The sequence below is a fragment of the Lagopus leucura genome, unplaced genomic scaffold (genome assembly GCF_019238085.1).
Source record: "Lagopus leucura isolate 7727_CA_CO unplaced genomic scaffold, USGS_WTPT01 Super-Scaffold_760, whole genome shotgun sequence".
Lineage (NCBI taxonomy): Eukaryota > Metazoa > Chordata > Aves > Galliformes > Phasianidae > Lagopus > Lagopus leucura.
Window position 1 is genome coordinate 11,674,859 of NW_024962257.1, and position 216,124 is coordinate 11,890,982.

A 216,124-nucleotide genomic window follows, 5' to 3' on the forward strand; every position below is an offset into this window, starting at 1 on the left:
CAGATGTTGACTTGCTCTTGGTGCTCTTGGTGAGACAGACCCTCTCTGATCCGCTCACCGCCTGCAAGAGGACGGCCGCACTCCCGCGCCTGCAGCTGCTTCTTTAACATACAAAGGCAGGATTTCAAGTGAAGAGAAGAATGGGAGTCTGGCTGCAGCGTTTCCTTCACTGCTACAACAGCAGATTGGAAGAAGCTGAGAGTTTTGGTGCCTGGAAAACTGGATTCTGAATCGTGAGAGGCTTTGAAACACCACCCCCGCCCCCCAAATAAAACAAAAACCTTTGACTTCTTCTCTCAGCAGGAGGGGGAGGGAGGGCGGATTTACCATGAAGACAAATCGAAGATGCAGAGCCCTGCTAGCAGTGAGTCTGAATCTGATGGCTCTCCTCTTCTCTACAACAGCTTTTATCACGACCCACTGGTGTGAGGGCACGCAGAGGGTCCCCAAGCCGAGCTGTGGGAAAGAGAAGAAGACAAACTGCCTCAACTACAGTGGGAATGAGACTGCCAATGAGACAAACCAGAATGTGGTTCATTACAGCTGGGAGACGGGAGATGACCGCTTCCTTTTCAGGTATTTCCACACTGGGATCTGGTACTCCTGTGAGGAAAATATCAATGCTGCTGGTAAGTGTAAAACAACTTCCTTCCAGCTTGTGTTGTTTTGTGTTTGGCTCAGCGTAATGAACACACAGACAGGCTGTTCTGTGCTGTAGCTAACGCGGATTTGCCCTGCAGAGAGAGGCAGAATTTTAACAGTTGTTCGTTGAAACACAACCTGTTCCCAAGGAGAGCAGAAATTTGCTTGTTTACCTGCTGGCTGATGCAGGGTCTGTGCTCTGAAGGCAGCCGAACCCCGGCTAAGCGGTGTGTGCTACCCCTCAGCGGGCACTGCAGCTGGGCACTGCTCGGCGCTTCGCCTCCCAGAGCTGCTCCATGCAGCGCACAAAAGGCACTGGCTGTTAGTTGTTATGGAGATTCTGACATTTACCCTGTCGGATTGCGATTGCCCCCTAAATAACCCAAAGGGCAGTGGTGTGAATGACGGGAAAAGCGCAGCGCTCACGATTTTTATCAGGCTGTAGCCTAGAGTTCCTCTTTTCTAAGTAAATGAGCACTCAAATGCTTTCTGGTGGCCAGATTATACATGGTATATACTGGAGTAGAAAAAAGGTAGTTAAAGGGCAGAACTGAGCACAGGAAAGCTCATTTCTGTTCCCTGCTCAGCCATTTACTTACTGAGGACCACTAGAGAAGACCACTTCAGTTTATCAGTGAATTCATTTCCTTCTGTACCCTGGAATTTACCAACAAATAAAACAACGGAGGATGGATGGAAGGCACTCCTGCTTCCAGAGTTGTCAAACAGAGCTCACATCCCAACTCGGATGTGAAAGAGCTGTCCTGCCATTGCCAACGAGTGAATCAAGGGCTGCTCAGCACTGTGGGCAGAGGAGGACAGCTGATCATCCTATGTGTTGTGTCTCCTAGGACACCACCCCCCTGGTAGGGAGAAGTTCACAGAATTTGTTTAACTACCCTGTGTGCATGTGCTATAAAGTGGGGCAAACTTAGTGAACAGCTCATAGTCCATCCCTAGGTGGGGTGCACACTCACTGGTAATTTGGGGGATGGTGCTTCAAGTTGGTCATTACAACTCAATTTGATGTAAGAAAAGAGAAGCTGATGAACTCTAGCCTTCAGAATGACAACAAGTGGCCCCATGCACCAAAGTAACACTCCTGACATTAGAGGGGGGGGAAGTAGAAAAAGGAATACTTTTCTTATTGATTTGGAAATAAACTCAGGCCACAGCAGCCTAAGTGAGTAGTTTAAGGCCCTCCAACACTATAAGCATCTTATTTGGGATTGGCATAAATGTGCCTGAAGATTCCTTGCAGATATTGCAAGCTTTCCAAGCCAAGCTTTATGTTTAGCATAACTTGTGACTGTGTGGCTGTAATCTGAAACCTGAATTATCAAAGAGAAATATGGTGATCAGTTCTGTGCTGAGTAAACAAAGCCATGCTGTAGTGTTTTCAGGAGGTGGCTGAAAGCCAGCTTTAGAAAGTTGTGGTGAAAGCAGGAGAGAGGGTTGTTACTCCTCTCCAGCATGTCACCATAGCAGCCTCATCATATGTGTTTTATCTTAGAACACTAACTTGGTGAAAAGAACTTTTCAATTAGCAGATAAGGAGCAGCCAACCTTTAGAATCCCACCAGGTATAAGGTTATACTGGCTCAGACAGACAGTTGCTTTGTTTGGGTTTTACAATAAATTTTCTGATAAGGACAGGAATGGTGTAATGAACACAGATCGGAATTTGGCTCATGAGAGTGTCAACACATGAAAGGTCTTCATCCAGACTTAGTGGTTTGTGAGCACATGGTCTTGGCCTGTGGTCATTGCTTATACATGCAGCCCCTCTGCTCAATGCATCTGCAATTCATAGGCTGATTGCACTGCTTACAGTACATTTATTGACCACAATTATCTAAGTATTGCAAGTCATATGGTCACCATGTCATTAATAAACACCCTAGGATGCCAGGAGAATGCCAAGAATATACCACTTAGCATACAGAAAGTAGAGTATTAAATCCATCAAAACCAGTACCTAAAAGGCACCGCATACTTTTCTTAAAGCTCAACAAATACAATACTGAAAATGACCGTATAGGAAATTTATCAGCCCCTAATCATCTTTGAGGTCCTCTGCTGGACTCTCTCTGAAAGATCCCTGACTTTCTTGAACTGAAGAACCTAGGACACAGTGCTCCAATATGGCCTCACCGGGGCAGAGTAGAGGGGGAGGATCACCTCCCTTGATCTGCTGGCCACGCTCTTTTTAACACACCCTAGGATATCATTGGCCTTCTTGGACACAAGAGCACACTGTTGACTCATGGTCAACCTGCTGTCCACCAGTAAACCCAAGTCCTTCTCTGCAGAGCTCCTCTCCAGCAGAACTTTCTCAGCCCCTAACCTATACTAACGCACGAGGTTATTCCTCCCCAGGTGTAGGATTCTGTACTTGCCTGTGTTGAACATCAGAAAGTTCATCTCCACTCAGTTCTCCATCCAATCATGGGTCTTTCTGAATGGCAAGATGTCCAGGATTCTCACACAATCCGCATACTGAATGCACAATTACCAGCATTCAGCCATTTCAGTTAGCCAAAGTGCTGTTCCTAACAGTTCTTGTAAACCTACTGTGCTGCTACCAATGTTATCCAGTGTTTTGGAGACCCCTTGCCCTGGGTCTCAGTACCACATACTCCATACACAAAGCACTGTTCTAAAGAACCCATACAGGACATTCTCATAAACATAGCGTTTGCTTAACAGTCTTCTTTTGGCCCATACCTGATGTCATCAACAGCCATCATCTAGGCAGAGTCCTTTCAGTAACCACTCCATAACTTTACACTAGTCAGCATATAGTACGTATGACCAGTACATATGGCCACAGACAACAGGGAGCCCCATTCCTACAGTTCCTGACCTTTCCCTCAACACTCACTGCAGATGTCTGAACGAATCTCACCGGCAGTGCCAGTAATTGTTAATTGTCTGTGTTGTCGTGATGCTGTCAAAACAAAAATGTTTTGAGTTTCTTTCCACTGCTTATTTGAAACATCTGCTGAAATCTCAGGTGTAGGGGTGCAAAGACACACCATGCACTGTATGGAGACCAGCAAAGTGAGCCCTCCTCTTGTTCCAAGATTTCACTAACATCTCTAACAGATGTTGAATGTCGTGATTATTTCTGAAATATTTGGTGCACCTGAAGTTTATTTTTATCCAGCGTGCCTAGGTCTGCTAAAGAATCTGAAAAATATTTTGCATCTGAGAAATAAAATTTTGAATTCCCTCTGGGAAAAGAGGCACTTGAGCATATACATTCCTTCTGTAGTTGAATCCTGTAACTAGTTAGCACAGCTTCTGACTCAAAGGTACGCTGAATTCCAACCTGCTTGAAAGAGGATGGAGGCTCTCTTTTCCAGAGTAGTTTCAATGCTTTGGATACCAAACAGGTGAAGGTACCAACCATAAGAGCAATACATCTCACTTCCCAGAGAGCATGAATCTAAAGCGTACTTTATGAGCTCTGTAGCTCATGCTGGTCACAAGTCCTGTTCTGCACTTAGGCACAGCACAAAGTGCTTGCTGCCTTGTTCCAGGTTGTGAATTTCTTGGCTATAGCCAGGTGACTCAGAGCAGAGCTGCCTATCATTTTGTCTCTTTTTGAGTATGACCTTGCATGCATATCTTATTTCATACCTGCTAAGTCTGTGTTTGGTCCACTGCTGGATATATCACAAGATACTTAACTAGTGATATGCTAACAGCATCACGGATGGAAAAGATCCAGCAGTAAACTGATCGGTGGATTTTCTGACTCAAGAATATAATATTAAAAAAACAATCAACACATGAAGTAGGTAAGGCAGCCTACCTTGTCTTTTGCAGAACTGGGCAGTGATAAAATCTCAGCCATTTTTGCACATTAAAGCATTTATTTGATTTTAATAGAAACAAACCATAACTCGGGTCTTGTTTAAGTGGCTAATGAGCAGGCAGTATTGGTAATCAGATCTGCATTTCAGAGAGAAAAGCAGCTCTTGTATAGATGCACTTTAAGAGTACTGCCCCTTCCAATAAAAAAAAAAAAAGAGCTTTTTCGTGTTGCTCACCACTGTCCACAAAAGCCAGAGAAATAAGAAAACTGTACATCTAGGCTCGTTTTGCATTATTGGAATTCTATTTTGAAAGCAAGGTATCTCTATATTCTCTGTGCCACCACGTATTCATTAGCACTCTTCAAGGAGTAAATCATTGAATGGCTTGGGATCACCTAATTTTAACCCCACTGCCATGAATAGGGTTGCTTATGTCTATAAGACATGAGATCAGGCTGTCTGGGACCCCATCCATCCTAGCCTTGAACATCTCCAGGGCTGGAGCATGGGAGAGTAGAACTTACCTGATATGCAAAGATGCACCAAAGGACCACAAATATAAGCTCTAAAAGCACATCTGCAGAAGGAGCCAGAGAGCTAGAGAGGTGCATCCTGCAGTATTGAATAAATCTCTAGCATATGAAGACAAAAGGTTCATTATATTACTATACATATATTTTTGCAGTAGGAAGTATAGAAACAGCACTGCTTCACCCTTCTCCCTCCAACAACGTGATAATAAGAACATGTGACTCACCATAGGCAGCTGTCCAGGGAGAGGGACAGGGCAGAAGCACCTGTGGAATAAATAATTAACAAGCAAGAGGAATTGGGAAATCTTATTGCATTATGAAAAATGTAATGTAATTGATGTAACTGAAACCTGGTGGGTTTATTCACAACTGGAACATAAAAAATTGCTAGTTACAAATTGCTTAGCAAGGAAAGAGAGGGTAAAAGAAATTGAGGAGGTTTAGCTTTGTATTAAAGAGATCATTTCCAGCGATAGAGGAACTGAACTCAGGGGGCATAGATAGTTTCCATCCGAGAATGCTGAAATAATTGGCACATGAAAATGCAGTTTTGGTAACAAGAGTCTTTCATGAATCTTCACATTTCTGTATTCAGAGAGGAAGATGGGTAAAAATAATAGAGACCGCTTGACCCAGGAACATTAGGACAGGTTTTAGGGCAACAACTGGATACTATCAAAGGTAGAGCTTTATCAAAGGTAGAACTAGACAAGAGTAATGCATTAGACCAAGTCTCTGTGTATTGTCACAAAGCATCTGATGGAATGTCCCACTGAAAATTCTTCACAGAACTGCAGGCTGCAGAGGGAATGGTAACAGCAGGTTGCTAGGTATCCACATATTTCCACAGTGAGCCAGAGCCTCTTCGAACTGGAAAAAAGGCACAAAGCACAGAGAACTGTGACAATGACATTGATGGGGAATGACAGGGCTCAAACAAAAAATATCGTTGACTTCTTCTACAATTTAAGAACAAGAGGCATAACAGATAAATAGAAATATTTCCTCCTAAAGAGTTCCGTGCCATAGAATGAAGTGAAGGTGAAAACTGAGGACTGCATGTATCCAGGAAGGAAATATCCATCACTGACGCAATGATTTGAGAGCAGCCTCTGACCAGGAAGTCCCCAGACTAATGATGCAGTACTGATATCACAGGAGCAGAATCACTCTACTGCATACACACGTCTTCCCTAAATATCAGTTATTTATGATGATACAAAGATAATGAAGTAGGTAGAAATTTTGCTGGAAACTGGTGCAGATTTTACATTACATTATTTATTATTATTGGGATAAATGGAGAGGCTGCAAGCTGATTAAAGAACAGTCTTACAATGAGACTAAGGCAATTAATATAAAAAGAGTAAAGAACGCAGTGGAGATCAGATATATCCAGCAGTCCTCAGGTTTGGTCTTGGGACTGATTTGATTATAGCTGAGATTAGCAATCTACAAAAAGAGAACCAGAGACACAATTAACATTATCCAGTTTCTTTAAATAAAATTAAAATTAAAAAAAAAGAAATCAAAACCAACGCAAAACCCACAACAAACCAGTGGACATTGAGAAAGCAGATGTATGTGCCTCTACTGATCAACATCATCATTACAGTCAGTAGAGAGTAATGAATACTTTGAGGGGAGGTTACAGTCTTCCTGGAGTGGAATGAACAAAGCCCTGTGACGACCTGTTCCCCTCGTTGGCCAGAAAAGGAATCTGTCCATGGAGTTGGCATTCTAACACGGGAATCTTAATTTGAAGAGAAGAATCTTACTTTGAATGCACTCCTTATGTATGCTGGAAATGGAAATATTGCTGTTACACAGTAAAGATTTATCTCCATAAGTGAAAACGTGAGCTGACATCACAGAGCAGTAAGAATACTACTGAAATAAATAAATTTAAAAGCATAATAATAAAAGCAATTCTGTGAGGTCACAAGTACTCAGTGGTAGGCAAAAGATAAGAAACAAGATGTGGGCCAGCATTTGTGAGGTGACTGCCAGCTGCCAGAGTGCTGCAATAGAAAGGAAAAGTGTTATTCTGTGGATGAATCAGCACCACTGTGCATTTAGTTAGCACCATCATGAATAGATAGGGTAAGAAAAAGGGAGGGCAAAATAGATGCACTGGGATTCCTAAGGTAGTTGAGGAGGAGAGAATTTCCTTCAAGACAAGAAAAGAAAAGAAAAAAGTAGAACAGATCAAACATCAAGAGGGGCTACAATAGTACCATACACACACACACACATACATATATATTCAAATAAAGAACATTATTTAAGTTACTTATCACTGAGAAGGAAAATGAAGACAAAAGGAGGGGTTCTCAGAAAGTGAGTGCCTGGAATTCACCGCCACAGAGGGCAGTGTGAGCAAAGGAAATGACTGAAATACTGATAGTTTCAAATTCGCAGAATGAGCCGCATGACAAAAGAGCAATGTTTCTGGCACGAGGAAGCTTGGACTGAATCCTGCATAACTGATTTGTTGGTATCTTGAGGAGGTCTGAAAGAAGCCATCTTGGTCTGACTGCCTTTTGTCACACCATGTTTATATTGTATTAAATTACATAGAATCCATGCTTCAGGGTTTCCAGTGGTCATTGATAGGAGCCAAGAAAAAATAGCTGCTGGCTTGATGCACGTCGTATTTTCTGAAGGGTTTTATGCCTTCTCTAAAGCATCAGAAATTGGCTACAGATGGAGACTGTGCAAGGGTGCTTTGCTGCTCTCCACATTATTACAGCTTCTCAGAATCTAATTGGTATGTCTGTTCATGCACTGAACATTAAATTGATGATCTAATTTGTGATCAGAAGAGAAACCTCCTCCAGGTTAGATAACAAGGATGGTAATGGATTTTTGCCTTCTTTTAGAACAAGGGGAAAGGTCCATTTCAGGAAAGCAAGTGTGATTCCTCATAACAAATCCTGAGGTTTTGCTTGTAAGATAGGATAGTCCTGGCGATAGGAATTTAACCAGTGTAACAGGAGTCCTCGCAGCAATTCTTGTTCTTCTTCTCCTGTGGTACATGACAGCTGTAATTTCTGTGGTCATTGGTTTATTAAAGACCTTCAGGGCTCTGTAGAGGAATGGGGATGTTTTGTGTCCGTGATGCACTGGGAATTCTGGATTTGAGGTCCTCCTGATCCTGCTAGACACAGGATAGCTGTATGAACATGCATCATAAATTGCGAATATAAAGATGAGACTGGGATGGTGGGACTGAGACTGATAACAGAGCAAAGGGACAAGGCGAGGCATCACTCCTTCCTTGCCAAATTTCTCCATCTCACAAACAAAAACTACAAAACTACACCGCTTTCTCTTTGGATGAGTCCATCCTCAGCCACTTAACCCAGCAGTCTTGAAGAAGCTGTCTAAAGGGCTTTCCTGGTTGCTTGTAGGTGGAAGGAACTTCGAAGAAGTAGAACACATAGGTCCTGTATTGCAAAGGGATGAAATTGATCATCCGATGGATTATTGAGACTGTTACTTCAGCGCCACTTACTGCAAAATATGATCAGATGCAGTCAGGACTACAGATAGGATGGAATATCAATCATCAGACTATCCTCCTGGATTCATATTACACCATACTTATTCCTGATTTTAAGTTTTCCTTTACGTGGAATTAGCAGAGCTAAAATAGATAAAATTAAAAATTGACTTACCTGACAGATCTCAAAATAAGGGATTATCAGGGAGTAGGGTCACTTCTAGCATGATCCTCTGTTAATCATGCTTTTCTGTAATGTTATTCAGTATTCTTGTTGGTAATCTAAATGGTAATATAAATCTTCACTGATCTAACTTGCCAATGACTTTAAGACTACAGATGGTAGTAAATAATGAGAAGCAGATGTTATTACTATGGAATGACAAGGCGTGTATGAACAGTCACAGTCAAACACAAATTTGCTTTATGCTGTTCCACCTTGGACTTGGCTGCCTCATGGGATAGGGGGAGGGAAGGATATGAGCCATGTTCGCTGGGAATCAAGTTCACTCCACAACGTTCAGATTCATGAGATTTCGAGACAAAAACACCATATCATACTGTCATTCAGACTGTATTATCTGACCAGACCAAAGAAAAGTGAGACTTTGTTGCAGAGTTCAATCTTGGGAATAAGGTTCACAAAAATAAATACATTTTTTCCACCTTATTTCAAACACTGGAATTTATTTATTTATTTGCAGTAAGAACAGTTTTACTGTTCTTCTCTTTGTTTAAACATCCATGGCTGGAAGTTTAAGGTTGTCTGTTTCCATGCTCTGAATCAAGTGTGCCTGCTTAGAAACTCAGGATGCCTCAACCCAAAAAACAAGGGTTGGGAAGCTGGGAAAAGTTTCTGGAGTTCGCTTTGAAGCAAGCAGCTTGAATCACACCAGCTAAGCAGATCAGAGCAGAGAGACGGGCAAGCTAGGAAAGAAATACTGTCAGAGTGTTAACTGTAAAGAAGTAGTACAGGTTGATGTAAAATGCAAGGTTCCCACTCCTCCAGCAACCTCTTCACCTACAGGCACTTGCATGTGTTTCAAGCTAAAATTTGAAATGGAAAGTCTTTTGTTATTCTTACTGATTATTCATATATCTCTACAGCTAAGAAGCTAGAGCTTGATTCTTACAGAAAACCATGAGATTGATGTAAGAACCGTTGCTTCTACTTCCTCTTGAGAGACAAAATGCAGAATCAATCTGAGATTTCACCATTAAATAAATGAATGAATGACTAAAAGAGCATGAAAACTGGAAAGGTTTCTTATTCAAACATTTTATTTGCAGAACCATTGAATAGATAAATAAATAAAAAGACCTGAGAACGGAGAAGGCTTATTAGTCAAACATCTTTCAAGAACTATCTATCTATGACCTCTCAACTCAAAAGAAAAAGAGATGGGTTAGTTGCTGTATATTTGAGACTGAAAGACAGTACCATGCTGTAAGACTCTTAATTGATGAAGACAAAAATGTCTATCAGTCAGGTTAACCCTGCAGCGTAGGTTAACTAAAACAAGACAATGTTGCAAATATATTGAAATAAATAGACTCATCATCTCCTGATCTATTTACCTTCCCATTGCATGGGTTCAAACTCAGATATAAACCCAAATTAGCTTGCCTACGTTTCTACTACTCAGTAATGCTGCTTCTAAAATACCTGGAATCAACCAGAAAAAGAAACGAAGATCAGAACATTTACCATCATCCTTATCTCCTCTATTGCCAAGGCTTATCTTACTAGAACCTCCATCTCCCTCACCAGAATTATGAGATCTGGTTTATGTGTGCAGCAATTGATGCACTTTTCTGTGAGCAGCAAATGCTTCTTCCTCTGCTGGAAATTCAGCAACTGAGGAAGATCTTTCAGTGAGCCCAAACGGATTAAGTACCCATGCTAGAGTAGCATCACACGCTGTTTCTGGATCCTGTGTTGGAGGATCAGGAGAAGGAGAGCCTGAGGACTCAACCTGCTTCTCTGGATGAAAAACAGACAAAAAATTAAAATTGAGCCACATGGATCAGAAACATCTTCTCTTTCTGTAGATCCAACTAGAAAAAGACACTAAGTCCATTTTGCTGATGGCGTAAACAGGAGATGTGTAACCCCTCTTTGGTTCCTATGCTTTTAGTAGATATTTCAGAAATTTAGAAAGCAAGTTAACCAAAAGAGTGATGTATTTTAAGCCTTTTAAATCACAACTCTCCCTACAGTATCAAATAATTAATCTGTCAAAGAAAGGCTTGATCTGCAGATGGTGTCTAGATGCAGGACTCAAGCATATGCCAAGTTCAAGAAGGAGAACATGACTCCCTCAAGGATAGAGAGGCCTTGTAGAGAGATCTTGACAAAAGTGAGGGCTGGGCAATCACCAAGCATGGGTCCCTTCCAAATTAGGATCTTCTTTGGTTCTTTTCAGTGACTCACGTTCACAGGAACATGCCATGCCATTGTAGTAATGCTCTGCTCTGAATTTGTCCTTTCCTCCATTTTTAGCGCACATTAGCTTTTGATGTTTTCATTTTCTGGAGTAATCCGAACCGTGAAAAAGAGTTTCTTTCTTTGCTCTCAGAGACTTTCATCTCTGCTTGCTATGCTTATGTATTTCTGCAGCTAGGGCACAGATCCAATACGAATACTCTGGTTGGGCGCTATCTGGAGAGAAGTGCTGGCATGGTTAAAAGAGGATCCATGCTGACCCACAGCTACTAATTAGAAAGAGTGGAAGATACTCCTTTGATCTTTGCTAATCACCAGCCTGAAGGGAACTGCTAATGCAGTCACATGAGAAACTGTAGAAGACATCATGCATATATATACAGCGAGGTATATATCAACTACATACTCTGTCAGAAGCATTATTTCTGGTCTTTCATGGTTTCTTGGAAACCTGATAGTCCCACAAATAATGGACCCCGTGATAACTAGCATGTTTGGCATATTTACATTAGCAAGATGACTCTTCTTTTTACAGCACTTAGTCACAAATGACAGCAAATGGGAATGGACAAAGTGGCAGAAACAACTCTGCCTTCCCATCAGCTGTCTGGAATGGCACCTTGGCATCTGGAAAGAGATGAGTTTTGTAGAGCCGGTAAGGCTTCAAGCAAAGAGCAGTGTTTCTGACTACAAAGCTGACCACAAAGTAAGCACAGTGGGTCAAAGCTGTCACCTCTGCAATGGACAGGTACAAATTCTCATCTTTCCATTCCATTATTTGAAGTGCTTAATCAAAACTGTGCCCGATTTCACATTTTCCATCTGATCTAATTTGACATCGGAGTCACTGAAAGCCTCTCTCAGCACCATTGTTCTCTCAATTCTGTTCTCCATCTCCTCAAATGTATGCCCATCTACATGTGCGTACTCAAAGGGCCTGTCAACCCATTGGGCCTTACAAAGATAGTCAGATGAGTCTTGTGTCTTTGTGTGTTTCAATTAGACAATTAGTGAGTGTGAAGAAGTTTGCTTCCAGTGACTGCGAAGGATTTTCTCACCAGTCAGAGTTTTGGTGCAGAGAACACAGTTGCCATGGCACACAGTCTGACTTAGCACAGCACGCTGCACGTTCCCCTCTCTGCCTGCACCCAGTGCCCCTCCACAGCTATCTGCTGCTCCGAGGAAGCAAAAGGGAAACTTTGCAGTGTGCACATCCCCTCTCCGATAAGACTATTAGCATTTCATTTTAAGTATGTGAATTGAGGAAAAAATGCATGACTGAAATGAAAAAAAGCAGAAAGCTTAAAGAAGTGGCCTTCTGCTTTAAAATGTAGAGAGGTTTAAGAGTTTGAGTCCACTGAAAGAAACAGAGAGAAATGAGAATTGGAGCAAACTCTTACTTTACTTGGAAGCAAGAGAAATGTTGATGGGCAGCAGCTATAAATGAAAGCTGTTGGAGTGATAGAAAACAGTTATTTGCATAGCATACATATTTGAGTGCAACTCTGTAAAAACTGGTTTGTTTTCCAGCAGAAAATATTGTTCCAGCGAAATCAACACTTTCAACAGTTGGTTTTGTTTGGAGATTAAGGTTTTATTTTCATTAGGGGAAAAAAATCAGTGAAGTGCCTTGTCTGGGATAAGTTTAATCAAAAGTGGAATGTTTCACTTGTTAATTAACCTGATAAACTCAGTTTGCACGAGCTCATTAACCTATATTTTTCCTCATGTAGTATTTTAATTCATGGAAGTGGTGATTCCATCCTCATCCACTCCTTCAGACCCCTGGAGGGTTATATAATTTTTTCAGATACACACAATGATTTTACTTTCTGTAGATGACATGGAATCTCATTAGAATCACATGGCTCCAGACATAGTTGGAGAGACAAAGACCTGCTAGGGTGCATTGGGGAAAAAAGGGACCATGTCTTTCATAGGCTGGGAGACAGTGTGTTTCTGAAAGGGAATGCTGTTTAAATGAAATTTAATCATATAACAGAACTGTCCTTCTGAATTCATGAAATTTTATGCAGGGTAAGTGAACACTGATAGCTTTTTCTTTCTTCTTTTTCCCCCCCAAGATGAAAAACAGAGTTACAATGGAGCTCCTCCTTTCACTCAGAACTACTACATTTTTCTTAAAGTTACCTCTTATTTTCTTGCCTTAATTGTTAATGAGACATTTAGCACTAGCCTCTAAAGAAGGAACACAGGACCAATAAACATGACAGCAGCTCCTGGTCCTTGCTATTGCAGCAGGTGTGTTATTCCCATTAGCATGTTGTCTTAAAGCCTTTGCATTTTTTGTGCGTTTTCTGCCCTCTTCCTGATTTCTAGCCCAAACCAGTTTATATTCTGAGGTGTATTCTGGACCAGCTCAGCCACTGTTGTGTTGTCCTGAAGACAGCGATTGAAAATGTTCCAGGGGGAGGGGAGAAATCTGAATTCTCCATCTGTGGACTGGGAAAGGAATGAACAAACCATACATTTTAGAGAACTCACAGAAGAAAAAGTACATCTGTATGCTATAGTTTAGATGCAATCTATGTGCACAGCTGCATCTCCAGCTGTTTTATGTAGCTGTGCACTCGCTTTCTAGTGTCTACAACTTCCCCACAAAAGGATCTCAACCTGAGCTGTTGCACTATGCCAGTAACAAGATGTGCACAGCACTAAGGGAAAAGCAGCTCACTGCCATGAAGCTGATATATGATGCATTCCTGATAGCTCTGTAGGGCCTTGTTTTTCTGAATTCTCTGTCAGGGTTGAATTTTTTGGATTTGGAATGGCCACTTTCCCTTTTTTCTGAAGTGATTTGATTTCTCAGACAGGAGAAAATCTTGATGACAATTATTTGCTGGAAACTCAGGAATTCTGACTGCATTAGGAGCAGGAGAAGGCAAAGAACAGTGGAAAGATCATGGCCCTCACCCTGCAAGTTAGACAGAGATCATAGAATGCTGCCACAACTCTCCCTCATTCCCTGAGTCCAGCACTTCTTACCATACACCGTTTCCTCAGAACAGGAGCCCAAAGCCAAGCTTTCCACAGTAGAAACCACTGAGGAGCTGGCAGTCATTTGACTTCTGTGCTACGGGTGCTTGCACAGCTATAGAGCCGTGAAATGGGAAAAGTTCCGATGAGCCTGTGTGAGAAAATGCTGTGTGTGCTCTTGGGAACAGAAGCTGAGCCCAAGGGACTTTAAGACCCAGGGGATTTCTCCTCTCTTGCCTGTGTGCTGCTTCCCAGTTCAGCCTGAGCACGTACTCAAGATGCAGGCGCACACAGTCGTGTACATGCACACAGATGCCTCTGTTAAACTTACCTGTTGGCCACACGGATCAATGTAGGGAGCTGTGCCTGTAGCAGCACCCAAAGAGACACCAGCAGCACCCCACCAGCTCCTCTTCCTCTCCATCTGAGTAAGTGTCAAGGTCACTAGTGATAAACTGCCCACTTCTTCTCTCTGTAGATGCACAATATCACACCATTGGTCTCAGATACTATCATGGGCTCTAGGTCTGCTGTCCATACCAAGACCCAGGCAATAGCTCAGACCATGAGTATTTCCAGATATGCCTTCTAGTCTCTGGCTGGTTCAGTCTGAAGATCCATACTAAATTACAAATACATGCAGATCTGCACAATTAAGTAATATTAACTGGAGAAAAAAACACAAATTTCAGTGTTTTCAGTCGCTGGTACCTAGACCTGTAGGTCACTATGACCTTCTAAGGAAGTCCAGTGAGACACAAGTGAGCCTGTGCACAGCCAACATGCTTAGGATGGAATGCATTTGCCACGGTTTGCACAGATGGTGTCACAGATTTCTGCCTCATCCTTGGGAAGCCCTAGAAGGAGTTGGCACCATGTAGTTTCCTCCTGTTGATGTTTGGGTAGTCAGTCCTTTCTCCTCAACCTGCAGCAACTCCCTGATGCTGCTGAGCTCCAGAGAGCTCTGCACACCGTGCAGCAGTGTTGAAGCCAGGTTGTACCTCCTCTGTCTATGCAAGAGAGTTATGTACAGGAGAGACCACTCCTTGGCTTTCTCCTCTGTTAGAATCAGTGAGACAAGTGGGTGAGGACTATCAAGGGAAGGAACCTTAGACACTGTTCTTGTTGCAGCACGAAATGACAGCCTTTTCTGTATTCTCCAAAGACTCTGCAGGACCTAGTTATTAGGTGACGATGCATCTGGAAAAGGGCGGCACAGCAGGATAAACTCTGCAAAGTCTAAAATTAAACTTAAGAGGGCTTAAGAGATCGGTTATACAAGATATCCAAAAATAACTTAGAATAAATCCTAAGAGGAGCAGCAAAAACACTGCTGACATCTTCAGTTCTCAGAGAGATGCATGTCTGCATGTCCAAATACAAACACGGTCTATAAATGTCAACATTGGTTACCTCTGAAAACTGAGGAAGAAACTGCAATGTCCAGGGGCAGAAACAACAGAGGGAAGAGTCCTTCATCAAGAACTTTTTACGTAGTTCTGAGCAGAACCTTTAGCACTAAGGCCATCACAATCTGGAAATCAGCAGTTGAAGGTGATCTCACCCTCCATGCTTTTCTTTTCCTCGGTCCCCAGTCTGCAACCAGTCTTTGCATCATGGCCCCAAAAGGCCTTTTTCTGGTCACTCCAGCATTTTCTGTCCTTGTTATTTAAGCTGGAGGCCTTGTCACAGAGAGCTTTCCTGGGAGAGACAACACTGGGCAAGCTGATTAAAGGGAAGGTATGGGGATGCACATTCTTCTAAGCAGCATGTGATCACCCTCTCTACATTTGTCCTCTGGACAAAGCATCTAGAGCCAAACACGATGAAACCACTAGCTTCATCAGGACCCAGATGAACTGGAATGGCTTTGTCAGTACTTTACCATGTATCCGAGAGGCACTGTGCATCTCCAGCTCTCAGAATGACAGATGTCATTTCTCTAATAGCAAATGCCATTCATTGTTAGCTTTCTTGGGATAACATGGGGAAGAATTAGGCAATTTTTAAAGGTTTCCAGTAATATGACTTCAGGTTCACTGCAGCCATGGGGGAGACATGACTCTGAGAAGTGAGGTTAAGATAAGTGAGATAAAATTAATAGATTATGTCTGAAAACAAACAAAAAATGCAGATCCATATGGCTAAAATGAAAAATCCAGCTTAATCTGCTTATATCAAATTCAAATCTAAAGGTCACTCTCCTTATATTAACTTGATATCAGTGCATTCCTGACAGACGTCATGCCTTATAATGCAATCTGGCTGAGAATGATTCCTACTTACAGCACAGTATCTTTTATAGCCCACCTGCTCGCCTGAATTTCTTGATCAGGTCCCTAAGAAAACCGCATGTGAAAAAAAGGTGGCTGGCCTTGCTCATGTCCCTACAAATATAGGAAGAATGGCTACAAAGAGCAGCTACAGAATTTCTAGTCAGAAGCACTTCTCCAGAAGCAGGTGCAGCCTTGGGAGGCACTACAGAAAGGGCATCACCATCCATCAGGTATCACAAGACTTGGTAAAGTCACAGGTGACCTGATCAGGCCCCAGCAATAGCCCTACTCTGAGCACAAGGCCGAAAAGAGACCAGCAAGGTCCTGTCAACACAGAGCTTCTGAGATGCCGTTGTTTCTGCATACACCACCAAGTATCTTTCAGTCTGTCTCACAGCAACATTTGTTCACCTGACATTCCCTCTGCTCAGATAGGGACCTCTTTTGGAAATAGAGATGATGCTTTGATAACTTGTTTTCTTTTCTAAAATGTCCTCGTAATGCCTGAATTCACAGAGGACAAGTCCTTTGCTCAGACATGGGGTTACAGAAACGTTCGTTTCAATACCAAGTGCAACTTTTATAGCAACTTATACATAGATTACATACACAGCACTTTGTAGCATATGTAGCAAATAAAAAGTAATATTAGCAATCTGTTATGAATGTTTTCTTTTATCTCAATCCTACCAAAGACATCAAAAGGATTAACATTATATAGTGATCATGGAATCATGGAATCCTTAGAGTTGGAAGCGACCTCTGATGGCCATCTTAGTCTGACTCCCCTGTGGTGAACAAGGATTCGTACAGATAATTAATTGCTTTTAAGAACAAAAAAAATGCAGACTTCAACATCTCTTCTGTATTTCACCATGTATTCTTTTTCAATGGCTTATTTTCTAAATAAGTCTTTTGACTGTGCAAAGATAATTAAAGAAAACTAATAAAAACTTCAGCTGCTCTTCCACAAATTCAAGTCTTAATGGGCAAAATGGATTCTCCACCATTACCTGTGGAAGGTATGCCATGCTCTGATTACTCAGGGCAGAGCAGAGAAGCTATTGGCCACTTCGTACTGTAACTTATTGTAAAAACCACATGTATTCATTGGACAGATGCACCTAAACACAGGAATTATTTTATAGTTTCTTCAATTGCCTGAAGAAGTACAAAAGTCAAAGCATCCATCTTTAAGATACATTTGCTGCTTTGGTTACATTTGCTGAGGCAGAGTCCTAAAAGAGAAAAGCTTTAATTTACAGTGATAAAAGGATGAAGCAGCCACAAGGCAGAGGGAGTGACACAGGGCTGTGCGACTGTCACGGCAGCACATTAGCCTGCTTTGTAACAGTGGGCTTTAAAAGACTTGAAAATGCTATGCAATTTTTTTAGCTTGCTTTGTGCTTCAGCTTTTGTCTTTCATAGCCACATTTCATACCTAAATCGGGGCCTGATAAATCCCATTTGGAAAACTGGGGTGAGTGAAGCTTTGACATCTGCACCCAGGTAGCCAGAGCTGGACAAATCCCTTTGTTCAGCCCTTCTGGAAAGATGAAGTTCTCCATCTCTCCAGTGAGCAGTACTAAATGTCAGATTCTTGTAGAAAATGACTGCTTCTTTGCTTTCTGCTGTAGTATCAAGTGCCCAACTGGAATTCCACATTGATTCTCAGAGTTTTTAATGACAGTCTGCTGACAACGTGAGTCTAGTAATGTCTACAAGTAGGATCAGCATGATGTTTATTCTGCTTAGTCTGTTCACTGAGAATATGCTTTCATGCTATGCCCTATAAAATGAAGTCAACCATTCCCTGGCTCACTCACATTCTCCCTTCAGAGAAGAATATGTTGCTTGGGGCACTGAGAAAGTGCAGCTGCAGCTAGAATATTGGACCCATTCAAGTGAGCCAAGCGAGCGCCCCCTCAAGGGCCCTCAAGTTGGTCAGAATCAAATCTATCAAAACTCTTCAAAATGTAGCACAGAAAAGTTGTTCAAATGAATTCGAATTTTGAATAACTTTCTTTATCCTTGAGTAATTATATGGGATTCTGGCTGTTTGGCTGCAGTCTTAGCTAAAAATACTATGACTGGGACTCAAAACTTGCTGTTACTGTTTTGGTTTTTTTTTTTTTTTAATAGACAGCTTTAGATAAGCATTATAAAATTAATTATTTTTACATAACAGATACCTATCATATGCAGAATCTGTGGAGTCCTCCTCATCCATGCTTGTAAATGACAGTCCAGTGTTGGTGAGCTGTGCATTATGTGGCTCCTTCTCTGCTATCAAGTTGTTTTCTCCTGATAAGAGGCACAGGAACCAGAACCTAGATGGGCTTTATCATACCCTTGGTTGAAGGTGACTCTTGCCTTGTGAGGATCATTTGTCTAGGAAGGAGGCCCAGTAAACATCTGCTCTGTGGCTGAGAACATGAGGTGGTCCCATAGAGTCTCAGGTGGGAGTGAGGGCAGGAGCACCAGCAGAAGGAGGAGGCAGAGCAAACCAAACACCTTCTGTCTCCTAAAATAATCCTTTTCTTTTAAAGGTGAGAAATGTCGAAGTTTTATTGACCTTGCTCCGGCTTCTGAAAAAGGTAAGACAATACATTTAAGGCTTCTTCCCTTTTTACAAATTGCACCAGTACTGTTTCTTGTCATACTTCAGTGCCAGGGGAAACATTACTTCCTAAGCATACAAGAACTTAAGTGCCATCCAGATTACTTTTAGCTGAAGGGTTAAGACAGCTGTTTACTCAGATCCTGCAGACCTGTCATTTCTCTGATGCGTTCCTTTTTCATTCAGCTGTTTGGTGGGCTTTTTTTCCAAGTAAATTAAGATTTATTTTGTAATACAGACATTTCCCTGCCTCCTTTAGTAAGGAAGGACACTGCACAGTTTCCTCAGGCCATGGAGCCATTTATACTCAGAAAATTGCAGTGACACTTACTTTCAGGTCCCAAATGTCTCTTTGTGAGGGGAAATCATGTAACTGCTTGTGTGACCTAACATCAAGGAAAGAAGAGAGGGAAAATAATCAGGTGCAAAGAAACGGCAGGCTGCAAAGCTTTCCTTTACCCCTGTACTAGAGGTGCACATCCCCCATAGCAATTTAGTCCATATTTCCCAATAGTATTCACCATCAGAAATATAAAATAAAAGGTAGAATTCAATTAACTATCACGTTGGGCAGCTGAGCACATCCTGCTTCCAGCTGAAGACCGAGCACTCTGCCCACAATCACAGTGGCACACGATCCTTGTGCTGCCCTCCATGCTCATAATGAACTTCTGGAGAATCCAAAGGATGTGAAAACTCACTTTTGTACAGAGACACCATTTTTTAGATCACGTAAGACAGTCCCAAAGCCTTTTGAGCAAATGGTACCTCCATGAAGTCTGACACAGGCAGTGAGTGGTGTAAGGAACAATTGTTCTCAGTTTGAATTGCTGATCAGCTGGGCAGCTTGAAAGAGAAAGATGATTACTGTTAATAAACTAGTGGGGTATTCAGTGGGAGAAATACTAGCAGTCTCTGTGAAGGTCATTGTAAGCAAACTTGAAGATATTATGCACATAAGGGAAAAACAATCCTGGGATTACTAACACTGATGAGCTGTGAGCTAAACCTTACGTACAGAAATCTGACCTTGGGACTGAACAGATTTGAAACCACCAGCTCCTCATTCAGAGGGCAAAAAGCAAACTGGATTTTAGGAATCCCAAGGAAAGGGCCTGAGAACAGAGCAGAGAGCGTCCTGTTGCAGAATGACTGTAAAGACCAAGAGCCTCTCCTGTATACAGAATACACAGTGGTATTTTTTTTCCCTTCTAGTCTGGTTCACAGAAAGGCAGCAAGGGTATTCAGAGTTCTAGAAGGTTCTGTACAAGAAAGACTAAGATTCTTTAGCCTGAAGGAGAGAAATGTGAAAGGAGATATAAAGGACATTGATAAAGACGTAAAAGGAGCAAAAAAGGCAACACAAGGCCAAGCAGACATTGCATGATTTGAGAAGGACTCAAGACAAGCACAGCGTGTCTGTTAGAAAGGCACGGGGATGGTTTTGTTCATCCATTTTCTGTGCAAGTTCATTAGGGTTCATAATGCATCACCCACGCTCATTCCAAAACAGCACTTAGTACTTTCAGTATTTGTTTTTTTGGTGGTGCTAAACGCTGTCAGCATTTTTTTTCCATAGCACTTTTAGAGTTGCTGCATGGTATCAGTGTATATTTCTAGGCTATTTTATTTTTTCTTTTCCAAGAAGTCAAGCTCTTCTGTTTTAGTGAACAAAATTATTTCTATTTCTGAAGCTTTTCCGTGCAGTTGTATGACATGATCACAGAAAGTGAGGGGAATGCTGAAGATAGAAAATACCAACTACCGGACTTACAAAGAGAAACAGAAAAGATTCTGCAATTGCATATCAACTGAAACATGGCCAACCTGATTTCTTCACCATCAGCCTTCTACCATCCTGAGATGCTTCCATTACATGTGAAAAGAAAGCTGTCAATGATGCCCAGCTTTCTTTCACTGCAAATTATTTAACTTGTAGACCTATTCTGTTCTTTTGTAAATAGAAAGAACTTCCAACTTCTTTAATTTCTTCATTCTGTCACTCAGCATTGACTTTACAAGTATCCCTTGTGCTGTAGTAATATTCCTAAAGAAATCAGAGAAATCAGCATTTTAACATGTATTTCTCAAGCACAGCAATGAAGGTATTCAGAGCAGATGACTGCAGAGGGTCATCCAAATTCCAAAGTGAAAACCTATTTAGGAAAGGTATGTAGCTGGATAACTGTGCTCAGCTGCTGGCAAGGGGCAGGAGACAGATTTCCTCACTTCTGAAGCCCTGAGAAACCTGCGTCCACCTCCAGATTCCTGTGGCGTTGGCTGGGCATGCACACTGGGCAGAAGCTTGCAGCTATTCAGTAGCACCTGGTGCTGGGCCAGATACTTGATTCCTCTTCCAAGTAAATGAGATAGGATAAAAATGCAGCAAATACATAAAAACCGAGGGCCTTTTTCTGAGCTCAGTTGTACTACCATGCTTTGGTTTTCACAGAACATTGTGTAACTGGGAACACAACTTGTCTTTACAATGAGACTTCTGCTCACTCATTTTCTATACACATTCTTAGCATGAATTACCACTAAAAAGTGGTTGTTCAAGGTTTTTTTTAATACCCAAAATGCCTCTAGGTATGCATGCTCAATTATTGCAGCTGGGGACTCGGCTTTCCAGAGTTTTCTTTCAAGTTGGCTTTCTCTGCTCCAAATCAGACCTGTGTCTCACCAACTCCTCAGCTAAGGACAGGTTGTTGGAGACTGTCAAAATACTTCCAAGCACATCATCTCTCACTTTGAAGGCATGCTAGAAGGAAGCCTAAGCACAGACAGTCTCATTGTGTAACAAGTTCTTCTACAGTCCATCACCAATCAGCAACAAATCAGAGTAAAACCCCATCAGAATATTTAAAAACTTTTTTTAATAGAGAAAAGTTGATCACAAACATTTACAGGAAAATCTTAAAAATACATGGTGAGGCCTAGGTGCATCCTTACCTTCATAAATGAAAACCTGCTTCATATTTTCACTGTTAAAGCATAGGGATCTATGATTTTGAGCTCCCTATCTTTAGTCCACTTATGCTGATCTGGATATTGTATTTTTGTTCAGCTATTACAGCTTTTGTATACATTGCACCAATGCCACCTACTAAAAGGAGGCAGATCTGAGCAGCAGGATTTGGGGCAAACAGACCCACAGTGTGGTATAAATAAACACTTCCAACCTACACTTGGAGAGCCCTTCCCTGCTCTTAAGACAGCTGCCAACAATCTGTCAGAAGCCTGTAAGCCTAACATTGAATTTATTAGCTATTGCTGGTTGTTAGTGCTAAATCTGCTTAGCAAAATCAGCTTTGTGATGGTAGATACAATGAGAAAAAAATACGTCCCGTGTCCACATTTATTATGATATTATTCATTCACTAATGGTGAAGGAAGGTAGGATAATAGGCTACTAACAAGGTTACTTTGGCCAAGACTTTTAGAGGGCTCTCAAGGAGCAGTTGGTTTTGGGTCCCGTGAAGCCTTCTATTTTCTAATTCTCATTACAGAAATGAGTAATAAGATAGCAAGTATTTCCAAAAGGAGCTGGAAGAAAGCTGCCACCTGATCTTCAAGTTGTGAGTCGTCCCTGGGATTTTCTCAACAAAGCAAATTAAAATTTCATTCTTGCTGATTATTTTGACATCAGAAAAGGGTAGCTGGTTTAGTAAGGGGCGCCGATCTGAAAAGCACATCCAGTTTTTAACTACTTGGTACATCTTTTAATGCATCTTCCTCTGCCTATGGGCTGCTCAAGACCTCGCTTGTTCAACGCAGCTTTCTTTCCATCAGGCGCTTGCCGCAGTGCCCACCCAGCACACTGGGCTGCAACATGCTCCATAATCCTCCCTCTGTCACCAGCCCTTCTGGGCTCACCCATCCCTGCAGATTTGTGCCCAAGAGGACATCCACAGGGCCAAGGAGGATGCATTCACGTGGAAGAAACCGAGGCTGAATATTATGTCTGGAAACTGTGGCACCACGGTGTAAAACAAAAGGTGGCAATAAGTCCCAAAAAGTGACCTGATGAATGACAATTATACACAAATACAGGCCTGTACAGAACAGCGTGGAAGTTTGAACTTCCCCATCCTTCTCTAAATGACATAAATGTCAGCTGTTAACCACAACAACAGTGAGGGCAGAAGGAGAACGAGGTGCTCTGACCTGAGGAGTCCTGTTGGGAAGTTGCTTCAGAAGCAAACTAAAAGATCACTGTTCACTCAAAACTGAGATTGTTGTACCAACAGAGGGCAAGATTCACATATAGGATTCACAGGACAATCTCTTTACGAGGATGGTACAATTTGAACTACTCTAGTGTTCTGTAAGACCTCACTTGCTTCAACAGTCAAATTTATGGAACAATACCACAAAAAATAACAGAACGGCAGGTCATCAGCAACTGTCTGCACAGCACTGCTTTTTACTGATTCACAGGGAAATTCACATGCATAAAATAAACAAGACCTTTTAGACACCATGAAAATTGAGGCAGCATAAAATCTTACAGAAGGAAAATGTTCATTGCTGGTGAGTATTTAACGCTCAAAAATGTTACAGGGGACTTTTTAAATTATAGACTGCACTGGCAGAGATAGAAAATGACTCCTGTATGTCCTCTACACAGCTCGTGATGATGCATCCTGTAGAGATGAAAATAAAAATCTGCACTGTCTGAAAAGTAGCTGGCAAAACTAGGATGACAAGCAAGAAATAAATAAAGTCTCACCTAAACAAAGCACAGAAAGAAGAGAAAACTTAGCCAACTTTAAGCCAGCGCTACAATAGCAGGTAATGAGAAGGAAAACAAGATGCCTGATTTTAATGGGTACTGACATAACGGGTGTATCAGAAATTTGACAAGCGAAAGATAACTAGAAGGACAGTAACGTCATGGCACTGACTGCACTGAAAGTCAAAGCAGGTGTCTTGTACTGAAGTTGAACAAGAACAACAGAGAAACATCATTAACAAACAACACAATCTCAGATGATTCCATCCTCAGACAAATACAGAATTAAAGAAGTGATCACCCATTGGGTTGGCCATCAACAGCATGGTCGAATCTGGGAGCAGGGATGGTATGAGGACAAGAAAGAAAGTATCAGGAGAAAACTTCAAAACTCTGCACACAGGCTGAGAAAATATCACTCTAGGTATGATGCAGAGACTAAAATTTGAAGAAGCTTAATGTACATGGCGAAATGAGTTGAGAAACTTGCAGTTCTTCACTTTTTCCTGAGCAGAGAGCTTGGTTCAAAGTGTTACCAGGAGATGCTTCACATCTGTGACTAATAAATATCACATTTAGCATCCTTGCAAAAGCAGTAAGTCAAAAAAACCTTGGGAAGGAGGGGATGTAACAAAAACAAAAGCTGATGAAAAGAAACCAACGGCTCAGCTAAAACCTCTCCACAGGCAACAGCACAGGGCCTGTGCTCTCCCACACAGTCAAAACTGCTTGAAAACAAAAAAAAAAAATGGAGAAACAGCTTATTGCTGATAATGGGCTGTTCATGGCACTGAAAGAAAAAGGAATTGCAGGAAATTGTGATTGTAATTACTGGGAAAGAAATCGACAGACAATATTCTATGTGGATAAATGCAAATAATCCTACCTTTATGTATATAGTGATGGGTACTGAATTAGTTTTAACCACTCAGGATAGAGTTCTTGGGGTGGTGACTGACACTTCTGTGGAAACATCAATGCACTGCTCTGCAGAGCTTAAGAAAAGATGAAAAGAAATATTAGGATCACTGCAGAAAATAAAGAAGAAAACAAAAAAAACCTCCATAACACCACTTGTATTCATGATGCACCCACCCACAGCACTGCGAGCACTTCTCATCCCTCCCTTGCCACCCCCAGCTCAAAAAGGATATAATATTTAAAGAGACAGAGAGGAGAATGATGGTTCTACTCAAAGATAGGGAATGCTCTTTTGCATGGGAGGGACAACACAAAGCAGATTTCAGGCTGGAAAACAGAGAAATGAAATTCAAAATAGCCAAGATACAATAAAAAACCAACACAACTTCTTGGTTATGCACTGTGTAACTGAAGAAAAAGAGGGTCGCTTTTCTAAAAGGGCTTCAACTGCCTAGAGATCTCCATCCAGTGAAAAGAAATGATTGGTTCTCCTTCAGGAATTGTACACTTTTCCAAACAGTTCCCACTGTCTTCTGATATATTTTACATTTTGCTTACATTAGGTTTAATAGCACTGTAAGAGAATATATGTATAAATATATACACTCGTGCAGACTGTGCATTTGTATTAGGAGAGTTAAGTACACAATGGAGGAAACAAAATGTTACTTACCTCCTTACTTAACTTTTACCCATGGGGATTTTTATTTTTTTTGTTTGTTTGTTTTTGGGTTTTTTGTGTGTTTTTTTGTTTGTTTTTTGTACACACCTGTTATGAATCATAAGTTATTTTTAAAAGCCAGGCAAATATACAAAGAAGAAATTGTGCCTAAGAGCAGAATTCCAGCGAAATTTGCAAGAAGTAAGCTTGCTTTTCATGCTGATAATGCAAAAGGTCTGGAGAATATTGCTTCTCTGCTGTGGGGAATGCTAGCTGCAAGGTCTGAGTATAATTCATCCCTCAGCCCAGTACTGAGGAAGTACATGACCAAGCCTGAACTGCAGCTCTACAGAGGGAACATCTAGCCAAAATATATTCACTAATGCTTATGGGACAGTCCTGATTTAGAGTATTTTTCATGATCTGTCATGCTATGTTACTCAACTGAACACACAGTAGGAAAAAGAATACAGAACCAAGGTATTCCTCAGTCTGTTCAATGTCACACACAGGATTAAATTCAGAACCAAGTACAAAGTCAAAACCACAAAAAGATACAGAAACCACATCAGCATGGCAAAGAGAATCTTTTTGTTTAGCTCACAGCTCAACCTTGCCTTTCAAAGCACAGAAACCCACGAAGAACTACAGCTAAACAAAACAGCTGGCATTTCTTCTATCAGCTACACAGATCCTGGCAATTACATTTGTCAAATGATCTTTCATGTTCTGAGATTGCAGTCTCTTCTCTGGGAGCTTTTTTGCCTTAGTTGTTCTGCAAGAGCAGATAGTTTTAGACATTTCCAATGGCTCTTAGGATTATGAAGCTTTCTCTGCTTTAGAGGGAAGTTTTACTTAGTTCTGTAGCCTGTCTCTCTCATTCCACTTTTTCTACACTGCAGCACAAGAGGAGCAGGCAGATGGTCTGATATTATGAGACTGCATTAACCAACAGATGGACTGACTGCTCAGAGCTGAGTCCCTATGCCAGCCACAACAGCATGCTCAAGGTTTATTCCTTTCACCAATTTTTATTGATCATTCCAACATTTCTGGCTTTTAATTCCAGTCTTGAAGCAGCAGACGTGAGAAAATGACTCAAATCATCAGAAAGCAACTGGAAGAGAAAGCATGAGATTTACACGTCTGATTTAAGATCACGTTAATGCTTTTCCCAAACAAGATGTACAACATTTCACAATGTGTTCCTGTTTGTATATTTTTCCTCTCTTTTCTCTTCCAATGAATGTGAAGTGGAGCAATTAATGTGAGATCCAGGTGTCAGTTGTCACAGAAGACAAGTCTGGAAAAGCAGAGCTCTGACGGAGCGCTTAGAAACATAGGGGGAAGAAAACCCAAATCAGAAGAAACAAGAGGAAGAGGACCAGAAATGCAGAGAAAATGTCACTTATCATCTTAAAAATCAGCAGAGCAAGAAAACCATACATCCATTTAGTTTATGTAGCATTCACCAGAAAAAGCAGGATCTATTCTACGAACATTGAAGGAACTGTCAGTGCACTAGCAGCATTGTTCTACTAGTTCTGGAATGGAATATTAAAGAAAATAATGTTAAAGAAATAACTAGATTTCCACTGATGTGGCAGGCACATTGCTCAGTCCCACTGTTTCTATCACATAGAGACTTTTTGTCATATGAAATGTCAAAAACATTCTGCTTGTATCAGAAACTTCCAGAGATCAAGTTTGAGTTGACAGAGGAGTGATTTAAGATGATGTCACATCATAGCTCATAATTCCTTCAGACTGTCAGAGCAGATATTTAGCAGTGAATTACGAGGAATCTGGCAAGTATAGAGCTTTTTGAAATCTCTTTAGCTGTCCTAACACTGGCCCAGTATTATGACTTGCACAAGGACAGCGTGGCACAGTGGCACAGCTAAAATGAGGCTGCTTTGGTCAGATCTTTGAATCCATCAGCCAGGAGGGCACTTCTACCATTAGAACAGCTGGTGAGCAGTAATCACATCCCACCTTCAGTGAGTGGGGAGCACAGACAGAGGCAGAAGCTGTTTCCAAGGAGGATAAAATCCCACTGTGATATTCTGAATATAAGTTTACCATAATAGGGAACCTGTATTTCTGTTGGAAAAGGCCCACAGGAATCAATACAGACTCCGGGCCATGGCTCCCTGCGCATCGCTCACGGAACAGCAAGGCATTCAGGAAGCAGTGTCACTGCTTTGGCAGGTAGCACACATTTTCAAGCCACCAGCCACAATGTATGACTAATATCTCCATGCACACAGTTCCTGCCTGCACCACTCACAACACAGTTAACGTGACTCAGCAGTCTCCTTCAGGAATAGCGCTACGATTTTCCCAGAAGAGATTCTTTATGAGCAAACAGCTCATGTTTATGGATTAAAAATGCTTTGAACTCTTAACAGCAATTCCACTGTCAGCCGCCCCTTCAGTGCTGCCTTGAGAACAAGCACTAATACTGGATCTTTGACAGTCAATTTCATGACCTGACCACCTGGAGAAACAGGCCAGGATGGGATTTCAATCTCATTATTTCATCTGGAGACAGGCCTTACAATCTGGCATCGGAAACTGTTGGCACAGGGAGCTGGCATCACAAACCAACTTTCTGAATTTCCAACAAATATGTAATCATACACACTGGGTGTGGTTGTATATGCATGTGATAGAAGGCATGGATGTGTTCTTATATTCTCTAGAACTGGTTTGTCAGCTGCGTTGTTCTCAGAAGCACAGGAGTAGATGAAGTTACGGAACTTTGTGGTTCCATAAACAGAGGCAAAGGCTTCTTTATCAGCACGGTCTCATTCAGACAGCATTGAATTCTGGCTATTTCAGCTCCAATTGCAAACAAGCCTGGGAATGGCTTTACTAACACAACATAGCCAGGAATCGTCTTTGCATCTTGTAAGGAAAAAGCACTGAAGCTCATATCGATAATTTTTTCCCATTCTTGAGGTCAATTTAACCAGAGCTCTCTCTCATATAAAAGGTGTGGTCACAACTGTTACTTATTTTTCAGGACAGGAAATTGCAGTGGGTTTGAACAAAGAGTACTTGGTGCTTTGATTTGTACTTCTGCTCAGAGCACTCTGAACAGCCCTTTTTTCTTTCTCCAAATGAAAAAGGCCAGAGATGCAAACCAGCAGAATACCCTACAAAGACAGCAGCAGTCATTGCAGTTTCATATTTATACTTCTTCAGTTGGGTACCGTACAGCCTAAACCTGCTCAAAACTTGTAGAAGTCATTAACCACACTGCTCTTTGGACTGCTTAATCAGGAATTCATCAAAATGTGGCATGATGCCTGGAGTTCCTTTAAGTATAATTTCTGTGACATCTTTCAGGATTCCTTTTTCAAAGGAAACTCAGCATCAAAAACTTCTGATTCCGGATGCTCCTTGCTGAGAGGTAATAGTGTGTTCATTTACAGTGCCTTGCCAGATGCTCAGGGTTGACATACTTGAATAAATTCAAGTTTAGAGAAGAATTTTTCATCCTTGAGTCTCATTACAGGCGGAGGTAAAGCCTCTTTATCTCATTGTCAAAAATAAATTCTGCTTGCCTCATTTTTCCATTCCAGAATTGCCTGCAGCATCCTTTTGTTAGCATGTTGTCACTGTGCAGCAGTTGCACTCCACACGATCACCACTTTCAAAGATACGCGCTTAGTATCTATGAATCTGATGCTGTCCTCCACTATCTGCCAGAAGAACAAGGAACTGATCTTGTCAGATGGTTATGATGTAGTCAAGTTCCTCAAGTTTCAGCAATCCTGTGAATAACAATTATCTTTTCAGTCACAATGAGGAATACGTTCACTTCATTCATGGTTGCAGGGAAATACATTTCCTTTGCATCCAATACTGCTGATTCAGAGGCTGAGTCCTTTCCTGGAGTGATCTGAGAGGTAGAATGCAGTTCTGTGAAGAGGCAACACTGATGGTTTGCATGGAAACTCCTCAAAGATGACACACTGTTAAAGAAACAACAGTAGTGCAATGCTCAGGGATGCAAAGAAATTCATTAATGTCCTGGCTAACTTGTTGATCTAATACTCTCTAAACAACAGAAGAAAAAAAAAAATATGCTTTCAGCAGCACTATATTTTCATCTTAGGCAGAGAGTGTTATCAGAGGGCAATCTGCCTTGAAATCAGACTAGAAAAAGGGCGTTCTGAAGGAAGAATCCTATGATGTAAGTCAACATACACGGACTTTTTCAGTTTGCCCCAGCTCCATCATCCCAGGTTCCCAGTAACTCATTCCAGATCACATACTTACAGGGCTTTAGCTTTTCCACAGGGTTGTCCTAAAGATTAAAACCCATTCCCTCCAGGAGCAGCTCACAATTTGTGGTGTTCAGCTCCAGAACAATCCCACCTGCAACACATCCCCACAGAACACTCACAGAACAGGAGCAAAGAGCCAAAGTGACCCACAATACACAGATTTCTATCATTCCCAACTAGACTGTTGAGGATGTGACAGGCTGGTTAGTGTAGAGACACCTAGGGAAGAAATGGCAAGATATCAGAACAGCAGGTGTTGGATGGTAATGAGATTACTAAGTCATCAAAATCCTCCTACCTACATGTACCTTCTCATGACACCATGCTGAGAGACACAGGACAGCAGGTAAATTGCGATGTGTAATAGAGATGTAACAGTGAGACAGACTGCTGTCAGCTCCTGTCTGAGACAAGAACATAGCACATTGCTGATAGCCTGCTAAAAGCTCAGGAGGTGTGAGGTGGACTTGACAGGCAGCATCCCTCTCACCCAATATCATTTCAGGGAATCCTGAAAATATTGTCTGAATATATTTTGTTTGTGAGAATGCACATATGGCAGTGCAAGGGAAGCAGTTTTGCTTTGCTTTAAAGTAGAAGGCCATTCTTTGTTAGGAAGTCTTACACTGCTGCCACAACACTGCAAGGTGAGCAGGGATGACACTGCCTGGCTAATGCTGCACACTGTGAGGAAGAGGCAGTCAGGAGCTGGAACCTCTCTGCACTTACAAGGAATGTCCTTGGCTTAACACACATCTCGAGCTCTGCACATGAGCTCATGGCAACGCTCTGTTCTCACATAACAGTTAATTTAGTGAAGAAGCAAGCCGAAAGCATACACGGGACAAAGACCAAATGTTGAAAGGAAGAATACAGATCCTTGGAGGTGAAGGCCGTCCAGGTGGGAGACTCCTAGTGAACCAAGTGCTGACCACTCTGAAGGAAATAATTAAAGGCTGAGTTAAGTCAGACAAACCACGGTGGCAGACGACAGAGGCTGATGGGTACTGAGACAGTAAAGGCAACAAGAGAAGACAAAGAAAGAAGAGAAAAACCCTCGAGAGAGCTTCTTGCCTGTCATATGGAACAACTGAGGTCTCCCCTAAAGATGGAGCTCTTTGCTTTGCAGGAGGGAGGCTTTTGAGGCTGGAAGTGGAGTTAAGTCCTAGCAAGGGACTGCCTGATGAATCTCAAGTTGGGAGCAGAACATTGGGAGATCACTTCAACATAAGCACTGAGCAAGGAGACATTCTCTCAAGAATGAAGAACTGTTCTGCTTCTGATCATCTTCTACCTGAAGATGCAGAATGCAGATACAGCTTGCATTTGCAGGACATTATTCTTTCAGATGAGATTCAAACTCAAAAAAGGCAGGAAAGGACAGACAACTGTGTAAATGCTGTATGTGTGACTTACCTTCTCCCTGTATTAAGGATACTTTTTAAAAGGTACAAAGCAAATATTCAACTTACAATATGAAGTAAGATGTGAGGGTCCTGATCCTGTCCTTCTGGGTAGGACCAGGACTCAAAGAAGGAAGAAGTGTCCATACCTTCCACAAGAAACTACCTCTGAAACTATCATACTGGAATAAAGTTTCTCATCCTGTTTGACCGGGTGGATCCTATTTCTCTCAGCAGCACTTACTGCTCTCATTACTCAGAGACCTACTGTTAGAGAACTCAAACTTCCTGTGACACCAACCACAGTCACTGTGTTTCTTCCTCCTGTCACTTTCTCTTTGACCAACAGGGCTCCTGTGCCCTTCACTCTTACCTCCCAGACCTCTACAGTCACTCTGAATATGATCAAGGCTACTTCTAGCAGTATTCCACATAATGCATGAGCTGCAAGACACAATAGTGTGAGGGCCAGATGAGCCTAGGCAAGTCCTCTGCAGCATCACAGCCCCTGGCATACAGTAAACAATGCAAAACAGCAAGTCATGTTGATAGATAAGCATCTCCATCCCCTATAGAGGACAGTCTCTGATAATCACCACCCTCATTTCCAGCTCTGTCACAATCCTTTCAGTGCATCAACATACAGTCCAAGCAGTACCACACTGACTTGAGCAGAATTTCTGCTCCCCCTTCTGTCTCTGTGGCTCTTAGTGCTGTACTAAATGCTGTGTCCCCATGTGCTGGGCTCTGGGAGCTGCAGCTTTGCCTGCTGGGCCCTTCTATAGAGACAAACTGTGCATCTCTGTAGTTTCCCAGCATTTCTCAAACTCATTACAGTTGTGTCTACAGCATCCAGTTTCAAGCACCTGTTCCTAGGTGGGCAATAGGTAGCTTACATGCAGTTTACATACTTGAAGTAAACTCCAGAAGCCAAAATATAGGAATCCTGAGATGGTCAGTAAAACCACACTGGCTTTCCTAACTTCTTAAAGCAATTGGCTTAGATTACTTCTTGATGACATTTACATTGAACTTGCCTTTCTCTCCCACTCCTTATAAACTGCATCAGATTGCTTATTTAATAGTGTGATGATGGAAGACAGTGACAGTGTACAAATATTAATGAATTGCCTGTGCTTTTGGAAGCTTAGAAAATCTCCAAGCTCTTGGTTTCTTTGGGCAAAAAGAAATTTACAAACTGAAAGGTGAATGAATGACAACTGCAGTTCATCATTTGGAACAGGGTTTTGAGGTTGATAAGCTTTGCACTGGAAGCTGGGGAGGAAGCAATAGCAATCAGGCTGGAGAGAGACAGAGCAAAAAGAATCACCAGAACTTTGAAGGTGAAGTTAGTATTTTCGGTTGTATATTATATGAACAAAACAGACAATGGGTGACATGTTTTATTTACCAAATAAATCTAGCTCTAGCTCTCAGGTGAAAATAACTTTTTCATCTGCTCAGAAAATGAATCATGATTACTTTATAAGCTTACATCAAACAATCTTCAGCATCAGGACTTAGTATTGAGGCCTCTTCAATTCCCAGAATACCAAATCTCAAATCCACATTTAATTTGGAAGCAAGCCAGAGATTGTTATAGAGCATGCGAGGCAGATTGAAGCACTTTTCTTAGAAATGTCCATGTTACCAATACCAGTAAACACTAATATTACAGTGGTGCTAGGAGATGCTGTGCACTGCAATGCTGTGCTCAGCACTGTTCTGCACAGCCCGAGGAGATTTACCTTTAATGCCCTGGAAAGATGCTGGAGATGATCAGAGCAAATGCATGCACATGATTATTTGAGAGATGTGCTTCTGTGCAGGGTGAGGGTAGGGGTCACGTGCATAGGTCAGGAGGAGACAAAGGAAACCTTGCAAGAAGAGGGATTGAAACAGAGGATAGATTACACATCCAGTGAAGTAGAGGACAGAGCCACACCACAGCCTTGAACTGCAGTCACTGCTACAGCACCACACTGGCCTGTAGGGACCAGCAGTGAGTATCCCCAGAAGTTAAAATGGGGAATAAACAAGCATTGGGGCAGACATGCTTTGTGTTATTCTTATCAAGGTTGGGTGGAGGAATTTATGAATTTGAACTAGTCAGGGCTTCCAGCTGCCTCAGGTTACAATCAGGTTTACATAACCTGATTCATTCCAACTCAAAGCATTTCATCATTTTCTTGCTATAGAAACTTATGGTTTTAAGAAAATGGGGTAAAATCTCTCCTTAATCCTGCTGTATCTCAGAACAATACCTTGGCTCTCTCTCTCCTATTTCTTTTCAGAGAAGCGTTGCCAGTTGCCTTGATACCAAATTGACTAATAAACGTGAAAAAAGCAGCTGTTTGCTGGTGATAGATGCAATATTACACAAAGTCAGTGTAAGAAATTAAAAGGCTTGTTTACAGCTATCTTTGTAGCACTGCTTAAGAACTCAAAAAATCAGATATGGTGACAATTAATCACACATATTAATCAGATGCAGTTTCTCAGACAAAATGTGAACCGGGATCATCCTGGTCACTGATAAGACTCAAATATTTGATAAAAGTGAGACTGGGTGTCTGATTTACTAAGCTCACCTACGTACATTATCATACATGTTCTTACAGTGGGGAGAGAATGTATATTTATAAGTGAATTCTGTGATAGTCTCTATGGTTACAACTATGGTTATATTTTTCTAATATACACCATTGTCTTCAAATGCTTAATTTTCCATGTTTCAATTGCTTAGGATGAAATTTTCCATCACTGCCTGTTGTTTCCAGGTGAATTCTCTAGCAGTTACACTAGCAAATGTACGGAAGAATTCTAGCAGGTCCTTAATGCTGAAACAGCAATTGGGAATCTGGCAGGGACTTACTATTATCATCTGTTACCATCCTCTCACATTTACCCCATGGCTTGCTGACTTTCAAAGACGCAGCGGATCCCGCTAGAGGCTTTGTGCTGAAATTTCCAAATGTAACATCTACAACAAATGCACCAGCCTCACATGGCCACTACCAAAATGCAGCCAGGACCACGTATCTGTGGCCAACCCCAAAGAGCTACAAAACAAGGTTCAAATGGGGCACATCGACCCTTCACCTGAGGAATTATACCTAGGGGCTGAGGACACAGAATGCTGCACATCATTATTTTTTTTACCTGCAGCTTTTCAACTGATTATAAATACTTGTCTCCACCCCACCAGTATTGTGGCATCTTTCATATTCATCCCAGCAGCAGATACATGATCGGATCTCCAAAAACCAACAATCATTCTGCAAAATGCTAACTTCCGTGAAAGGGAATTTCTAAGAATAAAGCCCAAGTATTATGTATTTCAAACCTGGACAGGAAGTATTTTCTTTGAACAGCCTTGCCAAAAAGAAATATCTAAAAATGGACATCTCTCACCAACCACACTCTTAAATTATGTGTGCCATCACCACCATGCATGCTAGATTCTGTTTATTTAAGTCATGGCATACCGGGGGGAAAATAGACTCCATATCCTATGCTTTGGGTCACAGGAGTCAAGATGCTCTAGGTTCTCAAAAAGAGGTTCTCTAGCCAAGCTGGGATCCTAACCAACAGCTTGTTCTTTCTCTAATATCTTTATCACACTTCTATTCTTCAGATCTTCATTCATCACCTTTTCTATTTCTCAGAGTTTAGGTGGTTGTCTACTAAATTTAAGCTTTTTGAATATCCAATTACTGCTGTTTCTGATTTCCTAATCATTTTTACTACCTTTGACCTACTTTGACTACCATGGAAGTATTTAGCATTTAAGTGACCAGTTGCTTCTCTTGTACATTGCAGGTGTCCTATGGTTGTCAGTAGTATCTGAGGTGTTATACATCATGCTGTTAGTCGTCGGTTTCAGCCTTATGTGCCTCGAGCTCTTTCATTCAAGCAGTGTAATAGATGGGCTCAAGTTAAATGCCTTTGCTGCTGTCTTCACCGTGCTTTCAGGTATGAGTGTTCCTTCCCCTTTTTGCCATAAGAACCAGACAAATCAAAATGCTAAAACTCTGAAGGGATAAAAACTGGGGGCTACAAGACTCTTTTATCTCCTCTGAACTATCACACTTCCACTGTGAACTGGGAGCTGGAGCAGCATAATAAATTCACCTCTTGCTAGGAAGAAGTAAAAAAGCACAGCTCTGATTTCACAATGGCAATGCAGTAATTAGCCTCTCCCATACCCTGCCCAGCCACTACCAGGGTCTCAGCCTCCTTCTTCAGCAACATCATTTTGATAATGCGATAGGAAATGAGAAATATATTGTGTTGAAAATTCTTTTTTCTGTGTTAATCCTAAGAGCATATGAGGGCTTGACACTCCAAACCAAAGAAAGATGTTTATCTTGTTCATCGGCAAAACTGAGAATGAAAAGGATTCCAGTAATCACACTTAGGGGAAATCCCAAGAGTAAGTTTGGGACAAGTATATCCTTCAGAACAACTGGTTCAGACTGTTTTCATGCTCTGTCTGTGCCTGGAGCCTTTCAATGTATGAACTTAAGGAGTTCACTTGTCTAAAAGTTATCAGATCTAACCACGTAATGAAGGACCACTTCACTTCTACACTGGCTCAGCGCTCTGCTTCCCAGGATTTATACAAGCAACTAGCCACAGCTGGCTTTTGTGAGCACACCTGGATGGACTTCTCTGGCAGATAGAACATCTGAATTAAGAGAATTTTGTTTTGGTGTGTTTCAAGCTGAAAGACATCATAACATGCAATGCACATTTCTGTGAAGGAGCGTCAATCTTCAGGACCGCCTCAAACTGAAATGCAGTTAGTGATATAAAACTTGGATCAGAAGAAGAATCTGAGAGGACAAAAAAAAGTCTGCTAAAAACTGCCAAAGCATAATTTTCTGGTTCAGATGTCACTCCCAACCCTCTTCCCATTAGGCAGAAGAAGTAATAAGTGCCAGCTTCAATTTGATCCCTGTGTTCCAGCAGCCCTTGTTCACGACCTCCTACTCACCTGAGTCAATGGACTGTCATCTTGGCCTCCCACTCAGCAAACGGGCTGAACATTGCTGAAACATCCATCTAAGTTCTGTAGGAAAGAAAAGAACAGAACAGCCTTGCTGTAGTTAGTCCTGGCTGTGCCAAACCTCCTGGTGACTGAGTGACAATGACATGCCTCAGGGTAGTCTGTAATATTTTATCAAAGTTGAAAAGTTACTGGCAGAAATAATAGGAACAGCAAAGCACCAATTTTTAACATCAATATCATACCTATCAGCTGGAAAAAAATCCATTTACTTAAGAAGTATAGCAAGCTCCCAATGAATTCTGGAAATTAAATGTAGCCAGAGACAATGAAGGTGTGCAGCATCATGCTGTGCTCCTGCGAGGCCTCCCACCCTGCTGAAATCCCAGTTCTGCCTGTGGGATCTGCTCTTTCCTCCTCCTGACTACCCAGTGTGTCACACTGACATGGAGCAGCTGAGCAATTCCCTGCAGTTTTCTGTAATAAAATATCTTCGTTCAGCCTGTGCAGCAGTTTGTAGCAAATATAAATTTTGTCTTGCTGAAGGTCCTGCTTAACATACCTGCAACAGAAACACATAATTCCCCTGGCTGCCTCCCCCAGAATTGCCCTACATCATTCCACGTGTGTGATGTGAGACTAATGAAGTGCTTTTGATTCTGGAAGTAAGGAGGAGTCAAGTTTAGAAGAGCCAAAATTTGGGTCTAGGGGAGAGAAAATTGGGATCTGCCACCTGGAGGAAAGGCACAGTGAAAAAACATGAATGGTCTGAGATATCAGGTGATTTCAACTAAGGGGCAAAGTGTAATACACCCTGCTGGGGCAGAACATCCATATTTCAAAGTGTCTGGAGCTGTTGCTGCAGCATGGGGTGCTTTGTAACATCTGTAGGAAAATGGACGGTCCTGCCTTACTCTCAGCTAACTGCTTGACCTTACGCTTTTGGTGAGCTCAGCTGCACTGCTCAGTACTTAAGCAGCTGTATCTCTAGCTACTGTAGCTAGAAAGTTCTCCAAGCATCAGAGCTGCTTTTTGCCACCAGTTCTTGAAAAGTGACGTTTGCTTTCCCTCAGTGGGACGTCTAGATGTAAAAAATACAGGCAGATTTTTCTGCTGAAGAGCCATGCTGGTGGTAACGTACCCTGTGACTTGCCTGCAGCTCTGCTCTTTAGCATCACAGGGAGCACAGTGCCTGTAATACACTGCCTGATCTTCCAGCTGCACTTCTCTCAGCAAAATACAGTTGCGCCACAATGCAAGCATCATCAAAAGTATTCCTATGATTGTCTCATCACACATTACTAAGAATGCTCTTAACTTTCCTGTGTAACATCCAAGCGTTTTATAAGTGCACAAATTTACATATCTATCAATTATTCAGCTAAAATATAGTTCTGTTTGGAACTGACACATCCACCCTAGCATTGTCTACAAAAGCGTCTCTTCTCTTTCTCTCACCTGAGGCCTGTCTGGGTCAGGCTGTGAGATGCCTTCTGGGTGGCAATCCCCTGTTTTGCAGCAGCAAGGTTGGTGGTGATGCTGACTGTGCCATATTTCCTTCAGTGGTTTTCTTTAACTTTTCTCTTAATTGAGGTTTCATTACCATGTAAAACAGCAAGCTCTCAGTCACACCTTTCCTCTGCACGCACCTCCGCAGGAGAACAGGAGACATGAAAATACAGCAAAGCCTGCGGCGGAGCTCTCAGAGCACTTCCAGCAGCGGCTGTCTCAAGAACTGTAAAAAAAAAATTCAGCTGTTCTGCTCTCTGCTTCTCAGGTCTCTTGGGGATGGTGGCACACATGATGTATACTCAAGTGTTCCAAGTGACAGTCAGCCTCGGGCCAGAGGACTGGAGGCCACATTCATGGGACTATGGATGGTCCTTCTGGTAAGTGTCACCACCTCTTAGTATCTTTTCATTTCTGAGTTGGTCCATCAACCTGTTGGGTGACAGTACATGTCATCTCAAATTGCCAGGAACATGCATGTGAATTTCCAGCTGCCAAAACACTACGAGCAAAACTCCACCATGGCCATACTATCATTGAAGGACAGTTCATGTTCTTGACAGTTCTGAAAGACAGAGGACAGTTATCAGTAACTGTGCAGCAGCAGCTGTGCATATCAGCAGGTACATAGCATTTCTAAATAAACAGCAGCCACAATTACCAACGCAGATTGAGCACTCTCATTAAAGTTCAATTTAGGTACATAATTACCATGGCATTTCAAAGAGTTTTAGGGGGGTTTTGTTGTTGTTATAATTAATGTCTTTGTTGAACCCTACAGTGCAATTTTTGACACAGCTGCAGAGGAATGCATAGCACTCCTAGCACCATGGTCATTCCCTGTGAGTCATGGGAGGTTTGGAACAATAGACATTTAGGAGAATTGTTGTTTTATATATATTTGAAACTTTCCCATTATCTTTGAAAATTACATAAAAATAGTTTGGTCAAGATGTACCAACCGCTTTACATCATTTGCAAGTTTCTAAGAAGCTTGATAAGAAAAGGAGAATGCAGAGAATAAAAAGACAAACACTGCAGACAACATTCACATCCCTCCAGAAGCATCATCCTCTTTGTATGGCTAATGGGGAAAATACTTGAGTTTTTCTTTCATTTCTGAATATATTGCATCATTTTAATTCCACTTCAAAGCTCAGACAACAATCTTTGCAAACACCAATAAATGAATACAAATACATCTTACGCACAGCACTGCAGGGAGTTATTAGTCTCTCCTCCCCTCAGTAGACCGTGTTTCATGAGAGGACTTATAAACATTTTAGTAACGTATCATTAAATATAAACAACATTTTTTTAAAAGCACACCTTATTAACTGTATTAATGGTAAATATTCATTATTGCATACAATAATGAGCTTATAAAATTATTATAAGTGTTTATAACATATATAATAGTAATTATTGTATATTTATTAATATAATTAAACAGTAATGCTTGCTATCTGTTTTTAGTAATCATGAGAGAACTAAACATTCAGACTGTTGCTAAACATCTTGCATGACAAATCAGTCAGAGTATTCTCTTCCATCCCGTGCAAGACAAGAGGCACCATGCCATCAGAGGCTCATAGGTCCTGTATGGCATCCTGGTAAACCACCAGCTAGAGCACAGAGAATTGCAACAGCACTGGAAGGAGCCATGGCTAAGAACCACAGGGCACGAATGGAGATCCAGGCTGTCGTTCACTTTCCATGTAACAATGGGAAAACTATATCTCCTGTAACTTTATTTCTGCATTATCAAATGGGAATGATAATTACACTTCCCAAAGTGAGGAATAGCTGCTTGTGTCACAGGGTTCGCAGTGTGGCCTTTGGTCCATGTTACCTTACCTCATTTTCCCAAGCCCTTGACAAAGGCACAAGTCAGGAGTGGAGCAGGATGTCCTGCAGGCAGCGAATTTCAGCAGGCCGGAGGATCAATGGATGTCCAAGCATGGCCCCTCCAGAAACAAAACAAATGCACAAGTTGGAGCTGTTTGAGCCACAAACCAAGCACAGCCCTAAGCTGAGCCACCAGAGGCAGTGCAGATGCAATCCCACTACACTTGATCCACAGCTGGCATGGAGGCACTGCTGCTAAAGAGGTCTCTGCTAAGGTAGGATGCAACTCGGCACCCTTTACATTTAAATTTAACCAGGGTCCATACAAGCTAAAATATATCAGTCATAAATGTCTTGTGATGATGATTTGCTAAATGCCAAACCTGAGGTCACAACCAGAGTCTTTGTTCTGCATTTCCTTCTCTGAACCTTTCAGTATTTCTGAGTTAATAATTAGAAATTATCACAAGCCTTTAAGAAAAAATAAGTGTCTCCGTATATTATTCACCAGGCACTAAGCAGGCACAGTGAAGCGTGTGGTTTCAGCTGGCTTCTTCCTTGAAATCAATTAGGAGACCAGCTGGAAATATTTGGGGATGTTGGAAATTCTCCACACACTGTTTGAAGCCACTTGCAAGGCTTCCCTGTGCCTGCGATTCTGGACACACACAACACAAGTCTCCTTCCTGCTTCTCAACACAACCACGAGAACCCTAACAAAGCTTCATCCCCTTAGGAGTCCCTGCACTTCTATCTCATCTGGTTGCATCTGGCAGACAGGTTCAAAAATCCCAAGGAAAAAGCTGCCTCTACACACTTTATTGCCACAGGAGTCCCTAAAGGACTGTTGTTATGCACTGAATTTTGAAGTCACTGAAATGAGACATTTCTGTTTACTTGAACCATTTTTTCCCCCAGATTTTTCAGTTCATGAATACATGTTCTTCGCTTAATTTTTAACGAAGAACTGTTTCCTTGTCTGCAGAACATATGCAGAATGGGAAAACAGTTCATGCTGAGGGCTCTGTTTATAATGTTTATTTATGAGGTAATGCTATTGTGCTGTTTTTTCTTTCCTGCATAATTTATAACAGTGTTAAAATTGGTTACAGAAAAGATGAAAGAAAGGAGCAGGTTAAACGTGTAGCTGACAGATAATTAAGTTAATCTAAGTTTGTTAAAAATTCAATGTGAACAACACATACCTGGAGCTGATGGGCTGAATGCAATGTCCAGGGGAGCCTGAACATGGATAATTTCTGCAAACAAAAGGAGTTCTTCATGCTAGGAGCCCCATGCTAACATTGCTGATCCAGCCTGGCACCGCCACGGTCACTTTATTTCCACTTCCTTCTCCTGCTGTCTCCCCGTGTTCCTGGTTGTTACTTGCATATGCACACCATGGGCTGCCAAAGGCTGACTAGCACTGCCTGCATGCTTGGGTCACAGCCCTCAGGTTGGGGCCCTCTACAAAACGCAACTGTTGTCTTCTGCTCTGGTTGGGCTTTTGGAGACTGGATGTAAGCCGGAAATGCTAGAAATGACCCTGAAGCAGGAACAGCATAAAGATATTAACCTGATGAAAGTAAAATGGAGTAGAAACCACCCGTCAAGTTGTGTTGGGAGTTAGTGTCCATGCTCTCTGAGGAATTATAGTTTTCTGTACAGCTCCTTCCAGGAATTCCATACTGCATTTAGCACTTGCCTGCTAGTATCTGAAACACTGCAAAGAGAAATCAAGACATGCTGGAATTTTGTCAGAGTGCCCAGAGTGTTAAGATTAGCACTCTTCCATATGGTTCCCGATGGGATCGAAGCTGTGCCCAGCCCTTAGCTCAGCATCCTGCCAGCGTGACTGAGCATGTGCCAGAGGTCGCTGGAGGTAAGATGAGGAGAATGGGTTTGTCACTGCTGACTTACCTGCCCGGTCGCATCCTGTGTGTGTGTGTGTGTCTCTTGGCTTCAGAAACATAACATGAGCTACTGTCTTAACCCAGCTGTCTGCTGGTTTCTCTCTCCACAGTCTGGCATGGGGTTCTTTCACCTGCTGCATGGCGGCCTCCGTTACTACCTTGAACTCTTACACTAAGACTGTCATTGAGTTCAGACACAAGCGCAAAATCTTTGAGCAGGGCTTTCGAGAAGAACAGAACTTCCTAGACCAGGAAGCCATCAAGTACTTCAGAGAAAGGTCAGTGCAGACAGCCTCTCGGTCAGTGGAGGTTTTCATGAACTCTGCTAGTCTCAGAAAATCCAGGCACGTGGGGAAAGTCCCGGAGATACCTGGTGAAGATGCGTGTTAAAGAGACAAAAGATCCTACACGGTCCATTTTTTTTTCTTAAATTTTGTGATGTCCCAGTGCCTGCTTGTTCTCCTCTACTCATTAAGACACAAGGCTGACCAGTCCTTACAGCATGCATCTAATTCACAGAAATTCATACGAAGCTGTATTGCAAATGCAAGCAGATATTCCTTCCCTGAATGAGGTGAAACTGGGGGGGTATAGAAAATGTTACAGCTGTCCTTTCTCAGAGTGTGTAATAGGTAATGCCTTAAAATCCCTAATAGCTGCTAATATATATTCCAATCACCACTGGCGCTGCCATCTTCCAAACTCACATGCTACAACTCATCCTGAACTCCTCCTCACAAAATCGTGCATCTGTCACATTGCAGTGCTATGCTCCTCTGCATACACACCCACATTTCCACCCACACTGCTGCCAAGGTCCTGGATTCACTTCAGATCTTGGCTGGGCTCTGAAAACCCACAAATGCTCCTTTGCTCTGCCCCCAAGCACAGCCTGTCCCTGTGCACTGCCCACCCCACAGCTGCTGTCCTTGCACACTGAGCCCATCATCATTAACGGCCCATCGGCACGCACTGCACACATCTGCAGACCTGGGTGGCTCTTTAGAGCCAACTGCTCAGTAACCAGCTGGTCCTGACCACAAAGATCTAAGTTCCGTATTCAGCTCTTTTCTTGATCAGTATGACAAGAGGAGTGCTACCAGCAACAGCTCTCACAGGTATTTTCCACTTCTTAAGAGTTACTTCCAGTCCTTCTGATGAGATCTATCACTCTGCTCTGCATTTCACCCCTGTATATTCCTGCTGCATGCTCAACACCCCAGTAGTGCCACCTCCTCCCCAGCAGTCAGAGGGCTACAGGGCAGAGGTACAAACACAGTCTATGTTCAATCTTGGCATATGCACTGCTCTTCCCTTCTCATGCACGACTGGCCTCTCACACACTCTTTGGCCTCCTATGTGATTCCATGTTTGGTCCATGACACACTAATCGTGCCTTCCCTTTCACTTCCCCTGCACTTCTAGATACACAAAGACTTTCCCCATACACATATACACACCTATCAGCAGCAACCTTCACCTCACTGCTTGCTCATCACAACCATCTGTGTTAAATGTCATTCTCCTTTCCAAAGAACACTGTGGTCAGTCTACTGTCAGCCAAGCCCTGTGCCCTGACCGCTGTTAGCCAGCTTGCTTTTCTTGCTTTTACCAGTGCAGTCAGTCACACCTTGTGCTTGTCACTGGTGGGGTTGTGCCTGAGAACACTGCCCATGTGAGCCATTGGAGCAATTCCACTTGCTGGAAGCAGATCAACCGCTCTGAGAGTGCTGACATATGTCACATAACTTAGTTTATTGCTCGTGCAGTAATTATTCAAGAAAAAGCATAGAAAAGACCTTAAACTTTGTAGGATCCCTCTGAAGGGCACTGGGGTTTCACAACTAGGGCATAGGTATGTTAGAAAGTAGGCTAAGTTACTGTGAGTTCTGTAACTTTCTTCTTAGCTGAAGCAGCTGCACTGAGATACTTGCTGTCCTTCTTTGACAAGAAGCTTAAGGCTTTACTTAAAGCAGCAGAATGTGAAGAATACAAAAACACTGATCTCAGACAACAGGGAAGGTGAGAGAGGCTCCTTAGGGGACCTCCATGGAACAAGGAGCTGCTAAGTTCAGAGAATCCTCACCAAAAGCCTGTTGCTGGAATCAACACAGAAGTATTTTGGGTAAAACATACCTAATGAGCATTTGTTCTTCTGACCAAAGCAGCAGGTTCTCAGAGGTGGAAGAACATGGCTGGGAAGCTTCGAGGAGACAGGAAAGCTGGCAGGATCAGACATCTCAGTAGCAAATTGAGGAGTTCTCCTGAGCAGGAAGAATGAGAGAGCTTGCTGCTTATAACATTGCTTTGGTTACTCGACCTTAAATAGTCCGTGCTGATACAATTGATCCTCTGTCAGATCTTGAGTTTTCACTCTACCTTTCAAACAATCTTGGAGGGACCATAGAAATGACCCAACCAACCATGACTTTCTTAATTTTGCATTTAGAGATGGCAATTAACTTTTAAAAACTCTTCACATGAAATGAATATACACAGGGAAGGGGAAGGGATCACCCTGTGCCTTTGGGGAACACCAAGTGAGGGGAGAACGGTCAGCGGAATTACTGAACTGAGAATTACAGATGGGAGACCAGCAGGATCGTAAGCAACAGAGTGTATTTTGTCACATTGAGAGGTGCTAAGGAAACTTGATAAAATATCACCACTGCCATTTTTGGAACAGGAACTGAAGACATTAACTGAACAGAGGACTGTAACCCTTTTCATCCCACACCTGCACTGTGTGGTTTGACTTGGATTCTTCCTGCATTCACACCAACACACCACACGAGCAGGTCTTAGTCCACAGTAGCAGTAAGCTGAATGCAGCACTACAGGTTTGTCTCGCTCCTCTCGGGAGCAAGGTTTCATTTTGCCTATGCTACTAGTAGGGTATTTAACACACATGGCCAAGAAAAAAGAGAGAGGTGCTACCTTAGCCAGTATAAATTCATGTTTGTTAACTCTCCTTTTATATATATGTCACTCAAAACGAGCTCCATACTAGGCAACACATGTAAGAACAGTCTGTTCCTTGTGAATGCTCTGTGTACTGGTCAGGGATGCTCTGAATTTCATGTTTTTTGTCTCTACCACTTGCTCTATGGCAGAACTGTATATTTTGTTCACTCCTTCTGGCTTCTTTGCTCATTTTGAGTCTGTGTGAACAATTCACTTGTTGCTCATCCTCCATTCTTCTTTGCACACGTGTGGCAAACACAGCCCAAGCACGGCGTGTTTCCAAAGGGAAATCACACCACATGCACATAACAGCTGCAGCAGACAACTGAAGGTCCCTCAATGGACCCCCAAAATGAAGCTGCTTCTTCTCGTAATATAGCCAAACACACACATGCATGGCATCCATCCTTTTCCCACCCATGCAGGGAGACACACATGCCCTGACCACACGTGCAGCCCTCAGTCCAGCTGTCACCTCTCATGCAGAATGAGCATCTCTGCCACATCCCCACTCACACTGCCACATCCCCACTCACACTGCAGTGAAATCTCACAGACCCCTCCGCAAACCCATCTCAGCTGCCAATGCCTCACATTTCTGTACTGGTAATTACAGCATTCTTGCAATGTTTTTAATTAGCAAGTTGTTGATACTTGAGCTCAGATTCCCTGTCAACTAATGTGCTTCGTGATTACGATGTTTGGGTGTTGTTTTGTTTTGTTTTTTGCATTATATCTGTTGCGTCTGAATATGTAACAAGTGCAGAGACAGCATTACCATGGAAGAGATCTAGAGCTGGGCAGCAATACAGGCATTTGTTTGTTTGTTTTTTAAATGCTAGGGCACTTTCAGTGAGCACCAGCACTGTGATCAGGGTGTACTGTGAATGCAGCAGTGCTGCAGCACCAATTAGCAGCACAGTGTTTCTGGATTCTTTGTGTCACCAGGGAAGTGCTGGCGGCTCCAGCAAGGACGTGACTTCCTCTGGCTTTGATCTTCCTTTGCACAAACAGAAATTAACTTAGATTCTCCTTCCTTCCTGGGCATATATCCAGGCATATTTTTCCTTCCCTCCTACTCCTGCATCTCCACGTTCCTTTTCAAACCTTATAAATAAAGCCCTCCAGCCCTTCTCCCTTGCATTTCTGCATATCACTTCCCTCTTCCTTGCATGTTTCTCTGCCTCAGTTCACATTCAGCACCCAACATACACACACAGTTAGCCCCCACATTGAAATGACTCAGTGCAATGGACAGTTTTCTAAGAGGAAATTATTTTTTTGTGAAAGTTAAAGTCTTAATGTTAGCTGCAATTCATCATTTTGGGAGACAGGGAAAAAAAAAAAAAAGATTTACCCCCATTTTGGCTTGGGGTCCCTTTCAACCCAAGCCATTCTATGATGATTCGTTGGAACATATGTTTATAGGCCCCTGCTCCCACATATGAAGAAATCTGTATTACAAAAGATAATTGACAATAAAACAGCACTGATCTTCCAAGTGCTTTGTCAATCACAGCACCACTGTATTGCATTTGATTTTTACCACATATAACTGCATTACCTTCTCAAGAGGACCCCCTAAAATACCACCAGAAGAATCACCAGCCACACGTTAGATGAAAGAGCTGTGATGTTCCCTTGAGAGCTCCTAACTCAAGAAGCATGCACACATTCTCCCCCACACAGGGGATAAGACACATCAACACATGGCTCCCAGCCCTGACACCTGATCCACCTCAGCTATGGCGAACACAACACAGACCTTTAAAGCTCCAGAGAGGAAGATCAGAGGCAAAGGAGCAGTAGAGGCTTTTAGATGAGAGTATGGAAGAACTGGAGCCTAGGGTGAAGGATGGGGGGACTGAAAGGGTGGAAACCACATTCAGATGGGTTCTGCATGGAGCAGGACAAGCACTACCCAAAATAAGGAATAAGAAGTTACTGAAATGATATGAATAAACATGAATGAGCCACTGACCTCTTCTACTGTTGACATGAGGAGGAAGAGGAGCAGCTTTTGAAACGCATCCAGGCCTGGTCAGGCTGTGGGAGAGGTGCTGAGTCCCACTGGCAGTGCAGCCACTGCAGAGTCAGCCATCCTGGCACCGTGGCACAAAGGCCCCAGTCTGACATCCAACTTCTGCTCCTGTGAAGCATTGTAAATCTCACTTACTAATGACCTCAGCCAACATACAAATTTATCGAGTAAATCTGGAAAGTTCAGCCTTCCACAGTGAATTCATCCATAGCACTGTAACTGCCAACTTGCAGCTGTCCATCTACACCCTCTGTGGCACTCAGCTGGTCTCACAGTATTTTCCTTGCTATCTGAGCCCTTATTCTGATCTGCAAAACCAGTGAAACTTCAGGCAGATGCTGCTGGTGACATTCTAACTTGAGCAGAGCACAAACAGACACTGATTCCAGTGCAGAAATCTTGTCTCTGCAGGGCTAGAAAATGCAGTTTTGAAATACTGGGAGTAGTTTGAAACAGATGCCAGAACCGAAAGTACTACTGCAGAAGTAATAAATCAGGACTGTTCCTAGCTCTGAGAATCAGAACTCGTCCACTCATCATTTATAGGCGCTATTTTTTCCCTTTTGTTCATTTCTTTCATGCACCTTAATCAGACCTTTCTTCCTCTAACTTCATTGTACTCACATAAAAATGCTGTCCAAAGATACACTCACTTCTTGCTCTGATTTCTAACTGGTTCACCTATATATTTCAACAAGTTTTAATCTACTGACCTACAGCACCTCCCCTTTACGTTGTCAGTACCTTCTGTTACGGACACCAATGAGAATTTCAAATCTAGCTATTCACCTTTGATTAGCACACAAGGATAAGTGTAACATTCTGCCTTAGATTTACACTGCACTTCATTCTGCAGCACAAAAAGGTTCATCCGCAGAGCTGTTCCCTCTGGAAAATTACCCAGACTAGCATTTAAATGGTGTAGAACTAGCAACCTATCCACTTCAACACACATGTGCACAACACAACGTTGTTAGCCCCTGATGCATCCTAAAAAGTAAAAGAATGGGACAGAAGCAGCCCTGAGCCCCTCATTTCTATTCCCCATGGCCTCTTTACATAGCTTTCCCCATAGAGGGGCAAAGCTGATGGAACTGAGTCCTTCCTGAGACCATTACAATCTCCATAGTGGGCCTGGCTGGCTATAGATGGAGGAGCCCAGGTATGTTGCCCCCTTATTTATTTTGACCCTTCCATTCCTTCCATTTCTGTAAACTTGGGAGCAGCCTTTGTTTCTGTTAAAGGTGCTACTTCTATATTCTCTTTTCCAGGACTGAGGAGGAGAGGGCTGAGGCTGGGGACCTGAGGTTACAGTGCCTCCATAGCTGCTCCCCAAATAGTAAGTGACCATGGCTCTGGATACACCCGATGCACAATGGCTTGTACTGTCCCCACAACCGGTTTCTTGGGGTTGAGAACAAGGTTTGGAGTAGGAAGCTCTGTAAACAGAGGTTCGTAACTTCCCCAGACAGTGCTGCCCAAACGATAATCAACTAGTATGTGAACAGTACAAAATCCTCAAGGATTCAATTGAAGATGTATCTATACCCTATAATTTTATGCTGTCTCAAGAAGCTGTGATTTCATAGTAGTTTAAAGATATGCTATAATTTACACCTGTATAGGTTTCATTATCACTACCCTTCTTCATCTATATTTATCACAAATTCATGATGATGCATGCTATTGAATATAAAACTGACTGAAGGCAGCTTTAATAGACAATAGCACTAGTATAATAAATGCCTTTTTTTTTTTCCACTTCTATTAATCTTTACTCTGAAGATTGTTATGCTTTTATCCAGCATTCACAAAAAAAGTAATCTTACTTTAAGCTCCAGGAATCAATGGTTCGTTCAATGCATGGAGCAATATTGGTGGATGGTTCCTGTCCTACTCTGAATATTATATTTTGCCTTTACTCTCCAGGAAAGATGTGTTGTGTCTCCATCAATTTCCTTGCAAAGAAAGCAAGCGATTCTTCATACAGCAGGAGGCGAGTTGGGAAAATGACTTGCTTAGCAGAGCTCTAAGATTAACTGTGCACCAATAAAAATTGGAAACCTCATGGCATTTTGTTGCTCTTGGCTTTCTGAGATGCACATCTCAGCCACATACAGAAGCCAGGTGTTCACAAGCCTAGAAATTGATGGTGCTGCTTTGTATCAGACCTGCTGGAACTGCTCTCCAGTGGTCTCCACACAGGCTCCCATCAGCACTTCTCTCAAGCTTGTTTTGCCATCAGCACAGTTGGTAACTCTTGCTCCTTAAGATTCCACGGCACTTGTAAACCTTTCCTTAGGCAGATCCACATCCTTCATTTTCACAGGCCTGAAAAAATCCATTGGTATGGAATTGACGAAGTCATATTTCTTAAGAAAATTCTCTACCTACCAAGCTACCAACTGGTGCTCAAATGTGCTTATTTCATTAAGGAGATTGTCCAAAGGTGGGTTGGTTTTGTTTCCAGTTTTGATTTTTATGAAGAACAAATAACAACCCTTGATCTCATTAGGTGTTCCAAAGAATAGAACCAACTGGTTCTATGCCCAGCCCTGCCCCGGTGCTTCCCTCACAGTACACACAGCTGCCTCAGTAGGTGTACTGACTGCTCTCTAAAAGCAAAACGTAGATGAGAAGTCAGGTACCTCAATCATCGGTTGTGCTTCACTCCGTCTGATCATTCCAGTGTCCTGAACTACAGCCAATTACTACTGAAAGCAAACATGGAAAATTACATTTACTGCTGCTATTATTGCTTAGTACTTCAAAGGTAACATTATACAAAATGCTAAAAAAAAAACCAAAAACCCTATCAGCTAACCAGGCAACGCTTTGCTCTGATTTGTAAAGATCATCACAGCATTTCAGTTAAAAGAGACACAGAATAGAGCAAAACCCTGACAGAAAAGTTGATGCAAAATCCAGTCAGAAATTCTCTTCTTTCTTTTGCCCATCATCACAGCCTGCTAATATAGGAGTAGATACAAATCCAACATCATTCCCAAGCCACTAAAAGTTCCCTTTCTTTCCTCCTGCTACCTTACCCTCCAGTATTTCCCCAAAATATCCCAGTTCCCTGTTTTTGAGGGATACTGCAGGATAAACTTCAGACTCACTCCTTCCTTTGCCTGGCAAGAGTGTTTGTTTGGTTTTTTTTTCCCTCTCTAAAGTGCATCTTTCTGGTTACTAATGAGTTGCAGATATCCAATCAAGCTCATTATATTAGCTGCATAAGAGGTACCATGCAGCACTGCAGCAAGAGAATCAGTGATGAGGCTTGCAACCCCCTTGAGATAGGCAAGCATCATAATTTCTACTGATAGACAGACAGGCAGCAATGAGATGACATCTCCAGTGTCACAAACAGGAGATACCCCAGCATCACACTTACCTTTCTAGGCACTCTTCTTTAGTCTTGGTAAGTGGGCTATCGTGGAATATGAGTTTCTGAAGTGCAGCCTGGGGACAGGTTCTGCACTTGAAAAAAATCTAACTTTGTATGTACTTTGTGAACAAGGAAGCACTAAATCCAGAGATAGGCAGTCAAGTCACAAAATAAGAGAGAAAACAGGAGAATGAGTATTTATTGCTAACATTACCTTCTAATATTTGTACTGATTCTGATGCATTTGTCTTGTGGCAGTGGCAAGGGGCTCCAAGGACAGGCCTGTTGCTTTGGTGAGAAGGCAGCATTGCAAAGGACTCAGGACCAGCAGAGAACTTTAATGTCAGAAGCACAGCACAAGAAGTGCCTTGCTAAAGCCACACCAGCCCCAGAGGCCTGCCTCTATTTAGGAAGAGGACATTTCACTATGACCAAGTCTTCTGCACAGGACAACCTGCATCGCACTAGCAGAGGAAATGTCAGCAACATCTGATATTCCAGCTCTTGACACAAAGGTTGTCCTGTCCCAGTAGGACAGAAAGAGGTAGAACCAGGAGTTATTTCCTGCTGTTTCCTTCACCTGGCATTCCCTGGGGGACTTGCCAGCTGGCCTCACTTAGAAGTGCTCCAAGGATGTTCTTATTTGGACCAAACAGCATATTAAGAACATTCACACATTCTCAGGTCCCGTTCTTTCTCCTGTCCTTCCATGATGACAAAATAAAACATTTGGTCCTTCTTGAGAGATAAGGGCTTTTACTGAGTGCCACTATAGAGCAAAACACTAGAGCATATACATAAAAGATTGAAAGCACAAGGCTGAGCAGCTGCAGAAGACAAACAGCCACCGGACAGGAAACTTCAGAAGAGAAGTATTAAGGGCTGAGAGCAGCCCATGAGCAGTGCAGTAGCACAAAGGGCTTCTGGCAGCCCAGGCTGCAGCAAGAGCTCAGGCTGCCCTGCCGGTGGGGCTGGAAGTTTGGGAAAGTGGCCATCAGCTATTCATCTCTCAGAAGCTCAGAGAAGCCTTGATCAGGGTAGTGCAATAGCCAGTCTTGAAAACGACACATTAAACCATGTAATGTCCAGCACTACACTGTAAGTTTCCCTTAACAGGGTTTAAGCTTTCCAGAGCTGGGCTAAGAACAGTGCTGGGGAGTTGATCCGTAAGCTGGTATCCTCTGTTCTTCCCAGATCTGCTTCCTCTGCAAACATTCAGCGCTGGCACTTACTCATCTAAGTATCCCCAGTCATATCTTGCTCATAACAGACTTACTCTTTCTACTGCAAACGTCCATACGCTCTTAGTCGCCTATTTGCTGTCCATTTGGACCTTCCAAGCCCCAACTTTCCCTGTCAGATGCACAGTCACTATACAAAAAAGAAATCAGAATATTTTGTTGTTGTCCTGCAGTCGTCACCAAAAAATGCTCAGTTATTACACTCCAGGCATCCCCTGTATCTGATTTATGACATCTCTATGTTCACTCCACTTCCACTCTCTCCTTCAGCCTCCCCCGAAATCGCTGGGCATTAAAACAACAAGCCTGCTGCTCAGGGTCTGCAGGAAAGGCAGGCGAGGTACAGAGAGCAGAGGTAGGACATGGAACAGGAAGAGGCAGGAGAAATGTCACAGAGAACAAGGAGGGGGTCTGTGTGCTGGCAGAGCTGGAGAAGAGTCAGGTAGCTCAGAAAAGCCACGAGCTTAGCAGGAGGGAGAATATTTTCCATTTTACTGCTCACTGTTTGTGATTGAAAGCCTTGGTTGTTATTTGAGGCAGATTAACCCAGGGCCCAGAACAGTACCTTTTCTTGTAGAAAACTGAAAGCCTGTTCAAAAATCAAATTGGCATTAAAAAAATACAATCTAGTCACTGTTTTGGCAGTGTGGGCGTTTTTAAGAGGGTCACCTGACTGATAGAAGGCCTTGAAAAAAAGCAGTTTGTTCTCCTACCACCACCCTGCAGGCATGTTCCCAGGGTCCACCCTGCAGGCATGTTCCCAGGGTCCACCCCACAGCTCTTCTACCATCCTCCCACCCCTGCCTGTCTACAATTAGCTTTGCACAACCAGCTTCACCATAAAACAGCGTTTTGGGGTTTTTTTTTTCTAATTAAATAAGGCTACCACAACTCTAAATTTAAAATATGGTGGAAATGATTCACAAAAATCTGTTGCTTTTTCTTAGTTGCAGGAGCCACAGGAGGAAGATAGTGCTGGGTTTGCAGGAAACTTCGGTACATTTCCAAATTCAGTGCTGCAAAAAGTGCATTGCACAAGCTCAGCTGGAGAGGGCAAGGCACAGACGGCAGGCAAGGTCACTCTAACAACAGGGAACATGCTTGATATGCTGAGCAGCACAAGGCTGGGAGAAGGCAGACAACAAGGGCTTGATGCGTTTGAAATGTTGCTCAAAGTTGAGTCAAGGATTATCCTTGTGGAGGCACATGACAGCTGCAATCACCCTCCTATTTCATGTCAGCATTGATTTCAGCTCTGAGTCCTGCAATTGTTCCTGTAATTTATTCAGTTCATAGTGATTCACTACATGAAAAAAAATCCCCTCTGATAAAGCACTGTGGTTATAGAGCTATGATTTGGGCTTGCTACGCTGAAAGCAAAGGGGATTTCACTCCTGTCTTCAGACAAACCCGTGTGCACCAGGAAGCTCCAAGTAAGAGGTCTCAGTTGTGTCTTCATTTGCCTCCGCCAAAATTCAGACTGACATTTTGCTATAACAAACTTCAGATTTCTTCCTAGGCCATGATTCTGTTTCCATGATCAGCACGATGGTAAATGCAAATTCAGTCCCGTGTTCAGCACTGGGCCAGGGGAAATTGAAGGATGTCAAAGTAAAACTAAGGGATAGTTTGTCATACCTGTTCTTTCCTGCAGTGAAAGGAGATAGTTTCTTGTAGAAAAATCCATGAAATCAGTTACAAAACTTGCTTTCTATCACTCTAGTAAATATCTTTCCATAAACATGCCATCTCCTACAGTTAATGCAGGACTTAAGGAAAAAAAAAAACAGACCAAAATGAAACAAAGCAAAAGAAAAACCAGTGATAAAATCAGAGTATATCCCAAGTTGGAAGGGAAGCATAAGGTCCAATCAGCCCTGCCTAATACTGCTAATAATAGTAAGTACTTCAAACCATATAGGCACCCAAACAGTATTTCAACTACAGTGCGTGTTGCATTTCTCATAATGTGTAGGCAAAGGTCCATATTCAGACAGTTTTACACCATATTTGAGGACAAATACACAACAAAGAAAGCTGCACCACATATCTCAGTTGGCTTAAAACGTTTGCTATTTTCAGAATAAGTTTCTTTCACTTTTCCACAGCAAAAACGTATTTTCTGATCATGGGGTTTTGTAGTGAAGAAAGTAAAGTGCCAATGACCCGAATCAAAGCCATGAGTCAACACATTTGAAAAACCTGTCCTAGAGTTTATTCTGTAAAATGACTGGAATTATCCTTTGAACTCGCAGGATTGTCAGAGTTGCTGTGTATCATACTGCATTTCAGCTGCAGATACCTTTCCAGATGAATAAAGAATGAAAGTATTAACTCCAAAGTTGGGAGATCTGAAGAAATGTCTCCTTCAGCCCCGTCAGAAAATGAGCAGTAGAGCAGTATAGAAAAATCCAGTGTTCTTCAAAAGCACCTGAAAAGGTTTCACTTTTCTGAGACATTTCAGATCCTCAGGTAGTTGTTTAAGGATGGAGCTATTCAGAACACCCAAACACTGAAGGCCAAAAATAATATATTCTCTTTAACGCTGCCCTGAAGAGAATTTGTTCAAGCAAGTCCAACTACTAAAAATGCTTTAACTTCGATAGCAAATAAACCCCAACTTTAGAATTGGTAAAAGGTGGTCACTTTTAGGAATTATCTATTACAGCACTTGTAAAACGTGTTTGCACATGAGTAAGGAACCTAGAGGGACATCCTGGGCTGTCTCAAAAAAGGCACACAACAAGTAGAAAGGAGGAACTAAGCATCGGAACCCACCTGTGAAGCTGGGAAGCCTTCCTCTCTGGGTTTGGTTTTGGAGAATGCAGTTTTGAAGCTGTTTAAAGTGTCTGCCCATTTCAAGAACAGGAAAAGCTGATGTCTCCATTTTACCTAAGTCGTAATTTCTTCGATAAAAGGAACAATGTCATTGATGATGCCTAAGTAATGGCAAGACCCTGGGACTGATTTCAGCCCTAGGCTGCTGGCTGAGCCTTCTCTACTAAGGATTCCAGCCCTTTTATGCTATATACAGCTTGTGGGCAGGAGCTAGCCCCAGAAAAAATACTCTGTTAGCCAACCAGAAAACATTTTATACAAGGAAAGAGGTCATGGGGTATACATGAAGGGGTAGGACAGTGGTGGGTGGGGAGCAGTGAGCCTGCAAAAAACATCCGTGCTTCCCCAGATTCGTGTTTCTTCCAGCTACATCAAGGCTTCTTTTTTTTCCTGACATCTGTGGCCCATTCAGAGCTTTGCCAGTTCACCTCCAGCACCTTGTTCCGGGCATGCCACGTTCTCCATTGACATCTGAATGGGCACTCATGTGCAGCAGGAGTTCCCACCATCTTCTCCTCTGCTGTGCTGGATGAGGGCTGGCCCTGGCAGGAAGGATCCTGCTGTACCACCCAGCTGCTGCCATTTTGTGTCTTCAGCATCTTTAATGACCCCACTGAGAACATCTTTCCAACCCCTGTTCAGCCAGTATTTGAAAGCAAAGACTTCTGCAGAAGGATGCTTCTCCTGACATGAGCAGTCTATTTTTCTCCCATGCTTTTTATACAAGTCACATTATTCTGCCTTTTGGGGGGCTCTGTTTTTGTTTAGTTGCTCTATTTAGTTGCTCCAGTTGCTCTGCTGTTCCAGTTACAAAAAAAATCTGAATTTGATTTAAAATTGTTATTATGCTCTGATCTAGCAAATGTCTTGTTTCAGTAGCCCTAGTGAAGCCAGTAGGTGTGAGGTGTGCTCTGTAGGGTCTTAGAAGTTGGAGTTCAATTGCATCCAACCCTGAGAAAGGTGTAGGCAGAAGTGAGCACACAGTTCAGACCACTGGTACTAGCAAAAAAAAAGACTTCTTCACAGCAGCCAGGAAAGAAGAGCAGGAAACAACATTCAGGAGAGGAGGTCTGGCATCCCATGCCATTGGCATTTCGAGCACCTGAAAGCCCGACATACAGTGTACAGTTCAGGGTGGAGAGACAAGTTCTTAGCACTCCGCGCTCTGTAAGTGTCCTATAACATCACTACAGGAACAACGATGTCACTCTGTGCAGTTCTTCTATTTTTATCTTCTCTGTTTATTCATCCTGTAATTCACTGGGCAACCAACTAGCAGGAGCGTAAAGCACACAGGACCAAGGTGAAGGCCTCTCTTCACTCTTTGTAAGGATCATCAAGGGCAGGCAATGTGGCAACCTGCAAGCCAGCTTCATCCCCTTGCATTCTTACAGAATTTGTCACAATCAACATCCCAGCAACTTTCTGCCTTCCTTGTCCTTTCCCAAATACCAAATGCTTGCTTCTCACAGAGCTGTACGACTTTGAAATGGAGAACACTGATGTGCCAGTGATTACTGATGATAGCTGACGATAGCTTAGCTGGCACCCAGGAGGATCTGGTCCTCAATTTATGTGCCTTATTCTTAAATACTCTCAAAACTATTGGTTATCCAAAACAAAGGATTTTATACTGAGATGAGAAGCAAATCAGGCTATGGGAAAACGTGGTTATGAGAAATAGACCTAAGATTGTCTCAGAATAGAACTGAAATTGCTCTAAGCGATTAGCCCTGTCCAGATGAAAAAGTGTGTTTTTGTCTTTCCTCAGGGCTTCACAACACCCAGCTCTAAATGTCACTAGCACACAGAGGAACAGGAGTGACCATAATACTCAGAAAATACCCCCATTTGCTATGTCAAGCTCTTCTAGCAACATATCAAGCAGCTCTTCACTTTCATCAGAACCAACATGCCAGATCTCCACGGTTCAGGATCAAGCCCAGCTGGACATTGTTTCCATCTCTAGGTTGGCCCCAGGAGAATCACCAAGCCCTCAACCATTTGAGCAAAGAAAAAAAAGCTTAGCAATATCATGTTCCAGCCAACTCAGTACAAGGACTCCTCCAGCATCTTGCCCAGCCAGCCCCAGGCTCAGTCTAACACCCAGCTCAGCCAAGCCTTGGCAATACTCGGACTCCTCTCAGGCCAGTCCAGGGACCAATGCTGCTTCCTTCTATGCCCTCTGTCCTCAAACAGCACACAGCTTGGAAGCTTCAGCATCAGATTATACATTGACCCCAACCAGGAAAAGCACAAGGCCTCCAACAACGACTCCTGAAGATAGTTCCCAATCTCCTGGCTCTTTTAAAACTGGATTAAGAACTATAGGAAAGGGGTTTCAATCACATCTGGAAGATCCTGATCATGAAAGGTATGTATCCAGACTACACACATTTAAGCCCTCAAATGATTATCAAACAATTTAAATATCTTGTATATTTACATGTTTCCTGTGGTTTTGGATGTTTGTTTGTTTGTTTTTTCTCCCTATAATTACCGTATACTTCCACAATGTCCTGCAAAAAAAAAAAAAAAAAAAAAAAAAAACATTTTCCAATCATTTATTTAGCTGGCTGGATGTGAATGAAGGTCATGCCCAAGCCAGGTCGTCACCCTGCTCTTTGCACAGGGCAGTTTAAACGCAGCCCTCGTCTCCTTTCAAATGAGAAATCATCTCTCCCCACATTCATCACAGCCACCTAGCAAGCAAAACGACCACAGTACAGCTCAGCATCATTACAGTTGAGCCATAGAATCATTAAGGTAGGAAAAGACTTCTCAGCTCACCATATCCAACCCCAGCCCGCCCTACCATGCTCACTGACCACATCCCTCAGTGCCACATCCCAGCATTTCTGGAGTACCTCCAGGGACAGCGACTCCCCCATCTCTCTGGGCAGCAGTGCCAGCGCATCACTGCTGTTTCTTAGAAGAAACTGTCCTTTATATCCAACCTGAACCTCACCCTAGTGCTATTTGAGGCCATTACCTCTCATTTTAAATTACATGATCAGGACCCCGACCCCTGCAGCAGCATAGAAAATATACTGCTCTTAGGAAGTCTGAGAAATAAGGGCTGGAGATGGCAATCAGTGACATGGTAGCTGCCTCCCATCCCAAACCTCAGGTTCCATACTCCGGCCCCATGCGAGTCAGACTGATTTCACCCTACTGAGCCTCTGAGTTCCACACTGTGTCCACCACTTCTCTTGGCAGGAGATTTGTAACCACAGAGGAATTCCAAGCCATGGAGAAAGAACTAGAAGATGTAAAAGATGAACTGAAATGCTTGAAGTGGAAAGTGAGACACATTGGTGAGACTGTGCAGCCCTTGGCAGAAGACAGCAAGCGCTACAACGGCTACACCCTGACAGAGCTCAAGGCAATGGTGCAATCTGAGGAAGATCCTTACAAAGCTGCACACAAAATCCTGACTGCACTCTTCAGTGACGTGTACTTGCTGCAGCACTCGGCCACCGAACAGGCAAGCAACGCCAGGTCTCTGCCCAGGCCCCAAATAGACCCAGAGTTGTACACAGTGTATTGTGACATTCTGAAAAGCATATTCCCTGGAATTAGCAGCCAGACCTTGAGGGAACAGACACAACACGTGCAGAAAAGCACCCAGAAAGAAGCGCAATAACATCAGAGCCCACAAAACCTTCTGCAAAGTGAGAAGTCCCTTATGACTTTTGAGCAGTGGACTGCGGCGTGTACTGCTGGTTGAGTCTATCCCTTCTAGGAACGAATCATTGTAACACCTTGGTGAGCTCTGAGCCCTTCACATCACCTGATGAGACAGGGTGGGAAGACATTCTGCATACTTACCACATTTTAGAGAAAAATGCCCCCTTAGAGTCTCTTTCTATCTTTCAATATTTGGATGTTTCCTTGTTTCCAGCAACTACAAATGCTGCCAAAAGAATTGAAACAAGGCATCGTGTGCTCAAGCAAGGGCCTCCCCAACCCCAAACAGACCTACCAACCAACCAGCATCTGGGTAGTTTCTATTTTCTAGACTACACCATTCATTAAATGACATTACTTGTTAGAAAATTGTGTTTGTCCTTTTTTCTTTTTTTGTCTAAAAATACTTTGTGTATCAAAATCAATCACCATTTGAATACATACTGGTATGGAACATGAGCCACGTAGCACCACCTCCCATGTGCAGCAGCATCCTGGGGTTACATGGGAAGAAAGCCCAGGCACAGCAACCTGGTCTCCACTGTAGTTAATTGGTTAAAGCCAAAATATAAAAGTGTGCAGAAAGTCCCTATGTCAGTTCATGCATGGTAGAAAAACAATCCACTAGCAAAACAGGTGAAGCTAGGAGCCTGTGACTTCTCACACTCTGACAACTGTGCTGAGCAAATAGTTCACAACTCTGCTTTGCCTTCACATGGCAGTGATGCATCTCTGGTGTGTATCTTCCCTACTTGGTGCTGGTTGCCCATGCCATTTGCCATATAGCAATCCAGCACCTGTGACACAAGCCCAGGACCTTGTGTTTTATGGAGAATAGTAGACATTTGTGTGAGATCAGGGGCAGTGACACTTGGGAACAAGAGCAGCTTGACTGCAGTCCAGTTCTGCTTTCATAATTCTCAACACGCAGTATAACAACACTAACTCTCACTGCTGCGTATGAACAAAAAATCGTGTATTGGAAAAGCTGTTTCAGATTGGAATTGGACGGCCTTGACTGAAGGAGAAGGAGCACATATCCTCCATAAATCCTTGCTAAAACAAACAAGGGGAACAAAGGGCTTTCTACTTTCTTCTAATAATTCTGCATTCTTGCCAACCTTCCAGGCTGTGGCTTCACAGGATGCCCTAAGAGCCCCATCTCACGACTAAATGTTGCACACAGAAAAGGTGGCTCTGGGCTCACCCACTGAGATGTACCCCTGCCATCACACTGCCTTTCATTCCTTCTTCCCAGCCTATACCCTTCAAGGCCTTCCATTCAGAACCTCAAAAACCTCACAAGCACACTGTGAGCCTGCTCACAACACTGACCCAGCTGATGAAGGTGGGAAGAATAGGTGGCTGAGGGAAGCCCCAACCATTCCCAGCTCATTTTTCTGCATTTTGTCCATCCTTTAGAATAAATCAAATTTAACTGGGCAGCATCTACCTACTACACAAGCTCTCCCTCCTCTGCCCTTCTTTAGATGTGGCTTTAATTTTCTGCTTCTCTGTATTTGACCATGGGGACTCTAACATGCCCCAAGACCATAAACTAAGTCTGGAGCTATTGCTTACCCGGAAACAAATCCTATTTCATAGAATCATAGAATCACAGAATCACTAAGGTTGGAAATGACCTAAAAGCTCATCCAGTCCAACCGTTCACCTATTCCCAATAGCTCCCACTAAACCATGTCCCTCAACACAACATCCAGTCTTTCCTTGAACACCCCCAGGGTCGGTGATTCCACCACCTCCCTGGGCAGTCCATTCCAGTGCCTGACCACCCTTTCTGAAAAGTAATACTTCCTCATGTCCAGCCTGAATCTCCCCTGCCGTAGCTTGAAACCATTCCCCCTGGTCCTATCACTAATGACACGAGAGAAGAGGCCGACCCCCAGCTCACTACAACCTCCGTTCAGGAAGTTATAGAGAGCAATGAGGTCTCCCCTGAGTGTAGTCGAACAGGGTCGACAGGGGCCCCTCGGCCCCTGGGAAACCATGGCAACAAATGGCCTGAAGATAAGGGAGAAGAACAGGATGGACCAAATAAGGAAGAAACAAGACATTCCACATGTTCATTGGTCAGGTAGTAGCCCTAAGGCATGGGGAAAGTTTTAAGAAGGGTGTGCTCCTTGCAATTAACGCCATTTTACCACCCACCACATTGGTGTGCACCGAGGTAGATGGACAGACCGATGAGTCCCTAACGATTGCGAACACCTGTATGAAGCCCTTTGCAGGCGGAAGGCTTCACCTGAGCCTCCTCTTCTCCAGGCTGAACATTCCCAGCTCCTTCAGCCTCTCCTCACATGGCCTGTGTTCCAGACCCCTCACCAGCTTTGTTGCCCTCCTTTGAACACGTTCCAGGGCCTCAATATCTACATGGCCTACTTCAACAATATACCAGCAGCACTGCTTGGGCCACAGAGCATCACCTCTCACATCCCATAGGGAGGGGCGAAAAGAACTGGAAAGGGAAATGTGCAAGAACCTGTGGGTTGGGATAAAGCAGTTGATGTCTGGAAGTTAAACTGGGTGAGCAGCCACAAGCTTTCCTTGCAAGGTGTGCCTAAGCTTTGCTGGAGAGAGGCATGCTTGCTGGCTGTGCTTACCTGGCCTCTCTGGGGAGACAAGCACAGCTATCCTCCCACATGAAATTTTCAGCATCTCCTTTATTTTCTCTCTGGCCACCCACTCCTAACACAACAGAAGGGTGAGGGCTGAGTGCCTACACCTGCAGAAAGAGTCCTCTTTGGAGGGTAACAAAACTGAGCCAGCACAATAAAAATAAGATAGCAGTATCTTAAGTGTATGGGCATGAAAGCAGTTGTTGGCTTTCACTCCTAACATCATACCCTCACCTGAAAAGCGTCCTGCTACAGTCCTTAAGACTTTAGGTCTCACTGCCTTGCACTCAGACAGATAAGCAACAGGACTGTGTAATTACTCCAAGAGTTAAAAAATAATCATCCACTGTTCTTTTTGGACAACTCATCCTGATCTGCACTGTGCCTACCTTGGTCCTTTGTTTGAATAATACTTCTCTCCAAAATTTTGTCACCTCTGCCTGTGGAGAGAGAGACAGAAAAGGCAATCAGACACGCAGGGAGAAATCAGTCTGTAAACCCATGTTGTGCTTCATCCTCTTCTCCATTAAACTATGTAACATTCTTTTTCATTTAGTACATTCTTCCAAGTCTGAAGAGCCAATACTGAACCAAATAATTTTTCTGTACTTTCTTAACTCTAGACATTACATTTCCTATTCTCCAGCCATACCCAGACTCAGGGATTCATTAGTATTACCCTTACCCAAGCAGCACACACTGTTATGCATTCATCCCTGTGTGCAGCCTGAGGACCTGAGAGTACTGCACACACAGCTTAGACCAAAACTCTGCCTTCCCCTGTGTCCTTCCCTAGAAGCCTGGTCAGAACCACGAGGACATGAATACTGTTCTCAGCCTTAGGCAATCTTTTATTTGCACTGATTGATTGAGTTAATTAAGCAATCTATTAATATTCACCATGCTATAGCTCAGTAGAGTTCAGTTGGCAGAACAGATCCTACAGCAGATAAGTTATGCTACACAGAAGTTCCTGACCCATGCTACTTATAGAATCAGAAAAATAATCTAGGCCCCTGGTTGTCTGGAGGTCAGCAGGTCCAATTGCTCTATCAGACAGTATTCTATAAAAGAAACTAAGTTATAAAAGATGCCCTGCAAAAAGTAAGCCATTGCAGTACAGTAAACTTCATTTAAACAATAATGCAACCAACCTGTACTCGAGCCACTCGTAGATCAGATCTGTAATACGAAATCCCAAGTTTTATTCTTCCAGAAGCACTGCACTGAGAGATCACCAAGGTGTAGAAACCTCATTTACATCTGCATCAGTGAATAAAGAAGATAAGTGGCAAAGTTCCTGCAGCGCTGTTTTGGAGGGCCGCTTACCGCCGTCAGATCACGCACTGCCCATTCACTTTTTAGACTTCTCATGAATATTTCTAATGCATAATTACAGTCAAATTCAGTCGTTAAATCATACATTTTATGACCTCATGCTTACCCCTTTGTTCTGTTAGTAATAATACACCTGCATAATGTGAATGCTTTCTGCAAACTCCAACAGCCCTTCTGGTTTATGCCTTAAAATATAGCAGAACTAGTTCTAGGGAATGTCAGCTTCTTTAATATTCATTATCAGCATCATCTTTCCTGAAATATGAGTCACAGTTCTCGGGCAGTACCAGTCATTACCATTAATCCCACCTCCATTCTGCTCTCTGTGCATTTACATACCTAGCTCCCTTTGCACAATTCAGTACAACCTGACTTCAGTAACTTCCACTTTTAGCCTACAATCTCCACTTGCCAAGGTGAAACCGTCTCTGGAGCTCTCTTTCCATTTTTTGTGTTCATACGTCCCTGCAGGGGGTTATTTTTCATTATGAGGTGAATCCCACCCCTATTGGGGTCTGACAGACAGTAGAAGGGCTATGGAGGGAAACAAGATCCAGAAACCTGGAAGGACTTCAGACACAAGGACAGGATATACACTGATGTACCCAAATATCCACTGAGAGACGCAGAAGATCTTGATTTCTTGCAGATTTATTGTGAAGAGTACATTTTTTTCAGCGTCCCAAAGAGAGTGATTAAAATACATATCAATGTCTTGCTGGGTCAGTGGGTTTTGATCAGATTCCCATTTTTGTATTAATATTCAGATACATTACCATCCCAGAGAGATGAATAATAGAAGCTATTTCATTTCTCTGACAATATTAAACATAATGAATAGGCTTACAACCATCCCGCATCCTTCTCCATGAATTCTGACCACAGATAGATCTCCTGTTGGTAATGGAAATGTCACTTTGATTCATCTGTTCGCCAGCCAATCCTTACCAAATAATTTCCAGTATATAACAAGTGATCTAAAAATGCTATTTTGGAAACAAGCCAGAAGTGACATTCATTGTAGATAAGATTTTACCGCTGTTTAGGCTTAAAACATTTCAGAGAGCTTTGCTGCTTACTTTCTTTTTAGCAGCGACTCCAGTAGAGCACGAGAGAGATAGATCATAAGACTTCTGGTAATTTGCAAATCTAAAATTATCATTGGGAGACCGAATTTATTATCGTACAGCTAGATGATGACAGAAGAGATGACCTTTCTGCGGTGCCAGATGTCTTATCCATGCTGACCAAGGCCTTTAATCAGTGGGAGAAAGTATAAATTACCATGTGTCACGGGAAAAAAAAGCATGCTATTCATAGCCAAGTATTAAAGCAGGCTGCCCAGAGAGGCTGTGCAGTCTCCATTCCTAGAAGCTTTTAGGGCTGAATGGGATGCAGCCCCGTGTGACCCATCTGATCTCCCAGCTGTCCCAGCTTTGAGCAGTAGATTGGACTGCAGACATTTGAAGGTCCCTCCCAGCCCCAATTACTCCGATTTTGTGACACTGTCACATCTGACTTCAGCTCTGCATTGCTTTTCTAAAAGGTTGGGTCCTGTGCCCATGTTCAAGACCATGTGTATTTTTTTTAGGAATGTAAGTGTTGAATGAATTCACGTTTTTTGAATATCTTTTTGTGTGTGCAAATTCCTTACATCCTCAAAAAAAAAAAATCTCAAAAATATTTTGGTAACAAATACTGTTGCTACTACGCAACCAGATGAAAGGACTTACATTCCACATGACCCATATCAGCTGGATTAAAACTTAATACATAGCAAATTTAATGATGTATATGCATTTGTGACTCCCACAGAGATGAGATTCTGCCTACACTACTTACACAGAGAGCTTTCACCAACAAACAGCAAATGTCAGTATGACTGCATATAGACAAAGATTGTAATAGTCTAAGACGCAGGATGGAAACAGAGGCCTATAGCTTGGAACTGGAATGGTTCTGAGAAAGCCTGAATAAGGGCAGCTAAGTGGTCCTGCAGACTGTTATCTTGTTTCAGCCTTCAATGCATAAATGGGAAACTCAGCTAGGAGAACAGTTCCACCTCTCACTACATGGCAGTAGTGCCCACAAGAGATCACGTTCAGTTTTGAAGTCAACAAATCAAAACAGAAGATTCAAAGAAGAGGCATGCATATCACTGAAGCACTGCAAGAGCACGCTACAGCTCAGTCTGTGCTCCTGTGATCCCTGAACACTGGTCAAACCCGGAGCAGCATCACAGGATCAGTTTTTCCAGGAGCACGCTTTGCTGCTCTAAGTGTGCAAAGCACAGCTCTGTGTTCCTTCACCAAGAGCTTTCCTCTGGAACACACACAGCAACTCCTACACAGCACCTTGATGGTAAGAACATGCTACACTGGGTCAGACAGATTCCACCTTGCCCAGAATCATGTCTCTAAGCCAGATGGTTAGAAGAAAACACAAGAATTAAGCAGCACATGTATTTTTAACTAAGGATCTTCCTACATTCAAACATTTTTAAACTCAGGAACTAAGACAGCACCTATTATGCATTAATGATTCTGGTAGATTTTTGTTTGTTGGGTGTCCCCATGAAGCTGTTAACTTTTAGCAACAGTGAGCATCTGTTGGTAAAAGCATGCCCAACCATCTGCTACATAAGGACCCAACTCTTCCATGTTCCAGACCTGATTCCTACTCTGCACTGAAGGAGAGAACGAACAACCCATCTCTCTGCCCTTCCGTTTTCAGACTGCCACATTACACTCCTTCCCACACAGTGTTGACAATCAACATCTTGAAAGCCCTGTAAGGTCCAGCCTGGCAAAGATAACTAACATTAACGATTTCAAAAGAATGGAATCAACTGCCTATTGTAAGGTTTAAAATTGTGCAATTGCAGAAAGAAGCCCAAAACATTAGTGATGAATAGGAGCACAGAGCCATGAATAACAGGCACTACACTTGCTAATCCACACTTGCAAGAAGGGATGGCAGTCAGTGTCTGATCTCAGCTCAGCATGCTGGCTGACTCCTGCCAACCCTCTGTAAAACTGTACTGGTGCTGCCTCAGCCCCTGTCCTCTTTGAACACTCTTCTTCCTCAAGATGAAAGTTCTTCCCTCAGTAACAGACAACAACGTCTGTCCTGGCTGCTCCTAACACTGCTATCAGGCAGAGAAATCTTAGTGAAAAACATGAAGGGGCTCAGCTGCTCTCAGTTTGTTACCTTTACAGCAGGGATCATCTCTTCTCCCAGATGTAATGCTCGTCTTGGATGAAGAGTCACATCCAGGACATCTTCTGTTTTCCCCTATTCTTATGCCCACCACTCATCCTTCCTATGTGAGCCTTCTCTACAACTTGGAGATCTGTTCAGCCTCTAATACACAGTAGGGTTCATGCTCTCAGGTGGCAGCAGCTGAGCCACAGCCTCTTCCCTCTTCTTACACAGTGGCTGGATATAAAACCTGAAATAAAGCATTTCTGTTTAGCACTGCACAAACTGCCTCTTCCAGAGCCGGAATTCTGGCTTCTTTGATGAGAAGACCGATACTTGGCTATTTGTTATTTCTGAGTTTCTTAAGCATTCTGACACTCACCTCCTGAACACGCCTGGTCCATCATGCTGGACTTTCACAAAAATATTGGGAAATGCTTTTTCCAGTTAGAACTAGGTGAGCTAAGGGATACTCTGAAACAACAGTTCAGGTATGAGCAAGAGGAAAATGCAGGAAAAGAATGGTATCTGTGTCTCTCCCAGAATCTCTGTTCTCTTTGGAAAGCTACACAAAATCTACACATGCTAATATTTTTAATAAATCCAGTGAAGTAATAAACAGCCAAACTGATTTTAAGGCCACACCAAACAGACTTTGAGGGAGTCAGAACCTAAAAGTAAGACTTCGGTGAACAATTTGGACTTTCCAGGAAAAAATAACCACCAGCATACCTGGAGAAAGCTGCTAGCAGATCATTAGGTCGTTTTTCTCCTAATCAGTCAGAGCAGTGAGCTCTAAGTGCAGAACCAAGCACTGCTGGAAGCAGTAGTCCTTCTGTGCTGCTCGTCATTGGGACGGTCAGTCCTCTCCTTCAACTGGGAGCTATGAAACAGATCACTAGAGTCCCATCAGATACAAGGCTTGTAGCCTTTTTTCCTCTCTTTTCCAGTAATTTCTAGGTCAGTAAGAAGGAAGTTGCAGTTTGCAAATGTTTCCTTTTATGCCTGGGTCTAAACAATGCAGCACTTCCTAGGGTCCTGAGCCAGGGTGAATGGAGCTGATGCTGTTAGACAGGGGTGGAAAATTGATCTCTTCCTAGCAAGATTTAGAGGCCAGTCAGACAGGAAATTACTCCAGATGGGCACTCTGTCCCCATCTCTCAGCTCTTCCTGCAGCTAGGAGATTCACTCTATAATTGCTTTTTTAGTCCACATTTTATCCTCAGCTGACAGAATTCCATTAGGGTGATACAAGCTGCGTGATAAAGGGATGTTTGTGTCTCACATGGGCTGTAAGTCATTTCTCAGCAAACAAGCAAACAGTCACAGAAATGGGTGAAGAGACCACTGAGCCAGGAGCCCTTCTTCTTTTGATCTGAATACAAAGACCACAGCATTCAAATGGAAGCAAACACTCCTGCAGTATGTTCCATTCCCCACTGCTTCCTTCTCTTCTCTTTGAAGGAGACACATCAGAGCCTGCCCACACTGGTGCTGGTTTTCAGACTCACTACCATACCAGGACCTGGCAAAATCTCTGCAGGATCAGGAAATTTTGCAGAAAACAGCACCAACTCAGCAGAATGTGGCAGTGTAATTCCACGACCAGCTTCTCATGGAGCTCCTCTAGTTTCATCCTCCAAGATGAGGATGACCCTTCTGCCTCAGTAGAACTGGAACATCCACGTATCACACGTCTCTTACATTGTCTGCTTCACTGCTTGCTCCCCTGCTCACAGATGGGTGCTTCTCAGCAGCAGAAATTAAATTCTACTGGATTACACCATAAAAAGAAAGGCAGAAATTGAAAAACTGAAATTGCAAGCCTTCCAAGGCATCCTTGGCTTCAGATTTCATTTCAGGCTGATTAAAATACTTTTGTAAAGATCAAAAATGATGCAGCATGACATTTATTTCCTCACAGATTATTCCTTTATCTTCTGCCCTTGTGGGACAAACTCATCATTTTGATCTAACCCCTGGAAAGCAGGTAAAAGGTCAGCAACTATGGCTCAGAGGTTTGAGTGGCCCTGAAATTGATCTGGGCTGAAGTTTAACAATTCCTATTCAAGAACTCAATCAAAATTCACATTAACTGTCCTTCTTCCTTTGTCATGCTTCAGATAATTTGGGAAGCAGTGTTACTGCTGCTTGAGAATTTCTTCTGCTGGAATTCTGACATTACTTGACACTAGCTAACATACTTTGTGGGAACTTTCTTAATTGCATGCTTGCTTTTCCTTTCCCTCCTTAGATGCTTCTCTGACAAAAATGTACCTGTAGCAAGTTAAAGTAAGTGAAAAACGATCATTATTTTTCCCCAGTTCACTATGGAAACGATTCTAGCAGCTGAAATACATAGGACTGATTAGGACACTAAAATACCTTTGTTACGTAAAGGGTCATCACATCTCAACTCATCAAGAGGGCAAATGCTGATATCTCCTACACTATAGAGATGAATGAAGTACTTTTTAAACATTACACTATTTTCTACACATGACTGCCCAGGATCAAGGACCTCATCAGGCCTTGCCTTAGTGCCATACATCATCCCAGAGCAAACCCCCCTTTCAGCCTGATGTACTGCAGAGGAGAACATTCCACAACTTCATTTTTTTGAAATGTTTCAAAGAACTTCACCCTCTTTTCATACTGTAGCAATTATGGGGAAGGAAGCACCACTATTAGAAGACGTCCACAAGTTCAGTAACTTGTACAAATGCCACACAGTGGCCAACAGGCACTTACATCCAGCTATTTACAGGAAGCAAAGCTCTTAAGCAAGCTTTGTGAAAATGTCTTTTATTCATATGCTTTTATTTTTTAGCATGAACACTTGTCATGTTAGTAACAATACCAATTATTAAGTTCCATAACAAATTCTATTTATGTTATAAACAAATAAGCATCTATTTTACATACAGAAGTGTTTTGCATTTAGTACAAAATACGTTTTGTTGCCCCATCAACAGAGATATCCAGGAAAGGTATTGCTATCTTGGGTCTTTACAGCTCAGCCAACAACAGCCAAGTATTTTGTAATTGAACACACAAACTACTGCAGCTCCTGCCTTTATGGCGAGTAAAGCAGCACATTTTGAATCCGTATCATGGGCTGCAATACTATGCATCTTTGTTTCACACATAAAAGCATCTCAGAACTTTCAGTTCTATTTGAAAACACTAAGTTCTAAATGAGAAAGGAAGAATGTTCTATTAGATCTTGTAAGAGATTTACAGGTTGTCACCACTGACAAATATTCATTGAAAAGAACATTTGCACAGCTACAAATCCCGCAGCACAATTATTTGGTTAGAATTCCTGGTTAAACGGCCAGGCATTCAGGGTACTCAGCGTTTTAAAAATGCCATTCACTCCTTACCATCTGCTCATTAAAATGCCTTTACCACTTCTCAAAAGGGATGGCACATTGCTGGCAGCAGAGCTGGTTGGTGCAGCCCAGAGGGACGGCCTCCTTGTTCGCAGATCCCAATGCAGGCTGTAGTGGAGGGCAGCAGGAAGATCTGAGGGCTGTGCAGAGTGCTAATGGTTTTTTTTTTTTTTTTGCTTTTACATAGTAGTGAAATAATAGAAGAAATCATTTTTTCACTGGAAAAAAAAAAAAGGTAAGTGAAAGCTTACTCATTAAACCTCAATAAACCCACTTTCTGATCTGTCATTGCAGATTACGACAATAAAAGAACCAGAAAACTAAAGAACTCATGCTTTAAATTTCATTACTGAAGGAAGTTTTCCTGTAGCAAAGGCAACTTCCTCTCATAAGACAGGAGGTGGTTCAGCAACAAGTGTGGAGTAAATTCCATTTGGATGATAAGTCATCTAGCTCTCCAAGATGCAAGTGTCCAGAGCTGGATGTATTCAGGACTTTGCAGTCAAGCCCTTGTTATCTTTTCCTCCTCTGCAGTCCTTTTTCACACAGACAGGTTTTTGGACGCAAAGCTGTTAAGGAAAATTGAGTGCTGTTTTAAAAATGCTCCTACATCAACAAAGTCACAGACTAAAAAGAGGAAGAAACATTCTCATTTCTATTTCTATCCCAGAGTGAAGGTTACACTTCTCAGTACCATATCCTACACTGACAGCAAGCAATACCAACTACTTCCTTGTAGAAGAAAAGATTTCAGAGTGCCAGACTGCGGGACAGCGAACAAGTAAATCAGTGCAAGGAAGTAACTCTATAATCTGTTACTCCACCTCTCAAGGGACAAAGAGGAGCTTTTACATGAGATACACAAATTTGGTGCTCAGAAAAAAGGCAGAAGCTGAACTGGATCACATGGGTACCAATGACTGCTGTGCCATTTCAGAACAAAGCACTGACACCTGCTCTTTCTTGTAGTCCATCCTTTCCTTGACATTTTGATTATTTTACATGAACAATCTGGCTTCAGAGACTAGGTGTATCATCACAGGTTTGGGATTACGCTTAGAAAACAGTATGGATACAGAAGAAAATGGATAATAGAGGATGAGGCAACAAGGGGAGGCAGAAAAGCAAAATGTGAAAGTAAAGATAGCATAATTAATTCCATCTTTCAATAAAGAAGATGGACTGACTTCAAAGGGACAAAGACTTTTTTCCCCCATGAAGACAATTCTGTGGAATCACTTCACTGGGAAATCTGGTGTGAATTCAGAGTCGACTCTGCTCTGGTTAGAGACCTCCTGAGGTCCGCCCTCCAACCCAAATCATTCTATCAACCTCTGCAGCTGATAGCATAAGTGTTTGGGAGGAGACCCTGGGCAGATATCAAAAAAACAACAAATCCTCAGCTGAAAACCTCACAGTAAGAAATGAGAGCTCACCCATCTTTAAGTGACAAAAGAAAGCATTCTTCACTAAATACAGAGCATGTCTGCACTGCAACTCAAGATGTCATTACAACAGGCACAGAGATGTGTAGGATACTTTTGACACAGCTAGTGCTAATGTATTAATACTCAAGCTATATTTGCACAGGTAATGGCATTTGAAATCCTTCTCCTACAGAAGTGTTATTAAAAGCCATCAAATAATTTCTGTAGCACTTTCCAGAGAAACGAACTAGAGAAATTGTCATGCTTAGGGAAGAAAAACAATCATGAATGTACCAGCTTGGCTGAGAATATGTAATGTATTTAGGGAGCTATCCTGAGGAATTTACAGTGAATGACTGGGACACTTCAGACTATAAATACAATCTATTATTTCTCCTCGGGAAAAAGAAAATAAACAGGCTGTCTTTTTAATTATCACTTGTAAGAGAGAAGAGACCAACGAGACAGGCATCTGGGATTTTCATCCTAGCTTCATATATCATGATTTTTGATTAGCTTGAGGAGCAACAAACAGGTAATTCTGAGGCACACATCATCTCTAAAGCTGCTTAAAAGGCCAGTGGGGATGCAACAAGCTTATTACTCCAAAAGCTATCTTTGGACCTGTACAATCACACTGGTTTTCAATTGGTCTTCAGCCAGTTTCTTTCCTGAAGACCTCTCTGCATGTGTTGGTATGAGCTACGATTACGTGTCACATAAATCTTTGATTTATAAGATCCACTTTCAGATTTAGATACAGAATAAAAATCCAGAGCACGATACGCCATGTTTGCCTTCCTATGAAAGAACCAAATTAGAAGAGAGGTGCAAATCTCCCTTCTTTTCCCAGCTGGGTCTATAACAATGTTTACTATTCATACTGCTTTTGTAGAACGTGAGCAGAAGAAAACCGTAGAAGATAAAACCAACCTGGATCAGCCACAGCCTGCTTCTTTTTGCTGTTGGTGACAATCTGGTTTTCATTCATCATTCGTACATCCTGATCTTCCACGTGATTGCTGAAGAGATTAAAATCAGCATAATAACCAAAATAGTCATTTTGAAAAGTTTCAAGAGTTACAGGAAAAGGTTACCAAGTAAGTTACTCAGTTCAGGAGGTTACACACACCTCTATGAAATATATATATAGACTTATGTAACGTTCCTATACGTTAAGCTTAGGAACATAATATGAGACTACCTAAAAAAGAAAGGCATTCTGCATCTACCTGAAGTATTTTTTAGCAGTCTAATGAGTGGTGTAGGTTGCAGCAGGCACACATTCAAATATCAACATCATATTCACTCTACAATTTCCTTGCCTGCCTACACAGTTTGAACCACATTACCCAAAGTGAAATTTTACAGTAGCTCTGTATAAAGAGCCTAAAAGCCCTACAAAGAACTTTGCACTATTTTGTAATGTTGATACAGTAATTATTCATGAAAAATTTATGAACTAAACAAAATTCATTTACTGTGACAAGCTTTGTTTGCAGGCCCCAATTTTAATAATTTCTTTCTCATAAAGAAATAATAACCTCAAAGTTAAATTAACCCCATTACAGAAGAAGCTGTGAGCTGAATTGGAAGTTAAAGAAATACTAATCAGAGAAAACAAAAAGTAGTCTGAACTTTTTCTTTTCTCTACAAATAATGCACACAACAGGCTTCCATTGGAGAAAATGGAACGCCTCTCCAACAGACATAGTGCAACCAATACTGAAGTAAATCAGTATTTACACCACTGATGATAATATGAGAGGGTTCATGAAATACTGAACGGCGATACATGAAAGACAATAGGTCAAAGTTAGAGGTACCAACTTGCACAAGATCAATAACATCTTTTAAAAGTAGGGGTGTTCTTCCAGCAGATAGTAAGAGATGTGTCTTCTACTGCCAAAGAACCCTGTCCTTCAGAGGGTTAGAATAAGAGAGGAAGGGAATAGAAGACAAAGACAAGGAACATTGCTGTACAGGAATTCTAGAAGAAAAGACTGTGTAATTTTGACTGGAAAACAGAAGCTGCAGTGTGTATGACCAAGAAAGGAGACCTCCCAAATCTAATCCAACACCGCTATGCTTTACACGAGTACATGCAAAGGAAGTCACATGAAAAACAGCTCTACAATTACAGATGAAGTTTCTCTGCTTCCAGTAAAATAACTTCCCTTGAACAAAGATGTTTGACTGAACAAAGCAGATGTTCATTTCTCCTTCTCCTTCCTGTATCCCCCTGAAGAATTTCTCAAAACTCACATTTTCATTCCAGTAACTTTTTCACTTCAAAAACCATCTACCTCCAAATTTCACCATGACAACACAGCTTCTTGTAAAAAATGTAAGCCTAACACAGTTCTTTCGAACAGTAATAATCTATTTCAACATCTGACAGTAGCAGTGGCCAACAGCCAATGCTTTGGAAAAACATAGGAAATCCCTACAAACAAATGTGAATTCCTACTTTGAGTCAGGATAGCTTACATTCCTTCCACTTATTTTTAAATTTTCTATTGTTTCTGAAGTAATTGCTTTGCAATTTTGGATGCAAAACTGTCACCTTTCTTTCAAGTAATGCATATTTAAGACATTCTATTTTTAACTGTGCAATGTATAAAAGTGCTTATTTCTAGAAGACATCAGTTTTTCCATCTCATTTAAAATACATTTGTCTTTCAATCTTTATTCTCCGTGCTATGGACTGTTTCTTAGATCCTATCAGTCCTGATCTTCTGAACATATTTTTCACTCCATTTCCATCACGTTTTCTGTGAGGTTGCCAACTTGGTGGCTTCAGTGGGTTAGCCCTGAGAACCAAACTCATTTTTCATTTAAAGGACATTTAAAGGACTTTCCTCTGATACCAGATGCTTCTTCAAAAATTTTTGGGTTCTGCCCCTCCCCCATGCAATCTCATTGCAGTTCACCAATTCTTCTCTAAGGAAAACTGTCTTTTGAAAACACATTCAAATGTGAATCAATAATCCTGAAAGTGTTAAAAAGTACTTAGAAATCAAGCTAGTACTTTTGTCCCAGCATGTAAAAAGCTACTGGTTATTTACCATTAAGTGAGACTGAGTATGCTGTAGAAGGGAATTCTTCATAGCAACATGTGCATTCCTGACATCAGTCACATGACAACATTTTCCAAAAACAAGACACTTTTAGACAAGATCTACTCACATACCTAATTACACTTCTCTTCTGATGGCAAATCTTCTCATCATCCGTAAAGAGAATGGTGTGATATGGAACTACTGGATCACAGGTGGGTAGGATGCCTGAAACTACATGGTTCACCATATCCAGAATCCCATTGTACACAAGCAAGTCATCCACCAAAAGCTAGAGATAATAAAGAAACTTAACAATGAAAAAAATCTAGGAATCAGGTGCTGCTTTCAACAGTCCTTTCAGTCAATTAACTAGAAATCACTTTGGACCAATTGTTCCATAACTCCAGTCCTCAGTTTAGCTTTTGTCCCTAAACCTTCAATCTCTCTCCTCCCATTTTGTCTTCTCACTGATGTTGCTAAAGAAGTTTTCAAGTAGGCAATTAAAAATGTATTTCATGCTTTACGTAACTACTCTTCTATCAACTGGAATAAATCACTCTCAGATTTAGGAATTAGTGAATCTCATCCCATTTCAGCTGTCTAAAACTTGGGCTTTTAGTTTGAACTGGTGTTACAGACCTGCTCCATAGCCAGTGGAGAAAGGAAAGCGTTATTCTGTTAAGGCTATTATCTGAAAAACTGTTCTTTCCTTGGACAAGAAACAAAGGACTGTGACTAGCACATGTTAAGCATTTTAACATTAAATGCAGGGTTAATGAGATGAATACTATCCATTCAGATCATATAAAAATCACATTTTGGTAAGACTGAAAAAGTACAGCAAAAGATACAAAATGCATCCAAAAATTACTTACACCAAATTCCTTCACACCCCTCTGGGGTGTTTTGGCATAATTCCACAACTTGATCATTGACACAGTGGTAGGTGCATCGAAAATAACATATACTCTGTTCACCTGTAAAAGAGAATTCGTTTATATTTTAGAGGATAAACCCCCCAAAGAAAAAAAGCATCTCATACGCATTTCATCAATTTGGTCTGTGTTTGAAGATATAGAGCTATAGGGCAGATAACTGATGGTAAGGGTTTCAATTTAGCTATCATTTCTGCTGATAATTCACAGATGTTACTCTTCTGCACAGTTGCCCTCTCAAATGTACGTACAAGTCATCAGAAGAGAATATTTGCATCTGAGCTTGTCATCTTGGACTGCTAACCAGTTAGAGGAGGAGCAGAGCAATATCCTTAATGAGTATTACATCAACAAAATACAGATGTGCTTCAGCACAAGAAAAGCTGACACATGAATGGAATACACCTTATTTGCAATGCTAACATTCCTCCCATATCCCCTAAGAAAGCTCTACCACAAAACCTGCAACTTCTGTGAGGTACACACAGACAACTCTCCTGATGCTTGCCAAACAACTATTGCTCGAGATATTGCTCATTTCACTTTTTGCACTGAAGAAAGAGAGGCAGACGTGATCAACGGAACTGTTTGCATCTCTCTTCTTTCCCAGAAGAAAATCTGGACCTATGATGTCTCGTGACAATTGTTGGTGTCACAAATAATGAAAAATTTGATGGAAAATCCATTCAAGCAAATAAACAAAGTGACAATCAGTGACAGAGTGACAAAGAATTCTAACCATGCTTACATTAGTAACAAATCTGCAAAAGACAAAAATACTTCAATATTAGAAAGGAAAAGAAAGTCCATTATAAACAACTTTCTTAAAGCAATCAAATTTTCCAATGTAGCAGAGTTTACACAGCTTTCTAAGCAACTGGAACATCTCTCAGCAGCCTGGCTTTGCAACAAAAGCATGGAAGTTGGCAGAATTATATGGATCTTGAAAAGGTATCATTTGCTACATTTTAAGGACAGAAGGGTCCATTGCTTCCTCATCCCTCCTACATTTCACATACTATCCACTTCCCCTTTTAATACCAATATCTTACCTACAGTTTGGTGTCAGATTTGACACAAAACAATGCATGGAACTGTGCTAGAATCAGGCATTATTTTCCTTTTATCAGAATGAAGTCACCTCTCTGACAGTGTTTCCATGAAGACGTTAACATATGCCAAACACAAATTCAGCTATCAAATCACCCATCCCCGATGTTTCAATGGACATCTTCACATCCAGCCAACATGCAGGACTCGAGATGTTTGAATGTAGGCTGTAGGAATCTCAAGCATTACACAGACCTTCCATTTCCTCACAAAATGCAAAGGGTCAGTCCTCCCAAGTATAATTAAAATTTTAATCTTAACTATACCCAATGCATTACAACATGAATTATTTTCAAAATTGACTTCCTCATTTTTAGTAGTCTAATTAATAACTGTAACATATGCAGTAAGGGTTTTTCCAACAGTAAGCTGTAAAATATCACACCTCAGCCTTACATTTTGTCACTTTCATAATCCAATCTTCTAGGAAGTGAATGCATCTTAATGATACCCAAAACAAGACCATGAAAAAAATGTCCTCCCAGAAATGAAGTCAAAACTCATCTAAGTTTATCTACTTTTCCTGTTTAGATATTTGCTCCCCATTATTTTAAAAACATGCCGCTTCTAGAAGGGCTCAATCACTTGTAGCTTACAAAACACAAAGCAGTCTTATCCAATTTATGAATTTAAATTCAAGATAGGTTAAAAAACTCTACTGTAAAAAAACAACATACTGGCTTTTGTAAGAATTAACTTACGATCTCAGTTCATTCCCACTTGACAGGTCTTTATTGCACAACACAGATTAAACTCCTTTGTCAGTAATACTTTCACAGTAACTGAACACGCACTAGAAATCCTTTTCCAGTTGCACCATGGAGATACAAGGAGTTACAAAGCTGGGAAACCTGTATCTATACTGCTGTGGTCTGTGCAGTGCAGTAAAGAGAAAGCAGAATAAAGAGAACTCCTCCTGACAACCAGTTGTTTAGCATAGCTTACTAATATCAAATTGACCTCAAAGTTATATATTCTTCCCCCTTCCGTTACACTTCCAGCCATATCTGTGCACATCAGTAGAATGAGATGATAAGGGAAAACATACCAAACCAGGAAGAAGTGGTGCAAGCCACATATGTCTGCCATCAGTTGTGTTATTTACGCCGTCAATGAGTTTGTCTGGAGTTCGGATATCTCCAGATATATCTTCTAAAACGTTGACACTATCTGGAAAAGCAGCAATATCTGAAAAAATAACTTCAGCTTAAATAACCGAAAGGGACATCCTCAAAATACCACGTGTAAGAGCTTGTGCCTCTCCTTTCAGATTCCATGAGGAAATATTCTCCAGTACAGCAGTAAAAGTTACAGAATACTCCAAGTACTTTATTTAAGATAGCTGAAGAACTTGGGAGCACATTTTTAAAAGCAGGAATGCCCTTAGAGATTCTGGCACACAAGATTATTTTTAAAATAGGAAGAAATTAACTAGCAGCATTTCGCTTATTTTAAGGCCCATTTTTATGACTTCATCAATAAAGTTTCCTTATCAGAAAAAGAAGCACTGCCTAGGGAATTTTTTGTGCAGTTGTGGAAACTCATATGAAACCTATCTTAAGAAAAGCATCCCTGTAGACAACAGTCACCTTTCTGACCAGTTGTTTGTTTTTTTTTTCCCTTAAGTTCCTCAACATTTGTGATAAAAAGTAACTGTTCAATAAGGTCTTCTTTCATTTCCTCACATGGGAAGATTAAGTCCTCTATTGAAAAGGCTTTCTAAGGTAAGATTTTTTTCCCCAGGAAATGCTTATGTTTAAAAATCTATGTTAAAGGCATGTATAGAAATAGGGATGAATGGCACTGTCTTCAGAATTATAAGTCCCCAGCAATCCAGTTTGAGGGACAATAACTCTCACTTGTTTTGCCTTCTTAGAGGCTAGAGTCTGTATGTACTTATAAAGAATTTAAGGAATGACACAGAGATGATTCTGCAGCTTAGGAAAAACTTGCTTCAGACTTGGTAGCTGAAATATCACATTCAGTACAGCACTTGGACAAATGTGCTTTCTGGGATCCTGATATATCTCGGAGACATTGCTGTACAAGCAGATACAGATGTCTATTCCACACTTACTGAATTATCTTTACCTGGCACTGTATTGTACTGTAAAGACAGGAAGAATAATATAAGCTAAGTCAATGATCCCTTGCTTTTAAAAATTCTTTTAACACTTATCAATTTCCACATGTTTCTTCTCCATCATGCACCATACAAAATATAAATAAAAACATCACTCAGAAAAGAGCTTCTTTTTTCAGTGTAATCTCTATTAATTAAACAATGAGGATCCCTTGAGATACACAGTTCACACAGCATCCATGCTTTTTACCCTTATTTTAGCTGATACAGAAAACTGAAGTGCAACTCTTTAATAACTGATTACTATGTATCTTGCAAATGCGTCCTGCGTTCCCTCTACTGGTTACCCATGAACACTGAATCAAATTCAAAAAGATACTGTTTTCAGTTAGTAGGATTTGGTCTCCATGTTCATCAAAAAACTCCAGACCAGTCAAACCAATGTAGTATGGATCACCCCAGCTTGTTAGAAGCTGAAACTGGAAAACAACTAAGAAGGAAGGAGCTGTTAAGGAAAATTTGATACTGATATTCTCTGAATAAGCTACATTAGACAAGAAGTTTGTCATTTCTGTTACTGATAGCACACACACAAAAATGAAGCCCTACGGTTGAAAGGCAAGAGTCTCTACATGTTGTTCACATGTAAGAATGCTCATATTACATCGTCAGCTGCCAGAAGAACATATAATCTTTTATTTATTTATGAGCAGGCATCCTACCTCCCTATTCTGCTACCTATTAATACCACAGCTCCTATCCAGAGCCTTTATTACCTTCCTACACCTTCTGATTATGCCTTTGCTCAGTTTTGAATTACATGAATGATAACTAGCCAGAAAATATTTCCCTTAACTGAATGGCAGAGAATATAATAAGAACGCGTGCCGTTTGTTTTTCTAGTAGAGCACCTATTTTTATCTCTGAAAAGACACTGATTTTCATGAAACTGTCAGGAACTTCGTAATGCTGAGATCTCATTGATTCCAAACATGGTTAGGACAGCCTAATGGATTTAAGAGGGCTGTCAGGTAGATGGATGGCACAACAGTAAGTATTACCACAGAAGGCTGTGCTTATTTACAAAAACATAAGATTAAAGAGCCAGAAACATTAAGAAAATATTACACAGTTCTGGTCAACACAGTCTTAATAAAGATGTAAAATGCGACAAATTTCAAAAGAACAGCACTGTGAACATTCAAAGATATGCAAGAGTACAGATTATTACTAGCTTTGACAGGCTGGCAGGATACTGTGCTAATGGGTTTCTAGCTCCAGTTTTCACGGATTCTAAAAGGTGGGAAGAAGTGGTACCAGAGCATCTGACTACAGGTCACACCTTCGTATATTCTGTTTCATTTATTTATTCTCAAGTCATATTTAACAAATGCCTTTCTCATCACATTCTTCACATCTCATTCATTTCTTATAGCATGGAAAGTTGTATTTAGAACTACTGGAATTCATGACGATGTTATACCGAATACCTCAGTTATGTACTAAGAAAATGACAGAGGAGGATACAACCACATGGCATGAGTGGTGCTTCATAGTCCATACTAGCTTGTTCCATTCTCTTTGAACCAGTCCTGCCAAAATAACCAAGACAAAGTAGTTTACTTATGTACTCTTGGCTCACTGAGGAAAGAACAGAACAAATTAAAAAAAAAAAAAAGCCATCACATGTACCTTTCCCCTCCAGATTATGTAGCAGATTGTCTTCTGATCTAAATAAAACATTCCATTTCATCCAGGTGTCTCATACAGATTTGGTTCAAAAGAGAATACAAGTACTGAACAAATAAGAGTGGTTCAGATAGTAAAAATGTTACTGTACCTCCTTTGTAATCTGTTCATCAGCTGGGGCTGCAGATGGTCAAGGAAGAGAATTTCTTGGGCAAAGTCAAAGTGGCAGTTGCCTGGTCCCTTGCGGATAAGAAAGCCCTCTGGTGGGGAGATGCTGTGACCATCCAGCATTACGTGGACTACCTTTGCCTTGTTTAAGAAAGAAAAATCATAACATAAATCCAATGCAATGCATTCACTTCAGAGACTGGAACAATTGTTCCTGTAATTTTGCAGTATTTGTTCCATTCTTCTATAGTGTAACACCCCTCGGCAAAAGGAAGCCTAGAGCAGCAGAACCCAGTCTGCAACCCAGTGCAGTTCAATACATCACAGCTGACACTACCTATCGAGATTGATGCAAGTGGCAGAGCTTAGGATTTTGGAGGAAAAAAAAGATAAAAAATAAAATACAAATGATTGGAAGAGCTCCTTCACTGCACCTCCAGAGACCTCAGTAAACTGAAAATCTGTGGGCTGCAGGAGAGCACGTGTCAAGAGACTACAGACTCAGCTTTTAAGTCAGCATATGTTGCAAAGGTGATTTGAGGAGATGGTTAGTCGCTCATCATCCACCTGAATGCAATGGCAGATCAGCCCTGACTGCTCAACCCTGGCTGAAGAGATCACATAACCTAGTGATCTCTCATGAGCAAGCCCTGTTCTGTCTCTACCATGTTTGTATAAAACCTCTGTTTCACCATTCTACTCATCTGTGTGGCAGGCAGCATTTGGACTTTTCCAGGATCCTGCCCACTCATCCACCAAGCAGTGCTGTATATAACCTAAGGGCATATGAATAACGAAAAGGTACCTCTACCAGGCAGAAAAGGATCAAGCCACAATTATGTCTCAGATGTGTGCACATCTGATATAAACTCTGAAGGTTAAACCAAATAATTCAGCCATACCTGGATCAGAATATGAAGGAGTTCAGGCCCCTTCATCCTCCCCCATTAACACCATCTGGAGCTGTGTGCATGATCACAGTCACATAACAACTCCATCATGCAGCAACAATTATCACTGCATTTTGCCCTAAGGTATGTTAAGTACAGTCTCCTGTTAATCAAAAGTATTGCACTGAATATGTCACTAATTACTGCTTAAGGAAGGAATAATACCTGGAAAATAGAACAGGATAGCCTTATAACTGGCCCTATGATTGCAGTCTGCTGATTAATGGACTGAATGAGAATAGATTCATTTAGCTAGCAGAAAAGACTTAATTTAGTCTAAAGGTAATGTGACTCAGTTCTGTCATCTTCAGATTTTATACTTACTGATGAATATATGACTATTTGAGAATAGTTTTGTATGGAAATATGTAGTTCTCATGATCTGTTATTAGTATTTTTATTAAAACATAAGCAGTATTTACTTTGAGATGTCAATCTGAGAACAACTTAACACTTCAGGTTTCCTACAAAGCCCGATACTCACAGCAGCTTTCATATTTTTGCAGTTTGCCATTAATTTTTTGTCAATTACCATTTCAGTGAGTTGCAAGTGCAACAAACCAGAAGTAAATCTTTTTCAGAAAGTTTTTGTTTGTTTGGACATTTTTTGTGCATTTTGTTTGTTTACAAAAGCATTTCTCAATTTGAAAACTTGAGGTACTGGACTGTGCAAGGTGCTTGCTTCACTTCCAAAGAGCATGAAGATAAATTAGGAGTGAAAGCAGCAAGCAGAGGGAAATAACTATTGCAGGTTTCATCCTTAATAAGCTTGGGAGAAAACAAAGGAAATACACTTTGTGTATAAGAAATTCTTCTGCATGGTACTTTCCAGCTGAATCAAGCTGCCAGACTATGGAGAGGAAATGAAAAATCCACTGAAATACACTTTAGTTTAGAGAACATGTATTGAATGGGAAGTCTGGAGACTTAGAGATGAAATCTTACCTATTACACCACAGCTGCTTATATTTATGTGCCCTTTACAGCCCTCATTTCTAAGTAATTTTCATCATCTGAGAAGGCACTCAACCATCACACATAGCATTTTACAAATCACATAACAAAGCTTTCATAAGGTAATTTTTCATAGAGCTGGAAATAGCATACAAGCCTCCATTTTGACAGTTTACTGCCATTACCCTTTCATTCTAAAGCTGTGAATAGAATCCACCAGTCTACAGCTACCTAGCAAATCATTCTATTTCATGTCCAGAGACCGTTTCTTAGAAGAACAGCAATGCTTTGAAAAACAGATGCCATGATACCCCAGCTCTATGGTCTAAAGCCTCTTAACTGTGGCCCAGCAGATATCCTGCATCCTCAGTTTTTCAAGTATGTTATTTTATTCGTTCTTTTACAGGATTCATCTGTTACAGCATTTTAATGGCACTTCACTGCGGGACTTAGAGGTGAGCTGCCTGCACACTTACTTTGTCAGATTCACCTCCTTTGCTACCTTGCAAAATAAACTGTAAAAATACACCTTTCTTCTTGCCTAGGTTTGTCTCCAAAGACCAAATTGCATGCTAAATAGCCAAATCCTTGAAATCTTTTAGCCCTTTTAATAGCTCAGACACAAACACACACTCAGAAACTTGATTTTGTTTGAAAATTCATGTACAAACACTTCTCCCTCCTGTTCTGCCTTGGGAAGACCTGCTCTTATAATGGGAAAGCAAAATATTCCCCATCACTACATAGGCTGCTCTTTGTATTACATTATGCACACAGAATCACAGTAAGATTTAAATCAGAAGGGACTTCTGCATGTCTCCAGTCACGACTCCTGCTCAGAGAAGCCTGCAAAGGTAAATCAGGTTGTTGTGGGTCTCTCAAATTGACTCATCCCATCACTGCATGCTGCCCCAGTGCCATATCACTCTCAAGGAGATAAAGGGGAGAAAGCCCTTTAAGCCCAATCATACAAATTAACTAAGCAATATTACTAAAAAAACATGATTACCCAGGGGTATGTTTACATGATAATGCTCCTGAACCCTCCCTTAAGTCAAACATGTTGGGTTACTGCATTATATTACAAAAATGAGATGTCAAATGTTAAAGCCTATAGAGGAGTTGTGGCTAAAATGAAAGAAGTCACCCTCTGAACCTCTGTGAGTCCTTGTCCAGTCTTCAGCATTTTGCAACACCCCATGCTTGAACTAAAAGAGGCCAAGGCCAAACTTCAGAGAGGGAACATTCATTTGTGAAAGGTAAATTTACACAGAAAAGTAGTTCCCCAATATTTATTACTATCTAAAATCATAGAATCCTCAGAGTTGCAAGGGACCTCTGCAGGCGATCTAGTTCAACTCCCCAGCAGTGAACAGGGACAGCACAACTAGATCAGGTTGTCCAAGGCCTGATCCAGCCTCACCTTGGAAATCACCAGGGACAGGGCATCAGCCACATCACTGGGCAACCTGCTACACTGCCTTACCAACCTCACTGTAAAATATATTTCCCTTATATCCAAAATAAATCTATCCTCCTCGGGCTTGAAACCATATTCCCTTATTCTATCACCACAGAACCTGCTAAAGAGTCTGTCTTCTTCTTCCTTGCAGCTCCCCTGTAGATACTGAAAGGCTGCTATCAGGTCACCTCACAGACTTCTCCAGGCTGAAAAACCCCTTGCACAGTCTTATGAATTAAAGTTGGAGGCCTGGATCATTCTAGAAACTTCCTGGAATTTTTTGTATTGTCTCTCTCTAGTTTCACACACAGGAACAATTTTCTTATCTACTAAGAAAATTTAAAAAAAGCAAATTGGAAAATAAGTGAGGAGGTACACTGTGCAATTTTATCTAACCTACATCAGCCAAACTGTTTGAAGATATCAATTTTCCAAAACAAATGTTGAGTCCCAGACATTCTTGCTTCTTGATAACTGATTGATGAGCCTAACATTCATCCATGTAAATTCATCCATGTTAGCCAAGTATAGCGTTGCCATCACCTACTGCTTTCCATTGGATTGCCTGGGAAGTACACAGATTTCAGGTACCATAAACTCTACTACAGTACATAATTGAAAAATGAAAGCAAATTTGAAAATTGCATTGCATGCCCACAGAGATAGAGCCTGGGGGTTTCATTGTGCACACTGAAAGACTTTTCATCACATTCCTAATTTTATAAAGACTTACCAAATCTCTATTTATCATGTTACCAAATGCTACCAATTAAGCAAATAGTTCAATAGCATTTACAGTCAATTGACTAAATATTAAGTGGCAGACTTCAGAAAAGCATGATGCTCAAAAACAAAAGGATCCCCATAGTCAGAGAAAAACACAAGTTTATACACAGATACTGCTTTCTTCAACTTATCTACACCAAATTGCTGTTGAAGTGCCCCCTGTTCTATCATTCCTCGTGCTGCAGGAAATAAAGAATCATATGGGAGACTTAAATACCGGATAGTGAGAGGATACCACTTTGGAATCATATATCTTGAAAGTAATATGTGCTACTATGTGTCTCTTAGAAAAATCATCTGTGAAGTTTTCTTTAAACTGTCTCTGGCTTTTTTTCAATATTTGCTGTTTGCAGAGACAGAAATGCATTATACCTGCCACAAAACTCAGACTCAGACAATCTAGAAAGATTTATGGTGTTCCATTAAGGCAGCTATATTCATTTATCACAGTACCAATTTTCCAATGCACCGCTGTATATTTTTGCTGGCAGTGCTCCTTTTCTTTTACTTACCCCTCTATAGGTATCCTCTGGAGATTTATTATAGTTCCAGAAACGAAGCCCTGCAATACTTTCACTTTTATCAAAATGGATTGTGAGTAGATGATTTTCTCCAAAAGAGAAAGGAATGAGCCACATATGGTCATCCTCAGCTGTAATATTAGTCCCATCTATTAACCTACAAGGAGAAAAATCCATTAGTGACAGAAAGGAAAAGCCTGCTCCTCTCATGAAAACAGGTGTTTTACTAGGTGTCAATTTTCCTCTTATTTCCACTTACCAATTCCATTATTGTACCTATGTGCATGCAACTAAAAAGCACATTAAACATAAAAAGTAATACAGAACTGCTGAATGAAAGATGCAGTGGCTGGGGGGAACAACATTTCCTTTAGTTGGCTCTGTTTGAAGAAAAACAGAAAAATCCTTTGGTTTTCTTCCCTGAGCAAACAAGCAGAGAAAAGCTCATTTGGTACCTCTGCACCAAAATTACTAAAGGCAAAATTCTCAGTCCCAGACATTTTATAACTTATTAATAGAGGTCCATGCCTAAACTAGTTTATCTGGCAGTCAGCAGCATATTTCTACACTGAGCATGACTGAGATGGTATCTGAAGAGCCCAGAGATGGAGCAGAGTTTGTTCACATCCTTTATCAGCTCTCATTAGGCTCATTAAGGAACAGCCCTTTTTCCCACCATTCTACAATATGACAACATCTTCTCCTAACAGCACACCTCAGACTGACTAGGTAAGTTCAATTCCATTATTTCCCCATTTTGGAATCCTGACTTTTACCAGAAAGTATGATATACAAAGAGCTAAGGAGAAGATGGCTCAATTGCCCTACTGTAATTACTTTTGTACGCTGCCCTATGTGCATACTGTTTTAAAGTGTAATAGAAGAACGAGTACCAGATTTGGCAGTTTCTTCAAGAAATAGATATGAATAATGAGTCTTTCACAGAGGAATTGATTAGAGAGCCCATAGGAAAGAGACAAAACTTGACTTAGTCCTGAACAGTCAATACTACACAGGACTCATTCCAAATGCTAAGTTGAAGAGCACTGAAGTGCTCAACATGCTTACAGAAATATCAAAAGCCAGAAAAAAAAAAAAATTAAGACCCTTTGTCTTATGCTCAAAAAGGCTCTCAAGTAAAAATGAACCCTGTCAAAAAAAAAAAAAAAGGCAAGAAAGCAACAAAATAAAAGCATTACATGTATCAGACAGGATATTATGGATGTTGTATTTGAAACATAGAACAAATTTATCTCTCTAAGACAGATAAAAGAGAAAGCAAGGACTTAAAAAAAAAAAATAAAATAAAAAAAAAATGAAAATAGAAGCCAGCCCAGCTTAGTGGCAGGATAAAGAAAGTTATTACAAATCATCTTTCACCAAAAGTCATGATCAAACAAATTAAATCAATAGGATCATAAACTCTGGACGGCTAAATGTATATGCACATGCCAAGAAAGAATATGTAGACTAGCAAGCAAAAGGCACCATAAATAAAAATCCATCAAACATATCAGGAGCAAAAAGCTTGCCAGAAATTCTGTAGGATCAACAGATGACTAGGCTTAAAAGGAGCACCAGAGAAGACACTGAATGAAAAGGTAAATGAATTCTTTGCATCTGGGTCCATCAAAGCCTCTCCAGACTACACCACCAGAGCCTTTTCATCATGGGGGATCTCATGGGAAGATTTCTTTGATCTTGATGCCTACAGGAGAGATTTTCTGTACATTATGTACATACATAATTTGGGGAAGCAAAGACTTCATTAAAATTATAACAACAAAAGCTGCAGAATTTGAGAGCAGCACCTACACTTGCAATTCCCTCATACATTCTTACTCTCCGCTAACTTGGAAGTTTTCCTTGCAATTATCCAGAAATGCTGCGTAAACATTACTCCATATGCACAGACAGATGCTACAGAACACACACACAAAAAAACATCTGAAGAAATTACTTGTTATTCCACCTATTCTCCCCCTTTCACTACTTACTTTTCTAATGTTCTAGAATCTCCTGTATACTCTGGAAGATCATTTAAGTCTTGGGGTGAAGCAGAAATCTGTTCCGTACTTATTTTTAATGCTTGGCCGTTCTTTCCTATCACTTCCAGTCCAGTCAGTCCAAGGTAATGAGGATCTCCCCAAGTCACGGTAAAATTCAGTTGCAGGCCTATGTAAAAGAATATACATACAATATACACATATACCTACATGCATACTAGTTTAAAGCATGGGCCCAAGCCTCCAAAAGAGGGTAATCAGCATCAATTTCACTGGTACAAAGCAGATAAAAAAAATGAAACCAAAAAGCAGAACAACAACGAACGCTGCTACTTACAAACCCACATCTCAAACACTTCAAAAGCTGCTCTTTGTGCCATGGGTTAATACAGAGCACTCACAACAACATGGATAAAAGCACAGTGAAATGCTGTAGCATTTACCTACATCGTTGGGGGCAGAAGGCTTCTCTTATCTCTCCTAAGCGAGCCAGAAACCTAGCAATTTGCTCTGAGTGGGGTCTGTCACTGCCATTAGCAGTGCTATTGGATCTACTTACTCTCCACTCTGTGACCCTTTAATGCACTAAGTCCAACTGCTCATACTCTGGCACAAATAACAGCTCATAGTCTGCCTCTGAACCCACTTCATTCAAAGATCAGACTCAATTAGCACTGGCCAGCCACATGACCTCACTATCCTAAATAAAGCTAAGTAGAGTGTGGTAGATAACACGTGCATCACTGTTTTCTAGTGATCAAGATTATCATACATTCATGGCTGCCTACTCGCCAACAGTTTTAATTTAAGCCAAAACCCCTTCCATTCTGTACTCTGTATTGTCCAATCAATTACTGCTTTCTATAACACAACTTCTATTGAGCTAAATATTTATTCCATACTCCATATATACACTATATAAGTGCAGTTCCCATTAATTAGCACCACGCGTTATTTGTTTAAATAACTGTATATCCTGCTTTTGGATAGTTCTGGTTTGCTTGCCTACCTCCACATAATAGTGCAGTAACTGTCGTAAATCTGTGTTGGACTTTTAGTGGGCTGCTGACGTCTTGTTCACTTGTAACCATACTGCTTCCAATCAACCATGTTATCAAGTGTCTCATTACTCAGATTGCAGAGTGACAGTAATTCAATAATACATTTAAGTAGTGACATGACAGATTTTGAGATTATGCAGAAACAGAAGACCTATTAGTCTGAAGGCTATCCGTTATCTTTTGCCATCTAGGTGACTATGTGGACTTATGTAAATTCAGTCTCTCATAAATCCCATGAGTAGATTGCTTAGAGAGCACCAATTCATAGATACACTGAAAGAAGATGTGGTTTACTATTGCATTGAATGCACTAACTTCCTGTCCAAACTGTACACGTGGAAGCATTCTAATGGCACAGCACCACTGAAAAACAGCACTGTTGATTTCCCTGCATTTCCAGAAATTAAAAAGAAAATACTGCACCAACATAAAATTATCTTCAGGTCCACCTGTTTCACGCTTTCCAAAAAATATAAAGAACATATACAGATACAACAAGCAATATTCCAGTCTGATCAGGTTCCATAAAAATTCACCACTGTAAATTTAAAATATTTCATTTCATACATTAAATGTAGCCCAGAGAGAATCAAGTTGGACAATGTCTAATGAAGCACCGATAGTCATGATGCACTGTAAAACAAACAGCATTAGAGCTGTTAAGCCATCCAGCCCAATTACCTATAAATAGCAGTAGCAATTTGCATGAGACTAAGTACACATAAATTCACTCGGGTGTTGAGATCTCTTCATATTTGCAAGGACGCTAAGAAGTAAAGAGTTCTATTAACTGACAAGCTAAGAACCATGGCTACAGTGATATTAGCTACTATTCCCAAGGCCATTTCTTATTATAGAAATATGCAACAGTTCTCAGGCAAAAATATATAGGTATATATACTTTTTTTTTTTTTCCAACGGACTGGGAAAAGATAGGATCTAGCAGCTATCCACACAAGGTTAGTATTCACATTCTGAACAGCACATAGGCAAATTCTACATAAGCTAATGCAGAATGGAAGGGACCTCTGGAGATCTAACTCCTGCCTATTAGATCAGGTCTCCCAGGAGCCACTCAGTGGAGGTATGAATGCCTCCAGGCCCTCAGATCTCAACAACACTGTCAATCCCTGTGTCAGATTGCCCTCAGGGTAAAAGGGAAGCTACTCTTTTTACCACAGCTGGGACCTTCTCCATCTCTTTCTCTGCAGGAACTCAGTGGGAATCAGGATTTCTTTGTTTGGTAAAGACAAGTTAGCCCAATCAGCTAGTTAACAATATCTTGTCAGTATGAGAGACTGCATCTGCTGAGCTCTGAATTGCATCCTCACTATCTGCTTCATCCACTTTGAGAAATGGAAGCAGGGAAAGGCATCTGAAGTTCACAAAAATGTAAACTGATGACAAACATGTATATCCATCTATAAGCTATGGATGAACTTCATAGATTATAGGAATAGTCCATAGATATGTGGCTGAATAACCGTATCGTGTATATTTACACAGGTTGCCAAACACTTTATATGCACCAGGCCCAACAAGCCAATTTCCCCTCTGCTGGGTCAAAGGAGCAGGAATTGGTACTTCTGGGCCATTCAGAAGCTCTCTTGAAAATAACCTGAAGTCCCAGAAAGGGTGGCAGTTTTTTGAGCAGTATCAACAAACCAAGTGCTTTCAGTACAGATGCAACATTCTGGTCTAGTTTCTCTCTAGGTTTTCTATTGTCAATCTGATCTGAGAAAATCAGTCTAAATAAATATGTAGGATTGGAAGAGAATTACTTGGTAATGGACACAGCTACCACAAATCCCATTCAAGGACTAAGCAAATGGCTAGTGTTATTTTCTAAGATTAAATGCCATCTGTTACAATACAGTGTTCTAAATTCCACAGTAAAAAACAAAACAAAACAAAACAACAAAAAAAAACACAACAAACTTCTGCCTTAAGTACTCAATTACTCTTCTTTATTCCAGACCTGACATCTGCCACAAAGGTCTGCACAAACGACAAATCAGATCCTCCTTGATAACATTAGCAGGGGTAGGAAGCAGCATACACAGAAAGTGAAAGAGAACAAACTTACACTTTCCAGTAAATATTCCTGGTTCCTTGGGTGTGCAAGCAGAGACAGAATCCAGCAGGACTGCCTGCTTTTGCACCTAAAAAACAAACCGAGATGCGCAATGAACATGCAGATGATATGCATTTTAGAGACATATTGCCTATGCAATATACTTTGTTCACATGGGATTTTTTGCTAGAGCATATGGGAAAGTTAAATAGGAGACTCCCTAATGTGGGCTGATTCTTCCTGGAAAGTCTGAAATTCAGGCACTTTTGTACCTGCAGACTGCCATTAGCAAATGACACATAGCATTGCCAATACGCTGCAAACGTGTCACAGAGACAAGAATTGCAGATGGAATTGCAAATGGAAGTTAAGCCCTCACAGAGTGCCATCACACAGTTTCAGTCTCTCCAAGAAAACCACATCCTGCAAAACACAATCCACACAAGATGGAAAGATGGAAAACAACTCTGCTACTGAGGGTAACAGCATAGAACACTGACTCCATCTTTGAGGCCTCATGCTTTTTTCTCAGAACAACTTTTCAAGACCAATCTGGTAATTACAATTTAAAACTCTATTGAATATCAAAATCTGTGGACTTAGTAAAGGTACTGGTTTTATTGAGCCTACTCTTGCAGACCATAAAAAGTGGCTTATCAGCTCTTTTCTCCCTATTCCTCATTTCTTGGCCACTCAGTTCCCTCCATTCCATTACTATCCTGTATCTTTTCTTTCAGATTTAGCCTAATTTTCTACTATTTCAACACTCCTTGTGAACACTGACCTACTTATGTTCTCAGATCCTTACAGTAGAACAAAATATCATCACTGTATGGGAGTTAATGGATAAGAAATAAAAAGTAGAAATCATTACCAAGCTCCTAAACATGACCATTCTGAAATGGTTCCCTTAAATGAAATCATGGTTAAGGAGATGAAAGACAGATGACCATAGATAATACTGACAATAATGTAAGATGCCTTGCTAAGAGCTGAAAGTCAGTGCAGTAAATACACTTTCTTATCCATTGAAGATGTAACAGCTGGAAAGGGTTAATGATCAACAGGCAGAGACTGCTCAAACCCAATACTAGTTTGAATGATGATGTTACACTGGGGAAGACAAATCATCTAGATTCATATCATTCTGATAGCATACACATCCAGAAAATCTTGATGGTCCTAGCATGTACTGAATGACAGAGAGATCAGAGGTTCATTTGGAATAGCTATTGCTATCCACTGCTGATTCAGCACATTTCAGAGTTAAAAAAGGAGTAAGAAAAGCATCACAGATGAACAGTGAAAAGAGAAGCAGAATCTAAGTAAGGATCAGGGAGTCCACGCCTGAACTTCTGTAATGAAAGAGGCCCTGGGTGAATACTAGCAATGAACAAGTGATCAATAAATGAAAGGTGAACCTCAATTTGTGTTGGTGAAACCCTGCATTACACAAAGCCTCCAAACAGTTTAAGGTGATGCAAGTGAAGATGGAAACAGTTAATGGCATTGCTATTAACTAGCACTGGAGGAGTCAAAGGCTTAGAGTCTCTGATTTGAGACAGCAAGACCAGAGCATTTCCCTACATCATGTAAGCCAACAGAATAGGTTAAGATAGACCACCCAAGCCTGAAAACAGCACAAGGCTTGTTAGGAACCTCATGTTAGGAGTACTTTAACTGAACCAGCTGGAATTTTGATTCAGTTTTGCATCTCCTCACAGTTGTGCAAGAGTGTCCCACTGAACAAAATGTCCTCATTGAAGAAAGAGCAGGTGCTCATCAACATTGCAAGAAGATAGAAAGCAGTTTAAAGACTACACCATACCACTTTAAGCTGAAAATCAAGCAGGACTGTTGCTCAGTCACTGGGCCATTAGGATGAAGTGAAGCAAGACTGCAGTGCATGAAAATACAGCCCTCCTCCAGCAGTAAAATATCTACTCTATGGAATAGAAAGGAACACCTTAATGCTGCAAAAGGGATATGGATTTGTGAAGCTGCTAGTTAGAAAAGAAAAGAGGAAAAAATAAAGGAGAACTTGTGAAGATATAAAATGACATTATGCTAGATCCTATCCCACCTCAGCTATTTCATTCAAGGAGAAAGAAACAAGCAAGCGCATACTGTGTGGAAAATAGGGGAAAACAACATTTGGAGTGACGGGGAACAGAACTACTCATTACATGAATAAATGTAAGGTAAAAATCGTTGACAGTGGTATAAATCTTCAGGAGTACCCAGACAAAAAAAAAACAAACAACCCTGTACTCTCTGCTCAAGTAAGTAAAGAAAAAAAAAGAAATGTATGATCCCTTAAAGCCTTCCTGGTAGCCTCATTAACCAGAGAAAGCAAACTGTGGAAGAACTTCTGGGCTTAAAAAACTCCCATGAATTATTAAGCTGATGAAAAAAAAAAATAACTTCAAAACACAGATAGCTTTATTAGTCCTTCTACAGTTTTACAGCACCACAGAAATCAGCGCCTCCTATTTCTACCTCATATTTCAGAAAGACACATTTATAAGAGCACTGAATGCAGAGATCCCTACCTGTTGATCCTCTGTTCTTAACCCTGCTTGCGTAAAAGGTCTTTCATCTCCATCCCCATCAGCTGTTGTTGGCCTCTTTAGCTCTTCTTCATACCTCAGAGAGCTGGCATTCTCCATTTCTCCATCATATGTCTCATCATAACAGTATATAGCTTCAAGAATATCATCATCGGTACTGAACAGTATTGTATCCCCAAAGTGCTCTGGAGCTGAAGACAACATATGGAATTAAGTTGAGAAGCTATGTAGAAGAATATTTAGAGTACTAAAAAATGCTATTCAGTCCTTCACATTTAATCTACAGCGGTGGTTAAAGATAATATATGGGGAATAGGAACTGACTACTGAGACAGTTATGTTCAATTTCAACCTTAATTGCCCAGCAGACGAACCTTGAAGATGAGAAAAAAAGCTTATCACTTTTTCCAAAATATCTTATCTGTGAAAACTAAAAAACCTGCAACTTACAAATATCTAGTGACTATCTGAGGTTACTGAAATATGATCTTAAGACATCACTATGAATAAAAATTAGCTCTATATGCTACTAAAATTCACAACACCATTACAGAATGCCTTAGATAGTTTTGCATTACATTTTGAAATTAAAAGGATTAAGTACTATATAAAATGCCCAATCTGCATTGAAGAGTAAAGAGATAACAAACAAGATAAATGTATTTGTTTATATTGTGCTGCTGCTTCCACAAAGTAAGAAAGAAATTATAGCATACCTCCAGACAAGGTTCCCGAAGCCTTAGCAATTTCTCCTTTAAAGATGCATTGTTCATCTAACATCATTATAATGTCTTTCACACCCCTAAAAGAGTGTATGCGAGATTTATTATAATTCCAAATCCTAATCATAGCTACTTGACAGGGATTCACAAAGTCAATAAAGATAAAGTGAGGTTTTCCAGGGGTAAACGGTGCTAGCCAGAGATGCATATCATCCTGTGTCAGATTTACCCCATCAATTAGATTGGTTATTACTCTGGGATCTTTGCCATAAGCTGGTAAAATATTTATATCAGGTGGTTCAGCTGTTATTTTTGAAATCTGAACAGGCTCTCCTTTAGAACTGAAAACTTCAATTCCATTAAGACCAACATAATGTCTGTCTCCCCACGTTGTTCGAATATCTACTACTAAGTGCTGCCCATAAGGTAAAACGGGTATTTTAAAATCATTTCCATCATGTGCCTCCACAGAATTTTCTTCTCGCTTTTTTGGTGGTGCTTGTACTCCCTCTTTTCTCATGAGATGATATTCTCCCAGCCGGTTGATTTTCTGCTGATGGAGAAACTCATCGAAGATATCCCCTTGAAAATCCATGTTAGAGATTCGGCCACGATGGGAGTAATTAAACTTCACCAACGAGTTCCAGGACTCCTGCAGAGTGTGTTCTTGTTCATTGTGCCACTCTGCTCTAGATGTACCAACTTCCTTGATAGACAAGTCCTCATCTGCAAACAACATTGCATATGCATTTAACATACTGACACAACTGGAAGCAAACCACTACAGTAGATGTTCCAAGAATATGGAACGGTAGATGTTCCAGGACTATGCAGGTCACATTTGTGTTTCCCTGACTATGAAATTCTGTTATATGAGCACTTTTATATTGCCCCTCTGTTATAAAGGCTATATGTCACAATTTCCCTTTCCATTTAGACATAATGAAAATAATCACGTTAATATTAAAAAGCAACAATAAACAATAAACAAAACTACAGTTTTAGACTGGCAATTCTTGACTTAATACTTAAAGAAATTCATGTTTATGCAAATCTCATAATTTAAGACCTTGGGCAAGACCCCTGGAAAAAAGTCCCAGAGATACTCATTGGGTGAGTATCAAAACGTACCATCTGTCTGCATTTCTGCAGGAGGTCTGTCAAACAGTTGGAGCTAAACTGTTTAAGTTCCTAAAGCATTACTGAGAAAATCCAGTGCTTCCTTTTTCAGCAAAATAGGAAGAAATAAGATAAGAAAGTCCATTCCATGGAGGGGATGGACCACCAGGAAGGGGTCAGAGAAGCACAATGAAAAACAAACAAAATTATTCATACAACTCCTCTGCTGCAGATGCAAGCTTTTATGTTGACAGAAATCAGAATTCTTACACGTGTAACACTTTCATGTAACTTTAAAAAATATCAATCCAACACCTTAGGTACAGTGGGTTCCATAGCAGCATTGATATTCAAACCTAAAAATGCATTTGAGAAACCCTCAGAATGATGGTTGGAGAGATACAAACCTAAAGATTATTTTTAGCAGGCCTGACGAAAGAAAGCATAAATACTGCTTGAACTTAGCGTGGTAACTTCTATACATTTAGCATCAGGTGTACACAACTGCGGGCCCTTTTCTCTTCAGCTGTTGCCACCATCTTCTATAGTCTATCTTCAACTGCAGTTTCTGCTGCCACTATCCTGCATGGGAGATGTCTTCCATACAGGTTTCCTGCATCTCAGCCACCCAAGCATTACACCTGTATTAGCAATCCTCACTGCTGAGCACTATTTAAATACAAGAGAAAGACGAAGAAGGAAAGAGCTCGATGGAGGAAAGGTAAGGACAGGAATTAGGAAGAGGAGAGATGAGGAAGAACAATATAAGAAAGAAGGATGAGAAACAGAAGAGACTATGAAACAAATGCACTGCATTTGCTCTACTTCTGCTAGGTACAGTAAAATACTGCAACTCTATTCTGAACACACAAGAGGCTGTGGGAGAGGCAGGACAGTTTGGTCCAATTCTCACATCTGGCAAAAGGAAGATACAGAGTGCTCAGGTGGTCTAAGGAGAACTGCTACACTGACAGCGCTCAAAGCAAATACAAATAATTAATCAGCAAAAGGGAAAGCATCTCAGCCACGTGCACAAGAAGAAAGGTGGGGAGAAAAGAAGTAGGTTCAGCATTCAGTGAGGATGAGGCGAGCGCTGCATTCTACACACGTAGGACCCAAATGCTTTTCTCACTTCAACAACAGTAAGATGCAGAGGGGGGATAACCATGGATCTCATGGGAATGCAGTGGGGCAGCACAGAGAAGCTGTGTAGGGGCAGTGCTCTCCTCGTGACCCCACCAGGGGGCTGCTTAATTTCCATCTCAGCACAATTAAGAGCAGGTAATTATGATTTTCAATAAAGTTGTCATTTTTGTATTTTTTTTCAAATAAATGAAGAAAAGCAAATGTAGTACTGAACAATTACAGGCCCACGGGCTAGATTTCAGTTCTGTACAACGTCCTTGAGTGTGCAGTCAAACAAATGGTTTTCAAGAATAAATGCCAATTGTAATAAAATGCAAAATAATGTTTTCCCAAAAGACTTTTTAAGGCTAATTTTTAACTTTGTTTTTGGAATCACAGGGAAAGAAGCAATGTTCCTAATCTGTCTATGGCCAATAATCATTGCACAGGGGACAACTGAGGTAAAAATAAGAACTCTAAAGCAGATGGGAAACTACCTGAAAGAGTATTGTATTCCATATGCATAAGCATGAAAGTCTGGAGACCAACCTGGCCACTATCCTCCATTTCACAAGTGAAATACAAATAGGAAGCAAATTTCAGAGAGTGATTTCAGAGAAAAGTAGTCATTTGCAAATCACTTTGTTGTTGAAATCTGTGTCTGTACATCCACTCCTGGGGTGGGTGATCACAAACAGTACTTCCCAGATTCTCAGAATGTAAAAGAAGATACTATATATTTCTTTACCACTTTAAATAGCAAAGCTTGACAGTTTCAGAATAGGGAAGTATAGAAGCGTATTCAATATCCATTGGCTTTTCCTGGCTATGATTTTTTTTAAAATTTTTATTTATTTTAAGTACTCCAAGCACTGCAGAGATTACAGCTTCTACAAGAGTTGAATTGGAGTGATTTTCAATGGGAGGTTAACGAATTTGCTGGCTATATTAAAGAGCAGCACCAGCAAAAGAGAAGTTCTGAAAAGAAAACAGAGGTCAATAGCTGAACGTTCAGAGGGTCTGGCATTCCTTTTGGCACCTAAAATATACTGCTTTTATTGGAGTCTTGTGAACAAGTCACAGTATTCCCGCCATCAACTTTGATAAAGAATATCCACTTGCAGGTGTTTAGACACATCCCTAATCTTCTGTATGCCTGATTGTGTGATGGATGCCATCCAAAGGAATCCAGAAATAACAATCCCATTAGCATGAATGTCCCCTGTGAGCTTTGGACGAGTGCCTTCAATCACCAAATCTCATGTCCTACTTCTGCCAGCAACACACGCCATGCAATTCCTCTCAGAACTTCAGTAAACTACATTTTGGGGGCAACACAAGCTTGAAAACAACATCTTTCTTCTTCTCTCCTCTGTTGTATTAATCTCATGCCTATTCCCTGCAGCTAAAAATAGCAATCATATTTCCATGCTGCAATCACACGCTTCATTTCCCAAATCATTTTAAATGCTCTCTTCTCTTCCACTTTGCAATCAACTTTCCTGAAAACGGATGATCAGAACAGCAGTTTTCCAACTGAAGTCTCACAAGTGCCTGTGCCGAGATATTAACATTTCCCTAACTAGCAGAAAAGCCTCTGCTGATCCATCCTTCGAGTGCCTCGCTATAATCATGCCTGCGTCACACCAGCACTTCATAGTCAATCTGTGATCAGCTACTCAGCCAGGATCCTTCTTTTCCTCAATCATTTGCAATTGATGATTACTCAGCTTACAACTTAATTCTCTGTTAGTCCCCAAATGCCCTTGCAAGCAGTACTTCTGCACTACATTCCACTCTTATTACTCCAGTTCTCAAGTTCCTCTTGCTGTGCAGTGGTTCAATCCTCTCAACTCATAACACCACAAATTATGTTATTCGCAAATTTTATCAACATACTTTTATCATCTGCTTTGCACACTGAAGCAGTTTCTGAAGATAAAAATGTATGTTTTTATAGCAACAGTAACTCAAGCCAAGTGTGCCTGTATGTGCTATTTCTAACTTCCGTTTTTCTCATTATTCCTCATTTAATGACCAAAGAAGAGCTGTGATGTTGGGTATGGGGGCATGTAGCAATCCCCCTGTTGCATGCTTCTGTTGGGAAACTGAAGTTCCCACAGCCCTGTAGAAGTTTAAACTCACCATTCTTCAGGAAACACGTAAAGCCATCTCACTGTTAATGCTCTCTCAAAATGACTTTTTCCTGCACATTATAGTAGGAAGAACAAAAGTTGCAAGATGTGATTTTCCCCAGTGACAACCACATATTGAGAGCTTTCTTGTCACTTTCTTCCTGCTAAGAGTTCTAAGTAATAGATAACTAAAGCTGCTCTGGGCAAAATTAGAGGACACTAACAAGAATCATGATAGTTGACATCATAGCTCCTAAATTGTCACTATATTTACAGCTCAACAGAAATTACTAGAGTGGGATTTATTTACAATTTCTGTAATGAAAGCAAGTATTAACTAGAAAGAGTTTGAATCTTAAAAGTCAAAAGCCAAGCCAAGTTGCTATAAGGTCACTGTATCGTTCCTCAGTATTAGTTTCCCGCTTAATTTAGGCACGCATCAAAACAAAGGTTGTAAGAATGTAACAGTGAGAGGGGCTTTCTGTGCCATCCTGTGATACGGACAAATCTTCTGCTTTTAGTGCAGGGAAATCTCTCATTCTATATTGTTCTAGATTCTGTTAAATTCTATGCTTCATATATATAGAAATGAGAGAGTTAGACCTATCAGGTCTATCAAATATAGAGCTGCATTACATGGCTCGTGGATTAACCTATACATAGCATACCTGACCATGTCACAAAGAGGAAACTGAGAATCCAGGAACGTAAGTTTGGTTAAAACATTGAGACTGATAACAACAACAACAAAAATCAGTGTATTTTTTTTTAATCCCCCTCTTCAAGTATACACCTGAGCAAAATTGCAAACACAGAAAGCTACAGCTTTTTCTTTGGAAATTCAGTTAAAAGAAAAATAACCTGTTTTGCTTACATAGCAAAATATGACATGCTTCTAGCAAAACATTTTACCTTCTTTCAACATGCCTTGTCTAGACATCCTGCTTCTAGAGTCCCAAGAACAAGACAGCATATGATACCCAAAGTTGATAGATTTTTGGACTACTGGATCACAATCTGAATGGATTCTTGGTTCTCTCTGTATCTGATTTCTGTATTGCATACACAAAAAGGAGAGAGATGCACAAAGGAAATGAAAGGAGTAGCAATAGTATGAATTCCTGTAGACAGCATATATTCTCATTGAGAAAGACAGAAACCTAACTACACAAACTCTAAGTCCACTCAGTACCTTGAGGTCACACTCTTCCTCATCACTTTGCAGATTTTCATTTAAATCGATGAACATCTGCAGTCTGCAAGACTACCAATTTTCAGAATATCAGGACTGTACATTTGGTCCTTCATCTTCTCCAAATAATTTTAAAGCACTACCCCAAAGTGCAAATTTTTTAGAAAATGAGCATTTTGTGTTCAGCGTATAACAAGGTGAGAGGCTGAGCATCGCTGAGTACAAATGAGAAAAACTGAATACTGCAAATAACACAACTAAAATCCCACTGTTTATACACCCAGAAATGACCAGCGAGTAAAAAAGCTGATCTTTCTTCTCCACTCAGTACTGGTGATGCCAAAGTGGAAGCACTGCATGCAGTTTCAAGCAAACTTAATGGAACAAGTCCATAGCAGGGCCACAGAGATGATTAAGGGACCAAAGCACCTCTCCTATGAGAGTGTGCTGGGAGAGCTGGGAATCTTCAGCCCAGAGGAAACTCAGGGGCATTTTATTGATGTGTCTAAATACCTGGTGGGAGTGAATGAACGTGATAGAGCCAGGTTCTCTTCAGCGACAGAACATGAGGCAATGGACACAAATTAAAAACCATGAAACTCAATGTTAGAACAGGAAAGTGCCTTTACAGTGAGGGCAGTCAAACACTGAACCACCAGTTCTGGGTAATCTGTTTTAGTTCACTGTTTAAGCAAGGGATATGACAAGACGATGTCAAGAAGCATCTTCCAACCAAAGTGATTTTGTGCTTCTGCAAAATGAGAAAAATATCAGCCCTTACACTAAGGTTGCTGCTATGAGCTCTTACCTTTGAGTACTGAATCATTTCTAAGGTTTATGGTGTTTAATCCCTGCTTTCTTACACTTCTCCTTCCACTTGTTGGGTACTCTGAGGTGCAGCCGTGCTTGTTAGAAAGTTGCTCTGAAATATCCAAGCCAACATCACTGTCCTTTCTGGTCAGCATTTGCGATCTCACATCTCCATTTGCATTTCTACTACTCAATCTTCCCAGCTCATTTCTGTGACATTTGGCATCTTCATTAGTCAGATCAGGGAAACTCTTTGTGATTACATCCAAATGTGTTTGAAATTTCAAGTCTAAACAATGTTCTGAAGCAAGCCAGGGAGGCTTCTGCTTACCAGAACTATCTTGAGGATTCTCTGTTTGTTGGGAAGATGAGTGTAACCAAGAAGGAATTGCACCTGCAGAATCAGACAGTTTTCTTCCTGTTAGCTTTTCCATTTGCCCACTCAAAGGAAGTTCATCATCAGACTGATCATGATCAATAACTCCTACCACACTTTCTTTCGTATCTTTTATACCAACGTGAGATGGTAACACTTCTAGATCATCCTCTAAGCCGGATAAGTTTTCCTTAGTCAAGCTGACTGAGTTCACCTTATCCTCAAGATGATTTTCTTCTGGCAGAGATTTCAAGCTTACTGATGTATGGTTTGTCTGTAAGCATTCAAAACACAGGTCCACTTCCTCATCCTTCACTGCAGTTTCATTTACTTCTTTATCTTCATTTGAAGAACATGTTATACCTTGCTTGCATTCTATAAGATCAATTGTAGTGCCACGGTCTGCAGTGAAATCTCCACAGGCTCTTTCCAATTCACCATCAAATACAAGTCTCTCATCAACATATAACTTCACCTTCTTTGCTCCAACATCAAGGTCCTGGAAAAATAAAGGTATGGAGATTTCAAATAAGCTGTTCAAATATTAGATATCACTGTTCTGAAACTGTGACCAAGAGATGAAAGCACTAAAATGCTCATATCAGTAACATGCCTATAACCACCTCTTAAATGAAAAGCTCAAATAAGTGAAATCTACTGTGGGATATTTAAGAATGTATTTAAAAAGATCAACCATGCTGCTAGACACTACTACGAATCATTCTGGCTGACATCTAGGAAATAAACATATTTAAAAAGTTTAAAGACACCTAGATTAAATATAATTATTTTTGATCAGGATGTAATTCCTGAGGTGGATAGATTTTGCTTCAACATCTTTAAGAACCACCACTTATTTCACATCTATACTACAGGGTGAATAGTTACCCACATCAAAGCCACCAAAGACTTATAGAAATGCAAGGCTGGAAAGGATATTAAAATTCTCATTCACCTGTTAGCACTTAAGGAAGTAAAATAACCAATACCTTTGCAAATAAATCTGTTTTTAATAGTTTTCAAATAAGACAACTCTATGCCTTCATAGCCTATTTAAACACTTAACTAGCCTTATAAATAAAAGGCCTTTATGTCAGACACAGCTCTGCCACTCAGTAAATCTCCATGTGATTGTTTTCTGTGGCACCCATTAAAAATCTTATTTTATTATTCACTTGAAGTTGGAATTAATATTCTCTCTGTTCTCCCTTTCTGAGCTTCGAGTTGCTTAGTGATCAGATGCGAAGGGAAAGGTTGACAGAACGCTTAGGTTTCCCCAGTACTGATGCAAAAGTCTATAACCTCCTTGTGCTGGAAGAGAAGTCCATTATTAATAAGTAATTTCATGAAAAACCCACCCTGCAAACACCGAAGACTTCATCTGAGGAAGCCTTTTTTCCTTCCAAAACTACTAGAATGACACAGTGTCTCCTAACTAGCAAGTAGATATGATCAGAGAGAAAAATAAGAGATTTGGTGAAAATAGTTTTAAGATTCTTTTTAACATTCCTTCCCAGCTTGCATCTTCAGCTCTCACAGGGTGCCTCTGCTGGGGCAGTGTTTTCCCAATGAAGCAACAGGGGGGGTATTCCTGGATGCACCAGTAACATTTGTGCATGAAGGACAGAGCTTAAAACTTGAGACGCTTTTCTGTGAATTACACCCAGACAGAGAACATTGCCTCTGCCTGACTTTTCAAAGTAAAAAAGGAAAAGGGAGCAATAGGAAATAAATCAAAAATTATAAACTTAACTCTACTGGAACAAAGCTCCAGATTAGGCAAGAGCTGTAAAACTGGACAGGGATGCATTTTCTGTGCAAGGGCTTGGGTAAAAAGATCTCCAACTCAGGAGAATGGACATGAAATACAAACAAGCACTTGAAAGGTAAAATTATCCAGCTGGAGAGCAACTAAAATATTCCTGCATTTGAGTATTAATTCCATACACAGATTATGAAGACATACATACCACAGGCACTATGGCAGCTCTCAGGAAAAGAGGTTTAATAGCATAAGGTAAATTTAATTTCAAGGCCACGGCACACATTTATGTAACGCCTCAATATTTCAAATAAACTTGGGAAGAAACCTCTAAAAAAAATAAATAAATAAAATGGATTGCCCTTACTTTTGTTCTGCTCCTGCAGATTAAAATTGTCTTTGTTTTCTACAGAACTCAAGGGAAGTAAATGAAGGATGCAAGGTGAAGCATTCCCTGAGACTTTCTTTGGAATGCACTAAATCAATGTCAATGTCATCTGGCTTTTACAGCTTCCTTCAGACATACTCTTTTCTACTTTCCAATTCAAAATCTAAAGCTCAGATATTTTCAACAATACTGGCCTGAATTCTTCTTCCACCCTTTGTTTGAAGAAGTACATGGGCACCTCTCACTTATGTGGCTTTTCAGGGAAGGGTGACTAGAATGAGTACCCAAAAGAAGCACAAAATACAGCTCTAGATTTACATTAGCGGGAATAAAATGTATCTAATCATGCTTTAGTTTTTATTACTTCTCAGACAAAATTTCCTCATGGAAAGTTACGGATTTAGGCAGAACTGCTTGGTATTATTCTTTCACATACGAATGAAACATGTTCAGTCCACGTGTATGGCAGGACTGCTACTGAAATCTGTGGGGTATGCTCCTAATGGATTTTACTATTTATTTTATAGAGGCTTATTAAAAAAATCATTGCCTTGCAACTTGCAAATATGTCCATACCTATTTCCCATATTACGCTCAATAGGCTCAGTACCAAATTCATACTCTTACCTCCAAAGCCAGCAATTCCTTTCACACCCTCTAACTGAAATGGAACATTCTGTGGCCCATGTTTAAATAGAAAAAAGCTATTACAACTCCAGAAAATGAATACCCATCATAGTATAGTAAACTTCTTTAAGCTGTTCATTCCACATTTCTGTATGTATAAGTTACCATATATGCTTATATAAGAACACAGATGAGAAGAAAACCAGAGAGATAAAGCCTCTTATTGATAATCCAGAGCAGCAAATCCTCTTTGATCCAGTACCTGGGATTTTTTTCCTCAACGTTGCAGCACACAAACAAGAATAATTTCCATGGCAACATTCAGACACAAACAGGAGACCATCTGCCATCAGATGTCTCTGTAGTAACACTAGATTACTAGTTATTTTATGTACATGTAGTTAGTATACTTTTTAAATAAATAATAAAACCAGAATTGATCAACATTCAGCCTATTTATACCTATATAGGCAAGAAATCAAGGATTTTTTTTCCTATATTGTGATAAAACTCCATATGCTGAACACTAAAATGCACTCACCTTCTCTATTTCTCACCACAGTAAAAGACTACCTGACAGAAGATGCAACTCTTCTATTAGGCTTGCAATACGTACATAAATGCTATGAAAATGTTAGCATTACATTTCTACCTCTTACAATCAACAACAGAAGCAGAAATCTACAGTAGACATGGGCCCCCCAAGCTCTGTATTTTATCAGAAAATATCACCCACTTTTATTTCATACTTCAGAGTGAAGATCAAACTGAGGTTTGTATAGAATAAGGAGAGCACGCATGCAGAGGAGGTGAGAAAAAGACTACTTACACTAGCTGTTGTGCTGTAATTCCAAATCTTGATCTTGGATACACCAAAGTCATGGGATCGAGTGGGATTGCGGATAACAAAGTAAAGTTGGATGGGCGGATGGAAAGGGCACATCCAAAGGACGCGTTCCTTTGTCGTCTAAAAACACACAAGCAGAATGTCACCAATACTCTGTCTTCTGAAGCAGGATATTTTGATTAATTTACCACCCCACTGAAAGAAAAATCAATTAGAAAAGTAATCATATAATAAATTCTTCTATATTAAAAGCAAAACCTTAACCTCATCTCCAAACAATAAATCTGACTCTCCCGCTAGTAGGACAGCTCACAACCTGACAATTAGATAAAGGTCAGCTGCTTGCCATCCCAGAGAGACATCTGCATGCTCACAAATGACAGGCAGTCTGCCATGCTTTGTAACTGCAGGGTCAATGCAAGCCCAGTTTATTTTAATCAAATTAATCAGCTTTGCAAGCGCTAAAGGGGATCACTGAGCAGAATGGACACTAATCATTTCACAATTTCTTAAGAGTGCTTATGCTTCTATCTTGCCATCTAACAAGGGAAATCTTATCAATTTTATTTCACCACCTCTATCTTCTGCGGTCTTTACAGACAACTAATTTCACTTGCAGATCTATTCCTTAGAGCTACATTTAGAATTCAAGATAAAATAGAAGCTTTGAACACAGATTTTACAGACAATTGGTTATGGTTGTTATAGACAGTTTAAAGTACCAAGTAAGCTCTGGACATTGCTAAAAAGTGCTCTCTATTCCTGTTTAGAACAAAAAAGTAAAAGTATGTGGCAGCTCACTAAGAGAAAAAAAAGGAATTTTGGAATCAAAATGTTGAACTTTGGTATACTTGATAGCAAACGTTAGCCAACAGCAGAAATAAATGAGGGCAAAACATAAACATGCATGCAAACAACATTTTGGTGATCTCAGATTAGTAGATACATTACAGCACTTTCTATTTTCAAGGATCCACAGTACATAAATACACTATGTACACAAAATCACTATTTTTCCACATCCTTTCACTTAGTGAGTCTTTCAGATTTTCCCAAAGACAGGAAATAAACGTCCCTATCAGGTAATTCAGACGTATGCCTGGTGATGGTAAGGACAGATCTCTGTCAGTCTATGCAGAGATAATGTGAACAGAACCACTTCTCACAGTGGTTCACCCATTCCAAGTTCTGATGGTTGACAATGTCTCTGTCCCAGGAGCCACTCAAAAAGTCTTAGGAGACAGTTGTTGTTTTGAACATCAGGTTGGGGCATAAACAGCCATACAAGCACCAGAAATGTTTGTTCCTTTCTACATTTAAAGAAAAAAAAAATTAAAAAGAAGTTTCTTAACAGTGAAGAAGTTAAAGATATTCCTCAAGCCAGCGTGAACCCAATTCTATGATCAGTGTCAAAGCTAGATCACGTCAGTTGAGACATATTTTGAACAGAGATAATGAAAAAAATCATTTCCCAGTGGCTGATAACATGAGTGATCCATCTTCACACCTCTCAAGTCAGGACCTGACAGCCTGAAAAAGCACTAGGTTATCTGGTTGTACTGTTCACACCAAACTCAGAGCTAAAATGGACACTGCATAGACATGTTTGTGCTGCTCTCCAGAAGATCTGTAAAGTTACAGTATGTCATGTACAGTTGGAAGTACGTCTTCCAACTAATAGCAGACAGAGCCAGACTCATTTGGTCTTGAGTGAGAAGCAGCTATGGAGACGGCTGTTCATCAGTGGAAGTATTATGAATGAACACACTCATGTCAAAGATCTGACATCAGAAATTCAAGACACCTTGATGAATCCCTGTCAAAACTCAGACTGGGGAGGTGTCATGTTCTATCACATCATCATACATGAAGTATCCCTGCTCTGGAGTTACTGTCACTGCAGTTAGCACTGAAAAATACCTTTGAATCAACAAAGTGAACGTGATACCCTGGAAGTATTCACTACATTTGCACTGGATCAAATGAAAAAAAGAGCAGGAAACTTTGATTTCTGGTTTTCTGGGAGACCGGCCTCCGAGACACGGCTTTGTGTCATCGCTGGAGCTATGCCCAATTTACAGGGAAGAAAGGGCTGAGCATTAAAGAGAAATGACACAGTTCAACATTGTGAAGAAACATCTTTCACACATACAGATATTTCTACTGCAGTCCTTTGTTCTTGAGATTCTGAGGTCTGAAAGACCTACACATACACAAATTAGCAGTCACACTAGCTTTCATTAGAATCCTACCTCTGAAGTCCTGAATGCTCTCTCCATTGAGTGGCCAGAAGACATAGAGAGAATCTGCAGCACAACTGAAATCATAGCTGCTTAAAAGGCTCTGTAAATTTGCTAATGCTTCAGGGATTTCACTTGTAATTTGAAGTCCATTGTCTCCAGTATGAAAGAGCACCTCATCTTACAACCTGACATAAGAACAATGAAGTAATTTTCCTCTACCACTCCACAGGTTTCTCTTTATCTTTTGTTGAAGTCAACCTATCTACCCATTCTTCCAGGGTCCTTCTCCAGGTAAAAGCAAAACAAGGGAACAGGAGCAAAGAATTTCTGTCTTGAGTTTACTGAAACTTACATTAAACATCTGAAACATCAGGTCACAAGAACTAATTAATTTAGCAGCAGGCATACTGTAAAAATGTGAAATTCTCTATCCTTAAGGTTGTAATTTTTTTCTTCCAAATTTTATTCCAGTGTAAAAAACGCGTTCCTTCACCCAAGACAATATCAAAGTACTAATACATAAGAAACACAGTTAAATGCACCTGTCTCCAGTTGCTCAGTTAACAAAGTCAAACAAATTAATCAAATTATAAAACATTATAACTGAAAAGCAACATCTTGGACATGAAAACTGGATTTGTTAATTCAAAATGCAATCATGCAACCAAACAAGAAACTTTGACAGAATATTAAACATTAAAAACAGAAGTTGTCATATCCAGCAATAAACTGTTGTCTTACATTTAAGTTATTGACCAAGCAGCATAAATCCCCTGGGTAGTCAGCATTTCGAATGTCCACATCATGAGGAGACACAAATATCTTTTTGTTGTATAAATCAAAGAACTCCACCTCTCTCAAGCCAATGTTTACTGGATTTCCCCAGTTAGAAAGAAGTTCCACAGTCACATAAATGGCATTGTGTATTTCCACATTTGTCGTCATCTGGACCCAAGTGAAATACAGTATACACATTAGTGACAAAGCAATAAAATCTGCAGCAATATACTGTTAAGACTACAATGCTATTGATTCAGAAGAAAAAAGCCTGTAAATTCAGACCTATCTGGATATTTAATCATCCTGCATGCCACCAATTCTACCCCACACCAACTAAAAAACCCAGGGTAAGAGAAGAGAACTTACCACCCCCTCTTAGGTTTCATCCACCCCCTACACTAAGGAGCAGACAGCTTTGTCTTATTCCTTTGTAGCTCTGATGAACAGAGAAAACTATTTTCTGTTTCCAAAAACAATGCATGAACTGTGATTACAAACTGTACTGTAAAACTTTGGGGTAAGGAGGCAGGAGAGAACTCTACTGTTGCACAGCTTTTGATTTATATTTTTCCAAACATTCCTCATTAAACACTTTTGGGGACGATTCAATATCTGATAATTTTTTTCTTTTTTAAATTATCATTTGTACTGCAGACTGTAAATATTAAGATACATCAGCCAAATTGTTCCATCTTAAATTTAAAACATTGAAACCACCATGCAGGTTTTGGTAAGCCAGTACAAGCTGATATTTGATGTTTTGGCTCTCACAGCACGTGAGAGCCCGAAGGGCAGAAATAACCACACAACTTTTACATCTCTTTGCCAATAAGCAGTCCAAGAGAATCAGACCAACAGAAAACAAGTGGGGAGGGAATTTATTTACGTAAGGTCTCTCAGAGATCAACTTTTGCTAAACATCTGGGCTTTCCTGCATGTCAGACCATTCACCTTGATGATTAATAATGGATCTTTACCCCTACTAACAAAGAAGAATCTGTTTTAATATGAAAATTTTTAGGTCTATTAAAAGCATGAATTAACAGAGACCACTAAACTAGAACAGGACTTCAACCAAGACAGCACCCAATGCTGACATTTTAAAAAGAGGTACATCAGATTGCTATGGTTAATCAATCCAAGACATATTAGAGCTCAAGTAATCTGATAAACATTAGCATGTTCTCATGAAGAACTGAGACATTTCTGAAGTACTAGCTGCTTTGATACTATTGAATAAGAAAATAAATAGCTTAGGAAAACTTCTAGAGCAGCAAATATGCCAAAGAAACAGCTTCCTTTAACCACTAAGAATGAAAGCTAACAAGTGAATTAAGCGATTTAGATAAACCCAATACACTGGTTACATGGGTTTCTGCAAGAGCTTTATGAAATGGACCCCCTTACAAATATCACATATCTAATGCCCTTTGTATGGATGTGAATTTTCCATTACTTTCACCACATTTACCAGAGAAACACAAAAATTACGTTGCAAAATCATCAAAAGAGGAAGTCAGCAACATATCCAACACTGATAGGCAGTTCTTGAGAGTAGAAATCGCTGGGTAAGTAAGAGGAGAACTTCAATGGTACATTCCCAAAGTCCTATTACTGCAGAAAAGGTAATAACTAGTAGTTGTATAGAAGAGAATGTAATACAGAAACAGCTGTAGCAGTAACTATGGACTAAAGAGGTTCCCTTATGTTCTCCTTCTTCAAAGACCACAGGAATTAAACAATCCAAAGAACCTACCAACAAGACAGAGACCTGCTTTTCTGCACTTTCAAGAGGGCTGTAATCTGTGAGGGTGATAAATTCTCTTACCCTGCCACAGGGTAATGCTGATCATTCAATGCGTTTGTACTTCAGTAGTACTTGGAAGCATTAATTACAATGCACATATATACAGACCTTCTCTGTTAAAACACAATTTGCTTCTGATTTTTCATCAGATAGGAGTATGTCATTATCACAGGTAGAACTGCTTTCAGTCTCCTGAAGAAATTCCAGAAGTTCCTCCTGTTGTCTGAAACACATGTTCTTTTGTATATTATTTCCCTTTAATTCTTGCATTTTTAAGAAATAATTTTGTTGGTGTGAAAATGAACAGATGACAGAATAAACCCATACACCCACAGAATAACTTAAGTACCCCATATTGAACAACAGCTGTCACAGCATCCCACACCTGATAAACACGGTCTGGTTAAAAGACCAGGCTCCACTTCTCTGCTAGATATGAAACAGTTGGAGAAATAATTCAAAATAATATGAACAGAGGCAATACATAGCTAATATAAACTATTGGCAGTTCCCTGATTAACAGCCACTGGTCCAAGGCTAGAGTCTTCTCCATGTTTTTGCCAATACTTGCCCTTAGGCATCTAAAGGCCATCGGATGAAGTGGTGCTCAGTATGGAAAAACATCCCCTGAGAAAGGAAGTCAGTCTTAGAGGAAATACAGATACCTGTTTCCAAAAGGACAGGTGCTCTCTACATCTTTTGTGACAGCAGTCTTTGCCTGGGTTTTTTCTGAAGGTTCAACCATTGCAGAGAGAACAGATGGAACAGAAAATTTCTTCTACGTAAGAAAAAGACATGTTTCATTCACATTGTTCTCTATATACCAGTGATTATCAGTCTGTACCTTCAAAATAATGAGTTCATGCTAATTTCTGGGCTCTGCTAACCTTAGTTAATCTGTAACTCTATACACAGAGTTAAAGCACATTCAGCAGAGTTGGTCCTGATTTGCCTCAATTTCTGATCAAAACTTAATGCTGGCTCAGAGGTAATGGTGGCTACATATTCAAAACAGCAATATCTCACTATCTCAGGGAGCATCATTTTAGATTAGAACTGTAAACAGTCTTGGAAACTCTCAGAACTCAGTTAGCTCCAAGAAGATATAGAATCATAGAATATTCCAAGATGGAATGGACAAATAAGGATCAACAAGTCCAATTCCTGTCACACAGGACTGCCACCCCCCCAAAAAAAAACCACAACAGACCATAATCAGACCATTATGTACATACACCTCTTTTTTTCTTCCTAATGAAATGGTGATTAAACAAATTTTGAATCTATGAACACCGTCCCAAACAGATAGTTCTGCAAGCTTAACACCTTACGACTGAATTTCTTCATGTACTGTATTCCTGTTAAAAGGACAGAATTATTATGCCCAGTGTTTAGCAAGGACTGTCTGCACAAATCTCCTGTTTCTTTTACTTAAGATGGAATAATGGCCTGACCTGAAGAGAGTAAATTTTTGCTTATTGCCTTGTTTATTAAGTAAGTTTTTAATTGCTTTTAAACATGCTAATTGGAGATAAGAGATAATACACACACTGCATATGCTGAGTATGTATTATTAACAAGAGAATATGCTCTTATTAATGAGCTTTGCAAGAAGGTAGGAAATATTGGCAAGGAAATTACATATCTTGTTTAAAAAGCTTTCAGAATGAAAATGGCTCAAATGGGCCCACAGCTGTGCACTTGGCTGTGTGGACGTATCACGTGAGTGAGCTATCAGCTCAGTGATCCCTGAAACCAAGAGAAGGCTGTGGGATGATATCCAAGGAACCAGACTTAAAAAACAAATGAACATGCACACATACACCCCCGTGGAAGTAATACAAATCCAATTACAATTGAAATATCACTGTTTATTCTTACACAATTGTAAAACTGTAAGAATTAACTATTATAATTCGTGTTTAAGGAAAATGTCTTTTCTCCTTCTTGATTAAGCACTTTTTTTTGCCATACCTTTTGAGGGTTTGTGGAAACTGACTGGCTTTGCAAATCTCTCTGCAAGGCTTCATTTTCAATTTGCATAGCTTTAACCACAGCTGAAATGGAGAGTTCAGAGTCCTTTTCACACTCATTCTTTCTAGCTGCTGAAAGTGGTCTTTCTGCTCGACTTAATGGTCCTGCCATGAAAAAGAACAAAGGAATATCCATTTGTACAGACAAACAAGTACGGAATATTTCAACAGCATACATCTGAAACATCCAATTCTGCTACTAGCATAGGGCTACATTAACGAATCAGTAACCAACTAAAGCAAGGCTAAATTACTCTAATTTGTTTTTACATTAGGATTCCAGGTCACATCTACCCTAAACAAGAGCTGAAACTGTATGACAAGAGAAGCGAAACTGTAAAATGAGAAATGGGATGTTTATGCTTTAAAAATGTAGTTACTTTGTTCAGATATTTAATGGGAATGCTTCACAGCAGTTAATTGAAATAGAATATGATTTCAGCACACCAACATTTCTCAATGCAACTTCAGTATCCAGCTATTCTGGAGGAATCCCAAGATTCTTCTGGTAAAATCAAGAGTCAGACATTGCTACTTGCAACATAAAATAAGTGACCTTATGAAGTTCTTCCCAAACGTGACAGAAAAACAGAAACATCACAGACTGGAAAAAAAAATTTAAAGGAGAGGAGACTTAAAAAAAAAAAAAAAAATCAAAAAGCATCAACTTTGGCGGTGGAAAAATTCTGTTCCTTTCTTGCTATAAATGCATTGCGTTCAAAACTTTCAACTAAGCATGAATTCCAGATCTTAAAATACATTTCTGCTAATATCATACAGAATCGATATCCAGCAGAGAAGCAGAAAATAGAGCAAACACAAGGATCAGAAAGTGAGGAGAAAGTCTTAGGGTATAGAAGCAAAAAGAGAAGGAAATTAACAGAGACACAGCACAGACTCAAGTGTGCAAGCTCTGGATTTTACCCACAATTCTACTCACGTCAGAACTTCTGAAGTGCTAAAAAAAATAAAGAAAGGTAAAGAAGTCTCATAATGACAGATGAAATTACACCTGAATCAGATTGAAAAACAAAATCATGAGCACTTTCTTTATTGACATATATTCGTATTTCTTACTATAGCAAATTCTTTCCTGCCTATCTGGCTGCAAGGACTCAGCAGAGAGCGGTCGATTGATTTTACTTTTTACCACAACTGGTCTGACAGGAATGTACGTTTCAGCATTATCTTTTCTTTTGGCTGAGAGAATTCGCACTGGCTTCAATTCTGTAAGACAAGGAAACAGCAAATCAGCTTCAGAGATCTTCAGAAGTAGTGAGACAGGAAGAATTATTGGACCTTAAATGCTTAAGTTTCACCACTTGAATTATGCTGGCATAGGTAAAGTGATAACCTCCATCCTCCCTGCCTTTTACTGATGCAGCTCTATGTTCTATTCATAAGCACAGCCCAACCAACTTAGCAGTGAAATATATCAACTATAAGGTAGGTCATTAGACCAATATATCTTGACGGGGCCAGGTATTTTCAAACATTGATGACCAGAAGAGCAAAAATAAATGAGAAACCCTGAGTCATTAATATAATTGTACCAGAATTATTCCTGAAGCATAGACTAAAAGTAAATGGTCATTTAGTTCATAGGAGTACATATCTGCTCTTACTTTTGGAGGTGGGGGGAGTAATAAGCCACGTGCTCATGTTCTCACTGCCATTACACCCCTTATTCTTCTGGCTCTCCCTATTTACACACTGCTTACTTCTATAAGAATCCTCCTTTACTCAATTGATTCAAAAAGTGTTTCTCTTAAGTTGAGCAATTAAGTATGGATGAAGGGAAAAAAACAAAAAGAACAAAATGCACCTGAAATGAGTGGGGAGGTAATTCTGAGAAATACTGAGCGTAGGTAAAGAGATCTTACTTCAGTGCCCCAAAAATACTACACTTACCTGGAACAACAGAATCATCTTAAGACAGGGCACTGTCTTGTGCCACAACTGACGTGTGGCTATTACTAACAGGACAGATGAAGAAAGAAGCAGCTGTGTCAACCCTTACCTCACTGTGATATAATGCCAGCAATAAAAACAGAAGCTTTGTCTGATGTTGTTTCTCTGACACAACCCAAAGGAATTTCAGAAGGAAAGCCAATCTAAGAAAAGGATGTCAGACAGCAGAAATGAAGAGATATTACAAAGGAAATGAGTGAAGACAGAAGTTAGACACCAGCACAAGTTTTAGGTGGCATTGCTAAAGAGCTATTTTTCTGCTACAGAAGAAAACAAGTATTTGTGCTAACGAGAATAAAGACCCATCAAGTGAAACAATAGGAGTTAATGAGGAAGCAATAGAAGATATGAATTTCTGAGTGGGAAACAATGATTTTTAATCAGTGGAAAAGATAGCTGAGAACTGAAATACTACTGGGTAAAGCTCATTCCTACAGCATCCTGAAAGTAGCACATGGAGAAGCAAAGCACTAAGTAGTCACACAGATATTACTAACCCAGAAACACTCTGGCTTTGGAGTAGCAGCCCACGTATGACCACTCTGTTGTATGCACTGCTAGCACTTGAAACAAACAGAAACTTCCCCAAACCATACCCAGAATTCATTTGCACAAGTGTTAGGTCTACTGCTGTATAGGTTCAGACCAGGTGATTGAGTCATTCAGTATTGTTTATGTGATTACATCAAAGCTGGACCCAAAGCCTGGCTGCCAGACAGTCAGCACTGTTGTGCTTCTGACTTCTGTATCAGAAGCAAGCATTTATCTGTCAAAACCAGTTAAATCTTCCTGCATATTACTTTCAATACAATGTAACATAGACACTAGTTTAATGGTGGTTATTTTTTCCTATCTCAGACCTGAAACCTGCATACCTGGGGCCTATCAGAGGGGTTGAAACTTGTTACTAAATTCTTGAGGGAAGAGCTAGCCCAGGAAGCTGAAGCCTCAGCTGAAAGCTGATGTAGCTGTCAACGCTAAGAAGCTGTGTGTGCCTACAGCCTCAATTGTCTTTCCTCTGGCAAACAGCATAGCAAATCCCAGTGTACAACTCCCTTGGGTATAACAGCAACCCTAATGGATCAGAACAAATAACCAGCTATGGTTAAGATCTTGTCTCTGACAGCAGTGAGCAGCAGATGCACAGGGAAAAATATAAAATATACAGTGCATTCTTCACAAGGCTGAAGTTTGCATTTAATTCAAAGTATAATGAACTTGCTAGCTGAAGAAATTTGTAACATCTAGCAATTAAGCCATTAATGTATTTGACCTTTTAAATATCCCATGGCAATATTTTTGTACTTACACATAAAAAAGGACAAATTATACGATGCCTATCCATGTATACAAACTGAATGTTGCACTTATAATTTTAATTATATTCAAGCCTGACACAGACCTTGGGACTACAAGAAGGTTGTCCCCTATAACTTATTAAACTCCAAATATGCTTCAAGAAGAATTATTTCTACAAGGACATACAATGAAAGGATTCCCCCGGGCAGAAGTCTCCTCAAAGACAATACCACATACTTGGCTTTCTCTTTACGTTATCCAAGGAAGGAGGTGATAAGGATGCACAGTTATTAAAAAGCAAGGATGTTACCTTGTATGACACCTTTCCAGCACATAACTGTGGACACTGGTACTGTGAATTATGGCACAGATTCATAGCAATTCTCTTAGAAGCAACACTCTCAAAGATGTATTAGAGAACTTTAATAATGTACAACAGAGGCTTACTACTTTGATCCTGCTTGTACTCCAATGCAGTAAGGGCACCAGAAACCAGGCCAGAGCATCTTCCAGCATCCTGACATTCAGAAGCTTCCTTCTGCAATGATCTACTGCTGTGCAATTGAAGGCTTCCAAAGCTTGTAATTGTTTCTTCAGTAAGAGATGGTTCTGAAAACACTTCCTCCTCAACAAAGTCATAATCCTCACTAGAAGAATCTTCTTGCATCTTTTCCTCTTCCACACTGAGTTGCAAGCTGCTTTCCAGTTTCTGACACAATTCAGACAAACAAATCTGTCAGGAAAACTCAAATATTTATTTTAAAATAAACCAGTGTGGCTGCCTTTTCCTTTAAGAGATGAGATGGAGCTAAAAATACTCAGATTCCCATGTTATATTTTCACTTCCCTGGTGAGGACATTTAAGGAAAGAACACAGGAGATGTAGGATGTTTTTTCTCATTAGAGTCCTTGCAGGAAAATCCTATAGGCCAAGAAATTTAGGAACAAGTTAGAAACACGAGGTACGTAATTGAAAGGCCAAGGGCATATATTTTTCTAGTTTTACACAGATAGATAAAACTTTTGGCTTGGTATTTCAGGACTATCAGATTTTTCAGAAGTATTCCTCAGATTGTGAGGTTAATACAATGTTTCAGCAACGTGCCTTCACCACTAAGGCTAATGGCACTCTTGGTTGCATCAGGCTATCAGCAGCAGGTCAAGAGAGGAGATTCTTCCCTTCTACTGAGTGTTGGTGAGGCTGCATCTAGTTCTTGACCCCCCCCCAGTACAGGAGAGACCTGGACATACTGCAGAGAGTCCAAGCTGGGAGATGAAAGGACTCGAGTACCTCTCCCATCAGGAGAGGTTGAGAGTTGGAATTATTCAGTAAGGAGAAGAGAAGGTTCAAGGGTATTTTATAAATGTCTATAAATACTGAAAGGAAGGGGCAAAGACAACAGTGCATGGCAATAGAACTTATGTTTTATTTTGTGTTTATCAGTTAATACCAGGAAACATTTCCTTATTATGGAGGTGATGGAGCCCTGACACAGGCTACCCAGGGGCTGTGGGGTCCCCTCCCTGGAGATCTTCCAGAGCTGCCTGGATGTGGGCATCCTACTCTAGGCAGCCCTGCTAGGGCAGGGATTGGGGTCCTCTGCTCCAAGGTCCCTTCCACCATCAACTGTTCCATGATTCTGCAAAGGTAACTTCTTTGTACGTAATTTAATGTATGGTAATACTGTAGACATCTATACTTAAAGAGCAAAAAAAAAAAAAAAAAAAAAAAAAAAAACCAGTAGAAAAGACAGTCCAATTGATTTAATTAGACCTGTTGTAACAGGATTTTTTTTGCAAAAATTCAACTATTAATTTACTACTGAATAAACTGCCCAGCATCGCTCAGCAAATGCCACAAATAGCATAGAAGATGCAGGAGAGCCTTTCATTTTTGACTGCTAAAGGAAAAGATCTCATCTATCCTCAATGCATTTTTTTCTACCTCTGCTGATACAACTTTGAGAGAAGTAAGCAAACTGCATGAGTAAAACAAAAACCTCAAAGCTATCTTAGATACAAATGAACTGTGACAGCGTACATTTAGTCTGTAATGAAAACTGCATGCTGCTCTCCTGTTACAGATTAGACTTGTTAGGAAAACCATATTGACAGAAACATACTACAAAGAAAAGGCAAATTCAAGTTCAAGAAAGGGTCTATGAACAACCTGAAGCTTGATATTGAGCATGTCTTAATGATAGGCAAGGCTAATATTTCTATTTGACAGGGAATTTTATGAGCTTTCTTTTAAGTTTAAAACATCACAGCAGCTGCATTGTAAGACAGTTCAGAGAACAAACTTCAGCTTCAGGAAAACCAAACATATTTCCAGCTGTGGTACAAAGAAAAGTGGACTTTTGTTTCAAAATTAAAAGCTTGTTACTTACACATAAGTAATTATAAAAATCTGTCACTGAAAGCAAGTTACAGCTTTACAGGGTGACAAATAAAAACATAAGCTCAAAAGCAATACAGGAAATGTACAAATGCAGAATAATGGAGGTAGTCTGCTTTTCTATCATTCCACTGGAACACAAAGACATGGAATGCACGAACACTCCACCAGTGCATTAAGACTATATGCACGTGTCTAACTTCAAGATAAAGGTTTAAAAACACAGAAAAACTGCAAGTCATGTCTTCTGAGAGACCCACAAGCTTTTACAACATGACCTGCTCTATTCACATCTTCTGTTACAGGAGCTTTGATGTTCTAGTTCATAACATTAACTCTTACTTCTTAAATACTGTGTGACTTCCCATTCTAAATCTAGTCAGCTTAGCAATTTCTGTACTGAAAACAGCTGCTCATCTTTCTATGACAGCATGTGCTGGACCAGGGCACACAATGAGGAAAGGCAAAGGGGTAGCAGAAGGAGAAGGTAGCCACAGTGGTATTGGATTTACTTGTTTGCTAATTAAGATGGTAGTTGATTTAGTACAAGCAACTTTGCCAGTAAAAATAATTCATGGGATATATAAAAATGAAAGCTCATACTGAACCTCTGAAAACGTAAGCTAGGAAAATGCACTTAAAGTTCATCTGATGTTAACTATACAAAAGCTACCAAGAAGTGATGTCATGCAGAGATTCAGAGGTTGCAGGGTTTTTCCCCCCTGCTCTAAGAAGGATAGTCACAACATGTGCTAGAACAAAAAATAGTAACCAAATAGAAGGCAGAATTGCCAATGTAGTCAACACAGTAATAACCCTTGATAAAAAAAAAAAAAAAGTATTGATTATTTCAAAACTTTACTCTGACATCAGTAAGGTAAAGTCATGACATACAACAATTTCACCTTGACTGTCCAAAAAATAAGCTACAAAGAAAACAAATTATTTAAGCTTTCTCTAATCTGACAGTCAACAGTAAAGTCCACATGGACAAACACTGAGTAAACTGACAGACTCGTTGGTTCTGTTCAATAGAAACAGTCTGCCTCTATAAATTAGGCCTTAACATCTTAGTGTTGCTGACTGAGAATAGATTTTCAAGTAGCTTTACTTTTTCTTTTCATTTTCTCCTTCATGTCACACTTCCAACATGGGGAAAAAAAAAAAAAAAAACAATGTTGTGAACTAAGTGTAAGTAATATATGCTGGATTTGAATGCTCTAGTCAATACTGATACTTGTCTCCATTCACATTTTAATTGACTGACAAAAGCACGAACAACAGAGGGCAACCGCTCATCATACCTGGGAGTAATGGAGAGGATCATCACTATTTCTCTCCATGCTCATGCTTTCATAAGGTTCAAAATCCTCGGAGTACTCAAGAGGAGGTTTAACACAGAGTTTGGTCCCTCTTTCTGTTTTAATCTCCACAGCTTTCTGTTAAAACAGGCAAAATCATTTGAATATTTTTTCTTGCTGTCAGCAGTACTATAATCAATAAACATCTGTAGATAATATGGAGATCAAGCAATCTTTTCCTCAGCTGTTCCATGGAGGAGTTCACATCCAGCACAAGTCATACCTATGGCACCAGAGTAGGGAAAAAAAAGACAGGAAAAGGAACACAGCAATCAACAAAGCAGCTACAGTTAAATCTCTTAAAGCACAGGAATATAAAGAAGTATTTGCAGAATAGTCTCATGGGGAAGGCATTAAAGTTTGCTCAGGAAGCTGGCACACTTGGGTGCCTCTCTGAAATACCTCTATACCAGTGGAGAACAAACACATGGGGAGCAAACAAGAGGAGTTGTAAGTCTGTGTCGTAAGAAATAGTTCAAAGATGCATTACTTCAAGCTGTTTCTTACCTGAAGCCATCCTTTGCGCTGTATTTTCCTTGGTGCAGTCTGTGCACTGCGCACTTGCAATTCACTGGCTTTTAGCTGGGATGCTGTTCCAGAGGTAAGAATTAGGATTCAGAAAAGAGAAATACAGTATTTAAAGATGCATAAAATTATTTCTCTCCCTCAGATGAGGAGAAAAGGGAATGTTTCTGATACAAGAGCAGGAATAACAATTAGAAAGGCATTCCACTCCAAAAACCGGCTAGTTGTGTACCAGTGGCAAGAGTTCTGATTCCTTTGGGGATTACTACTATTGTGTGTTCAAGAGTGTAAATTGCTTAAAGCTACATAAACTGCTTGGAAAGCTCCACAAATTCACTGGTATGAAAGTACTGAAGTATGTTCTAGCATACATATGCATATCTTTCTGATTCCTACCTGGGTAGATTAAGGAGTCTTTAGAAACTGAAGGCAGACTTTGATAAACAAGGTCCTGGTGAACAGTAGATGTTACACTGAGTTTACAAAGGAAGTATTGAGTATCAAACTAAGGAAACAAGTTATTGGCAGATTAAATAGAACGTACTACACGTTTAACATACTGTGCAGAGAAGTATTCTTTGTGTGCTAGTCAGACTAAGGAAAATGATTCATTTCCTAAGGCAACAAAGAGTGTCAAAACCTAGGTGAAAATTCCATGTGTGGTCAAGAAGAACAAGAGTCCTTGCACTGGAAATGGTCCCAGTGAAGCAATGGATTTTTCAGAAGATACTTTGACTAAGACACAGAGACCTACATCCTGCAGGTCACAGCAACATCCCCAAGAGAGCAAGGACATAATCAACACTCTCAATACCATCCTAAATAAAGGCATCTCATTTCCTATGTCCAAGACAGATTTACAGCTTCCATTTCTTCTCAGTGAAGAAAAATAGCTGATGCAAAACCTTTCTTCTTTAAGCCATAATTTAATGGTCATCTTAAGCCAGTAGGAACTTGTACAACCAATAAAAGAAGCAGTCTTCATACCAAGGTCATAGAACCAAGGAAAGATTTACATTGGAAGGGACCTCTGGAGGTCACTTAGTGCAACTTCAATACAAAGCGGGGCTTACTTCAAAATTACATCAGTTGGCTCATCCCAGCCTCCAATGTCACGTTTTCTTTGGGAGGCTGGACAACCCCTACATCCATCTATGCAGTGAATGGTTCAAAAAATTTGCTAACAGCAAATTTTAACTGAGGAAAAATACAGACAAATGATTACTTTTAACTGTAGTCTCTTACGCTTTCTGGTTCCCTGTCATTTCTAGTAGAAGCTCATTTGAGAAAGCCACCAGAAGGAAGGGCCATTCTTAGGGCAACAGTGCAGGCTTATGTCAATTTAGGGCGATAGTAAAACTAGAGTGAGAGAACATACTTGTTCTATTGCCTCAGCCCAAAGGATCTTTCTCATTCCCAGATGCATGAAATAGGACAAAGAACAGAGGGAAAAGGTGATGGACCATTCTAGGGAGGAAACAAGATGCTTGATACTTTGGCAAAATATCCCTTTTAACTACAGCTCCCCTTACACCATTGGGCTACTCCTAAGTAACTCCAAGAACACCTTGCAGCCATCATCAAAGACTGATACGAGGCTCTTCAGGCATCAAGGGTGACCAGTGCTAGAAGTACAATGCTAAAAGCACGGTCTGACTCAGTCACTGCTTCAGGACAAAACTGGAAAGATGTTTAGTTTTCATTCCTAAGCAATTCATCTTTTCTCGGCAACTGCCCAGAAGGTCAATGATGTATGGTATAAGTGCCTGGAAGAAAAGGGACATGGTAACACTCATACCACCTCAGAGTCAGGCAACTTTTCTTTTTTGTGGTGGATTCCCATGACTACATTTTTCTAAGTCATTAAAAACAGTAGTTCAACTCCCAAGCAGCAGATGATGCAACTGAGCTACCTGCCTCTGTGCCAAACATTCATTCTGTACAAAAACATCCTTCCCAAAAGATGGATGGCATGTGAATACTGTTACCTGTTTCAACACACAAAATAGGTTAGTGTAGTCATTCTCTAGCAGGAGTACATTTGGAAGTGCAAACTGACAGTGTGTATTCCAGCAGCCAACAACTTAATTGTACGTCATTAAAACATTAGGAAGAGATCCCAGACTACCCTTAAGCCACATCATTTTTATTATATTGACATTCACTGGAAGGACATGCTTGTTGTGAAAGTATACCTGGGTTATACATCCAAATCAATGACAGTGTACGTGGAGACCAGCTTCACTATCATATCAATTCACTTACCAAGCCTAAGCTTAAGGTGTGTGTCAACCACTGTTGTTAATTATTTTGAGGGAACACAAAGATGAATAAGGGCAGTTTCAGGAAGCATAAAGAGCCCCTTCTGTACTATTAAGTATCATGCATTCTGAATTTTTTAGAGAAGACTGATTGGAGAGAGGGATGCTTTAGAAGTAATAAACGATGCAATAACTCTCATGAGAGATGGGGAAAAAAATTCAGCACTGTACCTTAGCCAAAAATCATTTTGGTCAGTAAAATAACATTCAATCACTGAGAAGAAATGCTTGAAAATGAAACAGACTACAGAATTGCTAAGATACTACCCTAGGGCAAGAATTCTACAAAGATCACAGACAGCTGTTCTGGACTGTGGTGGTAAAATGAAATTGAAGAAGAAAAATGACAGGATGATGATTTTGTTGGTGTCTTTCATTGTCACGACTCATGTTTAAGATGAGAACACCTGGTGGCTGTTAAACAGCAGAACACACTTGTTTTAGAGACAGTGGCTTTATCTCTTTAAGTTGGCAGAGCTGAGGAAGGGAAAAAAGGCTGCCATGATACCTTTAAAAAAACACCACAGCACCTCAGGTCCTACTGACAAGATCAGTATTCTACCTGAGCTGAATCAAGGGACAACAGGCTAACAAAAAAATTCTTTAGTTAAGCTTAGGGAAGAGGTAAATCTCTCCTGAGTGATCTGTTACAATTGCCAGCACAATATTTGGACAAAAAAAAAAAAAAATCAGGTATTTGTCTGTACATACTTCAGATACCCAAAAGCATATCTCCCTAATTCAGACAGAAGCACTCAATTTCCTTTTCTTTTTTCCAATATTCAAGAACGTGCAGTATTTGCACCATTACACACAACCAAGGCAGGACACAGGTGATGAGCTCGTCCCCTATCTCCATGCTGTGTGATATCTGTCATATAACAGACAGCTAAATCTGAACTCAACATGAAAACAAGTAGTTCCCAGTGTAAAAGGGAGAGAGGGAAAAATAAAAAAATCCCAAAAGAGACTGGAGTATGGATACTGAATGAAGCTAGCTTTCTGTATTGCTGAGATTAGTAAGCCTTCAATCAGAAATTCTGACATTATTTTTAAGTTTGTCTTCATCATTAAGCAAATAATAAAGCTTAGACACTTTACATAGCAACAAATTTAAAAGATATACTCTATGAGATAGGTTATATTAATATGAGGATAAACTGCTTTACACTGGGATTTACTAAAATCATTTATTTTCATTAAACTAAATGGATTAGAAGGCCACTAAGCTCACTCTCCATAATTTCACAGATGCAAAATTACACCTACTACTATTCTGCTCTTTGACAGAAAGACTTTAACTGGAACTAGAATACACATTCCAAGAAGAGCCAGCTAATCACTAGCAGATGACAAATTGTCTTTACTTCAAATATTTGAACAAAGATTACCTGACTTTTAAAGAAGACTACGATAGTTTAAACAAAATTTAAGTCTGTAATTTGACTACAGTCTATTCAATCCATTCTATCAAATGCCATTTATCTGCAGGACACTAGAAAACATGGGAATCCATCAGTTCTTAAAGTCTGAGACCAGTGCTGCATATCAAAGGCATTACAATGGCAATTTCTAATTTTCTAGTTAAAAGCAGGAAGGTGAGGAAACTAAGCATTGGAATTAGAGATCAACTAACCAACTTATAGGGAGTTGCAGAGACTGCTTTGTAACACACAAGCAGCTGAGTAAGTACTCTGCCACACAGCCCAGGGAGTAATTTCAATGATTAGATGACAGTTCTGATGAGTAAATACTTTAAACAGTTCCAGACTGCTGTCTTTGTGTAGCTCACCGTTTGTAGTGGAGGACTGTGTCTCATTTTTGAAGCAACCAAATGAGTGGATTTTTTTGTGGTAGTTTCTCAGCTCCGAATTTGCTCCATTCATATACAGAGAAAACCCCTGCTCTAACTGCTCCAGTTTGATTTGTGCAGGATCCTTTCTTTTCAAACATCTCAGTAGCCTAAAGCAGAAAGAATAACTCAACCATCTGCAGTACAAATACAGGTAAAGTTAGCAATAAATGCAAAGATAGCGTGACAGAGTTAAAAGAAAAATGTATTTCATTGCTCAAGTAACAAATTAGGACATAACTTTCAGGATCTTCATGTTCAACAACGCCTGTATGAGTACTGACACCCTGTGACTTAAGCTCAATCAAGTGCTTCCCTTCTAAGACTTCCACTAGATTGCTTATCATCTCACTTTTCTTCCCCCCACTTGGTATTCTATATGCTTAAACTTGCTACTTGAAAACTTCTGAGAGTTTTGGTTAGAAATTTAGAAATCTTAAAATAGTTGAGCTCCTCTCAAAACAACAACAAAACAAACCTAGGTCATGAGTTTGAACCACAAGTTCTATTTCTCACCTGCTTAGGTATTGCTTGCACCTCCCTCCCAGTACATAACAGACATCACACAACACAACAGCCTGACACCTGAACAAAGGCTCCTTCTGAGGTCTCAAAGTTACCTCAGCTATTTCAAACAAGTCACACCAAGTCAGGTGTTGCAATACAGCAAACCAAATTTCACATTACAACCAACTTTTGAACAAACATTCACCACTGTTCACTGTTCATGAAAGATTAACGTGGAAGGAGCGTAACAGCAAAGGGACCAGAGCAAATGGAATGGTGTTACAAAGGAAAAGTGCTCACACGTCCCTAAAGAGCAAGGGGAGCAGAGAGAACTCCACAGGGAGGGGTCTCCAACCAGAGATCCTTCCCCAGTGGCAGTCAGCCCTTAAATAAGGTCTAAGAGAAGTGCAGCCAGGCTCCACGCCTTCTGGTCACACAGCTGCATTGCTTCACCTGTGCTCCCAGGGCTGACCCAGTCCTTTCCCCAGGTGCTCAATCAATAGTTCAGGCTGTGACTCAGCAGTTACCATACATACATTATGTACTCAATGAGAGTGGGAACAATGCTTACCGGTTTCTCTGCTGAAGTGCTATTAAATATTCATCATGTTTTTCATCAAAGTTAGTTACCATGTCCTTAATATAAAGCTGAAAAGAATATAGAATTGTCACAGTCAAGTATTTAAATTATTCACTATAGAATATTACTGGTTCAGCACCCTCCATAGCCATGAATACTCTAAGATGAGAGAAGCTCCTCTTTCAACAGAGTATAAAACAAATTATTTAACAAGTTTCCGGATGAACAGAGAATATATTAGTTGCTTTTCTCAAAATAACAGAACGAAGAAGCAGATTCTACAGTGTGTTTTCAATCCAGGAACTGACATTCCTTTGAAAGGGCCACACCGTTTGTCCTGTTCACAAAGAAGCAAATTGCTTCTGACAGGTTCTCAGCAACAGGAGGCAAAATGTTTAAAGGTAGGCCAATAATATACAGAAAGAAGAGTTGAACTCACCCCCACTGGTGAAAGGGCTCTTTGGTGACACAGCACATCTCAGAAAGTAACTGAGGTCTAAGAGAAGCGCACTTGTTACTGGCTGGGCCTTATATAAGCCAAGGGGGGGTGGGTTGGGGTTCACCCCTTCTGGTCACAGGTGCAAACCATCTGCCTGTGCTCCATGGGCAGCCTTCACCAGGTGCTCAATCACCAGTTCAAGATGGGACCTAACAGTTCCCTGCTGCCATTCCTGTGCTGGTACCATTTACAGGGTCAGTTAAATCTAAGACTTATTCACTTTAGAGCCTGTATACATTTAAAAATGTATACGTTGAAGATTTTACCTTGCCTTTTGGGAAATGCGAACATTTCCTACTGAGTATTCCAGAGTTGCTGCTACAAGTTGTGGTAGAGTGCAATCATATCATAGAATGGTTGGGGTTGGAAGGGACCTTTAAGATCATCTAGTTCCAACCTCCCAACTATAGGCAGGGACAACTCCCTCTGGACCAGGCTGCTCAAAGCCTCTCCCAGCCTAGCTCTGAACACCACTTAGGAGGGGGCATCCACAAACTCTTGGGGGCAACCTCTAGACACTATTCCAGTGTCTCACCACCCTCAAAATAATTTCCTCCCAATATCCAGTGCACTGAGACGTTTAAACTTGTGGCTAAAACGTTTACTTCCTTATGAAAAAACTGAAACTTCGTATTTTGGCTCTTACCAATCGCACCGTACCTCTGTTACAACACCGCACCCTCGCCTCCACCGAGGCAGCGCAACGTCGGAGCTGGGCAGCGGAACAGGGCCCGAGCCCGGGCCCAGCCGCCCACGTACTGGATTTGGGCCCCACCGCGCCCAGAGCCCGCGTAACGGGCAACGCCAGGCCAGGCCGTGCTGCCACCGACCTGTTTCTCCGTTGCCTTGGTTACCGTCGCAGAAAGCGACGTCACTTCCGGCGCACCGCTACGCGGTGCCGGAAGTGAGCGGCGCGGAGCATGGAGGCGCTGTGGGCGCTGCTGGACGAAGTGGCTTTAGAGGGTTTGGATGGCATCACTCTGGGAGCGCTGTGGCAGCGCCTGGCCGCCCGCACACCACCCTTCCCGCTGCCTCTGGAGCCCGCCACCAGAGAGCTGCTGTGGGCCGCGCTCAGCTCCCAGCCCGACCTCCGCTTCTACCTGCTACCGCGGGCGCGTCCGCCGCTCCGCCTGCACGACCGGTGAGCGAACCCCGCCCCGCCCCGCTCCCCTCCCCGCAGCCCCCCGGAGCTGCCCGGTGACATGCTGGCCGCTCTCGTTGTAGGTATGAGGAGATCGACCTCGAGACGGGGATACTGGAAACCAAGAGGGATCCCCTGCCGTTGGATGACATCTACCCTGTCCACATGATTTTGGATGATAAAGATGGCCTGCAGGGTTCCTGCCAGTTCTTTAAAGAGAGAGTGGACATCACCGATCAGATAAGGAGGAAGGACTTGCAGCCTTGCTGTACCTACACAGAAGCTGTTGAAAAGTGAGTGAAATCCCAACACCTGGCATTAAAGAATATTTAACTTAATTTTTAAACTGTGATCTTTTAACTTTGTTTTTGAAAAATTCTATGAAGAATGTGATCTTGGGGGGAATGCAACTTATCTCTCTGTTTTTGTGGATTTAAGTAATATGAGGAATACGAGGAAGAAGTTTGTTACTGTGAGGGTGACAGAGCACTGGAACTGCACAGAAAGGTGGGCAGTCTCCTTCTGTGGAGATACCCAACCCTACCTGGACTTTCTCCTGTGTAGCCTATTGTAGGGAAACTGCTTTGACAGGGAGTTGGACTTGATAACAACCTCAGGTCCTTTCCAACCTTTATAATTCTGTAATAATCTTTTGTTTCTTTTTCTTCTGTTAGATGGGGAGACAAGCTGGTCATCGTGGCTTCCCAGGACCAACGCTACAGAGCCCTGATAGGCTGGGAAGGAGATCCTGACTTAAAGCTTCCTGACTTCTCCTACTGCATCTTGGAGCGCCTGGGGCGTGCCAGGTGGCAAGGAGAGCTCCAGAGAGACCTTCACAGTGGGGCTTTCAAGTAATTTTATATTTTGCTCTAGAAGTTAAATTAAATTGAGTGAATTTCTACTGATAGCTTAGAAAATTTTGTATTCCTGTGTATTGTTTAAGCCCTTATCTGTACTGGTAGCACCTTATCCTTACTAATGGGAGTGTTTGATTCTTGGGGCCTCTTTTGTAATTTTGGTCACAAGAATGACAGTGAGGCCCTGGAATGGGACAAAGAAGGACAACGGAGCTGCGAGGTGTCTGGAGCTCAAGTCTTATGGAGAGCAGCTGAGGGAATGAGATTGTTCCATCTGGAGAAGAGCAGGTACAGGGAAGACCTGATCGCTTTCTCCAGTTCCCTGAAAGGAGGTTGTAGTGAAGTGGAGGTAGGCCTGTTCTCCCAAGTAACAGCAATAGGATAAGAGATGATGCCTTAAGCTGTCCCAGGTGAGGTTCAGGTTGGATATTAGGAAAAAAAAATTCTCAGAAGGAGTGGTGGAACGTTGACATAGGCTGCCTAGGGAAGTGGTGGCACTGAGGGACATGGTTAGCAAGCATGGCTAATCCTGGATGTGGCTCTGGGCAGCGTGGTCTGTTGGTTGGAAACCCTGCACATAGCAGGGGGTTGAAACTGGATGATCATTGTGGCCCTTTTCAACCCAGGCCATTCTACAGGGAAAGCTGTATCCATGGCAGGATGGGTTGGGGTTGAACTTGGTGGTCTTAGTTGTCTATTCCAACCTTAATGATTCTTTGATTCTAAGTACTGGTCTCTTCCTTGAGTTTGTTATACTTCCTGATACTCTCTCATGGAATCAGAGATTCTCTGTTGGGTCAGTAGACAGAGCTTGAAGGATTCCTATTCTCAGAGCACTAAAGACAACGTAGAGAACAGGAAAAATTAAGCTCCTAATAAAGCCCGATGCTTCTGCAACAGAAAAGAATTTAAGGAAAAAGCCAAAATCATCAGTCAGCAGCCCAGCTTCTTTGCTTCAGGGACAGAATAGCTAGATGATACTGTAAGTTCTCTGTAGGGAAGATTAGAGATTGAGAGGTCATTCCCTTCTGTGAGTTGGGTATCTACAAACAGGGATCAAATCATGGCTGAGCGTTCCATCTGACACCAAGAATATGTTTTTCATATATTGTATTCCAAAGCTTGTTTTTTTCGCATATAGTTCAGAGGAGGGTAATAACAGTCATCTTTCTGCAGCGTTTTGTAAAGTGCTATGTTGTGCTGTATTTTGCTTGTAATTTTACAAATACTGTACATACAGAGGTAAGTCATTTCCCTCTTCTTGCTCTGGCACAATTGTAGGTCATGATGCATTAAGCTGTATGTTTAAAGGTTTTTTTCTTTTTTTTTTTCTTTAACTCCTAATTAAGAGCTATTCTAAAAAGCTTGGTTGTAGGTGGCTTCTTTATTATGACTTAGAATTTACAACAATGCGTTCAGTTCTCTTTCCTCAGGCACTGCATATTATTCTCCTACAATTCTCATCTATAATTCTGAAATAACAACAACAACAAAATGAACCTGAATCCCCAAGTGGTCTCCTATTGTATGGCCACTCTTTTTCCTGGTCACTGAATAAAGCAAAAGCTTTTAGAGAAAGTGATATAAAACACTTTGTACAGTAAATCAATTTCACATGTTAAATTTTGTTACTTCCTAATTTTGTGATTGCTGCATTGAAAATTAGCACAACAGACATCACTAAGACTGTGGGTAATCTAATTAATGGCATTGGAATACTGGATAATTAGAATTCATTTGCAAATTTCTTTTGCTCCTAGATAACTTGCATTCTTTTCTTTAGAGTGGATGCTGGAAAAATTCATTATCACCGAAGAGTATTGGACAGAAATGGTCTCATAACAATGCAGTCTCATGTGATAAGACTTCCAAGTGGAGCTCAGCAGCACTCAATTCTTCTGCTTCTGACTCGCTTTCATGTTGATAGGTATGTGCCACTGACAGGTTTAAAGCACGTCCTGGGTAGGCTGTCACCTTTTACTACAGTGAATGTTTGTGCTGTGGTCATCAAATCACCATAGTTCCCCACTCTCAACTATTCCCATTTTCTTTATTGACTCCTCTTGAAGATGCTGGACTTCCCTTTGAACTGTGAAAAATGGTATTCTTGGTGCCTGTCGCTTGCCTTTCTCTCATTATAGCTCTAATCCACCTGTTAATTTTAAGTGTTCTCACTTAAAAATAAGAACACTTCAGTGTACCTTCTCTAATAGTTAACACTTCAGAATGTTGTAACTTCTGCTTATAGTGTTGTATGTAACATGTCTATTTTCTTTTCTGGGTTAGGAGGAGTAAATATGATATTCTGATGGAGAAGCTCTCCAGTATGCTAAGTGCTCGTCCAAACCAGATAGAAACATTAGGAAACTTGAGGGAAGAATTGGTGAGATTTCATTATTCTTTTTCTAATTCTGTCTCATACAGAACATAGGTGACTCGTATCAAAGGCACTCTGTTTTTAAATGGCATAGTATTTTGTGGTGAGATACCAAAAAGTAGGATCTTAGATTTCATTGAGTTAAAAAAATCTCTTTATTGCTACTGTGTTGCTCTAAATCAAGTTTCTGTCATTGCCTGCTGTAAGGAAGAATTTCTATTCTGTCTGCAACTTCAGAAAAGTTTTGCCACAGTAACAGACTGTTTGTATATACAGTCAATGAATGTAGTTGTGCAGTTCTTTAGAGTTGATTGCTTCTGCTTGAGCGTAAGGCAGGAAGGACTGAGCAGAGTGCAGAATCCTCTCAAGCTCTGCCTCGCATACACACTAATAGGCTTTTAACACCCTTTCTTGCTATCCTAACACAAAATATTGTTTCAAAACAGACAATATGATGAATGTCTTTGATGCTATTCACCAAGTGTATAGAGGCTGGTGATGGCAAAGGCTATAAAATTAGAGAAATTCTTAGTCTTGTTGGTTTGTTCTTGTTTTGTTTTCATTGTGAAGATCAACAGGTATTTCTGTGGAATTCCTGAAATTCAGAGTTCTGTCCTGCATTGCATTTTATCATTTCTTTGTGCATTAGGGTCTCTGTGAGAGAACTTTCAAACGTCTCTATCAATATATGATGAATGCTGGCCTAGCCAAGGTAATATCCATCCCACTGCAAGAAATACAACCCAATGGAGGGCCTTACAAGACAAAGAAAGGTAACTGAACCATATTTTGCTTTCCTGTGGTATAATTATATCAATACCTATCTCTGTAGAGGGTTCAAACCTTAAATTAAAGTACATTTAAGTACTTAATCGCAAAGAAAGTTTCTCAGATGAGCACGTTAAGAAATGCAGTGAACTGCTTTGAGAGCAGGAGGAACAGAATAGTTGGAATACAAAACCAAACAACACAAATGAAACAACCCTTCTGACTAGAGAGGTGTAATGACAGAGAGACCAGCACAATGGGTAGATATTAGAAATAAAGGGAAAGGATTGCTCACCTTTCTCCAAGGATCTAGGTTCACAGAGAAAACAACACAGAAAGGTCTTTTTCATAGTGGCAGCCTTTAAATGAAGTTGAAAAGAGGTGCAGCCAGGCTCTACCCTTTCCAGTCTCACAGTTGAATTATCTTCACCTGTGCTCCCAGGGCTGACCAGGTTTTTTCTCCAGGTGCTCTATCAGCAGTTCAGGCTGTGACGTGGCAGTTCCCATCCAGGAGTGATCATAAAGGAAGAGGGATAAGAATCAACAAAAAAATGTAACAACACTGAGAGGACAAATGTGTCAATTACATGGAAGTGGATTTAGGCTCTTTATAAGGAAAATTCCTGCAACTCTTTGAAGTCTGGATAAAGGAATGTTCTGTGAAGGGAAACTGAGTTATAAACAAAGAAGAAGCAATATCCAAAAGCAGATGCCACATCTAGCAAAGGTCAGAGAGAAACCTCCCATATTGCATTGAATAAATACGAAAATGCTTGAGGAAGCTCTGATAGGGTCAGCTTTGGCCTGAAAAGATCAGTTGTCACAAAATATAAAGGTCCATCTTCATGGTGTAAGAATATCACAGATTTTATATACCAGAAATCAAGTAGTTCAGGGTTTCAGGAACACAGTGGAGATACTCAAAAGATGCTCAATAAGATACATGGAAAAATTGTCATCATACTTTGGCCAAGTATATATTGTACTTAATGTATTTCTGGTTTAAGGAAGCATCTCAGCACAGATGGATTGTATGACCTTTTACTTTTGGTTATACAGTTTATCATAGAATCACAGAATGGCCTGGGTTGAAAAGGAGCACAATGCTCATCCAATTCCAACCCCCTGCTGTGTGCAGGTCACCAACCAGCAGCCCAGGCTGCCCAGAGCCACATCCAGCCTGGCCTTGAATGCCTCCAGGGATGGGGCATCCACAGCCTCCTTGGGCAACCTGTGCCAGTGCCTCACCACCCTCTGAGTGAAAAACTTCCTCCTCATATCTCACCTAAACCACCTAAACAGCCATTCCCCCCCCTATTTATACACTCCCTTCAAGTATTGGAAGGCCACAATAAGGTCTCCCCAGAGCCTTCACTTTGTATTGCCACTGTAAAAAAAAAATAATAGATTCTTTCTGACACTCTCTTGGAGTGCATTGTACCATGTTGTATTTGTGTATATGCTCTTGTATTAAATTGTGTCAGCAATGCTCTAATGAGCTCAGTACATCTGCAAAGAAAAGTTGGCAGACCAGAACTACTATAAAGAGATAGACTTTATAATTGTTAATTAAACATCTGACTTCCAGAGTATTTACTTAAGGAAAGAAGATACATATCCATTTATAAGTGTGGCAGCACACAAGGCAGAAGACATTTTGTGTTGTTACAGATTGGCACAACAGCAGCTGCGTTTACTTCTTAACATTTCACCATGAAAAATGCCACCTGGTGAATCTTTAACTTGAATGATAATTCCATCTTATGGATGTAAAAGCTGAAAATCCACAAAAAAGCCTTAAAAAACACTAGATAATAAACTAGGATTAATTAATAGTACCTGATTTTCGTAAGAGTTCAGGATACTTTAATCTCTGGAGATATACAGGAAAGCAGATAGAAATGAAGCATCTGCTATGGGAAGCATGTTATCAAGCAGCAGGAGCTGAAGTAAAAGAAAAAAATGTGGGTTTTTTTCTTGTTGTTTTTGTTTTCAAGTGGAAATTAATGGACTGTAGAAACAGGATGAGATAGCAGTGCCTACAGCCCCACCAAAATGTCAGAGCTTTATTTCTATCTTAAGCAATATCTGGCAGGGGAGGAATTCAGATGAGGAAAAAGAATGGGATCAATGGGATCATCTGGCCTGGAGTTCAGTCACGTGTTTAAGTTACTGTGGATTAACTTGGTGTCAGCTAGGCTTCAGTAAGTCATCATATATAAGCATAAAACAGAATTCATTCATTGTAAGCTCAATAATTTCAGCTAAAGCTTTTCACTCTGCACTTATAACAGCAGGACAGAGGAGTCAAGATGGTTGTAGATATTCCCACCCACTGCTGCAGGATGAACTGGCTGCTTCTGCCATAGCTACTGAAGCGCTGCACCTGATCAGCTGGCATTGCACAGTGACACAGTTCTAGTTTACCTTAAACATTGATCTCTTGAATGCTTCAGCAGCAGCTAAGTGACTTTGGTGGATCATCTTTGTATCAGGGAACTGCTGACACTGTGCTGAAGTCATGTCCCCACTTTTGTGATATCCCAAAAGGATAAGCAGATGAAGAGTTACCTAAACACGTTAACTGAATCGTATATTTGTCTTCTGGCTCATGGCAGCAGTGTGTCCTGTCCTCAAATACCACAACCTGAGGTTTTATGTCTGTTTTCATTGTGTGTATTCATAGTACACCGTGTTTATTCTTTTCATAGCGATGTTGGAACTGTACAAAACAGCTGTACAGTTTGGTTATGCTCTAAGATCCTGATGGGGAAGTAGGACTGTTCTATTTGATCCTTTTCTTCAGTATGCTGGGTGTTTGGTAAATAACTTCCTTCTGTACTGCATGCATATTTGTCATTATGTAGTTTGCATCTATAGAAGGCAAAAACGTGGTAGGAATCTGTAGGGAGGGAGGGAAGAAGAGGACTTGCACATGGTGAGGGATCTCGCAGTCAGATCTATATTCTGAAGATGTCATTCTGAGGCTCAGTACATCCAGAAACACACTGCACTGATTTGGTTTTACCGTTCAGAGTTTTCCCATTATTGCAGTGTTCTTCATTGCTCTCACAAGTCACTGCACCAGGGAGTCCTAAGGTTACCATAGCCACGAACGTTTGGAGCACGTCAGGAATGCTTCTAGTCAGTGTTTTGACAGGTTCATATATAGGGAAAAGCTGTTGCAAACATTTTCCTAGAAATAAGCAGTTGCCTTTGGTCTTTTCTTCCCCACGTGCCCACAGGTACTGATGTCATGGTCCGTTGCCTTAAGTTACTAAAAGAATTTCGGAAGAAAATGGAAGATTATCATGATGATGACGACGAAGAGATCACAAAAGTTGTTCAGCCCGTGGATATTGTTTGTGAAAGGGATATGCTCACCCAGGCTTATGAGCTAAGTAGGTGATGGAGTGGAATGTTTGTGTGTGCAGTACAGTTTATCTGTTACTTTTACAAGGACTAACAGAACTGTTCCCTTGATTTGCTTAATTCTGGAGTACCAAAGGGTTCTTAACTTCATATTAAGCTAAATTACAGTATTGTGTGCTAAGGCTCTTAAAGTATCACTGGGAAGACATGCTGAAGATTTTTCCCACTGCCTTCATACTCCTTATAGAGTATGAAGAAAGAAAGATGTTGTTTTGTTTGTTTTTTCTTTAATTTGATGTTTGATGCTTTCTGTGCATCAACGTGCTTATTTTTTGTATGGAAAAGAACTTCATGTTCTGATCAGACTGGAGCTGTAGGCTTCCTGTAGGTGGTGGGGCAGTCATATCATTTCTTTGTATCTCAGTTGTCTGTGTAGCAGAGAAAAATATTTTCCTCCTACATTGCTCTTGCTTTTAATGTGAAACTAATTTTGAATCTCCTTCTACTGGGATGCTGCATTGCATTTTATGACAGTGTTTGCCTGTATTTTGTGCATGCCTCTGAAAATTACATAGTTGCTAGCAGTGACTGTTAAGGATTATGTTCTGATGTTTGTTTCAAAATCAGGTAGCTTTTAAGATGAGTTTGCCTTAGTAATAGTTAAAGAGAACAAATGCGAGCATATATACGGATGTATGCGTATGCAATTGGGCCAGGAATCTCTGCGAGGTATTTTCTGTTTTTTCTTTTGTCTGAAACAGTTGAAAGTAGAGGAACCAAAGGTATTTCTCAGGCAGAACTTCGTCTGGCTATGAATGTGGGGAAGCTGGAATCAAGGATGCTCTGTCGTCTTCTGGAGAGGTACAAAGTTGTCAAAGTAAGGTTAAGATAAAATAATTTCAATACTTACTGAAACTGAAAATTTAACTGTGGTCACCGTGGTGAAATGTTACAACATATTACATCTCAAACATTAGAAACAGCCAGGATTTAAGAACTGGCATGGAAATAATTCTGGTAAGATTGAGAAGATGCTGACTTCAGTTCAGGAAAAGATACAAGCAGAAGTGATCAAAAAGCGTTCAGTTGAAATTTGAACTGAAGGAGGAAGTAGGAAATGCATCTTGCATCCTGCTTGCTGTCTATACTGAGAGCACGTTCTGGTGATCTACACTAATGGATGGGATTGTACCAGATGCAGCTTCACAGTACTCCAGAGTTCCCAGCACCATGGGGCAGATTTAGGCTCCAAAAAGTGGCAAGGCAGACAAATGGGCCTCGACCACTAAAGCACACTTACTGTAATCCCTGGTAACCTACTGGTATTTGGGAACCTGTATTTTCTGGAATATGTTTTGGAGGTGAGCATAAATGTCTCACTCTAAATAGCCATTTTGGTTCATTTTTGACTATGAGGCAACTTCTGTTTTGCAAGATTGGCTGCTTTCCTGGTCTGTACTGTAGGATTTTGTCAGAGATCCTCTATACATTTAAAGTCATCAGTCTACTTACATATTAAAACAGCATTAATTCTGTAAAAAAAATCTGAACAAAACATACCCTTCCTCTATATATAGAGATTGTGGTAATTAAACTCCTTATTGCCAAATATTTCAATATTTTCTCATTTCATCAGGGCTATGACTTACAGATGAACAAATTCCTGCATGCAAACACCCACTCCTTTCCACAAAGGGAGGATAATTGCCATCTTCCTTCGGCAGAGAATTGTTTGCTAAGATCTTGTCATTTACTAAGAAGTTCTGTAGAATAAAAGACAAATGAACAATGTAAATCATAGGAATGTGTAAGCACACTTTCTAAACAAACTGCAGAGAAATCTTCCCTCACTGATGGCTCACTTGGGTTTCCAGATGCTTTAAAGCACCTGGTGTGGTACAATAGCAGCAGATCTACCTAAGAATGATTCATTCTATCAACTTCTACATTGCAGAATGACTTTCTGAAAAGATTTCTGTGCTAATTACGTAAAGTTTATTCTCCCCTAGAATTTTATGTGTCCCACATATTTTAGACATTTCATTCTAATACACAGATAATATAAATGTGTTTTTCGAACAGTGTTTCTTCTCTTTTCTATATGCTAAGGTTAGTCAACGTTTTTGTTATTTAGAAAAAAAAAGTACTAAAAATGACATGTTTTTATATGAAGGGAGAGCAGCTAGAAGAAATTTCCACTACCGATGCTGGAGAAGAGACTGCAAAAATGGAGAAATAAGGTAGTGAAATAACATTCCAACTTTTTTCATAGGGTTTTATGGAAGATGAAGGTCGGCAAAGGACAACCAAGTATATTTCATACATTTTTGCAGAGGAGAGCGATTTGAACCGTCAGTTTGAGAGAGAGAAGGCGAGGAGTGAGCAGTTAGCTACAGTTACTTTGGCTCTAGTGCCAGAAGATTCCCCACCGCTGGAAGATGCTTTCCCTGGAGAAGAAGACACTTTGGTCTCAGAGTCTGATAACGAAGAGGAAGTGAAGTATGGCAAGAAGAGAGGAAAAGGTCAGAAGGCCAATTCAGCTTCTCTGTTGAAATCAAGCTCCCAAGATGCTGTTCATCAGTCGCCACCAGCTAAAGGTAGGTTGTGATTTTGAGATTTGCAAAGAGCCCTGCATTTTTCTTAAGGATCATTCTATTAAAAAAGAAAAAAGAAAAAGCTATTAGCTTCCATTAAGGTTTTTGGCCATATATTTATTTGAGTATTTCTGTGCTTTTTTGCAGTTTTTTTTCCCCTCAAACTGATGATATTTTATAATACTATTGTTGTGGTGATCTCTGGAGATTCTCAGAGTTGAAATGTCCTCTGCTGTCTGCGTGACAACATTTAGGTTATCACCAATCACTGGGAAAATAAAACTGCTTCTCCTTATCCTTGTATATTTCTCCCTGCAATGAAATGGGCTCACGGTCTTCGCTCTTTGGATACTCAGTTATTTTTCAGCTGGTGTAAGAGCTGAAATGATTCTGAAGAGGGTCAGGCAAATTTCCAAATGGCTACGAGAAAGCCACACAGTTTTGTATCCTAAGACTGAGCACACTGCAGAGATCATGCTTGCTAGCAGCCAGGTTGGCTTAGGCTGCTCACAGAAGCATTGACCTTGGGTAAATTTTATATTTGCCTTGGATGTTCCCTGATGAGCTGACAAGGCTTCTGTCACGGAATCTGTTTTTCAAAGTACCTGATGCTAACTCAGCCTGTGCCCATCAGAGAACCATCTTGGTGGAGCTTTAGCTTTTGAAGTCTCTGAAGACTTCAGAAGGGATTTAAACAGATTTCGTGTTTCTTGAAACGTTTCATTTCTTCCTCAGAAGAAATGACTCTCATTAAAATGTATCATTTCTTTCCATTGGATGTGCAGCTATCTTAGGTGCAGAAAAAAGAACAGAAACTGACAGACCAGCAAATTAACTTCCTTTTTTAGTTAAACATTTAAAAAGAATATTTCCCCTTTAGCAATGTTTTGTTTGTTTTTCAGTTGAATAAGTATGGAATCGAGTTCTAGAGTCTGCATCAATATGTGCACTAATGTCTTTCACACAGCTTTCCAGTAATATGACTATACGTGGGCTAATACTGATTTCTTGTCTGAGATCTTATCTTGGGATGATTTGACCCACAACCTTACTCACCTAAGCTTATTCTAAAAAGAAAATGTCTTCCTAAGCTAATTGCTTCATCTTTTTCTTGAGTTATTTGGAATATCCTAATGCGAAACTGCCAGCCTTTTAGGGTCATGTTTTAAAGAGGATGTGGTGGCTTATTTTACCTCTTTGCATGTTCCTGGAGCAATACTAAATCTGCTCTGGGGCCAGAGAGGTCCCCTCAGGTTTCTGGCAGAACTTGAGCATCTCTGTGACTCTTCTTTCTTCAGACAGTGCTTTCTAGATAAGCTGATCTGGCCCCTTGTGGCCTCCCCTATGTGGAGAGGATTATTTGAAGACCACACTTTCAGAGTTCACTTTTTAAAAAAAAGAAACAACTTTTGTACAGCTTTGTACACTGAATTGCAGTCATTCACAGTCAAACCACAGCTTTCAGCAGAGTAGAATAGCATATGAAAAATGTTGCAGAATGTTTTTTAAGTACAGTTACCCATGTGAATGGGGAAGGCCTTTTATAGAGAGCTGAACATTTAGAGGAAACTGACAGCATAACAAGACTGCTTTTAAACCAGGCTCGAAGCCAGCAGCTGTGAAGTCCGTAGGGAAGAAGCTGCCTTCCCCTCCAATTCTTGAAGAACCTGATGAAGCCCCAGACAACTTTTCAGGGGAGAGTTCTACTCTGGAAACTGTAAAGCAGGAGTCCAGTCTTTCTACTTGTCCTCCTATCACTGATGAAGATGGAGATGTGGCTGTGATTGAGGAGGTCAGACTTGAAGATCCTAAGGTAAGATCACAGGTCTTAATGTTCTCCTTTTAGTATGGCTGTCTAAGCAAAGTCCTGCATGTTCACAAGACTAGCAGCTATAGGTTATTTTTAATTAGTATATAGGATTCCTTATTATCTTTTAAAATTTCATTTTAAAGCATATTTGTATCTTCCTTGCGTTATAGTTAATTATGAAAGAAAACTACTCCAGCAGATAGGGAGATGTCTCAAATACCATTCTGGGTTAGTTCCATGGGTTTCTACAGATTCCCCATTTGACTTAATGTGTCTTATTGCCTATTGTCTGCTGGTGCACACAGGTAGCACAGATTATCTGGTTTGTCTCCTCTAAAGGAGGAACACGTGAGCTTCAGCATAGATGCTGTACAGCCTTACAGCTGAGCAAGAGCATGAGACAAGAAACCTTTTTGAGGGACAGGATATGTTGGCTTTGACTCAGCACTACGTCAGTGCAATTACCAGCTCTCTAGGCCAAAACTTTCAAATTAGCTTGGCTCAGAATAGGCAGACAAAGTGAATCTAAGTGCATGGAAGTCTTATTTTCTGCTTTAGCTCCATACTTGTGAAGGGGAAATAAAAGATAATCCCCCAACTGACTTCTTTAAAATAAATCCAATCTCAAATAAATCCCTCAAAACCCCAAATGGCTGAGATGCTACTATATGATGAAACAACATTAGACTAAGGACATTTAATAGCTTATGTGAAATATTTTTGTGCCCATGCTGTGCACTAGAAGATGTGTGACCAGAAGAAGGAAAAGCGTTCCAGGGCTGCAGCAGCTGAGCGATCTCGTGAAACATACAGGCTGCTGAAGCGCCGAAATCTCATCGTGGAAGCTGTGCGAAACCTGCGGCTGATTGAAAGCTTGTTCACGTGAGCGATGGAGAGCAGCGTGCTTGGGGCCTGCTGGGCTGTGGTAGCACAAACAGTCCCGTGTGCCGTTTCTCTTGTTGGCTTTTCTGCTGCCTAATAGTGAAATATACAGTAAGGGTGCAGACACTGCAACGGGGAAGGGGGGAAGGTTAGAATTAAACCGAACCTTAAAAATTAGGCAGCTGTTTAGAAGCAATAATAGTGCTTTCATAGAATCATAGAATCACCAAGGTTGGAAAAGACCTAAAAGCTTATCCAGTCCAACCATTCACCTATGCCCAATAGCTCCTACTAAACCATGTCCCTCAACACAACATCCAGCCTTTCCTTGAACACCCCCAGGGTCGGTGACTCCACCACCTCCCTGGGCAGTCCATTCCAGTGCCTGACCACCCTTTCTGAAAAGTAATACTTCCTCATGTCCAGCCTGAATCTCCCCTGCCGTAGCTTGAAACCATTCCCCCTGGTCCTATCACTAATGACACGAGAGAAGAGGCCGACCCCCAGCTCACTACAACCTCCCTTCAGGAAGTTATAGAGAGCAATAAGGTCTCCCCTGAGCCTCCTCTTCTCCAGGCTGAACATTCCCAGCTCCTTCAGCCTCTCCTCATATGGCCTGTGTTCCAGACCCCTCACCAGCTTTGTTGCCCTTCTTTGAACACATTCCAGGGCCTCAATATCTTCCTTGCAGTGAGGGGCCCAAAACTGGACACAGTACTCGAGGTGCGGCCTCACGAGTGCTGAATATAGGGGAAGAATATAGGGGATCTGCTTTGCAGATCATTAAACAAGCAAAATTTTAAATGCTGTATGTCACATAAATAGAACAGGAATCTGTATTGAGATCAATTGGAACTATTCTAGAGATTAACAGCTTTTTCTCCTTTCATAGTATGCCAGTGCCTGGGCTCACATAAGAACAGCATTGTCATAAGAATCATAGAATGGCCTGGGTTGAAAAGGACCACAATGATCATCTTATTTCAACCCCCCTGCTATGTGCAGGGTTGCCAACCACCAGACCAGGCTGCCCAGAGCCACATCCAGCCTGGCATAGAATAGCATTGTTCATCTAAAAGGATAAGCTTAATAACAGAGAAAATACAGATTAAGGCTGAGTTCTAGCAAACTGCCTAGGCAGTTTGTAGTATTTCTCAGCTTAAAGTGCTGCATTTTTTGTATCTTGTAGGCTTCAGAAAATGGTCATGGATCAAGAGAAGCAAGAAGGTGTCTCCACTAAATGCTGTAAGAAATCCATCATCCGGTTGGTACAGAAGCTTTCACAAGAAGGACTCCTCCGAATCTATCGTACCACAGTCATTCAGGATGGTATTAGTAAAAAGGTGACTGCTTAAATCCTGGTGACAGAAGCAGCTTTTCTCATAACTTTTTTATTTTCCATTTTGGGCCTTTTTGTCTGATATACAAGGAGAACTTTACTTCTTGTAGAAGAAACAAGAAGTGAGCTGCCCTTTTGGGCAGCTTAGTCCCGAACTAAACTATTGTGAAAACCAGATTATTGGTTACTTTCAATTATTGTACTGCAGTGGATCATGATGAGTCCCTAGATCAGTGTCCCTGCATTTCCCTTCTGAGTGGTTCTGTTGCTTCTCTCCTTGCACTGTCAGGTTACAGCACAATTATATTTAATCTCATTTTGACAACAAAGAATATATGAGAAACTTTAAGCAAGCTTCTGAGTTGAAACATAGAAAAGCTAACATGTCCATAAATATCTCTTGTTTTCTTCTTTGAACAGGTAGAGTTTGTTGTTCATCCTTCAGTGAGTCCTAGTGACCCACTTGTAAGAAGTGCCATTGAGCAGGTGCGTTTCCGGATCTCCAATTCAAGCACAGCAAGCAGGCAAGTTTCACTGATGGCTTGTATGGTTTTAGGAGAAACTGGCTTATTACAACTGGTGCTTCCAAAAACATAAAGAGGGAATAAATACAAATTAAGCAAAAGAACTATTAGCTTTCTCTTTAATAATAGAGAAATGAAAGCACAGAGACGAAGCAAGGTGCTGAGTATCACCCAAAGACAAAGGCAAGAAGAGGAACTAAACACTAATCTCTTGTCCTAGCTTCAGGTTCTTGGCTTCTCCATTCTCATTTTGCTTACATTTTAGAGAGACTTGGTTGGCATGCTATCATGCACAGAATTTTGCCCTTCACAGAGGACGGGGCTTTCCTATGGGCAACACTAAGCTTCTTAACTGTATGGTTAATAGTGGATTTGGGACTTAAGTTAGGCCTATAATCTTGGTGCAGTATTTAGAGGAAACTTAGAGCTCGCTGCAACAACAGACAGAGAAGTATGGGAAATGTAGAGATCAGTGAGGAAGAAATTCCCACTCTGTTTCATTTGGGATTTAGGCAGAGAGTAGAAAATATTCATGACTTTGGACACAAAGCATAAAAGAAGGAATATGACTCTAATGCTATGATGTGATGGAAAACAGCAGTAGTGGCAGAGTGGCAAAGTCATAGGCTGCTCCAAATGAGAATAAGTCCAAATACAGAATATACCCATAGATGCAGAAACAAAAGAAGAAAATTACCTTTGCAAGGCCTCAGGTATGCAGAGATCTCCAGCGAGAGACCAGCACCTCCACTGCCAACCCTTAAATGAGGGCTGGGAAGGCGTGGATCCTGGCTCCAGCCCTTCTGATCAATCAGAGCACTCAATGCACCTGAGCTCCCTTGGCCCTGCCTTCCCACCAGGTGCTCAATCACTGCTTCAAGCCATGACTTAGCATTTCCACTCCAACTGGGTAGCCTCGTAAGGAGGCTAATTCTCTACATCGATATTCCAGTCCATTATTTAGGATCTGTCGATGCATTCTCAAATGAAAATCACCTTTACCTTTTGTCTGAAAAGATTAAAATAAAAAAAGAAATTTCATATCAAGAGAGCAGAGTGTTGTGCATGTTAAATTACACCACCCAGTTTATCTTTTCAAATAAGCCCATAAAAGGACCTCTTTTTCTATCAAAGTGCTCTTATCCAGTGTAAGTGTTCAAGACCTTCCTTTTGCAAAGAAACTTGCATTTCTTTTAATTACCAGCTGCAGTGATGCCATCTCTCTCCAACTGAAGCAGACAATCATATCTTACCTAAGTTTTAACAAAGTGCTGTATGGTTTTAATGCAGGGTTAAAGTTCCCCAGACACCATCATCCCAGGACCACGGTGAGGAAGAAAACCTGGGGCAAGAGGCATTTCCTGAGTCAGGAGATGCACAAGAGAGCTCATGTAAAGATGAAAATAATAGTCGTGCAGAGAAAACCGATGAAAAAATGGGCATAACACAACTAAAGAACTATCACCCTGTTACAGGTACAGCAAACTTTGTTTGCTCCCATCTTTCGCTTTTCTATTTGTTATTAATCCGATTCAGATGTTGGGCTCTCCTAAGATAGAAGTGGTTGGGTTTTTTCTTTCTCTTGTAGAGATGCCTTTGATTTCCCCTGTTGCCTTCCAGTTTTCCTCACATCAGTTTTGCAGGGATAGCTATTTCTCCTGTTTTAATTCACTTTTTAATTCTTCTGGTACTTGATCTTTCCTCCCAGTTCCAGGACTCGGGCGTTTTCTTGGCTTTCTTCCCAAAATGCCCCGTTTAAGAATAGTCCACATGTTCCTCTGGTACTTAATTTATGGACATCCTTTAAATGGAACAGACCGAAAAAGAAATGGTGATGGTAAGAAAAAAGGCAGCAAACAAAGGCCGAGTGTGAATGAAGCCCAGGCAGATGGAATCGTACAAATCATGAAGACTGGGACAAATCCTGAAATTGCTGCACAGGACTCAGAAGTAGAATTGTCTAATCAAACAGGTAAGAAGTGGCCTACCTTGTGGCTTTGTCAAGGTTCAGTGTAGTATTTCCATAACCATTTGGCAGTATGATTTCAGTGGCAACACATGAAGGTAGGGACACAATCGCTTGGGAAAAGTACTGAGAGAGATTAATGACTTGTTCTCAAGTTGAAAAGGATATCATGCAAGAGCTCTACTTTATTTCTTAATGACTTACATAACAAAATAAAATAGGCTTAAATTATGGATGACAACAAGCTGGAAGGTTTGCTATTTCTAACTTGCAGGTTTTGAATTCCAAATTGTCTTAATTTGGAGACATGGTTTAGATTTTGTTTTATTAGGTCCACACTGAGGCCACAGTTGCATAATTTGTGCTTATACTAATGTACAGTATGTTGCCACCTTTTGTTTCTCGTATAAAAAGAAATTGTCATACAGGATGCATGCCTTCTAAAGGGAAAACAGGTATTGGAGTTGGTTGATAAACTGTTCCTCATACTACTAGAGAAGAATAAGAATTGGATGGGATATTTAGGTTTTTAATATAATTACAGGATAGTTAAGCATTGGAACAGATTATATTGGGAACTTATTGTACTAGCAGCTTTCAGGCATCCTCTAAAGTGTCTGTAAGCAAAGAAACAAGAGCAGACTTACTGTTAATAGGCTTAAATATGCTTTTCAAGAGTCCTTCCCAACACTGAAAAATATAGAAGTCCACTTCAAAAAAGGATGAAAAAATCCATGAAGTAGGTAATTTTCAGATAACTAAACAATGAACTGCCAAAAGATTTCTACCAATGAAATTTCCAGTTCCAATTGCAGTAAGAATTGTGTTCATGCTATCTGAATCTAAGCCAGTTGTCTCGTTCCCAGTGTATGTGGATGACACATCATGGATGCGCTACGTCCCTCCTCTGCCCGTTCACAGAGAGTTTGGATTTGGATGGGCTCTTGTCAGTGACATTCTTCTCTGCTTGCCTCTCTCACTCTTTGTTCAGATAGTGCAAGTGAGCTACAAGGTATAGTGCTTTATTGTTTTGTTCTTTCATAATTGGTTTCATTTCAAGTCTGACAATTCAGCTGTTCCTATGAGCAGTAACAGGTATTGTCTTGGCTGTTGAACAAAACTAGGCAGTGGAAAGTAGAGATTTTAATTCTTGATAGTCTCTTTTCCAAAAAAGCTAGCTGTTCAAACAGCTGTGTGAGAAATACGGATAGCTGTGTAACACTGCACATTCTGAAACTTGTATTTTACAGAGAGCTTTCTGTGACCTGAATCTCCCATCTGATAGACTCGCATGGATCACGTTTAACCATTTCACAAAAGCAGTAACCTTTGTGTAAACAATATTTGAATCAACAGCTCTGATGATATCAAAGCTTGATACTTTAAAATGCAATTATATTTCGTATTTTGATTAACTAACAAATAATTTTAGGTTGATGGTCTGGAAGACTTTTTGAATGATCCAGTAAAAAAGCACACACTGATCAGATTTCTGCCCAGGTCAGTCCGACAGCAGCTTCTCTACAAAAGGTGAGCAGGGGAGTCAAAGAAAATGCCTCTAGGGAGGAAACAAGTGGTTGACAGTTTTCTCAGTTATTTCCTGTTTGTGTCAAAGAGAACTTTGTTACCCAAGACAAGGATCATCAATCTTCTAAGGGTAGCGTGCCAAACTATTTTTCTCTCCCAAATGGAAGGTAATAAGAAACTAATAAATGGCATTCATGCATGCTGTCAGGCAGTGTTTGAGAACTGGGAGGCACTGTCCTTCATAACTCATCAGCAGGATGTTATTTCTGTTCAAAACACACTCCTCACTGCTGTGAAATTCAAAATTTAATAGAGTCTAAACGATGCTGTCCTTCATAAATCTTTTAAAAGGTGCCACATTACTTAGCTCATGCCTCTCGTAGGTAGCATTCAGTTTCTGCTCATGTGCTCTGACTGGCATGTCTGCCATTGTTTGCCATTCCTCATCTAGAAGGCTCAGAAATAGAGGTGAGGTGGCAGATGTAAAGGGGAAGCAGCATTAAAGGAAACTCATTTAGGTACATGGAATTAATAGCGCTGTTAGTTTCAATGCATATTTGTTAACACAAAATCAGAATCACACAGAATCATTAAGGTTGCAAACATCAGTTTCCTGAGGAAATCATGGCCAAAGGCATGGATTTGGATGGTGGGAGACTTGTGCAATGTTTCCAAATCTGCAGGCATGTCACCTGGGAGTGAATGGTGTTGGATAGCATCAACTTGTCTTCAGCTAAGGCCTGTAACTGTAACCTTTCTGCTTTCCAAGTTTTCTGTGAACTGACAACTCAGAGAAAATAGGGCTTCAGAAACTCCAAAACCTGGTGTTTCAGAAAAGCAGCTGCTCTCCTGAAAGTTGAGGTTGCTGTCTGAAAATTGCATGTTTTCTGGTATCGTTTCTGTCTTCATGAATGCTAATTGCAATGCTTCTAATGTTGCTGCAGGAGGTACATCTTTTCAGTGGTAGAAAACCTCCAACGGTTGTGTTATATGGGGCTGATACAGTTCGGCCCAACAGAGAAGTTTCAAGAGAAAGATCAGGTAATCTTCTGAAAATTTAACCATTAATGATATTGGCTCAATGGAACGAGATTTGGGGGACTGTAGATACCTACTGACGTTTCAGACATACATGCAGACCTTCAGTTCAACGTATTTTAGGTTGCTTCTTCTCTGGCTGTTTTGACTTTCTTTGGAAAGATACTGTTCAGATGTATAATGCTGAAAGTTGCAGTAAATAATGGCTTGGCAGTTTGCAGACTGGCAGCATTTTATGAGAAATGAGCGTGCCACATTCTTGTTCATTAAGGTGTTGGATGCCTGACACACAGAATAAAGTCCTTTATCATAATAAAATAAGAACATTCGTGAGCATCCTTTTTGTAAATAAAGAGCACATGCAAAGGCAGAGGCAGTCCCTATGTACATTTTATAAGATAGGTAAATACGCCTCCAAATGAGAGGCTGTGGGAAGTAGTCACTCTTTGTGGAAACCTGGAATAGTCCCATGCACAAGGGGGAAAAGAAATCATTCTAAGACTGCAAGAGAAATTCCTGGATCATTAGTAAGGGAGGTTTGGAAATAGAATGCAATACAGTGGACGTTGGTGTCTTTAAACAGTATTGGAGTATTGGCTCGAAACAGCAAAGGCTGAGATAATTCTGGTTCATTCCTAATTCCTATACTGTATTAAACGCTGTGTTCTGTAAGGTATGCTATTTCATTGATCTCCATCAGCCTGAAACACACTGTATTTACCAGGTGTTTGTGTATATGAAGAGAAACGCTGTGATTGTTGACACCACAATCTGTGACCCCCACTATAACTTGGCTCAGAGCAGCCGCCCGTTTGAGAGACGTTTGTATGTCCTCAACACCATGCAGGACGTGGAGAACTTCTGGTTTGATCTGCAGTGTGTCTGCCTTAACACACCATTGGGTATGATATTACTGTGCCTTCTTACCACCTTTGCTGTTTATTCTGTTTATACCACGATTGCTCTATTTTTCCTTAAACTTAATGCAGGCTCTGTTCTGTAATTGCCAGTGTTTTGCTCTCATGGCTGCTCCCCTGCTGCACCAAAAAAAGCTGGAACTTGGAGTTCTGTCCTTTTAACTCTGTGAAAGTTGAGAACTACAAACTCTACACGTAATATTTTCAGAGCAACGTTAGAGGAAAAATTATTGCAGTTATATTGCAAGTAATAAATGTGATAACAGCCCTGTTAGATTTCAGTCCAGCTGTAAAAAGAAAAAACCCTTTTTGAAAACAGTAGCCATAATCCTCCACAGTTCAAACAGAATTTTCTCTTGAGTATAATGTGTTCCTAACCTTCAAGCAAACAGCCTGAGTGAGCTGGGAAGCAAAGGGAGTTTTACGCCTTGCTTTTTCAGTTTGTTTTCGTGTTTGGTCCTTTTTCAATAGGACATACAGCTACAGCAGGTGTAACATAAACATAATAGAGGGATGAGATTCTGCTCCTGCTGACACTGAGTTAGTTTAGTGCTTTGTTCTCAGAGTTAGCTGGGGCACCATGGACTGCAAGGAGGTGGCAGGTGTTACTGAGAAGCAGTTCAGACATGAGTGTAGTTTGGGCCATCAGTCAGAGCAGTACTTTGCCATAGCAAAGCAGATTAAAGTTAGATTGAAGCCTAACTCCTCATCCTGATAGTCCAAACCATTTGTGTGTTGTGTAGGAGTTGTCCGCTGCCCTCGTTCAAAGAGAAGCAATCCTCAGGAGGAGGAGGCTGCACTAGCAATGGAGCAGCAGTCAGCAGTGGATAAACACAATCTGGAACGGAAATGTGCAATGTTGGAATACACCACGTATGTCTGCTTCATGCTTGTGTCACTCATTACCATTTGATGGACAAGTTCCTTGTTTTTACGTTACCAGCCCACTTTTCAGCATGTTACATGGTAACAAATCTCTTGCAATGGGATATCTTGGTTTTGACTGGAAGTAGCTGCAACACCACATTTTGGATCTGATGAATGGCGTAACGTTTTCATGAACAAAAAGCTTGACTGAATCCATATTTTCATAGTAGCCTTTTGTGTCCTGAGAGAGTTTCTCATCTGAGCAGGTGTTGTCAGTATTTCTGTGCTAAGAATGATAACAATTACGTATGATGTGACCATTGGAACTTAGTTAACTGTAATGAAAGTGATTCAAGTATCGTTTTTAAACATTAAATATCAGGCATGAATGCTTAATGAAAAGCCTTACTGTTACTCTACTTCTGGAAGAGAGTTAAAAGAGGGAGGTAGCTTTTTGTCCCCTTCTTTCCAAACCAGAGGGAAGGTAAGAGGTGAGCTCTGCACACACATGACTTGGGGAATGCTTTCTCAGCTGCTTTTACCAAATAATCACTGTTTTGTTACTCTGTCTCTTAGAGGCAGCCGAGAAGTGGTTGATGATGGAACTATCCCTGGGGATGGGCTAGGAGCTGCAGGTCTGGATTCCAGCTTTTACGGGCATTTAAAACGCAACTGGATCTGGACAAGCTACATCATCAATAAAACTAAGAAGGTACCATCTCATACTTCAGTGATTGTTGCAGATTTTTGTTCACTTAAGGATTGAGACACTGATTGCAAAATGTTGCATTCTGGGCCACGAGCACACATTGCCAGTTTATGGCATGTTTTCATCCACCAGTGCTCCCAGGTCCTCTGCAGGATTGTTTTCAGTCCATAATAAAATAATACTGGAAAGCCCAGCCCATACAAATGGCCATCACAGCTCTGGCTAATGTCCTGTCTCTGATGGCTGCCAATAAAAGTTTGATTGGAAAGGATGTAGGAGGAAGGGATATCTATAGTATGATCTCCCTAAATTGATGTTCTGAGCAGACAGTGCTGGAATACTGCAAGTGGGGCTTGAGGCCTTTCTGATTTCATGGACTTTTCATCCAGCATTAGCTTGTGCAATTGATTTTTGGACATGTTTAGATCTTCAGTATCCACAACTTCATGTAGTGAAAAGTTTCAAAGACCTACTGCGTGCCACTACTTCCTCGTAAAGACTTTAAGCTCCCTAATAATTACAGCAAGTGATTTACTGAAATTCAAACCTTCATAATCAAGTGGTCATCTTAGAATAAAACTAGAGCCATTCAAACATGTGGTAGTAAGAGGACAAATGAATTCTTCATCGTAGCCATAGATCTTTCTGTGGTTTATCCTGAAAACTTACTTATACTGCTCAAAGGAATTATTTATGGTGATGATAACACTGCTGCACTCCTTTTGCATATCAACTTTTTAAAAGATGTATTGTTCTAGGAAAATACAGTTTCTGAGAACAGACTGACAGTAAGACTCCAAACCTTCCTGACCAAACACCCTCTTCCACTCAGTACTGGAGGTAAGGTGGTGATGCTGGTGGGGCTGTAATGTACTGACTCAGTGACTTTGTCACACTCCATATCGATTGCATGGGTTATTTCCATCTCCTTGCAGTAACCTAGGTTGCTCCTGGGGCATTATAATCAATAAGAAAATAATTTCCTTTTCTGTTACTGAATATCAGGAACAGTATTTTGTCTTTTGTAATGTGCAGTTTGCAGATCGTCCAGAGGGACTCAAAAAGAAAACGTACTGTTAAAATTGTGTAGCCTTATATCTAAGTTAAGTAGGAAAAAATGCTTCAGGTTGAATATAAAAGCTCAGTTCAGTTCCCTTGTGCTTTTTCATTGTGCTGGAGACTTAATAACTTGATAATTCCGTATTTAAGTGGGATTTTATTCAATGTAAGCTGCTGAGAAGTAGGCTGAAATACCATGTTGAATGAAAAGGGCACGTTGGAAAGAGCTTCTGTCTTTAAATACAGAGAAACTGGCACTTGCTTTTTATACCTTAGTATTGCAGAATGTAATTGCTATAAAGATTCATTACCTCAATCACGTGTCATCTTAGGTAATAAAATTAACATTTTGGGAGAACCAAAGGTAGGACCTGAGTCTGTTGTCCAGAAAAAGGAATGTATTGAAATAAGTCAGGAAGCTACGCAGGATCGAAACAAACGAGTGAGAGGTGGAAAGAACCAAAAGAGGAAGAGGCTTAAGAAAGATACAGGAAAGACAACAAAGAAGAAGAAGAAAGGTAAGTAACCAGCACATACCACCAAGAGGAAGCATTCTTTTTGATGCCTCTGCTTAATGTGGTTCCCTTTAGTAAAGGTGAGGTGACAGTGTGCAAAATGGAAATTTACAGGCCAGCTCTCTGGTTTGCCACTTGTAGAGAAAAGGTCCAGAAGCTTGCTTGAGCTGTTAACATGTGTGTGAATCCTGATTGTGCTTCTATAAATGCTAAAGAAATTCTAATTGTGCCTCAGGCAGATGAACTTATTGCAATTTAATAACATGTCAGACAGCTGGCTTAGAGCATCATACCATTAAGAATCTTCAGGTAATCTGTTTGCTACCTACAGGCTTGTTTTCTCATTTCTGGACAAGGTATTAATGCATTCACTTCCTCGACTGTTGCTGTGTAGTTCTTCCTGATCTGAGTTTTCATTCTTACAATCTCAACTTTGGAATTGTTCCTAGTCCTATAATCCTCATCGTCCTCTTAGGAATTCACATCCAGACAGATAAACATCATTTAATCCATTGCATGTCTGTGCATAGCTAGACTGCTCCTTGTTTCAGAGGTTGTATCTCACAATAAGCTACCCTGATACAATCAGTTTTTCACTTTTGAATGACAGAACCAAGGCTGACAAAGCAGTACAAAAGGAAAAAAAAACAAAACAAAGATTGTAGTTAAGAAAATTTCTTCCTATCAGACATTCTATCTTACTTTAATCTTAATGAGGTTGAGATAAATAAAAAAAAGACAGCAACAGTAGAGAAAGCTCTTATCATCTGAATTGGCTGGGATGTCAGAGGGAAATTCTTTACAGAGAGAGTGGCGAGGTGCTGGAACAGCTGCCCAGAGAGGCTGTGGATGCCCCATCCATCCCTGGAGGTGTTCAAGGTTGGATGGGGCCCTGGGCAGCCTGGGCTGGTATTGAATGGGGAGGTTGGTGGCCCTGCATGTGGCAGGGGGTTGGAGATTCATGATCCTCGAGGTTCCTTCCAACCCTGGCCATTCTGTGATTCAAGTTATTGGTGAGAACTGAAAGCCCAGCTGTTGCTTTCCGTTTTCATCCTTGTCATAATGAGCACCTTTTCCTCCTACAACTTGAAAATTCGTGCTGTATTGTGCTTATAGTGACAAGAACCATTGTTTGCACCTTTTTTATTCCTCAGATATCTTTTGAAGGCAAGTTATTCTATTTCCTACTCTGAAGCAGCACCTAGTCCTAAGAAAAATTCAGTGTAAATTAAAATAAAATGAGATCTGGGGAAAGAAAATTGTTGTTCTGCTCAAAGCACCTGCTTGTTGTACAATTTGCACATTATAACCATTTACCATGCATATACCAGTCAAGTTCTGTGGAATTCTTTAGCCCATTTATCCCAAGATTGAAGCTGATTTTCTATCTAAGCAGTGAGGGCATGTTTAGCCCAGTAATTCTCTAGTTTTGGCTTCTGTCCTTGGAGCTGCACATAGCTTTTATATTGAAGGCATTCAAGGCTAGGCTGGATGTGACTCTGGGCAGCCTGGTCTGGTGGTTGGCAGCCCTACCCACAGCAGGGGGCTGCAACTAGATGGTCTTTAAAGTCCTTTTCAACACAAGCCATTCTGTGATTGCCCGTGGTGGAAGTTTGAATTCACTGAAATATGCAGTGCTGAGTTATCTTTTTCTTGATTTGTTAGAAGAAAAACCTGTAGAAAAAAGCAAAAGGCTGCGTTACCACGATGAAGCTGACCAGAGTGCCCTGCAGAGAATGACACGTCTGCGGGTCACCTGGACTGTGCAGGAGGACGTCTTACTCATGCTGTGCCGAATTGCCAGTCATGTGCTAAATGCAAAGGTATTCACCAGCACCTCTGTTGTATGTCTGTGTACTGAACACATTTCTTTGGTGCTTGGAAACCTTCTGGTTCACAACCATCACTTGTGTCCATAAAAGCTGAGGTTTAACTCTCAGTGTTTTCGTTCTTTGTAGGTAAAAGGGCCCTTTGTTCCATGGCAAGTAGTTCGGGATATCATGCATGCCAGTTTTGAGGAGTCCCTCGATAAAACTTCCCACTCTGTTGGAAGAAGGGCTCGTTACATTGTCAGAAATCCCCAGACCTATCTTAACTACAAGTAAGGAGGTTTCTGTCTACATTCTCAGTATAAGCTAAATTCTCCTGAAATTAAGGGCCACGTTTCCCCCATGTCTATGTCTTGTTTCATGGGAATATAAACTCCTAATTTTCTGCATGCAGAGTGCTATCAAACCTGTCCTTTCACTGGGAAGGGTTTATCAAAGGCATAAAGAACAGTACAGGAAATAGCATGTGGCTATAAATGAATCTATCGTGCAACTGCATCTCCAGAGTCCTGCACACCTCTCATCTCAGCTGGTGCTCTACTTACTATTCCCTCTCCCATAACTTCCAAGAACGATGCCATAAAATTGAAAAATCAGAGCTAAGTGAAAGGCACAATCAGATAGAAATGGATTGTATAAAAAGATTGGCTGAATGAACTTATTCATGTGGCTGAAAAAGAGAACTAAGGGGAGATATGAAAGAGCCATCAAATAATGTAATATATTTGTGCTATTAAGGGGAGGGAGAACAATTACTTAACCAACATAAGAACTGGGTCCACCACATAAAAACCACAGCCAGCAGTTTCCAAGCTGTGGTGGTTTTCAATGCAACACAGCTGAGTTTAGAACTCCTTGACAGAAGTGTCAGGGTGTTACTCTGTGCACCACCTCTTCATCCATCTTTCCATTTTGTCCCATTGGTGTCTGTTACAAGAGGACACTGTCTGAAATGAAAATTTGGCTTGATCCATTGCAATTGCACCTTTGTTCTTAAGGTAGAAATTCCACAAAACCATGAAAGGAAATCACAGATTTTGTGTCTTGATAGGTGCTTAGAAGTGTTTGTCGCTGCTTTTTTTTCCAAGCTAGGAAAAAAAAGTGAAACATTGATATGTGAAACATATCAAACAGCATGTAGTTCTACTGCCTGCTAATCTTCAGCCAGACAGATGCGTGCAGAACTAGTTGAATCTGATTTGGGTTATCAATGTGATTGTCAGGTAGCTCTTACTGGAGGTGTAGGGATATGAAAGACTAGTGAGAGGTGGCTCTCTTACACTTCCATGTAAGTAATGAAGTAACAAAATGAGCACTTGGTTTGATTGCATTGATGATGGGATGCTGACAAGTTAGGCAGAATATTTCCATTCATTGTGTTTTTCAACTGAAGTTATTTTCTCTGAGCAGTAACAAATTGAGAAAGCTTCAACCAGTGACACCTTCAATTTTATCTACTGCAGAGTTTGCCTTGCTGAGGTTTACCAAGATAAAGCCCTCATTGATGAATTCATGAATAGGGAAAATAACTACGAAGAACCACAGGTAGGAGGGAAACAATCTGAAAGGTCACAGAGTGCTGAAGTAGCTTGTGTTACTGAGTACTTGCCCTGTTTCAATTACTGTGATTTGCTTCCTTATCTCTCCCTTGTACTCTTTACTATGTTTAAAAACAGCATCATTGTAGAAGTGCAGCATCATGGCTGTTTTTGCAGTGAGATGGACACGGACAGCCTTCCAAAGACACATCAACAAGGCACCAAAACCCACATTTTTTCAGTGTGTTTGTTTCTCAGTACCCACAACTGAGCATCCATGTGCACTGATTATTTTTTTAATCCTCTCTGCCTCCTTTTTACCTGAAGAAAACAACATTTTTGCTTAGGAACATAATATTTTTAATCCAATTGCCTGCTGAAATACTGTCTCTGCATGTATGGGTAAATGCAGGATTGTAGGCACAATTTATGATGCTTGATTTGATTAGTTAAAAGTTTTGAGCTTCTAATGGGCTTAAATCAGTCTCAACTTCAAGTTGAAAAGCTGTTACGTACTATTGTCTGTTGGACTGTTTCTCTGACTTGATAATTCAACACTTGCTATTTCTACTGCATTCTTCTATGAGCACTTCAGAAGTAGAGCACCTTTCCCTGCCCTGAGAAATGGGGATTGGTAACGTTTTTCCTCTTGCTTTTAAAGGTTTGTGCAGCAGAGTTCAAGCAGTTTGTGGAAAGACTGAAAGCAAAATTCAGTTCAACTCTGGGAAACCCCAAGTTGGAGATTCCTGATACTTTGCAAGAGCTCTTTGCCAGGTATTTTAGTGACAGTGGTGTTGACTCTACATGGGCAGACAGCGTGGGCAGTTCAGAGCACACACATGCATTATTGATACCCTCTCTTAACCTCATATGTTACAGAAGTGCTGTAGATCATAACTGCAAGGCCACAATCTCAGTAAAATACCAAGTGTGTACAATTCTGCAGTGTCTGCTGTGTGTGGTTTTTTTCCCTAACACAGTGAGAGCTCCTGGAGCAGAATTGTTACAGTGACCAATGGTCAACTTCTGCATTTCACAGTTGATATAAAATAAAGATCTTATAATAGAGATCAGCACGAGGTACATTGCTTCACGCTACTTCTGCTACAGTACTTTTTTTTCCCTTGATTAGATTTCGAGTTATGGCAATTGGAGAAGACACAAACCAAACCACAAAAGAAGACAGTCTTAGCAGGTAAGGAACAGCAATACCTTTTTTTTCCCCCACTATGACTCCAAGCCCTCAGATCTATGAAAGAGTGTAATGCTATAACATGATGGAAAGTACAGCAACAATAGCAGGGTAGCACAAGTCTAGGCTGCAGTAAATGAGAACAAGCCCCAGTACAGTAGCTATGGATACCAAAGCAAAAAAAGAAAATCTACTTATCTTTGAAGGGTCTCCTGTACACAGAGATCTCTAGTGAGAAACCTCCCACCTCCACTGCCAGCCTTTAAATGAGGTCTGGGAAGGGGTGGCTCCTGGCTCAACCCCTTCTGGTTACTCAGTGCACTGCATGCACCTGAGCTCCCCTGGGTTGGCCCTGCCTTCCCCCCAGGTGCTCCATCACTGCTTCAGGACATGACTTAGCATTTCTACTACAAAGGCATATCTGTAGTCTTCTAATTCACTTTGTCTTTCAGCTGTTTAAGGTTGGTTTGTTGTTTTTCCAATGTAAAACTTTTTTAGAAGAAAAGTACGCTTGCAAGGCTGCAGGGATTTCTAGCATGGATTTGATGATTGAATGAGCTGACAGCAGGAATGACCTCCTTAAAATTTCCCCATTAGGAAATTAAGATTTTCAGATTTTTATCTCCAAAATCTTCTTTGCCCTTCAAAAGAAATTTATTTCACTTACAGTCCTTCCCAGATCTTAGAAAGTAGTTAGAACATTGCAAAGTGTGTGGTTTGAACCACTGATTGAGCATCTGGGAAAGGACCTGGGAGCACAAGTAAAGTCAATTCAGCTGTGAGACTGAAGGGGTGGAGCCTGGCTGCATCTCTTTTAGACCTCATTTAAGGGCTGACTGCTACTGGGGGAGAATCTGTGGTTGGAGTTCTCTACCTTGTGGTGATTTCACTGCTATCCTAGATTTTCAGAGCACTTGTCCTTTGTGGAACCCTCCTGTTGTGCTGATCCCTTTGCCATTGCATTTCCTGTATCATCATTCTACTGCATTGACATTGCATGAAGTATTTTAAGAATTATCTGTAGTTCTGAGAACGCTCTCTGCAGAAAGCTGTAGAACATGAGGGAGGTGTTTTTCAGTACAGGTCAATACTGATTTTTTTTTTCCCAGAGCCAAATGCAGATCCTCTGTTAAAAAGCAGTATCTGTTCCTAAACAGAAGCACTGGGCACAGAGGAGGAAAACTGAGATTGAAATACTGAAGTGTTTATACCTGCCCTCAACAATTAGAATTTTATACCCAAAAGACTTTTTCTACATGAGTAGCTCCGTTCTCTGATCTCTGAGGTGCTGTTTGTTACCTGTGTTGGCAAGAAAGAGAGTTGTGTAAGCCTTATCAGAGAATTATGTGACTTCTTGGAAGCATAGCATAAGACTTGAGTAGGATCTGCTTGATAAAAGAGTCATGGGAGGGGGAAGAAGTAGTTGCAGGTAGCTCTCAGTGGTACCTAGGCTGTCTCCTAGGGTTAGGATTCTGGTGTGTGGGGTGTTTTACAAAGCCAGCACTGAAAACCTGAGATACTTGTCTCATAAATGTTTACCATTTGAATATTCCAAACTGAAACTAGACAGTAATCCATAATTCTGGTCATGTTACCATTTTGACAGCAGTTTTTTATACCTTAAGAAGAGATGCTATCAAAGAGAACTTTGATATTTGGACTGGTCCAGAAATTCAGGGTGGAAGGTTGAGGGAGATATAATAGGCTCTTTTACATTCATAATTCTCAGCTGGAGTGATCTCAGACCTTGAGGCATCTATTTCAAAGGAGCAGGTGATTCAGTTTACCTGTTGTGCTGATGTAACAGTAGCACCTCGTGCACAAAAATCATCATGATTAAAACCACTGTTCTTTCTCTTGCTTTTTTCTTTCAGTGTCTATGATATTCATTTCCTAGTGCTACAGAACCTTATACAGAGCACTTTGGCACTCTCAGATAACCAGATGAAATCTTGCCAGTCGTTTCAGGTACAAAATCTAGACCAGTCTTTGCTGGTCATACAGACCAAAAGAGCTTCCCCTTAACTTGATACACACCTTTTTCAAATGGGAGACAAGAAACCCAGAAACTTTGATTTGTACCCTTTCTGTGAAATTCTCTCTTCTGCTTTTAAGAAATTATATATTCTGTGCAGCTTTTCAGTATGTTGCTTTCATTCAGAGGATGAGATTGCAAGATGTGAGGTTGAAAGCTGTATGAAATGAACTTCATATGCATTCCAGTCACAATTTAGTGCCCACCTGAGCAGCTGGAATTATGCTCTGGAGGAGATACCACAAAGACAGACCCAGTGTCCAGCTGACAGCTGTTGGTCAGCCTCTCCTCCAGCACCAAGGGCCACCAAAATGCATCATCTATCACTGAAGAAGGCTGCGGGGTGACCTCATTGCAGCCTATCAATACCTGAAGGGAACCTACACCCAGGAGGGGAGTAAACTCTTCAAAAGGGCTGACAACAGCAGGACTAGGGGAAATGGATCCAAGTTGAAGGAGGGAAGATTTAGGTTGGATGTTAGGGGGAAGTTCTTTACTAGGAGAGTGGTTAGGCCCTGGAACGGGCTGCCCAGGGAGGTTGTGGATGCCCCGTCCTTGGACGTGTTCAAGGCCAGGTTGGACGGGGTCCTGGGCAACCTGATCTGAATGTGTATGTTTGGTGGCCCTGCCAGGCAGGGGGGTTGGAACTACATGATCCTTGGGGTCCCTTCCAACCCAGGTGATTCTGTGATTCTGTGATTCTGTGAAGCATTTCAAAGAATAAAGTTAGAAGTCCAGAAGGAGTTCAGTATCTTAGCAGCACACAAGAGGGGAGCCTGAGAAGTTAAGTTCATGGAAGCATGGTGCCCGATAAAACAATGGGAAGAATCTATCCAGACATGGTGCAAATTAGTATTTTTCCTATCTCTCCTTAGTGGGAGACTGATCACATTTTGACTTCCAAGTGTTCTCTAGAATTTAGTTATTCTAATTGGTATCTGCTGCGGAAAGCCTGGAAGCCAATAAGAGAAATAACTGATGAGTTGAATGAATTTGTGTGTGTCATTTACAGCTCTGTGTTCAGTCAGTTAATATGAACCTCAAGTAAGGAGACCCAGCTGTGGATTCAGAGCTAACGCTGCCTCGCACATTGGTGTTTCTGCAGACGTTTCGTTTGTACCGCGAGTACCGGGATGACATCCTTGTGAAGGCCTTCCTGGAGTGCCAGAAGAGAAGCCTGGTCAACCGGCGCCGTGTGAACCATACGCTGGGCCCAAAGAAGAGCCGGGCTCTGCCTTTCGTAGCCATGTCCTACCAGCTGTCCCAGAGTTACTACAGGTGGGTGTCAGCTCGTGCATCTGCGTCAGCGCATGGAAGAACTGGCATGGGAGAGAGAACGCATGGGAAGTGTGTGCAGTGAAGAACCTGACCTGAAGTTGAAGAGATGACAGATTTGTGTTCTGATTTTGGGTTGTTTCTTTCCTCCCAGAGTTTTCACCTGGCGGTTCCCCAGTACCATTTGTACAGAGTCCTTTCAGTTCCTCCAGAAGCTCAAAGATACAGGAAAATCCGACCAGCCAGATAGCTTCTTGTTTAAAGATCAAGAAAGCAAAGAATCAGAAGGCATGATTACGTTTCCTATGGAAGGACCTGGTGGTCACTGCGTGGCAATGCTTTCCTTGTTCTCCCTGGGACTTGTCTCTGTGAATGTGAGAATCCCAGAGCAGATAGTTGTGGTGGACAGCACTATGGTGGAAAATGAAGTGATAAAAAGGTAAACACTTGCTTTTATTAGCAGATTAGGATTGGGGATAACTTGAATGAAATCGGGGACCATTACTGCTTTCTGCTTTGTGTCATGGCGTGTTTCACTGTGATACTGCTTAGATTTCTATTTCTGAGGGACCTTTCCATAGACTTAGTGGTGCTGTACTTAGTGCCCATCATTACAGCTCTGGACTACATTTGCCTTCACCTGTGTGACATTTAAATTGCCAGGCACTTCCCTGCCATCAGAGCTAACGCAGTAATGAGAGCAGTGTGTGCCATTTCAGTATTTTCATCAACATTGGAACCTCCCATTTCAAGGGCTGACAAAGATTTAGCAGCAACAAGGTTTCAGTTTTATCCATGAAACTTGGCTCTGTGATATTTGTTCTGTGTGTGGCTCCTTCTTTGATTTATTTGTGTTTTTTTAAACCTGCATTAATGAATACCACTAAAATCAATTTCCTTCCATAGGCAGTCCAATCCTGTGAATAGTTATCCTTACAATCACGTGTTTTGTCAGAGTGCAACTAAGATCTCTTGCTGTGCTGAATCTGTTGCTTCCTATTAAATTGCCAGTATACATGGGAAATTGTTCCCTTTCTCTTTAGAGCAGCTTTTTACCTCTTTGAAGATGTTTATCACAGTCCTCCTCCCATAACCTGCTGCTCTTTAAGATGAGCAGCCTTGGTTCTGTCAGCAGCACCTCTTGTGTGCTACCCAGGTCTGTGTTCTTCTCATTCCTTTCCTCTGCACTGAACTGTAGATCAAGAAACAAGTGCCATGCTGTGGCTGGTAGGTCTGTGCTCATAACACTGTGGTATGCAGGTGTGCCTGCTCATGCATCCTAAGATGACCAGTGGCTGTAGCCTTGTTCCAAAATGTGTTTCAAGAGAAGATACTAACAGTTATAAGTCATCTTACAGAAGGTTGGAAGGATACTTTCGTTGTCTCTGGCATAACCTGCTTAAACCAATGACAACCTCAGAGTTGCATCAGGTTGTTCAGAGCCTTACCTGCTTTACCTATACCCACAGTGGCTCTTTTCCTGTCCTGGAATTTGGTAGTGTTGATGTGACTAAATTTGTTGTTGGGAAATCTATCATCTGCAGTTAATTTTTCTTTTTTTTTCCCAAGTATCTGAAGTGTTTATTCTGCAATGTTTTCTCCTTTTTTTCCATTAAAAATAAGTCCTGCTGGATGTGACAGTCACATCTCATGTCCATCCTGCGTGAGACCTTTATGGCCTCAGCCTTTGTGCTCTGACAGGTGTTCCCTCATGGTGAAGCCTCTGAACCAGAGAGATTCAGCACTGTAAGCTATTTTGGGTTCCTTTGAAGATGCTTAAAAGAAGAAAGCATTTTCTTTTCTGCAGACCTTTGCTGCATTTTGCTTTCTCTCATTGCTTGCTCTCAGTGCTGTGCATACTGCAGCTGCTGGTGACTAACTGCTGGGATGCAGAACAGCACATGTTCTGGCTTTGCTCAGCGTAATGAGTCACTGTTTTATTTTGAGGGGGGAAAGAATACCAAACAATGCCTCTGTTTGCCATAGTTTGGGAAAAGACGGACTTGAGGAGGAGGAGGAGGAGGACGACGACTTAGATGACAGCTCTGGAGGCAAACGGAGGATCGAAGTAAAAGCTCGTCAAGCATCTCATACCAATTACTTACTGATGAGAGGCTACTATGCCCCTGGAATTGTCAGCACACGCAATCTGAGTCCCAGTGACAACATCGTGGTCAACTCCTGCCAGGTGAAGGTGAAGCTGCGCTGTACTCCACTCCCAGGAAGACTCAGCTCTCCAGGTTGGTTTCTGTCTGGCCTGATGTGCACAGATGTGTTGGAGCAGGACAGATGGTCCCTTGGTTCACGTGTTTTCTGATTTGAACAAAACCTCTTTTGTCCTCTGCTCTGTTTTTCCTCCTCCAGGAAGCTTGCCAGTCCCTGCAGTGTAACTTAAAATACTATCCCATGTTACACCCAGGCTTTCACCTGTGTAAAGAGGGAAAAAAAAAACCATCCAGGGCTTCCTTGAACAGAAATTCACATTGATTTGTCTCTCAAAGTGCCTGAAATAGTGGTGTTTAATTACTGTGGCTGAAAGGCCAGAGATTGAACATTTTGATAAATATTTAAAGCTTGAATATTTGCAGTGTATCAACACCATTCCTTCTTGAAGATCATCTTCCTTTGTGCTGTAATGCAAATGCATCCAGGAAAGACTTTAGTAGTTGGGCTCTATAGTGGGATAGAGCTGTCCCTGTCCTTTCCTGTTATGTTTGTGATAGAGATAAAATAGAAATTATTTCTCCTATCTCTGTTATGCATGGCTCCAGGTCTGCTGAGCTAACAGCTCGTTACAGTTGTTCTCATTTTTCCTTGGCTGTGAAAGAAGTGCAGCTGTCACATAAATGCCTGTCAGTGCATGATGTAAGGGCAGCCTGCAGGTAAAAGGGCAGAGAGTAGATAGGAACACTGCCAAAACTGACCTCTAATTATCCAGGGCAGAATGAAAGGTCTTAGGTTCAGCTTCTGAATACTCTGTATAATATTCAGGATGGGGGGCAGTTTTGGTGCAGTGGTGGACCTGTCCCCAGACACAAAGATGCTCATTATGCTTAGTGGATGTACGGAGGCATTGTGAATTTGGAGGCTATCTCACATTTGGCCAACAGCTTTGCCATAGATCAGCTGCTTCAGATTTTCCAGTAAGGTTTTCCATAGCCTTTCCTTTCCCTAGGCTGTTCATTCAAAAAAGATGATTCCCTCATTAACTTAAAGCTCAGCTGGCCCAGTGTCAGGGAATACCAGCAGGTTACACTGCCTTTCAGTGATACTTCACTTTGATAAGCGAGTAAGCTCATTAAAACAGCTGGATAAACTCCATTAAAGCCTGCTTCTGCAGGCCTTGTCAGCCACAAATATGTGAGGAGGAAGGAAGCTGCAGTAACGAACATGGAAAGCTGAGCTCTGTTTTTAATCAGAACGGTCCAGAGCACCTCTGATCTGTGTCTGAATATTTATCTTTCCATAGTGTGTTGCATGGTAACAGTGCATCTCTGCTTAACCATTTGTTTGTCGTTTGATTTTTCAGTTTCTTCTCCGCTTGACAACATGGCTGTGGGAGTCTCCTCCCTTCCCAAAACTTTTACCAGGCTGATAAAAATCCAAGAAGAGAATTATAACGTTGATCAGTTTCTTCGTGAGTGCACAGAACGCTATGGCTACAATCCCAGAGATGTAGCTGCTGTGCTGGAGGTCCGTAATGCAATAGAGGCTGCTTCCCACTTTGGGGTTTGCAAAGCTGAGCTGGGCAAACAGTTCTGCAGCTATGAAGAGGAGGAACCTGCACGCACCAGGAACCTGCAGCAGTACATTCAGGTGGTTTAGCAGACTTACATTAATGTCTCCATGTCTGGTATTCCCCTTGAACAGAACGGTCTCTTAGGCTGCGTGTTGTATTTGCTAATATAAAGTGAACAAAGCTATTCCTGTTAGGCAAGAGTTAACGTAGCAATAATCTGATAGCAGTCTTGCCTCATAATTAGGAAGGCCAAAAATTAAAGCAACACTTAGTCACAGATAAGAATTAACTTTTTCAGAAGCCCAGAGGTACCAACATTCACCTTTGGAGGGGAAAGAACTCTTTCCCAGTTACATTTTAAATTAATTTAAGCTGAACAAAAATGTTTTGGGCTGTAATTTCAGAACAGCTTAAGGGACACAACGGAGCATAAAACTGAAATCCCACTAAGCCATTTGTCTTTCTTTGCTGCTAGTTAAAGATGGCAGTTCCACAGTACTTGGTTATACTGACATTTTTCCAGTGTAACTTCCTGAGATAATTCTTGTTTCGTTTTCCATAGGACCTGATTGAAATGCAGCAGGTTTTAGAAGTAGGAGGCAATAGCATAAGACTGGTTGCAATCGTGTTTGCCAAGCCGTGGCTATTGCATTCAGTGTGTCCAATGAATAAACCCGAAGATTCTGGTCAGCAGTGTGCTGACACAGCCCTCTCAGAGGTGCAGCAGGACTGCCTGCTGGCAGCAGCAAAGAAGGGAGAGGAATGTTCAGGAGAGGAGGAGCAGCTGGGAGAAGACACAAACCATCCCAGTGATGGAGAACCGCCAAGGAAGAGATGCAGGACTCAAAATGATGGCCTTCAAGATGGTGACCAACTCTGCCAGGGTTTGCAGAGCGGTTTGCTAAGTGCAAATGAGAGTAACTTGGATGCAGATATTACTGATCCTGTTACAATGAAGGAATCCATCCCGGATGGGGAAGCAGGGTCCCTGGGAGAGCAGACAGAACATACAGCTGAAGGCCCTTCAGACACTGTCAGTGTGGATGTGCCCAGGGATCCAGGTATGCCACGTTCTGAGGACAAACAGCTTGAAGGAGGGAATGATGATCTCAGCCCTGAGCTCAACAAGCATGTCCTTGGCCTTGAACACTCTGCCACAGAGCAGCATGATGATGTTTCCCAATTGCAGGAGAACCCAGAGGTCTCTAAAGGTACGTAGGAGTGCTCTACATCCGAGGAACAGTACCTGCCTCATCACCACCACCCAACCAGGTGGTATTTTATAAGCACTTACTAGATCCTTCATGAAGCTGAGCACTGAGGGAGGTTTCTGTTTCGCACAGACATCATAGCCTTACACTAATTGGTCTGGAGGGTATTGGAAGTTTCAGATACATCTAAGTTTCCTTCCTGTGCCTATTCCTGGAATGTTTGGGACTAGTCCAGGAATGTGCTTTCCTTAAAAACCCATTTCCATGTCTTTGAATATTCTCCAAAGACATATTGAGATGAATTTTCCCATCTCTGGCTTCAGTCCAAAGGCTTGACATCTTTAAATCAAGAAAACACAGCACAACTTGTGCTTTAACTAGAATGCCCATGACTAAAAGCCGTAAAGTCATTAAACCACTCACCAGAATGCAGCACCTGCCAGTGAGAAGATTAATAGCCTAATTTGTGACCCAATCTGACTTCATTTTCCCATCCTTTGTGCTGCCAATTTTCTTTTTTAACGGCTAATAATCCTCGCCAGGATTTACACTGAGTAGGATGTTGGGGATTTTCTTCTAGTTTCATTTCTGTCAGCTCTCATTTCAGACTGAATCACACAGTGTGACATTTGGCCACAGGCTGCCCTTACCCTGCATTTACAGCTGCAGTCTGCCGTGTGAATCAGTTGGAGTCGGGTGTTGGTCAGAGCCTTCCTGCAGGACAGCACCTCAGGGCTGCCTAAGTGGCATAAACTTTAACAGTCTCATGTTGAGAACTACTATTGAGGATTTAACTTCTGCCTGTCTGTGACATAGAGGGGATAAAAACGTAGCCCTTAACAAGCACAGAGTTCTTACCAGCATTACTGGTGATGCCCAGGAGGTTTCACACATGCTTAAGCCAAAGCTGTCGGCCTCTGGATGCAGTAGAAGTACCAATGTTAAGTAATTGTGTAATTAAAACCCATTAGGATCATGGAAGTTGCAGAGGCAGCGTTCATTTTGAAACCAAATCCTGCTGAAATCTCGAGTTTGCATTCTCAAGCCCTGAGTCTGCAGTTACTCAGACATCTCAGCCTCACTGTGACTGCCTGTGGGACTCGGCTGAGGACCTGTGTGAGCGCTGCTGGCGGAGCCCCTGCACTGCAGCCTCTGTGGAACTTTGTTCTTTGGAACACAGAACTGTCTGCTGTTCTGTCATGCAACGAGGCTTCTAGAAATAAAACTCCTTGCTATGATTTGGGAACAGAACCACCAAAAGCGTGGCTGGAGCAGCCAGATGTGGTTTTGAGAACAGTGTGGGAAGAAGGGCTGTGCTGGAGATGGGTGAAGACTGAGTGGAATCTTGGAACTCCCCATGCAACCCAGAACAACAGCTTGGTTCTGTTATTTTCTAGCACAAGTTGTTGCCTTTCACAGTTTAGCCACCTGTTAGTTAACATCCACCAAAGAGTTTGGGCTAATTAACTTCAAAACTGCATGTTCTTTTCTTTCCAGGCAGTTCTGTGCCAGGTCTGTCCCAGGCAGCTGCAGATGGGTGAGTAACAGAGATGTCTGCAGTGGGACTGAATGCTCCCCATTGCCAGAGAAATTTCTGAAGCCAGTGCTTTGGTGAACTCAGTTGTACGTTCCCATAGGCAGAGATCATGGAAGATGAACCCCATTTTCCCCCATTGCTCTTGTTAAAGTTGCTCATGTGTTCATATACACACTGATACCACAACCAGCTGCAGTACCAGAGGAATGACATTAACTGTATTTCACAAGTGAGGTGTCAGCAGGTCCCCTCTTCCATGTGCCCAGGAAAGGCCTCAGAGAATCTCAGCAGTATGAGAAGTGTGGATTGCCATGCAGGGCAATCCTTTCCCTCCAGAATGCTACAAATAAGGAATTGTTTCCTGTCTGAGCACTGTTGCTGCACGTTGCAGATTGAAGTTAAGTCTTAGGCAACTTCTGGAGGATATTAGGGCTAGTGCAGATGAAGAGGTGAAACAAGGCTCAGGGCAGCAGCCCAAAGCCCTGGAGGTATTTAAGAGGCATGTGGCTGTGAGGGACATGGGGTACATCAGGTGCATGGTTGGATCTAGCAGCTGGCAGAGCTGATTTTAAACCGTCTTTTGCAGGGCCTGTGAGAATGTCTGCTTCATTGGGAGACCGTGGAGGATTGTGGATGGGAACCTGAACAAACCTGTGTGTAAAGGAATGATGGAAGCTGTGCTGTATCACATCATGACAAAGCCAGGGATAACAGAAAGCATGCTGCTGCAGCATTACACAGGGACACTGCAGCCCGTTGCTGTCCTGGAGATCCTGCAGGTATGTGAATAAGCAGCACTGTGACCTCAGGCTGCTTCAGCCCCTGAACTTAAGATTATTTTGTTTAGGAAAAAACCCACTTGAAGGCATACATCCTTAACATAAATAGATGGTGAGAAATTTTGAGGTTCTTTTTTTTTTTCCTTCCACATCTGGGAGTTTGATTACCACCACTGCTACTGCCCATTGAAACCTTGTTGGTACTGGGTTTTTTGTCCTAATATAATTCAAAATCCGAAGTATAGGTCCTGACAACACTGAACGTGAAACAGCAGTGCATGGCCTATATTGGTTTGTTTTGCAGATGCTTAAGCTGAAATGCAGTTTCTCTCCGCAGGGTCTGGAAGCTCTTGGTTGTATCAGAAGGTTCCACATGAAGAAGGCACCCCCAGCATCCCTCTTCTCTCAGCCACTTATAGCAGAGCAGCTGCACAGTCCCAAACTGAGCGAGGCCTCTGTAGCATACTATGAGCCCACCACGGACTGCACCCTGCGCCTGGGGGGGGTGTTCCCCACTGCAGTGAACTGGAACAAATGGGTGCAGGTTATCCACGTGTAGAAGAGGTAAAGCTGGATGTTGTTAAATTGATTTATCCCTTAGATGCTAACATGGATTAAATGCTGTAACTTGTTGCTCTCTCGTGTCATGTTCCGGTTCTTCTTCTAGGGAATCAACTCTTTGAAAGGGGAGATAACAGCAGGACAAGGGAAAGTGGTTTTAAGTTGAGGGAGGAAGGATTTAGGTTGGATGTCAAGGGAAGTTCTTGACAGAGAGAGTGGTGAGGTGCTGGAACAGCTGCCCAGAGAGGCTGTGGATGCCCTGTCCATCCCTGGAGGTGTTCAAGGCCAGGCTGGATGGAGCCCTGGGCAGCCTGGGCTGGTATGAAATGGGGAGGTTGGTAGCCCTGCATGTGGCAGAGGGTTGGAGCTTCATGATCCTTGAGGTCCCTTCCAACCCTGGCCATTCTGGGATTAAGGAAGTTTTTTTATCCTTTCTTTTTGATACTTTTGTGCACGTTTGAGGTGAGAACAAAGGTTAAGCACAGATCCACGGAACCACCGCACCTCACAGTGCAGCTCCAGCGCTGCGTTTATTGATAGTCGGGGGGGGGGTAGGGGGTGGTCAGTCGCGCCAGCGGTGCCCGCACTGCGCGTTGCAGCACTTATAGAACGTAGTCATGGGTTCGTCGGCCGAGCGCGTCTGGATCTGCATGAAGTAGGCGCGGGGATGCTCGCACTTGGGGCACGGCTCTGCGGGGAGAGGCGGTGAGCTGAGATCCGCCCCCCCCCCCCCCCCCCCCCTTCCCCCCCTTCCCCCCCTTCCCCCATCCACGCAACCCCTTCCCGCCCGTACCTGCGGTGGAATCCACGTTCTCCCACGCCGCCGCTCCGCCCAGCACATCGTCCACCTCCTTCAGCCGCGGGTATTTCCTGCTGCTCACCTGCGGGCACAGCGATCAGCTCCTCTCCCTCCTCCCCCCCCCCCCCCCCCCCCCCCCCCAAAGCCCCCTCCTCAACCCCGCCCGCCGCTGCCGCGCACCTTCCTCGTGACGTTCCGCACGTACGGACAAGTGGTGCAGGCGAAGCGGTGGCAGCGCGGCCCCTCCTCGGCCACCAGCACGTTGCCGCACGCCGGGCAGAAAAGCAACATCGTCGGATCCGCCTCTTCCGGCGGCGATGGCGGAGGTGGAGGAGGAGCTGGCGCACGCCGATGTGCTCGAGCTGTTCCAGGCGGCGCTGGCGCGGCTCGTGCAGGACCCGCTGCTCTGCGACCTCCCGCCGCAGGTCGGGGTGGCGGTTGGGGTTGGGGTTCAGAGGCGGCTCGGCGCAGCTCAGCCCCGCGGTGCCGCCCGCAGGTGACGCCGGAGGAGATCGGCTCTCAAGTGGCGCTGGAGTACGGGCAGGCCATGACGGTGCGAGTGTGCAAGGCGGACGGCGAGAGCATGCGTGAGCGGAGCGGGGCGGGGGACGGGGCGGGGAGCTGCGGGGCCGCGGGCGCTGAGCGGGTCTCTCCCCGCAGCTGTGGTGGTGGTGCAGAACGCGACGGTGCTCGATCTAAAGAAGGCGCTGCGGCGGCACGTGCAGCTCCGGCAAGCGCGGCGTGGCGGTGTGCAGCATCTCAGCTGGTGAGCGGCTCGGCACGGCACGGCTCTGCAGCCCCGGCTATACACAGCCCCGCTCCCACCGCCGTTTTCCCGCAGGAAGTACATCTGGAGGACGTACCACCTGACTTACAACGGGGAGAAGCTGGCGGATGACGGAAAGAAGCTGAGAGAGTGAGTAAACGGCCGACGGGGGGGTTTTCCGTGCCGTGCCCCGTTAGCTGCAGCTCGGGGCGGTGCTGAGGGTTGGCCGGTCGGAGCTGAGTGCACGGTGGGCTCGGCGATGAGCACGTGAAGCGCGGCCGGCCGCCTCCCGGGAACTGAGAGCGCTTGGTGGGACTGAGGCTGCTTTGAGCCCCGTGTCTGTACTGAAGGTGGGAGGCATCAATGCATGCCAGCAGCTGTTATGCAGAGCTGCAAGAGGAGCTTGTCTGAAGGGATATGGCGTAGCAGGAGGGAGAGCCCATAGCGAGGCAGCACTGCCTTATCACAGAGTCACAGAATGGCCTGGGTTGGGAGGGACCTCAAGGATCATGAGTCTCCAACCTCCCTGCCGCATGTAGGGCCACCAACCTCCACATTCAATACCAGGCCAGGCTGCCCAGGGCTCCATCCAACCTGGCCTTGAACACCTCCAGGGATGGACGGGGCATCCGCAGCCTCTCTGCTGTGGGTGATAGATGGTGTGTTTACAAAGGCAGAGTAGCAGACAGTGTTCCGCTTGCACGTGTGAGAACTGCACCTGTTTGGGAGTGGAGCACACTAGGAGTCCATCCAGCCCTGGGAACTGGAGCTGTAGGACTGCAGTTTGTGGTTAGAGGAGAACTGGCTGTAACGGCACGACTCTGTTCAGGTATGGCATCAGGAACCGGGATGAGGTCAGCTTCATCAAGAAACTCCGAAAGTGACCTGTCAGGTAAGTCCTGAATACCCGTTAGGAATACTTGTTCTTCAGCTTTGCCTTCCCAGAGCCACAGCACTCAGGCTGATAGCACAGAGCAGCTCTGTGAGCATTTCTGTGTCTCTGCTGGGCTCCAGCCTGGCTCTTTCCCATGTCCTCATCCTGATTGTTGCTTGTGCTCCTCTCTGGGCAGGGAACTGTGGTTCAAACCACACCGGGAGCAGCAGCAGTACCTCGGTGCTAGCAGTGGTGCATCCCTATCTCTGCTATGCATTTTAGGCTCTGAATTTGTTCCCACAGTGTCCTGAGATTCATTAAATGCAGTGTTCTTCTCTTTGCCCTTGTAATTGCTTCTTGGACCTTGGTTTTAGGCTTTACAGAACTCTGGAAGTCCAGTGCCCAGGAAGAACAGGTCTCTGTGCTAGCACTGATTGATTGCCATCGTGCAATTCATTTGATCCTCCTGTATGTCTCTGTCTCACTGTACCCAAGTGACTGTTCTCCCTCTTTGCTCTTCACACTCCTGTACCATTCAGAGCACCTGAAGTGTCCCATCGCTGTATGCAAGCAAATGCAACCAGCAAAGGTTGCTGTTCCTCACTGGGTGTATTCTGAGCCATCTTTCTCAGTTACTGCAAGCTGTAAGGAGTTGCCAAAGGCACCTCTGCTTCTGTACCCTGTAGCTTTTTGTTTAGTTTTTCTTTTTTTTTCTGGTTTATAGCAATGAGTTCAGCTGATTTGCTGTTTCCAGAAGGTGGGATAATACCTCTAGATGACTTTTGGTCATGGTAATTTTGTGCAGCTGATGCACTGAAGAAAACTTGTAGCACAGGAAGCATTAGTAGCATATATATTTGCCTGTGTGCAGTCCATGTAGACATCACAATTCTAGTACAAACATACAGTGGCCAAGACTCCCAACCTCAGTAGGTTTAAAACTGTCTCCCTCACCACAATCAGTTGCTGAGAGCAGTGGTAACTTCCTGCATTCTCAATGTTCTGTTCCCTGGCTCCAGCTAGCTGGGTTAGAAACTGTCACTGCGACCACAGAGGCTTTCATTCTCTTTCAGTGCTATCATATTTGCAGCACCTAGTGCAATACGACATGTGCTGTGACAGCAGAGCTCTGCTTTACTCCATGGAGCCCTGGCTGATCCCCTGTACTGCAGTGATAGGAGAGCCCAGTATGCAGTTAACACTGCTGTTCCCAAATATTTCTTTTTCTTTAACAGGCAGAACAGAGAATCCCTTCCTGCCAGGATCAGATAAGGGATTCAGTGCTCTCCAAGAGGAAGAGTTTGAAAGATTTCACAGAGAAGCAAACTCCAGTTGAACAGATGCTCTTACATGTTTTTGCTGTTCAAAACGTCTCCCTCTGAGCTGTATGCAGAATGTGCTTTTTGTAATTAAAGAGACTCATTTTCTGAGGCTTTTAAAGCTCTTATTTCCAGCTGTGAATGTGTGTCGGGCTACTTTGGGTGCTAGAATACTGATTCTATTGGTGCATGGAACAGCATGGGTGACATAAAGTAACAAACGTAGCCACAGACTATGCAAAACAATTAGCAGTAGCTAAAACGCTACCTTTCTATTTAATCACCACCTTAGCAGTAGTAAATAACTCTAGTTAAAAATGTAGTATTGAAACTAGTATAATAAAAATAATGGCAGCAGAAGAGGTTCAATACAATTGAACAAGGCACCAACATTCTGTTCAGAGTCTTCTGAGATAAGGCAAACCACGCCTGCTGAGTGCTAGAGACGGTTTAAATTAACCACAGCCCTGGTTAGAAGTGTCACTGGATTAGAAGCTTTGTCCTCGTGGAACTAGCACAGCAAATGCAAAGACAGTCCATCTCCAGTGCCTGCTCGAGAAGCCAGTCTTTGCTTTCAGTGAAGCTGTGCATCCAGGTCGTATTTCTCGCAGAATTTGTCCGTGAATGGTATACAGGTGAGGAACTCGCACCACTCGCACTTGATGGGGTAGAAATAGAATAGAATCACAAGTCCTGAGAAGAGTGCAATGAAGATGAGCTGGAAAACAATAATTTGGCATCGCTTCCTATACAAATCGAACTTCCCAAAGCTAATGTAGGGCAGGAAGGCAAAGGAGAGGAAGAAACCACTGATGAATCCTGAAATGTGAGCAAAATTATCAATCCAAGGCAGGAGGCCGAAGGCAAAAAGAAAGAGCACCACAGCCAGCAACTTGAAGAAAGCCCTCCAGGGCCGTGCCAGGATTTGCCAACTCTGGAAGAGCTCCACAAAGAGACAAGCCAGAATCCCAAACTGGGATCCTGCAGGGCCAACCTGCAGAAGAAGAACATCACAGGTAACATCAGGCACAGCCCATCTGCCTGGCTTCTGCAACCAGCTCCGTTAGGGTTATTTCAGCTCCCTGTTCGGCGTTACTTGAGAAAGAGATGCTGCAGCCTGAGACTTCATCCTGATAATGACATTGAAGGCCTGGTCTGACATGAGGATCAGTGTAGATGTGAGCTCACCAGAGCAGATGTTATATTTAAAGAGTATGAATCTGGTTTGAACTACTAGAGGGTAGAGGTCCTTAGAGGCAATCTCCTTGGTCCCTTCACCCACCACACTTTTCCTTACTGAAGGATCTGGAAGGTGGTCCTCTAGGTCCTGCCATGCAGTCTTCTAAGATAAAGCTGGGCGGGCACATTGGGCTTCTCCAGCTGTGCAATGTGGGCAGGGACAGTGTGGGAATGGCAAGCTTTGCTCTCACCTTCTGCCTGCATGTGAAGGGACTGACACCAGCTATAGACCTGAATTCCCAGCCTGCATGTGGCTGGAATCTCCCCCATCTCATGCTGTGAGGCAGCCCTTGGGCTGCAGCCAGAATGGGTCAGTCACCTGGAAAGCCAACTAGCGTGCTCTGGGGGATGTTACTGCTCAGCAGCTAGATGATGGTGTGGTGTTGACTGCTAACTACAAATCTGCACAATACAAAGATAAGTGCAGCTCTGATTTTTCTGCCAGATAGGCACGGCATGCAGGGGCTTGTATTGAAGCTGCCAGGACCCTAGTGTGTAGGAGACCCACCTCTGCTCTGTAGGGTAGAAATATTGCACTGGCAAGGTTCCCAGTGATGCCACTGAGCAGGTAGATGATAGAGATGCGATGCCATCCTGCCAGCTTCTCTAGGTCCCGCAGGATCGTCATTTGGAAACAGACTGAGACCAGACAGTGCAGGATCCTGCCAAGTTCAGAGTACAGGAGCTGAAGCAGCATCCACCAAATTCCCCACAGTGGGCTTGTCTGTCTTCTCTGCTGTCTTCTTTGAGTTGCTGAAAGCACCTGGCGCAGCCCCATGCATCTAATATCCCTCCCAGCAAATTCAGCCTGCTAAGCCTCAGCAGGGACAACAGTTCATCCCCACAGTGGTGTCCTGAGGACAGAAACTGCTAGAACCACCCTCATACAACCCCCCAGTTCCCTCCCAGACACTGGAAGCTTTGCACCTACACTTACCCAGCATGTAGGAAAAGTGAGAGCCAGAGACGGTAGAACTGGTCAGGGACTTCTGGATTTAGGAAAGGGAGGAGTCCACAGACGTCATCCATGCAGTGAACCTAGGGCAGCAAAATGGGGCTGTGGGCTGTGCCAGCCAACACCACTGGGCACAGCCAATTATCACAGCCACAGCAGAGGCTGCAGCTAGCTCGGAAAAAGGGGTTCTCCATTCACTTATCTGCTATCCAGCCCTTGCCTGCAGCACCACTTCATGTGTCCCCACCCATTACTTATGGCAGCATTATGCCCTTATTCACCACTCAACACGTGGACAATGTTTGCTCACCCACGGAGCAGGAAGGTTGCAGACACCTGCTGCTTCCACAGTGGTCCAATGCTGGACTTTTGTGGCTGCCAGCCCCAAGTTCTAAACTGGTCTCCCAAGGACAGATGCAGATTTTGTCACTACATCCTGGATCAGCAACTTCCTCTGGGACTCAACACTCCCACTCACACTGCTGCAGATAGGTGAACAGAAGTGAGAAGGGTGGCCTTACAAACCACTACTCTGCACTTACCTGAGAGCAAAGTGTTGCCTCCTCATGGAAGTAGCCCCGCATAAATTCACAATACTCTCGGGAAGTTATTTCACACCTGGAAGAGGCACAGCAATCAAAAGAAGGAACAAGTCACACATGGAAGACATGGCAGATTATCCTGTGTCCTCCCTGGCCCCTAAGTTTGTCTATGAGAACTGATGCCCTCGACATGCTACAGCACCTCTGCAACAAAGGTTCCAAAACAAGTAATAAAACTGAGCTATTTACAGCTGAGAATGAAACAATGGAGCTTGGGGAATTTATGGCTCTGGGCTTGGAGAGTCCTGTGCCTCAGACACTGACAGAGCAGAAAGTAGGGCTAAGCCGTGTCCTGCCATGACTTTCAGGGACAGCAGCACTGATTTTTCTTCCTGGCAGGGGAAGCCTGGCCCAAGCACCAAGTAACTCGAGCTGAGGAGCAGCATGAAGAACAGCATCCTCCTTGGCAAACCCAGATCAGATCATTTCCTCTTGGAATGCACACAGAAGCCAGGCTGGGGTCAGTGTAGCCTGTTAGGAACAAGCTGGTCATTCCAAGGAAAAGCACTGAATTCCCCAAGAGATACTTTAATCCCCAGGGCTCCGAATCCCATTAAACTGCAGGATCAGTTGAACGAGATACCCTGACACATCAAACTCAACCAGAGCCCTGCTCTGCCTGGGAAACACATCAGGGCTCCCTGCCAGACTCCCCTCCCCAGCACTGCTCTGGGCTGCATGCAGGAAGAACACAGAGGACAAATGGCTGTGCCTACAACCTTAAAACAGCCCTCCATTTCTTACCCCAATGCCCAGCCCCTCGCCACACAGATTAAACTCCTTACCTTCCTTTGGTCCCAATGCAGCAGGGCCTGCCTGTAATCACACAGTCCATGTGAAGGTGGTTTGTGTAATTCCCAGCACTGTTTTTTGTGCAGATCTGGAAAACAACAACGGACTGCAGTCAGAGATCCATGTTTTGGCTTGCTGCCTGGGTAAGGTCAGAACAGTCACTTGGGAGGAAGGCAGTCCCAGACACAGCCTCCCAAGGGTTTCTTCTGATACCCAATCTGCCTGGGCTGCTGGAGCCCAAACCGATCCCTCCTCCCTCTCAAGCAACTAAAACAGCCCCTAGATGGAGTAAGTATCCATCATCCTATCACCCTGGCAGGGCTTATGGCTTTATCTGGTGCAGTGGGAATTTCTGTTGTTGGAAGGTTTCAGGAAGCTGCACTGAAGACCCCTTTCCACCAACACTGCTGCAACTCTGCAGTGGGTTGGAAATGCCATTTTCCAGCACAGGCCCTGTGCCACCAGCGATGCTCACCGGCCATTTGGTGATGTCGTCTGGCCACTCGTGTGGCTCCATCGAGGCTGGCTGCTCACACACCCTGCAGCAACAGGAAGCAAAGATCACCTAGAGAAATGACTTTTCCTAGCATACCACGCTGTCCCTGCTCCCAAGCTACGCTCCCATAGGTCCCCTCTGTCCCTGGCAAGGAGCTGGTGACACACTACTTCAGGTTAGCTGTGCTGATCAAAGCTACTGCTTACTTCCTGCAACCAGAGATCACGGCTTCAGCTGACAAAGAGCACACAGCTGCTCAACGACATAATGGAACTCCAAACATGGACCTGCAGCTGGTTTCAGCCCTCTCTCAGCCTGTGGTGGCTAAGGGCAAAGGTGGCTGCCAGGGCTTTGCAGGAGAGCTGTGCTGGGAACGTAGCTGCTATCCCATGGGAAAGCAGCCCATGCAGGGAGCAAAGCGAGCAGGTAAGGAGCAGAAGGACAGGAAAAGAACCCGCAGCTGAGAACAAACCACTGTGCACATGGGCAGCCAACAACAGAGACTTCAGGAACACAAATAAGTTTGTGATCTGGGAGGCTCCCAGAAAAATCTGCCTCAGCTCCCCTGCCACCACAAGGGCAGGTAAGGACATCACTACGCACACACTGCAGTGAAGTGGCCTGGGACCCCATGCCTCTGACTTGACAGTCCCAGCAGCCCTGGTGTCCCTAGGATGGCAGGTGGGCTAGGCAGGACATACCTGGGGTCCTGATGACAAACAGACCCAAACTGCCTCTTGCTTCCTGCCAGCATTGGTGTGCTGGAGTGGTGGGGCCACTTCACCCACACAGCCAGGGTGGACTGCAAGAGAAGGGAGAGGAGAGGTGTCACTGTGAATCCCAGGGCAGGAGAAAGCATCAAGAGAAGTGTCCCTGAGCCTGCAGTAACGGCAGGAAAGGGAACACCACACTCACTGAGCACTCCTCCTCCGAAGTCTGCACGCAACCGGACTTGTCATTTCGTACACAGCATGCTGAGTGCTTCTCCTTCTCACGCTTGGCCTTAATGAAGCTGTGCACTTGCTGGTCCTGCCTCATGCACGGTGAGAACTTGGCCCCCAGGTGGATCAAGGCCTCCTGGGAGAGAGATGGAGAAGCTCAGCTCAGTCAAGGTGTACACAAGGACTGCCCAGGGCAGAACAGGCTGGGAAGAACAGCAAGGGGTACCCCAGCACGGCCAGAGACATGTCCTGCATGATGATGTTCAAAACACATCAGGCATATTCTCAGTATTTGCCTCAAATAAGCGAGCTCAAAACAAGAATCCAGAATTTGCAGGCCCCAGAAAGGCCTGTTCTGTGGTGAGGAAGGAAGCTCTGAGACATTACAGATTTTCCTGGGGAAAACGGCATCACGAAAGCTGTCATGCTCCACATAGTTTCTGCATTTTCTCTGGCCTCACGCTTGGCTTCATAGAAATATGTGCAGGAAGGAGTGCCAAGGCTCATCCCCAGCTCCCAGCAAACCATTCAGCAGGGCAGTTGGGGCAGGAGCACTGCTGCACCCTGCCAAGGACAGCAGAGCCCTGTGAGAATCCCAGCTGATGAGAGCTGCTAGCACCAGGTCCCAAGCAGTGGAGGGCCGAGGTCCCTGGGGAGATCTGGCTGCTGCACGTTGCCCCCTGCCAGCCCCAGATGATAACACTCACTGAACTGGGGCCGATCCAGAAGTTTTCCTGCTGAACATATTTGACATTTTCATAAACCCCTCTGTTTCGCAAAACCTGCAAGGAGAGGAAGTGAGAGTTACCATGAGCAAGTGGCAGGGACTGATGAAAACAGCTCCCAGAAAGAGCAGAAATCCCCACAGCAGGTGACTGGCTACACAGCTCTCTCAAACTGGTCTTTTGTAGGAGGGCAGGTCTGGGTATCTTTATTAAATGACTCCTCTGAAGATGTCCACCTGGCTACTTCACATTCTCCCAGGGTGGCTGAAATCCTGTATAAAGCTTCACATAGCACAGCAACACAAGCAGCAGCTGTCAGCAACACAGGTCCAGATGCTGGTGACAGTATTGTGAAAGCCATCAGATTTGTAGGTGAGAAGTAACCTTGGGCATCCTCTGCTTGGAGCAGGAATATGGTGCTATAGAGATATGCACCTCAGAGAGACCTTTGACAACAAGTGGGAAGGCCTACAGGTAGCTTCAAGATCAGCTCACAAAGTCAGACAGGTCCATTTTGCTCCTGGCAGAAGCAAAATCTTGCAGCTGTTACAAAAACTTAACTGAGGTTTGAAATATTTCCCTACCATGAACACCCTTCTGGTCACCACCAGGAGGGGAACAAGTTGCTAAAAAAGACTCCCAGCATATTTGCAACCAGAACCTGCCAGGAGCCCACTGTGCTTTGTACCAAATGCCCACCTGTTAGAGCTCAATGTCAAGAGCAATGTGACTGCAGGAGGGAAAGCAGGAAGCACGTGGGCTCAGACAGGCCCTGGATACCTGGTGTGGCCCTCAGTGGCCATTGAGCTGAGAGCTGTGACACAATCACACTCCAAGTCAGGCAAGTCAGGGTGATTTACTTACTGAATCAACAGTTTCATGTTGTGAGAACCCCACAGGGGCAATGCCGTAGATGCACACAGCAAGGATGGTGATGAGCGAATGCACAAAGGTGACCCAGTATGTGAAGAAGGGCCTGGATGGAGGGAAAGGGAAAAGATCAGAGGCAGAAATCCAGGCACAGAATCATAGAATCACAAGGTTGGAAAGGACCTACAAAATCATCTAGTCCAACTAGTAATAAATAGTCCTATCACCATTACTACCCACTAAGCTACTGAACTGCATCTTTTAACACTTTGTGTTACATCTACTCACAGAGCAAGGAGAAAAGCTGCTTTCTTTCCCTAGGAACCCTGGCAGACTCTGGGGACAGGACCAAGATCACCTGGGGTATACATGACTGGAGGCAAGAATCTTGCCAGCAGACAGCCTCTGTTTACTGACTCCCCTAAATACTGGGCAAACCACTTTTTGCTAAGAAAAGCGTCCATGAATACAAAAGCCTAATGCCAAAATGCGTCACGCATCTGAAATACTGAGTTTATGGAAACAATCAGAAGCAAGAATACCTGAGCCTTCCTGTTCATCACAAGACAGCAGCGGTGGGGAAGAGGTGCAGATGCCCAGCAGGAGGAGCAGGCCGTGCTCCCAGTGCCCGGTGTTTATTGGAACCCCAGCCACGATTCAGCTCTCACCTGTGATCGTCCATGTCCTCAATCTGCCGCTTCACATAGCTGTCGATGCGCTTGCGGTAGGTCCGGTTTGTCAGCTTCCCCACCATCCCCAGGCCGTACGGCCGCTTCTCCTTGGCGAAAAGCTTCCTGACCGGCACGGCGATGCGCTGCCCTCGCTTCTGCGGGCTGACGCTCACCACCTCCTGCCGCAATCGGACTTTGGGTTGTGCCAGGCCCCCGTCCTTCTGTTTCCTCCAGCCTCGCTCCAGTGGACTGGAATAAAAAGTGGAACAACGGTGGTTTCCTTCTTTAGAATTTTTTTGTCAGCAATGGATTAAAATGGGGAGAATGCGGCTGGGTGTCACTGAGCATCTCATTCCGGGAAGACACGACTTCCAGCCTCCCAGCATTGACACTGCAGCAGAGAACAAGAACAGCATCCTGTGGTTGTGACCACCTCTAACAACCTCAACTTTAGCCTTAATTCTTTTCTGATCCAAAATGAACGGAGAGAAATGGAAGCCATGTGCTATACCCTCAGCATCTCCAGGATCAGCTGACTTATTAGGCAGCTAACACTCATACACATCTGTTTCTTCCTCTGCTTCATTCCCCTCACTCCATTCTCTCCCATGAAATGGAAGTGCAGTTTAGCCCCACAGTGGAAATCCCAACCTTGAAGCACTTTACCATGATTAGACTGACAAGTCGAAGCTCATGCTCGTTAAACCACTCAGAGAAGAGCAGGAACTAAAACCAAGCCAGTTACTTCTCTCAACTTGTCTTCCACTCGTCCCTTTATTTGCACTGATGCATGAATTTCTCAGAAGAACAAAACCAGGCTCCAACAACACAATAAAAATCCCTGTCCAGCAGAACGCCTTCTTACCAAAATGGAGTATGAAATGAATGAAAACTGCACAAGCTGCTGATGAACAGCAGATGCCCTGCTCTGGGCATCTTCAGGTGTTTTTTTTATTTCACTGCTCTTAACAAGCAGTCTACAAGCAAGGTACACAGCACTGAGAACTGCCTGTTTTTTCCCCCTTTCCCACTGCCTGGAACTGTGGTAGGCACGTGTCCTCGGCAGGTCTCTAGTTAACAGAAACCTCCTGTGGCTTCCTGGGTGACCAACTCTGCACAAAGATAGGGGGTGTCAAAAGTGGTCACGGAAACCGTATTTTTTTTTGAAAGATAACCAGAGTGCCTTGGTGACATTAAGAGAGCCTTGAAGTATGGACAAGCAATAGGATGAGGTTCAAGTGATTTTTGTGTAATGGACATCCCAGTATTTTCACATTGGACTATCAGCCTATGCCAAAACAAACACCTGGCCACCTAAAAGGACAACTGACTGCAATTCTGATAGCAGTTCTCTAAGTGGGAAAGGAATGTAGATTTGAGAAAATCCAAATGGAGCCAAAAAGACTGAGACCATCTCAGTGGAGAGACAACAAGCTCCCACCATTTGCTGCTTCCACTTTTGTTAAGACTGAGTCAGGTTCTTGGAAACACTTGAAGGGAAAACTCCAACACAGCAAGATGGGCTGCGAGCAGCAGAACCACAACAAGGACCTCCCTGTCTGCTACATGTTCACACCCAGCACTGCTCTCTGCTGGGGTGAGCTGCCAGCTAAGTCAGAGCTAACTCGGAAGCGACACCGAGCAGTTACTCAGTACCAGTTACTCAGGTGGAAAAAATCTAGGCATACAGTACAGTACCACCCACATATTTGCAGGGCTTTCAGCATCAGTGCCACACCTTTCTCTGGTTTCAAGTGAGGAATGTAGCTCAGCTTGACACTCAGCAATGCTTCACTCCACTCTTCTCAACAGTTCCTGGTGACTGGGAACGGCAACAGCCTTCTTACCTTTGTTGTATTCCCCACAGCTGAAGGCTGGGCCTCCAGCATCTTCACAGCTGACTTAAAGTGTCTTCTGTTTCCCCAAGCCACCACACAGCCTCAAAAGCACATCACATCAGGAAGCTGCTGGAGAGGTGGCCTCAGAGCCACCTTTCAGGGGTTGCTGGGGCAGGAGGACTCTCATCCAAAACATCAAGAGAAGCATGCAGGGCTTACAGAAATCCCATCACTGCTCTGCTCTTTGATCTCTGTTCCAAACACCCATGGCACTAAGATCCCAACTTCCCTCATGAAGGAGCAATGGTCTTGCCCCAGCAGCTGCCCAGCACCAAAGATTCCACTCTGAATGGGCAGGCCACCATCCCGTGTTAAGCTTTGGCACCTTACAAGAAAATACTTACAGTAGCAAGTGGCTTCTTTCAAGCTCATTTTTGTCCAAGGCACCTCCTGTGAGATCCGTCTGGTCTAAAGGTTTCACTTCAGTATCTTTGACCGCAGCTTCTGATGGCGACTCAAACACCTCATCCGGGTAAGTAGAGAGCTCCTCATGAAGGACTCCTTCCTGGGCAAAGACACAGAAGTCCCATCAGAAGGAGGAGGCATCACATTTGAGACACCAGCACCACACTGCAGCACACAGCCCTGCCAGAGCTGCAGTCTTGCAATGTCTCTGGAGCAAGTACCATGCCACTGCCCTGCCCCTCACCCGAGCAAAGAAAGAAGTGTCGAGCTCATCTGGAAAATCCACTGTATCCTCCTCCATGAAACTTGCTGGGGTGAAGCTGCGCCGCTGAGCTCTCCTCAGTGTGCTGTCCTTCACAGAGCGACCCTGCAGACAGACAGGGTGGCATCAAGTCGCTGCCAGACACCCCAGCCCCAAGCCCATGCAGTGTCACCCTGGGCTGCACACAGGGAGCCCATGTGCTGACCCTGTCACACTGACCCATCAAACTCAACAGTCCTACTGATGTGCAGCACCTTCCAGGCGATAAATCCTAGTGCTACCCCACTTCTTGATCCCATCTCCCAAAAAGGCTTGCAACATGCTACCACACATTGCACAATGGCTGAACAGCAGTCACAGAGCAAAAAGGTCACTCATACATGACCCCTACCAGACCCAGAAAAGAGCCTTGCATAGCAAGAGACTCAGGCACTGCTACTCTGCCATGAGCGGTGCAGACAGACCACCCAGAGGTCCCAGCTTAACCAGACCTGCTGGAATCTTCTAAGGCTGCTGCCTGTGGGAATCAAAGCCCCACAGCTGATAAACAGCAAGCAAGACCTACGCCACAAACCAGCCAGCATCCTTGCTTCTTGCACATCCTGTCTGGTAGACAAACAGCTGAAATAAGAGAGGACCTGTCCTGGTTTCTTCTCCTCCACCACTGCTCTCCTTCACTTTCTCTACTCACAGAAAGTGCTTTTTCCTACAAAAGACAGCTCCTTCCCTCCCACTCCTCTTCCAGGGCAGGGCCGCATCCTGCTGCCACCCTGATCCCTGCCCTCCCACATACAATACCTTCACCAGAGCCGCAGCTGCTCGGAAGCTCATTTTGGCAACAGATTCCCGTTTCCGCCGTCGCGGGAGGCGATTGAAGCCCGAGCGTGAGCTGGTGAAGGAGCAGAGTGACGTGGCACCTGGCGTGATGGGGGTGTGGGGGATGCTGTAGCCATCACTGTCGTCAGCCATTCGGAAAGCTCGGCCGCGGGCCAAAGGGTCTATGATCTGCCAGAGAAGAAGCCCACCCATAAGTACAGCCACCCCCCAACATTTGCCTACCAAGCTCTCCTCTTTTCAAGCCTCCATCATCTCCTCTTGAGACCAGGACAGTGGCCAGCCAAGAACCAGGCCGAAAAAAACACCAATCAATTCTACATTAGGGAGATAGGAAATAACTTTCGAGTCCCAAGCTCAAGTCCTCAAAGTCCTCCTCGTTTATTTTGTTTGTCGTTGTTTTGGGGGGTTTTAGTTGGTATTGATTACTTTCATCCTGAACATTTCTGATGTTCAAATGACAGCTTCAAAGCTCCTTCAGCCCTTTCTAAGCTCTTGGATTCATTCATCTCCTGTGACAGAGAAGTCTGCAGTCAGAGAACGTGATATCTGACCACGACTTGGAGAAATCCCTCAACAGAGCCAGGCTCTTTCAAGAGCTAGTTTCCTTTCTGTTGGTGTACAGCTCTGGATTTAAGCAGTATCCTGGTGGAGCTTAACTGTATATTTACATCTGTTTCTGTTAATCCTAACAGCTGGATAAAGCAGGCAAGCTTCCAGGAGCTACAAGCCCTTCTCTGGGACTCTTCAGACCAAAGCTGCCAAACACACGAATCAACCTAATGAAAACACTGCCTTCAGCTACAAACCCTTCCTCCGTCCTTACATCATCACAGCTGTGGTTTCTTTATGACTTCTGTACTTTATCCTAATGTTTTATGAGCCTTTTTTAATCCACAGTTGCACACTCAATAGGAAGCTTTATGGAGTTACACCTACTGAAACCAAGTTCTGACTGAATGTAGTCCACGTAGAGCCCAACAACATTTCTCAGTATCCTGCGACCAAAGTGTTCAACAAGGTGAGACTGGATTGAAAGACACAATATTCTCCTGTTTCAGGAACACAGCCAGGCTTTGGGTCACAGATCAACTTGGTTTGGAAGGAATTCATTTCACACTTACCCACACTGCAGTGGTGTTCACTGATATCCTAATACTTTATGGATTAAGGTGCTGAGTGGAGCAAGGAGTCCTTCCTTTGCCAGAATATTATGGGTTACTTCTAAGGTGTTGGTAACCGAATGTGACTGACAGGGTCCTGGCCCCCTAGGACTGCACTCGAAGGGCTACCAGATACCCTTTGCAGGCACCCAAACCAATTTCTGAGGACTCGTAAGCGGAGCTGTGGTGCAGCTGATGCATGATATGCTTTTCCAAGTCCCATAACATAATCAAGTTTTCAGTTTGTAACCACTGCTCCTTGTTCTGTCAGTACAAATCCTGTGTCACTACAGATTCCAGTAATGACTTTCTCTGTCCTTCTTACAAGCCCCCTCTCAGTGTTGAAAGGCAGCAATAAGGTTTACCTGGAGCCTTTTCTTTTCCAGGCCAAACAACCACAACTCTCTGAGCCTTTGAGACAGTTTTTGTAGGAGAGCTGCTTCAGCCCTCTGAACATTTCTGTGGCATCCTCTCGACCCTCTCTAGCAAGTCCCCATCTGTCTCGTGCTGGGAGCCACAGAACTGGTTGCAGTACTCAGGTGGTTATCAGAAGAGTGGAGCAGAGTGGACCTCTCTTGCTCTGCTGGCCACACTTATTTTGATGCTGAAGATACAGTTGGCTTTTTGGACTGCAAGCACGCACTACTGGCTTACATGAGCTTTGCATTCACCAGTACCCCAAAGTCCTTCTTTGCAGGACTGCTCTCAACCCATTCATCACCCAGTCTGTATTTACACAGAGGAGTGCCCCAGCTCAGGTACAGCACCTTGTATTCGGCCTTGCTGGACCTCATGAAATTCACATGAGACGACTCCTCAAACCTGTCAAGGTCCCTTTGGATGGCACCCTTCTATCAACTTTACTGCCCTGCTTAGGGTCATCTGCAAACTTGCAGGGGTTGCACTTAACCCCACTATCTATGTCACTGATTAAAATAGTAAGTAGTACCAGTCCCAGTACAGACTCAATAGACACCACATTGAATCACTGACTGTAACCCATTGGACAAGACACATTCAGGCAGAATTAAGCCCACAAATGGGTTAAAAATGGTGAAGACACTGTGCAGGAAGCTCATGATAGCCTTGACTGTCCCAGGGTACTCACCTTCTGCATGCCCAGCTGGCAGGGCCCAACATACAGTGGAGGGGGGGTTTCTGTGCTTGTTAGAGAAATATTGTCCTGACTGGGCAAGTCCATTTCCCGGATGACCTGAGGTTTCAGCTTCCCATACCGCAGGCTGCAGTGGCGAAGGCTCTTTCTCTGCCATTTCTGTGTAGCATCACTGTCTTTGCTTACTCCAAACCAGTCAGCTGTGCCTCTGAAAAATGCCAGCATATAGGTAAAGCAGGAGCATCACGTTCACTGGGATTATGCAAATGAAAAGATAAAACCCACAATAGTCACTTCCAGCCAACCCCAATCCAAATGTAGGCAGAATTTCCCCCTACGAGCATCTCAGAGCCTGTCCTCAGCCAGTTTCAGCAACCTGACAGGTCTTGGTCAGAAATGTTTAACCATCAACAGCACTCTTTTCCCTCGTAAGACAACAACAACAACTTCAATGTAAGTAAAGAACAGTTAATTCTGACTTCTTCTAGAAAGAAAAAAGAGGAGACGGAACAGAAATTCAGAGAACTTGTGAAATGGTTTTTTTTCCCCTCTAAAAGACACTCACAGAAAACACTTACCATCTTCAGGCCAGCTATAGGTCCCCATTGTGGGGCTGCAGTTGTTCTCTGTAGCTTTTCCCAATGGCCAGTAGAATTCATTATTCTCTCCCAGCCTCCCACCACACTCCCAGAACATCCCCAAATTCATCCATCTCATGCTGCAAGACTCCCATCCTGCTCACAAGTTACATCAATGGCAAATGCTTGCTGTGGTCCTGCCCTCTCCTGAAGCAGGCACACACAGCTCTGAGCTGCTGGTGGCAGAAGCAGGAGCACAGGGCTGCAGCCACAAAGCAGGTTTGCTGCCAAGTGGCTGCTGTTGTGGAAGAGCATTGGGTCAGAAGCAAAACACTAAGGAAGGCAGAGGGATAGGTGTAAGTTAGAGTAACAGTCTTCAAATACTGCAGGAGAAGCTAAATATCATCACAGCCCTGCCAGCCCCCTCCCACTGTGGCTAATCCTGCACTAGAAGATGGCGAGTTACATCAGCACACAGCTGGCCCAGGTGTTGAAACCTGAAAACCCTTCCAAGCCAAACCCAAAAATCTCACCTCAGGCCACTGCTTACAGGTAGGATTTCCAGTTGCTGAGAAGGAAGACCTCACAAATCACAAAAGGAGTATCAAAACATACACTAACATAAAAAGAGGGTTACATCTAGAACTAGGTCACACTGCTGAACTGAGTCAGAGCACCAGAGACAGGAAACTAAATCCTGTGCTTTACTTACTGCACCCTGCAGAACAAAGATACGTATCATCAACCAGCAACTGAGGACATCCTGCCACTATGTAAAAAGATGTGAATTCAAAGCAGGCTTTCCAGCTCACACTTGCAGATGCAAACCACCAACCATTGCCAAAAGCACTGTTATTCTCCCAGCGACCCAGAACAGGCCCTCCAGCAGGCACAAAATCAAGTGAGCCACTGCCAGCCTTACCTGCCCTCGCTGAGCCAAACCTTTCCAGAACTCTTCAGCTAGTCACTGGGTGCCATCCCTCAGAGAAGGGGCTATGCAGGTCTCAAAGCACTGCTCTGCTGTCACTGACCCACAGCAGTCTTTGTCCCAGCTCAGAGCAGACAAGCCTGGGGTCAGCGCCTGTCCTGCAACTCCTGAACCAAGTCTACAGACAGGCACAATGCACCAGCTGTGCAGAAGCACAGGCACAACACACATCACAAGACATTCTTGTAACACAACTTCCAACTTTCATTACCAATATTTGGACACCAAGGTGACCCTGGGTGACAAGCCTATACACGGGGCCACTATTAGCCGGCTGATGAACACTGTGCAAAGAGCTGTGCTTCAGAGCTCCGTGGAACTGCATTCCCATTAGTGTGGAAGGACAAGCACTGCCACAGCTGCTCTGCACAGCAAGTATCACTCCCAAACTGCCAGCGACCACTGCTGGCCCAGGGCTAGGATAGGGATCTGTCCCATTCTCTGATCATACACAAGACAGTCCAGGATAACCTTATAAACTGAGTTTAGAGCACTTGGAGCACTCTGGAGAAACAATGAGAGCCAGGGATGTCCAGCCAGGGAGCCCCATCATCTGCTACAGATCCTGCAGAACTAGCAAGCAATGAATCAGTACAAGGGCAGGTTCTTCTATCAATTTAAGCTAAGCAGCCCTGAAAGCTAAAGTCCAAAGACCAGCAGCTGTAAATGCAAACACAGCACCAAAGTGGCACCTGGCAACGGTAGTGATGAGGAAGGTAGGACGGGAAGGAACATCTGGGCATTGGGTCCAGCCCCTGATAAACACAAAGTCACCATGTCTGTCTCATTCAAAAGTTCACTGAGTTCTAATTTGGGCATAGTGGTTGATGGGCTGTTGAGCTACTCCAGGAGTCCAGGGCACATCTCTTCAGTGCTACGTAAACAAAGATCTCCACCTCAAAGAGAAGCCAGTCACACTGGGATTAGAAAATTCATGATGTCGACAGGAAAAGGGTGGATGCTATATTGAATTCACCAACTCTGAGCTTCATTCAAACCACATCTGTTTGGTGCAATTTTCTCTCTTTCCTCTTCTGCTCCAAGAAGGCTTTGGGACCAAGATACGCATATTTCACATGTTGCATTAAAGCTAGCAAGGACAGGCTGCATGGCAGCTGCCCCAGAGCAATTCTGCAGTTATGGTGAACACCAGGAGATTGTCAGCTTGTTAGGAAAAACAGAAAGAAGTGAGGCTGGAGAGTGGGCAGTTTGTTAGTCCCATGCTATTTATTGACATCTGCCTAGATATTTAGTAGGAGTGACCATTGTTTTCTGTTAGATGCACACGGGAACTTTCTCACTCCCATCCATTTGCAGGCCTCCTGGTCAGGCCTTGGAAGGCAACATGGTCTCAGCAGCAGCCAGAATCGGTGCAGTTCACAATAGCCCTTGCACACACATGCAGGGTGGGTTGCACACTTAGTTCTACCAGTACCTGAAAAACGATCGGGGCAGGGACTGCCGCTTTCTCAGGGAACTCCTGCCCACCCGGTTCCCCTGAACAGGCAGGGTCTGACTCCTTTGAAACCGTACCTGTCTGCTGCAAAGAAAAGAAAGCTGAACGGAAAGAGCCCGCTGGGCTGTGGAGGCAGGCAGCAACCTATGTCTAACATTTCCCCATCTCTTTATTCAACCCCAGTCAGCAGCAATTGTGCCACAATGCACGTGACAGCAGGATCCAGGAGGTTGCTGAATCCCATCGGTGCATCTGCATCTCTGATGTACATCTCCCATTGGTCTTGATGACACCACAGATGCTTCGATCCCCTGCCACCCCCAGACCTCTTTAATCCGTCTTCTTCAGCCCAGACATACAACTGCAGATCTCACAAGATGGCTTTGGACAGCACAGAGTGAAACACCAGAGGTGTCAGCAAGCTGAGATATGATCTCTTTGGATACAGGTGTTTGATGCCACTCAGTGTCCTGGAGCCATTCTGGTTGACCCTGGCAGGGTCTCACCTCAGGCACAAGGATCTGTGCTGCATCTGCTGCCTTGTCTGGACATCTTGGACACTGTAGGAGACTGGAAACATTGTTAGATGCCAACACTCAAACAGCTGAATCACTCCTATGGCCCTATGTTCTGGACCACACGCAGTTGACTTTAGGCACATACTTGATCCGTGTCCTGCAAGCCCCATGAAAAGGAAGGGATGGAGTCCTGCTGCTAGAACAGTTTCACATTCTGTGTTTAACTGGAGCTGCATTAAGCAACAAACCCGGAAGACAGCCTCCCTGGCCTCACAAAATAAATCCCAGTGACACCCTTATGGATGTATGGTCTGCAGTTCTTTACTGCACACCTACCTCTGCTGTTCACAGCACTGGTTTTTAGGCTATCCTCAGTACTTTCCAATTCCCTGTCTTTGTTTCTGATCCAATTATTTAACGCTTTTACTGCTAGTTCCACGTCTCTCACATTTCCTGTAATTCTGCCTCTCACGCAGTCTTTCCCACTGCTGCGCCTGCCTTCCTACCTGCATTCCACAGTGCACTGCAAAAGCCATGTACAAGCTGCAATTCCTCCTGGACAGAGTCTTGGCTGCTCTTCATGCTGTACAACAGCCTGCGTGAGAAAACTCTGCACTGCAGAATGGCATCAACCCCCTGCACTCAGGATTACAAAACTGCTACCCAGCCTGTTAGGCACAGGCACGGATGCTGCCACCAGCTGGTCCCCAACACTGCCATTGCATACAGGCATGGAGGACAAGACACGTGTCTGTCAGTGCACCAGCCATATGTGCTTGATGCTAAGTAGGACACTGGCATCTCCCTTGGTATCCAGGAGCTTCACCATCACTGTCCAGCCCTCTTTTGCTCACTGTAGCTCCATGTGCCCTGTCTGTAAGGACTTATGAGGGAGAAGGCTGCCCTGGCCCTTCCATACAGTGCTTCTTATCAAGACCCCTACAGCATCCTCCCAGGATATCCTGTCAACCTTAACAGGCTCTTGTCTAACTGTCCTGGCACAAAGACTTGCAGAGGCCTGATTTCAGGCCATGTTGAGGGCTGGATAGGCAATAAGGTGGATAAATAAATGTCTGAATGACTTTACCCAGAGTGTGGTGAGCAGTGGCACTAAGTCTAGCTGGAAGCCAGTGACTAGCAGTGTATTCCAAGGGTTAGTGGGTTCAATCCCATTTAATAACTTCATTAATGATCTGGACAACAGGACAGTTTACCCTCAGCATGTCTGCAGATGACACAAACCTGTGGAGTGGTGGATACTCCCCAGGGTCATGCTCTGATCTGGAGGGACCCTGACAGGACGAAAAAAATGGGCTGGGAGGAAACTCATGAAGGACAACAAGGAGAAGTGCAAAGCTCTGCACCTGGAGAGGAACATCCCCAGATACCAACACGTGCTGGGGGCACCCAGCTGGAAAGGAGCTTGGGAGAAAAGCCTTGGGGATCCTGGTGGATACAGCATCATATGTTGCTAGCTACACATCAGGCCCTGAAACAGCCAGCTTCTTCAGGCACAAGGGCAATCAAAACTTATCTCTGATTAGCAAGAACCATTCACTGTTCTGATCAGCACTATTTTTCTGTCAGGACTTTGCTCCTCACTTATTGAAGGCAAGCTATACAGCACCATCAGGCTCATATATTGAGAATCTATCTGCACCTACCCTCTACCTCAACCTCATGACAGGCAACAAGGGAGACAACTCAATCCTATTTTGACAGCATGACTTAAAGTGCCAGGCCATGGGAGAACAAGAAGACCATGAAAAAAGGATGGCAACGGATGGCAGAATCCACTAAACCAGGCTCCAGGAGCTCAGCAGCTCACCTCTTGATGGTCTGGGTGATTGAGGTTTGTCGTTGTAGCACCGGTCTCCTCACTTCATGAGGCAAGGAGGGCACGCGGCTGTTGTCAGCAGGCATGCTCACACTTCGTAGAAAGGCCTGGCGTCTTGTTGGCTGGAAAGGAAAGCAGAAGGGGAGTCAGTATTATTAGAACTATGATCTACAGGGCCAGCCAGGGCGTGAACCACTCAGTCAGCAGCACAACAACCCCCCTCTGCCCCCAGCCCAAGCCACAAGCTGGGTGCATGCAGCCTAACAAGGACTGAGTTCATGACTGGCTAATGTGAAGAAACAGGACTGGATCTGCAGAACAGAGCAGTCAGCACTTGAACTTGGCATCTGAAGAGGCTTTTTTTTTATAGTTTCAGTGCAGACTGGCTCTAGCCTAGCCCACAGACTGATGTCCATCTGCAGATGGGTGTGTTACAGGAGTTCCTGCATCCTTCTGGCTTTTTTTCTAGCCAGAAGGAACAGAGATCACAAGCTCCTAGACCACTGCATAATGTAAAGTAAAGCACACCAAGCAGGGCCAAGTGAAATTAGCTTTATAAATAGCTCTGCATCTGCACTAAAAGACTATGAGAGTCGTGGGTGGGTCTGTGCTGCAGTTGCTGCCTGGCACAGGCCAAGCAAGCTGGGAAAGCCACATCAGCTTTGTTCATAACCTAATTGTCTGGATGCACTCAGGTCTGAAAGCTCCTAGCACCTCCTGGCTGAATGTCACCTGCCAAACCTGACACCAGACTGCTCTCAGCCCATCCTACTAACTGCCCCAAGGCTGTTCTGCATGAATTTGTCATTAGCTTGGCAGATACCACCCCCTTTCTAAAACACAGACTGAGCAGATTACCCCTCTGCTTCACTTGCCAGTGAACCGACTGCTTCTCTGGTCAGACACTATCTCTAATTGCTTGAAACTCTAGTCCTTCCAGCCAGACAGATAAAAACTTTCAGTAATTTTTATCTTTTTTTTTTTTTTTTTTTTTTAAATTTTTTTTTTTTAAGTTTTTATGTTAAAACAATGCCTAGACACTCAGAATTTAAGCCATGGGAGCCTGTATGCACTCCCACACACTGTGCTTTTAGAAAACATTACCTATGCCAACTTCCACTGTTGTGTGTACGTAGTGCCTCTCCAGAAGCCTAGCTGGATTTAGAGATTTCAGGTAAAAGAACATCCATGTAAGCCTTAACCAATTCAGAAGGCTTCAACCTACATAGTTAAAACCCTGTGTTCTCTTCTAATCCTTGCAAAAAGCACCGCAATTTCTTGGTTAGCAGTCAAGATGAAGGTTTCAGAAGATCAAGATGAAGGTGTACCTGCCAGAAGTCCATTTTAGTCCTTGGATCAAAGAACAGCAGAGGCCAGTCCATGCTTTTCCAAGAACATAAATGCCATTTTAAGACAAGCACACCCCTCCAGGGAAGGTGCAAAACCTTCCATTTCTGTGAACCCAGACACCACACTCCACTCATGGACCTGCTTTTGGTGTAGGCAGCCTATTATCCTGCAGCAAGGTCACGAGCAGCCAGCAGTCATCTCACCCACACGTAAGAGTTTTTGCCACTCTGAAGCAGAGATTCCTGTTGTTCCTCCTATTCCCAGCAGAAACATAGGTGTTCTACTCATGCTTTGCAAAGTCCCAAATAAACTATCACTTCATCTCTACTCCACCGCTCTTCAGTAACACTTATTTCTCCTCATATGTGAATTTCTTGCACTCATGCTATTAACAACTTTGTGCTGCCAGTAACTGTTCTTTCTTTGCTGTTGCTGATGACAGCCTGTCATTATCTTGGCTAGTCATAAGTCAGATTAATTCCCCGCTCATTTCAGCAGGAACTCCAGTACTTTCAGGTTGGTATTCCTCTAGAAGCCCCTCACTTCTTCAGTTCCTTGAAGGAATTCTTGTTTAGATACCTCACTCTCACATCTACCCCCTACAATCCTCGCACCCAAATGGCCACATCCACTGATCTAAAGTGAAACACACTCACCTTCCCTCAATATCCCATTCAAGGGGCAGCCCGTTACTGATCCCAGTGACCTGTCACACACAGCACTGCCTTTCTCTTGGCCAGGGCTGCCAGTGACGACGCTGTCAGCACAGCAGGGCTCTGCACATCCCTTGCATGACCACAATCCCCATACCTGCACTGGCTCTTCTGGCACCGGCACAGGCACTGGCACCGGGATGTCCAATTTTAACCATGGTGGCTTCTTGCGCTGTAAACTACTCGTGCTGTCATGCCGTGCCTCCGACATCGTCCCACGTTTGTCTTCAGGCCTAGGAGAGGGGAAAGATCACATGTGAGGAAGGGTCGGACGCATCCCTGATGCAGCACATGCTGTAGGGCCGGGCCGACCTTCTCCCGGCTGCCATTCACAGACACGAGCCTCGCATGGGACAACTTCCAAGTGTTGGAGAGGGTTCAGCAATCAGAGCTCGTGCAGTGTTTCTGAGGCTGGGGGACATCACGCCAAGTGCCAAAGATCACAGCTACAAGTTTCAGAGTTACTCCCCATTAAGATTTTCTGGGACTACTGTGAAATCCAGATTCCAGAAGAAATACTCATAATTATATCTTAATTAGATCTGGAGCCAGTCCAACCAGCTAAGTAACTGCAGTGCTAAAAGCTGCTGACCTCTCTCTAAAAACAGCCTGTGACTCACACAGGCTCCCTTGCCTACCCAAAGCCAAGCAGCACCATTTCCCTACTAACTGCTATTTGGGAATTAGCAAGTGGCCACTTAAAACTGCTTCTTCTAATCTCCTTTAAATGTAATCATTTTCCAGAAATACAGCAATGCAAGTGCAGCATGAACATCAGTAGAGCATTAATGCCAGTTTTCTAAGAATGGTTTTCATACATAAATAATGATGATATGGTATTTAAATAAAGCTGAGTTACAGAAACACCAAAGCAACCAGAGGGACTCCTTACTCACTCTGCAACCTCTCTGCCTCCTCCAGCACGCAGTGAGACAGAGACTGAGCAACTTCTCCAGGCTGTGAGAGTAATGACTTTGCTGCACATGCTAATAGAAATGGTTAGGAAAACTGATGTCACTGGAGGAATGAGATCACAGTGCCTTCTAACCTAAGCTACTCCACAAGCACGTATTTCTTTCTTCCTCTCCTAGCACATGCACAATAGCAGGCTCGCAGCGGGAAGCACATGTGCCGAGTGGGCCGACAGATCCAATTCCTTCCCAGCTTCCTTGTGCTGTCTCAGACCACAGATCCCACAGGAGACAGAACCCAGCAGGGTGTCAGCCTTATCCTCTCCCCAAAACAAACCGATGGGACAAGCATCCCGGTAACTTTGCAGGTACGCACGATTTGAGAGGGAACAGAAGAAAGCTCAGCACTGTTAAAACGTTGACACAATTTATTCTGAATGCACAGCAAATCTAAAATGTAAGGTGGGAATTCTTCCTTGAGCATGGGCATGGCCAGAGAGGCAGTGAGACCTCCGTCTGTCCTCAGAGACATCCAGCTAAACAAGGCCCTGAGCAGCGCAGCACACAGACCAGACAGCCTGCAAGGGCCCTTCCAGGCTAAATTAGGCTCTGGTTCTCCGATCCTGCCATCTGTGGCACTTCTATCAATTCCCACAGCTCACCCCAACTGCTCTGGAAAGGGAGCCACACAAGCAGTGAGGTTTACCAGTGCAAACAGTACATGGTGGAGGGGGGAGCAGGTCAACAAAAGGGAGAGGAGAGTGAGCTGGACTGGGTTAGAAGAGGAGAATCTCATCTAAAAGCGGGTGACGACCAGCTGCTAGCAGAGTCACACAGGCTGGGCTGGCTGCCAGGAGAGCAGGGCTCAGCTGAGCTGGAACGAGGGGAAGGGACGACTCAGCTGTAGGTGGATGAAGGTTTGGGTTTCAGCAAATACCACAGGCCCCCAAAAGTCTGGGAATTCACGATCCAGCCTGTACAGACATACTCTTTGTACACACACCACCATCCTGCACGCACAGATGCAACGCCTCACAACAAAAGGTCACAATTCCTTACTTTGCTCCATTTATAGCTGCAGAGGTGCCTAAAAGCATCTGTTCCAACTTCCTACGTGATACAGATAGCGAGGATATTAGGACGGCTCCTGCCTGCTCGTGTGCACTTCTGAAAGGGACTTGCTGGTGCCCACACTTGCCCCTTGCCCAAGCATCACCTAAAAGAGCAACAAAGCAAGCAAATACCTCAGTACCAGGCAACGAAACACCGAGTTTCACACTGACCCCATGACTATTCTCAAGAGATGTTCCAGGATACAGTATCCATGTACTTAATCAGACCAATAGGCTTGATTTCAAAGCTGACTGCATTGACACATACTTCATTTGAACGGTCACATATCCTCAAACAATCCCTACTCTCAGTACTGCCCTAATCAGTGTTTTCAAGAGACCGCTGAAAGCAGCGGGATAAGATCATGCACCTTATAGCCATGCAAGGTCAGGCCAAGTGTCTGCCTAAACCCAGTATCTCATTACCAGAGGATGCCTGGCAATCAGTACAGAGTACAGGATCACTTGACAGTCATGTCTCCCTGGACAGCCACTACATGAGCTATGAATAACTCAGGGACTTCTTGTGCCAGAGACATCTTTGCATTTAACCATTCTGTTTTCATCTTTATATCCATCCAATGATTTTCCTTCCAGAACCTATCAAACTCCCTTTAGAAACCAATGCAATCTTTGATCGCAGCCTTTTAGAACCCTTAACTGCCTGTGGCAGAGCAGAAACACATGCTGTGCGACGAGCTGTCCTCCTCAGCTTGTCTTTAAACCCGATACTTCCTGCGTTCACTTGATGCCTCAGTTCTTGGGCCAGACGAGCAAATAGTTTTTCCCTGTCCCTCTTCTCCACTCCAATCCTGGCTGTACAGATCTGTTCCAGGCCCTTCCTACCATCCCCTTGGCACACACACTGGGATACCACACTGGGTAGGACAGAAGCTCGGGGATTGTCAGAAACAGCTGGGGGGAGGCAGAAGAACTCTATACCTGCCTGCACTGCTGGCAGTGCTGGCACATTCACTGTCCTGGCTGCAAGCAGCAAGCTTCTGAGCAGAACGGCAGCAAAGAAGTCAGTCTGTGCTCTCCAGACAGCAGCCAGGGAGGCAGCAGAATTGCTGTGGGCCCAGCTAGCAGGGGGAAGGCAGGGAGTGCGAGGAGAAGCGGAGCAGCAGGGTGTCAGCCTCAGTGCTGCCAATAACATCATCTAGCATGGATCAGACCCAACTAGTTACAAGGATTATCCCAAACACCAGGCGCAAGCCAGACCTTTAAAACAAGCCAGATGGAGGGCTGAGGGCAGGCAGGGATGGAGAAGGCAAAGCAGGCTCTGTGTGCCAGGGGAAAGCTGTTGAGGAACCAGCACCACCCAGGCTTTGGCTGAGACCTGCATTACATCCCACACTAAGAAACCCCCTCGGAAATAAAGCAAGAGCATCAACCCTGTCCTGGTGCGGATCTCTCCTGCTTTCCTCACCAGTGAGCTCATAGGAGATGTTGCGAGGCTTTACAGAGCTGCTGCCCAAGGGCAGATTTACCCTGGTGAGCCTCAAGGTGTTCCACCAGCACAAAACTAACCGTACCCAAAAGTAAATTACTTCTTGTTGATCTGACATTGCAAAGAGGCTCAGAATTGCAGATAAGCTCTGAGCAACCTGAGACAGGAAGGGTAGGACCTGCCTGTTCAGTGATGGCTCACCGTGATATCAGCTTAGCTGAAACCCCAAACCAGGCGTGAGTCTTTGTCACCTGCCTCCCAAAACACCTCCCGTCTAAAACAGCTTTCACATAGGCTCCAATGGAACCACACACCATCTCCCTCCCAGAAATATATGCTGTCACTATGCACTGACCCACTGGCAGCTCTGACGAATGCCCTCAGGGGGTCAGAAAAACAGGTGAATTTATCCTGAGATGCTGTGGGGACAAGCTAACAACACAGCCTACAGAACAACCAGGGACCAGGAAGCATCTGTAATCGTGGGACATAAAGCAAGGGACAACTCGTGCTGATGTCAAACCCTGAGAGCAGGAGGACAGCCTGCCCCACCTCACCCCAGCTCAGAGCACTATCCAGAGGCAATGGCAGGAGCTCAAACAAAAGGTATATGCTTGAGCAGAGGGCTCTAAAAGCAGATTGTGCAAAGAGCACAAGCGCTACTACTGAGATGCTGCAGAGAGAATCGGCAAGGCAGGCTGAATGCAGAAGTCACGGTTCTTTAATTTCTGTGGCTACACAAGCAACCAAGCCAGCACTGAGGGATCTCACTTCGAACCACTTAATGTAATTAGCTGAGAAATACCAGTGGAAACTTCCTGTCTTGGAAGACACCAGGCAGAACCATAGACAGGAAATACGAAGCTGCATTAGAAAAAAAAAGAAGGGGAAAAAAAAAAAGAAGGTTTTGGATTTCATGCAAAGCCCTGCAGGCTGATACCGGTATGCAAGAGATGCAAGGAGTGCAAAGCTTCACCTGGGAACCATGGATCTTGGAGAAGTTCAGCTACGCAGAGCCAGAGGGTCTTAAACACAGGCTGTAAGAACATCTACCAGTGCGGTGCAAATGGCTGTGAGCCAATCCCATGGCCATGAAAGCAGATTCGAGGTCCCTCTGAGCAACTCCTTCCCTGATTTTCAGAAGACGGGGATCACGATGGAAACCAACTAAAAATGTGCTCCTATGGGCTTCCAAAGGAGCTCTGCGTAGGACATGAGGGGCATGCAGCTCTGATGCCCTCATATGGAAGAGGTGAAAAAATCTCAAAAAGCTCTCCTGATTTCTGCTAGTGCCTCCTGGATCTGTAGCTGCAGTTCTCCATAAACAGGTTAGAAGATGACTCCAGCTGCAATCTGCTAACATTCCCAAGGCAGCAGGCTCTCATCTTCCAGGTCCTTTAGTTCCAGCAGACAAAAGGCAGAGCAGGAGTCAGTACACAGAAGTAAACACTAAAATTCCAGCTCTGAAGACACCACAGCCACTAGGAGAAGCAAGCCAACAGCAGCAGTGTCACCAGGTGCTGTGCTGTCCCCTTCTTGTGCTGGCACAGCCACCCCTGCAGCTGCCTGGTGCAGAAAACAACCCCCATCACTCGGCAAAGAAATTGGTTTGTTCCAGCCCAGGCTCCTTCCCTGCTCCAAGTAACCGCGTGGCTCCATGAAACTTGTGGCAGTGCAAGGAGAGGGGAAGCAGCAGGAGCAGCTGCAGCCAGATGATGGAATCGCTTCTCCAGGCAGCACGGTTTGAAGTGATTGTGAAAACATGGCCCAAAACTCACATTTGCAGCACTGTGGGAAGCTAGCAGTGATCACAAGGGGGAGGTGGTAGGTTCTGCATCTCTTGAGGCCTAAATTATTTTCTCAGTGCAGGTGCTGAGTGCGGCAGGAATTAAGTACTACTGTTTCACCAGAGGCAGAGTGAATTTTTGCTGGAGTCGCTGGACAGGAAAACAACTTCACAGACTTCTCCAGAGCTGACAGCCAAGCCTCACACACAGAGAGCTTCCACAGAAGGGCTTCCAAACTTCCCCTGTTAACCAAAGGCCAGCAGCACCAGCAAGAGCAGCCAAGTACAGCAGACTGGGCAGAAGCACCACCTTTCCCATTCTCCTACAGCATGTGTGTCCCAGATGACAGAATGACACTCATGGCACTATGCAGCATGTGCCCCCGAGCCCAGATATAGTCCAGATAGTGAGCAGCAGGCACCCAGCTCCAACTCTGAAAGTAAACCCAACACAGAGCCATCCACAGCCTTCCCTGAAACCAGCAAGGGGAGCAGCAGGCATAAAACACAACCAACACAGAGGAGGGAGCAGCAGGAAGCTTTCTGGAGCACTCTGGTGTCTTCATCCTGTTTGTGTTTCTCCATGAACACACCCTGCAGCTTTGCATGGCTATGTGATAGCCACGTTCCTGCTGCCACATCCTCATGCCTCGCTCAGAGCACGCCGCTTATGGGCTGCACCTGGGCAAGGGCTGATAGCAAAAGTGCCTCATAGCTCCAGCAACAGCACACTGAGCACTGCAGCTGAGCAGCACCTCCCTCCCCTGGTGAATGACCACTGCCTGATCCTCCAAACGGAGCTGACTTTTACCTAGATCCACCACCAGCCCCCAGGCAGCTCACACATCTCTGTATGCTTGCACAGGACTCACACTGCTGCTGGTCCGGTGCCACACTGCGTGCAGCCAGACTGGATAACAGCATAATCACATGAACAACCCAAGCATTAACAAATCCAATTATAAATAACCGACTGCCAACACTGGAAGTTCATGCAGAAGAAGGTTCACCTAAACAAGCCTTGTTCTTGCAGCCTTCCCAAAGGTGCCTAGGCTGAGGCAGTAGAGCCCTGGGTTCCCCAGCAGCAGCACAGCAGGCTCCTGGGACTGTGTTCTTCGGCGTCACTGGAGCTCACCAAAACAAAGAAACAGGAAAAAGTAATCACCGAAACTATTTTAGTACATATTTAACTCACTGCAAAAGCTCACTGGGACTCCAGAAGACACGGCGCTGGTTTGCATTGGTAGCACAAGGGATGCACAGCTGGGCTCACCAACTGGTACCATGGGCACTGCCTCGATGATGTGGTAAGGTAAGGTTCAAAAATGGTTTTGTCAGCACAGCCATAATCCCACATTAGAAAGTAAAAGACAACAAGAACAACGAAATCCTACCTCTGTATTTTAAAAAAGGTGTCCTTTTTCATTGAAATTCTGCATTTGTAGCTTTGATTTTCTAGCAGCCTGCACATTCATTACAAGAACTGCAATTCAGAACACAAGGAAAGCTAAGAACAAGGCACCAGAATGAATTTCAAGGCAGAGAGACTGCTGGCTCTGGCTGCTTTTGGAATAGCTGCTGCCCATGCACCAACTTCAGCATTAAGAGCAGCTAAGAATCACAATTTGCTGCACTAAATAAAAATATCTCGCTGGCAAATGAGATCAAAACTGCCGCAGATGAATGACAACATTTCCTATGGAAAGTTACATAGATCCACGGTGAATGGCAATCCAAAAAAAATTCTTAGAGGAAATAACAAACACAGACACCACTAGAAGACATTGTGTATTCGGGAGGGATGGAAGCAGCAGCATTTGAGCCATTCGGGCTACTTTTTTTACACGTTCCTTTGAAATGCAGTGCATCCTCACTCAGCATCACACATCTGCTTTCTCCAACGTGACAGGAATTCTGTTCCCCTGAGCACAACTAAAAGAGTGAGCCCACACACTCCAGCAATGCCACAGCAGCGAGGACTGCTCCTCTTGCAAAAGGAGACGCTCCTGTTGCTCCAATTTCTACTCTTGCTGGGGCTCAACAGCTGGCCACCCATCTTCTCTTTCCTTGTCTAATGGAAAAGCAGTTGTGGGAAGAGCTCGTCTTGCTCTGCAGGTGTGCGTTCATGTAAATTCATGCGTGCCCCATGCTCCAACTCACAGCGTGAAGAAAAATGATCAACATTCTAACTTTGTTTCAGAAAGAAGAAAAATAGTGAAACATTTTTACAATGTAATGTTCAGCCTGAGTGAAAGGCAGTCCTGCCTCACTGCTCCCTCTGAGCTTCCAGTCCCAGGGCAGCCAGTGAAAGGGAAGGCATGCTCACACCTTTTGGCAAAGCAGTTTGGAGCCAGCTGTCTTCTGCAGCTCACTTTAAAGTACTGATCTTGCATTCAGGTGAGGGAGAAACATATCTCCCATCTGCCAATTGCTACGGGGCAACAACACCTGAAACATGGAAGCTGCCTTCACCAACCCCAGACATCTGAGTCCCCAAGATTTTAAAATTCAAGCTGCTACAACCTGCACGAATTTAAAGCTGAGTGAGCGCCAGACCTGCAGAACAGTAAAAGCAGCATCTTGTGCAGCTTCAGGATGATCTCATCCAGATTAAAAGGAAAACCTTCCAAGCAGACACTGCTGCTGACCGGCAGAGCAAGGGGCTGCCTTGCAGCGAAGTGGAAACAGGAAGGGGAGGAGGCAGCGAGGTAGGCTACCCAGAAAAGGCATGATCAGGCATGCCGTCCGATCTCTTCTCCCCTGGGAAGACTTTTGCAACACACTGCTGAGATCACAAAGAAGTTAAACTTCCTTTAATGATCACTGTTTTAGAGCTGCTGATTACTAAGCCCCAGAACCTCAGAGTGCCCTCATGTACTGCTCAGGTCTATACTGCAGTAGGTCCAACGTTTCTGCAGCACGCACAAAATAGCTTCAACTAAGTTTGAAACACACGGTGCATCTGTAGAGCTGAAGAACAAGCCCAAAGGAAATTTCAGCACACGCAAGCCTTATGTCAATTTGGCATTTACTGTCCCTACTGCAAACAGAGCACACAACCAATAAACTTGCTCTACATAACATTTGGGGACTCAACAGCTGAGGTTGATACGAAGAATAAACTCTGCTTTCACCATGCAGCAAACAGCCACTGTTTGTTATTCATAAGGATTTGACCAGAGTTTGGTGAAAAAACTCTTCCACCGATTTGTTCTTTGTGGTATTATCTCGACACTTGGGGGTTTTTTTGTATTTTTTGTGGGGTTTTTTTGTTCATTTTTTAAAACCACTTCCTCATTCCTAGAGCAGCATGGATTGCTGCAAGTATTGAAGCATCAGGGATGTGATCTTAAGCGGGCTCCCACTAGTCCTGGTCAGCAGCCAAATGAGCAGAACCAAAAAGCCCCTAAAGTTCAGCTAACAGGACATGACAACACGTAACCTCAACACCAACACACCGTGCACCAACTCCACGAGCTACTGTCTCACTGTTAGAGCTGCCCCAGCCCTTCCCAATGGCACTGCCTGCAACCAGAGGGAGGGCTGACAGACAAGGCAAACCCTGCCCTGCCCTCCCTGTGCTGAGTGAGGGGTTCTGCATCTCAGAGCAAGTTGTGAGCCACACACCGAATCTGTTCAGGGCTCTTCAGGGACACAGGAACACAACCATGGGAAATGGTGCCTGATAAATCCACTCACTTCCAAGGTGAAATCTCACCTCTTGCTTCCCTCGTCCCTGGGGGTCTGACTGCTGCCAAGGCTGGGAACATCCTTCCTGAACACTCTTCTGTCACTTGCACGGGGGGTGCTGACCTGTGAGAGGAGTTACTGGACACTAACAGACTGAGCAATAAGTCCTAACATCCATTCAATCTATAGTTCTACTTTCCAGGCGCACCAGGACATTTTACCCTTGAGCCAGACACAGTAATTGCCATTAAATCCAGGTTGCAGCCCCCACAACGCAAGTTGTAGCTAGAGAGGATGCAACACAGCTCTGTGAGCTGGCAGGCAATGCACACATTCCATGGGTTACCTAAAACAAGTATATACCCAGCAGCAGGGAGGCAACCTTACGGTAACAGTGCCAGATCTGCACAGTTCCTGTCTGCTTCATTCCAACCAGATGATGACAAAGTTACACAAAGGGTCTGGCACCTCTTCAGCTGAAAAGAACCTAATCCACATCTGAGCTCAGAGAAAAAAAAGAAAAAAGAAGGAATCCATCCTCAAGTTTTAAGTCCTTCTACTGAAACGGGCCGTACGATGGTGACAGGCAGGTGGCTGCGGGCATTAATAAGCATTGTGTTTGGTCACAAGTAAGGGTGGAACCTCCACAAAGGGTGTACGGTCTCCACACGATGCCAAAGCCTCCACAAAGAACTAAGGGAGAAAGGTAGAAGCCACGAGGATTATGGAAGACAGGTTAAAAGTTCTGGAGATGAAAACACAGAAATGTCCAGCCCATCTCACCCATAGGCAGCAGCCCCAGCAGCACACAGGGTGCTCTGCCAGCCCTGTCGCTGGGTGCACTGAATAGGAAAGGAAAACAACCCAGGACTCCTGCTCATGCTGCCCGTCTCAGACATTCAGCACTAGCTGGGCTATGTGCTCACACTGCAGAAAGATCCAATACATTGAATGGAATAAAATCTTTACTATTTATATCTAAGCATGCGGGCTCCTTGCCCGAAATAAACTGTCCTATCATGCTACACTCAGCAGACCCTGCCTGGCTCAGGGCAACATGCTGGGACTTGCTGGCTACTCTCTGGGGCTGGATTCCAGAGGAACAGGACTGATGATCCCAAAAGGAATTCCTATTCCTGCCTCGCGCCCAGCTCTCAGCTGCAGCGCTTTCAGTCCCCACTGCAGAAGTGCAACATGCAGTCGGCCAGACCCAGCGACAGGGGCTGCTCCCCTCCATGGGGCATCACCCCCAGGGCCGACCTGGGAAGCCCCAGCTCCAGCCCACAGCCCGGCTGAGGCCCACCCCGCACAGAGCAGAGGTGTTGCTCAGCCCTGGGCCACGGCTTTCCCCAGAACCTGAAAAGCCAGTTTGTAGGCAGAGCTCCTCCAAGTGGATTGCTTTTTTTTTTAAAAAAAAAAAAAGCCTGTCATGGGAAGTCCCAAAGCAGAACGAGTTTTGTGGGAGTTGCTTTCACACTGCCCAGCGTTAACCTCCTTTCATGGGAACACGCTGCAGCGGGCACAGCACTGACACACGGCTGTACCAGAGCTGCTACTGGCAGGAAACTCGGGACAATGAGCTCAGGGACAGCAGCAGAGCTTGCTCCCCTCTCCCTGGCCCAAACCAGGTCTCCCACACCCAGCCCAGGGATGGCAGAGCCCTTTTGGCCATGGAGAGACCTCAGTAGCAATGAGGATCTCTGTGCAGAGCAGCAGGAGGGGGAGATTCTGTGAGAGGATAGCTGCGACCAACAGACTGGAGGGACAACCAGCAAACAAGCCACAGGGCCTCTTCTGAAGCCCTTTCATCAGAATTTGAAGGAAGGAAGCACCTAAAAGCTCACCTCTTCTTTCCAACTGTATCAACTGATCTAACACAGCTTATCACCTCCTCTCACAAACATTGCATCACAGAGATACGTTGCTTTCCAGCTCTTCTATTTCCACACACAGAGCAAAGACCTGATTCTCCTTCCCAGGGTCCGCTTCCCAATTAGCCTCAAGTGAGCCCTTCTAACCCTGCATTTATTGTCTTTGTATCAGCAATACCACAGCAAAAACATGGTGTTCCCTCCTCGGCCCATGCTTTGTTTCAAAGCACCTTCAGCTCCCTTCCTCAAGCTTTCGCAGCCTCATCCCTTCCCATTACGTATAGCTTTTTTTCCTTTACTGCAGAATGCACAGCTTTCTTCCCAGAGGAAATCAGCAGCCAAGGGGACAAAAACAGGAGGAAAAGAACCAACTTCCTGCTTGTTGGAGACATCCCCAACCAACACCACCACAAAGCCAACCTGCGAGAGCACGAGCATTCAGCAGCACGAGCAGTCAGCACCACAGGAAACGTTCCACTGGGCAACCTTCATCTGTGCCCCTGCCATCACTCGAGTTACACGAAAGGAAAGCACAAGACAAAAAGCACTCAGGGGGCCCTTTGGTGCATGCTACAAGCGGGAAAGAGGATGGATGGCTTTCTGACAAGCCCAAAATGGCTTGGCTCTCAGGGTGCAATTCATACAGCGATTCCCTCGTTTCAGTGAGAAAAAAATCAACGTGGGACTGAATGTGGAGGAAAACTCACAGAAGCCACGAAACCCGCTCAGCTCATGAGGCAGCTGCCCAACGACCAGTGCCAGTGCCAGGGGAGCAGTGGGTGGGAACGCATGGCGAGATGGGGCTGGGAGGGCCTTTCAAGCATGGACCTGGCTCAACTGAAGCGAGCCATGAACACGCTCCTTCCCCTGCAGCCAAACTCGCCGGAGTCGCCAGGGTCACCGGGTCCCCGCATCACCACTGCAGACCCTGTCACTCCCGGTCCTAAAGGCTGAACGGGTCCCGCGCCGCTGCTCCTGCCCTTGGCCGGACTCCGAGAGGTGACGGGACCGGGCTGTCCATGCGGCACCGGACGAAGATCCGCAGCAGTCCGAGGCCGACAGCTGCACCCGAGGACGCCTCGGTGCCCGTTTGAGAGGCGCCGGCCGAGAGCTGAGAACGAGATGCCCAGCCGCAGCGCTCGGGACAGCACTCGGAGCCGGCACCTGCGCGCCGCACCGCGGAGCTTTCTCCCGCCGGCGTTCCTCCGCCGGGCGGCCGCCGCTCGGGACGCACGGAGCCCGGGGGAAGTCCGGGGGGAGTCCGGGGGTGCCCGCGGGACCGGGCCGGGCGGTGCCGCCAGCAGGGGGCTGCCGAGCCGCGGCGGAGGCGGCGGGGCCGCGGAGCGGGACGGAGCCCGCGACTCACGTGCGCAGCGGGGCCGGAGCAGCGCCCCTCGCCCGGCGCCCCCCGCCCCCCTACCCCGCACTCACCGGGAAGGCGGGGAAGCGCCTCGGCGAGCCGCCGGACTCGGGCCGCCCCAGTGCGGCTAAGGGGCCGCCGCCGCGGAGCACGGCCCGAGCAGGGCGCGGAGACTCCTCCCCCGTGCCAGGGGCCGGCCGGCCGGGCACGCCATTCACAGCCGCGGCATGCAAATGGCCGCTGGGCGCCGCGCCGGGCTCGGCGGTGCGCGCCCCGCCGAGGAGCTGCGAGCGCTCGGGGCCGCGGGGCGCATCCCGCCGAGCCGCCGCCTGACTCACGGCGCTGGAATGCGCCGCGCCGGGCGGAAGCGGCCGGTCCTCGGTCCCCGCCCGCGGCCCCCGAAGCGCGGAGGCCGCCCCCCCCCTCCTCCCTCCCGCTCCCCGTCTCGCGCCGCCGCTGCCGGTTGCGGGCCGGGCTGCGGCTCGGAGCAACTCGTGGGTTCCGCCTCGGACGGCAGGCTGTACCCCCCGCCGGCGCCGAGCTGAGCTGCGCGGAACCGCGGTGCCGTCAGAAAAGCCGGTCCCGTTACTTCCGAGCCTTTGGCTGCTCCGGAGCTGCTTTCTCCTGAGCAGCCGTGCCCGGGCTGTGCGGAGTTGATCCCCGACGGGCATTTGCAGAGCCCAAAATCAGGAGTTGGGCAGTTTGCATTGCCAGCCCTCTGTTGGCGGAAGGGACCGGCAGCTTTCGGACCGCAGCCGGCCCGCGGGGTCCCACCGCCACTCCCAGGAGCCTTCGAGGCTTCCCCAACACAGGTGTGTGCTGCCGGCCCCTAGAGCAGCTGGACTGGCTGCGCTGCTCTCAGCCCCCTCGCTCTTTCTTGCCATTGCACTGTCCTTGACCTCCCTGCCTCATTTTCTTGTCTCTCCTACCCCTCCGTTATTCCTTTCGTTTCCCATCAGGTCCTTCACACCTTCTCCTTGTCCAGGGAGGCGGTGGAGTTGTCCCTGGCAGTGTTCAAGAGGCGTCTGAATGAGGAGCTACGAGATGTGGTTTAGTGCTTGTGTTAGCAATGGTAATGGGAGGATGGTCGGACTAGATGATCTTGTAGGTCCTTTCCAACCTTATGATTCTCCCCCAGCCATTTGGTTAGTGTGTCATCCCTTCCCCTAGCTGTTTCTTTCCTCCCGGCCCAGCCATTCCCCCTCCTGCAAGGCAGGCTCCATCTCACTGCTCAGCCTCTGTCCTGGGACTGCTGCTGATGATTTCTCCGTCCAGTCCCTGCAGAGCATTGCTCAGCATGCACAGCTCACACCAAAGTTTGCTAGAGCCCCATCAGACACTCCCGTAAGGCCAGCAGCATGTACATCCACCTTCATCCAATCCCAAAACCACAGCTCCATATGGTTTTTATATCAGAAATCACTGTTGGGAGCATCTTTTACTATATTGCCATCTCCATCATGCAAGGGTGATGGAGTCAAGTGGGAGGGCTGCTTGCACTGGGAGCTCAGCAGTGCTGCACTCAGCAGTCCCCAGGGAGCCCTTGACAAGGTGAAAACCAAATTGCATGCAGAACCCCAATTGCCCACAGAGCTTCATGAAACTTAACAGTCACAAATTGTTTTCATATGTTTCCACCACACAAACAAGGAGAAGGAGTGCATGGTAACATAAGAGAGATGAACTTGCAGGCCCCTCGGAAGGAATGCACTGGAGGCAGAGCTGCTCTGACCCACCCCTGCTCTCAGCCTCCTGCCAACAGTGGGTGTGTTTTGTGAGGAAAACAAAGTTCTTGCACTGAAACGTGATTTTTCACTCTTATACAACACCACTGCAGCACTCCTCACACCACTCCAAGCTAAGGTGTTCCTCCTTCAGTGCACTGTATCTTATCAGCCCAAAACACACGGAATGAGGTGACTTAAAGCCAGATTCTGGCAGCAACAATCAGTCTGTGGTCATGACATGAGGCACGTCCATAGGATGTGTGGGCATGGAAGAGGCTCCATGGGGCAGTGGTCACAAACACTGCTCTCAGACATGGGGTTTGGGTGGTCCTGTTTGGGTCCAGGAGTTATCAGTGTATTTTCATCTCTGTTCATTGAGTGTCACTCCCCAAGAAGGACTTAGGAAGTTCCCCTCCAAACGTGGTACATGATGGCGTAGGTTGGCCCCAAGATGCAGGGCTGTACTACATCCCTCTCCAGGAGGGAGGATAGTTCCCTCTGCACTGGGATGGGATATCAGGTGTTTGCCTCCAGCAACGTTTCACAGGAATAAATCAATCGGAGTCAATATGAGCCCAAGGCTGGTCGTACTCACCCTGACCAGAAGAGCTTCCCAGATGCAAATGCACTTCTGAGGAGGACGAAAAATGCCTTCTGTGTTTGCTATTTGAGTCTTTGGTTTCCTTATCTGAAAGAAAAAGAGATCTCCTGAAAATAAAGAAAAGTATTTGGTCTTTTTCTGAAAAAGGAAATGCCCAGCCTAGGTCTCAGCCAGCAAAGGGGAGATGATTTGCCTGACTCAGTATCCAAGGGGCTGCTGTGGGAAGGAATGTTACAGGAAGAGATTGCAAGGAGTGCTTCTGTTTCAAATGGTGTCTCTGAGGACCAGCTGAGGGACAGCACTCTTCTGGTGCTGGTTACATCAACATGAACATGTGATTACATGATTTTGCCTCATCCTTCTCTGCTGAAAACTGGCATTTCCTGTCTTCTGATTAAAATCCATGAGAAACTGTGCTCCTGCCACAGAACGTGGCTGAACTGCTCGTGACAGCCACAGCCCTCTTGGTTGGTGCATTGCAGAGCCACGCAGTGCTCAGAGCCAGCGCAGTCCCTTTTCCATCACCTTTCTGTAGCCTGCGTGTGCTGCCCAGCAGCTCTATGAGGACAGCTGGGACACATCAGGAGCACAGAGGTCTATTTTTATCTGTATCACTTGTTATCTAGACAGATGGTTTGATTTTGACCTGCTTTATTCAGTGTTTGGGCCAAAAAAGTATCCCAGTATACGGCAAGCACAGCTGAGAGCATCGGGTTGCAACCTTCAAGGGGAAAACAGGGCTCCCCTGGCCCCCTGGAAGCACACCAGCTTCACAGTGCCTCCTGTGCTGACATGAAGCTGCAGCACAGCCCTGGCAGCTGGCCTAGCACGGAGGGAAGAGGTCCAGAACAGCCTGGGATTTCTCACGGGGAGGATTAATAACATAGAAACCCAAGCAAAGTCCCATGGACTTTCAAACGCAGGTGGCCTGGTCAGGAGCCAGAGAGGGAACTGCCAGGAGCTTGAGGATGGGGATTCCCCTTGGAGAATGCTTTGCCATGGCAGTTCTGAGGCCACATGCAGCCCCTTGTCAGGTTCCTGGGCACCCCCGTCAGGTTGGATTTTCAACTCGAGCCAGGAAGGTTTTTGCTTTTGTCCCCCATGCACTGCGAAGATCCCATGGCCAGCACAAGTGGGATCTGCTCACCAGGGCTGCTGCAGAAATTGTCCCCTGCTCATCCTTGCTACATGCGTGTGCAGCTGCTTTCTGCCACAGCCTCACACTGGGAGCACACTCAGCCTTTGCTCCTTCACCATTACCAAGGATTTAGCAGGTGGTTGGACTAGAGGTGAGAACATAACTTAGGCTCTGGTGACCTGATGGCCAGGTTGTGCTTGGCACTAACAGGCAGAAGAGAAGAAAATGAGACTAATGGGTGATGGCTGACCCAAGTGCCTGCAGCACCTTCCCACCCCCTTCCTGATACAGGCCGATATGCAACAACAGGGGTTCTGTCTGGCAAAAAAATAATATTGACACTCTTTAGAATGCAAAATAAATACCAGTAAAGGCCAGTAACAAGTAGCTTTGTCACAACTTGAATTTCTTACAATCAATTTACATTAAGTTCAAAACACAAATGTCAGGCTGAAGCCTGACCCTCAGGCACAAGCAAATATTGCCAACACCATTATGTTTGATCACGATGTGGCAATGAGGGGCACGGAAGTGGATCCAGCTTGGCAATTTCACACAGCTCACAGAGTGCTGAGGGGCTGAGCTGGCGGGGCTGCGCACAGCAGGGACTGGAGTTGAGCCAGGCATGAAGGTCCAGGGAAGAGCCCCCAGAATAAAGCCAAGCCCCACCGTCCTGGAGCAGGACGATTCATTCACATGTGAGGCACGTTTGGTGAGTCCATGTGGGATGTGGGGAACAAAACCAGGCTTCTCCCTGAAGACAAGGAGGGTGAGGAGGCAAAATGTGGAGAATGTGGGACGCTGGTGGTCTGCCCGACCGCTTACAGCCACAGGAGCTGCTGCCCAGCAGGAGCATGATGAAATCACATCAAAACTCAACCCAGGCATTTCCTGCCCCAATTAATTGCAATTGATGATTCCTAGCTCTGGCTGTGGGAAATGTGTGTGTTTTCAGTGGCAGAAGGAGGTGGAGGAGTGGAAATAACATAAAACTATGATTTCAGTGCCAGCCCTTACAGAAATATTTATTTTGAACTGCATTTCACCCAGAAAAGCCATTTAGATCAAAAGGGCAATTTTCATTTTGGTCAACCATTGGGGGAATTGGCAAAAATAATATATATAAAAAAGCATGCGTGAGGAAGGCCATTATATCCAAAATATTTAGGAAATACCACTTAGCAAAGTAACTCCCTTCTCCCCAGTTTACCCCACAACAACAAAAAAAGTTTTTAACGTGTGTACATAATGAGAACATACATATGTGCATGTGTTTCACAATGGGGGAAGAAAAATGTGATGGGGAAAGCAAGATGAAACCCCCAAAATATCTGCTATGCAGCATGAAAGACTCTTATCATTTCCCAATCCACTGCTGGCAAGAGATTAAATCGTACTGCTCCAGAATTTTGAAACTAGGCAGGCTTATTCCAGAGGCACACAAGGGCTCTTACAAAGCAGTCAAATACGGAGCAGACTCACTGAGCCCATGATCAAACCTTGCTATCACAATGCCAGGACACAAGAAGCAGAATTCAGATGGCACAAACTACCTCCCAGTTGGAGTTTGAAATGGTGAGCTTCATGTCCAACTTCTGCTGAAGACTTGAGAAGAAGCTCCTCAGCCAAAGTAACAGGGCTTTGTACAAATCCAGTAAATCCTTACAGAAATCTTGACAAATACTTTTGGCATAAGCAAATTGGAGGCAAAATAAGAGGCTGAAATTTCAAAGTGAAATCCTTTTTCCCTATTTCTGCAACACAGCCCAGATCCACCCTTCATCAACAACCAACGTAACCATATCAAAGCTAGCAAGATATACTGTAGTGAGTTAGACTTAAGGTGCAATATTTAATGTAAATTCTATTTCAGACAATCCAATTTCAGGGATTCTGGCCTAAACCAATGGATCCCTGTGCTTCCCAGGCAGTAGGAAAAGGTGCAACTGGAAAGGTTTATTGGTACAGCTGGAAAGGACCCTTTCCTTGTCCTTTATTAGTTTGGTCTTTCTGCACTAGTCCTCATTTTTCAAGTTGCAATGGGAACCAAAGAAAAAATGCAGCTAGCTAACCAGGAGGAAAGCAAGTAAGGAATGAGAATTCTTAAGCTGAAAAAGACAACAGAGCTGAGTAGAAATCTTGACTCCTACCCAAGACCTCTGCATATATTACATTTTATTATAAACATTTATTTCAAAAAGTCTTCACTTGGAGCAGATGAGCCCAGTGGAGTGATCCCAGTGGAGTGGTTTAGCACCAGCCAGCCTACAATTATCCATGCTGCTTGTTTATCCTCCCCTGACATTCTGGCACACAAAGCATTTTGAAATCATCCGGAGCTTCCTACTGCTCTAGGAGTTGTGAAGCCCCAAAGCCAGTCATTCAGAAAAGTCCCACGTTGCTGTTTGGAATACTTTTGGGTTTATGTGTGACCAAGAGGACTTCTCAGAGCCTTGGCTAAGGCAGAACATCTGCTCCAGAGTCTCCTTTTAATGGGCATGACAATTGTACCAATAAATATGGCCAAAGAGTCAGTTAGGCAGAAAACAAAAAAATTAGGGCAACCTCCTGCAGGATTTGAAAAAACAAAACACAGTGAACATGTCTTCATTCCAGATTGCTACAAAGCCCCAGGATTTCAAGCTGTCCACAAAACATCTGTGCAAAATGTCTGAGTCTTTCAAAAAATAAACCCCAAAACGCCAGCGTGTCGACAGAGTCCATTTTTAATGTAACCTACAGAAACATCTGAAAAAATGGGTGGGGAATTGTTTCAGAGAAGGGCAAAGCCTTCCAGACTGCTCCCTTCCAAGGTCTCTCAGTCCTGTGGATGAGAAGGAGAGCTGTTTTACTGGTACCCAGTGCAATCCCCACAGGGCACGCTCAATTCTCTGGGGAAGGACAAGTTTGCAACTTCACTAGCCCAATCTCCTGCAGCAGATGGGTTGTGCCCTCCGTGCATCTTTCCAGCAGTGGGGCCTTTCCTGGGTTCTGATGTCTATTTGGATTGCAGCCCTCAGTGCTAGCAAGTGAAAGAAGCTGCTCACTTGTCTCAATCCTATTCTCCCCTGAATAAAGCCTTGCAGGAAAGGGAAGGGATCATTCCATTTCTTAAAGGGCAGCTGACTCCCCTCTAAATGGCCACATTCTTGTCCCACTTGCAGAGTGCAGCTGGTGCCAAACTTGGTCACAAAGACGTATTCACGGCTTTTTCCTTCCTACACATTCAGGAGTTGAAAGCCAGTTTGGTACAAACTCTCCGAAATGACTTATTCAGCAGCTGCTCGCCAGCTTCCTGTTTGCAAAGCAGTGGAGCTGGAGCCAGGGCACGAGCCCATACACTGTGCAGGCTGCCATGGGGAGACCCTGCTCCTCGGACAGCCCTCAGGCCAGACAGCCTGCCAGCCATCACTGGTGGGGCTTGGTTTGGGTACAGGCCCCATCACCACGCTGGATTTTTCACCTTTGCTTTTGGTTTCATCACCAAATTTGCTCTTTCTTGAGGTTGCAGCTCCCTGGGACATGTTCCAGCTGTAATGAGGATCTTTTCAGCAGTAAATAATTCCTGCTGTCTCCAAAGGAATGAAGCAAATACTCAGCCTCAAGCTACTGAGCACTGAGGGCAGCCAGCTCCTACCCTTGCCAATAGCCATGGAAGCTATTATACTCCCTGGGATCAAGAGACTGAATGTCTTGTCTGAAAACCTACAGGAAAACATTATGGGAACAAGGACAAAGCTATCCCTTAGCTCTTAGGTTCATTTATAGCAGGGAGGTTAGGCAAAATGGATAAGCTTTGCACAAAGCTTAACAGAGTGCCATCTTTGCACTGGATCCTTCCTGGTACCCACCTACATCACACTTTGGAATTGCAGAGATGCCAGGCTGTAGGACTGTCCAGGTGCTTTTCAGTGGTGGGCTGATTGCTCCCAGTGGCTTGGGATGGCAGGGTGTCCCTGTTTTGGGGTCACCATTGGTTAACCAAGGAGAAAAACCCCTCAGGCTGTGCGAGGAAGGTGAACAGCCCATGGGAAAACCAGTGTCTGCTGTGAGCATGTTGGTGGTAGCTCCTGTTTGCAGGGGGAGGTGACCACGAGGTTTTGTCAAGGGCAGCCTTGGGTTATGTGGGTTCTTCACCATGTGAGGCTTTAGCATGACTGCCAGCAACATGGTTTTTCCTCTCAGCTTCCTACATGGCCTTCTGCTGGAAAATGCCTGTGTGGGTCTGCAATTCCCACATCCACGCTTGCTGCTCAGATTACAGGGGAGAACTGAGAGCATCTGCAAGTCCACTGACATCTCTGCTAAATGACTTGCCTCATACAAGAGACAGCCTTCCCAAGAGCATGCCACAGCCTACGGGAATGGATCCTTTTGCTACCAGATACAGGCGTGTTTCTTCTAAAGTGCCACCACCATTGCAGCTCACTTCTTATAACCAAGCAAGCTGGCTCCTCGTGGCCACCAAGCTGGTGATGTGAGGCAGCAAGACTGCATCAGCAGCCCCACGCTCTTTCACAGCTGTACACACTGGAAGCTCAGGCTGTCCTCAGATGGAAGGACTTTCTCAGCAGCATGCTGATATGCTGACTACAAAAGCCGGTAGAACGGATGCACAGACGATCATTTGTTGCAGTTTGGTGGCAAATGAGCTCCTACCTGGTTTCCAGGAAGCAAGGAAACCCTTCTGTCCTTTGAGTGTTTGCCCCTTCAGCTGTGGTTATTTGTACATGAATGAAAGTGGTCACACCTGACCCTGGCAGTGGATCATAAACATTGCTCCACTGATCTGAAGAAATACAGAGACCTTTGAAGGTGAAGTGCTTTCTTGGTATTCTGGTGGTGAGAGAGCCAAGAGTTTGGCACCTTTCTGTATTTAGGATAAAGATCTGGAAGGTTTTCCTCAGAACTGAGGTGTGCAGTTACTGTGGTACCACGAAAAGAGATGGCATGGAGGAATGGTGAGCTTCCTAGTGGCCATGGAAATGTCCCAGAGAGTTTGGCTGTGAATCAAGAAAGTCTGAAATGAATTTCTAGCTTTCATAAGCATATCCTGCATGTGCACATGTATGCAATTACATATGGTCAGAGAGCCAGCATCAGAGCAGCGAAAAGAGAACTCAGTCCTTGATCTAAAAGCCAGAGGAATCATGAGATCTTCATAGCGTTAAGTCAGACTGAGGAGTCAAATGATTTCTTCTGGATTTGAAATCCATGATTGTATCACACACGCTCTAGGCCAGCCCTTACTTATGCAGAATTAACTAAGAGTTATGTTGGAGGGGCAGGGTCTGGGGAAACAGCCCCATGAAGCACAAGGCCCCACAACCATTTTGGAGCATCTTTGCAGGGCCAGCAACAGCAGCGCTCCGCATCCCCTTGCAGTGCCTGCTCACACCCTTCCTTAAAGAGCTTTGTTCTCAGGGCAGCCCCCTGCCCCACAGACCTGCCTACACAGCATCCATAGCAGTGATGGTGTTGGAGGATCCCACAGCTGCTGCCACCTGCACTCAGCTGCATGACCTGCCCACGGGAGTACACAGCACCATGCTCTGCCACAGTGCGCTCCTGAGATGAGGATCAGAAGTGCCTCTGGAAGGAGCAACAGTCGCTGCCAAGAGTGGATTAGAGCAGGAACGAGGAGGGATTTGGCAGCTCAGACACCAGAGATGAAGGATATGGGTGTTGCAGGCATGGAGCCGAGGCATGTCGGTGCTCACGTCTTTCAGACACAGTGCACAGATGGCACCGCTGGGACCTGAGCTCTCCTGGCCGGCCTCCATCCAGTGTTTTCCCTTCTTCTCCTTGAACTGTTTGTGCTTTCCCTTCTGCTCAGCTCTCTCTTGACCCTGCAGCTGTCTGGCTCTGAGCCACCCAAACCTGGGCATCCTCTGGTTCAGGCCTCTTAGCTTGGGATATGGGAGCTATTGCAGACCTCTTAGATTGCAAGGTGTGGATATCTACTTTCTGGAAACGGGCCTATCCACATCAACATCCTTTCCATGTGATTGCCATGGAGAACACAACAGAAATGTTGTTGTGCCATTACACACAGCTTAAGTTTGAATCTAGCTGCAGCTAGAGTTGTTGATTAGCAGAAGTACTTTGATGACTTGTTCAGCTGATCCACAGGGTAAGGCTCTGGGTGCCAGGCTGTGCTATGTGCAGAGACAGCTTGTACTGATTCTAAATGGCTACTTCCAAGGAAAAATGCCACTGAAGCAATGTAAATTCTCAGCGAATTTGGGTTTGAAAGAAACATTTAAGGAAGTGTTTGAAGGACAGGAGGATCCAGCACAGCACTGGTTCCAGGAGCCCCTCCACACTGGGGAGCTGGCAAGGCAGAAAGAACGTGACATCTGGTGCTACTGACTAAGGCTCAACAGTCACAAAGTCACAATATCTCATATATTTTTGTTGCCTATAATCACACTAAAGCAGCCAGCTCCTTTGGCACACCGTAGGTGAGCGGTGCTGTAAGTAAGGCCAGTTTTCCATGGTATGTTATATATTCTTACAGCCCTTGAATTCAGCTGAAAGGATGTTCCACCCTGGGGCTGGGCAATTACAAATTTAGCAGCTAGAGTTATATGTCCATAAATGTTTTTGTGGTAATGTTTCTCACTGCATCTGGGAAAAGCCCAAACAGGAAATCTCAGGTAGAAATGGGAAACGAAACCTCATAATTTGAGTCATCAGTCATATGGTAAAGTCAGGACTGAAGCTAACCTTAGCACAAAGGAGCTTGTCTCTGGCAGGACTTCTAGAAATAGAAGCAGCAATTTCTTCTAGTTTCCTGGAAATCTTGCATTTGAACTTGCTTTTAATTATCCTGCTGGAAAATGAATAAAATCTGACCTACTTTTGAGCAAGAGTGCCATTGGAATCAGTCTCAAAATAGGCTTGAGCATAGATGCTTTCCTGGTGCCCTCTGAAGCTGGTTGTTTGATGCAATGGGATAATGCCTCTGTGGAAGAATTTCAAAGGAGTTTCTGTAACTGGAGCTTCAAATAAAAATTATCTGCCTTGTTTGTGGCTAAAGAGTCCATATTAATACTGAAAGGCAGTTGTGTTTTCTGTCTAAAGCTAGAGCTTGTCATAAACAATAAAAAAATCATAACCCTGGTAACCAAACTGATGAGAAGCCACTGCTCACAGTGAAGTCAGACCCTGAAGTCAGCCCTCACAAACAGTTGCTTTGCTGGCCTTTTGAAAACAACTCTTTACAAATGTGTGATTGGGAATTTGCCAGGCTGCTCCAGATCCTTCCCCAGAGGTCCAGATGGTATCAGCAGACATGGAAAACAAAATATGTCATTCTTAAGTAAGATAGCTGACGTCCTGCCTTGCAGTAAAATGCTGTCATTGTGTTAGTGGAGTTTGAGTGGGTAACCCTCGGATTTACAGTCCTTTGCAAACAGAGGGTGTTGTGCTAAGCAGGAGGGATGTGTGCAGGGCTGCATGTGCCCATGTGAACCACAGTGCAACGCACCAGGGTGCCCAAACAGCCCAGTCCAGCTGGAGGAGGTGAGAAGCACTGTCCAAACCACCCCCAATGATTTTCTTTAGTTTTAACAGCTAAAGCACTGTTTGTAAGAAAATCCAAGAAGCCACGTAGCAAAGGGCGAGCCTCGTGAGAGTCCCTCAGAACCTTTGCCTCAGCCTCTCAGCAGGGTAATACTGAGAGCTGTCCGATAAACATAAGTGTCTGCAATTTGCTGTTTGCTTTGGGTGAGGAATTCCAGAGAAGGGAGTTTGGGAAAAGTTGCCATTCAGTTTCACAATGAGGACCAGATTGTCAGTAATTCCTACTGAAAGGAAATTCCATCACATTTGGAAACTAATTTTGGAAAACAGAAATATTTCCATCTGTTTGGGGGTGGGAGGCAATTTGTCCTGCACAGATCACTATCCCCAGCATGGCTCTGAGCACCAGGGGTTCACCTGGAGGACGAGGGCTCCCGGCTGGTTGAGGACCTCTCCCAGTGCCATGGGGAGTACATGGAGGAGATGGCCCGTCAGCCCCAGGAAAAGCTGTCATTGATTCGGGTGCATCTGCCTGACATTTTTGTTTGTGTATCTCCTTTCACAGGCCGCTGCTGGTCATCGCCCCTGGTGCCCTGCTGCAGCCCCCAGGAATGCTTCAGGGCACAATGATAGTGCTGTGGAACCTCGCTGCCCACCAGACTGCTGTGTGCTGCTCATGCAGAATACTATTTCTGGCACCATCGCCAGCCTAAAACCCAAACCAGAGAGCTGGAGCTGGAGCCTGCCCAATTCCCAGAAATTCCAGTGACTGATGAGACAGGGGATTCTTCTCACACACCCACACAGGAACTCAGAACACAAAAAGCTAAATACAAACGTAAAGTTATTGGTAGGGTTACTTAGGCCTGGGTGCCTGGTGAAGCTGCTTTGTCCTGAAATGTAAAATAATCTCTGGATTCTTCTCTGGAATTTGCTCCTGGGGTCTACTTTGAGCCACCCTGGGGAGAAGGGCCCATCGCTGAGCTGAAACGTGTCTGCCATGTTGAGAGGAGAACAACTCGTTGGGAAGGTGAGGAATCTGAGTTTCTCCAGGGATTATTCTAATTAGACACTAGCTATTTTTAGCCCATATCATGTGCTGGAAACACAACTTTAAAATCACCCGAGAGCAGCCAAGTTAAATACTGTAATAACCCTGAAAATAGGGTTAGTGAATTTAATGGCTAACAATAACATTTCTAGCAATAGCACTAAACCAGAGGCACTAACTGCCATGTTTCTTGGCACAAGCTGAATACCAGGAGGGTCAGAAAATAATCTGCAGCACTTGATGGAAGCTCACAAGCCTCTTGTTCTGTTCAGCAGAAGCAGTGCCATTAGCCTCTGTGAGTGATGGGTGTCCGAAGTCGCTTGAATACACACTGTCAAATTGTAGAAACAAATTACATTTACAGCAGCTTCTATATTTATGAATATTGCTGCAGTAAGTCTCATAAATTATCCAGCAAACCAGTGATTATGGCTAATGGGAAGCAGGCCAGTGGCTTAGTGCCCAGAGTAGCACAAGAATCCTGGGCTTTGTCTCAGCTTGCTCTGGGACCAGGAAGGAGCAGCACCAAGTCCTCCCTGAGTGCTCCACAGTCCCTCTGTGCCACGGTGTTGAGCACCTCAGCTCAGCAGAGAGCTGTAAGTATAACATACTGGTCAGCCTGATCCATATTTCTTTCTCCTGGGTGATGTAGTATGACCTCGTATCAGGATCGTGCTTCCTGGGCTACATACATGATGAAGCTGAGGTTTGGCAAAAAAGGGAAAAATTCCCTTCTTATTCCTAATGTAGCACGCCTCTACTACAGCAGCCTAATCTGACAGTCCCATTACTTGAGCACAGGTTTGGAAAGATTCGAGTTAAACAGCTCCAAATATGCAAGTTTGATCTTATTTTACAGCCATAGAATTGCCACCTGCTTTAAAACCTTTATGCTGTGCCCTGAGGAACAGCATCAAGTATTGACCCGCAGTGCTCCCTGGCATACGGGAGCCTTCACAGCAGGCTCCCAGCACAGCCTGGGCAGAGATCTCCATTCCCAGGAGGGCAGGCAGAGGCTGCTGGAGTTGTTTCTGTCTGGCTTGCAATCTCACACAGCCAGAGACAGTTCAAGTCCTGGTTCCCTGGAGGTAACCCTGCAGATCTGTGCAGTACCGTCATCCTCAGACATTTGGGCTTTGTCTGCCCTTATCCACATGTCTTTCACTCTGCAACCTTTTAGCTGCCCTCCCACAGGGTAACAACTGGACCTAGTTCAAGCCACCAGCTGGAGATTCAGCTCCCAAACCAGCTGTGGGAGCAGCTTTATTTGAATATAAGACTTTGGTCCAGACCAAAGCAACAGAGCACACTGCTTCTCTGCTTTCCTGCACCTGGCTCTCCCAAGGGCTTTGTTGTTGGGGATGCAAAAAGCCCCTGGGGTTACACAGTTGGAACTGTCACAGCAGTCAGACTTCGGGTTCCCATGCATCTGACTGGGGTAAAGACTGTCAATTTGCATCATCTTCAGCACAGCTGTCTGCAGAAAACTGAGATTTCAGTTTTGGACTTTTTTTGGTTTGCTTTACATTTCTTTTCTTTTTTTTTTTTTTTTTTTTTTTTTGTCCAGGCTGAAAAATGAATTTGATTCCAACAGGAACTGATATGTGAATGAATTTAGTGATGCCCATGTAGGATGTGTCCATAGCATGTGTAAATAACACCTCAGCTATTTGGATGTTGGTGACTGCAGCAAAGGCACTGAGCTCTTCTGCCTCCCTGTGAACGCAACGGCTGCGTGAAGGTATTCTTCAAAATTATTTTCTCACTGTAGACACAAAGAGAAATTCTACATCTGCTCAGACCAAGAAAAGCAAACCCCAAAGCCCAACTGTGGTCATTTTATCGACACAAGGAGGAATTCTGGAATTCTGACTTAACTCTAATGCGTGTTTTGTTACCCCACATCACCGTACATTTGTTAAGACTACAACCCACACTTCCAGTGGAGACACCATGGCAAGTTTTATGTGAAGGTTTAACTAGCAAGCCCACAACACGTAGCAATGCACAGCTCCTGCTGCACTTGCAGAGAGAAAACAGATAAGTAGGAAAAAGCCACGAGCTAAGTAAATGTGATAAATTTTCAGGAAGTGGGAACAAATAAATTGGGAGCTTAGCTATTTTGAAAGCCATTCCTATTTTGTCAGTGCATATTTATATTGGCTCTGCGTTCCTAACTTTCCAGTAAAAATTCTGTTTCTCACCATGTGACAACATATTTTAACACACAGCCAAAAGCAATCCATATTCCAGCTGAAGCACCATCGATGCACACGTTGTACGTACAGAAAATCCCTGTTATGGCTGCTTGGAAAAAGGGAGAAATGTTTCAGATCACTGCATCCAGGTGTGATTCGTATCTTAACCAGCTCCAGGGCTAAGCCTGAAGGGAGTACAAATGTTCCACTACAAGGGCACAAAATGTTCCCAACTGCAGTGCTTGCGTGTCTTTCTTTGCCCACCCATGACCACGGAAGCGTGAGCAGATGGGGAAGAATCAGACGCAGTGTGCCAGATAACCCTGCTGCTCAATGACCATTCAGGCCTTTAGTTAGGGTGGGTGTGCTTTAGAAGATTGCTGCTTTCTGTATAACCACCCCAGACTGCACAGAAGTGACAGGAGGATGTGGCATTGGTTATTTAATCCTGGTTACCCACTCAAGGCCATGTGAAAGCTGGAGGTCCTGAAGAGTGGAGCCCCTCCACCATCCGTGCCAGGATCCAGGGCAAAGCCAACTCCTTCATTCTTCCTTCAAAGCCCATTAAAAACCATCACATAGAGCTTTTCTCTTACACTGCCAAAAGTCTTGTCAGTATGGAGGAATTACCACCTCAAACAGGGTAAGATCCCTTAGCAACGGGACTTTTTTTCATTAATAATTAAACTACACTGGGATTTTCCCAACAGAATTTGATTGGTCAGAGCATGAATTTTCTTTCCTTGGTCAGAGCATGATTCTCCTTTTATTTTATCTCTTATTTTTTCTTTTTACATTCCTTAAGTAAAAGCCACAGCAAAGCTGCAGCACAGACCTGTCCTGGCTGAAGCAGATGTTAAAAATGAGAGAACGCTGCAGAAAGCCTTGGTGATTTACATTCAAAAGCAAACTTCACCTATATTGCAGTTATGCCCCAGGACTGCTTTTTTTCCTGGGAATATCCGAGTTCCCATCTCTTCAAAAAAAAAAAAAGACATTTGTTTTCAGTGACAGTACTTGGAACTGGAACACTAAGTCCAACGCCAGCTGAAAAATTGGTATGCAGAGGGTGCACCCCACTGCTTTCCAGTTCCTTGTATTCTCACCCCAGAGCCTGCACACCACTGCAGGCAATAGTCACATCAAACCCAACGATTTTCTTTCAAATTTGACAGTTCAAGAGCCTTTTCAAGGGAAGAAAAAAACCCAAAAAAAAACAAAAAACGAGACCTCAGAGAGAAGCAGGAGATCTTTCCTATTTTAGCTGCTCTCTGAGCAGTGAAACAAAGCACAACAGACCTCCATGTCTGATTTCCCTTTTTTTTTCCATCTCCTCCCATCCTCCTGAGGACCTCAGCATGCTGTCAGCTCCCCCATCCCCACCTCCCCATAAGCTTCCTGCCCCCATGCCCCATAGGCAGCATGGGACAGGAGGGTGGCCAGTACCTGTGTTGAGTGCCTGGAGCACTTGGAGCAGTGCAGGGAATTGCTGAGCACTTTGTTCTTCTTTTTCTAATGTGGCAGAGGGAAAAATGTCATTCTAGATCTGTACCCACTACCTAGAAACTGGGTTTCATAAAATCTATAGGAACTCAGGCTCAGAATTCAAAAGGAATAGACATCTATATTAAGGCAGTGTGCATCAGGATTCCTCACCCTGGGATGGGTTTAAAGGGAGATGAAACAGCAATTTTAGTCACAATTACTACATGTGAAACGCAAAACCCTTGAGAGGAGGATCTCTGGTTCTTGTCTGGCTTACAAGCCCTGAGATGAGTCTCTCTTATGCAGCATTCAGAATCTTTTCTTTTTTGTATCTACTGGGACACGCAGCTGGAGTTACCAAACACTGGGAATATCATTAACTTACACTCAAGTCAGAGCTCATCTTTTTGCTGCTAGCGCTGCTACACAGGCAGCAGAGCCTTTCTCAGATCACAGCCCACATACAAACAGCTCTGGTCAATGATTATCCCTTGCAAAAAGCCTGTGACATCGTCCCTCCGGTCACCTGTTTACATCCCAAATGTTCTCAAGTTCTGCTATTTCAAGCTTAACTCTTCTGACCTTAGTCAACGATATTCAATCCAAGCCCTCCTTCCTATATCCTGCAAGGCAAACAACTTCAGGTCAGTTTTAGCAGCCCACGCTGTGCCGTGCCTGTGGTCAATGACTAAACATGCCCACGTCTCCTAAATTTGGATGTCTGTGATAGCAAACAGCAGGGGCTGGCTGGGCAGCTCTGTTTCACTGAAGATGATTTGAGGCGATTTTGCTCTTGAACATTTTCTTTCACCTTCAGACCATTGCCTGGATGATTTCTGACTTATTAGGAGGGACCAATAAAGCAGGATAAGCAAAACCATTGTGACTCCCACAGAATGCCTCTACAAGCAGATGAGTCAGATAACAACTCCACAAAGAAGAAGAAATCTGCCTCCAACAGTGCAAAGTACAAAAGCTTACAGATGGTACAAAACCAGGTCAGATTGTCATATTTCTCCTAAATACTTCACAGACTCAGCAGGTTGCAGCTCAGAGACTTCCTGGGTTGGAGATGGTGTGTCTGAGTTTAATATCCCTGAACGGAGCTCCCTACCAAGCATTTACTCAAACAGTTCTTGAGCCCATACAACTTTCTGTGTCCATAGTGCCCTACATAAAAAAGCTCCTCAGCTTATGTGTGAACTCCTTCTGATTCTGCTCTTTCCATTTCAGTCTTCATTCATTTTCCCCAGGACAGTGAGAGGCTGAATCCCATTCAAGAGGTGAGCACCTGGTCTTGTTTGGAAAATGCTCTGTTGTCCCAGGAAGGCCAGTCAGCAGGTGACCAGTCTTTATTCCAGCACACTCACACAATACAAACATCACCTTTGCAAAGTTCCCTTTGGTGGACACCAATGCTTTGGTGTAACAAAATGACTCCCTGCAGCTTTTCTGTATTTAAAGGGGTAAAGGATTACTCCTCTAAAAACAAATGTTCAGAAGCAGCTCAGCTGCATCTTAGTTTCTACATTTTTCATCTCTTGGGAGACAGTGCTAAAGCTTACCTGAACTACTCCACGCCATTGCATGCTGACATTGCACAGGTTGCAGAAAAAGCGTTATTCAGTTTGTTGCCCTGACCTCAGCTCTGCTGATGCGTCTCATTTGTGCCTGCTTCTCCTCTTACTGCTCTAGCCTATGCATGCCAAAGGTGATCTGTTGCTGGTCCAGGGATTACAGACACGCTTGCGTGCTTTCACAGGGGTAGACAGCTCTGCACCATCACACCACTCTCACACTTCCTTTCCTCAGAAGAACCAGTTCTAGGAGCTGGTTTAAGCACAGGTCTGCAAGTTACTGTGCCAGCACAGTGGAGGGGAAGCTGCTATGCAGGACAGGGACAAGAATAAGTGCCTGGAGGCAAAGAGCACTGAAAGTGGCATTTTCCCTGCATCCAGGACATTCTGGGCACTCTTTGCAGATGGGCAGTGCTGGAGGTGGCTGGTAGCTCTTAGGCTTGCAAAGCTCTGACTTTATATACATACATACATATACATACATGCATACGCATGTACACAGTTCC

At 43.2% G+C, this 216,124-nt stretch overlaps 6 protein-coding genes across 14 annotated transcripts; 3 read left to right on the top strand and 3 right to left on the bottom strand.

Annotated features, from left to right (window-relative positions):
• Positions 1–217: 217 nt before the first annotated feature.
• Positions 218–57,673, top strand: GSG1L (GSG1 like). Of its 3 annotated transcripts, none has more exons than XM_042864490.1 (7): positions 218–233; positions 405–629; positions 18,773–18,820; positions 34,684–34,836; positions 37,650–37,761; positions 55,386–55,988; positions 56,834–57,673. In XM_042864490.1, exons 4-7 carry the CDS (start codon positions 34,725–34,727, stop codon positions 57,258–57,260), a joined length of 1,254 nt encoding a protein of 417 aa, XP_042720424.1. In that variant the 5' UTR covers positions 218–233; positions 405–629; positions 18,773–18,820; positions 34,684–34,724; the 3' UTR covers positions 57,261–57,673. The 3 variants fall into 3 exon arrangements, with proteins under 3 accessions (XP_042720424.1, XP_042720425.1, XP_042720423.1); XM_042864491.1 differs by lacking the exons at positions 218–233; positions 56,834–57,673 and adding exons at positions 41,253–41,420; positions 47,419–47,486 and having other exon boundaries at positions 329–629; positions 55,386–55,483; XM_042864489.1 differs by lacking the exon at positions 218–233 and having other exon boundaries at positions 329–629.
• Positions 57,674–67,287: 9,614 nt separating this feature from the next.
• LOC122176279 (katanin interacting protein) lies at positions 67,288–122,774 on the bottom strand. 3 transcript variants are annotated; one of them, XM_042864670.1, is made up of 26 exons: positions 122,672–122,774; positions 121,504–121,580; positions 120,366–120,535; positions 116,235–116,317; positions 115,671–115,805; positions 112,416–112,677; positions 109,776–109,925; positions 108,640–108,803; positions 107,331–107,443; positions 106,774–106,888; positions 104,820–105,023; positions 101,818–101,955; positions 97,834–98,710; positions 91,449–92,180; positions 90,715–90,923; positions 88,175–88,250; positions 85,019–85,196; positions 83,013–83,178; positions 78,332–78,489; positions 78,019–78,083; positions 76,871–76,981; positions 75,457–75,596; positions 73,239–73,340; positions 72,495–72,652; positions 70,235–70,323; positions 67,288–68,443 (listed from the first exon to the last, which is right to left on the bottom strand). In XM_042864670.1, the coding sequence occupies exons 2-26, from the start codon at positions 121,563–121,565 to the stop codon at positions 68,388–68,390; spliced, it is 4,713 nt and encodes a 1,570-aa protein (XP_042720604.1). In that variant the 5' UTR covers positions 121,566–121,580; positions 122,672–122,774; the 3' UTR covers positions 67,288–68,387. The 3 variants fall into 3 exon arrangements, with proteins under 3 accessions (XP_042720604.1, XP_042720603.1, XP_042720602.1); XM_042864669.1 differs by having other exon boundaries at positions 122,658–122,774; XM_042864668.1 differs by lacking the exon at positions 122,672–122,774 and adding an exon at positions 121,952–121,975.
• Positions 122,775–122,916: 142 nt separating this feature from the next.
• On the top strand, positions 122,917–162,045 carry GTF3C1 (general transcription factor IIIC subunit 1). Of its 2 annotated transcripts, none has more exons than XM_042864111.1 (37): positions 122,917–123,152; positions 123,236–123,445; positions 123,827–124,003; positions 125,793–125,936; positions 126,296–126,392; positions 127,036–127,159; positions 130,400–130,555; positions 131,288–131,403; positions 132,799–133,123; positions 134,722–134,933; positions 135,673–135,812; positions 137,002–137,155; positions 137,572–137,675; positions 138,966–139,150; positions 139,384–139,647; positions 140,508–140,653; positions 141,074–141,171; positions 142,113–142,209; positions 142,931–143,108; positions 143,867–143,996; positions 144,567–144,702; positions 145,458–145,539; positions 146,091–146,276; positions 147,939–148,096; positions 148,232–148,374; positions 149,566–149,647; positions 150,302–150,414; positions 150,773–150,835; positions 152,707–152,800; positions 153,973–154,145; positions 154,297–154,581; positions 156,129–156,382; positions 157,672–157,958; positions 158,444–159,092; positions 160,590–160,629; positions 161,216–161,408; positions 161,746–162,045. In XM_042864111.1, the coding sequence occupies exons 1-37, from the start codon at positions 122,932–122,934 to the stop codon at positions 161,965–161,967; spliced, it is 6,438 nt and encodes a 2,145-aa protein (XP_042720045.1). In that variant the 5' UTR covers positions 122,917–122,931; the 3' UTR covers positions 161,968–162,045. The 2 variants fall into 2 exon arrangements, with proteins under 2 accessions (XP_042720045.1, XP_042720046.1); XM_042864112.1 differs by having other exon boundaries at positions 135,676–135,812.
• Positions 162,046–162,474: 429 nt separating this feature from the next.
• On the bottom strand, positions 162,475–163,340 carry POLR3K (RNA polymerase III subunit K). The gene is made up of 3 exons (XM_042864679.1): positions 162,949–163,340; positions 162,763–162,850; positions 162,475–162,659 (listed from the first exon to the last, which is right to left on the bottom strand). The coding sequence occupies exons 1-3, from the start codon at positions 163,057–163,059 to the stop codon at positions 162,532–162,534; spliced, it is 327 nt and encodes a 108-aa protein (XP_042720613.1). The 5' UTR covers positions 163,060–163,340; the 3' UTR covers positions 162,475–162,531.
• On the top strand, positions 163,070–165,730 carry SNRNP25 (small nuclear ribonucleoprotein U11/U12 subunit 25). The gene is made up of 6 exons (XM_042864678.1): positions 163,070–163,193; positions 163,265–163,355; positions 163,429–163,534; positions 163,610–163,684; positions 164,364–164,426; positions 165,644–165,730. The coding sequence occupies exons 1-5, from the start codon at positions 163,086–163,088 to the stop codon at positions 164,416–164,418; spliced, it is 435 nt and encodes a 144-aa protein (XP_042720612.1). The 5' UTR covers positions 163,070–163,085; the 3' UTR covers positions 164,419–164,426; positions 165,644–165,730.
• A 233-nt stretch (positions 165,731–165,963) lies between these two features.
• On the bottom strand, positions 165,964–198,467 carry RHBDF1 (rhomboid 5 homolog 1). 4 transcript variants are annotated; one of them, XM_042864675.1, is made up of 19 exons: positions 198,386–198,467; positions 186,232–186,367; positions 184,063–184,193; positions 181,696–181,800; positions 178,689–178,902; positions 176,382–176,588; positions 175,566–175,688; positions 175,261–175,421; positions 173,016–173,267; positions 172,342–172,453; positions 171,460–171,534; positions 170,727–170,888; positions 170,513–170,613; positions 169,791–169,854; positions 169,309–169,403; positions 168,464–168,539; positions 167,904–168,004; positions 167,475–167,628; positions 165,964–166,721 (listed from the first exon to the last, which is right to left on the bottom strand). In XM_042864675.1, the coding sequence occupies exons 2-19, from the start codon at positions 186,343–186,345 to the stop codon at positions 166,302–166,304; spliced, it is 2,667 nt and encodes an 888-aa protein (XP_042720609.1). In that variant the 5' UTR covers positions 186,346–186,367; positions 198,386–198,467; the 3' UTR covers positions 165,964–166,301. The 4 variants fall into 4 exon arrangements, with proteins under 4 accessions (XP_042720609.1, XP_042720610.1, XP_042720608.1 ...); XM_042864676.1 differs by lacking the exon at positions 198,386–198,467 and adding an exon at positions 192,404–193,930; XM_042864674.1 differs by lacking the exon at positions 198,386–198,467 and having other exon boundaries at positions 181,696–181,797.
• Between the last annotated feature and the right edge of the window lie 17,657 nt (positions 198,468–216,124).

Bases quoted from the DNA above. Each gene is read 5' to 3' on its own strand.
- POLR3K (XM_042864679.1), bottom strand. From the start codon at position 163,059: ATGTTGCTTTTCTGCCCGGCGTGCGGCAACGTGCTGGTGGCCGAGGAG. The intron at 162,851-162,948 runs GTGCGCGGCAGC...CTGTGCCCGCAG, and splicing joins TGCGGAACGTCACGAGGAAG to GTGAGCAGCAGGAAATACCC. The intron at 162,660-162,762 runs GTACGGGCGGGA...CTCTCCCCGCAG, and splicing joins GAACGTGGATTCCACCGCAG to AGCCGTGCCCCAAGTGCGAG.
- LOC122176279 (XM_042864670.1), bottom strand. From the start codon at position 121,565: ATGGTAACTAACTTTGATGAAAAACATGATGAATATTTAATAGCACTT. The intron at 90,924-91,448 runs GTATGCTATAAT...TGTTGTCTTCAG, and splicing joins TTCGGGAACCTTGTCTGGAG to CTCCAGAGCACTTTGGGGAT. The intron at 76,982-78,018 runs GTATCCTCCTCT...CTTCCTTCTTAG, and splicing joins ACCACTCATGCCATGTGGTT to TTGTTTTCCAGTTTCAGCTT.
- RHBDF1 (XM_042864675.1), bottom strand. From the start codon at position 186,345: ATGTCGGAGGCACGGCATGACAGCACGAGTAGTTTACAGCGCAAGAAG. The intron at 181,801-184,062 runs GTGAGCTGCTGA...TTTTCTTTGCAG, and splicing joins ATCACCCAGACCATCAAGAG to CAGACAGGTACGGTTTCAAA. The intron at 170,889-171,459 runs GTGAGTGTTATC...TCTCTCTCCCAG, and splicing joins TCTGGATCGGCCCCAGTTCA to GAGGCCTTGATCCACCTGGG.
- SNRNP25 (XM_042864678.1), top strand. From the start codon at position 163,086: ATGGCGGAGGTGGAGGAGGAGCTGGCGCACGCCGATGTGCTCGAGCTG. The intron at 163,194-163,264 runs GTCGGGGTGGCG...TGCCGCCCGCAG, and splicing joins TCTGCGACCTCCCGCCGCAG to GTGACGCCGGAGGAGATCGG. The intron at 163,685-164,363 runs GTGAGTAAACGG...GACTCTGTTCAG, and splicing joins GACGGAAAGAAGCTGAGAGA to GTATGGCATCAGGAACCGGG.
- GSG1L (XM_042864489.1), top strand. From the start codon at position 329: ATGAAGACAAATCGAAGATGCAGAGCCCTGCTAGCAGTGAGTCTGAAT. The intron at 18,821-34,683 runs GTAAGACAATAC...TGTACATTGCAG, and splicing joins TGCTCCGGCTTCTGAAAAAG to GTGTCCTATGGTTGTCAGTA. The intron at 34,837-37,649 runs GTATGAGTGTTC...TCTGCTTCTCAG, and splicing joins TGTCTTCACCGTGCTTTCAG to GTCTCTTGGGGATGGTGGCA.
- GTF3C1 (XM_042864111.1), top strand. From the start codon at position 122,932: ATGGAGGCGCTGTGGGCGCTGCTGGACGAAGTGGCTTTAGAGGGTTTG. The intron at 142,210-142,930 runs GTAATCTTCTGA...TGTATTTACCAG, and splicing joins AGTTTCAAGAGAAAGATCAG to GTGTTTGTGTATATGAAGAG. The intron at 148,375-149,565 runs GTAAGGAGGTTT...TATCTACTGCAG, and splicing joins CAGACCTATCTTAACTACAA to AGTTTGCCTTGCTGAGGTTT.